Raw genomic sequence first — 235,891 nt, 5'->3', positions numbered from 1 at the left:
AGGCCAAGGCACGCAGATCACTTGAAACCAGGAGTTCGAGACCAACCTGGACAATATGGGGAGACCCCCGTCTCTACAAAAAATAAAAATTAGCCAGGTGTGGTGGTACATGCCTGTAGTCCCAGCTTCTCCAGAGGCTGAGGTGGGAGGATCACTTGACCCGGGAAGTTGAGGCTGCAATGAGCCATGATCATGCACTCTAAGGTGGACAACAGAGACCCTGGGTCAAAAGTAAAAATAAAAAGCCTCTGGTTATTAAAAAGCAGTATCCTGGCTGGGCACAGTGGCTCATGCCTATAATTCCAGCACTTTGGGAGGCCAAGGCAGGTGGATCACTTGAGGTCAGGAGTTTGAGACCAGCCTGGCCAACATGGCAAAACTCCATCTCTACTAAAAATACAAAAATAAGCTGGGCGTGGTGGTGCACACATGTAATCCCAGCTACTCGGGAGGCTGAGGCACAAGAATAGCTTGAATCCGGGAGGCGGAGGTTGCAGTGAGCTGTGATCGCACCACTGCACTCCAGCCTGGGTGACAAAAAACAAAGCACTGTCCTAGATGATGGGCAAAATGCTCTCTTGAAGCTTACTTAAGAATAAACAGGCTTGGAGAGATGAAAAGGCCCTGAATCCAACCGGGGAGTGGAGAGCTAAGATTCAAATTCAGCTCTTGGATGCAAATTCTGTGCATCTGCTGACCTCTCTCTCCCTACCCTCCTCACTCTCTCGCTAACCTCCTCACTCTCTCCCTAATCTGATCTTGCAGGCTAGAACTTTTTCTTCTACCTGATATAAATAATTGGGAGCAGGAGAGCTATTTTATTTCTATCAGGCCTCACACTGACAAGCACAGATGGCTCTGAGGCTGAGACTGCTTTATTCTCCAAAAGTGCAGTGAAGGAGATGGATTACTGGATCTGAAGTCACTAGGGAGGCTTGAATTCTGCTGTTGGTACCGCTAAGCATCCATTATGCGCTAGGCCCTCAAAAGAATTCAAAGGGCCATTACTGTGTTTTTTTCTCTTGGCTTTAGACTTTTCAAAAATTAATTTTGTTTTTTTAGCAACATTTTACGTGCTCATAATTTAAAAAGTGAAAAGCACTAGAAGGCACATTTCAAAATACCATGTCTGCTATCCCACTCACTGCCCCCTACCCTTTATTCTCTCTTCACTGAATCAATTACTTTCCACTCTTTTAGCTGACAGTATACCATTCTTACTAATTTTGTTATTTTCTACTGACTTTCTATTACGGTAGTTGAAGATATAGTGTTCTTGTAATACCATTACTCCTTTCCCCTCGACTCCAGGCTCCTGATATAGTTATTTCACAGTTTTTTGATAATTAATAGTGTTTACATTTTGATTATGTGAATACTGTTTAATGGTTCAGACAGGATCCTGGCAGGATACAAATGGCACCCTTAAACTGGGTACTTTGAAGAGATTTTTTTTTTTTTTTTTTTTTTTTTTTGAGACGGAGTCTCGCGTTCTCACTCAGGCTGGAGTGCAGTGGCGCGATCTCGGCTCACTGCAAGCTCCGCCTCCCGGGTTCACGCCATTCTCCTGTCTCAGCCTCCTGAGTAGCTGGGACTACAGGCGCCCGCAACCACGCCCGGCTAATTTTTTGTATTTTTAGTAGAGACGGGGTTTCACCATGGTCTCGATCTGCTGACCTCGTGATCCGCCCGCCTTAGCCTCCCAAAGTGCTGGGATTACAAGCGTGAGCCACCGCACCTGGCTCAATTTGAAGAGATTAAAGGGACAATTTACAAAGGTGTGGGCGGCATGTCGAGAAACCAAGCAAAGGCCTGATGAGGGAACGGGAAGAAGTTAACAGGAGAGAAGAGAGACCCCTGAGAAGAGGTAAGGGGTAGGGTCTGCCCATGATCCTGCAGAGAGGGTGCAATCTCACTCTTCTTCCTCACTCCCAGTCTTCACCAGTGAAGGTGGAGGACAGGAGACACCATGGCTGTGTGGTCCATTCAGGTCAACCCGCAGAGCCCAGAGCAGTGTGGCAAAGAGAAATGTAGACCTGCAAGGCAAAAAGATGTTCAGAATGACAGCCAGGCAGTCAACTATAAAACCCTCAGCTGGGCTGGGCATGGTGGCTCATGCTTGTAATCCCCAGCAGTCTGAGAGGATCATATGTACCCCAGGAAGGTTGAAGCTACAGTGGGTGGTGATCACACCTCTGCATTCCAGCCTGGGTGACAGAATGAGACCTTGTCTCTAAAAAAAAAAAAAAAAAAAGTCAGTATTTATGGGACTTTTCTCTGAGGCTGTTCAGTCTCTCCAAAGAAGGGACCTCCAGGTTTCTACTGGGAATGTAAGCCTGGATGCCACCTTTCTGGGAATCACCTGGGGAAGGGAGCTCTCTGTATACAGACAATCTCCTATGCCCCAGCACTCTCACCATTGTGCTTGGGCCCTGATTGCACTTCCTCAGAAAATAAACCTGTTCTCACTGAAGGTGGAGGCAGGAGGTAGCCATTTTGTTTCAGGGTGGGAATAGAAGTCTGGGAGCCTAGCATTTCCTTAATAGCCCCTGTTGCAGCCCCACACTTTACCCTTCCCTTCCACGGTACCTGGTACCTCCAATTCCTGAGCCTGAACAGTGCTCTTCAGAGCAAATCAACTTCCATCTCTTCACTCCCTCCCTGTGTGGGCACTTGAATTTCACTATGGTCTCAGTCTCCACTGATTTCTACTTTCCAAAGCGTTGCTGGCAGACTTCTTCTGCTGTAGTCTCTCATCTTCCAGTCCCTTCATTTTTGTGTGGTTATACTTTTGTGTGTTATTTTCCTATCACTTTAGTGGGGCTTGGGGAAGGAGTTAAGATAAATATATCAGGTCAATTCATCATGTTTAACCAGAGGTCCACTAGCATTGAGTTTTGGTAATGTTTTATTTTCATGTTTAGGTGAATGCTCACCATTTCATGACTGAAAGCCCCATAAGATGGTTGCTGTAAACTGATATTATCCATACCCTTATTAGCTAGTCACAATGCCTCGTGATATACCAAGCCAAAGTTTCCAGCGTGAGCGTGTCACTGTCATTCTACTACCAAGTTCTTCATTAGCCCAGTGTTTTTTCTTTTTTTTTTATTTTTATTTTATTTATTTATTTATTTATTTATTTATTTATTTGAGATAGGGTTTTACTCTGTCGCCCAGGCTGGAGTGCAGTGGGGCGAACCTGGCTGACTGGAGATCAAGTGATCCTCCCTACCTCAGCCTCCCGAGTAACTGAAACCACAGGCACATGCCACCATGCCCAGCTAATTTTTTTTTTTTTTTTTTGAGACTTGCACTGTTGCTCTGGCTGGAGTGCAATGGCACGATTTCAGCTCACTACAACCTCCGCCTCCCAGGTTCAAACAATTCTCCTGCCTCAGCCTCCTGAGTAGCTGGGATTACAGGCGCCTGCCACCATGCCCAGCTAATTTTTTGTATTTTTACTAGCAATGAGGTTTCACTATGTTGGCCAGGCTGGTAATTTATTTTTTATTTTTTTATTTTTTGAGATGGAGTCTCGCTCTGTCACCCAGGCTGGAGTGCAGTGGCACAATCTCGGCTCACTGCAAGCTCCACCTCCCGGGTTCACACCATTCTCCTGCCTCAGCCTCCTGAGTAGCTGGGACTACAGGCACCCACCACCATGCCCAGCTAATTTTTTGTATTTTTTTAGTAGAGACAGGGTTTCACTGTGTTAGCCAGGATGGCCTCGATCTCCTGACCTCATGATCCACCTGCCTCGGCCTCCCAAAATGCTGGGGTTACAGGCGTGAGCCACCACGCCCGGCTGGTAATTTTTTAATTTCTGTGGAGATGGGGTCTTACCATGTTGCCGAGGCTTGTCTCGAACTCCTGGGCTCAAACATTTTTCCCGCCTCAGCCTCCCAAAGTGCTGGAATTACAGACATGAGTCACTGCGCCCAGCCTAACCCATTGTTTTCTAAAGTGTGGTTAGCACACCTCCAGGAGGTTGAGAGAGTAAATTTCAGATGAATGAACTTTTTTTAATTGTAAAAGTTATGTATTTTAATGTATATGTGTTTTTAAACATAACTGGCATTAGCCAGACACAGTGGCACACACTTGTAGTGCCAGCTACCTGGGAGGCTGAGGCAGGAGTTCACAGCTATAGTGCATTATGATCACACCTGTGAATAGCCAGTCACTGTGGTCCAGCCTGGGCAACACAGCAAGATCCCCATCTCTTTTTTTTTTTTCTAGTATACTTTAGGTTTGAGGGTACATGTGCACAATGTGCAGGTTTGTTACATATGTATCCATGTGCCATGTTGATTTCCTGCACCCATTAACTCGTCATTTAGCATTAGGTGTATCTCCTAATGCTGTCCCTCCCCCCTCCCCCAACCCCACAACAGTCCCCGGAGTGTGATGTTCCCCTTCCTGTGTCCATGAGTTCTCATTGTTCAATTCCCACCTATGAGTGAGACCATGCGGTGTTTGGCTTTTTGTCCTTGCGATAGTTTACTGAGAATGATGTTTTCCAGTTTCATCCATGTCCCCACAAAGGACATGAACTCATCATTTTTTATGGCTGCATAGTATTCCATGGTGTATATGTGCCACATTTTCTTAATCCAGTCTATCGTTGTTAGACATTTGGGTTGGTTCCAACTCTTTGCTATTGTGAATAGTGCCGCAATAAACATACGTGTGCATGTGTCTTTATAGCAGCATGATTTATAGTCCTTTGGGTATATACCCAGTAATGGGATGGCTGGGTCAAATGGTATTTCTAGTTCGAGATCCCTGAGGAATCGCCACACTGACTTCCACAATGGTTGAACTAGTTTACAGTCCCACCAACAGTGTAAAAGTGTTCCTATTTCTCCACATCCTCTCCAGCACCTGTTGTTTCCTGATTTTTTAATGATTGATGGCCATTCTAACTGGTGTGAGATGGTATCTCACTGTGGTTTTGATTTGCATTTCTCTGATGGCCAGTGATGATGAGCATTTCTTCATGTGTTTTTTGGCTGCATAAATGTCTTCTTTTGAGAAGTGTCTGTTCATGTCCTTTGCCCACTTTTTGATGGGGTTGTTTGTTTTTTTCTTGTAAATTTGTTTGAGTTCATTGTAGATTCTGGATATTAGCCCTTTATCAGATGAGTAGGTTGCAAAAATTTTCTCCCATTCTGTAGGTTGCCTGTTCACCCTGATGGTAGTTTCTTTTGCTGTGCAGAAGCTCTTTAGTTTAGTTAGATCCCATTTGTCAATTTTGGCTTTTGTTGCCATTGCTTTTGGTGTTTTAGACATGAAGTCCTTGCCCACGCCTATGTCCTGAATGGTATTGCCTAGGTTTTCTTGTAGGATTTTAATGGTTTTAAGTCTAACATTTAAGTCTTTAATCCATCTTGAATTAATTTTTGTATAAGGTGTAAGGAAGCGATCCAGTTTCAGCTTTCTACATATGGTTAGCCAGTTTTCCCAGCACCATTTATTAAATAGGGAATCCTTTCCCCATTTCTTGTTTTTGTCAGGTTTGTCAAAGATCAGATAGTTGTAGATATGCGGCATCATTTCTGAGGGCTCTGTTCTGTTCCATTGATCTATGTCTCTGTTGTGGTACCAGTACCATGCTGTTTTGGTTACTGTAGCCTTGTAGTATAGTCATCTCTTAAAAAAAAAAAAAAAAGCCAGGTGCGGTGGCTCATGCCTGTAATCCCAGCACTTTAGGAGGTCGAGGTGAGCAGATCACGAGGTCAGGAGTTTGAGATCAGCCTGGCCAACATAGTGAAACCCCGTCTCTACTAAAAAAAAATACAAAAAATTGGCCAATTGTGTAGTCCCAGCTACTCACGAGGCTGAAACAGGAGAATCACTTGAACCCAGGAGGCAGAGGTTGCAGTGAGCCGAGATTGCGCCACGGCACTGCAGCCCAGGCAACAGAGTGAGAGAGTGAGACTTTGTCGCCAAAAAAAAAAAAAGAAAAGAAAAATAAGAAAGGTAACTGGCATGTCAGGCCCATATTTTGCTAAGGATAAGCCTAAGTAAAATAGTCAATTTAAAGAAAAGTGCTAAATAAATGATAGTATAGGTGCTATTCAGGAACGGCAAGCATTGTGATGGTGACTACAATATGATAAACACTAATCCTGCAGGTAGCTAGTACTACTAATCCAGAAAAGAGATTTTAGAAGCCAATTTCCTTCCAAAATAGCCCCAGGGCTTGTGCTCTTCTGCCTCCCCTAATCCTCAAACTGGAATGGAACCTGTAACGATTGTACAGTGCAGTCTTCACGTCCCCAGAAATCACTGTTTGTTTTTGTGGAATAAAACAGCTTGCTGGTTGCAGGAGGCTGCCTACAAATGGTGTGGACTAGAATAGCAACTTCAGTGGCCTCCCTCTTAGAGCTACATTTACACTCCCCAGGGACCTCCCTTCCTTTGCACCTTGCTCTGAGACACAGGCTGAGAAAATGGGAGGGCTGGTAATTGACAGCTACCTGGAGGGTTCAGTCCTTAGCCCCAGGCAGAACAGTTGTCTCCTCATCTGTCCTAGAACTGCTCTTAGCACAGCTCCAGCCCAGACAAGGCAGCAGCAGGTAAGGAAGCAGGTAGTGTCAAAGATCTCGCTCCTGGATCCTCTGGGCCATCCCCTCTTCTTAGGTTGGGCTCCTGGGAGCTTCCCAGGAAGCATCTTCAGTTCCACATTGCAAATTGCCCAAAAGGGATAGAAAAGAGAACTAATATTTGTTGAGTACCTACTGAGCGCTGGAACTTTACTTTTTTTTTGAGACTGAATCTTGCTCTGTCACCCAGGCTGGAGTGCAGTGGCATGATCTCAGCTCACTGCAACCTCCACCTCCCGGGTTCAAGTGATTCTCCTGCCTCAGCTTCCTGAGTAGCTGGGATTACAGGTGCATGCCACAATACCCAGCTAATTTTCTGTATTTTTAGAAGAGACGGGATTTCACTGTGTTAGCCAGGATGGTCTACAATCTCCTGACCTCGTGATCCGCCCGCCTCAGCCTCCCAAAGTGCTGGGATTACAGGCGTGAGCCACCGCTCCTGGCCTGGAGCTTTACATTTAAAGCTTACGACAACCTATGACAACGGTATTACCGGCTGGGTGCGGTGGCTCACACCTATAATCCCAGCACTTTGGGAGGCTGAGATGGGCAGATCACCTGAGGCCAGGATTTTGAGACCAGCCTGGCCAACATGCCAAAACTCAGGCTCTACTAAAAATACAAAAATTAGCCAGGCGTGGTGGCGGGCACCTGTAATCCAAGCTACTCGGGAGGCTGAGGCAGGAGAACCACTTGAACCTGGGAGGCAGAGTATGCAGTGAGCAAAGATCGTGCCATTGCACTCCAGCCTTGGCAACAAGAGCAAAACTCCATCTCAAAAAAAAAAAAAAGAAAAAGAAAAAGGAACAGTATTACCCCTATTCTACCGAGGCCCCGTGAAATCAAGAAACTTGCCCATGTTCTCATAATGAGTGGCAGAGCCAGTTAAACCCAGGGCAGTGTGAGGCCAAAGCAAAGAGCTGTACCGAGCAGGCTGGTTCCCCGAGAGACATGTGGCTCACTCTGCTGCTGTCTGGTCAATTATATGGCTGCCTCTTTCCGACCTGTGAGGAAAACAAAACTGAAGGAGGCCAGAGCCTCCTGTGCAGGGGCTGGCTTTCTGAATCCACGCAAGGGACAGAGACAAACCAGTGTTTGACAATGACCAGAAACATTCATGTGCTTTACATCCTAGACACACCATAAAAAACTGGGAAACTGGTAGCCAGCCCAATCTTGTATATACCACTGACATTATTCCTAAGTAATAAGATGTTTCTCTTTTAAAAAGCAGTGGAGGGATGGGCATGGCAGCTCACATGCCTGTAATCCCAGCAATTTGGGAGGCCAACGTGGGAGGATTGCTTGAGGCCAGGTGTTCAAGACCAGCCTGGGCAACATAGTGTTACGTGCCCTCCCATCTCTAATTTTAGGGGGAAAACAAAAGCATGGGAACAAGTTTTAGAGCAGCCTTTATCTGAGCAAGGGGTCAAAGATAGACTTGGGCAAGGGCCAAAAAGGATTCTAAGAATCAGTTACAGTCCAAAATGGGCCAGGCACGGTGACTCACGCCTGTAATCCCAGCACTTTGAAAGGCCAAGTCAGGTGGATTACTTGAGGTCAGGAGTTCAAGACCAGCCTGGCCAACATGGTGAAACCCCATCTCTACTAAAAATACAAAAAATTAGCTGGACATGGTGGCGGGCGCCTGTAATCCCAGCTACTTGGGAGGCTGAGGCAGGAGAACTGTTTGAACCCAGGAGGCAGAAGTTGCAGTGAGCCTAGATCACACCATTATACTCCAGACTGGGCAATAAGAGTGAAACTTCGTCTCAAAAAAAAGGAAAGAAAAAGAAAAGAAACTCTGTCTCTACTAAAAATACAAAAATTAGCTGGGTGCAGTGGTGCATGCCTGTAGTCTCAGCTACTCAGGAGGCTGAGGCAGGAGAATTGCTTGAACCCAAAAGATGAAGGTTGCAGTGAGCTGAAATCATGCCACGCCACTGCACTCCATCCTGGGGGACAGAGAGAGACTCTGTCTCAAAAAAAAAAAAAAAAATTACAGTCCAAAATAGATGAAACAAACTGTCAGAACAGGAACCACAAACTCACCTCTTCCCAAGTCGTCTTCCTGCAACAGGAATATGGTTTATTGGGCAATCACCCTGTGCCAAGTACTTTTGTTTGCATTAAACCTTTCACATGGGGGCTATCATTTTTTTTTTATGTCACAGACACTTAAGGCTTCAAAAGGTTAAGTGACTTGTCCAGAAGCATTCAGGCAGTAGGAACAGAGTCAGGATTTGAACCCGGGTCTGTGTGGCTCCCAAACCTGAGGTTCCCACTGCACAATGATTACTGTCTGGGACCCTCTTGCTAGAGGACAATGCAGAGCAGCTGGAGGCCCTGCTGTCTGCGCCTCCATGTCCCTAGGAGAGGTGAAGAGCTTCTCTCCAAGTGGTGCAAGCAGGAGGGAGATGTCTATTTTCTGAAAGGCCTGGGCAGAAAGATAGAAAAATAGGGCTTCCTAGGCCAGGCACAGTGGCTCACGCCTGTAATCCCAGCACTTCGGGAGGCCGAGGTGGGCGGATCACCTGAGGTCAGGAGTTTGAGACCAACCTGGCCAACATGGTGAAACCCCATCTCTACTAAAAATACAAAAATTAGCCGGGCGTAGTGGCAGGTGCCTGTAATCCCAGCTACTCGGGAGGTGGAGGCAGGAGAATCACTTGAACCTTGGAGGTGGAGGTTGCAGTGAGCCGAGATCGTGCCATTGCACTCCAGCCTGGCAGACAAGAGTGAGACTTTGTCTCAAAAAAAAAAGAAAAGAAAAGAAAAGAGGAGAGGAGAGGAGAGGAGAAGAGAAGAAAAGAAAGAAAAGAAAAGAAGAAAAATAGGGCGTCCTCAGAGAGAGTCACTCTCTCTGTGTTTCCCCATCCCCTGCCTCTGGGACTTAACAAAGCAGCACAGAAACAGGCTGGCAGGAGCTGCTGCAGATGGTCACCTGGGCTCCAGCACATTCCTGGTGCTCAGATTTGTGAGGGAGCAGCCTCCGAGCCACAACGCCTCACGTAAATCTCATTGATTTTCTGCTTCGTTAGATCAGTAAGAGCCCTCTTCAGGATGGCCTGGCAATTTTCTTGGGAGCTTACTGAGAGGAGCACCCTGTTGTCTCTGCTCTTAGAGATAGTGGCAGTTCCTGGTCTCCATGCAGGGAGCCTACCCAGCTGCTAAGCTGCTACCTGGATTTCAAGCTGCTACTTGGATTTCATTTTCTTTTCTTTTTTGAGACAGAGTCTCGCTCTGTGGCCCAGACTGGAGTGCAGTGGCACAACCTCAGCTCACTGCAACCTGTGCCTCCCAGGTTCAAGCAATTCTCCTGCCTCAGCCTCCTGAGCAGCTGGGATTACAGGCGCATGCGATCACACCCGGCTAATTTTTGTATTTTTAGTAGAGACAGGGTTTCACCATGTTGGCCAGGATGGTCTTGAACTCCTGACCTCATGTGGTCCACCGCCTCGATCTCCCAAAGTGCTGGGATATACTTTGGCGTAAGCCGGTGCATCCAGCCTCTGGATTTCATTTTCTTTGAGGCCTGGCTCCAGCACATATGCCCAAGTGACTTTAGGCATGTTACTTTACCTCCCTAAGACTCAGTTTCTGTTTCTGTTAAAATGCGTAGTTGTGAGGATTAAATTAGATAATGAATTTATAGGATTTAGTACATATTAAGGCTGGACGCAGTGGCTCACACCTATAATACCAGCACTCTGGGAGGCCAAAGTGGGTGGATCACTTGAGGTCAGGAGTTCAAGACCAGCCTTGGCCAACATGGTGAAACCCCATCTCTACTAAAAATAAAAAATTAGCTGGAGGTGGTGGCATGCACCTGTAATCCCAGCTACTCGGGAGGCCGAAGCAGGAGAATCACTTGAACCCAGGAGGCAGAGGTTGCAGTGAGCCAAGATCACACCACTGAACTCCAGCCTGAGTGACAGAGCAAGACTCTGTCTCATAAAAATAAATAAATAATGGCCAGCCTCAGTGGTTCACGCCTGTAATCCCAGCACTTTGGGAGGCCGAGGCGGGCAAATCACCTGATGTCAGGAGTTTGAGACCAGCCTGGCCAACATGATGAAACCCTGTCTCTACTAAAAATACAAAAATTAGCCAGGTGTGGTGGTGCACACCTGTAGTCCAAACTACTCGGGAGGCTGAGGGATAAAAATTGCTTGAACCCAGGAGGCAGAGGTTGCAGCACACTGAGATCATGCCACTGCACTCCAGCCTGGGCAACAGAGCGAGACTCGACCTAATAAATAAATTAATTAATTAATTAAATATAGGAGTAATTATTATTGCAATTCTCACAAAGGCTGGAACTATGAGGTTTTGTCTCCCAGCACTGTCTAAGAAGAACCTGTCAGCAATCCAAAGTAATTTCAGGCCAGGCTTACTGGCTTATGCCTGTAATCCCAGCGCTTTGGGAGGCCAAGGCAAGAGGATCACTTGAGACCAGGAGTTCAAGACCATACTGGGCAACATAGCCAGACCTCATTTCTACATAAAAATTTAAAAATTAGAAAGGCGTGGTAGCACACGCCTGAAGTCCCAGCTACTCAGAAGGCTGAGCATGGCGTATTGCTTGAGCCCAGGACTTCAGGGCTGCAGTGAGCTATGATCATGCTACTATATTCCAGCCTGGGTAACAGAGCAAGACCTTATCTCAGGGAAAAAAAAAAAAAAAAGAAAAGAAAAAGAAAAGTAATTCCAAAATAGCTCAAATCCTTAGCTTCACATTTGGCCAAGTGATAGTGGAAATTCCAGTGATGTCTACAACAGCACTAAATGAGAATAGCTAGAGGCCTCATTCCTCTACAGTTCACTCTGATCACAGTCCACAGAAGTTAAGGCATCTCTTCAACTCTCCCACCCTTAGTGCCCCCCAAATTCCTTTGAGGTGTTCTCTCTATTAGATTAACAGCCTAAGGACCCAAATTCTTCTCCCTGCTATCATCCTATACAGTCTTCCCCAACATGGTATTCTTTTTTTTGAGACAGGGACTCTGTTGCCCAGGCTGGAGTACAGTAGCGTGATCTCAGCTCACTGCAACCTCCATCTCCCCCAGTTTCAAGCAATTCCCCTGCCTCAGCCTCCCAAGTAGCTGAGATTACAGGTGCCCCCCATCATGCCTGGCTAATGTTTGTATTTTTAGTAGAGACAAGGTTTCACCATGTTAGCCAGGCTGGTCTCGAACTCCTGGCCTCAAGTGATCTGCCCGCCTCGGCCTCCCAAAGTGCTGGGATTACAGGCATGAGCCACCGTGCCCAGCTAACATGATTCTTTTTTTTTTTTTTTTTTTTTTTTGAGACAGAGTTTTCGCTCTTATTGCCCAGGCTGGAGTGCAATGGCGCGATCTCAGCTCACCAAAACCCCCGCCTCCCGGGTTCAAGCAATTCTCCTGCTTTGGCCTCCCGAGTAGCTGGAATTACAGGCATGCACCACCATGAACAGCTAATTTGGTATTTTTAGTAGAGGCGGGGTTTCTCCATGTTGGTCAGGCTGGTCTCGAACTCCTGACCTCAGGTGATCCGCCCACCTTGGCCTCCCAAAGTGCTGGGATTACAGGTGTGAGCCACCACGCCCACTGGTATTCTTGATTCTATGTCACAGAAGTGCAAACACCTAACTGCCCTCCAAGGAGATTTGGAAAAGAAGTTGAACATGAAAAGAAGGATTATGCAAGGCCAGGCACGGTGGCTCACGCCTGTAATCCCAGCACTTTGGGAGGCCGAGGAGGGCGAATCACTTGAGCTCAGGAGTTTGAGAGCAGCCTGGCCAACATGGTGGAACCCCATCTCTACAAAAAAATACAAAAATTAGCAGGGCGTGTCAGCCGGGCGCAGTGGCTCACACCTGTAATCCCAGCACTTTGGGAGGCCGAGGCGGGCAGATCACGAGGTCAGGAGATCAAGACCATCCTGGCTAACACAGTGAAACCCTGTCTCTACTAAAAATACAAAACAATTAGCCGGGCTTGGTGGCAGGCGCCTGTAGTTCCAGCTACTCGGGAGGCTGAGGCAGGAGAATGGCGTGAACCTGGGAGGCGGAGCTTGCAGTGAGCCGAGATCGCACCACTGCACTCCAGCCTGGGTGACAGAGCGAGAATCTGTCTCAAAAAAAAAAAAAAAAAAAAAAAATTAGCAGGGCGTCGTGGCATGTGCCTGTAGTCCCAGCTACTCTGGAGGCTGAGGTGGGAGGATTGCTTGAACCCAGGAGGCAGAAGTTGCAGTGAGCCGAGATCACACCACTGCACTCCAGCCTGGGCAACAGAGTGAGACTCCATCTCAAAAAAAAGAAAAAAAGAACAAATACGCAGGGGTCAGGGAAGGCTGTGAGCTCCGGTCTGCTATAATGAGTTTCAGGCTCACTCCCATCCCCTGCCTCCTACTACTGCGGTTGGAAGCAGAGGAGATGTGCTTACAGGACGGAGATGAGAAGCAGGAGGAACAGCAGCAGCTGCAGTTTGTATTCTGGTTTGCTTTTCTCCTGGAAACAGAATCTCTCAGAAGATACCTCCTCAATTCTCAAAATGGTGCAGTTCAAGTCGGCTCTCCTCTTGTTGGCCCTTGCTGGCCCCCCTCTCACTCTGGAGTCTTTGATTCCACATGGATAAATAGCCCCCCTAGTTGAGAGCTCCTCAACTGCCCCAGGGGACATTTTACGGAGTTAGGGGTGGCAAGGAACTGGAATTATTGCCTAATCAATTGCAATCGCTCTCCTGTATCCCCCAAGAGAGCAAAGTCTAAAGCCAACTCACAAACTCACATTTTCAACTTTCACCCATTGCCCTGAAAAAGTGTTAACAATGGAGCCCCAGAGCCTACCGTGAAGAATTGATTCCACAAAGAAGGGAGGGCCTTCCCAGTCTGCCCCCTTTCAGACCTTCCTCAAAGAACTCCTGAGCTGTGCTGCCTCCCTAAGCTATCCCCATGCAAGGATGATAGTGAGATGTGTAATCGGCCTACTGTGACAGCCAGCCCTCCTTGCAAGGGAGCCCTGCCACGGGTGCAAGCTCTGAATCAAAGCAGGAAGCTGCGGCCCATGGTTACCATGGAGATGCTGGCACAGCCCATACCCATCTGTGGTTGACAGGCAGCCTTCCTGAGGAAAGGGGAGGAATTTGGGTGCTTGAGAACTAGCTTGTGGTGGGGGTCGGGTCGGGGGTTGTCTGTGACATCATGAGTTTGCAGCCAAAAGACAACTGGAGAGGAAGCTGAGGCTGGGAGCTCTCCACTGAGGTAGGCTTCAGCCAACTCTGTAGCTTTAAAAGCTGGGGTGTGGCCTCCTGCAGAGTGAGGCCAAGCTACAGAGCTGTCAACTCCAAGCAAGGGCTGTTGGAAGAAGCTCTGGTACAGTGGAAAAAACCCAGGAGTCAGAGACTAGAGGGAGAACCACACCCACAGTGCCAGGCATGTTGTGAAGGTCATGGTACATGGTGCAGAGAAGAAACCAGAAGTTCTAGGCCCTGAGTCACCACCATTGAAAGACTAGGGCGGACCAAGAGAACTTCCCTTCTCTTCTCTGAGCACAAAGTCTCCACTGTGTGACTAATGTCTGCCCTGTGGGCTAGCCAGGGTTACTGAGAGGCCCTGCAGCATAAGTGAGGCAGGGGCAGGTGTCAGGGGCTGGTGGTCTCCCTCTGATTCAGTGGGTAAAGGAAGACCAAGGCTATGAGGATCTCTCTGAGGCTTCCATCCTTTCTGTGGCTAAAACTGGAGTGTGAGCTCAGTGAAACTGTTCTTTGAGAGAGCCTGACGCTGCAAGTGTGTTTGTACAAAAGGCAGAGCTTGGCCCTGTACACCCAAGGGCCATGCAAGGCTAATGCAGCACCAGGGAGAGGGAGGCTAATTAGATAGAGCCCTGAAGTAGCCCTGTGAGCCAGGGGAGCTGCCTGGACCTTCTTGCAGCCTTGGGCAGGGGAGGGAGCTAGGGAGTATTTATTACTTTTGCCCTTTGATATCCAGGAAGCAAAAGGCTAAAGTACTTAATTACTATCCTCCCAGACTGTGAGACAGGAAGTCAGAGGTACAGAGTGGTGAGTTTGAAATCTACTTGGCCACTTTCCCGCTGTGTGGCCTGGAGCAATACAGTTTTTTGTTTTGGCAATATCACCAGTCAAATATTAAGGTTCCTGCTTTCCTCTTCTGGTCGGGGTGAAAACACCCTGAGAGAATGCTTGTGAAAGCCACCACAGCTACACACAAGGGAAGGACCTGATGTCCTTTATCTGGCCACAGAAGAAGCCTTCTCCACATTGGCACCGGCCCCCCACAGCCTGAGCTCCGTCCTGAGCATCTGAGGAGTTTTCTTTGCTCCTCATAATAGAATCTCAGGCTTCTCAGTGGAGCCAGAACCCCTTCTAGCACCCTACAGAAATGAGTAGGGCTGCCTTTTCAGGGCAGTGTCCTCTGAGCAGGCTCAAAGAACAGGGCAGAGAGCCGCTTTGTCCAGCAGAACCTAATTTTTAAAATTTTTTGTAGGGACAAGGTCTTACTATGTTGCCGAGGCTGGTCTTGAACTCTTGGTCTCAAATAATCCTCCCAGTTAGGCTTGCTAAAGTGTTGGAATTACAGGCGTAAGCCACTGTGTTGCGACAAGATATATGTGTGTATATATATATATATATTTTTTTTTTGAGACAGAGTCTTGCTCTGTCACCCAGGCTATAGTGCAGTGGCACGATCTCAGCTCACTGCAACTCTGCCTCCCAGGTTCAAGCAATTCTCCTGCCTCAGCCTCCCGAGTAGCTGGGACTACAGGCACCCACCACCACGCCTGGCTAATTTTTGTATTTTTTAGTAGAGTCGAAGTTTCGCCATGTTGGCCAGGCTGGTCTTGAATGCCTGGCCTCATTGTCCACCTGCCTCAGCCTCCCAAAGTGCTGGATTACAGGTGTGAGCCACCACGCCCAGCCAAATTTTTTTGTTTTGTTTTGTTTTGTTTGTTTGTTTGTTTTTTATTGGGAAGGAGTCTCGCTCTGTCTTGCCCAGGGTGTAGTACAGTGGCATGATCTCAGCTCACTGCAACCTCCACCCCCCAGGTTCAAGCGATTCTCCTGCCTCAGCCTCCTGAATAGCTGGGATTACAGGAGCCCACCACCACGCCCACCTAATTTTTGTATTTTAGTAGAAACAGGGTTTCTCCATGTTGGCCAGGCTGGTCTTGAATGCCTGACCTCGAGTGATCCACCCGCCTCGGCCTCCCAAAGTGCTGGAATTACAGGCGTGAGCCATTGCGCCTGGCCCAAGATAGTTTCTTTTCTTTTTTTTTTTTTGAGATGGAGTCTCGCTCTGTAGCCCAGGCTGGTTGCAGTGGCGCTATCTCGGCTCACTGCAAGCTCTGCCTCTCGGGTTCACGCCATTCTCCTGCCTCAGCCTTCCGAGTAGCTGGGATTACAGGCACCCGCCACCACCCCTGGCTAATTTTTTAAATTATTATTATTTTTAGTAGAGACGGGCTTTCACCGTGTTAGCCAGGATGGTCTCAATCTCCTGACCTCGTGATCCCCCCTCCTCGGCCTCCCAAAGTGCTGGGATTATAGGCGTGAGCCACCGCGCCTGGCCAAGATAGTTTTTATTAACAAATTTAACAAACACCCACCAGTGTACTGGGCATTTGGGATCCTGTTTTGGAACTAATATGGGGGACAAGAGGATGGCAGGCATAGGTTTCCTGTCGCCGTAGGCATTTCTTTTTTTTTTTTTTTTTTTTTTTTTTTTTTTTTTTTTTGAGACAGAGTCTTTCTCTGTCCCCCAGGCTGGAGTGCGGTGGCGCGATCTCGGCTCACCGCAACCTCCAACTCCTGGGTTCACGCCATTCTCCTGCCTCAGCCTCCCGAGTAGCTGGGACCACAGGCGCCCGCCAGCACGCCCGGCTAATTTTTTTGTATTTTTTAGTAGAGACGGGGTTTCACCGTGTTAGCCAGGATGGTCTCGATCTCCTGACCTCGTGATCCACCCGCCTCGGCCTCCCAAAGTGCTGGGATTACAGGCTTGAGCCACCGCGCCCGGCCTCCGCCGTAGGCATTTCTCCTTTATCTCAGGAGCAGCCCTGATCACCTCCCAAAATGGGGAGCGCTTTGCCTCTGAGTCCTGAGCATTGTAAAAATGAAGGTGTGTGTGGAAGCTGGACTCACCATCTCAGAGCCTCCTTGGACATTACAGCTGAAAGAAAGAGGCCCTTTTTTTTCTTTTTAAGATGGAGTCTCACTCTGTCGCTCAGGCTGGAGTGCAGTGGCGCTGTCTGGGCTCACTGCAACCTCTGCCTCCTGGGTTTGATGCTCGTACCTCAGCCTCCTGAGTAGCTAGGATCACAAGAGCCCACTATCAAGCCCGGCTAATTTTTGTATTTTTAGTAGAGATGACATTCCACCATGTTGGCCAGGCTGGTCTTGAACTCCTGATCTCAAGCGATCCACCTGCCTCGGCCTCCCAAAGTGCTGGGATTACAGGCATGAGCCACCGCACCTGGCCAAGAGAGATCCTTTTATGTTTATGGTCAAGGGTGCTGAGGCTACAGAGGGAATGCAACTGCCACAATGTTACCCAGGTTTCCATGACATAGCTGGGGTAAGAATACATGTTTCCTGACCCCCAGGCCAGTGTCCCCTCTCCATCAGCTGCCCACTCATCTCTGTCCCACCATGCCCATCACTGTCCTTGCCACCCAAGGTGTCAGAGGGAAAGGCTATCACAACTTTCCATGGTCCTCCCCTGCTGTGATTAGACAAGAGACAGTTTCTGCTTGTGGGTGCCACTGGTGACTGTCTGGCTTGAAGGGGCCTTGGGACTCCCTCTGCAGCACTGATTTTGGGGGCCCTCAGTTTGGAAGCCACTTAAATTCTGGTGACAGTCTTTGCTTTGGAACTTCTCAGTGGGATGGGAAGCTTGAGGCCCAAATCCCAGCCAGGGAAAGAGGGAGAGAAAGGGCACAGCTGCTACTTATTTCCTGGGTTAGGAAGTGGCTGGGAAGGAATCTAGAGTTTTTGAGGTGGATTTTATTAGGGAACAGTGTGAGGAATGAATTCTGGAGGGAATGACGGTCCAAGCCAAAAGAGGAAATGCAGGCAGCATCTTGTGCCTGAGGATGAGCCTTGCCTGGAGGAGGAGCGGGTGAGGAGGAGGAGACAGGCATCAGGGGACCAGGGGTTGTCACCCAGGAGAACCTGAACAGTCACGGTGGAGTCTTCTGGCATCCATTCCTGTCATCTGAGAGATGGATGGAGCTTGGGATGAGGAGAGGGACATGAAGGAGTTTCTCAGGAGCAGGTGCCTGCTCTCATGCCAAAGAGAGGAGCCTCTACTTTGGTATGTACATAGTAGGCCCTGGTCTCTCAGGAACAGAGACTGATGAGGTTGTCTGCATCTTGGGCCCTGCAACTCAGGAAAGTCATCAGCTTTGCAACCACAGAAAAGGTAAAAAAAAGTCAGGCTGTCAGTGAGGGTTCAAAGGGAATGTGGGGCTGTCTAGGGTTGTATGAGAAGTGTATGTTCTGAACAGATGTGGTTGGAGCTGTATATGGTCCATACATGTTGTAGATCTGTATGTTGTGTATTACTAAAAAAATCCTGGTGCCTTCCTTTCCTTACTCTGTTGCCCAGGCTGGAGTTTAGTGGTGTAAGCATGACTTACTGCAGCCTCAATCTCCTGGGCTCAAGCAATCCTCCTGCCTCAGGCTCCCAAAGTCCTAGGATTACAAGTGTTGGCCACGGGCTGGGCACAGTGGCTCACGCCTGTAATCCCAGCACTTTGGGAGACACAGCTGGGTGGATCACGAGGTCAGGAGATCGAGACCATCTTGGCCAACGTGGTGAAACCTCGTCTCTACTAAAAATACAAAAAAATTAGCTGTGTGTGATGGTGCGTCCCTGTAGTCCCACCTACTAGGGAGGCTGAGGCAGGAGAATCACTTGAACCCGGGAGGCAGAGCTTGCAGTGAGCCGAGATCGCGCCTCTGCACTCCAGCCTGGCAACAGAGCAAGACTCCATCTCAAAAACAACCAACCAACCAAACAAACAAGAACAAAAAAACAAGTGTTGGCCGGGCGCGGTGGCTACGCCTGTAATCCCAGCACTTTGGGAGGCCGAGGGGGGCGGATCATAAGGTCAGGAGATCGAGACCATCCTGGCTAACACAGTGAAACCCCGTCTCTACTAAAGATACAAAAAATTAGCCGGGCGCTAGGCTGGGCGCGGTGGCTCAAGCCTGTAATCCCAGCACTTTGGGAGGCCGAGGCGGGAGGATCACGAGGTCAGGAGATCCAGACCACGGTGAAACCCCGTCTCTACTAAAAATACAAAAAAAAAAAAATTAGCCGGGCGTGGTGGCAGGCGCCTGTAGTCCCACCTACTCGGGAAGCTGAGACAGGAGAATGGCGTGGACCCCGGAGGCGGAGCTTGCAGCGAGCCGAGATCGCGCCACTGCACTCCCGCCTGGGCAACAGAGCAAGACTCCGTCTAAAAAAAAAAAAAAAAAAAAAAAATTAGCCGGGCACGGTGGCGGGCGCCTGTAGTCCCACCTACTCGGGAGGCTGAGACAGGAGAATGGCGTGAACCCCGGAGGCGGAGCTTGCAGCGAGCCGAGATCACGCCACTGCACTCCGGCCTGGGCGACAGAGAGAGACTCTGTCTCAAAAAAAAAAAACAAGTGTCAGCCACTATACCCTGTCTCCCCCAAATTTCTTAGCCTGGCATTTAAAGCTAAAGATTAACCAGACTCACCATGTATTTTCCTGCCCCTGTGCATTTTACTCGTGCATTGTTCTCTGCTTTCTCTTTTTTTTTTTTTGAGACGGAGTCTTGCTCTGTCGCCCAGGCTGGAGTGCAGTGGCGCAGTCTCGGCTCACTGCAAGCTCCGCCTCCCAGGTTCACGCCATTCTCCTGCCTCAGCCTCTCCGAGTAGTTGGGACTACAGGAGCCTGCCACCATGCCCGGCTAATTTTTCGTATTTTTTTTTTTTAGTAGAGACGGGGTTTCACTGTGGTCTCGATCTCCTGACCTCGTGATCCGCCCGCCTCGGCCTCCCAAAGTGCTGGGATTACAAGCGTGAGCCACCGCGCCTGGCCCGTTCTCTGCTTTCTCAACACCTGATCTTTACCAATTAAAATCCTCTTCTAGCTCCAGCTCAGATGCTACCTCTTCCAGGAAGCCTTTTTTGGTATCCTTACCCAAATGCCCTCTCTCTGAATGGCAGAGCACTTTTCTCTACCTCTTTTGCAGTAGTTACATTCTCTTATGCATTCTCACTGTTAAGGGCGAGGCTGTCAGTTTCCTCCACTAAATACTAAAGTCTTCGAAGGCTTATAAGTTTGTTGTATTTATTTTTGTATCCTCAATACCTAGCACAGTCCCTTTACATAGCAGGCATTTAATTCAAAATGTATTTGTTAAACAAATAAATGTATGTGTTGGGTTATGGAGATAAATGAGAAACTTGTGGGGTTTTTTTGTTTGTTTTCTGAGATGGAGTCTTGCTCTGTCACCCAGGCTGGAGTACAGTGGTGCGATCTCGGCTCACTGCAACTTCTGCCTCCTGAGTTCAAGCAATTCTCCTGCCTCAGCCTCCCGAGTAGCTGGGATTACAGGTGCCTGCCACCACACCCGGCAAATTTTTGTATTTTTAGTAGAGACAAGGTTTCACCATGTTGGCCAGTCTGTCTCGAACTCCTGACCTCATGATCCGCCAGCCTCGGCCTCCCAAAGTGTCGGGATTACAGGGGTGAGCCACCGTGCCCAGCCTTTTTGTTGTTGTTGTTGTTTATTTTTGAGACAGGGTTTCACTCTGTCTCCCAGGCAGGAGTGCAGTGGAGCGATCATAGCTCACTGCAGCCTCAACCTTCTGGACTCAAGCAATTCTGCCACCCTAGTCTCCCGAGTTGCTGGGACTACAGGCACACGCCACCATGCCCAGCTAATTTTTTTTTTTTCTCATAGAGATGAGGTCTTGTTATTTTGCCTAGGCTGCTCTCAAACTCCTGGGCTAAATCGATCCTCCTGCCTCAGCCTCCCAAAGTGCTGGGATTACAAGGATGAGTCACTGTGCCCGGTGCTAGGAAAACTTCTTGCCCTGTGCTAGGAAAACATTTTTTCCTAGTGGAAAGAAAGTTTCCCAGTGGAAAAAAAGTTCATTTGCACTAGGAGCTTACAGTTCAGTGACAGAGACATACACCAATATGAATTAATTTATTTGGGAGGCTGAGGTAGGCAGATGGCTTGGGCCCAGGAGTTCAAGACGAGGCTGCGCAACATGGAGAAACCCTGTCTCTACTAAAAATATAAAAATTAGCCGGGCATTGTGGTGCACACTTATAGTTACAGCTACTCAGGAGGCTGAGGTGGGAGGATCACCTGAGCCTGGGATGCGGAGGTTGCATACAGTGAGCTGAGATTGCACTGGGTCACAGAGGGAGACCCTGTGGGCAGGGATGATGGCAAAGGAGAGGGCACTCAGAAAGAAGGAACTCCCTAGGTGGAAGGCTGGAGGTGAGAGAATACATGGCACATTTGGGGAATGTGGTGAGTAGCCCTGGGACTGGTATATAGGAAGCATGAAGGAAAATAGATAAAACAAGAGAGGGGATGTGGGTGCTGGATCACAGGGGTTTGGCTGTGTCTTTCCAAAGTGTTTGGATTTTATTCTTGAGGCACCGAATGCTCTTGAGGAGGAGTGTAACAAATACAAGATGAAGGAATGACTCAGCACTGTGTTTTGGATGGACAGCATCCTGCAGCCAGGGCCATTTTAGGAAAATCTTACAGTGGGTGCTGAGCAGCATCTATTCTCTGAAGCCAGCTTGTCCCTTGGTCAAACCACCTCTTTATGGGATTTTCCCTTTAAAAAAATTTTATTGATACATAATAGTTGTACATATGCATGAGGTACATGTGATTTTGATACAAGCATAAAATGTATAATGATCAAATCTGGGGAACTGGTATATCCATCACCTCAAATATTTGTGATTTCTTTGTGTTGGGCACATTCTGAATCTTCTAGCTATTCTGAAATATACAATAAGTTATTAACTATAGTCACCCTATCTAACTGTATTTTTGCACCCATTAACCAATCCCTCTTCATCCTTCATCCCCGCTATCCTCCCCAACTTGTGGTAACCACCATTCTATTCACTACCTCCATAAGACCAAATTTTTTAGTTCCCACATGAGTGAGAACGTGCGATGTTTGTCTTTCTGTGCCAGTTTATTTCACTTAACATAATGACCTCCAGTTCCATCCATGTTGCTGCAAATGACAGGATTTCATTCTGAAATAGCTGAATAGTGTTTCATTGCGTATATATAGTATATTTTTTTTTCTTTTTTTTTTGAGACAGGGTCGTGCTCTGGATTGCAGTGGTGACATCACAGTTCACTGCAGCCTGGACCTCCCTGGGTCAGGTGATCCTCCCACCTCAACCTCCTGGGTAGCTGGGACTACAGGCATTTACCATCATCCTCAGCTAATTTTTTTTTTTTTTGTATTTTTTGTAGAGATGGGGGTTCACCATGTTGCCCAGGCTGGTCTTGAACTCCTAGGCTCAATCTGCCTGCCTCAGCCTTCCAAAGTGCTGGGATTACAGGCGTGAGCCACCATGTCCAGCCCGTCTGCTTCCTGGGTTCAAGCAATTCTCCTGCTTCAGCCTCCCAGGTAGCCGGGGATTACAGGCATGCACCACCATGCCCGGCTAATTTTTTTTATTTAGTAGAGATGGGGTTTCATCATGTTGGTCAGGCTGGTCTCGAACTCCTGACCTCAGGTGATCCACCCACCTCGGCCTCCCAAAGTGCTGGGATTAGAGGCATGAGCCACTGCACCTGGCCAACACATTTTCTTTATCATCCATCTATTGATGACACTTAGATTGAGTCCATCCATATTTCAGCTATTGTGAATAGTGCTGCAATAGTCATGGGAGTGCAGATATCTGTTTGATATACTGATTTCATTTCTTTTGGATATATACTCAGATTGCTGGATCATATGGAAGTTCCATTTTTAGTTTTTTGAGGGGCCTCCATACTATTTTCCATAGTCACTGTGCTAGGGATTTTCCCTTTTGAAGAGGCTACATCCAAAGAACACTTGGTCAGATTGAGAACTCTGTTCTGTCCCCTGAAAGTGTTTACTGACCCGTTCCAAGGGTTCCACATTCTTCTCTGGCTTTAGTACAGAAGTTCTACTGTTTGAATTGTATTAGTCAGGGTTCTATATTAGTCAGGGTTCTCCAGAGAAACAGAACCAATGGAAGAATATATATAAAGAGATTTATGAGGAGGAACTTGCTCATGTGTTTATGCAGGTGGAGAAGTCCCATGATCTTGCCATCTGCAAGCTGGAGACTCAGGAAAGCTGGTGGTATAAATTCTAGTTCGAGCCCAAAGGCCTGAGAACCAGGAGAGCCAATGGTCTAAGTCCCAGTCTAAGGGCAGAATACCAAGGTCTCAGCAGAGACACCCATTGGCACCCAAGGCCTCTTCTGAGCCTGGGACTGGTTTGGGCCCCCTAGATAATTTCTTGCCCTTAGTATGCAGTGGGGTGGGACAACATCCTATAATAGAGAGAAAATCATAGGCTTTGGGGTTAGTCAGCACTGGGTTAAAGTCTCAGCCAAAATCACTTACTAGCTGCACTACCTTAGCAAAGTCACTTACCTTTCTGAGCCTTGGTTTCCATATCTGAAAAATGGGGATAATTATGCCTACTCCAAAGGATGAGTATGGGGATTACCTAGCTGGCTGCCGGCACCATAGCAGGTGCTCAGTAAATGGTATTTGTTTTATTCATATTTGTGGAGTCAAATACTGGCTTTGTTCTGCCTAAGAAGCCTGAAGCTGTGCTTGGAGCAAGCTGTTGCTAGGTATCATAAATTAGGGGAATGAAGACTCTACCTAGTTTATCTTCACAGGTCATCTCAGAGTGCCCAAACCCAAGCCTTTCAGGTGAAAATTCCTCGTCTCCCCAGCCAACTTCAGCTCTCTCTCTGCCTTCAGCACACATCTTCCCAGCAGCAGTAGTCACATTTGGTAGGCAAGCAGGGGCCCAGCCCTGACTGAGAACATTGTTGCAAAGACTGAGGAACCGAAAAACACTGTGGCAATCTGCCCTGCCCTGAGGTACTCTGAAGAATCAGTGACCCACCCCTAAACTTTCCAGCAGTGTGTTTGAGGTGAGAGCCCCATTTCAGAACCTAGAGTGATCTTAGAATCTAGAGTGATGGGAAAACTGTTAGAACATGCAAGCATGCCCTGTTATTTTTTTTTTTTGAGACGGGGTCTCACTATGCTGCCCAGGCTAGTCTCGAACTCCTGGCCTCAAGCAGTCCTTCCACCTCAATCACATTGGTGCTGGGATTACAGGCATGAGTCACTGCACCTGGCCCCTTGTGCTATTTTGGAGCTGAGGTTAGAGTTTTCCGTCAAAACCAAGAAACTCAGTTATGGATCTATCTCAGAGCTGCACTGGGCTGGTGCTGCAGGTTCAGGGAGTAAGTAAACCCATCCACCTCTTTGGGCTGAAAGTTCCAGCCCTCTAATTCCCTAATCATTTGGTCTTTCCCATGACTGGCCCCTTCCTGAGGCTAAGACTCCTCATTCATTAACATTAAGTCAGAGAAAGAGGCTCTTTATAAATAACAAAAGACACTCCTATCAGAAAATTCAGGAAATTTTGGCATACTCAAGGGCTTACCAAATATATTTCATAATATACCCCACAGTGGGGAAGTATTGGTACAAATTAAAGAAGAGATGGAGGAGGGCGGGCTAGGCAATGGAATCAGCAAGAATACAGGCCCAGAGGTTATGATAAGAAAACAAAAAATTGAGCCGGGCACGGTGGCTCATGCCTGTAATCCCAGCTCTTTGGGAGGCCGAGGCGGGCAGATCACTTAAGGCCAGGAGTTTGAGAACAGCCTGACCAACATGGTGAAACCCCGTCTCTACCAAAAATTAGCCGGGCGTGGTGGCGCTTGGCTGTAATCTCAGCTTCTCAGGAGGCTGAGGCAGGAGAATCGCTTGAACCCGGGAGGCGGAGGTTGCAGTGAGCAGAGATCAGCCCACTGCACTCCAGCCTGGGCGACAGAGGGACTCCGTTTCAAAAGAAAAAAAAAATTAATAATTAAAATCGCAGGGCAAGTGGGCGCCCTTGTAGTCCCAGTCACTTCGGGGAGCCGAGGTGGGAGGATCGCTTGAGCCAGAAGGTCGAGGCTGCAGGGAGCCATGATCACGCCACTGCCCTCCAGCCTGGTGACAGAGTGAGACCCTGTCTCGAATAATTCCAAAAAACAAACAAACAAACAACCAAAACCAAAAAAACAAACCACCGACAGTTTTTGGGTATGGCTGAGACTCGAGATGAGATGCCAGTGGGGTGGGCAGTAGGAAGTGCAGAATAAAATGTAAATTTGAACTGAGTCACCCTGCAAGGCCTGCGAGGCCAAGGCTTCACTGTGAGTGGGAGCTGGTAGGCTTAGCAGCAGAGGGAAAAGCAGCGTCGAGTTTCGGAGGTCACTCGACTTAGGTAAGAACAGACTGACTGACTGCTAGGCATTTTCTTCCTTTCGTTCAACAAATATTTGTGGAGTGCCTATTACGTGCTAGAAGCTGTTTTGGACACTGAGAAACAGGGATGAAGAAGAAACAGATGCAAGCCTTCCTGAAAGTAACCTCCCCAGGTTTCATGGATGAGGAAGCTGAAGGTCGTCCTGACTCAGGCTCATGGATCCGACCCGGGCTTCCGTGGCTGGAGGGCAGCACCTTACTTAGATGTCCCAGCGCACGTGGAGCAGTCTGCCGGTCGGTTGTCTGGCTGCGCGCGCCACCCGGGCCTCTCCAGTGCCCCGCCTGGCTCGGCATCCACCCCGCAGCCCGACTCACACGTGGGTTCCCGCACGTCCGCCGGCCCCCCCCGCTGACGTCAGCATAGCTGTTCCACTTAAGGCCCCTCCCGCGGCCAGCTCAGAGTGCTGCAGCCGCTGCCGCCGATTCCGGATCTCGTTGCCACGCGCCCCAGACGACCTGCCGACGTGCATTCCCGGTACGGTAGGGCCTTGCGCGCACGGCGCCAGAGGGTTGGGCGGGTAGAGCCAACTGCCTCTGGCTCTGCTGGCCTCCGCTGCTGGCGAAGGGGTTCCTGCTCCTGGGAGGTGTAGGAGCCGCTTCCCAGAAGCACAGCCCCGAGACCTCTGGGCGGCGGCCCACACCACGCATGTGTTCGGAGCTCGCCGCGCTCTGCTTTTGCTCTAAGCGGGAACCATGGCTTCTGGCCGCGCTGGGGAACCGAGGAGGTGGCCGCACCCAACCAGGGGTCGAAAGCCCGGGTGGATGCGGAACAAGGATATGATAGGCCTTAAGGGTGGGGGATACCTCTGGGTTCGAAATCGGCGGGTGGTGCAAAAATCGAGGTCCAGTTCCCGGAGCCCATAGAGCCAAAAAAGCCTCAGCTTGTCCGGGGCGGGTTCTTGGAAGCTAGAAAGCAGCTGAGTACCACGCGGCTTGCATTTTTCTCTTGGGACGCTCGAGAGGTGGGCTCCGTGAGGGCAGCTGCTGCCTGCAGATTATAGGGAGCTCTTTGCGCATTTATTAAGAAGCTACTGGTGTATCTCGGGCTGCGCTAGGCACGGCGCATGCAAAGATGAAGCAGGCAGCATCCCAGCCCTTCCGCACCTCGGACGGTCAGTTGAGTAGGATCCGCCGGTACCAACTCCTCCTTTTAACAAATGGGGAGACCGAAAGCTAGGAGATAGTCAGGGATCTCTAAGTTCCCAGTGAGTAGGCGGCAGAGGTGAGGTGTAGAACTCGTTTTTGCATGTCTTTCGCCTCTAGACGCACCCTTCTCTCATCCCATGCCCTCCCACCTCCGCCCCTACATTAAAGGTAGCATTGGATCCCAGGGCCGTTCAGTGAAGCTAGCAGGTGTCCGCAGGAACTCCCTTCCCCCTGCCAGGCTAGAAACCTTACAAGGCTGTCTAGAAATAGCAGTGATTTGTAAGGAGAGACCCGGCTCCAGCTTGGTGACTCTGGGCTGACTGCCTGCCTAGAGGTCCTCTCGGATTTTTGCCCTTTGGAGTGGTGTCAAAACTAGACGTGATACTTTCGGGATGCAGCCTGTGATATTTCCTCCAGCAAATGCAGTGCAGGGTTGGATTAACAGGGTGGAAAGAATTCGAGGGTTCCACCAAGTAGCTATTAACTTTAGGGCTGCAGGCCTTAGGCCTTCTGCAGCTATTTCTACACTCCCTGTACTGAAACTATTTCTTCATACTGGGCCTGACAGGCCTTTGCAACAAGGATCACGGCAGAAGCCACACCGTGCGCCTCCCTCCCGGTTGGTTAACAGGCCCTGGTTTCTAGTATTGCGATTTAGTCTGGCGCTGGCTGCGCGCCAGGCCTGGGAGGCTGCCAGCTAGGCTTCACGTTGCTCGCGTCTGCTTCGGGGCATTCATTAGGTCTGAAGTCTGAATCCCAGCTCCCTCCCTCTCACTCACTGAGCGGCATAGCTCCAGATTGCCTCTGCTTACGGGCGGGCCTTCTCAGGCTTCTGCCTTCTGGCCCGTTGCCCGCTTCCCAATGGCCGGAGGCCGCTAGACTAATCGGCTTCGCCCCTGCCCTCTGTAATGCGCATGCGCACGCGCACAAGTTCCTGGACCCGCCCATCTTCCGGACTTGGGCGGGGCGTAAAAGCCGGGCGTTCGGAGGACCCAGCAATTAGTCTGATTTCCGCCCACCTTTCGGAGCGGGACGGAGAGCCACAAAGCGCGCATGCGCGCGGATCACCGCAGGCTCCTGTGCCTTGGGCTCGAGCTTTGTGGCAGTTAATGGCTTTTCTGCACGTGTCTCCGGTGTTTACTGGAGAAGCCTGGCTCTGTCCTTGCTGTAGGAGTCGGAGTAGCTCAGAGTGATCTTGTCTGAGGAAAGGCCAGCCCCACTTGGTGTTAATAAACCGCGATGGGTGAGCCTTCAGGAGGCTATACTTACACCCAAACGTCGATATTCCTTTTGCACGCTAAGGTGTGGGCCTTCACTCTTCACAGACCCTGTCATTAGGCCTTTCAACTCTCTTTTGGCAACCATTAGGTTTTCTCCCCTCCCTTTTTAGTCATCTCTTGTGATTTATAGTGGCAAATACCCCCAAAGGAAGTAAAATAGCTTAAAAAAATCTCTTGGTTAATAAATATTAAAGAAGCTGTAGTGACACTAAATGTTTTTCCCCCTATAGATTCCTTTTGGTTCCAAGTCCAATATGGCAACTCTCAAGGATCAGCTGATTCATAATCTTCTAAAGGAAGAACAGACACCCCAGAATAAGATTACAGTTGTTGGGGTTGGTGCTGTTGGCATGGCCTGTGCCATCAGTATCTTAATGAAGGTAAGTGAGAGTCTACCACACTGGAAGCCCATACCTTCACCGCATCCTCTATCCCCACTCCTACCCCTAGAATTGTATTATTACATTTCATATAACAATATTTAGATTTATGCACTCATTCAGATAACTTTCTGTGAAACAAACTTTTGAAATATGATGATACACCAAAAGTGTATCTGAAATTAAAAAGAATCAAAGGTTATCAGGCTGGAGACCCAGTTCCTAAAATTCATTATTCTGTATTAACATGCATGGATTGACTACCAATGAAAAGGAAGGGTCCATGACTTTCAATGAGCCAAAATTCTTTTAAAGTGATTTTTGAATTGAAAATGACACATACATATGGTAAAATTATATGGGAAATCTTAAGTTCTCCCACCCAAACCTCATTGCCCCTGTGCCTTGGATAGCAATTTTGTTATCAATTATGGAGCTAAAATTTAATTAGAAAAAAGAAATTGTGAGTAAAGCACTCCTTATTACACTATTGAAACCTGATTTATATTTAAAAGAAATTGAGGCAGCTTACAACATTAAAATGTCTGAGGCGGGGCACAGTGGCTCACACTTGTAATGCCAGCACTTTAGGAGGCCGAGGTAGGCGGATCACGAGGTCAGGAGATGGAGACCGTCCTGGCTAACACGATGAAACCCCATCTCTACTAAAAATACAAAAAATTAGCCAGGCGTGGTGGCACACGTCTATAGTCCCAGCTATTTGGGAGGCTGAGGCAGGAGAATTGCTTGAACCCAGGAGGTGGAGGTTGCAGTGACCCAAGATAGCACCACTCCACTCCAGCCTGGGCGACAGTGAGACTCCATCTCAAAAAAAATCTGAAGTTCAGATGTGGAGTTTCTAATAAAAATAAAATGATGAATTCTGGGTTCTGAATAGAAATGGATTCAAGTGAGAAGGGACTAAAGACAGAAATGAGCTATGAAAAGGCCTTGTAACCACACAGGTGACTCTATATGTTCTTAGGAAAGGCCACATAATACACCAACTTTTATTCCTTACCCACTAGATGAGAAATTGATGCTGTTTTCCCCACACCTACAAACCGCCTATGGTTTTTCTCTGTGATGGCCTCTGGCTCAGGTGCGTGTAAGAAGAGTAACTGACACTCATTATATTGTGGATGATTTAGGGATAGATCTGCAGCTTGAATAACTTTTTTGGTAACGATAGACCACATCCATTTGTATTAAAGCTGTTATTGGTGCTCCTGGCCTGAAATGCACCTATGAACTTTGAGTTGCAACTATAAGGATATTTTTTGCCAGTATTATACACTGCACAAACCTATTTATCCATAACTGTTAGTATTGGTTCATATATGGAATCAACCAGGGAATGGTTCAGATTCCATCTCTGAAAGATGGGCGGAAATCAGACTTTTTAACTTTTTAACTTTTTTTTTTGAGATGGAATCTCGCTTTGTTACCCTGACTGGAGTGCAGTGGCACGATCTTGGCTCACTTGACCTCCTGGGTTCAAGCGATTCTCCTGTCTTAGCCTCCTGAGTAGCTGGGACTACAGGCACACACCGCCACGCCCGGCTAATTTTTGTATTTTTAGTGGAGACAGGCCTTCACCATATTGGCCAGGCTGGTCTTTTTTTTTTTTGTTTGTTTCTGAGATGGAGTCTCACCCTGTTGCCCAGGCTAGAGTGCAGTGGCGTGAACTCCACTCACTGCTAGCTCCCCCTCCCGGGTTCATGCCATTCTCCTGTCTCAGCCTCTCAAGTAGCTGGGACTATAGGCACCCACCACCATGCCCGGCTAAATGTTTGTATTTTTTAGTAGAGAGGGGGTTTCACCGTGTTAGCCAGGATGGTCTCAATCTGCTGACCTTGTGATCTGCTGCCTCAGCCTCCCAAAGTGCTGGGATTACAGGCGTGAGCCACCGCGCCTGGCCTGGCTAGGCTGTCTTGAACTCCTGACCTCAAGTGATCTGCCCGCCTCGGCCTCCCAAAGTGTTGGGATTACAGATGTGAGTTACTGTGCCCAGCCAGAACATTTCTTACTAATTTCAAGTCTTGATGCTGGTCAATATCACCTAGTTAAATGAATAACAACCTAAAATTGGTGTATAGGATGGAATTTGAGAGAGTAGATAGAGCAGTTTTATATAACTGGAAGTTATTCTAGCAACTGCCAGTCCAGTGTTCTGCTTCTACATCTGCAGTGGTGGAGCTATAGAGCTTGCTTCAGTGGGGAGACAGGGCTGGAGAGAGGGTCAGTGCTATCTACGTATGGAGTAATCTGTAAGTCAGCTTTTGAAATGGGGTGCCCTCTACTTTGAGTATCTCCATACTGTACTAATAAAGTAACAGAACTCTCCTATGCTGGAAATATAGAAATTTTTCATGCTCTTCTAAAAATCTAGAAGTGACAATTTTCCATTTAACTAAAGATTTGATGTCTTTTAGGACTTGGCAGATGAACTTGCTCTTGTTGATGTCATCGAAGACAAATTGAAGGGAGAGATGATGGATCTCCAACATGGCAGCCTTTTCCTTAGAACACCAAAGATTGTCTCTGGCAAAGGTTGATTTCAACGAGTTTATATTATAATCCATGCTTGACTTAAATTCTTTTTCCAGATGGTCTCCTTTTGTTGCTTAGGGTAGAGTGCAGTTGCACAATTATGGCTCACCACAGCCTTGAACCCCGGGCTCAAGCAATCCTCCTTCCACTTCATTACCCCCTCCCCCTCACAAAGAAACTGGGACTATGGGGCATGCTACCATGCCCAGCTAATTTTTTTACTTTTTGTAGAGATGGGGACTCACTGTGTTGCCCAGGCCTGTCTTGAACCACTGGGCTCAAGTGATCCTCCCTCCTTAGCCTTCCAAAGTACTGGGATTGCAGGTGTGAACCACTGTGCCCCGCCTTAGACTTAAATGCTTTACAGGCTTGAAATCCTAGCTCTTTAAAGATTTTGTTTTAAATGCAGGGTGCAAGAGCCTGGGAATAATTTCATTTGGGTGCCTGTGAATATCAAAGTTTCAATTTCTAGTAAATGGTTTAAAATAGAAATCCAATTTGTCCATGCTATGGAAACCATCTGAATTAGAATGTAATGAGTAAAGCTTAAACCTTAGGTCTGTATTTAACCACATTGTGTTACTTACTTGCCCCCACATCCTTTCACACACGAAGTTGAGAATAGGGTAAATAAATGAGCCTGTTCAGCTAATATTCTTGGCTTGACCCTTTCACACTTAACAGCACCAGCCAAGAAACCTGAATGTGAGCCCAAATAGTGTCTATTTTGATACCTGAAAATCACTGGCCACCTCGCTGATGGGCAACTTCCTTCATCACTGGCTTAACTCTCTTCTGCCATAGGGTATCTAGAAGCAAAATATACTTGTTAAGTGTAAAGCTGTCTTCTGCTTAAAAACAAGTACCCCTACCACCACCACCACACACACACACACACACACACACACACACGAGGAACACGAGGAAATTACCTGTCCCTGGGCTGATAGGATACCAGTTAAGTAGAAACAGGAGTATGGAAGAGTGTGAACGTTGAGCTTGGGGATCAAAAAATTTGAGGATATGTAAGAAATTAATAGGAGAATCAAATAATAAACTTGATTCCCTCCAGCTCTCCCTAATTGTAGTTACATAAAGTTACAACTTGACCAAAACTAGAATACAAGGAAGGTGTTGACATGCTCTTCCTCCATTTAAGAAGCCATAATGATAAAACTCTAAGAACAAGAAAGGTCTGTGGGGCATTTATGGAACAAATTTTTGCTGCCTAGGTAAAATTTATTCTAAAGGCCTTAATCTGGTCATTATTCCCCTTTTCTCTAGACTATAATGTAACTGCAAACTCCAAGCTGGTCATTATCACGGCTGGGGCACGTCAGCAAGAGGGAGAAAGCCGTCTTAATTTGGTCCAGCGTAACGTGAACATCTTTAAATTCATCATTCCTAATGTTGTAAAATACAGCCCGAACTGCAAGTTGCTTATTGTTTCAAATCCAGGTGAGGCTTTTAACTGCATAAAAATTGACAAGCTATAGTAAAACTGCTAGTATATGATATATATATATATATAATATATATTTTAAATATTTTCAAATATTATTTTAAAAAATATATATTTTTAAATATTTTCAAATATTATTTAAAAATATATATATATTTTGAGGCAGAGTTTTGCTCTTGTTGCCCAGGTTGGAGTGCAGTGGCGCAATCTGGGCTCACTGCAACCTCTGCCTCACGGGTTCAAGTGATTCTCTTGCCTCAGTCTCCCAAGTAGCTGGGATTACAGGCACGTGCCACCATGCTCGGCTAATTTTTTAAGTTTTAGTAGAGAGGGGTTTCACCATGTTGCCCAGGCTGGTCTCAACTTCCTGAGCTCAGGTGATCCATCTGCCTCAGCCTCCCAGAGTATTAGGATTACAGGCGTGAGCCACCGTGCCCGGGCCCATAATTGTCTCTTAGTCAATAAAGAGTTTATTTTCATAAAACTGTTAACTATACTTTTTTTTGAGACCACGTCTCACTGTCGCCCAAGGTGGAGGGCAATGGGATGATCATGGCAGCTTTGACCTACTAGGCTCAAGTGATCCTCCTTCCTCAGCCTCTTAAGTAGCTAGGACTACAGGCGTGCACCAATATGCCTGGCTAGTTTTTTAAAGTTTTTTGTAGAGATGGGATTTTGCTATGTTGCACAGGCTGGTCTTGAACTGCTGGCCTCAGGCAGTCCTCCCGCCTCAGCCTCCCAAAGTGTTGGGATTACAGGTGTGAGTTGTCATGCCCAGCCAAAACTACTTTTTGAATACTTAATGGACTTGATATACATAGTGTAGAGGCTTAAAAATATTAACAAAATTATTGGTTAGCCATGATCAATATCAAGATCCTTACAAAGCCATATATCTGGAGTAGCCTATCATTATCTAATGATCACCTAGTATCTGCCTAAGTGTTCTCTTCATAGTGGGGATATCTTTTTTGTGTGTAGGGAGGGGATAATGGGTGATTTTTATTTTCTCCTTTCATAGTGGATATCTTGACCTACGTGGCTTGGAAGATAAGTGGTTTTCCCAAAAACCGTGTTATTGGAAGTGGTTGCAATCTGGATTCAGCCCGATTCCGTTACCTGATGGGGGAAAGGCTAGGAGTTCACCCATTAAGCTGTCATGGGTGGGTCCTTGGGGAACATGGAGATTCCAGTGGTAAGCATAAGTTATTTTCTTTTTGTTTTTGAAAAGATTATATAAAAAGTCGATGGGCATTGTATTATTCAATTAGAGCCTAATCAAATATCCATTCAGTAGGATAGAATGCTTTCCCGAAATCTAGCATTTTGTGTAATTATATGTTTTTTTTTTTTTTTTTTTTTTTTGAGACGGAGTCTCGCTCTGTCGCCCAGGCTGGAGTGCAGTGGCGCAATCTCGGCTCACTGCAAGCTCCGCCTTCTGGGTTCAGGCCATTCTCCTGCCTCAGCCTCTCCGAGTAGCTGGGACTACAGGCGCCCGCCACCACGCCCGGCTAATTTTTTGTATTTTTAGTAGAGACGGGGTTTCACCGTGGTCTCGATCTCCTGACCTCGTGATCTGCCCGCCTCGGCCTCCCAAAGTGCTGGGATTACAAGCGTGAGCCACCGCGCCCGGCCTAATTATATGTTAAGAATTGTTAAGATTGTTGCCATTTTATATGGCATTTTATGGCGAGGGGGACGGGGAATGAAATTTCTCTTCTTACCATGGATATCTTAAGACTGTAGTTCTTAGGATGACTTCAGTCATTTAATATCACAGCTGTTTATACCTGACTTGTGCTGCCTGGCCCTGAAAAGGTCAGCAAATCCAAATGCAGTGCACAAAAGTTATATTATTATCACAGTTGAAAAATGTTATGATTAGGTTCTGTATGCTAAGAAAACCCCCTTATGTTCTCATACTGTCTTTATATTTCAAATATACATGGGTTAAACATTTCAGTTGGCCAGAGAAACAGGTTAGAATACAGAGAAAATTCTTAGTTTTATATAATGCAAGTAAATGAAAATCTAATCTAAATGTGAGTAATGACTACATTAGTTGTCTTGACCATCTACCAAAACTGAGTATTCTTCCTCCGAAGATAAGAGAGTTAGGAAAATGAATCACAATTACTAATCTGTTGGTACATGAAAATAAATGTAGTCTGTACTATTTATTTTAGTGCCTGTGTGGAGTGGAATGAATGTTGCTGGTGTCTCTCTGAAGACTCTGCACCCAGATTTAGGGACTGATAAAGATAAGGAACAGTGGAAAGAGGTTCACAAGCAGGTGGTTGAGAGGTAATGAATCTTTTAATTTGGCAACACAGAATATTAACATTTACTATTTTTATTTAAAAGGTTAAAATTGTAATAGCATTTGCATTTGAGATCTTTTTGTTAGAGGGGAAACTTGTGTGGTGGTTTTGTTTTGTTTGAGACAGAATCTTGCCCTTTCGCACAGGCTGCAGTGCAGTGGCTCAATCTTAGCTCACTGCAACCTCTGCCTCCCGGGTTCAGGCGATTCTCCTGCCTCAGCCTCCTGGGTAGCTGGGACTACAGGCATGTGCCACCACGCCCGGCTAATTTTTTTGTATTTTTAGTAGAGATGGGGTTTCACCATGTTAGCCAAAAAAAAAAGAATGTGCCTCACCTTGCAAGGCCCAGGCCCTAGGATCACTTGAGCTCAGGAGTTCAAGACCAGCCTGGGCAACAGGGCAAAACCCTGTCTCTACAATAAATATATAAATTAGCCAGGCATGGTGGTGAGCACCTGTGGTCCTAGCTACTTGAGAGGCTGAGGCAGGAGGATTGCCTGAGCCTGGGAGGTCAAGGCTGCAGTGAAGCGAGATCCTGCCACTGCACTCCAGCCTGCTAGCCTGGGTGACAGAGTAAGAGCCTGTCTCAAAGGAAAAAAAAAATTATTGAAATAGGGAAGCTTTCAACTTGGTGGCATTATTTACCTTTGTGGTCCTGTGTGGACCTCACCTCAGGTCTATAGAATTAAAAAATGAATCATAGCTGGGCGCGGTGGCTTACATTTGTAATCCCAGCACTTTGGGAGGCCGAGGCAGGCGGATCACGAGCTCAGGAGATCGAGACCATCCTGGCTAACACGGTGAAACCCCATCTCTACTAAAAATACAAAAAATTAGCTGGGCGTGGTGGCAGGCACCTGTAGTCCCAGCTACTCGGGAGGCTGAGGCAGGAGAATGGTGTGAACCCAGGAGGTGGAGCTTGCAGTGAGCTGAGATCACGCCACTGCACTCCAGCCTGGGCGATAGAGCGAGACTCCATCTCAAAAAAAAAAAAAAAAGAAATGAATCATAATCTTTAGTTCATAACATATTCTTGTGATTGGTTAAGCAAGGCCCTCTTGTTTGTATTTGTTTAATTAAATAAAACCTGTGAACCCAACACTCAGCTCAAGAAAGAAATACTGACAATATCTGTCAAATAACATTGTTGAATCAGAATTTAGTATTCTGCTGGTGTTTGGAAATAAGTGGATTCTGTGCTCTTCCCCCAGCTATCCCTCTGTCCCCCTCACGCTCCCACTTGAGATAATCCTAAGTTAAGAATGCTATGTTATCTTGGATTTCTTTTTAAAATTCAATATTATATTTTTAAGAATTATCCAATTTTGTTTACAAGTAGCTATAGTTTATTTTTTGATAGCTGTGTAATATTCCATTGTATCAGTATACCATGATTTATCCATTCTTCTGTTGGAGGACATTGGAAAGATTGTCATGTTTTTGCTGTTACTAACAGTACTGTTAATGAATATCCCTGTACACAATATCCTAGCATACATGTGCAAGGGTTATTCTTGGTATAATGCAACATTGTGGCATTATTTACTGTAAAACGTGTGTTAATGAAAACTTTTTCTTTCTTTCTCCCACCCTGTCTTTTCTGCCCTTACCTATGGTTTCCTATCATACAGCGCTTATGAGGTGATCAAACTAAAAGGCTACACATCCTGGGCCATTGGACTCTCTGTAGCAGATTTGGCAGAGAGTATAATGAAGAATCTTAGGCGGGTGCACCCAGTTTCCACCATGATTAAGGTAGGTCTGTGTAGTGATACACTGTATTTGAATGCTTTCTCCTGGCTTTTTAAAAAAGATTCTTCTGAGAAAGATTAATACAAGTCTTCCATTACTGACTTAAGTGAAATAAATTAATGTACCCACAGCTTTCCTTTTTTGAAAGAAATGGTTGAGCTTTAGGATTAATGTCCACTAGGCCTGTTCAACACATAAATACTTGATAATTTGACTACAAAAAAGTCTCGTTCAATTATGCTGAGGTAGGTGGAAGACTATAAAAGAAATAAACTATTTTTCCATTGGGGAAAATAGAAATTATATTCAAGTTAGCGTTATGTTACTATTTTTAATGACTTTCTTTTATACTATTCATTAAATCATAACTGAACACCTGGAAAGGAATTTCTACTTATCAAAGTTTTTTATTTTTTTGAGACAGTCTCCCTCTGTCACCCAGGCTGCAGTGCAGTGGCTGATCTTGGCTCACTGCAACCTCTACCTCCCAAGTTCAAGCAATTCTTCCGCCTCAGCCTCCTGAGTAGCTGGGACTACAGGTGCGTGCCACCACACCTGGCTAATTTTTGTATTTTTAGTACAGACGGAGTTTCACCATATTTGCCAGGCTGGTCTCGAACTCCTGATCTTGTGATCCACCCACCTCGGCCTCCCTGAATGCTGGGATTGCAGGTGTGAGCCACCGCACCCGGCCTCAAGTTATATTTTAAAATCTTCATAATTAGGCCACACACAGTGACTGACAGCTGTAATGCCAGCACTTTGGAAGGCCAAGGGCAGGAGAATCGCTTGAGCCCAGGTGTTTGAGACCACCCTAGGCAGTATAGTGAGATCTTTGTTTAAAAAAAAAAAAAAAAAAAGGCTATGTGTGCCAGCTGATGCCTGTAATCCCAGCACTTTGGGAGGCCAAGGGGTGAATCACCTGAGGTCAGTAGTTCAAGACCAGCCTGACCAACATGGTGAAACCCTGTCTCTACTAAAAATACAAAATTAGCCGGGCGTGGTGGCAGGTGCCTGTAATCCCAGCTACTTGGGAGGCTGAGGCAGAAGAATCACTTGAACCCAGGAGGCAGAGGTTGCAGTGAGCCGAGATCACACCATTGCACTACAGCCTGGGCAACAAGAGTGAAACTCCATCTCAAAAAAAAAAAAAAAAAAAGCAGCTGGGCTCTGTGGCTCATGCCTGTAATCCCAGCACTTTGGGAGGCCAAGAGGTAGATCACCTGAGGTCAAGAATTTGAGACCAACCTGGCCAACATGGTGAAACCCCGTCTGTACTAAAAATACAAAAATTAGCCAAGTGTGGTGGCGCACGCCTGTAGTTCCAGAAGGCTGAAGCAGGAGAATCACTTGAACCCTGGAGGTGGAGGTTGCAGTGAGCTGAGATTGTGCCAATGCACTCCAGCCTGGGCGACAGAGCGAGACTCTGCCTTAAAAAAAAAAAAAAGCTTTATAATTATAGAGACTGTAAGTCTTGGGAAACCCTGGAATGCATAGACAAAATGTAAGATTTTTTTTTCATTTCATCTTCAGGGTCTTTATGGAATAAAGGATGATGTCTTCCTTAGTGTTCCTTGCATTTTGGGACAGAATGGAATCTCAGACCTTGTGAAGGTGACTCTGACTTCTGAGGAAGAGGCCCGTTTGAAGAAGAGTGCAGATACACTTTGGGGGATCCAAAAGGAGCTGCAATTTTAAAGTCTTCTGATGTCATATCATTTCACTGTCTAGGCTACAACAGGATTCTAGTTGGAGGTTGTGCATGTTGTCCTTTTTATCTGATCTGTGATTAAAGCAGTAATATTTTAAGATGGACTGGGAAAAACATCAACTCCTGAAGTTAGAAATAGGAATGGTTTGTAAAATCCACAGCTATATCGTGATGCTGGATGGTGTTAATCGTGTGTAGTCCTAAACTGGTGAGTGTGAAATAGTTCTGCCACCTCTGACACACCACTGCCAATGCTGTACGTGCTGCATTTGCCCCTTGAGCCAGGTGGATGTTTACCGTGTGTTATATAACTTCCTGGCTCCTTCACTGAACATGCCTAATCCAACATTTTTTCCCAATCAGTCACATCCTGGGATCCAGTGTGTAAATCCAATATCATATGTCTTGTGCATAATTCTTCCAAAGGATCTTATTTTGTGAACTATATCAGTAGTGTACATTACCATATAACGTAAAAAGATCTACATATAAACAATGCAACCAACTATCCAAGTGTTATACCAACTAAAACCCCCAATAAACCTTGAACAGTGACTACTTTGGTTAATTCATTATATTAAGATATATATAAAGTCATAAAGCTGCTAGTTATTATATTAATTTGGAAATAGGCTATTCTTGGGCAACCTTGCAATGATTTTTTCTAAAAGGGATATTATTGACTAATAGCAGAGGATGTAATAGTCAACTGAGTTGTATTGGTACCACTTCCATTATAAGTCCCAAAGTATTATATATTTGATAATAATGCTAATCATAATTGGAAAGTAACATTCTATGTGTAAATGTAAAATTTATTTGCCAACTGAATATAGCCAATGATAGTGTGTCACTATAGGGAACACAGATTTTTGAGATCTTTTGCCATCTGGAAGCCGGTAACAATTAAAAACAATTTTAAGGCCAGGTGCCGTGGCTCATGCCTATAATCCTAGCACTTTGGGAAGCCCAGGTGGGCCGATCACTTGAGGCCAGGAATTAGGGACCAGCCTGGCCAACACAGCAAAACCCCATCTGTTAAAAAAAAACAACAAGTAACCTTGGTGGATGTCTACTCAAGTTTTCTGTACATTTTTCTGAAAATACAACTGTGACCCTTATCCAGGCCTGAAAACCATGCTTGTAAAGGTTAACTGAACAACATTATTGTCATTCCCAACTCCAGGATCTTTTTCCAGAGATTCTTTCCTGAGAGCTAGTTAAGGGAAGGAATTATCTTAAAGCCTGGTTGTCCAACCTTTTGCTTTCCCTGAGCCACATTGGAAGAAGAATTGTCTTGGGCCACACATTAAATACACTAACACGTGCCAGGTGTGGTGGCTCACACCTATAATCCCAGCACTTGGGGAGGCTGAGGCGGGTGGATCAGGAGTTCAAGATCAGCATGGCCAACATGGTGAAACCTCATCTGTACTAAAAATCAAAAAATTTGCCAGGCATGGTGGCCTGTGCTTGTAATCCCAGCTACTTGGGAAGCTGAGGCACAAGAGGCTGAGGTGAGAGGATCGCTTGAACCCAGGAGGCAGAGATTGCAGTGAGCCAAGATGGCACCACTGCACTCGAGCCTGGGCAACACAGCGAGACAATGTCTCAATAAAAATTAAAGAAATTAACACTAATGATAGCTGATGAGCTACAAAAAAGTTCATAATCTGGATACCCGCCGCCACCTAAAGAGTCCTCACATTCAAAGAGTTGGACACAGCTATAAAGCGTATCGTTCTGTGGATTTTTAGCGTATTCACATAGTTGGCAACCATCACCAGTATCTAATCTTAGAATGTAGGCTGGGTGCAGTGGCTTGTAATTCCCAGCACTTTAGGAGGCCAAGGTGGGTAGATTGCTTGAGCCCAGGAGTTCGAGACCAGTCTGGGCAACATGGCAAAAGCCTGTCTCTACAAAAAAAATCAGCCAGGCGTGGTGGCGGGTGCCTGTAGTCCTAGCTGCATGGGAGGCTCAGGTGGGAGGATCCCTTGAACCCGGGAGGCAAGATCCCACCACTGCCTGGGTGACAGAGTGAGACCCTGTTTCAAAAAAAAAAAAAGAATATTTTAATTAGCACAAAAAGAGGCCTGTACTTAATCCTGTAGCCTTTTGTAAACTTTGAGTCACCCTCAGTCTTTAAAATTTTTAAATTTACATTAATTTTATATTATTTGATACAGTAAATTAGTCAATACCAACATGACTGAAAAATAATACTTAAGTGAAATACTGATTCTATTAATCTTTCATGAATTTTCAAATACAATCTTGTAAAGCTTCCTTACTTATGGGCAAAATAAATGTTCCAGGTTCAGTTTGTACCTTCCTGCCCCAGGCAAGGAATAGGCCAACTCTGCAAAGAACCTTGATTTTTTTTCATAGTAACCTTGGGAACTAAATTAAGCAGGCCTTATCCCCATCTTACAGAAGTTGCCAGTTAGTGTAGAAGCAAATGTGATGCTCAGAACATGGTTCTACTTCCTTTTTTTTTCCCCACTAAAGTCCATGTTGCCAAAATAAAACTCAGTACTTCAAAGCTATGTTCTTTTGGCTAGGCACGGTGGCTCACGCCTGTAATCCCAGCACTTTGGGAGGCTGAGGTGGGCGGATCACAAGGTCAGGAGATTGAGAACATCCTGGCTAACATGGTGAAACTCCATCTCTACTAAAAATACAAAAAATTAGCCGGGCATGGTGGTGGGCGCCTGTAGTCCCAGCTACTCAGGAGGCTGAGGCAGGAGAATGGCGTGAACCCGGGAGGTGGTGCTTGCAGTGAGCTGAGATCGGACCACTGCACTCCAGCCTGGGCGAGACTGTGAGACTCCGTCTCAAAAAAATAAATAAATAAATTATTCTATTTTATTATTTTATTTTTAGTTTTTGGGGTAGAGATGGGGGTCTCCCTATGTTGCCAGGCTGGTCTTGAACTCCTGGGCTGAAGCCTCGGCCTCCCAAAGTGCTGGGATTGCAGGTGTGAGCCACCATATCTGGCCCCAAAATTCTTTAGTGAGTACCTACTATACTTTGGTAAATGTTGCAATGTACAAGAATAAATAAAGACAAATTTTGGTTCTCCTAAAATTACTGCAATCAAATAAGCAAACTGTTAAGTAAGTTTGGAGTATTTGGGCAGGCATGGATGAAGAGCCAGTTCTAGTCATCTAGCATGTTTGGCCACTACCAAGCTGATACCTTCCTTGGCCGCCAGGGGCCTGAGGCAGGTGTAGAGCTTAAATTTCCAGTTCATCCAGGCCAGCAATCTCCCTCTCAGCCCGGGGATAAACGAGGTTGCTGTGGAGGTATAGGACCAAGTAGTTGCTGCTCCTGTCTGCTATAGGGGGCCTCTAGCTTCAGGCTAGTTGTTGGTTGAGAAAAGTGCCGTAAGAGAGAGATATACAGGAAATGATGGTAGTTGACATTTGTCAAGGAAAGCCAGAGCATGTATGTGCAAAGCTGAAAATGAGGAATTAACCTTGAGAAGGGCCAGGGAAAGAGCTTTCTTGGTTTAAAGAACAGCAAAAAGTCCTGATCCAAAAAAGCTGTCCAAAGCCTAGTTGGAAGGGAGTGTATTGAGTGTCCTGAAATGATATCGGAAGTGGGGGTAGGAGGCCAAATCTTGAAGATCTAGGTTGTGGTAAAAGTGGGTTACTCTACGTGTAATGGAAAGCCACGGAAGAGTTTAAAGCAGGGTTATTGCATAATCTGAACCATATTAAAAACAAATACTGACTGGGCGTGGTGGTTCACGCCTGTAATCCCAGCACTTTGGGAGGCCGAGGTGGGCAGATCACTTGAGGTCAAGAGTTCGAGACCAACCTGGCCAGCATGGTGAAATACAAAAAAATACAAAAAAATTTCCCCTGCGGCTGGGCGCGGTGGCTCACGCCTGTAATCCCAACACTTTGGGAGGGCGGATCACGAGGTCAAGAGTTGGAGACCATCCTGGCCAACATGGTGAAACCCCATCTCTACTAAAAATACAAAAATTAGCCGGGCGTGGTGGCGCACGCCTGTAGTCCCAGCTACTTGGGAGGCTGAGGCAGGAGAATTGCTTGAACCCAGGCGGTGGAGGTTGCGGTGAACTGAGATCGCGCCACTGCACTCCAGCTTGGGCGACAGAGTGAGACTGTGTCTCAAAAACAACAACAATAACAACACTACAGGCTATTATAAGAAAAATAAATTATATTTTGGATTTTGAAAAAGGTTCAAATGCAAATACTCGACAAAAGATGGAGTAGGTTGTGTCCCCTTCTGTGAGATATATATATCTCTCTCACAAAAAAGAAAATATATATATATATATATGTATATATTTTTTTGAGATGGAGTTTCTCTCTCGTTGCCCAGTCTGGAGCGCAGTGGTGCGATCTTGGCTCACTGCAACCTCCGCCTCCTGGGTTCAAGCGATTCTCCTGCCTCAGCCTCCCAAGTAGCTGGGACTACAGGCATGCACCATCATGCCCGACTAATTTTATATTTTTAGTAGAGACGGGGTTTCGCCACGTTCGCCGGGCTGGTCTCAAACTCCTGACCTCAGGTGATCCACCTGCCTCGGCCTCCCAAAGTGCTGGGATTACAGGTGTGAGCCACCGCGTCCGGCCATGAGTTATAAATATTAACAATTTCTTGCTGTAAATTGAAAGCATCCTTCGCATCTTTGCGTTTCATTACTACCCTCTGTTCTCTCAAGAGAAATTCTAACTTTGTTTCAGCACTCAGTCCTGAAGTTTCAGAAGTTAATAATTTTTTAAAATCCTGCAAATAATGCATGGATATCCCCGTCTTGCACACTCTTTGGGCCAGTCTAGAATTCTTCGCATTAACATTTCGGTGATCTGGACCGCCGCCACCCACACAGCGCTCCCGGGCAGAAAAGACGCCCCAGGCCGGCGCCTGGCCCGGCGGGGGGTGGAGCTTGCGTGCTGACGCAGAAGAGCCGAGCGGGGGAGCGTGCGTGTCTGGAGTCGCGCAGAGGGCAACCGTCGCCGGGCTTCGCGCCTCAGCTGTCGTTGGTGTATTTTTCTGGTGTCACTTCTGTGCCTTCCTTGAAAGGTGGTGCTTTGCCCTTTTGGGTCATCTGTACTGATTGCGCCAAGCAAAGCATTTGTGAGCGTGTGGTGCTGAGGTGAAAGTGGTGGCTGGGGGCAGGGAGAAATCCAAAAGCCCGCTGGTGCCCCAGCCCTCCCATTGCCTGGTAGACTGGGCCTTGCTTTACCTTCCCCGCACCCTTTGACCAGGAAATTCTTTCTTTGGCTTCCCCCCATCCCCGGCTCCAACACTCTGCAAACTGAAGAGGTAGTTTCTTAGATGTTCAGTGTGGTTAATCCGATGAAATTGCATTATCCCTATCAGGTTCTCCAAATGTCAACTGTCAAGGAGCAGCTAATTGAGAAGCTAATTGAGGATGACAAAAACTCCCAGTGTAAAATTACTATTGTTGGAACTGGTGCCGTAGGCATGGCTTGTGCTATTAGCATCTTACTGAAGGTGAGTGAGAAGCCCATCCTGTGGCTGAAAATCAAGTAAGCACTTCAGAGTCTTGTATATGTCGATGTATTCAGGGTTGCGGGGTTAATCCCTTGAAAGCGATTATGTATCCTTTGACCTTTCCTCCCTCCCTTCCTTCCTTCCTTCCTTCCTTCCTTCCTTCCTTCCTTCCTTTCTCTCTTTCTCTTTCTTTCTTTTCCTTTTTTTTTTTTTTTTTACTTCTTCTTTCTTTTCCTTTCTTTTTCTGACTTTCCTTTTCTTTTTCTTTTTTTGAGACAAGATTTGTCTGTTACCCAGGTTGGAGTGCAGTGGCGCGATTTTGGCCCACTGCAACCTCCACCTCCCGGGCTCAAGCGATTCTCCTGCCTCAGCCTCTTGAATAGCTGGGGCCACAGGCATGCACCACCAGGCCTGGCTAATTTTTTATATTTTTAGTAGAGATGGGGTTTCTCCATGTTGGCCAGGCTGGTTTCGAACTCCTGACCTCAAGTGATCCGCCTGCCTTGGCCTGCCAAAGTACTGGGATTACAGGCATGAGCCACCACACCTGGCTGCCAATAGGTATTGTTTTTAACCCTTGTGCCCTCCTCCCTCTCTGTTTTTGGAGTCCCCAGTGTTTACTGTTCCCTTTTTTTTTTTTTTTTTTTTTTTGAGAAGGAGTCTTGCTCTGTTGCCAGGCTGTAGTGCAGCGGCACGATCTCGGCTCCCACCAACCTCCACCTCCCAGGTTCAAGCGATTCTCCTGCCTCAGCCTCCTGAGTAGCTGGGACTACAGGCATGTGCCACCATGCCCAGCTAATTTTTATATATTTAGTAGAGACGGGGTTTCATCATGTTGGCCAGGATGGCCTTGATTTCTTGACCTCGTGATCCGCCTGCCTCAGCCTCCCAAAGTGCTGGGATTACAGGCATGAGCCACCACGCCTAGCCGTAAGTAGGGACTTGTACCTCTTTCCCTTACTGTTTGCCTTTGGAATCTGGCCACTGAAATCTGAATGAATACACTCCTTCTATATAGTTCCGTACTCTGTCGCATGTGACAAAAACCCATTTAAATTAGGGTAAGCAGAAAAAGATGATATATTGTTCATGTAACTGGAAATAGGGCAAAACTAGCTTCAGGTACTACTGGCTTCTGAAGTTCAGACATATCAAGACATAATCTTTGCATATCTTGGTTTAGATTTTCTCTGTTGGCTTAATTCGTAGAGTCTTTCTATGTGGTGGTAAAGATGGCTGTACAGTTTGTTCTTAGATTCTTGTTTTTTCTCCAACTCTACAGTCCTTACTAGTGTTCTTAGATTTGCATGTTATTCTTAGAGCTTATGATTCCAAAGAAAAGTGAGATGTAATCTCCCATCTTCCATTTTCAAACTTTATAGACATGCTTATTTCTTATACCTGGGCCATATGTCCACTTATGAACTGATTTCTGTGACCAGAAGGAAAGGATGGAACAATTGGCTAGGTCTGGGTTTTATGCCCATCTACCCTAAGCTTGGAAGACCAATGTTAATTGTACTGCACTGAAACACATGGAATGGGTTCCCATGGAAAAGAGAAATTCTATTACCAGAAAAAGGGACACTAGACAAATGAAAACAATAAGTGTTCATCAGAGGTGGTTACCTTCCTGTTTGGGCCATAATTACGCATACTAAAAGCAGCGTTAGCCAACTCAGAAATTAGGCTTAAGGTTAAATATAATAAAATCCTTGCCAGGTGCGGTGGCTCAGGCCTGTAATCCCAGGACTTTGCGAGGCTGAGGTGGGCAGATCACTTGAGGTTAAGAGTTTGAGACCAGCCTGACCAATATGGTGAAACCCCGTCTCTACTAAAAATACAAAAATTAGCTGGACATAGTGGCAGGCGCCTGTAATCCCAGCTACTCAGGAGGCTGAAGTACGAAAATCGCTTGAACCTGGGAGACGGAGGTTGCAGTGCCCAAGATTGTGCCACTGCACTCCAGCCTGGGCGACAGAGTGAGACTTCATCTCAAACAAAACAAAACAAAACAAAAAACACAAAAAGTCTAAATATAATAAAAGCCTTTGAAATCATTTTATTTTCCTTGGTTTCAAATTGTTATCTGAATGGCAAAAAAAACAAAAACAAAAACAAAAAACACCCAGCTCTAAAAGGTTCTAACAATTATATGAAGTCAAACAATAATTTTTGCTACATCTTAATGTTTACTTACCTTGACTTTCGGTCACCCAGGCTCATTGAAAAACTATTTTTATATCATTTTTCCCTATTAAAATATGAGATTCCTTTAATTATCAAGTAGCCACATGAAAATTCTTCTTCTTCTCCTAAAACTTAAGTAGGAACATTTTATTCAGAACTTTCATATATTTTAGGATTTGGTTGATGAACTTGCCCTCGTTGATGTTGCATCGGACAAACTGAAGGGAGAAATGATGGATCTTCAGCATGGCAGTCTTTTCTTTAGTACTTCAAAGATTACTTCTGGAAAAGGTTAATTTTAGTTTTATAAAATAAATTTTACCAAACTGATGTCAATAAATATAAAATTAAAAATAGCACCATGCCATTGGGCCATATAATTTAATTTAGTTAATTAATTTTTTTTGTTTTTTGAGAGTCTCACTCTGTCACCCAGATTAGAGTGCAGTGGCGTCATCTTGGCTCACTGCAACCTCCATCTCCCAGCTTCAAGTGATTCTCCTGCCTCGGTCTCCTGTGTAGCTGGGATTACAGGCATGCGCCACCACGCCTGGCTAATTTTTGTATTTTTAGTAGAGACGTGGTTTCGCCATGTTGGCCAGGCTGGTCTCAAACTCCTGACCTCAGGTGATTGGGCCATATAGTTTATTTTTATTTATTTATTTATTTTGAGACAGAGTCTCGCTCTGTTGCCTAGGCTGGAGTGCAGTGGCACGATCTCAGCTCACTGCAACCTCTGCCACCCGGGTTCAAGCAATTTTCTTGCCTCAGTCTCCCGAGTAGCTGGGATTACAGGCATGCACCACCACACCTGGCTGATTTTTGTATTTTTAGTAGAGATGGGGTTTCACTATATGTTGGCCAGGCTGGTCTCGAACTCCTGACTTCAGGTGATCCACCTGCCTCGGCCTTCGAAAGTGCTGGAATTACAGGTGTGAGCTGCCATGCCCAGCCGGGCCATATAATTTAAAAAGTTAATTTTTTTAAAAAGAACATTTCGATATAATTGGAGCATATTTGGAAAACAGAAAAAAAGTATAAAGAAAAATTGAATCTCTTCTATTAATGACTTTAGGTTTTCTAAGCTTTTGTTTTCTTTACATAACTGATGTATAAATGCTTTTAAGCTTGTCATTCTGTCTTACATATTTTCCCAAGAATGTACAATCTTGAAGAGTTTTTTAATATTATTAATACATTTATCCATATTCTTTGGTTTTCTTTCTATGTTTATAGTGAACCAGGTTTCAAGGCATAGCATGAGGCCATAGAACATAAGAAATTTAGAACTTGGCCTCATTGGTATTAGCATCATCTGTTGACCAACTAAGAAGCCTCAGATAATTAGGAAACATAATTATTTTATCATACACTAAAGTATATGGTGCACTGTTTGGTAATGTGATTCAACATATATACTTTCTACTAGAAGCCCTCTTATCCAACATGATTGAGGTTGAAGGTAGTTACCTAATTTAAATATGCTTCTTAGAAAGAGCCGTGATAAACATTTTATATTGACCTAAAACATACACATGTAGATACAAGTTCATTTGCTGATTTTCTGATTGTAGGGCAAGGCCTTTGAGTACGGCTCAGCTGATTAGAGTTTTGCAGTGCCTTCCCATCCCTTCCCCCTTCCCTTCCATCTTTCCCTTCCCTTCCTTTTCCCTTTCCCTTTCCTTCCCCCTTTCCCTTCTCCCTTCATTTCATTCCTCCTTTCCTCCTCTCCCCTTTCCCCCTCCGATCCTCTCCCCTCCACTCACCTCCCCTCCCCAGCCCTCCATCCTTTCCTTTCCTCTCCTCTCCATGTTGCCCAGATTGGAGTGGCTATTTATTTATTTATTTATTTTTGAGACAGAGTCTTGATCTGTTGCCCAGGCTGGAGTGTGGTAGTGCAATCTCAGCTCACCACAACCTCCACCTCCAAGGTTCAAACGATTCTCCTGCCTCAGCCTCCCAAGTAGCTGAGACTATAGGTGTGTGCCACCATGCCTGGCTAATTTTTGTGTTTTTAGCAGACACAGGGTTTCACCATGTCAGCCAGGCTGGTCTTGAACTCCTGACCTCAGGTGACCCGCCTGCCTTGGCCTCCCAAAGTGCTGGGATTACAGGCGTGAGCCACTGCACCTGGCCTGGAGTGGCAATTTATAGGCATGGTCTTAGCACACTACAATCTTGAACTCCTGGGCTGAAATGGTCCTCCTGCCTCAGCCTGGCAAGTACCTGGGACAACAGGCGGTGTCTTTCTGAAAGCACATCAATAATGATCATTTAGATTGCTTTAAAGTACTACAAGAAATTTAAAAGTGTTCATGAAGCAGTCTGGTTATAAAACCTTACTTAATTTTATGACTTTATTTTATTTTTGGAGACAATTTCACCAGGCTGGAGTGCAGTGGCATAATCATGGTTCACTGCAGCCTCGAATTCCCAGGCTCAGGTGATCCTCCCACCTCACTCTTCTGTGTAGCTAGGACTATAGGTGCACAGCACCACACCCAGCTAATTTTTAAAAAATTATTATTAGTAGAGATGGGGTGTCACTCTGTTGCTCAGGCTGGTCTCAAACTCCTAGGCTCAAGCAGTTGCAGGTGTGAGCCACCACGCCCAGCCCATTTTTATCCCTTTCTCAAACCTAGAAGGACAATTTTTAAACAATTTGCTTGCCGGGCGCGGTGGCTCACGCCTGTAATCCCAGCACTTAGGGAGGCCGAGGCGGGCGGATCACGAGGTCAGGAGATCGAGACCATCCTGGCTAACACAGTGAAACCCCATCTCTACTAAAAGTACAAAAAACTAGCCGGGCATAGTGGCGGGCGCCTGTAGTCCCAGCTACTCGGGAGGCTGAGGCAGGAGAATGGCGTGAACCCCGGGGGGCGGAGCCTGCAGTGAGCCGAGATTGTGCCACTGCACTCCAGCCTGGGCGACAGAGCGAGACTCCGTCTCAAAAAAAAAAAAAAAAAAAAACAATTTGCTTTTAATATCTTCCCAGGGATTACTTTTCATAGAAACAATTATTTTTAATATTAATTATGGAATACTTGATAGAGAAAAATAGATTAAAAATAATGTAACATTGGAAGGCTAATGTAGGAGGGTCGCTTGAGGCCAGGAGTTTGAAATCAGCCAGAGGCAACATAGTGAGACCCTGTCTCCATTGTGCCTGTAGCCCTAGCTTTGCGAGGCTGATGCAGGAGGATTGGTTGAGTTCAAGGTTGCAGTGAGCTATGATTGTACCACTGCACTCCAGCCTGGGCACAAAGGAAGATCCTATTGCTAAAATATATATAATAATATAACAAACATCAGTGCATCTACCACTCAGCAAAAGAAATAAAACATTACCAAGTCAGTTGATACATTCTGTATATTTATATCTTCCTGTCCCTCAAATCTCAATGTTGAATGTGGTGTTTACCTTTACCAAACATTTCTTTCACACTGGTATTTAGTGACTTATATTATCTTTAAGTATATATAATAATAATAAATACATAAATATATTTGAGTACAAATATGACTAATTCTTGACATGTAGCAACTAATGAGCAGAAGTACATAGACATACTAGATAGTAGTTTACTAGTTGAGAGTGTTTAGTATGCCTGGGGTATCAGTATGTTTTGTATCAGTTAATTTGGTGGATTGGTTAAATGGAGTCAAATTAAAAGAGTATTACTATTTTCTTTTATTTTATTTTTTGAGATGGAGTCTTGCTCTATCACCCAGGCTGGAGTGCAGTGGTGTGATCTCTGCTCACTGCAACCTCCACCTCCCAGGTTCAAGAGATTCTCTTGCCTCAGCCTCCCAAGTAGCTGGGATTACAGGTGCATACCACCATGCCCAGCTAATTGTGTTTTTAGTAGAGATGAGGTTTCACCATGTTGGCGAGGCTGGTCTCAAATGCCTGACTTCAAGCGATCCACCTGCCTCGGCCTCCCAAAGTGCTGGGATTACAGGTGTGAGCCACCACACCTGGCCATATTTTAAAATACTTGAAAACATATTCAACCTTCAATTTCTAATAATATGGCAGGATAAATACCTGGATTAATCTTTTGCTGTAAATGAGAAAACTCCTGCATAAAATATGAAATAAAAAAAATCAATCCTTGAGAAAGAATATGCTCTTAACAAAAAAGTAAGGCATTTTCACAACAGGTACTGAATGAAGTGAGGAAACCAGAGAGTTAAGCAGAGCACTGCAGCTCTGATTGCTCTTTTTACCCCGATAGCATTTGCCAAACATGGTGGACATCAATTTTGGTGTTCACTGACTCATAAAATTTAGGAGACCAGAGACAGAGCTTGGGGATTTGGGGAGATCACCCCACAAAGCTGGTACCCTAGTGGACTAAGCCAGGGGTTACTAAACTTTTTCTGGAAAGAGTCAGATAGTAGATATTTTAGGCTTTTCCAGCTGTGTAGTTCCTATTATACCTACTCAACTTTGCTCTTACAGTGCAAAAGGAAGCCACAGACAATAATACATAAGCAAGTGGGTGTGGCTCCAGTGAGACTCTATTTACCAAACACAGGTGGTAGACCAGATATCGCTTGCCTGCCAACAGTAGTTTACCATTGCCAGAACTATACCATTAATGTAATGATGATCTACAAATAATTATTCTCTGCCTGCCTTTGGGGACTACAAGTAAAACTGAATGTCTTAGACACTTTAGTGGGGGAATATACCTGCTAAGGATTTGGAACCACAAGCTGGCTCTTATTTGAGTTCGAGAAAACCTTAAGCAATCAGATGGTAGCTGGAGGAAACTCACTTTATTTCAGGCCTCAAAGAACTTCCACAAATAAACTTCCAGAGAAAATGAACATCTCACAATAGAAATAATTAAATCAGCAAGAAAAGGCATGAGCAAGAACCAGCATAACAGAAACATGCTACTATAGATTTAAAAATTATCAAACACAAATTATAAAATTAATATGATTATTCTACTTAAAAAATAAAGGACAGACTTGAAAATATCAGCATGAGACAGGAGACTATAAAAACATTTAAAAAGTAACAAAATATAAATGTGAAAAACTCAGTGGAGCCAGGCATAGTGGCTCAGTCCTATAATCCCAGCACTTTGGGAAGCTGAGGCAGGTGGATTGGTTGAGGTCAGGAGTTGGGGATCAGGCCAACATGGTGAAAACCTGTCTCTACTAAAAATACAAAAATTAGCTGGGTGTGGTGTGCATGCCTGTAGTCCCAGCTACTCAGGAGGCTGAGGCAAGAGAATCACTTGAACCAGGAGGCAGAGGTTGCAATGAACTGAGATGGCACCACTCCACACTCCAGCCTGGGCGACAAAGTGAGACTCCATCTTAAAACAACAACAACAACAACCTCTATGGATATAATGATAGATTAGACACATTTGGAGAGAGAAGTGGCAAATCTAAGGCAAATACCCAGAAGACAAGAAGTAGAAAATATAACAGGTTAAGAGTCATGGAGGATAGAATCATCACATTTGAAGAGGTTATGATTGAGCATTTTTGAAGACCACTGAAAAATATCAACCCACAGATTTAAGAAGCAAATAATTTCAAGAAGAATAAATACAATATCCCTACCTGGACATATTCTTATGAAATTAGAGAACACTAAAGGCAAAAAGAAGTTCTTAAAAATTGTCAGAGAGAAGATAAATTACCTACAGAAAAGGGAGAGGGTGACAATAGCAGCAGTGAAACCAGAAGACAATGGAATGATATTTTCAATGTGCTGAGGGAGGAGTAAGTGTCAATCTGGAATCTACCCAGCAAAAACATCTTTCAAGAACAAGGACAAAGCTGGGCCTGGTAGCAGGCTGAGGCAGAAGGATCACTTTGAGACCAGCCTGGGCAGCATAGTGAAATCTTGTCTCTTAAAAAAAAAAAAAAAAGAGTGAATGAAGGTGTTTTCAGAAATAGACTGGGACAATTACTGTCAGACCTTCCCTAAAGGAAACACAAAAGTATGTATCTCAGGCAAAAGAAAAATGATCTCACATACAAGATCTGTGATGCAAGACAAAAAATGAAGGGCAGAGAAAATGGTAAATATGAAGGCAAATCTAAATAAACATCAATTGTATAAAACTGTAATCTTGGGGGATTAAAAAATTTTTGAGGCCGGGCGTGGTGGCTCACGCTTGTAATCCCAGCACTTTGGGAGGCCGAGGCGGGCGGATCACGAGGTCAGGAGATCGAGACCACGGTGAAACCCCGTCTCTACTAAAAAAAATACAAAAAATTAGCCAGGCGTGGTGGCGGGCGCCTGTAGTCCCAGCTACTCGGAGAGGCTGAGGCAAGAGAATGGCGTGAACCCGGGAGGCGGAGCTTGCAGTGAGCCGAGATTGCGCCACTGCACTCTAGCCTGGGCGACAGAGTGAGACTCCGTCTCAAAAAAAAAAAAAAAAAATTTTTGAATATAGCATATAAATACACGGGCGAGGGGTGATAGTGATGAATGAAGTAGTGTTTTAAGTTTCCTGTGTCATTAGGGAAGCAGGAAGTGCGGTGATTAACTTTGAACTTTGATAAGTTGAAAATGCATGTTGTAATTTCTTTTTTTTTCTTTTTCAAATTTTTATATTTTATTTTATTTTGAGACAAAGTCTCACACTATCACCCAGGCTGGAGTGCAGTGGTGTGATCTCAGCTCACTGCACTCTCCACCTTCCAGGTTCAAGTGATTCTCCTGCCTCAGCCTCTTGAGTAGCTGAAATTACAGGCACGCACCACTGAGCCCGGCTAATTTTTTGTATTTTTAGAAGAGATGGGGTTTCACCATGTTGGCCATGCTGGTCTCTAACTCCTGACCTCAGGTGATCTGCCCGCCTCGGCTTCCCAAAGTGCTGGGATTACAGGAGTGAGCCACCATGCCTGGCCTCAAATTTTTAAATAATTCTTAAAGAGGCGAGGTGTAGGTCGGATGTGGTGGCTCACGCCAGTAATCCTAGAACTTTGGGAGGCTAGACAGGCAGATCACTTGAGGTCAGGAGTTTGAGACCAGCATGGCCAACCTGGTGAAACCCCATCTCTACTAAAAATAACAAAAATTAGTTGGGCGTGGTGATGCATACCTATAATCCCAGCTACTCAGGAACCTGAGGCAGGAGAATCGCTTTAACCTGGGAGGCGGAGGTGGCAGTGAGCCGAGATCGTGCCATTACACTCCAGCCTGGGTGACAAGAGCAAAACTCCATCTCAAAACAAACAAAAAACACAAAGAGATGGGATCTCGCTATGTTGCCCAGGCTGGTCTCAAACTCCTGGGCCCAAAGGATCCTCCTGCCTCACTCAGCTGGGATTACAGATGACATGGTCTAACTTCTGTGACAGCTAACAAAAGAACAGAAACCTTTAAATTCTTAAAGGGGTCTGGGCATGGTGGCTCATGCCTGTAATCTCAGCACTTTGGGAGGCCAACGCGGGCGAATCATTTGAGGTCAGGAGTTCAAAACTAGCCTGGCCAACATGGTGAAACCCTGTCTCTACTAAAACTACAAAAATTAGCTGCATGTGGTGGTGCACGCCTGTAGTCCCAGCTACTCAGGAGGCTGAGGCAGGAGAATCACTTCAACCTGGGAGGTGGAGGTTGCAGTGAGCCAAGATTGCTGCCACTATACTCCAGCCTGAGCGATGGAGCAAGACTCTGATCCAAAAAAACAAAAAAATTAGTAAAGAGGAAGAAGTAATATTAGATAAACATACCTAATGAATTAAAAAGAAGATAGAAATATAAGAAGAGGACAGCATATAAAACTAAAAGTTTAGCAAGGATGACAGATAAAGTTAGTAATCAGAAATTGAGGCCGGGCATGATGGCCCACGCCTGTAATCCCAGCACTCTGGGAGGCTGAGGTGGTGGATCACTTAAGGCCAGGAGTTCGAGACCAGCCTGGGCAACATGGTGAGACCCCCCATCTCTACTAAAAATACAAAAATTAGCCGGGCGTAATGGTGCACACCTGTAATCCCAGCTACTTGGTACGCTGAGGTAGGAGAATCACTTGAACCCGGAGGTGGAATTTGCAGTGAGCCGAGATTGTGGCAGTGCACTCCAGCCTGGGCAACAGAGCAAGACTCCATTTCAAAAAAAAAAAATCCATTATATTTCTGCATGCCAAAACCAGGCAAAAGAAATCTAAAGCTATTATTTACAATATCATAAAAATAGGAAGTACCTCGGATAAGAGCTTTTGTGCAGAAAACATACCACCTCATTAGAAGATGTTAAATGTCAGGCTGGGTGTAGAGCCTGTAATCCTAGCACTTTGGGAAGCTGAGGCGGGAGTATCGCTTGAGTGGAGGAGTTTAAGACCAGCCTAGCAAACATGGTGAAACCCTGTCTTTACCAAAAATACAAAAATTAGCTGGGTGTGTTGATGGGTGCCTGAGTCCCAGCTATTCGAGAGGCTGAGGTGGAAGGATGGCTTGAGCCTGGGAGGTAGAAGTCACAGTGAGCTGAGGTTGCGCCATTGCACTCCAGCCTGGGTGACATGTCTCAAAAACACCAAAACTGAAAAAAAAAACAACAAAAACTCAAAGAATATATTATCTAAATAAATGAGGGGAGGCTGGGCACAGTAGCTCATGCCTGTAATCCCAGCACTTTGCGAGGCCAAGTCAAGTGGATCCCTTGAGGTCAGGAGTTCGAAACCAGCTTGGCCAACATGGTGAAACCCTGTCTCTGCTAAAAATAAATTAGCCGGGCGTGGTGGCACACACCTGTAGTCCCAGCTACTCGAGAGTAAAATAAATAAATGAAGTGATAGTCCTTGTTCATAGAAGTCTCAATATTGTAAGCTATCCATTCTTCTCATATTGATTATATGCAATCCTAGTCAAAACCCCGCAGGTTTTGTTATTATTGGACATTCCAAGCTAATTCAAGACTTATTATAAAGCACTAATTATGTGCAGAGACTTAATTAGGAGACAATATAAAAGATTGTTATATAACACTGATAATTTTCTAGATGAATAGGAAATTTATGGACCTTTAGAATTGTTCTTATGGCAGTAGTTATCATTATGGAAAAAATAAATTGATACCACACACACACCCTACCTGATACCACACACAAAAATCAAATCCAGGTTGGTTAAAGACTAAAATGTGAAAAGCAAAACTTCAAAGTTTCTCTTTAGAAGATAATGTAGAATATCCTGTGACCTGAAGGTAGGGACTGATTTAAACACAAAGACACAAAAAGCATAATCAATAAAAAATACAAAGTTAAGAATGTTCACAAAAATAAATATAAAAGAGCGAAGAGACAAGCCATAAACTAAGAGAAGATATTTGCAGTGTTAACATCTAACAAAGGAATAGTGTTCAGAATAAAAATACTTGTATTAATATAATACATAAGAAAAATATGCACAGCTCAACAGAAAAATGAGAAAAGCCTTCAATAATTTACAAAAGAAGACACTCAAGTGGCTTATAAATATAGGGAAAAAACTCAATAACCAAGCACAGGAAAATAAAAACCATATAAATATACCATTACACACCCACTAGATTGGTAGAAGTGTGATACCGTTTGTGAGGATGTGGAACAATAAGTGCTCTCACACACAGCATATAGAAGTGTAGTAAAACCAGTTAAAAAAACAAATTTGGCCGGGCGCGGTGGCCTGTAATCCCAGCACTTTGGGAGGCTGAGGTGGGCGGATCACGAGGTCAGGAGTTTGAGACTAGCCTGACCAACATGGTGAAACCCCGTCTGTACTAAAAATACAAAAATTAGCCGGGCATGGTGGTGCACACCTGTAATCCCAGCTACTCAGGAGTCTGAGGCAGGAGAATCGCTTGAACCCAGGAGGTGGAGGTTGCAGTGAGCCTAGATCACACCACTGCACTCCAGCCTGGGCCATGGAATGAAACTGTCTCAAAAAAAAAAAAAAAAAAAAAACCCACAAGTTTGTCATTACCTGGTGAAGTTGAACATGAACATATCCCACAACCTGGAAATTACACTTCTAAGTATATTCCCAAGAAAACTTTTGCACATGTGCACTAGGATACATGTACAAGAACGTATTGTAGTAGCCCCAAACTGTAAACAAGTCAATGAATCCCAGTACTAAGTTGTAAAATTATGCAGTGTGATACTGCACAGCAGTGAAAGTGAAGGAACTACAGAAACACACATTAACATGGATAAATATCAGATACATAATATTTAGTTAAGGGAATACATGCTTTATGATTCAAAAACAGATAAAATTTACTATGTAATGCTGGGCGTGGTAGCTCACGCCTGTAATCCTAGCACTTTGGGAGGCCGAGGTGGGCGGATCACTTGAGGTCAGGAGTTCCAGACCAGCCTGGCCACCATGGCGAAACCCTGTCTCTACTAAAAATACAAAAATTAGCTGGGTGTGGTGGCACGTGCCTGTAGTCCCAGCTACTCAGGAGGCTGAGGCAGGAGAATCGCTTGAACCTGGGAGGCGGAAGTTGCAGTCAGCTGAGATCGTGCCACTGTACTCCAGCCTGGGTGATAGAGCCATCTCAAAACAAAACAAAACAAAAATTAAAAAAAAATTAATATGTAATTTAAACATGCATAGGTAGTAAAGCTTTTTTAAAAGTAATGTGATTTTTTGCCAGTCACAAGAGTGGTTGATAGATATAATCTATTAGAGGCATGCAGGGGCTTCCAAGGTGTTGACAATGTTCTATAAATTTGGGGATTTTTTTGTTTGTTTTTATAAAGGGTCTTGCTCTGTTGCCCAGGCTGGAGTTCAGGGTTGTGATCATAGCTCACCACAACCTCAAACTCTTGAATTCCTGGGTTCAAGCAGTCCTCCCACCTCAGCCTCCAGAGGACAAATGTGAACTAGGTGTTTATTGTGTGGTTTTGGCAGAGTTGTTTAATATTTTTAATTTTTTTCATTAAAAAATTATTACATTTTAGAGACTAGGTCTTGCCCTGTTACCCAGGCTGGAGTGCAGTGGCACGATCTCAGTTCACTGCAATCTCCACCTCCCAGGTTCAAGTGATTCTCGTGCTTCAGCCTCCCCAGTAGCTGGGATTACAGGTGTGAGCCACCGTGCTTGGTCTTTTGTGTGGTTTTAACAGAGTTGTTTAATGTTTTATAAATTGAATGTATATTTCTTATATGTTATTGTATATGAAATATTTCACAATAGAACATTTTAAAAATACATTTTGTGCCAGGCGTGGTGGCTCATGCCTGTAATCTCAGTACTTTGCGAGGCCGAGGCGGGTGGATCACAAGGTCAGGAGATCAAGACCATCCTGGCTAATGCGATGAAACCCCATCTCTACTAAAAATAAAAAAAATTAGCCGGGCGTGTTGGCAGGCGCCTGTAGTCCCAGCTACTCGGGAGGCTGAGGCAGGAGAATGGCGTGAACCTGGGAGGCGGAGCTTGCAGTGAGCTGAGATCAGACCACTGCACTCCAGCCTGGGCAACAGAGCGAGACTCTGTCTCAGAAAAAAAAAAGAAAAGAAAAAAGAAAACATGTATTGTGAGGTCTAATGGGGAAGAGCAATGATGGAACATCGTTGATTATCCACAATTTTTTTTTTTTACTTTTTAGTTTAGAGATGACAGTTCATGGGCACAATCACAGTACACTGCAGCCTCTAATTCCTGGGTTCAAGTGACCCTCTTGCTTCAGCTTCCTAAGTAGCTGGGACTACTATGCCCAGCTCCACAGATATTTTAAATTATCTCATATGTACAATGAGTCCAGGTGCGTGGAACATAGAAGGTGCTAAGATATTTATGGGCCAGGGGTGGTGGCTCACGCCTGTAATCCCAGCACTTTGGGAGCCCAAGGCAGGTGGATCACCTGATGTCAGGAATTCAAGACCAACCTGGCCAACATGGCAAAACCCCATTTCTACTAAAGATACAAAAATTAGCTGGGCATGGTGGCGGGTCCCTGTAATCCCAGATACTTGGGAGGCTGAAGCAGGAGAATCACTTGAACCAGGGAGGCATAGGTTGCAGTGAGCCAAGATCATGCCACTCCACTCCAGCCTGGGCAACAGAGCAAGACTCCGTCTCAAAAAAAAAAAAAAGATATCTGTGGAAAGAAGGGAGTAATGTGAAATCAGTGAAATCAGAACCTATTATTAATATTATGGTGCTTATGATTAAGTTAGGGGTTTAAATAAGACATAACCATGGGAAGATAACATACGCTCTTATAAGGACTTTTTCATAATTATAGGCAGTAAGTGCTATAAAAAAATTCTGTGAAGAAAGTGGTATTTATGAATGATATGATAAATAATGAATGATATGATGGCTTTATGTCTTATTTTTATGTCAGATTTTCCAGGTGCCCTGATCCTGTTAATGCCATCATTTCCTTACCTGTTATTTTTCTTTCTAAATATAACCACATATCATTTATGAATGATATGATAAATACTTGGGGATATCTAGCAGAGCAATTGGTATTTGAAGAAGTACTTGACTAATAATAATGTTAATTGCTAACATTTATTGAACATTTAATACACACTGTTGAGTACTTAATGTATATTAACTCACTGAGTTATCTTCTTAAGAACATATTTTTTAAAAAGCTATTAGTGGCTGGGCGTGGTAGCTCATGCCTGTAATCCCAGCACTGTGGGAGGCCGAGGCAGGTAGATCATGAGGTCAGGAGTACAAGACCAGCCTGGTCAAGATGGTGAAACCTCGTCTCTACTAAAAATACAAAAATTAGCCGGGCGTGGTGGCGGGTGCCTGTAATCCCAGCTCCTTGGGAGGCTGAGGCAGGGTATTGCTTGAACCTGGGAGGCGGAGGTTGCAGTGAGCTGAGATCGCACCACTGCACTCCAGCTTGTGCGACAGAGCAAGATTGTGCCTCAAAAAAACAAACAACAAAATAACACACAAAAAAATGCTATTAGCTTGATCTTGTAGATGAGGAAGTGAGAGTTAGAGGGGTAGGCAAAGTAATTGTCCACCGTTACACAGCTAGTAAGTGGCAAAGTTGGGAATACTGGCAGTTAGACCTCAGAGCTTTTGCTCCAGACCACTGTAGTTTATGGTTTCTTTGTGGTTATATTTACAAAGAAAAATAAATAACAGGTAAAGAAATGATGGCATTAACAGGTTCAGGGCACCTGGAAAATCTGACATAAAAATAAGACATAAAGCTAGTAAAGATAATTTGGAGCCAGATTTTTTTTTTTTTTTTTGAGATGGAGTCTTGCTCTGTCACTTAGGCCGGAGTGCAGTGGCACAATCTCGGCTCACTGCAACCTCTACTTCCCAGGTTCAAGTGATTTTCCTGCTTTAGCCTCCTGAGTAACTGGGATTACAGCACGTGCCATCATGCCCAGCTAATTTTTGTAGTTTTAGTAGAGACGGGGTTTCACCATGTTGGCTAGGCTGGTCTTGAACTCTTGACCTCAAGTGATCCACCCATCTCGGCCTCCTAAAGTGCTGGGATTACAGGTGTGAGCCACTGTGCTTGGCCAGAAACGTCATCTAATTCCTAAGTTTGCCTTTCTAGTTAAAATCTTTACTGGGGCAGGAAAAACAACAGTGTTCATATTTCATAAGTTATCTTCTCTTTTGGATTAGAAAGATACAAGAATCACCATAAATGAAGATGTAATATTTTAAAAATTAAGTAGATTTCATTTTCTTTTCTTTTCTTTCTTTCTTTTTTTTTTTTTTTTTTGAGACAGAGTCTCACTCTGTCACACAGGCTGGAGTGCAGTGGCACTATCTGGGCTCACTGCAACCTCCGCCTCCTGGGTTCAAGCCATTCTCCTGCCTCAGCCTCCTGAGTAGCTGGGATTACAGATGCATGCCACCATGGCTGGCTAATTTTTGTATTTTTAGTAGAGACATGTTGGTCAGGCTGGTCTTGAACTCCTGACCTCAAGTGATCCGCCAGCCTCAACTTCCAAAGTGTTGGAATTACAGGTGTGAGCCACCACGCCCAGCTATTAGATTTCATTTTCTAAAAGAACATGAAAAGTCGAGATAGATATAGAGGATAAGGATATTTTAACTAATTTGTTACATCCATATGGTAGATAGCCTTCAGCTATATAGTGCTTTTTTTTTTTTTTTTTTTTTTTTTTTTTTTTTTTTTGAGACGGAGTCTCGCTCTATCGCCCAGGCTGGAGTGCAATGGCGCAATCTCGGCTCACTGCAAGCTCCGCCTCCCGGGTTCACGCCATTCTCCTGCCTCAGCCTCTCCGAGTAGCTGGGACTACAGGCGCCCGCCACCACGCCCGGCTAATTTTTTGTATTTTTAGTAGAGACGGGGTTTCACTGTGGTCTCGATCTCCTGACCTCGTGATCCGCCCGCCTCGGCCTCCCAAAGTGCTGGGATTACAAGCGTGAGCCACCGCGCCCAGCTTTATATAGTGCTTTTTAAAAAAGTCCAGTATGAGGCCACATGTGGTGGCTCACGCCTGTAATCCCAACACTTTAGGAGGCCGAGGTAGGTGGATCAGTTGAGGTCAGGACTTCGAAACCAGCCTGGCCAACATGGTGAAACCCCGTCTCTACCAAAAAATAAAATTTTAGCTGTGTGTGATGGTGCGTGCCTATAGTCCCAGCTACTCAGGAGGCTGATGTGGGAGAATCTCTTGAACCTGAGAGGCAGACGTTGCAGTGAGCTGAGATGGCACCACCATACTCCAGCCTGGGCAACAGAGTGAGACCCTATCTCGAAAAAAAAAAAAAGAAGTCCAGTAAGAGTTAGTAAGTGCTACATAGTAGTGACATTGTATTCAACAGGTGAGACAACTGGTCATTTAGTACGTAGTTTATTTTCTTGTGTGGGTCAAGAACTTGTTTGTGATTTCAAACCCAGTCCCTTACAATATTAGAAGTAAATACATTCTCACTCTTAGACTCCTGAAACAGACACATAAATTCTCAGAGTTCTAAGTCTTTATTCATTTTGGTCTTTCTTTTTTTTTTTTTTTTTTTTTTGAGATGGAGTCTCGCCAGGCTGGAGTGCAGTGGCACGATCTTTGTTCACTTCAACCTCCGCCTCCCAGGTTCAAGCGGTTCCCCTGCCTCAGCCTCCCAAGTAGCTGGGACTACAGGCATGCGCCACCACTCCCAGCTAATTGTTGTATTTTTAGTAGAGACAGGATTTTACCATGTTGGCCAAGATGGTCTTGATCTCTTGACCTCGTGATCTGCCCGCCTTGGCCTCCCAAAGTTCTGGGATTACAGGCGTGAGCCACTGTGCCCGGCCTCATTTTGGTGTTTCTAAGAAGGCAGAGAGCTGACTTTCATTGCCTTGGGCCTTCATAACACATGGGAATTTGGGCAAAAGGGGATGTTAGTTTCTATTATTATAAAAATTTTTGAGGTAGCTATGTGAAATTTGGCAAGTCATAGTGACAAGGCTTCCTTCAGATTATACAGGTTAGAAAAGTCTGTTCATCTCCAAAATGCCAGACATAAAAGTACATGGATACTTTAATATAATACTAAGAACATACAATAGAGTTTTAAGGAGTTAAGGCACAGTGGTTATGGTAATCTTGATCCAAATATAGTATTTTGCTTCCTTTTTAGATTACAGTGTATCTGCAAACTCCAGAATAGTTATTGTCACAGCAGGTGCAAGGCAGCAGGAGGGAGAAACTCGCCTTGCTCTGGTCCAACGTAATGTGGCTATAATGAAATCAATCATTCCTACCATAGTCCATTATAGTCCTGATTGTAAAATTCTTGTTGTTTCAAATCCAGGTGAGTTTTCTGTCTTCCATTCTATTGCATAAGGATGATCTTTCCATACCATTCCTTTAAAAGAATCAACTTCATTGAGGTAACATTTATGTACAATAAATTGCATTCATTTAAAGTATATAATGCAATGAGTTTTGATAAATGTAATCACTCATGAAACTACCACCATGATCAAGATACAAAACATTTCAGTTACCTCTGAAAGTTTTCTTGTGCCTCCTTGCACTTCTTCTCTCATTCCACCTCTGGCCCCGTTTTCTGGAATTTTATATGAATGGAATCATGCTGAATGTAATTTTTTCTGCCTGACTTCTTTCACCCAGCATAATTATTTTGGGATTCATCCATATTATTGAGTGTAACATATTGTTCCTTTTTTAGTGCCAAAGTATTCTTTTGTTTATACATTTTTGTTTGTTTGTTTGAGATGGGGTCTCACTCTGAGATGGGGTGTCACTCAACCTCTGTCTCACTCGAGGTTGGATTGCAGTGGCGTAATCTTGGCGCACTGTAACCTCTGCCTCACAGGCTCAATCGATCCTCCCACCTCAGGCTCCCCAGTAGCTGGGACCACAGGCATGTCCCACCACACCCAGCTAATTTTTGTATTTTTGGAAGAAGTGGGGTTTCACTATTTTGTCCAGTCTGGTCTGGAACTCCTAAGCTCAGGCAGTCTACTCGCCTTGGCCTCCCAAAGTGCTGGGATTACAGATGTGAGCTATTGCACCCAGCCATTGTTTATACATTTAAAATGCTATTTTGTTTATTCATCTGTTGAAACATATTGAGGTTATTTCCAGTTTTGGGCTATTATGAATGAAACTAATATCATAATTTGTGTGTAAGTATTTGTGTGGTCGTATGTCTTTAATTCTCTTGGAAAAATACCTGGGAGTAACATAGGTGGGTTATATGGTAGGTATATGTTTAACTCTATCAGAAATTACCAAACAGGTTGGGCATTGTGGCTCATGCCTGTAATCCTCACACTTTGGGAGGCTGAGGCAGAAGGATCGCTTGAGCCTAGGAGTTTGAGACCAGTGTGGGCAACATAGGGAGACCTTGTCTGTACATAAAATAAAGTAAAAAAGCTGGGTATGAAGATTGCATAAGCCTGGGAGGTCTGGGCTGCAGTGAGCTGTGGTTGTGCCACTGCACTCCAGCCTGAGTGGCAGAGTGAAAACTTGTCTCAAAAAAAAAAAAAAAAACAAAAAAACCAAAAAGCAGTTTTAAATTTTAGCCAATCCAGGCCAGGCATGGTGGCTCACACCTGTAATGCCCGCAACACTTTGGGAGCCTAAGGCAGGTGGATCACCTGAGGTCAAGAGTTCAAGACTAGCCTGGCCAACGTAGTGAAACCCCATCTCTACTAAAAATAAAAATTAGCTGGGTGTGTGGTGGTGCATGCCTGTAATCCCAGCTACTCAAAAGGCTGAGGCAGGAGAATCACTTGAACCTGGGAAGTGGAGGTTGTGGTGAGTTGAGATCGCACCATTGCATTCCAGCCCGGGCAACAAGAGTGAAACTCTGTCTCAAAAAATAAAAATAAAAATAAATAAATAAAATAAAATAAATTTTAGCCAATCCAATATCATTGTGTGTGTTTGTATGTGTGTTTTTGTTTTTTGTTTTTGAGATGGAGTCTTGCTCTGTGTCCCAGGCTGGAATGCAGTGGCATGACCTTGGCTCACCGCAACCTCCTTGTCACGGGTTCAAGTGATTCTCCTGTTCAGCCTCCCATGTTGCTGGGACTGCAGGTGCACACCACCACTCCTGGCTAATTTTTGTATTTGTATTTTTAGTAAAGACGAGGTTACACCATGTTGGCCAGGCTGGTCTCAAACTCCTGACCTCAGGTGATCCGCCTGCCTCGGCCTCCCAAAGTGCTGGGATTACAGGCGTGAGCCACAGCACCCAGCCGGGGTTTTCAAGGTAAATGATCAAACAGGGACAGTTTGACTTCCACTTTACCGATTTGGATGCCCTTTATTTCTTTCTCTTGTCTGATTGCTCTGGCTAGGACTTCCAGTAGTATGTTGAAGAGGAGTGGTGACAGTGGGCATCCTTGTCTTGTTGCTGTTCTCAGAGGGAATGTTTTCAACTTTTCCCCCATTCAGTATTATATTGGCTGTGGTTTTGCCATAGATGGCTTTTTTTTTTTTTTTTTTTTTTTTTTTGAGACAGAGTCTGGTGCAATCTTGACTCACTGCAACCTCTGCCTCCCGGGTTCAAGGAATTCTCCTGTCTCAGCCTCCCAAGTAGCTGGGACCACAGGTGTATATCACCACACCTAGCTATTTTTTGTATTTTTAGTAGAGACAGGGTTTCACCATATTGGTCTGGCTGGTCTTGAACTCCTGACCTCAGGTGATTCACATGCCTCAGCCTCCCAAAGTGCTGGAATTACAGGTGTGAGCCACTGTGCCCATCCCATAGATGGCTTTTATTCCATTAAGGATGTCCCTTGTATGCTGATTTTGCTGCGGGTTTTAATCATGAAGGGATGCTAGATTTTGTTGAATGGTTTTTCTGCATCTATTGAGATGATCATGTGATTTTTGTTTTTAATTCTGTTTATGTGGTATAGCATGTTTATTGACTTGTGTATGTTGAACCATCCCTGCATCCCTGGCAGGAAACCCACTTGATCATGGTGGATTATCTTTTTGATATGTTTTTGGATTCGGTTAGCTAGTATTTTGTTAAGGATTTTAGCATCTACGTTCATGAAGGATATTGGTCTGTAGTTTTCTTTTTTGGTTGTGTCCCTCCCTGGTTTTGGTATTAGGGTGATACTGGCTTCATAGAATGAATTAGGGAAGGTTCCTTCTTTCTCTGTTTTGTGGAATAGTGTCAAAAGGATTGGTACCCATTCTTCTTTGAGTGTCTGGTAGAATTCTGCTGTGAATCTATCTGATCCTGGACTTCTTTTTGTTGGTAATTTTTAATTACCATTTCAATCTCGCTGCTTGTTATTGGTCTATTCAGGGTATCTAATTATTCCTGATTTAAGCTAGGAAGGTTGTATATTTCCAGGAATTTATCCATCTCTTCTAGGTTTTCTAGTTTATGTGCACAAAGGTGTTCATAGTAGCCTTGAATGATCAGTGGTGTCAGTTGTAATATCTCCTGTTTCATTTCTTAATGAGGTTATTTGGATTTGCTCTTTTTTTTTTTTTGTAACAGAGTTTTGCTCTTTCACCCAGGCTGGAGTGTAAGGGCGTAATTTCGGCTCACTGCAACCTCCACCTCCCGGGTTCAAGTGATTCTCCCACCTCAGCCTCCCGAGTAGCTGGGGTTACAGGTGCCCGCCACCACGCCCAGCTAATTTTTAAATTTTTAGTACAGACAGGGTTTCATCACGTTGGCCAGGCTCGTCTGGAACTCCTGAACCTCAGGTGATCCACCGCCTCACCTCCCAAAGTGCTGGGATTACATATGTGAGCCACTGCACCCAGCCTGCTCTCTTTTCTTGGTTAATCTTGCTAGTAGTCTATCAATTTGATTTATCTTTTCAAAGAACCAGCTTTTTGTTTCATTTATCTTTTGTACTTTTTTGTTTCAATTTCATTTAGTTCTGCTCTGATCTTGGTTATTTCCTTTCTTCTGCTGGGTTTGGGTTTGGTTTGTTCTTGTTTCTCTAGTTCCTTGAGGTGTGACCTTAGATTGTCTTTTGTGATCTTTCAGACTTTTTGATGTAGGCATTTAGGGCTATGAACTTTCCTCTTGGCATCACCTTAGCTGTATCCTAGCGGTTTTGATAGGTTTTGTCATTACCGTCATTCAGTTAGAAGAATTTTTAATTTCTATCTTGATTTCATTTTTGACCCAGTGCTCATTCAGGAGCAGGTTATTTAATTTCCATGTATTTGCATGGTTTTGAAAGTTCCTTTTGGAGTTGATTTCCAGTTTTATTCCACTGTGGTCTGAGAGTGCTTGATATAATTTCAATTTTCTTAAATTTATTGAGGCTCGTTTTATGGCCTATCATATGGTCTGTCTTGGAGAAAGTTCCATGTGCTGTTGAATAGAATGTGTATTCTGTGGTTGTTGGATGAAATGTTCTGTATAGATCTGTTAAATCCATTTGTTCCAAGGTATAGTTTAAATCCACTGTTTCTTTGTTGACTTTCTGTCTTGATGACCTGTCTGTTGCTGTCAGAGGAGTATTGAAGTCCCCCACTATTATTGTGTTGCTGTCTGTCTTATTTCTTAGGTTTATTAGTAAATCTTTTATAAATTTGGGAGCTCCAGTGTTAGGTGCATATATGTTTAGGACTGTGATATTTTCCTGTTGGACAAGGCCTTTTACCATTATATAATGTCCCTCTTTGTCTCTTTTAACCGCTGTTGCTTTAAAGTTTGTTTTATCTGATACAAGAATATCTACCCCAGCTCACTTTTGGTGTCCATTTGCATGAAATGCCTTTTTCCACCCCTTTAAGTTTATGTGAGTCGGCCGGGCGCGGTGGCTCACGCTTGTAATCCCAGCACTTTGGGAGGCCGAGGCGGGTGGATCACGAGGTCAGGAGATCGAGACCACGGTGAAACCCCGTCTCTACTAAAAAATACAAAAAATTAGCCGGGCGCGGTGGCGGGCGCCTGTAGTCCCAGCTACTCGGAGGCTGAGGCAGGAGAATGGCGTGAACCCGGGAGGCGGAGCTTGCAGTGAGCCAAGATTGCGCCACTGCACTCCAGCCCGGGCGACAGAGCGAGACTCTGTCTCAAAAAAAAAAAAAAGTTTATGTGAGTCCTTGTATGTTAGGTGAGTCTCCTGAAGACAGCAGACGGTTGGTTAGTTCTTTTCCATTCTGCAGTTCTGTATCTTCTAAGTGGAGCATTTAGGCCATTTACATTCAGTGTTAGTATTGAAATGCAAGGTACCATTGTATTCATCATGCTTTTTGTTGCCTGTGTACTTTGGGTTTTTGTTTGTATGTTTGTTTTTGCTTTTTAACTTGTGTTTTTGTTTTATAGGTCCTGTGTGATTTATGCTTTAAGGAAGTTCAGGGCCAGGCACAGTGGCTCGTGCCTGTAATCCCAGCATTTTGGGAGGCCAAGGTGGGCGGATCACCTGTGGTCAGGAGTTCAAGACCAGCCTGCCCAACATAGTGAAACCCTGTCTCTATTAAAAACACAAAAATTAGCTGGGCATGGTTGTGGGCACCTGTAGTCCCAGCTACTCGGTAGGCTGAGGCAGGAGAATTGCTTGAACCTGGGAGGCAGAGGTTGCAGTGAGCTGAGGTCATGCCACTGCACTCCAGCCTGGGCGACAGAGCAAGACTCCATCTCAAAAAAAGGAAAAAAAAAAAAAAAAAAAAGAGGCTCTGTTTTGATGTGTTTCCAGGATTTGTTTCAAGATTTAGAGCTCCATTTAGCAGTTCTTATAGTGGTGGCTTGGTAGTGGCAAATTCTCTCAGCATTTGTTTGTCTGAAAATGACTGTATCTTTCCTTCATATATGATTCTTAGTTTCACTGGATACAACATTCTTGGCTGATAATTGTTTTGTTTGAGGAGGCTGAAGATAGGGCCCAAATACCTTCTAGGTTGTAGGGTTTCTGCTGAGAAATCTGCTGTTAATTTGATAGATTTTTCTTTATAGGTTACCTGGTGCTTCTGTCTCACAGCTCTTAAGATTCTTTCCTTTGTCTTAACTTTGGGTAACCTGATGACAGTGTGCTAGGCAAAGATCTTTTTGCGATGAATTTCCCAGGTGTCCTTTGTGCTTCTTGTATTTGCATGTCTAGGTCTCTAGCAAGGCCGGGAGGTTTTCCTTGATTATCTCCCCAAATACCAGATATGTTTTCTAAGCTTTTAGAATTGTCTTCTTCCTCAGGAACACCGATTATTCTTAGGTTTGGTTGTTTATCGTAATCCCAGACGTCCTGGAGGTTTTGTTCATATCTTCTTATTCTTTTTCTTTGTCTTTGTTGAATTGGGTTAATTTGAAGACCTTGTCTTTGAGCTCTGAATTTCTTTCTTCTGCATGTTCAATTCTATTGCTGAGACTTTCCAGAGCATTTCACATATCTAAAAGTGTGTCCAAAGTTTCCTGAATGTTTTATTGTTTTTTCTTTAAGCTGTTTATTTACATGAATATTTCTCCCTTCACTTCTTGTATCTTTTTTTTTTATTTCCTTGTATTGGGCTTTGCCTTTCTCTGGTCCCTCCCTGATTAGCTTAATAGCTAACCTCCTGAATTCTTTTTCAGGTAAACCAGGGATTTCTTCTTGGTTTGGATCCATTGCTTGTGAACTTGTGTGATTTTTGGGGGGTGTTGACGAGCCTTATTTTGTTATATTACCAAGGTTGGTTTTCTGGTTCCTTCTTAGCCTCCCAAGTAGCTGGGAATGCGGGTGTGTGCCACCATGTCTGGCTAATTTTTGTATTTGTTGGTAGAGACAGTTTCACCATGTTGGCCAGGCTGGTTTCAAAGTCCTGGCCTCAAGTGATCCACCTACCTAAGCCTCCCAAAGTGCTGGGGGATTACAGGCATGAGTCACCGCACCTAGCCAGTGATTTGCTTCACTTTGTAGTAAATCTGTATTTGACTCTAAAACAATTCATCTATGTATTCAGGAAAAAAAAATTTTTTTTAAGTTACGATGAATCTTTTTCTAACATGAAATTTTTCTTCTTAGTGGATATTTTGACATATATAGTCTGGAAGATAAGTGGCTTACCTGTAACTCGTGTAATTGGAAGTGGTTGTAATCTAGACTCTGCCCGTTTCCGTTACCTAATTGGAGAAAAGTTGGGTGTCCACCCCACAAGCTGCCATGGTTGGATTATTGGAGAACATGGTGATTCTAGTGGTAAGTATAAATCTATTATTATTATGTGACTACCCTTCTTATCTCTACTAATGCTTATTTCCTTTAAAGTTTTTTTCCTGATATTAATATAGTTGTATAAGTTTAATTTTGTTGGTATTTCCCTGGTGTAACTTTTACTATTCCTTTAGTTTCAATCTTTTGCAGCATTGATTTAGCCATCTTTCATAAAATAGTCCACAAAGCATATAGCTGTTTTAATAGTCAATATGAGTGTTTCTCTTATCTGTAATACTTTTTTATTTATTGTGATTTTTTTAAACAGCTTTATTAAGACATAATTCATGATATGGTTTGGATCTGTGTCCCTGCCCAAATCTCATGTTGAATTGTAATCCCCAGTGTGGGAGCTGGGGCCTGGTGGGAGGTGGTTGGATCATGGAGGCAGGTTGTCATGGTTAACACCATCCGCCGTAGTACTGTTTTCACAATAGTGAGTTCTTGTGAGATATGGTTGTTTAAAAGTGTGTGGCACCACCCCCCTTTCTCCCTCCTTCTCCTGCTGTAGCCATATAAGACACTCCTGCTTCCCCTTCGCCTTCTTCCGTGATTGAAAGTTTCCTGAGGCCTCCCAGGAAGCCAAGCAGATGCCAGCATTGTGCTTCCTGTACAGCTTGCAGAATTGTGAGCCAGTTGAACCTCTTTTCTTTGTAAGTTGCCTAGTCTCAGGTATTTCTTTATAGCAATGTGAGAATGGACTAATACAATTCACATACCATAAAATTCAACCAGCAAATTACAGAATTCATGAGTTTCTGGTATATTCACAGGGTTGTACTAACATCACCACGGTCTAAATACAGAATCTTTTCATCAGCCCAAAATGAAATCCACATTTTTTCCCCTACCCTAGCCCCAGGCAACCACTAATCTACTTTCTCATTCTGTAGATTTATTTATTCCAGATTTTTCATATAAATGAAATAATATGTGATTTTAACTATTCAGGCCACACCAACCTCTCTCTTTACTGAATTTAAACGTTTAGTCTCTGCTACATGGTTAGAACTTTATACTTTTTAGTGTTCTTTAATTGTGTCATGTATGTAAATCTTCTTTCCATAATGGCAATAAACCAATTGAGAATAAAGACCATTTGTTCAAACATTCATTTATTTATTCAAAACATTTAGAGTGCCCTTTTCTTTATAATCCAAGAGCCATAATATAACAAATACTTTATTTGATTTGGACAAATATTTCTTCAACCAGAGCCTTACTTTGACCCTGTTGGCTTGTGTTATTTTTCCTGAAGTTCATTAAAACTAATTTTCTCTGGTGTATTTTAATTTCTCACATTTAATATTCTATAACTTTATTTTTAGAAAACAGTATATTCTGATTAGTATTAATTTGAACATATTTAGTATTCTATTTAGCATGATTTTTCGGTTTCCTTTCTCTTTTTCTGCTTTCCATTGGATCTACTTTCTTTAATTTCCTCTAATACTTTGAATTATACACTTACCTTATAAATGGTTATAAATTTTTAACATTCATACTTGACCTCAGATGATAAATTTATTTACTCTCCTTTGGGATAATACAAAGATTTTTTTTTTTTTTTTGAGACAGAGTTTCGCTCTTGTTGCCCAGGCTGGAGTGCAATGGTGTGATCTCGGCTCACCACAACCTCTGCCTCCTGAGTTCAAGCGATTCTCCTGCCTCAGCCTCCTCAGTAGCTGGGATTACAGGCATGTGCCACCACACCCGACTAATTTTGTATTTTTAGTAGAGACAGGGTTTTGCCATGTTGGTCAGGCTGGTCTCAAACTCCTGACCTCAGGTGATCCACCCGCCACAGCCTCCCAAAGTGCTGGGATTATAGGCATGAGCCACTGTGCCCGGCTGGGATAATACAAAGATCTTAGAATGCTTTTAGTTTGATCATCGTCTTTTTTATGATGTTGACACCATCTTCTTTCTGTCACACGTGTAATTATTAATTTCTTTTCTGTATCCATACTGTTCTTATATCCACCAAACTGGTTATAATTATTATTATTTGAATAGTTAATACTTGTCTAGATTCATTTACAGGTTTGCCAGTTGTATTGCTTATCTTTATTTTCTCCATCTAATTTTTTCGCCTGAATTCTATTTATTTCTTCCTGAACTCTATCCTGTTGGTGTTGTTTATATGACTGTTTTAGTCTCATCTTATTCTGGAATGACAGGTTAATTGGATGTGAGATTCTAGATTGACAGTTATTCCTCCTTGGCTCTTTTTTTACTGTTGAGAAGTATGGTATTAATTTGATATTCTTTTCCCTCTAATTGCTTATATTTTATCTTTCTTATCAGTCTTTTTCTTTGTTTATGCTGCATTTTGCATATTGCTTAAAAAAATGTATGTTGCTTAAAAATGCCTTCTATACCACACAATTATAAATCTACTACATATTTTCTAACAACCTTATAATTTTATTTCTTACATTTCCCTCTTTTATACATTTGAAACCTATTTTTATGTATGGTGTAAGGTGGTATTTTGGGCCATTTTTGTGTTGCTGTAAAGAAATACCTGGCCAGGACCGGGCACGGTGGCTCACGCCTGTAATCCCAGCACTTTGGGAGGCAGAGGTGGGCGGATCAGGAGGTCAGGAGATTCAGACCATCCTGGCTAACACGGTGAAACCCTGTCTCTACTGAAAATACAAAAAATTAGCCAGGCGTGGTGGTGGGCACCTGTAGTCCCAGCGACTCGGGAGGCTGAGGCAGGAGAATGGCATGAACCCGGGAGGTAGAGCTTGCAGTGAGCCGAGATCGCGCCACTGCACTCTAGCCTGGGCGACAGAACGAGACTCCGTCTCAAAAAAAAAAAAAAAAAGAAATACCTGGCCAGGAGTAGTGGCTCATGCCTGTAATCCCAGCACTTTTGGAGGCCAATGCGTGTGGATCACTTAAGGCCAGGAGTTTAAGACCAGCCTGGCCAACATAGCGAAACCCCATCTCTACTAAAAATACAAAAAAAATCTGGGTGTGGTGGCACACACCTGTAATCCCAGCTGCTCGGGAGGCTGAAACAGAAGAATCCCTTGAACCTGGGAGGTGGAGGTTACAGTGAGCTGAGATCAAGCCACTATGCTGCAGCCTGAGTGAAAAAGAAAAAAAAAAAAGAAATACCTGAGGCTGAGTAATTTATAAAGAAAAGAGGTTTAATTTAGCTTGTGCTTCTGCAGGTTATACAGGCATAGCTCCAAGATATGCTCTTGATGAGGGCCTCAGGAAGCTTGCAATCATGGCAGAAGGCAAAGGAGGAGTAGATGTATCACATGGTGAGGGTGGAAACAAAAGAGAGAGAGGAGGTGCCATACACTTTTAAACAACCAGATCTCACATGAACTCAGAGTGAAAACTCACTCATCAACAGGGGATGATGCTAAGCTATTCATGAGGGATCTGCACCCATGATCAGACACTTCCCACCCCCAACACTAGGGGTTACATTTCAACATGAGATTTGGAGGGGACAAACATCTGAACCATATCAGGTGCAACCTAACTTAAAAAAACAACACTGAACTCAAACTCCTGATGCAATATTGGGAAGAAGAGTTTATTTTGAGATCTGTATTTTTTAGTGCCCTTATGGAGTGGGGTGAATGTTGCTGGCGTTGCTCTGAAGACTCTGGACCCTAAATTAGGAATGGATTCAGATAAGGAACACTGGAAAAATATCCATAAACAAGTTATTCAAAGGTAATAGTACCTATTAAGTTTCTTAATGCCTTAATAATCAGTCTTAAGAATAAATATCACAGACAAAAATCAAGTAGTTGATCCTTGCTTTTTGTGAGATAAATAACTCTAGGCTCCTGAAAATCACTAAATTCAGACTTATACATAGCTTTCTTTTTGGGGGCATTTTTCAAAAAGAAAAGGTACTTATTATTTCACAACTCATATATTTGAGAGTAATAAAAGCATAGTGATTATGAGCATGGACTTTGGAGCCAGGTTGTCCAGGTTTGAAACCTGCTTCATCATTTATTAGTGATACGATATTGGGAAATTACTTAAAATATCAAAAGTTGTTTACTCATCTTCAAAATGAGGATAATTATAGAACCTACTTTACAGGGCTATTATAGAGAGTAAATAATTTAATACTACATGTAAAATGCTAGAACCATGCCAAGAACTTATTAAATGTTCATCATTTGAGTAGATGAAACATTAAGCTAATGCAGATGATCAGAAATCAATATGGTTTTCTTATAAATGAAGCATCTGACTCCATATATATTAGCCTTAACAGCACACAGGATTATTCTTCATGCGTTAGTCAAAAGTCAAGTTACATATTAGTAGAAGTTATAGAACTTAAAAATTGGCTGGGCGGGGTGGCTCACGCCTGTAATTCCAGCACTTTGGGAGGCCAAGGCGGGTGGATCACCTGAGGTCAGGAGTTCGAGACCAGCTGAACAACATGGTAAAACCCCATCTCTTCTAAAAATACAAAAATTAGCTGGGTGTGGTGATGGGCGCCTGTAATCCCAGGTACTTGGGAGGCTGAGGCAGGAGAATCACTGGAACCCAGGAGTCAGAGGTTGCAGTGAGCCAAGACAGCGCCATTGCACTCCAGCCTGGGCGACAAGAGTGAAACTCCATCTCAAAAAAAAAAAAAAAAAAGAAAAAAGAACTTAAAAATCACTTTTGGATATTCACAGCTTGGAATATTGAACTTAACAAAAACCTCAAGTCTACTGTATGTATACTTACAACAACCCTACAAAAATGTGTAAGAGGCCGGGCATGGTGGCTCATGCCTATAATCTCAACACTTTGGGAGGCCAAGATGGGCAGATCACCTGAGGTCAGGAGTTTGAGGCCAGCCCGGCCAACATGGTGAAAACCGTGTCTACTAGAAAAAAAAAAAAAAAAAAAATTAGCCAGGTGTGGTGGTGCGTGCCTGTAATCCCAGCTACTTGGGAGGCTGAGGCACGAGAATTGGTTGAACCCAGGAGGTGGAGGCTGCAGTGAGCCAAGATCGTGCCAGTGCACTCCAGCTGGGGCAACAGAGCAAGACTCCGTCTCAGAAAAAAGACAAATAAATAATAGGCTGGGCACAGTGGCTCATGCCTGTAATCCCAGCATTTTGGGAGGCCGAGGTGGGCCGATCATGAGGTCAGGAGATCAAGACCATCTTGGCCAATATGGTGAAACTCCGTCTCTAGTAAAATAGCAAAAAAAAAAAAAAAAAAAAATTAGCCGGGTGTCATGGTGCGCCCCTGTAATCCCAGCTACTCAGGAGGCTGAGGCAGGAGAATCGCTTGAACCCAGGAAGGTGGAGGTTGCAGTGAGCCGAGATCGCACCACTGCACTCCAGCCTGGCAACAGAGCAAGACTGTGTCTCAAATATAACAAACAAACAAATAAATAAATAAAATAATAAAACAAAAATGTGTAAGAATTAGGGCAGAGACTAAAACGTCACATAATATAACAAGTGATCATGGGTGAGTTTTTATTCTCTTAAATGCCTTTTAGTTTTAAAAGTTTATATTATTTTATTTTTGGTTATAAAGAGTAACATGGCAACGTGTATGAGTACAGAGCAACAGTTTGGGAAGATGAAAACATTTGAGAGGATAGTGGTAATGACTGCACAGCAGTGTTAATGTACTTAATGCCACTGAACTATAATTGTTAAGATGATAAATTTTACCATAGTTAAAAAAGCAGGGCTGGGCACGGTGGCTCATGCCTGTAATCCCAGCACTTTGGGAGGCCGAGGTGGGTGGATCACGAGGTCAGGAGATCAAGACCATCCTGGCTAACACAGTGAAACCCCGTCTCTACTAAAAACACACAAAAAATTAGCTGGGCGTGGTGGCGGGCACCTGTAGTCCCAGCTACTCGGGAGGCTGAGGCAGGAGAATGGCATGAACCCGGGAAGCGGAGCTCGCAGTGAGCCGAGATAGCGCCATTGCACTCCAGCCTGGGCGACAGAGCGAGACTCCACCTCAAAAAAAAAAAAAAAAAAAGCAGTTGGCCGGACACGGTGGCTCATGCTTGTAATCCCAGCACTTTGGGAGGCTGAGGCGGGCGGATTATGAGGTCAGGAGATCGAGACCATCCTGGGTAACATGGTGAAACCCTGTCTCTACTAAAACTACAAAAAATTAGCCGGGCGTGGTGGTGGGCGCCTGTAGTCCCAGCTACTCAGGAGGCTGAGGCAGGAGAATGGCATGAACCCGGGAGGCAGAGTTTGCAGTGAGCCGAGATCGTGCCACTGCACTCCAGCCTGGGCGACAGAGCGGGACTCTGTCTCCAAAAAAAAAAAAAAAAAGCAGTGAAGGCTGGGTGCAGTGGCTCACATCTGTAATCCCAACACTTTGGGAGGCTGAGGTAGGAGGACTGTTTGAGGCCAGGCATTTCAGATCAGCTGGGGCAACAGAGTGAGATCATGTGTCCACAAAAAATTTTTAAAAATTAGCGAGGCATGGTGGTATGTCTGTAGTCCCACCTACTGGTGGTATGTCTGTAGTCCCACCTACTGGGGTGGTTAAGGCAGGAAGATCACTTGAGCCCAGGAGTTTTAGGCTCAACTCAAACTCGCAGAGGTACGATCACACCACTGCACACTAGCCTGGACAGCAAAGAAAGATCCTGTCCCTTAAAAAAAAAAAATTACATTAAAAAATTAACTAGTTGTACTGTTGCATACCTGTAGTCTTAGCTACCTGGGAGATTGAGATGGGAGGATTACTTGAGCCCAGGAATGCAAGGTTGCAATGAACAATGATAGTCCACTGCATTCCAACCTGGGCAACAGAGTGAGACCTTGTCTCTTAAAAACAAACAAACAAACAAAACAACAACAACAACAATATTAAAAGTATATAGCCACGAATTGTTGTCTGAAATTCAGACTGTCTGACTCACAGGACGTAATAGGTTTTCACCTAGTATTAAGTTTATCTAGCATGGTGAAAGCATACCAGGAAGAAAACACAGTATAGCATATCAGTGTCTTCTTTAGAAGGTATTTCTTTTTTTTTTTTTTTTTGAGATGGAGTCTCGCTCTGTTGCCAGGCTGGAGTGCAGTGGTGGGCTCTGCACTCCACCTCCCGGGTTCAAGCAATTCTCCTGCCTCAGCCTCCTGAGTAGCTGGGACTACAAGCACGCGCCACCATGCTCAGCTAATTTTTGTATTTTTAGTGGAAACGGGGTTTCACCATGTTGGCCAGGAGTCTTAATTTCTTGACCTCATGATCCGCCTGCCTTGGCCTCCGAAAGTGCTGGGATTACAGGCATGAGCCACCACGCCCGGCCCTTTAGAAGGTATTTTAATGCGGCTAGACGTGGTGGCTCATGCCTGTAATCCCAGCACTTTGGGAGGCTGAGGCGGGTAGATCACTTCTTAAGGTCAGGAGTTCGAGACCAGCTTGGCCCAACATGGTGAAACCCTGTCTCTATTAAAATACAAAAATTAGCTGGGCTTGGTGGCGGGCTCCTGTAATCCCAGCTATTCGGGAGGCTGAGGCATCACTTGAACCCGGGAGGTGGAGATTGCTGTGAGTTGAGATCACGCCACTGCACTCCAGCATGGGTGACAGAGGGAGACTCTGTCTAAAAACAAAACAAAACAAAACAAAACAACAGTATTGCAATGCTTAGGTGTAGCTTCTAGGCCTTATCACTGCATGGGGCACACTCAGTTACAAAGAAGGAAGCTGACATGGGGGCAGACTTCCCCAACACAGGAAAGCGGCTGCCTTTGGTTCTCAACAGTTTTTTTTTTTTTTTTTAACTGCAAAAGAAGGAAATTCTCAACAGTTCTTAATGCACTTCTTGTCACATAGCCCTCAGGATCTGCATACTTGATCCCAGTCCTGCTAGTCCTGATACAATGCACAAATCAATGGTTTCATAAAATCCAGTGCTGATAACCTAGTTCTATTATAGTTAATAGTCCACATTTATCTTAACTAATTTTTATATCTAGAAAACTATGTTGCCTGAACTCAAACTCAAGGTTATCTTCCCACTTACTTCTGGCTTTTTCGAAAGGGCTCATATCCACTGTTAACCCTTTACCCTTGGTACCTTTCCATGACCTCAGATTATTATCTTTGTATCATATATTCTTCAGAGTTCATTTGACAAACATTTCTTCAATATTTTATAAATAGAAAAAGACAAGTTAGTACATCTACAACCACTAGAATCTATAAGACACAGTAGGTAAACAGAATCCTTCACAATGTTTTGGTAATTCTTAACCAACTAGACTGTCTTTTTTCCCCCTCCGTCATTTACTATCATTTGCGTCTTATTAAAGGTGTTGATACACACATTCAATCACATGTTTTATCTCTTTCTCTCTCTCTTTTTTTTTTTTTTTTTTTTTTGAGACAGAGTCTTGCTCTGTTGCCCAGGCTGGAGTGCAGTGGGGCAATTTTGGCTCACTGCAACCTCAGCCTCCTGGGTTCAAGTGATTCTCATGCCTCAGCCTCTTGAGTAGCTGGGACTACAGGAGCATACCACCACACCTGGCTAGTTTTCATATTTTTAGTAGAGATGGGGTTTCACCATGTTGGCCAAATTGGTCTCCAACTCCTGACCTCAGGTGATCTGCCCGCCTCAGCCTCCCAGAGCCACCACGCTGTTTTTATATTTCTAAAGCAAATATATTTCTTTTTTTGGCCAAACTATTTCCATAAGTATCACATCAATTGAAAGTTTTGGGTCAATTTACCAAAATATCTTTTACTTTGGCAATCATTATTGGTATGTTTAATTTTCTTAAATTCTCTTAAGGGAACCTACAAATGCTTTGTTTCACCAAAAAGCTTTGAATGAGAGGTTAAATTAATCCCTAGAAAACACAATATGTATTAATATTACAGTATCTTTTCCTATACTTCTCAACAAAAAATGTCCCTTATGCCCATATATTTTCAGCTATAGGGGCCAGGAGACCAGTCTCCAATAAATGCAGGGATCTAATTGGTCTGGAGGCACATCCATACCCCCCGCCCACTAAGGAACTTGTTTTAACCAATAGTGGTTTCCAAGTGTTATGGAGCAGCCCATCTACCTCCCATAGGGCTGTCACAGTGTTGGTCTTTTATCTACCCAGTCACTAATAATTGTACCACAGAGAATGGTAGTTCTTTTTTTTCTTTTTTCTTTTTTTGAGACAGAGTCTGGCTCTGTCATCCAGGCTGGAGTGTGGTGGCATGATCTTGGCTTACTGCAACCTCTGACTCCCAGGCTCAAGCCATCCTTACACGTCAGCCTCCTGAGTAGCTAGGAATACAGCTGCATGCCACCATGCCTCGCCACTTTTTGTATTTTTGGTAGGAATGGGGTTTCACCATGTTCCCCAGGCTGGTCTTAAACTCCTGAGCTAAAGCAATCTGCCCACCTCGGCCTCCCAAAGTGTTGGGATTACAGGTGTGAGCCACTGTGCTCGGGCAGTTCCTTTTTAATTTGAGACACTTGCTTTAAGGGAACAAGGATTAAGATCACATTTCCCATTGAAGTCCTGTGTGATTTGAATACCAAATATTCCAATGTGTTTCAGATCAGTACTTATCACTATTGGTCCTCTCAACTCTACAGTATCTAAAATTAAATTATTTGCCTCTTGATCATTTAGCAGAGGATCTATAATTATAAACAATCCTCAGGGTGCGCTAATATTTATCTAAAAACTACTTAGCTCTTTTTACACAACAGCTTCTGATTTGCTGTTGTCTAACCACCAATTGCAGAGGAATGACATCATGATTTAATAGGATGTCCTTACTTGTTCCCAAGAGGGCATTTGGTTTACAATGTGTATCAGTTTTTGTCTTAAAGTACCAGCCTTGAAACTATTTCTTCTATTTGCTCCCTTTACCGTTTCTTTTACACCAGCAATTTTATTTTCATCAGGATGGTTAATAACAACTAAAGGATTATGTTTTTAGCCATTCTCAACTTTCTTCTGTTTCTCAATCCATTTTGTTAATACCTGAGAGGATAAATCTGTCATCCAGATTCAGCTGGTGAGATTTGTCCCCAGTTATCTACTGTAGAGCTTTCTTTTCTTCAACTCATAGACAGTATGCTGTCAATCAGGTGCCAGGCAGACCCTCTTTCCCTTTCCTTTTACTTACCCCCAGAGTCTTGGCCATATAGAATTGAGGGTCTAAAAGTACTTTTGTCATCAAAAGTATTGCATGGCCTCTGATAGTGGCCCTGATTTTGGACTGATAGTCAAATCATAGGACACTACTGTAGGAACAGTCCAGGCCCAACCTCCCTGTGTTCAGGTGGTATATATATATATGTGCCTTATCTTTGGCAACCAAGTGTGTTATGTGCATTCTTGGGGCTTTAAAACGGGGTAGTTATAAGACCTCCTGATATGAATGATATGCTGTACAGTCTGTGCTTCTTGTTCTATATCCTTTCTAAAAGTTAAATAAACTTAGTGCTAAATTAAACCTTCTTTGTCCAGTGAAGTTGACTGTCAATCCAAACCTGAGACCACTATTTGTAGCAATGCAAATATATAATAAATATTAATTGTAGGAAATAAGGAAATTCAGCCAGGCATAAAGAAGACTCACCCGTAAGCCTGTCTTGTGAAAATAATCACTATTAATAACTTGGTGGGTTGATGCAGCTCTAAAGTTTGTATAAAAATTTATATTTTTTACAAGCCAGAGATAAGAAAATGCATAATGTTTAGTATTGTGCTATTTTCCTTTGAAAATGTATCATGAATATTTTCCATATTCATTTATTATTGATTTAGTGATATATTCTTAGGAAAGATATATACACACAGCTTACAACTATATAAATTTACATTGGCAAGCTAGTAACAATTTTTTTTTTTTGAGATGGAGTCTCCCAGGCTGGAGTGCAATGGTGTAGTCTAGGCTCACTGCAACCTCTGCCCGCCAGGTTCAAGTGATTCTCCTGCCTCAGCCTCCCGAGTAGCTGGGACTACAGGCACATGCCACCACACCTGGCTAATTTTTGTATTTTTAGTAGAGATGGGGTTTCGCTGTGTTGGCCAGTGTTGGCCAGGCTGGTCTCAAACTTGTGATCTCGTGATCCACCCATCTCGGCCTCCCAAAGTGCTGGGATTACAGATGTGAGCCACTGCCCCCGGCCACTAGTAACAATTTTAAATGGTCTAAGAGATTTATATGGTAACTTTCAAGGTGATTAGTTTCTATGTTGCATATTTAAGCAACAATACAAAAAATATTAAAAGCTAGTTTCATCTTGAGTGGCACATTTGTCCTAGTATTCTGCCTTTATGATTAAAAAAGTGGTAAATTAATTTTTACTTAAAGTAAGTAGGCTGGGCACGGTGGCTCACACCTATAATACCAGCACTCCAGGAAACCGAGGCGAGCAGATTGCTTGAGCTCAGAAGTTTGAAACCAGCCTGGGCATCATGGCAAAACCCTGTATCTACAAAGAACACAAAAATTAACCAGGCATAGTGGCTCATGCCTGTACTCCCAAGTAGCTACTTGGGAAGCTGAGGAGGGAGGATTGCATGAGCCCAGGAGGCAGAGGTTGGAGTGAGCCACGATCACACACAACTGCCCTCCAGCCTGGGCAAGGAAGAAAGACCCTGTCTCAAAAAAAAATAATAATAATCAATAAAAAAGTAATAAAGTATGTAGTGAAGTTTTATTAGACCGGTATAGAAAGTTTTGTTGCCTGTTTATAAATTCTATAAGAAATCTATGAGAAAATTATAATACAATTGCATTGACATGTAGATTACTTCAAAATGGATGCTTGAAGAATATTATGTTTTCTCTGGGTTGACTTATTATGATTTTGATTTTCTTACTTTCTACAACTGTAGTGCCTATGAAATTATCAAGCTGAAGGGGTATACCTCTTGGGCTATTGGACTGTCTGTGATGGATCTGGTAGGATCCATTTTGAAAAATCTTAGGAGAGTGCACCCAGTTTCCACCATGGTTAAGGTAGGCTTAAATTAAATCTTCATTTATCATTCTTAACTTTAATATTTATTGAGTCACTACTATATGTCAGGCAGTGTACAAGATGTTGAGGATATAATAGTGAATAAAAAATACAAAGACCTTGACCTCAGGTCAGGTCAAAAAAATACAGATATCTTGACCTAAGGAAGGGAATCCTGAAAGAGAACCAGGTTTGAAGATCATGTTTACAGTTTTGGACACAGTTTTGAGCCCTGGCCTATAAACAGTGTGAAGCCAACTCAAACTAGCTTATGCAAAAAGAAAATATATTGGCTTATGTAACTGAAATGCCAAGGAAGCCTGATTCTGGTACTCAGACGATATTATGAGAGCTGTCTTTTCTCTCCATTCTCTTGGCTCATCTTTTTCCTTCATTGGCTTCCAACTCATGCAGACTTTTTCCATGGGGCAACAAAGATGGCTCCCAGTAGCTGCAGGCTTAGATCCTATAATACCTCTGGCTGAGAACCACTGGTGTAGACTGAGGAAATTAAGACAAGTGTAATAGCTATTTTTAGGAATTTGGTTGTGAAAGTAAGGAAAATCAGGGCAAGAAGTTTGTTTGTTACACAGATAAGATGCTTATAGTAAAGATCAACTACCGAGGGAGAGGATGAAGACAGAAGTGGTAAGCAGAGGGGGATGGAGTCCAGAGCATAGTTGTAGGCATTACCCCTAAAAGGAGGAGGGGCAGGAGTTAACAGAGAATGTGTACTGATGCATGTAGATTTGTATATTTGACATTGGAAGCATCTGATGACTTGTCTATTTTTTTTTTTTTTTTTTGAGAAGGAGTCTCACGCTGCCACCCAGGCTGTGGAGTGCAGTTGTGCGATCTCGGCTCACTACAAGCTCCACCTCCCAGGTTCACGCCATTCTCCTGCCTCAGCCTCCCAAGTAGCTGGGACTATAGGTACCCACCACCACACCCGGCTAATTTTTTTTGTATTTTTAGTAGAGATGGGGTTTCACTGTGTTAGCCAGGATGGTCTCGATCTCCTGACCTCGTGATCCGCCTGCCTCAGCCTCCCAAATTGCTGGCATTACAGACGTGAGCCACCACAGCCTGCCGATTTCTCTATTTTTAGTGAAAGGAGGTAGTAAAAGGAGTAGGATAATGGGAGTGGGAGCAGAAGGTTTCATAAGCGAAAAAAGTCTAGAAACTGGAAAGGGAATTTTGGTTGGATTATTCTTATGCATATTGAAGTTAACAAGGATAATGGCAGAAATTGAGATAGACAGAGAAGACTGTGAGCCATGTGTCAGTCTGTGAATGAGATTGAATAACCAGGAGGTTAGTCATTACAAAGGGAAGAAGAGCTGAATTAGATGATCTTTAAAAAATAGGGAGAATATGTTTTGTTTTTATAAGAGCAGGGGATTAATGATTTGGAAGAACAGGGCAGATGCAGTGGCTCACGCCTGTAATCCCAGCATTTTGGGAGGCTGAGGCAGGTGGGTCATTTGATGTCAGGAGTTTGAGACCAGCTGGTCAACATGGTGAAACCCCGCCTCTACTAAAAATACAAAAATTAGCTGAGTATGGTGGTGCACGCCTGTAGTCCCAGCTACTTGGGTGGCTGAGACAAGAGAATCGCTTGAACCCAGGAGGCACAAGCTGCAGTGAGCCAAGATCATGTCACTGCACTCCAGCCTGGGCAACAGAATGGGACTCTGGTCTCAAAAACAAAAAAAAAAAACCAAAGATTTGGAAGAGGCAATGAAGAGTGCACAATGGATACCACACACCCCTTCTTTTCTGAGGCTGCAGAACCTATGGGAGAATAAGCAACTACCCCTCGAGGACTCTGGAGAAAGAGTCAAGGAAGTGTCAAATGAGTAATCAGTGAAGAAACTGAGTAATATTAATATTTAATAGCCTTTACCGAACAAGTCAATGGACATTATATTTTAATTTAATTTTAATATTTTGGGGAGGGATGAAGTCTCACTCTTGCCCAGGCTGGAGTGCAGTGGCGCAATCTCAGCTCACTGCAACCTCTGCCTCCTGGGTTCAAGTGATTCTCGTGCCTCAGCCTCCTAAGTAGCTGGGATTACAGGCATGCACCACCACACCTGGCTATTTTTTGTATTTTTAGTAGAGAAGGGGTTTTGTGCTGCTGCCAGGCTGGTCTTGAACTCGTGACCTGAAGCGATCCACCCACCTTGGCTTCCCAAAGCGCTGGAATTACAGGCATGAGCCATTGCGCCCTGCTGAGTTATATTTTATAGGGAACATTTAAACATTTGACATTACAAGCAGAGTCATTTGTATATTCTTATTTTTTCTTTCTTTCCCAGTTACTTCACTTTTACTACTTCACATTTTCACCAAATCAAGGTGTGCAGAGTTTATTTCACATTAATGTATTAATTGGATTTTTTTTTTTTGTCAAATAAATAGGGAATTCTCTTTAAACAATCTCTGTATTTCACAGCCGGTCCAAGAGCAAATGAGAACAAAATCTAATATATCCAGGGGAAATTATCACTAACCAGGCATAAAGCTTAAAGGGAAAAGGGTAGGCTGAGGAGGCTAGCAGCAGGTCACAGTTAGCACACAGGGCCAGGCTTGGTCCCAGGATTCAGGCAGGAGCCCTTGTTCCCAGCCCACCCAGCAGTCCTCAGATGGCATGATGGGTGGAAATGAATTCTCGAATTCCAGTCTGAGGTGCCTCTTCTAGAGAGAAGAGAGATGACAGGAGGTAAAGGGAAACAAATTCTGGAAATAACCAGTAGGGAAGCAGAGGGACTTCTTCCTCTGCCACCATCAGAGGCCTTGCCTCTGGTTACACCCATGGAAGCTCATGTTAAAGCTTCAAATGTCACAGAGTTGGCAACAGAATGATCAAGGATCGGAGAGGGAGCTGGAGACCAACCTGGGCAACATAACAAGACTCCATCTCTATAAAAAATGAAAAGAAAAATAGCCAGGCATGGTGGTGTGTACTACTTGGGAGGCTGAAGTGGGAGGATTGCTTAAGCCCAGGAGGTCCAGGCAACATTGAGCTATGACTGCACCACTGCACTCCAGCCTGGGTGACACAGCGAGACACTGTCTCCTAGAAAAAAAAAAAAAAAAAGAGGATAGGGAAGCGAATTTCAGTATGACTGTGGCTGGAGCCTGGCTGAATAGAATGTGGATTGACAGTCTGAAAAAGACAGTGGCTTTCCACAGCTAGGCAGATGCCAAAGTGGAAGGAATGTAAGTAGTTCCTGGCAGGGTACCCTCAGGGATGACACTTGGCTGATCTGATGGTGCTTATGAGGTTGAGTGTAAAGTGGCTACCAAAATGAGGGAGCTAGACTATGGTAGAGGAGGTAACCAGAGAATCCCCCTGTGGGGAGAAGTTACTAGAGCAAAACAGGAACAAGGGGCACACCTTGTGCGCCTGAGGAGAGTCCCAGAGATGGTGAGAGGGAAGCATGGCTGAATAGCGCCCGTGGGCTCTGTGGCATGGAAAGCTGTGAGGCACTGCTCCAGAGTCAAGGAGCCTCCCCTCTTCCTTCAACGCCATTCCTGGTAACTGTTTATAATCAGTCCTGGAGAAGAACAAGGCCTTCCCTTCTCCCACAACCCCAGACTCAGCCCCAAGGAGAGGGGTAAAGAGTGATGAGTGGTAGGAGGCAGGGAAGTGTGAGGGGTCTACTGGGTGTCTTTTTTTTTTTTTTTTTTTTGACTGTGTGTCTTTTAACATTTTTTTAATTTTAATTTTTTGGGGGTATATTGAGTTTTCCTATCTTCCAAGACCAGGGAGGGTAGTATGGAGGTGGTGGAGGCTGGTACATATGCATGTAGATGTTGTGTGAGTTGCCTAGGTTGTAATAGGCTCTGGCAGCTGCTTCTTGGCCTTGGCTGCAGGAATGGAGGGAATTTTGGGGCTTCTGATGGGAGGTTCCAGGGGCCCAGGATAGGGCAGTGCCATGGGGCTGCACCTGTTTTATGGCCCTATCCATGATGGGAGGTCCTAGATAGAACTCAGGTGGAGGTGGTGTATAGGAGTACAGAAGGGCAGGAGTGCATTCCATTGCAACTGGTGATGGGAGGCACAGGCCCCACCGGGCATGTAAGAGTATCTGTAGGCTCCACTGGGGGCTTACCTCTGGAGGCTTAAAATGCCACCCGTAGCACCCATTGTCCAAACTCAATGATGCTCCCTGCTGTAAAGGTATGAAGCAGAGCCTTCCCAGTCACCTCCTGCTTCACTGTTGCCTTGATGTAGTTTGGACTACACACAAGTTACTCGATCCTCGTAGTCCTCCATTTGATAAAATGGCATCATGAAAGACTGCATGACATCCTTTCCTGTGGACCAAAAGATGACCTGGTGAGGGATAAGGTAAATTGTACCTTTCTTGGTCCTTCTAAAGGCCTCTGGCATCTTCTTCATGTCATTGAATGTAAGTTCCACATGCTTATAAGGATGCTCTTGCTTGTGCTGATCATCACTCTGCCACCCTCTGAGCGATTCTTGTTGAATGCTTTAGTCTCTCCTGTCTACTCTTATTTTGATGCCCTTTTGCATAGCTGCTTTTCCATATCAGGTTATTTGAACAATATCTTATCTTGCCTTTCAGGGATTATATGGAATAAAAGAAGAACTCTTTCTCAGTATCCCTTGTGTCTTGGGGCGGAATGGTGTCTCAGATGTTGTGAAAATTAACTTGAATTCTGAGGAGGAGGCCCTTTTCAAGAAGAGTGCAGAAACACTTTGGAATACTCAAAAGGATCTAATATTTTAAATTAAAGCCTTCTAATGTTCCACTGTTTGGAGAACAGAAGATAGCAGGCTGTGTATTTTAAATTTTGAAAGTATTTTCATTTGATCTTTAAAAAATAAAAACAAATTGGAGACCTGTGACATAATTCTAGTCTGTCAAGATTAGAACGAGCAAATGGTAAAGAGATTTTCCTCTTTAAGGATACTTTATAGCTCTATTCTAATGATACCCAGTCTGTACAGGTGTAAGTTATACTTCTGAGGTATGTCACATATGTTAGAGTGCCTTCAGATGTAGTAGAATATGTATAATCACTATAATATAGAGCTTTGATTCTTTTCACAAACCAAGTCCTTTTTCTAGTATCACAATTTTATCTTGTGCTTTTGTCCATTAGAGTACCAGCATATTCACTTCATTACATTAGCGTCATATGTTTATGTATAATCATTATAAATGTGGCCGGGCACTGCAGCCTGGGCGACAGAGTGAGGTTCTGTCTCAAAAAAAAATCATTATAAATGCTTATTTTTAAGACCATATATATCAAAAAGAAATAAAAAAAACTGAGTGCAGTGGCTCATGGCTGTAGTCCCAGGGCTTTGGGAGGGTGAGGCAGGAGGATCACATGAGTCCAGGAGTTTGAGACCAGCCTTGGCAACATAGCAACACCCCATCTCTACAAAAATAAAGAAATTAGATGTGGTGGCCTGCATCTGTAGTCCAGCTACTTGGGAGACTGAGACCAGTAGATAACTTGAGCCCAGGAGTTCAAGGCTATGATTGTGCCACTGCACTCCAGCCTGGGCCACAGAGGAAGACTCAGACTCAAAAGAAGAAGAAGAACACAGAAGAAAAGCAGAAACAAGAAGAAGATACAGATGTAACTTTATGATGTAAAAAATTTAAATAAGATTGTATTCAACTCTGTAAGTATTATACCAGTCATATAAACTCAAATAGTTGATTTGGTGTCTCAATTGAAATATCACCTGGGGAGCTTATACCATCCTCAGTTATTTGTGCAGCAGACTATTACTATGCTTGCTATGGTCTAGTTATGAAATCAGTATGACATTATCTCTGCCCTCAAGTATCCACAGTGAGTATTTAGGGTACCTCAACGAATTGATTTTTGACTAATTTTTTTTTTCCTTTTTGAGACGGAGTCTCACTCTGTCACCTAGGCTAGAGTGCAGTGACATGATCTCTGCCCACTACAACCTCCACCTCCTGGGTTCAAGTGATTCTTCTGCCTCAGCCTCCCAAGTAGCTGGGATTACAGGCACCCGCCACCACGCCTGGCTAATTTTTGTATTTTTAGTAGAGACGGGGTTTCACCATGTTGGCCAGGCTGGTCTTGAACTCCTGACCTCAAGTGAGCTGCCCACCTCAGCCTCCTAAAGTACTGGGATTACAGGTGTGAGCAACTGCGCCTGGCTGATTGTTGACTAATGTTTGATAATAGTCATTAATAGCTCCCTGTTGGTGTCTAAAGGTGAAAATGCTTCTACTGATTTATATAGTATATACATACATATGAAGTATTTCCTTGATTCCACAAGAAATTTAAGGCAGCTATAGGAACTATACAATAAAACAAAAACTAAGAAATCAGTATCAAGGTAATTTACAATTTTTTTTCTTTTTTTAGACAAGGTCTTGTTCTGTCACCCAGGCTGGAGCTGGAGTGCAGCAGGTAATTGTGGCTCGCTGCAGCCTCGAACTCCTGGGCTCATCAGATCCTCCCACCCCAGCCTCCTGAGTAGCTGAGACTACAGGCACATGCCACCACACCCTGCAGATTTTTGTATTTTTTGGAGACAGGGTTTCACCATGTTGCCCAGGCTGGTCTTCAACTCCTGGGCTCAAGCAGTCCTCCTGCCTCGGCCCCCCAAAGTGCTGGGATTATAGGCATGAGCCACCACTCCTGGTCAATTTACAAATTAAGACTAGAACTGGACCAATGGGAAAGATCAGAAGGTAGATATGCAGCCCCTGAGGACTGGCATGACTAGCGAAGGCTGACTCATTTGGTCAGAGAGTCATGGCTTACCCTCATAATCTGTTATTCTTGCTCTCTTGATAGCTTTCATTCTGGTCATCTACTCCTGATCATGATTAGTGTCCCATTATTTTATTATTTCCCCTTTTTCTTCAGCATCTTCCCTTGAATGTATACAGTTATTATCAGTTGAGTTAGGATGAGGGCAAGGGGAGTCTTCTGTGGGTTTTGGCTTTTTTAAAAGCTTGTTTGTACATCAAAACTTCATTTTAGGAAATTCTTGTAGAGATTAAAAGGCTGAAAAATTGATACAGTTTCTACAGGGAACATTCTAGTAAGTAAAACTGCTCTACATGTCCCCAAGTGGCTGAAAATTGGTTCTGGGTAGGGGGGAGGGAGGAAAAGGTAAAAAAAAAAAAATCTTAGATATTACAAGCGTTTGGTTCTCCAAAGCTCAACCTTGCCTGACAAATATACATATATATATGTGTATATATATATATATATATTTTTTTTTTTTTTTAAGAGATGGAGTCTTGCTCTGTCACCCAGGCTGCAGTGCGGTGGCGCAAGCTCCGCTCACTGCAACCTCCACCTCCCAGGTTCAAGCAATTCTCCTGCCTCAGCCTCTCGAGTAGCTGGGACTACAGGTGCCTGCTACCACGCCCGGCTAATTTTTGTTTGTTTGTTTGTTTGTTTTTGAGACGGAGTCTCGTTCTGTCGCCCAGGCTGGAGTGCAGTGGCAAGGAAGCCAGTCGGAGTTCCAAAGCTGAAGAACTAGGAGTCCAATGTTTGAGGGCAGGAAGCATCCAGCACAGGAGAAAGATGAAGCCTGGAAGACTTAGCTAGTCTAGTCCCTCCACGTTCCCTGCCTGCTGTTATCCTAGACGTGCTGGCAGCTGACTAGATGGTGCTCACCCGGATAGAGGGTGGGTTTGCCTCTTCCAGCCCACTGACTCAAATGATAATTTCCTGTGGCAACACCCTCACAGACACACCCAGGTTCAACACTTTGCATCCTTCAATCCAATCAAGTTGACACTCAATATTAACCATCAAAATTACGTATTATGATTCACAAATGAGAAAACAATTAGTTAAAATGTGGTGGGAGAAGTAGAAACCTTGGTTTATTCCAGACTGATTTTCAATTCTACATTTTTATTTTTATTTTTTATTTTTGAGACGGAGTCTCACTCTGTCAACCAGGCTGGAGTGCAGTGGCATGATCTCGGCTCACCAAAACCTCCACCTCCCTGGTTCAAACGATTCTCCTGCCCCAGCCTCCCGAGTAGCTGGGATTACAGGTGCGTGCCACCACACCCGGCTAATTTTTAATAGAGATGGGGTTTCGCCATGTTTGCCAGGCTGGTCTCGAACTCCTGACCTCAGGTAATCTACCCGCCTTGGCCTCCCAAAGTGTGGATTCTACATTTATCTACTTAATAATGAATTGAGCTTTCCCTTCATCTTGTAAAAATGGTTATAAATTGGCACTGCACTCATCAAATTCTTCAGGTTTCATATCTTATTTCAAAATTCCTTTTGCATACAGTTTTGTTGTTGTTGTTCTGAGACAGGGTCTCTGTCACCCAGGCTGGAGTGCAGTGGCACAATCTCGGCTTACTGCAACCTCTGCCTCCCAGGTTCACAAACAATTCTTGTGCTTCAGCCTCCCAAGTAGCTGGGATTACAGGCGTGCACCACCACGTCCAGCTAATTTTTGTATTTTTAGTAGAAACGTGGTTTCACCATGCTAGCCAGGCTGGTGTTGAACCCCTGACCTCAGGTGATCCGCCCGCCTTGGCCTCCCAGAGTGCTGGGATTACAGGCATGAGCCACCACGCTCGGCCCAGAGTTTTAAAATTTTACTTTTTCTACTTTAGCTCACATTTGAGGTGGTAAAAGTTAATCTTGAGGTCCCTTTCTCCTACAGGGCTGGGGAAAAATTTCCAAGTGAGAGTCAAAAAGTCCTTTTCAGATACTTCCAGACAAGTTTTGGTTAGAAATAAAATTACTTGGGCTCTCTGGTGGATGGGTTCCAGGCAAACAACTTCGCCCGACAGCAGAGGCCCTGCACTGCGTTGTGCCTGCCGCACCTCGTGCGCCTTCTGCAGCCGGCCAACCACCAACACCGCAGCGCGCCCACCCGCACGCGGGGGCGGGGCGGGCAGGCAGAGGCGCAGGCGCAGTGCCTCACAGCCCGCTTCCGGCCTCACACCTGCCAAGCATCACACCTGCCAAGCATCACACCTGCGATGCCTGCACGAGCTGGGTGCGGTCCGCGCATCTGCAGTAAGGGGATGACCCGGCGTCTGTTAGTCGGCGGTTCATCTCCTTCGTGACTCGACGAGCTTAACGCCACTTTCCTCCATTCTCTTTCTTCACCTCTTGAGTGAGTGGCCATGAGCTGGGCTGCAAGAGTCCTGGGGAGCAGCCAGAGAGCGGGCGCCGCGGGAGCGAATTGTTTTTGCCCAAGGATGGTTCTGTGTCTCCGCCTGGCGGCGTGTGACCTGCTCGGGCGCGGGTGGCCCTTCACCCCTGTGAGTGTGGCCAGAAGTACCTCTCACCTGGACCTGCGGACCCCGGGCGCAGTCCTGGAGCTGAGAACTGGAGGTTGGGGGAAAAGTAGGGTGAAGGGGAGAGAAAAGGGGGTCAGCTGCGGGACGGAGTGCCGTCCCAGCTGTAGTTTCATGTTTGCTGGAGCAACCCCTGTTCCTTTTCTCTCTCTCTTAGTTCCTCTTAACTGTACTCACGCTTCCTTCTCCTTCCCCTGGTCCGCTTCATGGATGCTGAGCTGCCTGGCCAGAACTTACCCAGCTTCTTTGCTGGTCAGATTTGTCAGTCTTTTGTGTGTCTGCAGCACCTCCTTCCACACATGGGCCCAGGAGTTCTCTATACGCGCTTTCACCTCAGGTCTTGGAATTCCAAGCCATTTCTAATTCCAGGTCTTGGAAATGGCTGTGCAATTTGTCTTCACTGTTAGGTTTCCAAGATGGCAACTGTCAAGGGTGAACTTATTAAGAATTTCGCGGAAGAGGAGGCCATTCATCACAATAAGATCTCCATTGTAGGAACTGGATCGGTTGGTGTGGCTTGTGCTATCAGCATCTTATTAAAAGTAAGTTGTGTGCTCTGCATCACACGGTTCACCTCCGCTGGAGGCGAGGCCACAGCGTATGGTTGTGCAGGTTGTGTCCAGTTCAAGGTGGTGAGTGGGGATCCAGTACGAGGGGCATCAGAGGAAAAGGTGCCCTTTTTTTAGTTGTTCCACCCAGAGGGCGCTCCTTTTTAAAAATTGTGTGATGATATCATGTGGGTTAGAAGCATCTCTGTGAAAGTATGTTGACATTTCACTTTCACATAATGACAATATGAGGTACCCCTTTTCTTGATTTGGAAACTCAGCTCAAAAAACAAACTGGAGAAACAGGCGGCAGAAAAGAGTATACAAGCGTGTCAGCGATGGTAGGCAGCCTACGAGTACCAAATACAATAATCTTTTTTCATTTAAATATCTCTCTCCCATTTTCTAGTCTATATATCTTTATTTCCCTTCGTTCCTTATTCATGTTAGGTTAGTTTTAGTGTTTAGCTGTTCTTAGTATTGATACAGCTGATAAAGTTTTATGGCTATAGACAGAGACCAAAAAAGTTTCTGACCCCTTTCTAAGAATATTACCCTGATATGAACTTTATTACCATAAAGTTTTAATAAATCATAAGATACTTTGAGCTATACTTTTATTAATGAAATATCTGTAAAATGTTTTAAGCCATCTTTTATATAACCTTTAATCCTGGCATGATTCATTGGATTTAAAGGATTGCCTCTGGTTTTCATATCTAGATGACATAGTGACCTTATGGCACTAAGGATAGCAGCCGCAGCCAACTGCTGCTCCTGCCAGCCATACAAATTCCCCATGATTCATTTTGTCCTACCTATTGTAATGCCTTTATCAGCAGTGTCCTCATTGCTAATGAAGAATACACACACGTGAAAACCAACACATCTGTGACTCATTGATTGTTTGATGGGGCCTCCACGTATTGCCCAGGCTGCTCTCAAACTCCTGGCCTCAAGCAGGAGGTCTCGGCTTCCTAAAGTGCTGAGATAACAGATGTGAGCCACCTGCCTTAGCCCAACACATTTTTTTTTAACATCAGTAATAATGATAACAATATGTTTATATGCATTATCCAATATTACAACCCTGAAAAGTAAATATTAGACCTACTTTTTAGAGGAGAAAAAAGGAATAGACTATCTCTAATTGCATGAATAGATAAGTATACAGGTTATATATATAGAAAAGCTTGAAATAAAAGATTTATTTATCACCTCTGCTTTGAAGGGCCATTCGGGGAGGGACTGAGCCATATCCCTGGAACTCCTACCTCTGGCAGCTGCTACTTGGCTTTGGTTGCAGGAGTGGAGGGAATTTTGGGGCTTCTGATGGGAGGTTCCAAGGCCCAGGATAGGGCAGTGCCATGGGGCTGCACCTGTTTCATGGCCCTATCCATGATGGGAGGTCCTAGACAGATCTCAGGTGGAGGTGGTGGATAGGAGTACAGAAGGGCAGGAGTGCATTCCATTGCAACTGGTGATGGGAGGCACAGGCCTCACTGGGCATGTAAGAGTATCTGTAGGCTCCACTGGGGGCTTACCTCTGGAGGCTTAAAATGCCACCCGTAGCACCCATTGTCCAAACTCAGTGATGCTCCTTGCTGTAAAGGTATGAAGCAGAGCCTTCCCAGTCACCTCCTGCTTCTAGAACTTGAATTCTAGTATGTTGCTAACTATGGCATTTGTATATCTTAGGAAATAGGGTACACAATCCCCCTGTAAAGCCTCAGGTTAAGGCTCACTTTAATCTTTCCCTGTCCTGGCCCTAGACACTGCAACTTCTGTCATTCAAGGAGGTGGTGATAGCCTAAAAACTCTTTGCTGATGAGGAATTCTCAATATGAATTGTTCAGGAATTTATTGTCAGGAATTTATGGTACGGACTTAGTAGAGAAAGAGTAATGTCTTTAAAAATTACTGAGTTTTACCATAATACATAAACTTTAATTAGTGTAATGCGAGATCCACTTTGTTTCTTTTAGTGTTGTATCCCGAATCTAGAACAGTGCCTCCTGCAATTGACATAGTAGTTGGATGAAAGAATTGCTAAAAGATGCCCATTAAAATGGAAAATGCACTGGATTGTGAATACAAAGATGGGATATTCTGTTTACTTTCATTTTTATAAATAAGGAAAGAGAGTCCAGAGAGATTGTTAGGATATATTTTTATAGACTTTATTTTTTGGAATAGTTTTAGATTTACAGAAAAATTGAAAGGATAACAGTTTATACCCCACATTATACCTTAGTATGGTGTGATGGTTAATATTGAGTGTCAACTTGATTGGATTGAAGGATGCAGGGTATTGTTCCTGGGTGTGTCTGTGAGGGTGTTGCTAAAGGAGATTAATATTTGAGTCCGAAGACTGAGAGAGGCAAACCCACCCTCAGTCTAGGTGAGCACCATCTAATCAGCTGCCAGCACATCTAGGATAAAAGCAGGCAGAGGAATGTGGAAGGACTAGACTGGCTAAGTCTTCCAGTCTTCATCTTTCTTTCGTGCTGGTTGCTTCCTGCCCTCAAACATCAGACTCCAAGTTCTTCAGCTTTTGAACTCTGAGACCTACACCAGTGGTTTGCCGGGGGCTCTCGGGCCTTTGGCTACAGATTGAAGGCTGCACTGTTGGTTTCCCTACTTTTGAGGTTTTGGGACTCGGACTGGCTTCCTTGCTCCTCGGCTTGCAAATGGCCTGTTGTGGGACTTCACATTGTTATCATGTGGGTCAATACTCCTTAGTAAACTCCCTTTCATATCGACATCTATCCTGCTAGTCCTGTCCCTCTAGAGAACTCTAATACATATTGTATACCTTAGTGTGGTACATTTGTCACAATGAAAGAATGGATATTGACATATCACCTTTAACTAAAGTCCACACTTTACTCAGATTTCTTTAGTTTTTACTTATGTCCTTTTCCTGTTCCATGATCCCATCCAGGATGATACCACATGACATTTAGTCACTGTATCTGCTTGGGCTCCTCTAGGCTATAACAGTTTCTTTAGATTTTTCTTGTTTTTGATGACTGAGCATTTCGAGGAGTACTAGTCAGGTATTTTGTAGAACACTTTTCTGTTGGAATTTGGTGGGTTTTTTTTAACGGCGAGACCGAGGTTTTGGGTTTTGGGGAGGAAGACATAGGAATAAAGTGCCACTTTTCATCACATCATATCCAGCCTACATACTGTCATGATTTATCAGTGTTGATGTTGACCTCAGTTACCTGGCTGAGACTGTGTTTATCAGGTTTCTCTTCCGTAAAGTTACTATTTTCCCCCTTTCCATACTGGTCTCTTTGGAAGAAAGTCCCTATATGCAGCCCACGCTTATGGGGTGGAGAATTATTTATTTTTATTTTTATTTTATTTTTTGAGACGGAGTCTCGCTCTGTCGCCCAGGCTGGAGTGCAGTGGCACAATCTCGGCTCACTGCAAGCTCCGCCTCCCGGGTTCACGCCATTCTCCTGCCTCAGCCTCTCTGAGTAGCTGGGACTACAGGCGCCCGCCACCACGCCCAGCTAATTTTTTTGTATTTTTAATAGAGATGGGGTTTCACCGTGGTCTCGATCTGCTGACCTCGTGATCCGCCCGCCTCGGCCTCCCAAAGTGCTGGGATTACAAGCGTGAGCCACCGCGCCCGGCCAAGAGTTATTTTAATTCTTCTGCATGGGAGATTTATTCTTCCTCCCCTATTTATTAATTAATTCAATCATTTGTTAATATCAGTATGCACTCATGGATCTTATTTTATACTTTGGGTTATAATCTAATACTTCCTTTTGAATTTGTTCCAGCTAGGGCCATTGGTCATTCTTTAAGCTGCCTGCTGTGTCCCTTTGACATACTACATCAATATAGGGTTTTGTTAGGTTTTGAACCCTTCCTTATTCTTTGTCATTTTAAGAGGTTTCAGGTTCTTCATCTTATATATTTTCTGCACCACTCCTAGAATCAGCCTTTTTTCTCCAAGGAACGTTGGTTCCTTTTATTGGATAATGGTATTAGAAACCAAGATCTGGGGCTATTTATGTTTCTTGCTCCTGGGGTTATGATACATTTTCAAAACTGCCTTTCAAAGATAACTTTATCAATACTGTGTAATACTGTTCCATATGACTCCAATCTCTGAATAATTGGGTGTCCAAAAAGCTTTGGCATTTCATTAAGCAACAACCTGTTCCTTGTAATGCAGCTTAGACTTCTAGGTTGATCAGTTGTACAGTCTAGTTTAAAATGTAAAGGGCTTGGCTTTGAATTTCCAGTAATTCAAATAGAGTAAAAAGATCCAGGCTGGATCCAGGCAGTGGCTCATGCCTGTAATCCTGCACTTTGGGAGGCCAAGGCAGGAGTGTCACTTGAGCCTAGGAGTTTGAGACCAGCCTAGGCAACAAAGCAAGACCCTGTCTCTAAAATATAAATAAATGAATAAAAATTAAAAATTAACTAGGTGGCCGGGCACGGTGGCTCACGCCTGTAATCCCAGCACTTTGGGAGGCCAAGGTGGGTGGATCACCTGAGGTCGGGAGTTTGAGACCAGCCTGGCTAACATGGTGAAACCCCATCTCTACTAAAAATATAAAAAATTAGCTGGGCACAGTGGCATGCATCTGTAATCCCAGCTACTTGGGAGGCTAAGGCAAGAGAATCGCTTGAACCTGGGAGGCAGAAGTTGCAGTCAGCCAAGATCGCACCATTGCACTCCAGCCTGGGCAACAAAAGCAAAACTCCGTCTCAAAAAAAAAAAAAAAAAAAAATGCCAGGTGCGGTGGTACATGCTAGTAGTACTAGCTACTTGGGAGGCTGAGGCAGGAAGCTTGCTTGAGACCAAGAGATTAATGCTGCAGTGAGCCATGAATGTGCCACCGTACTCCAGCTTGGGTGACAAAGTGAGACCCTGTCTCAAAAAAAGAAAAAAGGTAAAAAGCTCTAACAATGTGAATTGGATATGTGCTTAAATTATGGATGCTTGGTTATTTCTTTTCTTTTTTTTCTGAGAGGGAGTCTCACTCTGTTGCACAGGCTGGAGTGCAATGGCCAATCTGATCTCGGCTCATGGCAACCTCTGCCTCCCGGGTTCAAGTGATTCTCCTGCCTCAGCCTCCCAAGTAGCTGGGATTACAGGCATGTGCCCCCATGCCCAGCTAAGTTTTGTATTTTTAGTAGAGACAGGATTTCACGATGTTGGCCAGGCTGGTCTGGAACTCCTGACCCCAGGTGATCCGCCCACCTTGGTCTCCCAAAGTGCTGGGATTACATGCGTGAGCCACTGGGCCCGGCCTTGGTCATTTACTTCTTTTTTTTTTTTTTTTTTTGAGACGGTATCTCGCTCTGTCGCCCAGGCTGGAGTGCAGTGGCGCCATCATGGCTCACTTCAACCTCTGCCTCCTGGGTTCAAGCGATTCTTCTGCCTCAGCTTCCTGAGTAGCTGGGACTACAGGTGCATGCCACCACGCCTGGCTAATTTTTGTATTTTTAGTAGAGACAGGGTTTCACCATATTGGCCAGGTTGGTCTCGAACTCCTGAGCTCGTGATCCACCCACCTTGGCCTCCCAAAGTGCTGGGATTATAGGCGTGAGCCACCATGTCCCGCCTTGATCGTTTACTTCTAAGCACTAACACAAAGGTGTTATTTTTCCTCCAAGGAAAAATTTATTATGTAATAAAGATAAAAAATATGTAGTTAAAAGGTAATACATTTACAAAGTTTGAAAGTAAGGCCGGGTGCAGTGGCTCAAGCCTGTAATCCCAGCACTTTGGGAAGCTGTGGCAGGCAAATCATGGGGTTAGGAGTTTGAGACCAGCCTGGCCAACATGGTGAAACCCATCTCTACTAAAAACACACAAAAAATTAGCCGGGCATGGTGGCAGACACCTATAATTCCAGCTACTCGGGAGGCTGAGGCAGGAGAATCGCTTGAACCCGGGAAGGTGGAGGTTGCAGTGAGCCGAGATAGTGCCACTGCACTGCAGCCTGGGCAACGAGCGAGACTGTCTCAAAAAAAACCCAAATAAACAAAACAAAAAAACACTAGGCTGGGCATGGGCTCATGCTTGTAACTTTGGTAGGCTGAGGCAGGCGGATCACTTGAGTCCTGGACTTTGAGATCAGCCCGGGCAACATGGTGAAACCCCATCTCTACAAAAAATACAAAAATTAGCCAGATGTGGTGGCAGGCGCCTGTTGTCCCAGCTACCCAGAAGGCTGAGGTGGGAGGATCATCTGAGCCTGAGACAGTTGAGGCTGCAATGAGTCATGATCATGCTACTGTACTCCTGCCTGAGGGACAGAGCAAGCCCCTGTCTCAGAAACAAAAAGTAGAAGTAAAATTCAGATACATACAAGGCCAGGCGCGGATTAATGCTCATGCCTGTAATCCCAGCACTTTGAGAGACCAGGGCGGGTGGATCACTTGAAGTCAGGAGTTTGAGACCAGCCTGGCCAACATGGTGAAACCCTGTCTCTACTAAAAATACAAAAAAATTGGCCGGGTGCGGTGTCTCATGCCTGTAATCCCAGCACTTTGGGAGGCAGAGGCGGGCAGATCACTAGGTCAGGAGATCAAGATCATCCTGGCTAACACAGTGAAACCCCGTCTCTACTAAAAATACAAAAAGTTAGCTGGGTGTGGTGGCGGGCACTTGTAGTCCCAGCTACTTGGGAGGCTGAGGCAGGAAAATGGCGTGAACCTGGGAGGCAGAGTTTGCAGTGAGCCAAGATCACGCCACTACACTCCAGCCTGGGCAACAGAGCAAGACTCTCTCTCTCAAAAAAAAAAAAAAAACCCAAACCCAAAAATTAGCTGGGCATGGTGGTGCATGCCTGTAATCCCAGCTACTCAGGAGGCTGAGGCAGGAGAATCACTAGAACCCAGGAAGCGGAGGTTGTAGTGAGCTGAGATTGCACCACTGCACTCCAGCCTGGGTAACAGAGCAAGAGACTCCACCTCAAAAAAATAAAAAAAATACATGGAGAAGTCATACTAGTTTCCATCCAACCTTTCCTTAGCATCCACTTTAGGCAACTATTTGAATCAGTTTCTTGAATTTCTAGTGCTTTTTTTTTTTTTCAAATAGAACTATATTTTCTCTCTTACGTATAAAGTAGCGTCATAGAAATTATAGTATGAATTGGTTTCTGTAGGTAATAACTGTCTGATTATAGAACTAAAATATTTTTGAGTTGGAAGGAGCCTTATATTTTAATCCATTTGCTATGGTTTGAATGGTTGTCCCCTCTGGAACTCGTTTAAATTTAATCCTCAATGTGGCAGTATTGAGAGGTGGGCCTTTAAGAGTTGACTGGGTCATGAGGGCTCTGCCATGGATTAATCTATGGATGAATGGGTTATCAGGGGAGTGGGAATGGTAGCTTTATAAGAAGAGGAAGAGAGACCTGAATTTAGCAATTGCAGCCTCCTTGCCATGTGATGCCCTGTGCTGCCTTGGGACTCTGCAGAGTCTTCTCCAGCAAGAAAGCCCTCACCATATGGTGGCCCCTTGACCTTGGACTTCTCAGCCTCCATAACTGTAAGAAATAAATTCCTTTTCTTTATAAAGTACTCAGTTTCATGTATTCTGTTATAAGGAACAGAAAATGGACTAAGATACTATTTATTCAAAAAACTTTTATTGAGCTCCTCTGTGCCAGGTGGATGATAAGTAAGCACCAGATGGCTGGGGATGAATGACTTCCTAGTCTCAAGAAGCTCATGGTCTGGTGAGAAATTCCTTCAGCAGAAGCACTACTTTATCACTGTGCAGCCTCAGCTGAAATTGAAAATGGGGGTGTTCACTACTTTCAGAGATTGTTCTATTTACTACGCAGTTTCTGTTTTTGTTTTCCTCGTGATGAGCTGAAATGCTCCTCTTTGTAACTTGTATTTTTTCTGGTTTAGACTTTTATATCATGATGAAATGGTGAGATCATTTATTATGTTTCCTTTGATTTTGATAATTCACAAGCTAGACATAGATCACCAATATAAGAATTTTCTTTCATTCTCCAGTTAATCAAGAGATACACTCACACCCATTTGACTAATAATGTTTTTTAGGGTTTGAGTGATGAACTTGTCCTTGTGGATGTTGATGAAGGCAAACTGAAGGGTGAAACAATGGATCTTCAACATGGCAGCCCTTTTATGAAAATGCCAAATATTGTCTCCAGCAAAGGTTAATGTCATAGTTAAATAGTATAAATATTCTAATATACATGAACAAATATCTAAGAAAATCATCTTTATTTCTTTTAACCTCCCCAGTTTTTATAGATAAGGCTGGTTGCTCCCTACTCTGTACTCTCATAACGTGTTCAGATTCCTTAGGTTGTACTTTGCAAGGTTTCCCACAATACCAGACTGAGTTCCTTGTGAGCAGCAGTAACAGCAGTTATCATGACAGCTACAATGAACTGACTGCCTGTGTGTGTGACATTGACCCAAGCACTTTATATAATTTAATCCTGAGCACAACTCTGTTTTAGAGATGATGTACCTCTGAACTAAGGTTAATTAAAAGTGATAGGACCAGGCATGGTGGCTCACACCTGTAATCCCAGAACTTTGGGAGGCCAAGGCAGGTGGATCACCTGAGGTTGGGAGTTTGAGACCAGCCTGAGTAACATAGAGAAACCCGTCTCTATTAAAAATATAAAAATTAGCCGGGCGTGGTGGTGCATGCCTGTAACCCCAGCTACTCAGGAGGCTGAGGCAGGAGAATTGCTTGAACCCGGGAGGCGGAGGTTGTGGTGAGCCAAGATCGCGCCATTGCACTCCAGGCTGGGCAACAAGAGTGAAACTCTGTCTTAAAAAAAAAAAAAAAAAAGTGATGGAGTAGGGATTTGAACTCAGTTCTGTTTGATTCCAAAGCCTAAGCTCTTCACTACTGTACTTTATTCACTTGGCACCTGGGAGATAATTATTTGAACAAATGAATGAACCAACGATTCCCTATTCAAAGGTCTGTTCACACCACATCTATCTCTAAATGTTCTTGCCAGAGTAATCCATTATTTTGACCTCTTCATCTAAATAATACAGAAGGTATTTTAGGAAGTGAGTTTTTTTTTTTGAGACAGTGTCTTGCTATGTTGGCCCAGGCTGGACTTGGACTTCTGGGCTCAAGGGATCCTCTTGGTCTCAGCCTCCAAGTAACTGGGACTACAGGAGTGCACTACTGTACCCAACTTAGGAGGTTTTTGTTTTTGGAAACGGAGTCTCGCTCTGTCACCCAGGTTGGAGTGTCGTGGTGTGATCTTGGCTCACTGCGACCTCTGCCTCCATGTTCAAGTGATTCTCCTGCCTCAGTCTCCCTTGTAGCTGGGACTACAGGCACCCGCCACTGCGCCTGGCTAATTTTTGTATTTTTAGTAGGGATGGGGTTTTGCTATGTTGATCAGTCTGGCCTTGAACTCCTAACCTCAAGTGATTGACCCACCTCGGCCTCCCAAAGTGCTGGGATTACAGGGGTGAGCCACTGCGCATGACTTACATTTTTTATTATTATTATTAAAAAAAATTGTACAAGGGAAGCTTAGTGCTAATTTCCTGAAATTAAAAAACAGTCTGGGCATACAAGAAGATCGAAGGGAACCCACTCTTTGGTAAACACAGTGTGGTGATTGAAGTGAACAGGAAGTATACTTCAATGCCAGATGTTTTCTTTCATAATCGATTGTTTCTTCTAATCTTTCCTCAGATTACCTGGTCACTGCAAACTCCAATCTAGTGATTATCACAGCAGGTGCACGCCAGAAAAAAGGAGAAACACGCCTCGATTTAGTCCAGCGAAATGTGTCCATCTTTAAACTAATGATTCCCAATATTACCCAATACAGTCCTCACTGCAAACTGCTTATTGTTACTAATCCAGGTCAGCTTTGTTGTTTTAAATTTTCAACTTTTAGATTCGGGGGTACACTGTGTAGGTTCATTACATGGGTATACTGTGTGATGCTGACATTTGGGGTAGGATTGATCCTGCCACCCAGGTAGTGAGCGAAGTACCTAATAGTTTTTCAGCCCTTACTGCTCTCACTCCCTCCCTCTCTAGTAGTCTCCAGTGTCATTTGTTCCCATCTTTATGTCCGTGTGCACCCATATGTTTAGCTCCCACTTATAGTGAGAACATGTAGTATTTGGTTTTCTGTTCCTGCATTAATTAGCTTAGAATAATGGCCTCCAGCTGCATCCATGTTGCTGCAAAGGACATGATTTTGTTGTTTTATGGCTGCATAGGTCAGCTTTATTTTCACTGTTCAGTGAAGGAGTTTTTGGGGGTGGGTTTAGTAACTTTGAGGAGAAAAAGAATTTAATGAGTATTAAATCGTAAACCACCAATATAATTCCAGAATCTCTTTGTTAGTGTAATATGTACTTTGCACAGTTGTAATCAGTGTATATACTATAATGACTTTAAAAAAATACTAGTGTGAGGCCAGATGCAGTGGCTAACGCCTGTAATCCCAGCACTTTGGGAGCCCAAGGTGGGTGAAGCGCTTGAATCCAGGAGTTTGAGAACAGCCTGGGCAACATGACAGAACTCCATCTCTACAAAAAAAATACAAAAATTATCAGGGCATGGTGGAGCATGCCTGTAGTCCCAGCTACTCGGGAGGCTGAGGCGGGAGGATTGCTTCAGCCAGGGAGGTCAAGGCTGCAGTGAGCCATGATTGCACCACTGCACTCCAGCCTGGATGACAGAGTGAGACCCTGTCTCAAAAAAAAAAAAAAAAAAGTAGTGTGTATGGGAAGATAATATGCTTAATCATATGAGTTCAAGGTTTATATTCTAAAGCCTGAGGTTTGTCTTCCAAATTACTGTTTGAGAAGTGAAAGTAGGGCTATAGTTTACTGCCTGACTCCCCAAAATTGTACTAGACTCCTCACTGGTGCATTTACAAGGTGGCCAAACTGAAAATAGACTTTGGAGATAAAATGTGCAGGACTGCTGATAGATTATGTGTAGTCAGAGAAAGGGAGGAATAAAAAATAACTTCGAGATTTTTTCCTTTGAGTAACTGAAGGGATGGTAGTTTCATTTAACTGGGTTGGTAACTTTACCAATCGGGTGGGAGTCAGTGAGGGAAGGAGGCAGGGATGTTACATATAGAGGAGAAAAATCAAGATACCTGAAATGATACTCAAGAGGAAATGTCAAACAGCTACAGATTATGAGTCTGGAGCTTAGTAGTTTAGAAATATTCAAATTACTGTATTCTAAAATTATTTGGAATAGTTTTTCTCTGTGCAGACCAACACTGAGTGAGTGCATGATTATTCATTTTAATTTCAATGCTGAAGAACTATTTAACTTTTGTTTCACAGTTTTATAAAATATTCACATGGCTCCAACATCAATTCTAGAGAACAGGAATTTATTCAAAGTGGTCCAGCTTCTGTCCCTGTGCCCTTTGCCCTATAGCCTCCATCCCTTTATAGGTAACCATTTACATTTTTTGTGGTTTACAGCTTTTTGTTACTAGATACGTTTTTCTCCATCTTCTTTCATTTTTAATATATCATGAAGCTCACTCCATAGTAGTATTTATAAATATGTTGATTACTGTAGCTTTGTGGTAAGTTTTGAAATCAGGATGTGTTAAGTCTTCTGACTATTCTTTAAGATTATTTTGGGCCAGGCATGGTGGCTCACACCTGTAATCCCAGCACTTTGGGAGCTGAGCCAGGTGGATCACCTGAGGTCGGGAGTTCAAGACCAGTGTGGCCAACATGGCGAAATCCCGTCTTTACTAAAAATACAAAAATTAGCTGGGCATGGTGGTGCACACCTGTAATCCTAGCTACTTGGGAGGCTGAGGCAAGAGAATCGCTTGAACCCAGGAGGCAGAGGCTGCAGTGAGCTGAGATCACACCACTGCACTCCAGCCTGGGCAACAGGGCAAGACTGTGTCAAAAAAAAAAAAAAAAAAAAATATATATATATATTATTTTTTGCTTGTCTGGATCCTTAGCATTTCCATATGAATTTATGAATCAGCTTGTCAATTTCTGAAGTGAAACCAGCAAGGATTTTGATAGGGATTACTGCTGATTCATTTTGGTTCTTCTGTATTTAATAAGTTGTTTTTCTCTTGCTGTTTCCAGTATTTTCTCTTTGGCTTTTAACAGTTTGACTATGATGTGTCAAAGTGTGAATGTCTTTCAGTTTATACCACTTGGAATTCATTGAGCAGCTTGGATGTATAGGTTTTTTTCTTTTTTTAAGATGGAGTCTTGCTCTGTGGCCCAGAATGGAGTGCAGTGGCATGATCTTGGCTCAATGCAACCTCCGTCTCCTGGGTTCAAGTGATTCTCGTGCCTCAGCCTCCTGAGTAGCTCGGATTCTGGGCACCCACCACCACTCCTGGCTAACTTTTTGTATTTTTAGTAGAGATGGGGTTTCTCCATGTTGGCCAGGCTGGTCTCGAACTCCTGACCCGAACTGATCTGCCCACCTCAGCCTCCCAAAGTGCTGGGATTACAGGCATGAGCCACTGTACCCAGCTTGGATGTATAATGTTTTTCTGTTTGGGAAGTTTCAGCTGTTACTTCTTTGAATAATTTTCTGCTCCTCTCCCCTCCTTCTGGTCCTACCATACATGCACATATATGTTGGTGTGTTTAACGGTGTCCCACAAGTTTAAGGCTCTGTTTTTTCTTTTTTAAAATAGTTCACAGATTATCAAAAGTTCCTTTTGTATGGCATTGAGATTTATTTATATATTTAACTACATGCATATCTTTAGCTTTCACAGAAATTTTGCTTCATACAGGCTATTGGTATAAGCATTTCCTCTTTTCAAGAGTTTGATTCTTTAAAAAAAATACCAAATCCAAAATTCAGAAATGGTAGTCCGGCGCTACAAGGAAGCACACTGAAAATAGCAAGCTGATGATACATTATCACACTGTATAATAGTATTTTATATTTTCTTACACATTTTCCAGTAAGTTTTTTCACATCCTGAAATCTCACGGTGTCATTTTTGAAAGGAGAGCTGTGGAGAGATTCTGATATGACTCAGAGTTGTGAAGGCACCTGGTGGAGCTCCTTCATTAATTTCTCTAACCATTCAGGGCACTGAAGTCTGTGGGGACAGTAAGTTCACATTTACTGTTTGTGTTAAATGAATCCCCAACGTACTTTGTTTTAATTTGCACTAAAACGCCTCCACCCTCAAAGTACCGCGTCATTAAGGTTATATGATAACAAATTAGGAAACACAAATTAAGCATCACTTGCTTGGCAACATTAACTGCCCCACCACACTCCCACTGCAGATTTTAGAAGTGTACATTAGCAAAAGATGCTTCCCTATGCATTATGGCAGAAGTCTATTAAAGAATATTTAATTTATTGACTAATATTTCTAATAAGCCATTCAGAGGATACTTTTTCTATGTTTTATATACTGGCTGTCTGCCATTAAAAGCAGTAAAAATAAGGAAAAATAATCATAAAAAATGTCAATCTCAAATGATTTAACAGCTTAGTTCTGTATTTGCTTGACAGTGTATGCAGTTATAGTACACACTATCAAATATATCTTCCATATCTATTTAGATTCTGATACTAGAACCATGTGAAGAAAGTCTTCTCCATTATTTTAGTGAGTCTGTTAAAATGGTTCACTAAGAACTATCTTCAAAATTTCAGGTGCTTCAAAAGTTAAGAGAAACAATTAACTTCATTACTCTTATAAAAAAAAAAAAAACCTGACAACTTTAAATTAGTATTAAACTACCAAAAACTGATACCACTCAGGAAAGATTCCACCCCCCCACCCCCCCCCACCCCCCGGCCGAATGATAATATTTATTTATTTTTTTGAGACAGAGTCTCTCTCTGTCGCCCAGGCTGGAGTGCAGTGGTGCAATCTCGGCTCACTGCATTCTCTGCCTCCCAGCTTCAAGCAATTCTCATGCCTCAGCTTCCCAAGTAGCTGGGATTACAGGCAAGTGCCACCATGCCCAGCTAATTTTTGTATTTTTAGTACAGATGGGGTTTTACCATGTTAGGCTGGTCTTGAACTCCGGCATCAAGTGAGCCGCCTGCCTTGGCCTCCCAAAGTGCTGGGATTACAGGCGTGAGCCACCGTGTGGCACTGAATGATAATATTTAGCTAAAATTTTAGTGAAAGGCAATTCTGAGAGCAATCTGGATAGAGAGGGGTTTCTCAGGTGTAGGTACTAATTCCCATGCAAGACTGCCTTCAGATGCAGCTCCCATGTCTCCATAGTCCTCAAGGCCTGGTTTTAGTGGTTCTGTAGTAGAGGAAAGGCTTCACATGTGTAGTATGTATAGGTAGCATCACTACAAAATGGAGTGCAAGTTCAAATCAGAGTTTTAAGGTCAGGAAAAGTAAGTATCATTGAAATGAATCACCAGAGACACTTTTAGAAGTTCTTAAGTTCCTTTAGAAATCTCCCTTTCAAGGATGTGCCAATTTTTATTGTGGCAAATCATGGATAAAAACTAAATGTATTAATAGTTACGATGGTTGTGGTGCTATTTTTTAAACATTACTAACTTTATAGCAATACTCACGTTTACCTATTTACCTAGCACACTTTTTTTTTTTTTTTTTTTGAGATGGAGTCTTGGTCTGTTGCCCAGGCTGGAGTGCAGTGGCGTGATCTCGGCTCACTGCCACCTCTACCTCCTGGGTTCAAGCAATTCTCCTGCCTCAGCCTCCCAAGTAGCTGGAATTACAGGCGTGCACTACCACGCCCGGCTAATTTTTGTATTTTTAGTAGAGACAGGGTTTCACCACGATGGCCAGTCTAGTCTCAAACTCCTAACCCCAAGAGATCTGCTCGCCTCAGCCTCCCAAAGTGCTGGGATTATAGGCGTGAGCCACAGCACCTGGCCACATTTCAACAGTGTTTTGTTTTCAGTAACTGACCTACTGCAGTCTATTTTCAGACTTTTATGTTTTAGTTTATATATGATATTTTATGCTGATATGAATGTGAAATTTTAAAAATTAAAACAAGCAATTAGTAAGGGTTCCTTATTTATGTTAAATATTAATTTATCTTACCTAAGTGCATGATAATTTTGTCCATGTAGTGGTAGAAATGTAAAATTGTAAATTTTAGAAGTTTTTTTTTTTTTTTTTTGAGAGAGGGTTTTGCTCTGTCGCTCAGGCTAGAGTGCAGTGGCGCAAACTTGGCTCACTGCAACCTACGCCTCCTGGGTTCAAGTGATTCTCGTGCCTCAGCTTCCGAAGTAGTCCCAAGTAGCTGGGATTGCAGGCGCACACCATCATGCCCAGCTAATTCTTGTATTTTCAGTAGAGCCAGAGTTTCGCCATGTTGCCCAGGCTGGTCTTGAACTCCTGGCCTCAAGTGATCTACCCACCTTGACCTCCCGAAGTGCTGGGATTACAGACGTGAACCGCCACGCCTGCATACAGATCTTAGTTATAAAAACACACTGTTGACATTATTTTAAAATAGCATTTTAGTTTATTACTGTGGAAATGTGGAGCACAAGACATGACAAATACTAGGTATTAATTTCAAAACTGTTCAGAATGAGGCTGGGCGTGGTGGTTCACACCTGTAATCCCAGCACTTTGGGAGGCTGAGGCGGGAGGATTGCTTGAGCTCAGGAGTTCAAGACCAGCCTGAGCAAAATGGTGAAACCCTGTCTCTATAAAAAAAAAAATTTTTTTTCAAAAAGAACAAAAATCTACCCAGAATGGCTTATGAAGGTTTGTAATTGTTGATTTAAGAGTATTTAGGATTTTTTTTACAAATTAAAAAGTTCTAGTAACTACATGAACTAAATGACCAAATAGAAGTGGAAAATGGAAAATTTAGAGGGCAGTACGGTAAGGGAGGGGATGTAAAATAATACAGGAAGAGAATCTAAACAATTGAAGATCAAAGATTTAGGAAAAGTTTAACCTTTTCTTTAAATCTATAGTCATTTACCTAGAAAATGCGGTTGGGTACCCGGGGACACAGCTGAGTTACTTGCTCAGTTTTCAGTTTACCAATTAAAACAGGTCACATTCTCTGTTCCAGACCCAGGGCCTGGCAGAGGTCCCCCAATCCCCTTGCATTTCAGTGGCAGTTGACGAACCTCTTAAGGCCCAGCATGACTAACTGAGGTTTTTCACTTGATAGCTTTATGTATGAGGAAACTTGAAGACATTTCTACACATACTTCTCTCCATCTCAGGTATTAGAATGAATGCTTACCATTTAAAATAGTGGTATGATCAGACTGTTTCAGTATCACTTTTTACCATCAATGGGTATTAAACAGGGAACAGAAGCTCTAACTTTTACATTAATGGGAATACTACATGTTTAGAAAACACTGTTTCAGAGGACAAAAGACGTCATCTTCATATCTTTTTAAAGTGTCTAATTTCTACTATTTAAGTGAGTACTTAAATCTGCCATAAAAAATACGGATTTACAAAAAAGACAAATTAGAAATTATGTCCTTCACAGAGATCCACTATAGGATTGTCTTCATATATTTAGGATAGAATTTGATGCATTTATTAAAGTATGAGTTATTACATAAAGCTAAGTTAAAAGTTCAACCAAATGGAAAAGGTACCAACAAATGCCTAAAATACTATTCTAATCATCTAAAACAAGAACAAATAGATTTCTCAAATAAGAGTTGAATCAATATTTATTTTAGACACTTCATTTAGTTGAAAGCTGCTACTTTATTACTTAAAGACTGAGCCTATAAGAAAATAAAAGAGGTTTAATTCAAATAATATGAAAGTGAATTCTTTACCTTACCTGTTTTTCCCCAAATAATTTTGACTTCATTAATGGAAATTTTTGTGAATGGCTCTAAAAAACACCTATTTTGAAACTGCAGAAATAGGACAATCACTTTGTAGAATGATTTGTGAAATATTGTCCTACTACACTTAAAAAATAAACAACACATTTCCTCACGAGTATTTTCTTATTTTTGATATTGCAAATTCTATACATAGAACACCTCTTCATTGCCCTGCTGAAGCCCTCAGAATGTAGAGATGGTTCAAAAGTAATTTATACTGTTTTTACCCAGGCTTTGTAAACATGTATCAAAGAGATAGCAAGGTATTCAGTTTTAGTAGACAAAATAATTGCTCCTATAGTAGTTCCTCAAAGTCCCAGGCAAGTAGGCATTAGCAGAAGTTTTCTATTAGATAATTCTACCATCTCCAAATAAGGACTTTGGTCTGTTTATAAAAACTAATTGACAGATGAAAGAAGGTAGGTAGGTAGGTAGGTAGACAGACAGACAGACAGACAGACAGACACAGGCTTTTGCCTTGTTACCTATGCTGAAGTGCAGTGGCACAACCATAGCTCATTGTAACCTTGAACCCCTGGGCTCAAGTGATCCTGTCTCAGCCTCCCAAGTATCTGGGACTAAAGGTGCATGCCACCACACTTGACTACTTTTTAAATTTTTTGTAGAGATGAGGTCTTGTTATGTTGCCCAGGCTGGTCTCAAACTCCAAGTCTCAAGTGATCCTCCCACCTCAGCCTCCCTGTAAGATTGGGATTACAGGTATGAGCCACTGTGTCTGGCCTTGGTTTATTCTTGGTAGTTTTTTTCTCCCTTGTCCTATTGCATAACCTAGAAGACTCTCCAGTATAATGTTAAATAGAAACAGTGATAGTGGGTATCCTTGTCTTGTTTCTGACTTTAATGAAAAGGCTTCTAAGTTTTCTTCATAATGTATGTTTGCTTTGGATTTTGATAGATACCTTTTTGAGATAAAAAGCAGTTTCCTTCTGTTCCTAGATTTAGTTTTATTTTTTTAATCCCTGAATGAGTTTTCCTAGTTAAAATGATCATATATATCTTTAAATCTCATCTGGTATAATATGTTGACAGATTTTTTGATATTGAACCACCTTTGCATTTCTGGGGTGAAGCTTCTTCTTCAAGTATTTTTTCATTTTTTTTTTTTGAGACGGAGTCTTGCTCTGTCACCCAGGCTGGAGCGCAATGGTGCAATCTCGGCTCACTGCAAACTTCGCCTCCCGGGTTCAAGCAATTCTTTGCCTCAGCCTCCTGAGTAGCTGGGATTACAGGTGTCCACCACCACGCCTGGCTAATTTTTGTATTTTTAGTAGAGACGGGGTTTCACCGTGTTGGCCAGGCTGGTCTTAAACTCCTGACCTCATGATCCACCCGCCTCGGCCTCCCAAAGTGCTGGGATTACAGGCATGAGCCACCACGCCCGGCAATGACGTATGTTTCTTTGCTTTTTTTTTGAGACAGAGTCTCGCTGTTGCCAGGCTGGAGTGCAGTGGCGCGATCTCGGCTCGCTGCAACCTCTGCCTCCTGGGCTCAAGCAATTCTTCTGCCTCAGTCTCCCAAATAGCTGGGACCACAGGCATGCACCACCATGCCTGGCTAATTTTTGTATTTTTAATAGAGACGGGGTTTCAGCATGTTGGCCAGGATGGTCTCAATCTCTTGACCTCAGGCGATCCACCGGCTTCGGCCTCCCAAAGTAATGGGATTACAGGCGTGAGCCACCGCACCTGGCCTCTGATGCTATTTTAAAAAAATATGTTTTTTAGGCTGGGCATGGTCACTCATCTGTAACCCCAGCACTTTGAGAGGCTGGGGCAGGAGGATGCTTGAGGCCAGGAGTTAGACCAGACTGGACAGCATAGCAAGACCCTGTCTCTATTAAAAAAATAATTTTTTCCTACTATTCGATGCTCTTTGCTTCCTTTTATTTTACTGTTAAAATAAACGCTTGTCATTGATTTTTTAAAAATCTTTGTTTTAAAAATGCATTAAAGAATATAAATTAGGCCGGGTGTGGTGGCTCACGCCTGTAGTCCCAACACTTTGGGAGGCCAAGATAGGTGGATCACCTGAGGTCAGGAGTTTGAGAGTAGCCTGCTTCACATAGTGAAACCCCACCTCTACTAAAGATTACAGGTGTGAGCCACTGCGCCCATCCCTCTGTTCCCCTCTTAACTATGCTTTTTGTTGAAAATGGGTTATTCTCTAAGCAAAATTATTTGAAAGACTTGATAAGAGTATTTGTTTATTCATATTTCTCAGAATTTTCTGTGGAGTGAACATTGTGTTTCTGCATACCAAGCTATGCAAAGTATCACCAACCAGGCGTGGTGGCGGGTGCCTGTAATCCCAGCTACTTGGGAGGCTGAGGGAGAAGAATCACTTGAACCCGGGAGGCGGAGGTTGCAGTGAGCAGAGATCGTGCCACTCCACTCCAGCCTGGGCAACAAGAGTGAAACTTCATCTCAAAAAATATATATATATAAATTTACCACCATATACAATTTTATTTATTAACTTTGTTTCATGGTACTTTGTATTTTAGTTTTAAATATATTGTAATTCCTAGTCTTACTTCCTCTTTAACTCAGTGAGTCAATTAAGAGTGTATTTTTGGGGCCAGGGGCAGTGGCTAATGCCTGTAATCCCAGCACTTGGGAGGCCAAGGCGGGTGGATCATGAGGTCGAGGGATCGAGACCATCCTGGCCAAAACGATGAAACCCCGTCTCTACTAAAAATATAAAAATTAGCCAGGCGTGGCAGTGGGCACCTGTACAAGTCCCAGCTACTCGGGAGGCTGAGGCAGGAAAATCACTTGAACCTGGGAGGCGGAGGCTGCAGTGAGCCAAGATCGCGCCACTGCACTCCAGCCTGGTGACAGAGCGAGACCCTGTCTCAAAAAAAAAAAAAAAAAAGAAGTGTATTTTTGGCTTTGAAATATTTAAAAAAATTTTATTGTGGTTGATTCTGATTTAACTGAATTGGGTTGTCTAATCAGTTCTTTAAAGTCTGTTAACACTTTGTGATCCAGATAATAGTGTTTGTAAAAAAAATTCCTGGTGTATTCTGGGAACAAATGGACTTTAATGGGCATGATGATCTTTATCTATTTGATTATACTTATTAATTTTAGTTTTGCAAAATTAACTGTGATAAATCAGTTTCTCATAAAAGTATGTTAAAATTGCTATGCTTATGAATCAAATCTACTTTACCGTTCCTAATTTTCTTCATATATTTTGAGGCTATATTATTTAGTATATATGAATTTACGGTTATATATTGTTGCATTGTTTTATACATTATGAGAATATAGTTCTTATACATTAATGAGAATAGTTAATACATATATTATACATAATTATATATAATGTATATTATACATCAGTGGGGATAGAGATAATAAATATATGATACATCATAGAGATAATACGTAAATGTATATATATTACATATTATATACATTATACATATATAAATGTATTATCTCTACCCCCATTAATGCTTGTTGAAAATTCTATTGTTTGCTATTAATATAGCTACACTGACCTTCTTTTCGGTATTACCATTTTAAAAATTAACTTCAAGGAAAAAATTCTGATAACGCTAATGTTTAAAATAACTGACCCTCAAATATCGGACTGTGTCAAAAATTTATCCCTTCCCTACTGGGACAAAAGCCTGATTATATTTCCCTGATAAATCTTTTTAAATTTTTTAAGAGACAGAGTTGTTCTTGTTCTTGGTCTTGTTCTTGCCCAGGCTGGTGTGCAGTGGTGTGATAGTAGCTCACTGCAGCTTGATCTCCTGAGCTGACGTGATCCACCTGGCTCAGCCTCCCCCCAAGTTGTTGGAACAATAAGCACGTGGCACCATGCCTGGCTAATTTATTTTCCTTTTGGAGATGCAGTTTTGCTATATTGCCCAGGATGGTCTCGAATGATTGCTTGCCTTAAGGGATCCCTCCACCTCTGCCTCCCAAGTAGCTGGGCTTTCTACTTGTTTCTTTCTGTTCCCTTCCCCTCCCCACCCCCCTTTTTTTTTGAGATGGAGTCTCGCTGTGTCGCCAGGCTGGAGTGCAGTTGATGTGATCTCGGCTTACTGCAACCTCTGCCTCCCGTGTTCAAGCGATTCTCCTGCCTCAGCCTCCTGAGTAGCTGGGACTGTAGGCGCGTGCCACCATGCCCAACTAATTTTTCTGTTTTTAGTAGAGATGGCGTTTCACCATGTTGGCCAGGATGGTCTCAATCTCTTGACCTCGTGATCCGCCCACCTCAGCCTCCCAAAGTGCTGGGATTACAGGTGTGAGCCACCGCGCCCATCCCTCTGTTCCTCTCTTAACTATGCTTTTTGTTGAAAATGGGTTATTCTCTAGCAAAATTATTTGAAAGACTTGATAAGAGAGTATTTGTTTATTCATATCTCTCAGAATTTTCTGTGGAGTGAACATTCTGTGTTTCTGCATACCAAGCTATGCAAAGTTATCAACAAAAAGGTATTTCATTACTTCTATTTGGTACATATTCTTAGAGTTGGGGTATAGCTGGGGTTGGATAGAGAACCATGTTTCTTGCCCCCTCCACAAAACATCAGATCTACTAGTTTTAAGTTAGGTAAATCTAAAAAACGTATCCTTGTAGACGAGGACATTTCTTGATATGAACTTTTTCTTCTTAGTGGATATCTTAACTTATGTAGCCTGGAAGTTGAGTGCATTTCCCAAAAACCGCGTTATTGGAAGTGGTTGTAATCTGGACTCTGCTCGTTTTCGTTACTTTATTGGGCAAAGGCTTGGCATCCACTCTGAAAGCTGTCATGGGCTGATCCTTGGAGAGCATGGCGACTCAAGTGGTAAGCCTGAGGCACGACTGAGCCTCTGAAATATCTATTTCCTATCAATCATACAGACATTTAATGTAAAGTAGCTCCTGGGAGGGGAGAAAATACTTTATTCCACTTTAGGCCCTTTTAGTAGTGTTTAATTTTTACCACATTTATTTTTAAAATAACCAACAAAAAATACAGATTTGAAAAATGTGAGATTGATACTATAATCCTACATACGGATGGCTAGGATTATAATGCTTTTCTTAAATAGAGAACTAAGTAACATGATATAGTTTGTATTTAATTTGGGACACTCTAGTTCAGAAAGGTCAGCAGTGTACTTCATGTAGTAGGCATTCTTCAGATTAAGGGATGGGTATAACTGAAGAATATAAGAAGGAAGAGAAAGAGTGTTGTGGTAATAGTAGTCTTTTTCTCCGCGCCCCCCCCCCCCCCCCCTTAGTGTCTTCTGGCTAAAAACCTCTGAAATCTATTTAATGTAAACCTTGGCTATGGAAAAAGACTTAAAGGGAGAAAAACTAAAACTTCCTAGTGGAAAGTTTAAAACTGCAATTTTCTTATTTGGAGAATCTTGCCAAGATAATAGAATTGTGGATCCCCATCTGTGGAGATCTAGATTTAGAATATCTTGAGTGGGGCTCAGATATCGGAACATTCCTAGTTGGAAATCACTCAGGGCAATTATAACAGTTTTGCTGAGGTCAAAAACCAAAACCCTGCTAATACCATGTAAGAAGTGGGATTTTGGGTATCTCTTTCTTAGTTCCTGTGTGGAGTGGTGTGAACATTGCTGGTGTCCCTCTGAAGGATCTGAACCCAGATATAGGAACTGATAAAGATCCTGAGCAGTGGGAAAATGTCCACAAAAAAGTGATTTCCAGGTAATTGCTAGTTTCACATTTTCAGTACCTTAGAAGTTGTGAGCCTGAACTCTGTTAAAAGGTTGAGATTAGTCCCTTAAATATATTTTGCTGTATTTCCCATATTTTTATTTGCACTTCTGCTTTTTTGTGTGATCATATTCACCAGATTATAAATTCTTCAACAGTCAGGGACTGATTCTGTGTTGCTTATTCCTGAGCCTAACCCAGTATTGGGCACATGGTAGGGGCTCACTTGTTGACTCACAATGTATTTTTTCAAACACTTGCTATATAGTGTTTATTGTAGTGGTGGAATTGATTCCATATTAATTTCTGCATCTCTGTACTTGTAACTCTAATGTTTAACCACTGTGGCAGGGCATGGTGGCTCATGCCTATAATCCCAGCACTTTGGGAAGCTGAGGTAGGAGGATCACTTGAGCCCAGGAGTATGAGACCAGCCTGAGCAACATAGGGAGACCCTAACTCTACAAAAAATAAAAAATTAGCTGAGCGTATGGTGGCTTGCTTGAGCCCAGGAGATCGAGGTGAGCTCTGATGATGCCAATGCACTCTGGCTGAGACCCTCCCTCAAAAATGCATACACATGGTCAGGCGTGGTGGCTCATGCCTCATGCCTCTAATCCCAGCACTTTGGGAGACCAGGGTAGGCGGATCACTTGAGATCAGGAGTATGAGACCAGCCTGGCCAACGTGGTGAAAACCCGTCCCTACTAAAAATACAAAAATTAGCCATGCATGGTGGCGCACGCTTGTAATCCCAGCTACTCAGGAGGCTGAGGAGGGAAGATTGCTTAAACCCAGGAGGTGGAGTTACCAGGTATATAGTTTGGACCTGCCACTCTGCTCCTTACGGTTCAGTGAGGCCTAGAAAGGAAACAAATTTAGTAGGGTTGGTAGGAGAGTATCTTCTTGGACCTTTCACAGATAAGTTACTCAAATGCTTCGATTTCAAATATTTCAAAATCTAGATTTCTATTTGGTAGTGAGCCGAGATCACACCACTGCCCTCCAGCCTGGGCGACAGAGCAAGACTTAAAAAAAAAAAAAAAAAAGAAAAAAATGCATACATACTACAAGTAATTTCTAGAAGTTGTTGATGGAGTCATTGCAGTTTTGTGGCATTGTTAGATACGTTGCTACAAAGTGGAAGTTCAATGACAAGTGCATCTTCTCAACTAACATGTTTATGGTTTCTTCTATCTACAGTGGCTATGAGATGGTCAAAATGAAAGGTTATACTTCTTGGGGCATTAGCCTATCTGTAGCTGATTTAACAGAAAGTATTTTGAAGAATCTTAGAAGAGTGCATCCAGTTTCTACCCTAAGTAAGGTAGGACATTCATGTTTGAAAAATCATTAACTTCAACAGAATAGGGGTAAAGAACATTTTTGAGGCACTCTGGTTTTGGGTTTGATCTTGTGGGAAGCACCTCTCTTCCTGGAGTCTGTTCTTTGCTGCTGAAGAGCAGGGAGCTTGGGGAAAGAGCCTATCTGTGTAGACCTTTGTCCTGGTCTAGTGTGACATTTCTTTTTATTAGATAAAAGTGTTTTGGCATATTTATTATTTAACTAAGTGAACTGACTCTACCAGTATCTAGAAACATTGGGAACCACTATGGGAAGACCTTGGTACCTTTGGAGTTGTTCTCTTACAGTTTCGATTATGTCCAATGACGAGATCTAGGAAAGAAGCACTAGACACAAAAGAATTAGCAGTTAGTCTCCTGGGGAAAGGGGAGTTGGGGCATGGGTGAGATCCCTCTGCTAGTCTAAATGGAAGAGGTTATAAAACAAGACAGATCTAAATCATTGGAAACAAAGTCATAGGAATTTTGAAGTGGTCTCCTGATAGGAAGTGGTATGGAGTAAGGAGATAAGGAAAGAAGGGTGGGCACCAGCAAACATGGCAGGAGGCTGGGGCCTATGTGGAGAGATGGTGGGTTGAAACTGAACAATAAATATATCTAATCATGTTTCAAATTGTTTTCTGTCGGCCAGGCGTGGTGGCTCACGCCTGTAATCCCAGCACTTTGGGAGGCTGAGGCGGGTGGATCAGGAGGTCAGGAGATTGAGACCATCCTGGCTAACAAGGTGAAACTTTGTCTCTACTAAAAAATACAAAAAGCTGGGCGTGGTGGTGGCTGCCTGTAGTCCCAGCTACTCGGGAGGCTGAGGTGGGAGAATGGCGTGAACCCGGGAGGCAGAGCTTGTAGTGAGCCAAGATAGCACCACTGCACTCCAGCCTGGGCGACAGAGCAAGAGTCCGTCTCAAAAAAAAAAAAAAAAAAAAAAAAAAAAAATGTTCTCTGTCTTGGTACTCTGCTGTAGTTTGTACTACCAATCTGTTATTCATTCACCTCACAACTCTTGTTTCTCATATTGCAGAACTTTGTTAAAAGTTAAAAAAGGACTAATTTTTAAGTCTTTACTTTCAGGGCCTCTATGGAATAAATGAAGAAATATTCCTTAGTGTCCCATGTATCCTGGGAGAGAATGGTATCACAGACCTCATAAAAGTAAAACTGACTCTTGAAGAGGAGGCCTGCTTGCAAAAGAGTGCAGAAACACTTTGGGAAATACAGAAGGAGCTCAAGCTTTAAAGTTGCTTAAAGCTACCATTCTGTAGATTGAAGATGAAATAGTAGTTATAGAATTGTATATGTCAAACTTTTGAATAAATTTGAATTTCTAAAAGTTGGAAAAATAGAGGAAAGAGTGCCCTATTTAGTGTAGCCTTCTAGCTCTTTTTTTTTTTGGGGGGGGGTGGGGGGAGGGTCTCATTCTGTCACTCAGGCTGGAGTGCAGTGGCACGATCATGGCTCACTGCAACCTTGACCTCCCGAGCTCAGGTGAGCCTCCCACTTCAGCCTCCAGAGTAGGTGGGACCACATGCGTGTGCCTCCATGCCTGCCTAATTTTTGTATTTTTTTGTAGAGATGGGGTTTTGCCATGTCATCCAAGCTGGTTTTGAACTCCCAAAGTGCTGAGATTACAGGGGTGAGCCACTGTGCCTGGCCTTAGCTTTGATTTAGTATCCAGATGATAGATGACACTTTTTTTTTTTTTTTAAAAAAACAAAAGTGATGGCATCAAAGATGTTTTTGGTACCTCTCAGTACTTGCCTTGTATGTATACGTAATTGCCATCTGGTCCACAAGAATGTGTTTACTGTGTTATACAAATCCTGATTCTTTTCATCAGGTGCATAGTAATTCTCTATGGCTTAATACCTATGTTCATTTACATGCTATCTCTACAATGTAAAAATAAAAGTATATATATACACACACACACACAAAGTAAATGTTCCTAACACTAGATAAAACCTTGATTTGACCTTGCTGTTTTTTATTCTGAGTGCATTTTAATTTTTACAGAAGGGTGACAACAGATTAAATTGGTCATTCTTCCCTTGGGAGTAGAGTGGGCTGCCTAATTATCTTAATAACATTCCAAATCGGAATATACTTTTCTTTGTAGCCTCATGAGCTTTCTAGCACTCTCACTTTGATCAAGAACATTCTATTCTGGATGAGCTCTGCAGGACATATAGCAGCTATATAGTTCATTGGGTGGTCACAAACTTGGCTACAGAATCACTCACCATGAAGACGAAACTTTAAATGACAATAAAAGCAGGGAGGCAATGGTACACTGTATCTTTCCCTTTAATCCTAAAGTTATCAGGTATATAGTTTGGACCTGCCACTCTGCTCCTTTCTGATGAAAACACTTATGGTTCAGTGAGGCCTAGAAAGGAAACAAATTTAGTAGGGCTGGTAGGAGAGTATCTCCTTGGACCTTTCACAGATAAGTTACTCAAATGCTTCGATTTCAAATATTTCAAAATCTAGATTTCTATTTGGTATATCTCCATATTAATTTCACTTTATATGCTGTAGAATAATACTAAATTTCAACTTAAGATGGATTTTATGCCTTTTTTGCTAAATGAGAAGTTGGGCTCATTAAGGTTTCATGGATCTTTCCTAAAGTCCAATAAAGGAGAGAAAAATTATGCAACAAATTTTATTTAGCAGTCCCAACATTCAGCACAAAAAGTTTACAGAGGATAGAAAGTGCATTAATAAAAGCCAGTCTTTACCAGAAGAAAACAGAAAATATATTGATTCAAAATATTTTACACTTGAATGATAAACTGCAATAACTTATTCTGGGCACCTACTGATAAGAGAAAGGAAGAGAAGAAAAGAATACTTTAAGAAGAGCTCAACCTCCAGCTGGTATCAGAGAAGTCAGTAGAGGTCACTGAGACCGGCAGTCTTTCTTGCTTTTTGCATTAGTGCCCTCAGCTGGAACTGTTTACGGGATAGAAGACGTACATGCTGGGAGGGGAAAAAAGTTTGAATAGTTTAGAATGGCTTTGATTTAGGCCCAGGCATAAAATAGACAATTTGTAACTAGATGGGATCTAAGAACCCTAACTCATGACCTGTCAACCTTTGGAATGAATACCTCATTATATGTGGCTTTTAAACTGCATATTATAAAGGCTTACTCAACAGGGAAAGCATTACATTGCATGATCTGTCTCAGGAGTTTGACCTACACTTTCTTTTCCTAAGTCATGCCACTCAAGCAAGAGATTGTACAGAAAAAGAGTCCTCTCTTGGGTCTCTGGTTTATATCCAGCCATTCATGTGGTTGTACCACTTCTGAGGCACGTGGTTTGGCCATTCCCACAGTGAGAGGAGATAGGCAAGATCAGCACATGACCTGACCAGGCTCCAGCTGCAGCTGGATCAGATATCCCAAAGGTGGCTGCTATTATCCCTAAAACCATGTTCTCCATGACCCAAGAGACAGCAGTAGCCAAACTTCGCTTACCAGATTTTCCTCTGTACAACAGCATTAAGCTTGAGACAACTTTCATTCAAGAGGGCTTGAAAGGGCAGCCTGATACCTTGATGTGGGAAAACTGGTCTAAAGTTATATAACTCTAAGAAAATTAACATAAAAAATGGAGGTGGCACAATCAGTAATCTCAATTTAGGTGGTATGACCTCAACCAATGGAAATCTGATCGTACCTCCTGATCCACCCAGGCACAGAAGAATTACACTCATCTTAACGCTGCCTGTGGGCAGAGAACTGCAGCCACCAGCCCACTTTTCTTCCCCTGCTCAGACCAATCCTCAGTACTCTGTAGGTAAAAAGATGGCGCAAAATCCTACATCTCATTTACTGTTTTTTGGGAAGATAAAGAATCTTAATCCATACTACAGAGAAACTCTCTTGGTTTGTGGTTTGCAAGGTCAGTGCCTCTAACCAAGTTAAAAAAATCTTGGAACATAAAATGAAGAAATACCTTCAGGAAGACATCCAGGTCTATCACTCCCCTTCTCAAGGCTTCTCCCAAGTAAAAGATGGTGTCTTCAATAGCGTTTTCTTCTGCATACAGATTCAGGATCTGTTTGTATAAGGGAGCTGTAGGAATGATAACTTCATCAATATCATTGTTTTCAGACTGATTTTCCATTTTTTCCAGAGCAGAACTGAGTTCTTCATCCTTCTTTTTCAAAAGTTCTATGTTTTTATCAACCTCGGCCTGAAAACAGAACAGTCCAAGCATTAATAACTGTACATAATTATCCACTTGTCAGACATCTACAACACTTCACAGGAAAAGACAGGCTAACAACCATGTTTAAACAACTCATGGATGAGAATAATGTTTCAAATAACACCCTGGTCAAAGGTAGAGGAAAAGATGTGATCTACTATGCTGAGTGAAATAGAGTAATGGAGATATCCTGAGGTGACAGCACTTTCAGTGACAGTAACAAGCTTGTCACCTGTCAGCGACAAATGATACTGCAAACTAAGCCATCAGACAAGATACTTTCCAGCAGAAGGTTCCTTTACATAGAAAATCGTAAGAGGTTTTTCTTCCCAACAAGTGGGCATCTGCCATAGGAGAGTAACTTTCCTCAGTCTATGAAGAGGATTCAATGCATAGAGGCCCAAATATCTGCATTCTAATCACAAAGTATCACACGCAGGTGGTGGTTGTAGGCTCTGAGTTGTATTGGTGTCACTTTCCTGAATTCTAAAAATTGGCTACTTCGAGGCGTATTTTACAATCTAGAACCACTTTGTAAGGCTAATGGGTACATACAAATCACTTTCCACAAAGCCCTCAACCTTCTAAGAATTCTTTACTCTTCCATCAAAAATGCACATTTACTGGAATAAATTCTCCCTCATGGGGATGAAAATGGAGCGTGAAATTGGCACTTCAATTGTGCTGATGCCTCCACTTTATCATCATTAAGCAAAGCCATAAGGCTGACTTACACATGTACTATCCAAGGCATAGCTGTTATGAGAAAGCTTAAAGAGCTGAAGGTTGCATATGCTATGTTTATATGTAGCTCTTTAGCCAACCAAGTATCTCTGGATTATCGAGAAAGTTCCCTGAACATACTTTTAAAAATGGCTCACACAACCTTTGGAAACAATAAAATAGTACTGTCCTTTTAAGTCTGCTCCTAAGATGTGCAGATCTTTATCATGGCTTAGAACTCTCTAAACTTATTTCCTAGTAACTGGCAACATTAGGCACTCGAACAGTCCTCCTTTAGGTTAAAACATCATTTCCTAGGGCAAAGGTGTGATATGCTTTGGCTGTGTCCCCACCCAAATCTCAACTTGAATTGTATCTCACAGAAAGGGGTGTGTGTGTGTGTGTGTGTGTAGCGGGGGGGTGGGGTGGGGGATGGTGGCACGCGGGGGTGGTAATTGAATCATGGGAGCTGGTCTTTCTATTCTTGTGATAGTGAATAAGTCTCACAAGATCTGATGGGTTTATCAGGGGTTCCAGCTTTTGCTTCCTCCTCATTTCCTCTTGCCACCACCATGTAAGAAGTGCCTTTTGGCTGGGCACAGTGGCTCACACCTGTAATCTCAACACTTTGGGAGGCCAAGGTGGGTGGATCACCTGAGATCAGGAGTTCAGGACGAGCCTGGCCAACATGGTGATACCCCGTCTCTACTAAAAAATACAAAAATTAGCCAGGCATGGTGGGGGGGCACCTGTAATCCCAGCTACTCAGGATGCTGAGGCAGGAGAATCACTTGAACCCGGGGGGTGGAGGTTGCAGTGAGCCAAGATTGCACCACTTCACTCCAGCCTGAGCGAAAGACTCTCTCAAAAAAAAAAAAAAGGAGTGCCTTTTGCCTCCCACCATGATTCTGAGGTCCCCCAGCCATGTGGAACTATAAGTCCAATTAAACCTCTTTTTCTCTCAAGTCTCGGATATGTCTTTATCAGCAGTGTGAAAACGGACTAATACAAGGTGCAAACAAAATGGTCTAAATATTATACCCCTCCCAATCTAAGACCAAATGCCAAACATAGGTTCCACTGTAAACAAAGGTATAAAAAATTACATTCAAATGTCTAAAGATGCCGATAATTTTTTTTTTTTTTTTTTTGAGACGGAGTCTTGCTCTGTCACCCAGGCTGGAGTGCAGTGGTGCAATCTCAGCTCACTGCAAGCTCCGCCTCCCGGGTTCACGCCATTCTCCTGCCTCAGCCTCTCCGAGTAGCTGGGACTACAGGCGCCCGCCACCATGCCCGGCTAATTTTTTTGTATTTTTAGTAGAGACGGGGTTTCACCGTGGTCTCGATCTCCTGACCTCGTGATCCGCCCGCCTTGGCCTCCCAAAGTGCTGGGATTACAAGCGTGAGCCACCGCGCCCGGCCAATGCCGATTATTTTCTGAACTCCTACTATGCCCACAACATCCAGGGGACATATAGAACACTGTGCTATGGCTACAATTCAATCCAAAAATTTTAAGTCTTTAATAAGTCACTTACTACTTCTTGATCTAAACGGGTAACCATCTCTTCCAGTTTCTGGTGACCCTTTTTCAGGTCTTCTTCTGTTCGTTTCAAGGCATTGAGCTCTGCCTGGGCACGATCCATTTCCTCCTTCATCCGCCATCTCAGTTTGTCACTGACCGCAGAGATGAGAGAGGCTCGGATGGTGTCCTCGCTGATTGTGCCATCCCTACTGGGACCTGCAGGAAACAGAGGCAAAAAACACTTGCTTATTTCCCAAGTTCCTTCTATTTGTCTCACAGGAACCTTCAGAAAAGGGGGCAATATGAACCGACACTTTCGAAATGTGAGGAAAGAAAAAAATTATGTTACCAGTTTCATCAGAAACAATGTAAAAATCTGAGTTGATTCAGAAATATTTGCCCTGCAAGAGATTACTATTAATCCATGTTAAACCCAGTTTCCCTATTCATAGCCCAAACAATTAGCTACCATTAGCTATTTTCTCAATGAGACAGAGGCTATGTCCCTACCAATTACAATTATTCCTAAATCACCAACAAATGGCACAATAATTTCCACCAAGGAAAAACATTTGGTGCAGGCCAAGTCCAACATCAGGCTTCGCTGATAAGCTGAAGGAGACAAGTGCCCACTGTAGAGGCCAGTGAGAGGACTGAGAATGGGCAGTTTCCCTAAACGAATGTACAGGTTAATAAGGCTGCCCTCTGTAAGACTTTTACTACTTCACCCTTTACCAACAAGACAGAACGGATGAACAAAAAAGAATGACATCCAAAAAATTCAACAGCTGATAAACTGTTTATTCCCAGATTCTTTACTATTCTTTTCCAAATGTCCCTTCCTAATCAGTGTACTATATCATTTCCATGCATATTTCAGATCAAATAAACATCCCCTGGATATTTTCTTCAAAAAGGTCCCCTTTCTAATATAAGGTTGGGTATCCTTTATGACTATCAGTGTTCTTCAGTTATTGTCCTAATCAGCAAAAGTGTAAATGGCATTTTGACTTTTAATTATGTTTGATTATAAAATACTACGTGAGGACGTAAGTATATTTAACCTTAATTGCCTTTTTTTTTTTTTTTTTTTGAGATGGAGTCTCACTCTGTCACCCAGGCTGGAGTGCAGTCGCATGATCTCGGCTCACTGCAACCTCTGCCTCCTGAGTTCAAGCTATTCTCCTGCCTTAGCCTCCCCAGTGGCTGGGAAGCAAACTTCCTGAAGGCCTTGTGAATTACCTGGGTCTTCTAATTACCTGTTAGATGATCCTGCTTTTTACCAAGACCATCAACAAACTCTGTCAACAAACTCTAAGCCATTCTAAACTAACAAAAAAGTTCAATGCTCTCGAATATCAGATCCCATCTTCTCTCTATCATTAAATTACGGTGAAAGCTAATCTTTGCCAATGATCTTTCCTCCATTAACCATAATTCCCAAAACATCAGCACAACAACTAGAATCTGCTCTCTCTTAACAGTTATCACTATATTTATTAGTTTAAAAACCTATTTTCTGAAGGAAAGGTCTCTATAATCCTTATTATGCAGCCTAAATACTAAATGTTAAGGGTGGCAAAACTGTTGCTGAATGATCTCCTGAAATCAACAGAATTGGTTATCTTCTAGGAGTCCTAGAGAAAAGGCCTCAGATAGTTAGAAGTCCTTAGGATGTGCTTTTTTGGAAACTTCCCTTCTCTTGCCTTCTGCTGGAATGTAGAAGAAGGTAATTATTAAAATTGTTTACAAATATATGAGCGCTCCAAAATAAATGGCATGGTGGTATTAAACCAAATGAAAGAACTCATCAATATCTCTACTACCTGAAAATCAGAAAAGTGAACTGCTAAAGCTCTACTGCTTTGAAGCCATGTGGTTGGAAACAGTGCTGAAAAGTCATTAATAGAGTAAAATATTTAAAATTATGGATTTCATTAATAGCGACAGGAGGCAGCCAAATGCCGAGGCAGATGGGGTGGGTCCCCGGTGAAATGCCATCTTCAAGCCAAAAACAGCCTGAAGGCTGAAAAGATTGGACTGCTGGTCCCGGATGAAACCCCTGACCTAGAGTGAGAACTTCTATTCCTGTTTGCCCACGCTTTCCCATTGATTCTTCCTCAATAATGCCTTTTAACCAATCAAATGTTGCCTTTTCCGATACTACCTATGGCCTGCCCTTCCTATTCTGAGCCTGTAAGAAGCCCCAGGACTGTTGGTGGGACTGTAAACTAGTTCAACCATTGTGGAAGTCAGTGTGGCGATTCCTCAGGGATCTAGAACTAGAAATACCATTTGACCCAGCCATCCCATTACTGGGTATATACCCAAAGGACTATAAATCATGCTGCTATAAAGACACATGCACACGTATGTTTGTTGCAGCACTATTCACAATAGCAAAGACTTGGAACCAACCCAAATGTCCAACGATAGACTGGATTAAGAAAATGTGGCACATATACACCATAGAATACTATGCAGCCATAAAAAATGATGAGTTCATGTCCTTTGTAGGGACATGGATGAAACTGGAAAACATCATTCTCAGTAAACTATCGCAAGGACAAAAAACCAAACACCGCATGTTCTCACTCATAGGTGGGAATTGAACTATGAGAACTCATGGACACAAGAAGGGGAACATCACACTCTGGGGACTGTTGTGGGGTGTGGGGAGGGGGGAGGGACAGCATTAGGAGATATACCTAATGCTAAATGACAAGTTAATGGGTGCAGCACAACAACATGGCACATGGATACATATGTAACAAACCTGCACATTGTGCACATGTACCCTAAAATCTAAAGTATAATAATAAAAAAAAAATGAGACAAACAGATACTACATGCATCCTGATGTGATGCCCTGAGGACACAAATACAAAAGGAAAAAGAAATACGATGATGGGGAAATACATAGATTATGAGACCTTATCATATTAAAATACTATTATTAAAATATTATTACTATTTGATATTAATAAATTTATACTAAAAATATGATGAAAACCATACTGAAAAACAGATAAAGCCAAACTATCATTAATTATCTTAAAAATGAGGATAATAGTTCCTCTTAGATGGGAGGGAGTTGTATTTGAGAGGTAAAAAAAAAAAATGCCTAGACAGGCAAGGCAATCCACCCTCTTCCATGAGGCAGAGTTAAAAAGATTTTCACCTTACAATAATTAAGTTTTCAACTTGATAATTAAATGCTATATTTGATCCTGGGTAGGAACCCAGATTTTATTTTAAATGGTTAGGACATTAATGGAACAACTGGAAAAATCTGAATATGCATTATTATAGTTTAATATTAATATTTCTTGAGTGTGATCAATGTTGTTTTACAGAAGAGCATGTCCCTGTTTCTTTATCTGAGATGATCATCCTGAGATTATCAATTGACATGATTTTTCTCTTTATTCTGATAATGTAGTGAATTACACAGATCAATTTTCAAATATTAAACCATCCTGTTGATCAAAAAAAAAAAAAAAGAAGCCCCAGGACTCAGCCACTTAGAGGGGACTTTCCCAGCTTTGGGTAGGGGAACCACCCCTGCATCCCCTCTCCACTGAAAGCTCTTTCATCAGTCAATAAAACTCCTTGTCTTGCTCACTCTTTGATTGTCAGTGCATCCCCATTCTTTATGGGCACAGGACAAGAACTCAGGAACCAGTGGGTAAGCCAGACTCGGCCCAACTGGGCCAAATGGGAGGGCTGTCTCCGGCAGCACGTAGCATGGTTGAGGGAGGCCCAGGCAGGGTGTCGCTGGTCAGAGGTCCCTGGCTTGCAGAGTGACTGAGAAGAAAATCCTGCATCATCAACACTATCACTGCTTCACTTTATTCAAACAATTCTGCCCAACCAGCCACCATAATTCAGGGCTAAGCCCCTTCGGCAGTTAAATTCTTTAAAAATTTCTTATGCAGCCAAAAGACACATGAAAAAATGCTCATCGTCACTGGCCATCAGAAAAATGCAAATCAAAACTACAATGAGATACCATCTCACACCAGTTAGAATGGTGATCATTAAAAAGTCAGGAAACAACAGGTGCTGGAGAGGATGTGGAGAAATAGGAACACTTTTACACTGTTGGTGGGACTGTAGACTAGTTCAACCATTGTGGAAGTCAGTGTGGCGATTCCTCAGGGATCTAGAACTAGAAATGCCATTTGACCCAGCAATCCCATTACTGGGTATATACCCAAAGGACTATAAATCATGCTGCTATAAAGACACATGCACACGTATGTTTATTGCGGCACTATTCACAATAGCAAAGACTTGGAACCAAGCCAAATATCCAACAATGATAGACTGGATTAAGAAAATGTGGCACATATACACCATGGAATACTATGCAGCCATAAAAAATGGTGAGTTCATGTCCTTTGTAGGGACATGGATGAAGCTGGAAACCATCATTCTCAGCAAACTATCACAAGAACAAAAAACCAAACACTGCATGTTCTCACTCATAGGTGGGAACTGAACAATGAGAACGCATGGACACAGGAAGGGGAACATCACACACCTGGGCCTCTTGCCGGGTGTGGGGGGAGGGGGAGGGATAGCATTAGGAGATACACCTAATGTTAAATGACGAGTTAATGGGTGCAGCACAACAACATGGCACGTGTATACATATGTAACTAACCTGCACGTTGTGCACATGTACCCTAAAACTTAAAGTATAATAAAAAAAAAAAAAAAAAATTTCTGTTCCCAAGGGAACATCCAAATTCTTTAACAAAGAATACTACCATAATTACCATAATTCAATCTCTTGGACTTGCTTTGGTTTCCATTTTTGGCAGGGAGGGGAAAACTGATTTATAATTTTGGTCTCTCACAACAAATTCAAACGATTAGAAAAGTAAAATGCAATATAAACTTTACTAAAACACCTTAACACAAGGAAGAAAAAACATTAGATCTTTTCTGTAACCATTAAAATTTTTTTTCTAGTAGAGAGGTAGTCTCACTATGTTGCTCAGGCTGGTCTCAAATTCCAGGCTCAAGCTATCCTCCTTCCTCAGCCTTCTGTAGTGCTGGGATTACAGGCATGAGCCACTGTGCCTGGCATCCCACCTATTTGCTATTGCAAAAAACAAAAAAAGAAACAAAAAAACCTCAAAGTATAGGAATCTGCTATAATTCCTGGTTTGTAACAGGAGTGGTGGCCCAGCTCATGCTTCAGTGAGCATGCATCCTCCTTTTCCATTGTTCCATGTTGCCCATCTCATCTTCAAATTGCAGTATTAGGCAGGAAGCTTTTGGCAGATTTTTTTTTTTCATATTTGGGTATTTTTTGTTTTTAACTGACATAATTTTTATTTCACTTTTGAACTGTTATACTTTTCCTGATTATTCTGCATAAGGTGAAACTAGAACTGTTTAAAAGGCATACACAAATCTAGTTCATCAATAACTGGGGATTTTTCTTTTTTGCTATACTATTTTCACAACCACAGGTGTGCTTGCTAGGCAATATAACCATCACAGAAGAAAACGTTAGGCAGAATACTGGTTAAGGAAAAACAAAGCAAGAAAAGAGCTACCAGATACACCAACAGGCTTAGCTCCACATTCACCACTGCATTTTCTTTTTTTTTTTTTTTTTTTTGAGACGGAGTCTCGCTCTGTCGCCCAGACTGGAGTGCAGTGGCGCAATCTCGGCTCACTGCAAGCTCCGCCTCCCGGGTTCATGCCATTCTCCTGCCTCAGCCTCTCCGAGTAGCTGGGACTACAGGCGCCCGCCACCACGCCCGGCTAATTTTTTTGTATTTTTAGTAGAGACGGGGTTTCACCGTGGTCTCGATCTCCTGACCTCGTGATCTGCCCGCCTCGGCCTCCCAAAGTGCTGGGATTACAAACGCGAGCCACCGCGCCCGGCCTGCTAGATGGAATGTTAAAGGTAGAGGGGTGATATTGTGAGACTGATAGGCCTATTATCAATTCTCTCCACTGCAGTGTCCACACAACTTCCCTGAATATAAGGTCTCGTTAAAACACATCTGAGAGTTGAGCTGGATAAGTGCACTTGGGAGACCTGGTGAGGGGCACTAAAAAGCATGATCAGGGCCAGCCTCAATACAGGGAGAAGTCAGGGATATTTAAAAATACTTTTTTGATTCAGATCCTGGTATGACTGAAGAGCAACACCGTGTTGAGAACTGGAGGAAGACAGAGCTCTGGTGCTAGAAGCTCTTCTCAAGTCTTTAAAGCCAGGCTTGCTCACCAAGGTGCTCACTAATGTCTCTCACCCTTGCCCATATACAGCATTAAAAAGTGAACAAAAGACAGAATTCAAAAAGCAAAAAAAGGAAGCAGGACAGAAATTTAGAGAGGGAAGAGAAAACCGAAGTCAACAGTCAAAAAGGATGGTGGGGGGCCGGGTGCGGTGGCTCACACCTGCAATTCCAGCAATTTGGGAGGCCGAGGCGGGTGGATCATGAGGTCAAGAGATCGAGACCAACATGGGGAAACCCCATCTCTACTAAAAATACAAAAACTAGCTGGGCGTGGTGGTGCATGCCTGTAGTCCCAACTACTTGGGAGGCTGTGACAGGAGAATCACTGGAAGCCAGGAGGCGGAGGTTGCAGTGAGCCGAGATCATGCCACTGCACTCCAGCCTGACAACACAGCAAGACTCCATCTCAAAAAAAAAAAAAAAAAAAAAAAAAAAAAAAAAAAAAAAAAAGGATGGTGGGAAAGACTGTTTTGATTTCAAAATTTAAAAGCCCCAAGCCAGGAAATTCAGTACTCCTCAAGTGAAAGGCAATCTCTACAGATCACTTTTTTTTTTTTTTTTTTTGGAGATGAGGTCTCCCTATGTTGTCCAGGCTGGAGTGCAGTTATTCACAGGTGCAACCACAGGGCACTGCAGCCTTAAACTCCTACGCTCAGGCGATCCTCCTGCCTCGGCCTCCCAAGTAGTTGGGACTATATGTACGCACCACCATGCCTGACTCAGAAGATTATTCTTAAAGGTATTATCCAGGAAACAGATAAGGTCATTCAAAAAACACACGGCTTTTCTTTAGCTCAGTGTTAACAATGAAAATAGATTCCATTATTGAAGCACAAGTTGCAAATTGGTAACAAAGTGAACACATTGCAGTAGAAAAGGGGATTTAGTCAGGTGTGTTATATGAGCACTTGGACTTTTCAAGGTGTCATAAGCCAGTTATCTGCCACAAAGAATTTAAATTTCGAGTTTCCTCAGAGGAAGACACTGTGGACATTTGTGGTCATGAACTTTTGAGTGGCAACAGCCCAAACAGTTCAAGTGTCTTTAAGTGCCAAACAACAGGCAGCATTACTATGAATTACCATTAAACTCAAATGCCAAATGATGTGTGTCTCACTCCAGGTTCCAGAATCACAATATAATCTCTATAACCTCCTGTATAACTTTATAATGGAATTGTATTTCAATGATTCTGATATTAAACTTTCCAAAAAGTTACACATAATTCAGGTCTATTTTTTCTACAAGTAAGAGCTTTGCTAAATTACAAAACCCCATAATCACAGTGTTGAATTAAAAAAAAATTAAACACACAGTAATCCTGTCAATGTTAATCAAAATCAAAACTTCAGAATGCCGTGGCATTTATGTGACCAATCTGAGTTTTAGAATACAAACACCAGGTGTTTATCCCATGAACCATTTTTGCTAGGCTGAGGCTGTGAAAAATCCAAAGTCAACATATAATTATTTTTTATCACACAAGGGATATATGTGGAGGGTACAGAGTGACGCTGAACAGATTACAAAGCATAAGAAACATTACTTCTCTCCCTCCCCAGCATCTCCTTCATCTTCCTGGTTTTCCGATGTCCACAGAGTGAGACTGTCCCTAAGTAACTGCATGATCAGAGTGCTGTCTTTATAAGACTTTTCATTCAGTGTATCCAATTCAGCAATTATTTCATCAAATACTGTTTTTGCCAGGCTGCAGGCCTTTTCAGGAGAGTTTAGAATCTCACAGTAAAAGACTGAGAAATTAAGTGCCAGACCACGTCAAATTGGATGTGTAGGCTGCATTTCTTCTTTCCTACTAATTTCAAATGCTTCCTGGTAAGCCTGCTGGGAGTTCCACACAGTGGTTTGTTTGTTGTCTCCAGATGCCACTTCAGAAAGATACCTAAAATAATCTCCTTTCATTTTCAAATAGAACACCTTACTCTCTGGTTGTATAGAATTGAGAATAAGATACTTGTCCAACAGCTCCAGAACGTCATTGCAGATGTCCTGCAGTTCTGCCTCTGTCTTCTCATGCTACTCTCTCCCCATCTGCTGCTGTTTCTCATTCCTCTTTTTCTGCTCAATGCTGGAGATGACATGCCAGGAAAGTGGCGGGCACCTACCACATTCTTGTAGGCAACAGAGAGCAGATTTCTCTCTTCATTGGAGAATTCATGCCTCTTTTCCGTGACTGCCTTCATGACTACAGCCATATCATCATAGCGCTCAGCCTGCTCAGTGAATTGGCTTTCTGTACCAGCTCACTTTTATCCAGTCATTCCCATGGGAGGGCTGCAGGGGATGAGAATGCTTCCGAGCGAAGCTCCAAGCGAGGTGACCACTTCCTTCCCAAGCCCACTCCTCTGGCAGCGGTGGCGGTGCCTGCCGTGGCTGCAGCGACGGTGGCAGCAGCTCCTGTATTCAGATATTTTTAAAGTTCAAGCAAAATAAGGCAAAATGCCTTACAGCTTGGTTCTGTGTAGTAAAGAATTAACTTTACCCAGAGAGGCCATGCCTTTGCCCTTGGCTCCTGGAGGTGATGTCTAAGCCCTCAGAACTTCCTGACTAATTAGAGTGTTCTTCATCTACACCAGTCTAACAATGTGATTTATGGGGGGTCTTTGGGCCATGCAGTGATAGGTAACAGCTCAACCTCTGGAGGAGCTGGAGACTAAAGGTCAGCCTCAAAGGCAGTCAATGGTGTCTATATGACCAAGCCCTGATAAACTCTAGATCCAAGGCTCAGGTGAGCTACCTTGGTCGGTAATACTCCATGCATAATAATACATACTGTTACTGGGAAAAGTCAGCACTGCCTATGACTCCACTGGGAGAAGACAACTAGAAGCTTTGCACTTGAAACTTTCTGGGTTGCCCACGTGTCTTTCCTTAGCCTATTTTAATCTGTATCTTTTGCCGTAATAAGTCATAACTGAGTATAATAGCTTTCAGTGAGCTTTTAAAGTCCTTCTAGATAATTACAGAACCTTAGGGTGGCCTTGGGAAACCATGAACTTGCAATGAGTGTCAGAAGTGCAGGTGGTTTTGTGAACTTCCAAACTTTACAGGTCCTTAACTAAAGAGTATTTTCTTACCTAATCAAGAACTTGCTCTTCATGGCAATTTGTAGAATAAGTCGGTCTACTTCAAATGAGGCTATATAAAAAGGCAACACATCTTTCCACATTCACTGAACACACAGATTAAAATATGTCAGAGAGTGAGCTCTCTTCCACAGACTTAATATGAATTAAAGTCTTAGCTGTTCAGTCATCTGGACAGAATTTAGACCAAATAAAAATCTCTAATTTCTTATACTGTACTTAAAAAGTCCTTTAAAGAAAGTGAAAAAGAGCCAATTTCTACAAGAGTTTGGTTTAGAATTTCATATCCAAAGGATGATTCATGAAATGATGACTATTGAAGATTTCATTAAGTCCCCAGTTTATAGTAAGGATGCATTAGCAAAAGGAATTTTAAAACCTTTCTACAAGAAACTGTCTTATAATCTATATGAAATATTATGATGGTTCTTGTGAGATAGGAAGGAAAATCCTTCTCCCATAGATTAGGTACCTAAATGAAATGACTATAATTAAGCATTCAATCACATGCAACAGTGGTGGTATTCCATTCATTGGCACAGAAGTTACCAGAACTAATGAAAACTTAAGAGTCTTTTTATAGTTAGTGAATTTTTCACACATAAACACATCAATATACTTTGTTAAAGCTATTATATCTGGTCTAATGGGTCAGTTTATACTGATGCTAAATTTTTAAATCCCTATTTTTAAAAACACACATTTAAATCCTGGAATTTACATTCTTTTTCTCTTTATAGAATATGTTTGGGCAAACGCTACCATAATACCACCAAATAAGTCCTTGCCAAGACTTTCCAGCCAAAGCCATTAACACTCAAAATAGGAACCAGGCCGAGGCAGCAGTCACTTGGCCTATAAAGGTCACAGTTCACCTGAGGAAGTTACAAACACCAAGATTAGACCTAGTCTTATCTCTATCACACATAGACTTCACTGTGAAGTATATCTAAACTTTTAAAAATCGAACTACTTTGTAAAAAAAAAGGAATTATAACTAAGATCTGAAATAAGAAAGTAAAAAAAGAAAAACCCAGAGTTCTTCAAAGAAGTAAAAGAAAAACTCATCAAAGTTCAAAATTCGATGAACTATGCCACTTTAAGATAATGTTTATGCAAACAAATAAGAAAAAAGATTTGGCGGAAGATTCTCATCTACTTTGTGAACACTTACCAAACCAAACTTTTTTCTCAAACATCTTAGGAGAAATTTGAATATTCTCTATACCTGCTATAATAAGAATAAGAGTTTTTGGCAAACTGCCATACCGCAAGTCCCCAACACACTGACCTTTTTACTCAAGCAGAGTCAGATTTCAGAAGTGCCCTTCTACAATTCCAGATTAGCAGTTGAAGAGCTAACAGACTTTGAGTAACAATCTTAAGCAAAACTTCCTTTAAATGTCAGGTAGGATCTGATCTCCAAACTTAATCCTTAGGAAAATAAGACATAATTTTTCTAGTATTAGGAAACCGACACTCTACACTCAGTGGACCCAAAAATTCATTGAATAATTTAGCCAAGTATATTCACAGTGCACTAGTATACACTACCTGATTTAAAGCCACTATTTAAACACTTGAGACGCCTGGTTTTATTTATCTCCTAAGAGTATTTACAAACGATCACTACTTCCTAGAACTCAAATGAAGCGATTTTATATTAAAGAAAGAACCCATAAGCCCAAAGTAAACTATAAAATAACTCAACAATAATTTTTCTGACCTCACCCTTAATCAGCAAAAATAAACTACCTGCCCAGTATTTTTACTCCTGGATGTTACTTGCTCAGGCCCACATAATGGTCCTAGGTCTGGCATCTGTGCTACACAGCAAACTATGGAGCCCAGGTAATCCCAAACAGTAGCTTACTGACCATCTATTTAGAAACTAGACCGAGAACATATGAGGATTATTTTTCTTTCATAATAAAAAACAAAAAACAGGTCTATCTCTGAAGAAGGAAGAACATTTCAGACAACTGTATGAGCAAAGGAGTTCTGATCTGTGCTATTAAGTGCAAACCCTGCAAATCCATTACATGGCTTATAAAAGGCCTTTTTATTTATAGTGTATGAATATGTAAGCTTCTAATACTACTTACAGGCTCTGTGCAGGCTATGGAGCTTTTCTTCCAAAGAAATTAGGGGGCCTCAATTTATCTTTTAAACACTCAGAAAAATGCGCTTAATTGAGCTCTAGAAAGTTTCTATAAACATGTAATCAATAGGAAAAAATTTAAAGAAAGCTGTCAGCAGGTTTACACTTCTTGAAAATAAACACACACCACAAAAAAAGGTTTAAATTCGTTTACATAAAAATTTAAGTTTTCAAAAGTGAAGGTAAGTAGGTATAAGTCTTGTTAAAATGAGACACCAAAATAATAACTACTCCAAAAAAGAAACAGTGTGACAAAATCATTCAGCTATCATAGTAAGTCATAAAAGATGAAAGATGCTACCTGGTAGGCATAAGCACAAAGGCCAATAAATCTGAAGGAGAGTTAAAATTCTATTTTTTTTTTTTTTTTTTTTTTGAGACCGAGTCTTGCTCTTTCGCCCAGGCTGGAGTGCAGTGGCGCAATCTCGGCTCACTGCAAGCTCCGCCTCCCAGGTTCACGCCATTCTCCTGCCTCAGCCTCTCTGAGTAGCTGGGACTACAGGCGCCCGCCACCACGCCCAGCTAATTTTTTGTATTTTTTAGTAGAGACGGGGTTTCACCGTGGTCTCGATCTCCTGAACTTGTGATTCGCCTGCCTCGGCCTCCCAAAGTGCTGGGACTACAAGCGTGAGCCACCGTGCCCGGCCGTTAAAATTCTATTCTTAAAAAAATGAATCAGAATCAAAGTAATTCCATTAAAATTAATGTTTTGTGAAAAAGACTAATTTAAGAATCTATTATGTTAGAGGTATTCTATAGGAATAACAACAGGAAGCCAAATGAATCAGCTTCTCCTACCTTTCATTTACTAATAAAATAAAAATCACTTGTTAACTTACACAATAGCTTTTTAAAAAGCTTCCAAATCTATCATTATTGCTTTGAATTTCTGTTATCATTATTTCTGTTATCATTATTGCTTTGGCAGAAAAGGATTTAACATTTAGCAGACTAAGCTCTCAGCATTTAAATTTCACTCACGACTCATTGACTGTCCAGGAATGGACGAAAATGCTACTTACCCTGAAGATGAGGCAGTTATTCCCAAAGGAAGTCTGTGAAAGGTGTGGGGAAGAGGCACCCAAACCTGCACACAAGTAAGTGTGCACTAGTAAACCCACATGGGCCGGGTGCCTTGGGTGCCATATCCTGAAAGTACAGTTTCTGTAGGCCAAACACTTAATCTAGGATGGCCAGAGGGAAGAACAGCGTTGGATAAGACAGTCAAGAAAAACTTGTCATGTTTACTAGCTTCTGTCCTCAAAGAAATATTAACAGGTAAGCTCTCTTATTTTTCTTTATCTTTTCCTTTCTTTATCTAAATATTCAGTATGGACTAAAGAGTGGAAACTACAGAAACAAATCATTCAGCTGTGGCATTTTCAGGGTTTTCCACTCCCACATTTTTAAACACTTTAACAAAGGTAAAACTGGTCCCTGAATCTCTGTTAATAGCACCCTTCCAAACTTACTGTTTCTGATCCTTGTTTATTTGATTTTTAGGAACAAAATCTTAAAATGACATTTTTAAAACTCAGAGGTTGAAATATACAGTATTTACGAAGTTTTACCAAGAAAAATTCTGTGGCAGGTATTGGCTTTAACCGGGAATAAACACCTACTCTTCAATTTTACTATTATTAAACTGCAACTAGTAAAAGGTCAAACTGTGTATATGTTAAAGGCCTAAAGCCTAGGATTCAGAGCTATAAATCAACTACAATCATCTATATAGCTTTCTAAAATAAGTCAACCTTCAAAAGAGAACTTTCACACTCTGCTGAGACTGGAGTAAGGAATCGCCAAAGCCTTTTAAACTTCCTCTTTTTTTGCCAGGGGCAGGGGTGGTGGTTGTGGTAGAGAAACTTCGTGGTGGCTCACCTGGTGCCCATCCATACCCACTATTTTTCAGGGATCTTGTATGTGAAACTGATTAAGATAGGTATAGTCAGTTTATGTTTTGCTCCTACAGTAACAGGAAAAAGAATCTTTGTGTTAAGTTTCAATGCATACTACCAGTTAGGTTTTTTTTTTTTTTTTTTTGCTACATGAATCGGTTTGTTCCTTCATTATTCACCGACTACCACCTCCTCATTTCCCTAGTTAGTTTTCAAAACACTATGTAAAATGAGGTTGAAGATATCTACAGCACTCTGATAAAAGGACTCTACAGAGATCAAGGCTGAGGCAGGAGAATGGCGTGAACCTGGAGGGCGGAGCTTGCAGTCAGCTGAGATTGCATCACTGCACTCCAGCCTGGGCGACAGAGTGAGACTCTGTCTCAAAAAAAAAAAAAAAGTACTCTACAGAGATCAAATAAAGCTGGAGATTCTGGCACAAGCAAAGTATAGCTGAGAGTACATCCTCCAAGGCAGGGGCCAATTAGTCCACTGAGATTCCTCACACATAAATCCATAACATGTGGAAGTATCACTGAGTGGAACACCATTCTTTTCTGGGTACCATATTATATACTAATATTTTTGAACATTTGGTAAATTTTAAATCTTTCTTAATTCAGATTACACCATAAAATTAAAATCCAGGCCGGGTGAGGTGGCTCATGCCTGTAATCCCAGCACTTTGGGAGGCTGAGGCAGGTGGATCACCTGAGGTCAGGAGTTTGACCAGCCTGGCTAACATACAAAATACAAAAATTAGTGGGTGCGGTGGTACATGCCTGTAGTCCCAGCTACTCAGGATGCTGAAGCAGGAGAATCACTTGAACCCAGGAGGCAGAGATTGCAGTGAGCCGAGATCACGCCACTGCACTCCAGCCTGGGTGGCAGAGTGAAACTCTGTCTCAAAAATAAAATAAAAATAAAATAAAATAAAATAAAATAAAATGAAATAAAATAAAATAAATCTACAGAGTGAAACTGCTAAGTTTCAAAAAGAACAAGGGAGCCTAGTGCAGTGGCTCACATCTGTAATTCGGGAGGCCAGCACTGGTGGATCACTTGAATCCAGGAGTTCAAGGCCAGCCTGGGCAATACAAAAAGTAGCCGGGCATGGTGGTGTGTGTCTACAGTCCTAGCTACTCAGGAGGCTGCGGTGGGAGGATCACTTGAGCCCAGGAGATGGAGGTTGCAGTGGGCAGAGAGCACTACTGCACTCCAGCCTGAGCAACAGAGCAAGATCCTGTATCAAAAAACAAGGATAGCGCCAGGTGTGGTGGCTCAGGCCTGTAATACTAGCATTTTGGGGGGTTGAGGCAAGCGGTGAGGTCAGGAGTTGCAGTTGGAGATCAGCCTGGCCAACATGGTAAAACCCTGTCTCTACTAAAAATATAAAAATTAGCTGGGTGTGGTGGTACCCTCCTCTAATCCCAGCTACTTGGGAGGCTGAGGCAGTAGAACTGCTTGAACCTGAGAGGTGGAGGTTGCAGTGAGCCAAGATCGTGCCACTGCACTCCAGCCTTGGCGACAGAGCGAGTCTGTCTCAAAAACAACAACAACAAAAAAACAAGGATAAATAACCAAATTCATTCTTTCTCATGGCCTCAGTAACAGAGTAACAGCCCAAATTGCGACCACTGATATACTGTGAAAATGTGACTGTAGACTCTAATATCTAAATGATACTTTTATGTTTCTGCTTTCCTTTAAGTCTAAGGTTCAACAGATTACTAAATGTTCAACAACTACTGAAATATGATGGAAAAAATCAAATCAAGTAGGCAAAGATCAAAGGGTAGAAAAACAATATATATTAAAGGATATACTAGATTATCATAAAATAATTTGCCTCTAGCCTATATGCCTAAGACAGTACTCTTGAAAATGTACAGCAAAATATTAGTTGATTTGATTACCCATTCAAAAATCATAAACATGAGATCTGATTCCACATATACCATTTTCCACACATTTCTATTCTTTGGATGTATGGAAATCATCTAAGCTATAAAAAAATGCTTCATACCTAATGTACTGAAACAAGTTAACATAAAAAAGATCTTTGTAAACTAAGGTTCTCTACAAATCAAAAGGATTATACTATTATCTCAATGAGAAACAGGGTGACAAATAGCACTATTCCTATTTTATTGATAATGCTTGAACCAAAATAAGAGAGCTTCACCAGATTTAGTGTGCTTTGCTTATGGATTAAAGACCTTTTATCATTTAGGTTTCTAACTCCAGTCATTTTATTATATTGTAGTTACATTAATGACAAATACATTTTAGTAAATCAAAACCACACCACTGGAACCTGAATAGTATGTATTAATGAGAAAAACGGTGGAAATAACCCTTTATGGGGTGGGGGGACGACATTTACATCAGACCTCAGATGGTTACAAGTTATCAGAAAATATAACAGAAAAATAAACTTCACAAGATTCTATATTCATTCAGGAACTCAGCAAATCTCTTTAACAGCGAACTTCTATATACCAAGCACTCTTCTGGATGTTGAGTGTGTGGGTGGGGGGTTGGAGGGGGGATTGGTGGTGGTGGCAGCAAATTGGTAAGGATAGGCCTGGCTGATCCATGCACAGAAATAGGCCATGGACAAATCCTCAGACAGGAGACCAGTAGGAGATGAGGTCAGAGAAGTAATGGGGAAGAAGGCAGAATCATGTAGGGCCTTCTGGGCCCAAGAACTTTGGACTGAACTCTGAGTGAAATAGGAAATCACTTGAAGGTTTTGAGCAGAGGAGTGATACAATTTATCTATATTTTATTAGGATCACTGTAGCTGCTGTGTCAAAAAAGAGAGATGTAGGAGGACAAGGAGAGAAGCAGAGAAATCTTGTGGAAGGCTTTTGAAGTAAATTAGATGAGACATAATGGTGACTTGGATCAGCATTGGATATGATCAGATTCTAGATATATTCTGAAGACAAGAGGATTTCCTGAGGAGGAGTCAAGGATGACTCCAAAGAGTATAGAGTAGGTAACAGTGGAGATGGGGCAGGTGTTAGGAAGACTGAGAATTCGGTTTTGGTTGAGTTTGAGATGCCTATTAAACATCCAAGTAGAGATACTGAAAAGGCAGCTGGATATAACAATCTCGAGTTCAGGAGAGAGGTATAGGTCAGAGACATAAATTTGAGAACTGGGGGCACAGAGATGGTATTTAAAGCTATGAGACTGGTGGAAATTATCAGGAGAGTAAGGATAGAGAGTGCCAAGGAGACTAAGCCGGGGTCACACCAATGTTAAGAAAAATGGAAGAACTTGCAGAGGAGACTAAGTATGAGTACCCATGAGACAGGAAGAAAATCAAGTGAGCATGGTGTTTTGGAAAACAAGAGGAAAGTGTATCAAGGAGGAAGTAACCAACTGTGTCAAATGCTGCTGATAGGACAAGTAAGATGAGAATAGTAACTATCCATTGGATGTAACCTCAAAAAGGTTATTGGTAATCATGACCAGTTTTAGCAAAATGGTATGAGAAAAAGCCCAAAAGGAGGAGGTTTAAGAGAGAAAGGGAGAAGAGGTACTGAAGATAACAAAGACAGTTGTTTCAAGGAGTTATTCAGAGAAGAATAAAGACATCCAATAGTGGTGGCAGGAAAAGTGGAATAGAGGATTCTTTTTTAAATATTTTTTTTTTCCCTGAGATGGAGTCCCACTCCATTGCTCAGGCTGGAGTGTAGTTGCCCGATCTCAGCTCACTGCAACCTCTGCCTCCAGGGTTCAAGCAATTCTCCTGCCTCAGCTTCTTGAGTAGCTAGGATTACAGGCGTGCGCCACCACGCCTGGCTAATTTTTTTGTATTTTTAGTAGAAACAGGGTTTCACCATGTTGGCCAGGCTGGTCTCGAACTCCTGACCTTGTGATCTGCCCACCTCGGCCTCCCAAAGTGCTGGCATGAGCCACTGTGCCCGGCCTAAAAAAATTTTTTAGATACATAATATTTGTACATATTTATGTGGGTACCATGTGATATTTTGTTACCTGCATGGAATGTAATGTTCAAGTGAGGGTATTTAGGGTATCCATCACCTTGAGTATTTATCATTTCTATGTGGTGGGAACATGTTAAGTCTTCTAGCTATTCTGAAATAGACAATACATTGTTAACTATAGTCACCCTACTCTGCTATCAAACATTAGAACTTATTCCTTCTAACTGCATGTTTGTACTCATTAACCAACCTTTCTTCATAAGCCCTATCCCACCCACACACCGTTCTTAAGTCTCTGGAGTACAGGTATTCCTTTAATATACTGATTTCCTTTCCGTTGGATAAATACCCAGCAGTGGGACTGCTGAACTGTCTGGTAGTTCTAATTTTAGTTTTTTTAGAAATCGCCATACTGTTTTCCATAGTGGCTTTAATTTACATTCCCACCAACATTGTATAAGTTACCTTTTCTCCTCATCCTCACTAGCATTTGTTATTTTTTATTTTTTTGTCTTTTTAATAATGGCCATTCAAACTGGGATGAGATTATATTTCTTTGTGGTTTTTATCTGCATTTTCCTGATGATGAGTGATACTGAGCATTTTTTCATATACCTGTTGGCCATTTGTATGTCTTCCTTTAAGAAATGTCTATTCATGTTCTTTGCCCACTTTTTAATGGTTTGTTTGTTTTACTGTTGACTGGTTTGAATACCTTGTATATTTATTAGTTCCTTGTCAGATGGGTACTTGGCAAATATTTTCTCCCACTCAACAGGTCGTCTCTTTACTTTGTTGACTATCTCCTTTGTTGTGCAGAAGCTTTTTTTTTTTGAGACAAGGTCTCACTCTGTTGCCCAGGGTGGAGTGCAGTGGCACAATCTCGGCTCACTGCAACCTCCACCTCCCAGGTTCAAGTGATTCTCTTGCCTCAGCCTCCCGAGTAGCTAGGATTACAGGGGTGTACCACCACGCCCAGATTTTTTGCATTTTTAGTTTTTAGGAGAGATGAGGTTTTACCATGTTGGCCAGGCTGGTCTTGAACTCCTCACCTCAAATGATTCGCCCGCCTTGGCTTCCCAAAGTGCTGGGATTACAGACGTGAGCCACTGCACCTGGCTCAGAAGCTTTTTAATTTAATATCATCTCAGTAGTCTATTTTTGTTGACTTTGCTTTTGAGATATTAACTATAAAACGGTTGCCTAGACCAATGTCCTGAAGGGTTTCCCCTATGTATTCTTCTAGTAGTTTTATAGTTTTGGGTTTTACATTAAGTCTTTAACCCATCTCAAGTTCATTTCTGTATGTGGTGCAAGATAGGGGTCCAGTTTCATTCTTCTGCATATGGATACCCAGTTTTCCCACCACCATTTATGGACAATGTCTTTTTCCCAACGTATGTTCTTGGCACCTTTGTTGAAAATCAGTTGGCTGTAAATATGTGGATTTATTTCTAGGTTCTTTATTCTGTTCCATTGGTCTGTTTCTGTTTTTATACCAATACCATGCTGTTTTGGTTACTATAACCTTGTAATATATTTTGAAGTCAGGTAGTATGATGCTTCCAGCTTTGTTCTTTTAGTTCAAGATCACTTTGGCTATTTGGCTTCTTTTTTGGTTCCACATACATTTTATGATAGCTTTTTCTATTTCTATGAAAAATGACATTGGTATTTCGACACAGATTTCACTGAATCTGCAGACTGCTTTGGGTAATATAGTCATTTTTACAATATTAATTCTTCATGGGCATGAAATGTCTTTCCATTTGTTTGTCTCAAGAGGAGGACTCTTTAAGGTTTTTTTAGGGCATGGTTCTCTGTGCTGATGAGTCATCCAGTAGAGAACAAAACTTGAGAGGAAGGAACTGCTGAAGTGATGCCCCTGAGTACATTAGAGGGGATAAGGTCTAGTGGAGAAATCAGTTTTAGATAGAAGCAAAGATAACCAACTTATGGTAACAGGGAGAAGGCAGATATGGTGGTGCAGGTAGTGGGAGATAGGCATAGGTGAAGGTTGGAGTCTAAAGAAATTCTCTCACTGCCTTAGTTTTTTTAGTTGAAGAAAATTATATTTCAGGTAACGCTAATAAGCAAACACAAAAAGCAAAAACTACTGGTCTTCAATAATTTGTCTTATTTGACCTGCTTATATTAACCCATTTTACTTTCTTCTCTTAATGATGGTGATCTGTTTTCACATATAACCAAGCTAGGAAAATGTATGTATCTGCTAATAGTTCAACACATGTTTGGCTCACAAATAAAACTATGTGATCAAAAGAAAGATTGATGAGTTAATCAAATTTATTTTCATGCCCTGGTAGAAGGTTCATTTATTTTATTTTATTATTTTTTTTGAGACGGAATCTCGCTCTGTCGCCCAGGCTGGAGTGCAGTGGTGCAATCTCGGCTCACTGCAAGCTCCGCCTCCCGGGTTCACGGCATTCTCCTGCCTCAGCCTCTCTGAGCAGCTGGGACTACAGGCGCCCGCCACCACGCCCGGCTAATTTTTTTGTATTTTTAGTAGAGACGGGGTTTCACCGTGGTCTCGATCTCCTGACCTCGTGATCCGCCCGCCTCGGCCTCCCAAAGTGCTGGGATTACAAGTGTGAGCCACCGTGCCCGGCAGAAGGTTCATTTATATGATAAGTAATTTACTTCAAGTTTAAGATTATAGTACATTATTATAGGTTTTCTTCTAAGAAGAAAGAGTAGTCCAAAATTTCACAAGTGAAATGTGCTTTTCACAACAGGGAGTTAGACTTTGCTTATATGGAGAAACGCAAGTTTTCAAGGGTACTTACCAACAGTGGTCACAGGAGGCTGGGAAGGGTACTGAGAACTTGTTGTGGCAGGATATGGACCACCAGGTGGATAAGGACAACCTGGGTAACCACTAAAGACAAGAACAAAAAACATTTAAGATGACCCAACGTTATAGTATTTTGAAGAACCCCATTCAGGAAGTTAAGCTTGACATATGGTTGTTTTACCAGTTGATGAATTTATAGTTTTAGAGCTGCAAGTGTTTACTTTCCATAGTAAAGCTCTATGGAAATTGTATTAATGACACTAGATTTACTCTTAAATGGTTAAATGCTCTTGCTTGGTCCCAGTTATATGAGAGTCACCCTCATAGCAGCGGAAATGTAACTAGAGTATTTCTAAGGACAATCCAACAGCATCAGAAGCAACAAGTAATTTGTGAGAGAACTTTTCTGATTTCTCAGTCTGTGGGAAAATGATACTATTTAATTTTTACCTGTGGCTTATTGGTAACCTTTGGGGATATTTAACCCGAAAACACTTGTCTTTAAATAGTTTTTTTCCTCTTTTGATAACATTCGTACCAAACTCATCTTTAGTTAAAAAAAAAAAACCTTTTTCCTCACTTTCTGGACAGTTTCTGTCATTCATGTATTCATATCAAAGTCAGAGGAACTTTCCTTAGAGGTATTCTACTCCAATCACCTTTCCAACAATCTCTTATCTATACATATCATTTATAACATCCCTGACAAATGGTCATCTTTCTCTAACATTAAACATCATTTCAATACAATTTATAAATAGGAGTCCTAAATTTGCATTTTGGAAGATCACTCAACTATCTGGAGACTCCTAAAACTCAAATATTTGAGAACTTCTAACATTTTTCCCCTAGGCTTCTCTTCTTCAGGTTATTCTTTTTTTTTTTTTTTTTTTTTTTGAGACAGAGTCTCACCCTGTTGCTCAGGCTGGAGTGCAGTGGTGTGCTCACTGCAAGCTCCACCTCCTGGTTTCACGCCATTCTCCTGCCACAGCCTCCTAAGTAGCTGGGACTACAGGTGCCTGCCACCACACCCGGCTAATTTTTTGTATTTTTAGTAGAGATGGGGTTTCACCATGTTAGCCAGGATGGTCTCAATCTCCTGACCTCATGATTCGCCCGCCTCAGCCTCCCAAAGTGCTGGGATTACAGCTGTGAGCCACCGCACCCAACCCTAACTATTCTTAATTCCTTTAACCATTTGTCTCAGGACATGATTTTCAGATCTAATTGCTTTCCTCTGAATGCTTACTAGTCAGTGTTTCCCTTACAATGAAGAAGAAAATTAGAATAGGATGATTACTGGCCACCTGGTTAGTTAGACAATAAATCTCAATTAATCCTACTTTAGCTATAATTGTCAATTCTATGACATTTGCCTTTTACAAGCGCATTAAAATTACTGATTAAAAAGAGCTAGCCCAGGCTGGGTGCAGTGGCTCACACCTGTAATCCTAGCACTTTGGGAGGCTGAGGCAGGCAGATCACTTGAGTCCAGGAGTCCAAGGCAAGCCTAGACAACATGGCGAAACCATCTCTACAAAAATAGAAAAATTAGCCAGGTGTGGGGGCACACACCTGTAGTCCCAGCTACTTGGGAGGCTGAAGTTGAAAGATCACCTGAGCCCAGGAGGTCAAGGCTACAGTAGCTGAGATTATGCCATAGCTGAGATTATGCCACTGTACTCCAGCCTGGGCAATAGAGTGAAGCCCCCATCTCAAAAAAAAAAAAAAAAAAAAAGCTAGCCTGGGACACTGGAGCAAGAGCACCTTCTGAGTTTATGGTCAATAATCCTTTTTCAATGCAGTGGTTCAAAGATTCTCCTATTTGTATTATCAGCTTCCACTTTATAACTTGTCCTCAACTAAGTTTTATATATGACTTGCTGAAGATTCAATGTAATCATGATACTTCTCTTATATATCTGTATAAAGCAAAATCAGACAAAAAAAAGAGAAAGCATTTTTGTTCCTAGTGGACACATGGTGGAGGCTACTGAACACAGTACTTTTGTTTCTAGTCTCTTTGGTAATCCATGCTATAATGTTGTAAAGAAATGTCAATCTTACTGAAATTTCTAAATCCATCTTTTTGAATACTGGGATAAACTGCTCTTTTTTTCTGGAGTTTCTCCCATTTTGCATACCTTTGCAAAGATAATGTGATCACATTGCTGAATTTTTTTGTAACTTGGTATAAAACTCTTCTAAGCCTACAGATATTAACTTCAGAGAAATCTCCATCTGTAGCTTTATGGTTCAGAAGTCCATTTCCATAGTGTACCTTCAACAATTATTCCCTCTATGTCCAAAGCTCCTTTTTACTAGCAATTGTTCAGTAGAAAGGCTTGTAATTTCAAGGCTTCAGGTAGGATTCCATTTCTAGAACTTAATCAGAAAATTTAGGGCCTCAAGAAATCTAAAATGTATAACCTGCTTATATATTACTACCAAAGGAATCTTTCTCTATTGTCCCTGACAAATGTTCTTCTAATCTCTGCTTACCTATCCAAAGTGACAGAATGCTTATGACCTTCTAAAAAGTTGTGAAATTAAGACAACCCAGAAATGAAATGTTTGCTAAATTAACTTTCAAGATCCTAGATATTATATATGTACATATATATATTTACCTATGACATGTGTTCAGAAATCCGGCTGCATTTATCCATGAGGATTATGACTGGGTTATATGAAACTAAGAAGACTTAGTAGAGTTAAATTTTCCTTGCTAATTGTTAGAGCAGCTGGAAGTTTCATCTTGGCATCAGTATATGCCAATTTTTTTTTTTTTTTTTTGAGACAGGTTCTCACTCTGTTGCCCAGGCTGAAGTACAGTGGTATAATCATGGCTCATTGCATCCTCGATCTGGAGGCTCAAGTGATCCTTCCACCTCACCCTCCCAAGTAGCTGGGACTACAGGTTCACACCACCGTGCCTGGCTAATTTTAATTTTTTTGTAGAGATGAGGTCTATTATGTTGCCTAGGCTGGTCTCCAACTTCTGGGCTCAAGCAATCTTCCTACCTTGGCCTCCCAAAGTGCTGGGTGGGATTTTAAGTTAGCCCAAAGACCACCTTTGGAGAGTACTCCTAAATTACCACTGAAACAAGTACATATTTAAAACATGGGTTAGTAATTATTTCTCACTGACTTTCTAGTGTGTGTTAACAGACCAATTTCATTGTTAATTTAATTTAGTTACCTATGTTATTACTAAATGGATAATAAAGGTTGATAGTACAGGCAGTCTATGAACTGAATAAGTAAAGTAAATATCATGCGACAAGTCTGACCCCATTATCTGAACCATTAATTGATTCCTGCAATGTACAGAAAAGATAGGTTGTGGGGTTTTGTTTGTTTGAGGCAGTCTTGCTCTGTCGCCCAGGGTGGAGTGTAATGGCGTGATCTCGGCTCACTGCAACCTCCGCCTCCTGGATTCAAGCAATTCTCCTACCTCAGCCTCCCAAAGAGCTGGGATTACAGGCATGTGCCACCATGCCTGGATGATTTTGTATTTTTAGTAGAGATGGGGTTTCACTGTGTTGGCCAGGCTGGTCTCGAACTCCTGACCTCAGGACCTCAGGTGATCCACCTGCATCGGCCTCCCAAAGTGCTGGGATTACAGGTGTGAGCTACCACACCCGGCCTTATTGCTAGAATTTTAAGGTGTGTGTGTATAGTTTGAAAGGAGTTTCTTTCAATCTACAGAAAGGCAGCTCCTGGGCTGCATTTTTATTTTAAAGAGGAAAGAAATGGGTTGAGTAATGACAGTGATCTCAATTGGTTTTTGACCTTGAAGTCCTTGTTATTTCCCTTTTAAGAAATTTGTATATCTAGTATAGATAGCTGAAATATTAAATGGAATGCTAGTTATAATGAATTCAGCCAAGGGGAAAAATATTTTATAATACTCTCTTCTTTAAAAAAAAAAAAAAAAAAATACATAGGCTGGGCATGGTGGCTCACACCTGTAATCCCAGCACTTTGGGAGTCTGAGGCAGGCGGATCACGAGGTCAGGAGTTTGAGACCAGCCTGGCCAACATGGTGAAATCCTGTCTCTACTAAAAATACAAAAATTAGCCGGGAGTGGTGGCACAGCCTGTAGTCCCAACTGCTACGTAGGCTGAGGCAGGAGAATCACTTGAACTGGGGAGGTAGAGGTTGCAGTGAGCCAAGACTGCACCACTGTACTCCAGCCTGGGCGACAGAGCAAGACTCTGTCTCAAATAAATAAATAAATAAATAAATAAATTCATTCCAGGAATAAACCAAATTTTATCTTCCATTAAATTGCAATTAAATTTATTTTAATGCCCTAATTAGCAAATTATTTTGATTCTAGATCTAATAGAAGAATTTGTAATACGATTATTCAAAAGAACGTTTTTCATTACCTGGGATTTGGAGGGTATCCGGATGGGTATGGAGAGATTCCACCTGGCATGCCTGGCATGTAGGAAGCTAAAAACAATTTTTTTCACATTGTAAAAATAATATACAAGGCCTGAATATGTAGGCTACTGAACAAGATATACATCACACTGTCAATACACAGCAAAATTTCACACAGTTAAAAAATCCAAATCTCAGCACCAAAACAAAACAAATACCTCTCCCTTTCATAATACTGAAATCATTAAACATGAATTACAATACTTATGACAATCCCAACCAAAAGAACTGGCAAACAGGTCAACCTGGTCAGCTTTTAAAGTTCTCAAGAAGTCTATAACCTGAGATAAGAGCAAGTTCAATTTCAAATTTAGAGGAAGGTAATTCTGGCCTTCTTTGGTCCAAGGTTAACTTCTTAGAGAGTAACTTCTTTATTATATCTAATAAATCTTTTGATATTTCTTTTATAACTATGTTGACCAATTAGCACAGCTAATTTTGTTGGTTTGTTTGAAGACTTTAAGAGGCTTCAAACTACTATGAGAAGTCCTATACAAAACTTACATTATCCAGACTGTCAAAAACTAGTCTAGGTGACAGAGTGAGACCCTATCTCAAAACAAAGAAACAAACAAAACAAAAGCTTAGAAATACTAGGGATAAAAGGTTAAAACCCAGCAAGCTTAAAGAATACTTTATACATTCTTTAAAGAGAACATGAATGCCAAAGAACTAAGATCAGTGGTGCCAAGAGGCTAATCAACATAGAGGAAGAAAAACAGAAGTTAATCTTGACCTTAACGGACAAAAAAAATAGTAAAGAATCAGCTCTAGAGTGTTTAACGTGACTTACAGTGACTGAGTACAAAACTGAATTGCAACAGTGACAGTAGTATGGTCTCTTTCTTGAATACTGCACTTCCAATGTCAATGTAAAACTCAAAGAAATTTAGGAAAAAAAAATGTTGCAGGCCGGCCACAGTGGCTCACGCCTGTAATCCCAGCACTTTGGAAGGCCAAGGCGGATCACTTGAGGTCAGGAGTTCGAGACCAGCCTGGCCAACATGGTGAAACCCCAACTCTACTAAAAATACAAAAATTAGCCGGGCATGGCGGTGGGGGCCTGTAATCCCAGCGACTTGGGAGGCTGAGGCTCAAGAATCACTTGATCCTGGGAGGGGAGGCTGCAGTCAGCCCAGATCACACCACTGCACTCCGGCCTGGGCAACAGAGTGAGACTCCGTCTCAAAAAAAAAAAAATGTTGCTTAGGAGACTACCTGAATTTCTGAAAAGGTTACCTTTGTCATAGTGGTCACTCGCTATATTATCTGAGCAAATAAACAAAGGTAATGAGACTGGGAAATATTTGATATCTTTTTTTTTTTTTTTGATACAGAGTCTTGCTCTGCCACCCAGGCTGGAGTGCAGTAATGCGATCTCAGCTCACTGAAACATCTGCCTCAGCCTCCCGAGTAGCTGGGACTACAGGCATGCACAACCACACCTGGCTAATTTTTGTATTTTTAGTAGAGATGGAGTTTCATCATGTTGGCCAAGCTGGTCTTGAACTCCTGACATCAGGTGATCCATCCCCACCTCAGCCTCCCAAAGTGCTGGGGTTACAGTCACGAGCTACCACACCCAGCCAAATATTTTGTATTTCAAACTTAAGCAAGATACTGTACTCTTGGGCACTAGAGTCAACAGAATTTAATAAGATAAAAACAAATTTCTGATCCAAAAGAATTACCAGTATCTTTACTAAAATAAATAGTAATCCTAAAATCAAGCTTATTCTGGGAAGGTAGGGAAGGAAAGAGAAATGGGTTCAAAAATTCTTTCTGTTAAATTCCCATTCAGCTTATAAACCAAGATGTTCCTCAGGAAAGAATGGATTAAAAAGGAAAAAGTACAATTTTCAGCAGAAGAAAAATGAAAGCACATATAATTTGTCTTGTAAGATAAACAAGTTTGGTTAATTATAATCTTAAAGAAAATTTACCAAAAAAAAAAGTCACAGCTCAAAACACAATGAAATCAATGCAGATTTAGTAAATTCAAAATAAGTACAACCAACTCACAATTATTCAGAGTGATTTTTAAGTATCAGTAAGAATTATTCAAGAAAATAGAGATAACAGAGATAATATATTCCAATTAGAGGAGAAGCAACACTGTCTCCACGCTCCCACCACTCCACACAAGGTAAAATCATGAATTGGCTGTACGAAAGAGAAGAAAGCTAAGAGCTAGATGTCCAATTGTGTATACCCAGAATAGCTGAACGTGAATGCTTCAGTTGACCTTAATCCTTATCTACAACACTGATTTTGTAGTTGCAAAGAGAAAGGAGAGGTCAGACTACCTTTCAAGTTATATGTGCTTCCAAGCTGATCAAATAAGGCTATTCTGCAGCATGCATAATTTTAAAAATTCTAGCTCTATTCTACACTTTCTCCTCCATTTTGGAATCCAGCACAGCCATTCTTAGATTTCTACCTACAAACGGAAGCCCAAATGCCAGTCTTTGGTGGGAATCTGTACATGCAGATGTGGGGCCTCAGAATACTTCCAAAAAATCCACTAGCTTGATAAACTAAAAAGCAAAGAAGTCATTAATTTTTCTTTCTTTTTTTACAAAGGTTTCTGTTCTCTTTTGTTTATGAGTTTTAAAGTAAAATCTCAATTCTACTTACTATTTGGTGGCCCTGTTGCCTGGTATGGCGGATAGGATGCCGAAATAGGACGAGAGAAGACTGGAGGTTCATCTCCAAATACCACAATCATGACCTGAATAAGCCCCAACAAGTCTGACTGTGGCTAAAAAATGAAAAAAAATTCAAGTCAGCTACAGAGTTGCTTTTCAGTAAAAAGAAAAAGGTTAGCCATTTCTCATCGGTTTTCAACTCAGCTTGATAATTTTCTTTGTAGGACCCCAATCATGAAAATTTCATTTAATTAATTTATTTTAATAGAGTTAGGTGGTTTTAAACATGATGTGCAGCAAGGTTCTTGCTTCAAGCATATAAAAATAGCACTAGTTAAAGCAGCATATTGCAAAATTCATATAGTTTTGTTCTTCATTTGACTCCACAGAACAAAAATTTTATTGCCACTGTACAATTTAAGTACACTGGTACAAATTGAGGGATGAATATGAGCAACAGTCACAATATTATTTAAGGCCATTAAAAGACATCAATGATATCTTGGAAATATGTGTTCTTAAAATTAATTTTTATTAAAGATATTATGAACTCTGAAATTACAAGTAGATTCTAGCCAAATGAGGTGGTTCACACCTGTAATCCCAGCACTTTGGGAGGCCAAGGTGGGTGGACTGCTTGAAGCCAGGAGTTTGAGACCAGCTGGGCCAACATGGCAAAATTCCATCTCTACTAAAAACACAAAAATTAGCCAGGTGTGGTGATGTGCGTCTATGGTCCCAGTTACTCAGAAGGCTGAGGCAAGAGAATTGCTTAAACCCCAGAGGCAGAGGTTGCAGTGAGCTGAGATTGCACCACTGCACTCCATCCTAGGCGATGGAGCAAGACTCTGTCTCAAAACAAAACAAAATAAAATTATACGTAGATTCTAGCTTAGAAATTGCTAGATTGTAGTACAAAAGGGGTGAATTGTTAAAGGATCTTTCCTTCCAACAACGACAAAGCGATTCCTATTTTTTCATAAGAGTTACTAAGATTTTCTCTCAAATACCTATTGAGCACTGGCCAGGGGTGGTGGCTTACACCTGTAATCCCAGCACTTTGGGAGGCCGAGGCAGGAGGATCAAATAAGGCTATTTTGCAGCATGCATAATTTAAAAAATTCTAGGTCTATTCCAGCACTTTCCCCTCCATTTTGTAATCCAGCTTGAGCTCAGGAGTTTGAGACCAGCCTGGTCTCTACAAAAAAATAAAAAACTGTACATAGTGGCATGAGCCTGTGGTCACAACTACTCAGGAGGCTGCAGTGGGAGGATCACCTGAGCCAGGAAGGTTGAGGCTGCAGTATGATTGCGCCACTGCACTCCAGCCTGGGTTAGAGACCCCGTTTCAAAAAAACAAAAACAAAACCCAACAATAACAACAACAACAAAAAATAACAAAAGAAATATCTACCAACCATTAATTAAGCTGTGCTAGACAAAGTTGTTCAAAATGGCATATTTGATTATTCTTCTTTTACTCCTTAATCTATTTTGTGTGTATCTCGTCTCACGTACTTCATTCATAAGTTCACTGAGTTCTGAAGAATTACTCAATCACCTTGATAGGCTAACCATCTTCATAGAAACTATTTTTTACACCCCCCCTCCCCCCAGACAAGGTCTTGCCATGTTGCCCAGCTTAGACTTGAACTCAACAATCTTCCTGCCTCAGTTTCCCAAGTAGTCGGGATTACAGGATTAGGATTGGCACTTCTTTTAATACTCCTGACAGAAGAGTTCAGTGGCAGTTTTCACCTTTTCCAAAGAACCAAACTCACCTCATTTGTTCAATTTTGACCTAACTCATGGAAGATGACAATGAATAACATTTCTCAAAGCTTTCTGTGAAAACTTGCTGATCTCTACTGTTCCAATATTTTTCTTGTGTTTGCCTGTAAATTTATACACTGAGACTCGGGGTGTTATAAGCACAGTATCTGTGCAGCATTCACAGATACTGTGGCTGGTGTGTGTGGGGATGGCCACTGAGACCACACGCTTTCTCAATTTTTCGGCCCAACAAAATTCCTTAACTAAATCACAGCCTCATGTAAGCCTCATGCATGTAGGTGAAATATAATTCACATCCCATAAACTTTCTCCTTTTAAAGTACACATTTCAGTGGCTTTTATTATTTCACAAAGCTATGCAACCATTACCACCATCTAATTCCAGAATATTTTCATCATCCCAAAAAGAAACCCTGTACTCATTAGTAGTCACTTCCCATTTCCCTTTTCCCACAGCCCTTTAGCAACGACTAATCTACTTTCTGTCTCTATGGATTTGCTTTCCTGAATGCTTCATATAAATGAAATCATACAATACATGGCCTTTTGTGCTTGGCCTTTCACTTGGCATAATGTTTTCAGAATTCATTAATGTTGTAGTATGAATCAATTCTTCATTCATACATCTTACAGTTTTGTCAAGGTAAGTTTTAATTATCATACCATTCCTTTTACACTAAATTCTTTGAAGAAAAAAATTAATATCTATGTTAATATCTACTTCCAGGCCTAATATAAAGCAACAGGTTAAGAATTTAAACTGAGGCTAGGCACAATGGCTCACACCTGTAATCCCAGCACTTTGGGAGGCTGAGGCGGATGGATCACCTGAAGTCAAGAAGAGCTCGAGACCAGACTGGCCAACGTGGCAAAACCCCATCTCTACTAAAAATACAAAAATTAGCCAGGTGTGGTGGTGGGCGCCTGTAATCCCAGCTACTCAGGAGGCTGAGGCAGTCTCTATTCTACTGAGTCCAATCTGCTATTAAACCCATCTACTGAGTTCTTAATCTCTATTATTCTATTTTTCAGTTCTAAGATTTCCACTTAGTTTCTTTTTAATAAAATTTACCATCTTGTCCTCTATTTTCTTGAACACACTGATCACATTTTTAAGTCTGTGTCTGATAACTAAGTTACCTGTGTGTTTGTGGGGGTGGAGTGGAGGGATGTCCTGTTTCTATTGTCTTTTTTTCCTCTTGGTTCTCTTTCTTGGTGTACTTGATAAATATAAATTGTATCCTAGACATTGTGAAAAATTATAGAGGGTCTATATATTATCTTCTTCCAGCAAGAGTTCACCCTATCCCGTGGCAGGCAGGCAGTCAGGATCAGGGACTGAGCTGACTCAAGGACAGATTTTTTTTTTTTTTTTTTGAGACAGAGTCTCACTCACTCTGCCACTCAGGCTGGAGTGCAGTGGTGCGATCTCGGCTCACTGCAACCTCCGCCTCCCAGGTTCAAGCGATTCTCCTGCCTCAGCCTCCGGAGTAGCTGGGATTACAGGCATGTGCCATCATGCCTGGCTAATTTTCATATTTTTAGTACAGATGGGATTTCACCACATTGGCCAGGCTTGTCTCAAACTTCTGGCCTCAAGTGATCCTCCCGCCTCAGCCTCCCAAAGTGCTGAGACTACAGGTGTGAGCCACCCCACCCAGCCTCAAGGACAGATTTTTATAGGCCCATTCTACCTCTAAGTTCTTCCTCCTAAGATGTGTTCCTCCAGTGGTGCCAACTAACAGCCTAGGATGTTTACTTGTTCCTCTTCTTGATAAGGTACTGAACTCCAATTGCCTCCTCGACTTAAGACTGCTGAAAACTTGGCTGATTTTCAGAGGCGTTCTGCTTAGTTTTTTTTTTAGCACCCTATCTTTGAAGCTCAGGAATTCAACATATCTCTTAAGGTGGGAAATTCAGAGTATCTCATCGTTTCTTTTTTTTTTTTTGGAGACAGATCTTGCTCTGTTGTCCAGGCTGGAGGACAGTGATGCAATCATGGCTCACTGCAGCCTCGAATTCCCAGGCTCAAGTGATCCTTTCACCTCAGCCTCCTGAGTAGCTGGGGTCACAGGCACACACCACCATGCCAAGGTTTTTTTAAAAATATTTCTTTATAGAGATGGGGTTCTCACTATGTTGCCCAGGCTGGTCTCAAACTCCTGAGCTCAAGCAATCCTCCTGCCTCAGCTTTCCAAAGTCCTGGGATCACAGCCATGAGCCACCATCCCCAGAGCTACTCACTTCTTTATGGCTTCCTTTTCTACCAAATCTTGGATCTAAAAGTCCTAGTTACTTTGGTAGACAGAAAAGCAACTTTTGTCTTTTCAGCCCTCTGAGACTGCTAGAGACTCTGCAGGTTTCTCTGCCTCTTAGCTAAGGCCCTCTGCCCAGATTCTCAGCCCTTCATCCTTCATCAAGAATCAGTAAGTAGGCCGGGCATGGTGGCTTAAGCCTGTAATCCCAGCACTTTAGGAGGCCGAGATGGGTGGATCACTTGAGGTCAGGAGTTCAAGAACAGCCTCACCAACATGGTGAAACCCCATCTCTACTAAAATACAAAACTTAGCTAGGCGTGGTGGCAGGCGCCTGTAATCCCAGCTATTCGGTAGGCTGTCTACCAAGCTGAACTGCTTGAACCTGGGAGGTGGAGGTTGCAGTGAGCTGAGATTGTGCCACTGCCCTCCAGCCTGGGCGACAGAGTAAAACTCTGTCTCCAAAAAAAAAAAAAAAAAAAGGAATCAGTAGGTATCCTGGGGGAAAAGTTATTGGCAGAACTGCCTCATCTCTTTGCTATTTCCTTCTCTACAGATTCTTGGCCATCCACGTCTTGATTGCCTAAACAGCTTTCCAAAGCCTTCCAACAGGTGTTGTTTGTATTTTCTCTTGCTTTTCTAGTTATTTTTTATAAGAACATTAATCTGTCACAGTTACACTATGAGACACATAAACAGACAGAAGTTCCCTACTATTATTCTTGACAGAAATGCTTTGAGTAATGAGATTTGAATTCCATAACTACCCCACCAGGATACGATTTTTTAAAATGCACTTCCTACTATGTGAATCCTGCCTATTTTAAAAGGTTCAACTAAAGCCAATAAAATATTGAATATAAGTATTCTGAAAATTACAAAGCTCTACAGAAACCCATTTCTTTTAGTGAGCCTTTTCTAATTTACCCTCAACTCAGTGATTAGTCCATTATCTGAACTTATCTATCCTACTTCGAATCCTCCTTGAGTGCTAAAAGAAAGCAGATGCTAGTGAGCAAAATATATAAAACATAACTAATTCACAGAACACTATTAATACTTACGTGTTTCCATTCATGTAGATAAGGAAGATATATCTTCCCATTTGCATCAACATGCTTTCCTGTTTTAATAGTCATTGAACTAGTAGGCTTAACAAAACAGATAGGGGGATTATATGGGTATGTGTCCAGCAGCCATAGGCATATTGGAATATTATATGTATTACCTGAAAAAGAAATAGAAACTTCAGTTACTCTATTTTTATTATTTTAAAATTGAAGAATGGTTAAAGGAACAGAGGTTTAGTTTAGATACAATTTATACATATATCCGCACCCCCCCATTCCTATTTTCCCCAGCAGAATTTATTTCCTGAGGGCAATAGCAAAGTCAGTAATCTTAGTCTTCCTTAAATAGCAAAGTCAGTAATCTCAGTAATCTCAGTCTTCCTTAAACTTATACTTGCTTTATACAATGCTGATGCTCAATTAACTGTTTTTTCCCTCTGTTTGTTATGAATGGTTGACTTATTAATAGTGGCTCAAATGTCACTTCCTCTGTGATCTTCCCATGTGGCCTTGTTCTCCTCTGTAATCTCATAGCACTTTTTCAATTTATAATTCTATAGCAGTTACAGAATAGTGTAAATATCTATCTGTTCCCTTTGTTTCCCCTATTAGTGGAGTTCTTCCAGAAGAGGTACATCTTTTATTCATCTTTTTAGCCACAGCTCCTATCCTTATTGCCTTATGAATAGCAGGTACTATGTGAAATCAATGGGTAAAGGACATAGGTCTTAGCTAGTTACAATGAATAATTAACAGAGCTGTCCAAAAACAAAATGGTCTTTCATGAAGCTAAATGCTTCCTCACCACTAAATATTTCAGCAGAGGGTGAAAGACAGGCTAACAGAGATCAATTATCTATCATTAGCATTATCACCAGCAGCACAACCATAAATAACAGCTACTTTTAACTGTCTGCTTATTATAGTCCAGGCTCTGTGCCACGTCCTTTACATTCATTATCTAATAAATGCTCACTTCCCCCAAGTTAGGTACTATTATCCAAATGTCAAAGATATCCATCTATAACATGTAACAAAACTGCTAAGATTATAGAGCAAGAACTCAAACATAACTCTGTCCTGACTTTGAAGCCTATATCTTAGCTTCCCATTGTCAGGAAAGTTTGAATGGTGTGGGAGGCTGAACTAGGAGGCAAGTAAGATCCCTTTCTAGTTCTTAAATTATTTGATTATGTGAAACAATAAACTCCTCTGGTGAACTTAGGCACTTATTTGTTCATATATCTTGGTAAGGAAGTTTTAAGAAAGCTGAAAATGTTAGGTGTTACTGCCAAATGAACTTCAATTTGAATAGAAGTTAAAATCTGTACCGGCATCAAAGCCCTGAGAAAGTAGGTTTAATTTACTTATAACTCTTTGGCAACATATTTATTATGTATTCAAAATGCATCTACGCTGGAAACCTAATAACCTAAGACATTTACCTCTATAAGGCACAGGGATTGTTCCAGTGAGGTTCATTAGTTCCCTGGAACTGCCATCGTTAAAAACTGAAACGAAAGAACAATGATTTAATCATGAGCATTTTTTAAGATACTCCCATAAGTTATTCTTTCAGAAAGACTGGTTAAAATTCATTTTTATCCTTGAAAGGAGCTGACCTGTCAATGTATCATCCATCCTGTCCAATAACTAACAATTCTTTGTTGATTCACTCAATGTCATTGATCAGTTTTTTGTTTTTTTTTTTTTTTTCAGACAGAGTCTCACCCCGTCGCCCAGAATGGAGTGCAATGGTGCGATTTCGGCTCACTGCAACCTCCGCCTCCTGGGTTCAAGAGATTCTCCTGACTCAGCATCCTGAGTAGTTGGGATTACAGGCACGTGCACCCACACCTGACTAATTTTTTGTATCTTTAGTAGACATGGGGCTTCACCATGTTGGCCAGGCTGGTCTCGAACTCCTAACCTCGTTATCCACCTGCCTCAGCCTCCCAAAGTGCTGGGATTACAGGTGTGAGTCACTTTTAAAACTGTTTAAAAATCACTAACGGCCAGGCGTGGTGGTTCGCACCTGTAATCCCAGCACTTTGGGAGGCCGAGGTGGGCGAATCACCTGAGGTCGGGAGTTTGAGACCAGCCTGACCAACATGCAGAAACCCCATCTCTACTAAAAATACAAAATTAGCCGGGTGTGGTGGCACATGCCTGTAATCCCAGCTACTCGGAAGGCTGAGGCAGGAGAATTGCTTGAACCCGGGAGACAGAGGTGGCAGTGAGCCCAGACTGTGCCATTGCACTCCAGTCTGGGCAACAAGAGCAAAACTCCACTGCAAAAAAAACAAACACAAAAAACACTATCAAACAATACCATACTAAATGTTAACCTACTGTCTTTCTATTTTAGAGATCTGCAGACATTTATCCCTAATCACTCATCGTTATTTATTATTGTTTTTTGGAGACAGGGTCTTCCTATGTTGTGCAGGCTATCCTCAAACTCTAGGCTCAAGCAATCCTCCCACCTCAGCCTTCTGTGTAGCTGGGGCTACAGGCATGCAGTACCACGCCCAGCTTTTTTTATTTTTTTTTATTTTTTTATTTTTTTTGAGAAATGGAGTCTAAGTTGTCCAGGTTGGACTTGAACTCCTGGACTCAAACGATCTCCTGGCCTCAGCCTCCTTAGCCAGTATTAAAATGAAAAAAAGAAAAGTTCATAGCCAAATATAAACAATTTCTTTTAATCTGTATTTCTCATACCATACACATTTTTCTATCTATAATTTATGTCTATAATTAATGTGGCACATAGTTTGTATTGGACAGCTATTATTTCTAACAATAATTTGGAATTAACACTATACACATAGGGGAAAGGTTGTAATGTGCAGTACAAAAACATAGAACTATAGCCATCTACTGTGTAATGTTTGGGTCAACAATGGACTGCATATAAGAACATTGGTCCCATAAGATTATAATACTGTATTTTTACTGTAACTTTTCTATGGTTAGATACATAAATACCATTGTGTTACAACTGCCTATGGTATGTAGTACAGTAACAGCTGGTATAGGTTGCAGCCTAGGAGCAACAGGCTATGCCATATAACCTAGGTGTGTAGTAGGATATACCATCTAGGTTTGTCTAAGTACACTCAATGATGAAATCGCCTAATAATGCATTTCTCAGACCGTATCTCTATCACTACAAAATGCATGACCGTACATTGTTGACCTTTGTTCTTTTACTTACTGTTGACGAATGTAAGCTACACTGCAATGTATTCTGATTTTGTGCATTTTAAAAAGGAAAACCACCTTATATAAATTTGGGGCTTTGTTTACTCTAAAAGTATTTGTTAACAATGATTTACACTTAGTCCAGCCATCTGAAACTATACAAGATTTTATAATGGAGTCTTTTTCAGTTTTGATAAATGTATTTATTCTTTTATATGCAGTAAAAACTATAAAATTCTAGCTCCAACCATTTTTCTCCCCACTGAAGCCATTTAAAAACCAACTTTAATTTTGGTAATGTGAGGCCTTTTGTAGTTCAAAATACCATTGTACATATAGTATGCGGACAGAAATAAGGTAGGCTGAGATGAGAAGGAATCGTGCCCTAGGTTTGGAAGAGGACTTTGGGTTCATGTCTTTATTGTTCAGGAAATGCAGAACTGATTGCCCCTCTGTTGCTTCCCACCTCTCTTCACCAGTTTCCTAATGTTTTCAAAGCCTTGGAAGCAAGTGAAATTTAGAAAGTCTCAGCTACAAAATTCAGTTCCTTGCCTTCAGAGCTAAGGGTCTCACAATGGACAAGAAGCAGCATGGGTTTTCCGTCGGCCCTGGCATATTAAGTATTTTCAAGGAGACAGGGTTGAAGAAATTATGTTAGGATTTGGTAGGGACAGAAAAGACTATTTTAAAAAAAGGAAAACTCCAAGCGTTGTCTTGCCTTACAACTTTATTTTGTCTCAACAGAAAGTAGAGACAAACTGTCATGCTTACCTACTCTACAGAATTAAAAACCACATTAAATAACATTTTCCTCATCTATAAAATGAAAGGGACAGTCCAGAGTATAGTTTTGCAAAATGTGTTCCTGAAAATATAAAGAGACACTATGGGGGCAGGGAGGTTCAGCAGTTAAATAACTTTAGGATGTATTATACAATATATTCTTGCTCATCTCGGTGATACACAATACATTAGCATATTAAAGGCTCTGATAAATCTTCATGCAATGAAACTCAATTTTGTTTAATCCATAAGTTGCTCAAGCTTAACTACAGAATTCTGCCTCTACCCCTGTTCCCAGCATAACTAAGGGTCTATAGACAACACTTTGGGAAATGGACTAAACTATCTTTAACATCCCCTCCTAGGTTTAAATTTGCATAGTTCTATGTTAGAGGTTTTTTTATTTTTTTTGAGACAGGGTCTTGCTCTGTTGCCCAGGCTGGAGTGCAGTGGCCAGATCTCGGCTCACTGCAACCTCTGCCTCCTGGACTCAAGCAATCCTTCCACCTGCCTCCTGGGTAGCTGGGACTACAGGAGCACCAGGCCAACTTTAAGTATTTTTTTGTTGAGACGAGGTTTCACCATATTGCCCAGGCTGGTCTCAACCTCCTGGGCTCAGTGGTCCACCCACCTCAGCCTCCCAAAGTGCTGGGATTACAGAAATGAGCCACCACATCCAGGTACAGTATTTTTTTTTAACATAAAAAACTAAAACTAAAGAAATATGAAATGTTTTTATTAGATCTTCTAATTTGCTACCCTCCAACAGTTTTATTAGGTGGTAGTGCAATCCTACAATTGAAAAATCCACAAACCTCAAAAGAAAATGGAAAAAATTACAATCATTAACAAAGAGAGTAAACTCAAAGTATAGAAATTGCTCTTTTTATTGCATAAACTCACCATATGAATCCAAAACAGGTTTGAGATCTTTGTATAGAGTAATAACATTGACAGTTTCACGTACAGTTAGGTCTCTGTATTTGTACTGAAAAGCAAAATCACATAAGAATTTAGTTTAAAACCAATGCATATATTTTACAGCTGGATAAATTTTCTTAAAATCTCTTCCACTAATTTTTAACATTAATGAACGCCTGAAAGAACCTAAAAAACCCACAAGACTATTATCACACTAAAATAATCACTATTTTCTTAACATCAGTAAATATCTATAGTCTTAAGTCATGTTTTTTATGTTTTCAGTTTCAATCAGGATCCAAATAAAGTCCACACATTGCATTGGTTAAAATGTCTCAAGTCCCTTTTAATTTATATTATTTAACTCACCATTTATAGCTTTTTAAAGATATAATTCACATACCATATAATTCACACATTTAAAGAGTATAGTTCAATGGTTTTTAGTACATTGAGTTGTGTAACCACCACCATAATCAACTTCAGAACATTTTCACCATCCCTAAAAAGAAATCCATACCCTTTAGCAATCACCCCCCATTCTACTTGCCCCCAGCCTTCATCCTAGACAACCACAAATTTACTTTGTGTCTACAGATTTGCTTATTCATACAATGTGATCTTTCATAACTAAATTATTTCACTTAGCATGTTTTCAAGATTATCCACGTTGCAGCATTTATCTGTATTTCACTCCTTTTATTTATTTTGGAGACAGGGTCTCCCTCTGTCGCCCAGGATGAAGTAGAGTGACACAATCACAGCTCACTGCAACCTCGAACTCCTGGGCTCAAATGATTCTCCTGCCTCAGCCTCCCAAGTACACAGAACTACAGGCATGTGCCATTATGCCCAGCTAATTTATTTTTATTTTTGTAAAGACAAGGTCTTGTTATGTTGCCCGGGCTGGTCTCCCACTCCTGGCTTCAAGCAATCCTCCTGCCTCAGGCTCCCAAAGTGTTGGGATTTACAGGCATGTATGGCCCACTTCTTACTGAACATTTTATTCACCTACTGTTCAGCTGAAAAATACTTAACTGATGGGCACATCTCTATTTTTGCTCCTTAGAATTTATTTCTTAAATGAATTTGTTCACTTGTCCTACAGAGGCTCTCACGGTTTGGAATGTGTTAATTGTATCCCTTTAGTATAGTTTCATAGATATATGTTTCTGTGAGTTAGTTGGATCTAGAGGTTATCTTCATGATTACAAAATTTCCGGCCAGGCGTGGTGGCTCACACTTGTAATCCTAGCATTTTGGGAGGCTGAGGCAGGTGGATCACGAGGTCAGGAGTTTGAGACCAGCCTGGCCAACACAGTGAAACCCCATCTCTACTAAAAATACAAAAATTATCTGGGCGTGGTAGTGCACGCCTATAATCCCAGCTACTTAGGAGGCTGAGGCAGGAGAATCGCTTGAACCCGGGAGGCAGAGGTTGCAGTGAGCTGAGATCGTGCCATTGCACTCCAGCCTGGGTGACAGAGCAAGACTCCGTTTGGGGAAAAAAAAAAAAAAAAAAAATCCTTTTATATTTTTTTCCTCTTCTCTGGTAAGATCACTTCATAGAGGATAATGTTTTTCATCATGGAGCACAATATATCTGAGTATCTCTGTGATATTAGCAACCACTGATGCTCAATGTGTAGAGACCTGGTCTCTTCAAATCCACTCCAATTAGGCTTTTACACTCAGCATTTCACTGAAATTGTTCATTAAGGTCACCAATAACTGCCACATGATATGTAATGACCAATTCTACCTTTGTCTTACTTCATCTGTCAGCAGTATTTGACCAAGTTGATTCAGCAATATTTGACCAAATTGATTCTTTTTTTTTTTTTTTTGGAGATAGGGTCTCACTCTGTCGCTCAGGCCAGTGCAGTGGTATGATCATGGCTCACTTCAGCCTCAACCTCCTGGGCTCAAGTGATACTCCCACCACAGCCTCCCAAGTAGGTGGGACTACAGGCATGCACCATCACACCTGGATAATTTTTAAATTTTTCACAGAGATGGGATCTCACTATGTTGCCCAAGCTGGTCTCAAACTCCTGGGTTCAGGTGATCCTCTCAACTCAGCCTTCCAAAGTGTTGGTATTACAGGTATGAACCACTGCACCTGGCCCTTTCCTTTTTTTTTTTTTTTTGAGACAGCGTCTGGCTCTGTCACCCAGGCTGGAGTGCAGTGGTGTGATCTCAGTTCACTGCAACCTCCACCTCCCGGGCTCAAGCAATCCTCCCACCTCAGCCTCCGAAGTAGCTAGGACTACAGCTATGTGCCACAATGTTTGGCTAATTTTTGTACATTTTTGATACAGCTGGATTTTACCATGTTGCCCAGGCTAGTCTTGAACTTCTAGACTCAAGCAATCTGTCCACCTCAGCCTCCCAAAGTGTTGGGATTACAGGCATGAGCCATCATGCCCAGCTCCCTTTCTCTTAAAACATGTTCTTCATTTGATTTCCAGGACATCAACTGTTCTCCTGCACTCTGTACCTGTGCCTTCTCAGTCTCTTTGCTAGTTCGTTCTCTTATCCTAACCAATTTTATTGAGCACAGGCTAAGTCCTTGTTCTTCTTCTCTATCTAAACTCATTCCTTTGATCTCCCTCATGGTTGAAAATTAATTTATATGTTGAAACCCTCAAATTAAAATTTTCCAATCTTAACCTCTTCTCTGAACTCCAGAAAACGTATATACAATTACCAATTTGACATTTCCCCTTGGATATCTAATGAATGTCAAATTGAACATGACCAAAACTGAACTCCTTATCTTCCCCTCAAATTTACTTCTCCAGTGTCTTCCATATGTGTATGCATATATATCCTTCCAGGTGCTCAGGCCAAAAACCTTGACGTTATCCTTGATGCCCTCTCTTTTCTTCACATCCACAGCAAATCTGTCAAAATATCCTGTTAGCTTTGCCTTCAAAATACATCCGGAATCTCCACAGCTACAGTCCTGGTCTAAGCCACCAGCACCTCTCACCTAGATTACTGCAACAGCCTCTTTATGGTGTCTCTGCCTCCATCATTAACCCCCTACAGTCTAGTCTCAACATAGCATCTAGAGTAATATTGCTAACAGCTGAAACACAGCAACGGCTTTTCATCATACTCCAAGTAAATGCCAAGGTCCTTATAATGGCCTGCAAGGCCCTCCAAACCTCCCATACCATTGATGCTGTCTAGACCCATACCACCACTTTCCTCCCTTGCTCACTCCAGTCTAGCCACTATACCCTCCTTTGTTGTTCCTCTATCATGCATGACAAACTTCTGTCTATGAGCCTTTGCATTTGTTTTTCCTTCTTTCTGAAATGTTCTTCTCCCAGATTGTTCCAGTTTTTTTTTTCTTGACAGGATCTTGCTCTGTCACCCAAACTGGAGTACAGTGGTGTGATCACAGCTCACTGCAACCTCAAACTCCTGGGCTCAAGTGATCCTCCCATCTCAGCCTCCCAACTAGCTGGGATTAGAGGTATGCACCACGCCTGGCTAACTTTTTTTATATTTTTAGTAGAGAAGAGACAAGGTCATGCTATGTCGCCCAGGCTGGTCTGGAACTCCTGGCCTCAATGTGATCCTCTAGCTTTGGCCTACCAAAATGTTTGGATTTCAGGTGTGAGCCCCATGTCAAGCACACAGTTTCTTTACCTCTCTCAGGTGAGCTCAAATAGATTTTTTCAGAAAGACCTCTCTTTACTATCAGATATAAAATGGTGACTCATCCCATTTCCACACCCTAGCACTCCCCATTTCTCTTTCCTGCTTTATTTTCTCTAAAGCACTTATCACTTTCCAACATACTTCTTGATGTATTTATTGAGTTATTTATTGCCTTCTATAAGAATTTAAATTCCAGAAGCATAGTTTGTTTGATTGTTCACTGTTGCATCCCTAGAACCTAAAACAGTGCAGGACATATCAATCTTTATTATTTTTATTTATTTGTTTTTGAGATGGATTCTCGCTCTGTCACCCAGGCTGGAGTGCACTGGCATGATCTCAGCTCACTGCAACCTCTGCCTCCCAGGTTCAGGCAATTCTCCTTCCTCAGCTTCCTGAGTAGCTGGGATTAAGGGCGTGCGCCACCATGTCTGGCTAATTTGTATTTTTAGTAGAGACGGGGTTTCACCATGTTGGCCAGTCTGGTCTCGAACTCCTGACCTCAAGTGATCCGCCCACCTCAGCCTCCCAAAGTGCTAAGATTACAGGCATGAGCCACTGCACCTGGCCAATTTTGTTATTGTTTAAAATGTTTTTTTATTTTTTACTTTTTGAGACAGATTCTCTCTCTGTCATAGCTCACTGTAACCTTGAACTCCTGGGCTTAAGTGATCCTCCTGCTTCTGCTTCTCAAGTAGCTAGGACTACAGGTGCATGCCAAGTCTGGCTGATTTTTAAATTTTTTGTAGAGACAGAGTCTAGCTATGTTGCCCAGGCTGATCTTGAACTCCTGGCCTCAAGTGATCCTCCTATCTCTATCTCCCAAAGTATTGGGATTACAGGCATCAGCCACCACACCAGGCCCATAGTTTTCTTCTACTCATTTAGCAGTGACTGTGCCTCTAGAAATGCTGTAGATAAACTATGTAAAAATATAAGTGGCTATATGTATGAAACATCTAAAGTGGAAAGTTGTTTCTGTAAAGCAAGAAGGACTAATCTGGTATAAATATATCTGTTAATTGCAAAAATAACAGAGAAAGGTGTTGAAAGTTATGTTGAAGTTGGGAGCCAAGATAATGCTCAAGGGAAAAAAAGATCTTTTATAATACACATATAAAACATAAGGCAGGTGGCCAGAGTACCATGATGGGTGTGGACAGCCTACAATCAGATAAAGAGAAAACAATGATGACCTTCACCCTAGCTATGTGTCCAGGGTCCTGGCTAACAATTCTTACATCAGACCACACCAGCTGAAAGGAAAACATTTGAAGCCCTTCTTTAGGAGGAAGGAGACCCACAATTGCTTCTATTACTTTACTTACTATTCTTACCTGTCTAAAATTCATAGGTTGGACAGTACTGATGCTGATGCTCAGAATCGTCATACTCACATACAGGAGTCTCAATTTTCCAGATATTGAGCCAAGGACCAAAAGGCAGGTAGGATGCCCTCTCCCACCTCTTCCCTACCTCTGTTTTTGTTTCTAAAGTAATCACAGGTTGGGTGGAGGGGGAGGCAGGTAGAGGTATAAAATATCTTCTGAACATGCCTTGTCTTTGTCTTTGATGGCAGGTTTCTCTAGGGAAGCTTAGGAAACTTAATTAGGATATAAAAAATAAGCTAATATTTGAATATTCTTGCTCTTTATATGAATATACATACATTAACGAATAAATCTTTTTTTTTTTTTTTTTTTGAGACAGAGTCTTGCTCAGCCACCCAGGCTGGAGTGCAGTGGCCGGATCTCGACTCACTGCAACCACCGTCTCCCAGGTTCAAGTGATTCTCCCATCTCAGCCTCCCAAGTAGCTGGGATTACAGGCACCCGCCATCATGCCCGGCTAATTTTTGTATTTTAGAAGAGACGGGGTATCACCATGTTGATCAGGATGGTCTTGAACTCCTGACCTCAGGTGATCCGCCCGCCTTGGCCTCTCAAAGTGCTAGGATTACAGGCATAAGCCACTGCGCCCAGCCCAAGGACTAAATCTTAATGACTACGCTATCAATTTAAAGATCAAAAATGTCATGGAGGCCACACGTGGTGGCTCACACCTGTATTCCCAGCACTTTGGGAAGTCAAAGTGGGTGGATCACTGAGGTCTGGAGTTCAAGACCAGCCTGGCCAACATGGTGAAACCACGTCTCTACTAAAAATACAACAATCAGCTGTGTGAAGTGGTGGGCGCCTGTAATCCCAGCTACTTGGGAGGCTAAGGCAGGAGAATCGCTTTTACCTGGGAGGCGGAGATTGCAGTGAGCCAGCATCGCACCACTGCACTCCAGCCTGGGAGACAGAGCAAGACTCTCAAAAAAAAAAAAAAAAAAAAAAAAAAAAGTCATGGAACAGATACTCTTCAGTTACATACTATGTAAAACAATATACCATTTTTTCAAAAACTGATATATAAAAGTTACAATATGGATCTTTACCTGGGTCACAATCTTCTATGGCTTCCCATATGTCCTCTATAACTAAGGATAACTAGTTTATCAAAACAAAACCAAGAAGCCTAAAATATATGATTACACAACCAAGATATGCTTTATTTTGAAAACTGTCATTTTCTCCTTAGAGGTTATTTGGTCTTCAATCAAGGACTATGGGGGCGATTTAACTGGAAAAAGTCTGTTTTTAAAAAAGTTTTACACATAATAGTGTGTGTCATTAAAAATTGAAACCGCTTAAACCGCTGATTGCTACCATTCTTGCTTTGACAAAACTATCCGAAGCTAACACGTTGAACTGGTCAAGACTCAACTCTCAATCATTTTACATAGTTTTGGAAAATTACAACAAAACATAACAAAAGCCATTCCACTCGTGCCACGTTTGAAGTAATTATATAAATAAATCATGGCTTTAAAATACAAAATGCTTAACTGCTTTTTTAAAAATTGAAAAAAAAAAACACTAGTCTTGAGCCGTGAAGATCATAAATTAAGCTCAAAGCAAATAAATACGCGTTGTAAGAAGCATACACTTAACAGTAGTTACTCTTAGCAAATCCCTGAAATGGTAATGGTATGTATTTCACCTGGGGCAGTAAGGGACCGGTATTTTCGCTTCTTTTCTGGAGAATACAAAACTGAAAAGGCCACAATCTCTGCGGGTCGGCAAAAGAAAGGCTAAGACTAGAGGATCCCTAGATTGGGACAGGAGTAGAGGACTGCCTCAGATCTACAACAAAGTATGATCCCTTGTTTGCATTTATAAAAACAAACGAAAAACTACACTGCCCCACAGACAGCTCCAAACTCTGTGGAAGAGAGGAGGGCGGGTGGGCGGCAGGTGTCAGGTAGCCTCCGCTTCACGCCTTTGTTGACTGTCGCCGCCCCCCACCCTCCCAGCTCCCGTACGGGGATTCCCGCACCAGGCGACAGGCGCCTCGGGGCGGGGGTCTGAGAAGGTGGCTAAGGACTGCACCGGGGCTTCCGGCCCGTCTGGGAAGCTTGCTTGGCTGGGCTGGGACGGACTCGGCAGGGCGCGGAAGGGAGAGGTGGGCGCGCGCTGGGAGGCGAGCGCGTCGCAGCCTCACCTTGGACACCATTTTCTTGAGCTGGCTCTCCGACACCGCCATGACGGCCGCCTCGCGACTCCCTTCCCCGCAGGCAGAAGGTCAGCCGCTGCTGGGCTGCCCCAGACCGTCCCACACAATCGCACACCCCCGACCCGGCCTCAAACAACAGGAAGTCGGCACCAAGACACCACGTCCGCTTCCATACGTCACTTCCGGACCGCCGTCCTGCGGGCTTGGATGGACACCGTGTGGGATTGAGAGAAGCCTGGCGGGGTGGGTTCCAACCAACCCGCCCCTCGTGTGCCGGATTCAGCAGGACGAATCGGGTCCCAAAGATGTGGGCAAGACTGTTCCGAGGATCGAAACTCTGGTTCAGGTTAAGATTAGCAGGTATTTCACAGAGTCGACTTAAGGAAGCTAGTGCCGGAGAGGGAAGAAGTACGAAGGGCTTGCCAGTGAGCCTTAATGACTGATTCATCAAGTGGGAGGGCACTGCACTGGCGGTCAGAGAACTGTTCTGTCACTGACTTGTCCTTGTGATAATGGTAGGCTAGTGCATTTCTAGCTCAGGCATAAGTTTCTCCCGACTCTAAAGTGATACACTTGCATTAGATGATGCCCAGTGTTCCTCTAATTAATGATTTTTTTTTAAGCTTTAAAGACCTTCATACTATACGTTGGCAAGGGTAAAGTGTAGAGCCTTTGTTTCACAAGAAGCCAAATAGTAATTTCTTCTCCAGGAAACCATTCCCTAAGTCAGAATTTCTCCTCTGTACCCAGACATAAATGGTAATATAGGCCGTATTTTACCTGGTGCTGTATTTGTGTACCTGTCCGCTGTCAAAATCCAAGCCCTTGAAGGCAGGCTTCCTTCAGATCTTCATTGCCTTGCACAACGCAAGGGTAGGTACTTCCATCTTAATTGAATTTTTACTTCCCATAAAAATTCTTCACGGTGACTTCATCATTACACATCACCGTCAGTTTTGTAAGCACAGTGTCATTCAAGGTATTGTAAAATTTTGAGTTTGATGTGTGATAGTTTCAATTATTTTAGTACAGCCCTAATGAGAACAAGGCCGTAGTATTGATTCCCTTCAAAGTTGGCGTCTAAGTGAAGGTCACATTCACAAGGAGGGCCTAACTGAAACCATGTAGAAGCATCATTATAAACTGTTGCTAGCACGCACAAATAAAGGCTATTAATAGGTATTGTTTTTCTTTTTCCTTTTTTTTTTGAGACACTCTCACTCCATCGCCCAGACTGGAATGCAGTAGCACCATCTCGGCTCACTGCAACCTCCGCTTCTGTTTTTCAACTCCTTAGTTAAGCATACAGCTCCAGTCAAACCAAACTAGAGGTCAGTCTGTCCTTCCATTTTACTTGCTGTTTTATGTCTTTTGAAAGCAAGAAGGTTTTCAAACTGTTCTTAAAGCCATGGCTTAACCAGGAGTCCCTTTAATTAGAGCAATTGTACCTTTGTGAGTTGGAGGAATGCCAGGTAATATATATTATTTATATATTTTATAAATAAATACAAAATTTATAAATATTAAATTTTACATATATATATATATATTTTTTTTTTTTGAGACGGAGTTTTGCTCTTGCTGCCCAGGCTGGAGTGCAATATTGTGATCTTGGCTCACTGCAACCTCTGCCTCCCGGGTTCAAGCGATTCTCCTGCCTCAGCCTCCCGAGTAGCTGGGATTACAGGTGCCCACCACCACACCCAGCTAATTTTTTGTATTTTTAGTAGAGACAGGATTTCACTATGTTGGCCAGGCTGGTCTCAAACTCTTGACCGCAGGTGATCCACCCGCCTCAGCCTGCCAAAATGTTGGGATTACAGGCGTGAGCCACTGCGCCCAGCCCATTTATATATTTTTTGAGACACAGCCTTGTTCTGTTGCCCAGGTCATGGTGCAGTGGTGTGAACATGGCCCACTGCAGCCTCGACCTCCCTGGCTCAAGTGATCCTCCTGCCTCAGCCTCCCGTGTATATTGGGACCACATGCGTGTGCCACCATGCCCAACTAACTTTTAGTTTTTTTGTAAAGATGAGGTCTCACTTTGTTGCCCAGGCTGGCCTCAGAACTCCTGGGCTCAGGTGATCCTCCCATCTTAGCCTCCCAAAGTGCTGGGATTACAGGTGTGAGTCACTGTGCCCAGCAATATATTGTTTAAAAAGCTTTCTTGCTGCATGTTTACTATCAGTCTTTTGCAATCTTTCAGGGTCAACACTATACCATAATATAAAGTGTTAACTTCTTATCTATTTCATTGGAACCATGGAGGATTGATTGTGTGTGGGGAAAATGTCTTTGTGGTTTTAGAAATATGCACAATCAGTTAATTTTTTGATGTGAAGGTAATAGTAGTTGAAATGCTTTTGAAAGTTGCTTGCCATTTCAACACTAAAGATGAGTTTTTTCCACTTATTAGGCATTTTGATTTCTATCCTCACATATATTAGTGGAGAATTTTAAATCCTCCGATTATCACAGATGAAAACACAAATAAACTGATGGTGCACCTGCAGTCCCAGCTACTCCATTGGCTGAGGCAGGAGGATTACTTGAGCCCAAGAGTTTGAGTCCAGCCTGGGCAATATAGTGAGAACCTGGCTCAAAAACAAAAAGATTTAAAAAGTTTTCTTGCTAAAAATAATTTTTAAAAGTTTGAAAACAATTGATAAAATCTAGTCTCTTCATTTTACACAAAATAACTAAATATCCTGGGTGCTGTGTGAATTATATGAAAAAAACTCCTTAATCTGAATGTTTCACTTAATAAATGAAGCATCTCCTGGTGATTTTAAAATCAGTTTATTTTACTCATTATTCTTAGTATTTAAGGAAAACAATGTAAAATGGGAAAAATGTATCTTCTGCTACATCAAAAAAGCATTTTAATCCAAACCCCACTAAAAATTGTGACAAGCTCTGCATGATTTCGTAAAAATGAAAACATGAAAGTTAACAAGCATTGAGAATGTCAAATTATCAAAATCATAGGGAGGTGGTGGTGGTGATATTGCTTCTTGACTTACACTGGGATTTACAACATGATTACTAATACACTTAACACTCAAGGAAATATCTGATCCAGAGAATTACTTCTACATTGTGGCCTTCCAGAGGGCAAAGACTATTATTCATCTTCGAATAGTCAAATTCTAACACAGTATTTGGAGTAACAGTAGGTGTTAAATAAACATTTGTTGTATTGACATGTTCCTTTTATAATTAATGTAATGATTTCTTGGTAATTTATTATACAATATTTTCTGGTTAGATTATTGTTCAAAAGCATATTACATATTATCTAACTTTAATTAGATATCAAATATTAGAAAAGGCTAGTTTTAAAAACACAAGAAATAGTTCTTTCAGTTTTACTTTCCTATTTCATAAAAAAGGATATTGAATACATAAGAATACATTGTTAGAGTAACATGAACTAATTCACGTGCATATTGAAATTACATAGAACTAAATGCTTTTCTCTTCAAATGTCCAAGGTTTTTATTCAGTTAACTCTGGTTGGAATCTTTCCAAGCATATTAAATACTTTTCTGCTTTCCTAACATGGGTTACTGAATATAATTTCACCTTTTCTTTATGACTAAAGTTCATCATTATAAGCATTCCTTATTACACTAAAACAGCATTAGTTTGCCTATTTCCTCTTTACCTAGGATGTGTCTGCCCTTATAAACCCTCCTAACTCCATCTGGATTAACCTATTATATGCTTGCTTTATTTTTATTTTTATTTTTTTAGAGACAGGGTCTCACTCTGTTGCCTAGGCTGGAGTGCAGTAGCATGATCATAGCTCACTGTAATCTTGAACTTCTGGACTCAAGCGATCCTCCTGCCTCAGCCTCCTGAGTAGCTGGAACTACAGGTGCACATCACCACACCTGGCTAATTTCTAAACTTTTTTTTTTTTTTTTTTGAGACAGAGTCTCGCTCTGTCGCCCAGGCTGGAGTGCGATCTGTGCTCACTGCAAGCTCCACCTCCCGGGTTCACGCCATTCTCTTGCCTCAGCCTTCTGAGTAACTGGGACTACAGGCACCTGCCACCACGCCTGGCTAATTTTTTGTATTTTTAGTAGAGACGGGGTTTCACCGTGTTAGCCAGAATGATCTCGATCTCCTGACCTTGTGATCTGCCCGCCTCGGCCTCCCAAAGTGCTGGGATTACAGGCGTGAGTCACTGCGCCTAGCCCATGTTTGTTTTTTATAAAAGCATGCCCTTACATGAGAATGAAAGTAATCCTTTCATGGTGTATAGGACCCCAACTTTAGGGTCTTTTGATAACTATTTTGGCTGTTAAGCCTTTTCCCCCTTTTAGTGCCTAGAAAAAGTAGAGGTTGTATGGATAAGTGCCCCTTAATAGCCAAGACTTCTTGAGGACTAAACCTCAATTTCCTTTTATAAAATGATGACGGCAATAGTCCCTACCTCAGTGGTCTGTTGTGAGGATTCAGTAAAATAATAAAGTGCTTATCATGCTGCCTGGTATATATGAAGTGTTGATGTTAACTGTTACTATTAGTTGTATGTCACAATAGTAATAATAAGCTATCTTTCACATAAGAAAATTTTTCTCTTGATCCATCACCAAAGTGTGTGTACTCTGAACTGTATCATCAGGAGAGGTTAAAGGATTTGCTCAGAACAAATAAAAAACCTCCCTATTATGACCAATGTTTTTAATGAAAATCTCATATTTTGGCTTTAAAGTAAGCTGCCTGGCTTTCATTCATAATCTGTTTCCACTAAAAATATACATTTGTCTATGGTTCCACTAATATCACAATTAGTTTATGAGATGTTGGAGATCTTACAATACTCCAGGAAGAAGTTATGGAAAATTTCATAAAGGAAGTCCCACTGGAAATTAAAGTAAACTTTTAATGCATATATTTTAAAAATTCACTTTCCATTTTACTATTTTAAAGTGCATGTAAAATTCTTTTCCATTTTTTGGTAGCTAATTAATTTGAAGAAGAGAAATACAATGCTTTACTATTACTACCAACAGGATTTTACACAAGAAACATTAGTAACTTAAGCTGTGGATCCTGTGAATGTACAACTGACACAGACTTTGTAAATCCATACTGAGCCTTGAACTTATATTGATTATAAAAGTCAAAGAGTAATTTTCTTTTAAAGATATATTACTTATAAAATATTCCCAAAGTATGAATTGTGCTTTTAGTTTAGGATATATGATTTAAATTGATGCACACTGCAGATGAATGTTTACCCCTGCTGTAGATTTAAAGAACAGCACAGATATCTCAAGAACCCCAAATAAAATTAATTTTTCCCTTCCTTGTATAACTCCTTAAGGATTTACATCACAAAGCTCATCAAGAAACCCTCTACTTTAACCAAGCAGTTTGTAAGGGTAAGTAGCAGGATACAGAAATCCTCAAACCTATATATATTGGTAAAATTAAATGACTTTTCCCTTTAGGTAGAAGTCCAGCCTCTCAAATTGCATTGGAGAATCAAAGTTTTAACTGTTGTTGGAGACCGTGGATTGAGGATGCACTGCTTTGGAGTTTCTCAGTAACTGTATCTTCTTTCAGTGTGGTTTTCATAACTTCGGATACTCCATTTGTTCCAAGGATGCAAGGCAAACTTAAAAACACTTCACTATTTATATCATAATATCCCTGAAATGAGAAAAATAGGGATTTAATAGAACTAAATCACTGCAAAGAAGTTAATACAAAAATGCATACTTTCTTGCTTTCTTAACTAGGACAAAGTGATACAAGTTGGACTTAAAAAATTTTTTTGTGGCCGGGCGCGGTGGCTCACGCTTGTAATCCCAGCACTTTGGGAGGCCGAGGCGGGCGGATCACGAGGTCAGGAGATCGAGACCACGATGAAACCCCGTCTCTACTAAAAATACAAAAAAATTAGCCGGGCGTGGTGGCGGGCGCCTGTAGTCCCAGCTACTTGGAGAGGCTGAGGCAGGAGAATGGCGTGAACCCGGGAGGCGGAGCTTGCAGTGAGCCGAGATGCGCCACTGCACTCCAGCCTGGGCGACAGAGCGAGACTCCGTCTCAAAAAAAAAAAAAAAAAATTTTTTTGTTCATTTACTTATTTTTATTTTATTTTTAGAAGTCCAGAACTCACAATCATTCATTGATTTTATAAACTTGTTATCATTTCAGAAAATTTTTGAGAGATGGAAGCAACTTGGTCCCACTTTGTAGAGAAGTAAGCTAGCCCCCCTGCAATATGGGTAGCAGGTTGGGGGCTAAGAAAAAAGTTAAGAATGTATTTCCTGGGGAGGGGCATGGGATGGTCTCTGGGCATAGTCATGACAATAGCTTCTTTAAAAAATAAAACAACTGGTACCATAATAGTGTGTATTTGTGGGGTACATGTGATATTTCAATATATGCATATAACGTGTAATGATCAAATCAGGGTAATTGGGCTATCCATCACCTCATTTATCATTTATTTGTGTTGAAAACATTCCAAATGGTCTCTTCTGGCTATTTTGTTTTTCTTTCTTTCTTTTTTTTTGAGATGAGCTCTCTCTATATTGCCCAAGCTGGTCTTGAACTCCTAAGCTCAAGTGATCCTCCCCCCTCAGCCTCCCAAAGTGCTGGGATTACAGGCATGAGCCACCACACCCGGCCTCTTCTAGCTGTTTTGAAATGTACAATAAATTATTAATAATCACACTCACCCTACTGTGCTGTTGAACACTAGAATTTATTCCTATTTTTGTACCCACTAACCAACTGCTTTTCATTCTATCCCCCAACCGCAGCCTGTGGTAACCAACATTCTACTCTCTACCTCCATGAGATAAACTTTAAAAAAAAAAAAAAAAAAAAAAAAGCTCCCATGTGAGTGAGAATATGTGATATTTGTCTTTCTGGCACATAAATCTGGGGTGACTTGGCTGGCTGAGATGATAAATGACAGTCAGAAGAAATTTATGGATATATAAACACTATTTGGGGGTTACATGAATAAGAATATGTGATATTTGTCTTTCTGGCACACAGATCTGGGGTGACTTGGCTGGCTGAGATGATAAATGACAGAAGAAATTTATGGATATATAAACACTATTTGGGGGTTACCAAAAATCACATGAGGGTGAGAAGGCAACCTGATAGAAGTCCACACTTTTTTTGTTTGTTTGTTTTCGAGACTGAGTCTCGCCATGTCACCCAGGCTGGAGTTGCAGAGGTGCTCACTGCAACCTCCACCTCCCGAGTAGCTGGGATTAAGGCATACACCATTATGCCCGGCTACTTTTTGTATTTTTAGTAGAGAGGGGTTTCACCATGTTAGCCAGGCTGGTTTCAAACTCCTAACCTCAAGTGATCCGCCCGCCTTGGCCCCCGAGTGCTGGGATTACAGGCGTGAGCCACTGCCCCCAGTCAAGATTTTATCTTTGGAGACAGGGATTCGCTGTGTTGTCCATGCTGGAGTCCAGTGACATGATCATGGCTCACCGCAGCCTTAACCTCCCAGGCTCAAGAGATTCTCCCACCTCAGCCTACTGAGTGGTTGTCACATGCCTGGCAAAGTTTTGTTTTTGTTTTTGTAAAGATGGGGTCTCACTATGTTGCCCAAGCTGGCAGACTTCTCATAGCTAAGCAGGATAGGGCTTAAACTAAACTGCCTTCTCCTACCTGTTACTCTAAAAGCTGGTGATACTGAAGACACCTGGGGTTAGAGTATGAATAATGATTTTATTAGTTTTGTATTAATAATATCTAAGTTTAAAATATAATAAGAGAATAAGAATAGCAATTACCTTTGCTAAAGTTGATACAGAATGCACTCTCTTCTTATTGTTTACAATACTGTCAACCATGTCAGCTACTGATAGTCCAACAGACCAGGATCTTTGACCTTTTATTCTTAGCAGTTCCATGGCTCTAGGTTACAAAAATACATGACCTCAGAAGATCCATTAAATATGCACATTTAGTTTTACATTCTGGTTAAGGTATTAATTAGACGTTTCTATGATAGAAACAAGAGTTATACAGCAATTGTTAGGGAAGCCTGTAGATAATCGAATCTAATGTTTATTTAAACTTTTCTTAAGATGTCAGATAGGCAGTTCAAAGAAAATACAAATGGCCTAATAACAAAAAATGTTCACTGCCATTGATATTTAAGCAAATATGAATTAAAACAATAAATACCAATTTGCCTATCGATAATTGGCAAAAATTAAAAAGACTGATAACTAATTTGGAGAAACTATAAACAGGCATTCCCATAACTGCTATTGAGAATGTAAAGTGATCTAACCTTTTAAGAAGAAGATTTGGTAACGTCTGATCTAGAAATTCCTCTTCTAGGCATTTATCTTATAGCAGAATGCTTAAGTGTGCAAAGATGTACATAATAAGTATGTCTGCAATATTTGGAAACAACTCATCAAAAGAGGACTGGTTAAATAAATCACTACCAAGCGTAGTACCATGTAGCTTTTGAGAAGTATAAGGTAGATTTACATGTACAATGTGCAAAAATGTCTGAGATTTCATCATTAAGGAAAGAAATCAAGTTGCAAGATAGTATGGATAGCATAAATCTATATTATTATACATTTGTAGAAGCACTGAAAAACAATTTTTTCTTTTTAGAGATAGGGTCTCTATGTTGTCCAAGCTGGTCTCAAACTCCTGGGCTCAACTGATCCTCCCATTTCAGCCTCCTGAGTAGAAAAAAAATTTTTTGGACATGTGGACACTAAATTGTTAAAAATGGTTGTCTCTGAAAAATGGAATTACCTTAGCTTTTTAATTTATTTTAATACTTTATAGGTATCTGCAGTATTTGAAGTTTTATAATAAGCATACATTCTTTTATAAATGATAAAAATATATAAACACTTAAATTTCTTCCTTTTAAAAAGTATAAATGCAGGATTGTATAATCAGATTAGAATGAATTATACCATACACTAATCTTCTCAAGAAAGAGAACACCTTTTCCAGTTGTTATATTCTAAAAGTTATAAGCTGATGGCTTTGAAAGCTAAAAATGACCACCTCTTAGACTTCAGGAAAATGTTATATGACAGTGAAACAACAAATGCCATGAGTATAAATTCTGTGTAGAGTCCTGCCTATGGGGTACAGACCGCTGGAAGGCCTCTGGATAAAAGCAAAAGATACAAGATCTGTGTGTTACACTTTTTTTTTGCCTGAACATATAAATATGGCTTATCCATTCACATTGACTGATTTACAGTTCTATTTGTGTGTGATTGATACTCATTTTTAAGTGGTGTGGACAAATTATCTTCTACATTAAGAAAATTGTTGGCCTGGGCTGGGCGCGGTGGCTCACGCTTGTAATCCCAGCACTTTGGGAGGCCGAGGCGGGCGGATCACGAGGTCAGGAGATCGAGACCACAGTAAAACCCCGTCTCTACTAAAAATACAAAAAAATTAGCCGGGCGTGGTGGCGGGCACCTGTAGTCCCAGCTACTCGGAGAGGCTGAGGCAGGAGAATGGCGTGAATCCAGGAGGCGGAGCTTGCAGTGAGCCGAGATTGCGCCACTGCACTCCAGCCTGGGCGACAGAGCGAGACTCCGTCTCAAAAAAAAAAGAAAAAAAGAAAATTGTTGGCCTGGCACAGTGGCTCACACCTGTAATCCCAGCACTTTGTGAGGCCAAGGCGGGTGGATCATGTGGTCAGGAGATCAAGACCATCCTGACCAACATGGTGAAACCCCATCTCTACTAAAATACAAAAAATTAGCTGGGCATGGTGGCGCATGCCTGTAATTCCAGCTACTTGGGACACTGAGGCAGGGGAATCGCTTGAACCCGGGAGGCGGAGGCTGCAGTAAGCCGTTATCGTGCCACTGCACTCCAGCCTGGTGACAGAGTGGGGCTCAGATGTTTAGGTATAGAAGCAGTAAATCATTGTCTACAAATAACAGGTTTTACCATTTAAATGTTAACTGCGTTATCTGAAAAAGCTTGCAAAGCACTCTTAGATCTACCTTCAGATAAGAAATCAAAGAATATAAAACACTGCTCCTTTATACTTCTGGGTTTGTCCATACTAGTTTTGTTTCCAGAAGCCTGGTAAGTACATACTGTATAAATAGCTGTTAGCTATGAAGTACATGATTTTTCGTTGGATAAATGCAAATTTCCAGTCAGTGTTACCTGTTGGACAGCTGCACTTGAGAGGTATGACTCACTACTTCTTCTTGGCCACTCCATGTGAGCACTAAAAATTAGATGAAGAATTAATTATGTTTTGCCAATGACTCTCTTTGGATTAAGATGTGATAACCGATCTTTTGGAGTCAAGGGTACCTGTGCTAATATTTATATAGAAGTTTTCTCATTTCTAGCAAGTTAGATTTTTCCACTGGATAACAATGAATGTGCTATACCACTAGCCCGAGGTGAGGAAAACTCTGAACTACAAAAAACATGATCCCCAAAGTCTACTTGCAGTCTTCTTACCTGTTTTCTCTCATCAGTAACAGTTCCGCAAGGGCCATTTTACTATCTAAGTAGAAACCTACAAGCACTTGACATTTGTTCTGCTGAGAAATGCACTGAGACTAATTTCACCAGGTAAGGAATAATCTGGTCACCTATTTTGGGCTAGAATTTCCACAGCTGTTACAGAGGCAGAAAATCCTGTTCCTTTTTTTTTTTTTTTTTCAGATGGAGTCTTGCTCTGTCGCCCAGGCTGTAGTGCAGTGGCATGATCTTGGCTCACTGCAACCTCTGCCTCCCGGGTTCAAGCAATTCTCATGCCTCAGCCTCCTGAGTAGCTGGGACTACAGGCGCATGCCACCATGCCCTGCTAATATTTGTGTGTGCGTGTTTAGTAGAGACAGGGTTTCACCATGTTGGCCAGGCTGGTCTCGAACTCCTGACCTTGTAATCCACCTGCCTCGGACTCCCAAAGTGTAGGATTACAGGCTTGAGCCACCGCACCCAGCCCCAGGGTCCTGTTTTCTAAAAGAATCTTCTGGGTTACCCATTTCCTTTCACTATGTCATTTATAAAAACAATTCAAAACTTCAAAGCCGTATACACAGACTGAAAATTTACATATATATATATATATATATTTTTTTTTTTCTTTTTGAGACGGACTCTCGCTCTGTTACCTAGCCTGGTGTGCAGTAGTGTGATCTTGGCTCACTGCAACCTCCACCTCCAGGTTCAAGCAATTCTCCTGTCTCAGCCTCCTGAGTAGCTGTGACTACAGGCACCCGCCACCACACCTGGCTAATTTTTGTATTTTTAGTAAAGATGGGATTTCGCCATGTTAGCTAGGCAGGTCTCGAACTCCTGACCTCAGGTGATTCACCCACCTTGGCCTCCCAAAGTGCGAGGATTACAGGCGTGAGCCACCGCGCCCGGCCAGACTAGAAATTTATATCACACTTTAATATTATTGTTATTATTATTTGATACACAGTCTTACTTTGTCACCTAGGGTGGAGTGCAGTGGCACACTCTCAGCTCACTACAACCTCTGCCTCCTGGGTTCAAGCAATTCTTCTACCTCAGCCTCCCAACTAGCTGGGATTACAGGTGCCTGCCACCACACCTGGCTAATTTTTGTATTTTTAGTAGAGACAGGATTTCACCATGTTGGCCAGGCTGGTCTTGAACTCCTTACCTCAGGTGATCTGCCTGCCTTGGCCTCCCAAAGTTCTGGGATTACAGGCGTAAGCCACCGAGCCCAACTGTACTTTAATATTAAATTGAAGTTGCCAGTAACATTTTGAAACCTTTCCAATGTTCAGCTGTTTCTCATCTGTGTGAAGACATTGTTTGGTACAAATCTGTACATATTTCAGTAGACAAAAATACTTGTGGCTATAGAATAATATGTTTAAGATACAAGAATTCTAAACTACATTCAAAATTAGACCACTTAGTCATGTGTCAGCAACAAAGGACCCCATTATGTATCCAGATGCCTCCCTTCCTCAAACTGATTATAAGCTCCCGGAGTGCAGGGACCCTGTATTCTTCTTTTGTGTTCCCTTGCACATATTCTTTTTTTTTTGGAGACGGAGTCTCACTGTTACCCAGGATGGATTGCAGTGGCACCATCTCGGCTCACTGCAACCTCCGTCTCCCAGGTTCAAGCAATTCTATTGCCTCAGCCTTCCAAGTAGCTGGGATTACAGGTGTGCACCTCAGACTCCCAAGTAGCTGGGATCACAGGTGTGCACCCCCACGCCCGGCTAATTTTGTATTTTTAGTAGAGACGGGTTTTCACCATGTTGGGCAGGCTGGTCTCAAACTCCTGACCTCAAGTGATCTACCCGCCTTGGCCTCCCAAAGTGCTGGGATTACAGCTGTGAGCCACCATGGCTGGCACCTCTTGCGCATATTCTTTACCATGGTGTTGGGTACACAGAAGAAAATACAAAACCTCTTGCATGGTTCATAATTATATTTGATAATAAAGGGGAAAACATACTTGCCACAGTTAAGTTGAAAAACAGAAAAAGAGTCAGGCGTGGTGGCTCACGCCTGTAATCCCAGCACTTTGGGAGGCTGAGGTGGGTGGATCATAAGGTCAGGAGTTCGAGACCAGCCTGGCCAACATGGTGAAACCCCATCTCTACTAAAAATACAAAAATTAGCCAGGCGTGGTGGTGCATGCCGGTAATCCCAGCTACCTGGGAGGCTGAGGCAGGAAAATTGCTTGAACCCAGGAGGCGGAGGTTGCAATGAGCTGAGATCGTGCCACTGCGCTCCAGCCTGGCAAAAGAGCGAGACTGTCTCAAAAAAAAAAAAAAAAGAAAGAAAGAAAAACAGAAAAAGTTTTAAATGTTGTTTTTTTTTTGTTTGTTTGTTTGTTTTGTTTTTTTTTTTGAGACAGTCTCGCTCTGTAGCCCAGGCTGGAGTGTAGTTGTGCAATCTCGGCTCACTGCACCACCTCCTGGGTTCAATCAATTCTCCTGCCTCAGCCTCCCAAGTAGCTGGGACTACAGGCGCCAGCCACCACGCCCGGCTAATTTGTATTTTTAGTAGAGACAGGGTTTCACCATGTTGGCCAGGCTGGTCTCGATCTCCTGACCTTGTGATCCACCCACCTCGGCCTCCCAAAGTGCTCGGATTATAGGCATGAGCCACCGCACCCAGCCGAAAGTTTTTATATAAGAAAAAAAACACAAAAGCATGAACTGTTATATGAAAAATACAAATACATGTGGACAAATTAAGGGATTTTTAAAATGTTTTACATAGGTAGAAGGGTGATAGGTAGATTACTTTCTTTAAAAATTTGTTACATTAGGCCGGATGTTTTGAAAATTGTGTTTTGGCATGAATGTTTTACTTAGAAGGGTAATAGGTGGATTACTTTCTTTAAAAATTTGTTACATTATTTGTTTTTTTTTTTCTTTTTTTTTTTTTTGAGGCAGAGTCTCGCTGTGTCACCCAGGTTGGAGTGCAGTGGCGCGATCTCGGCTCACTGCAAGCTCCGCCTCCCGGGTTCACGCCATTCTCCTGCCTCAGCCTCTCCGAGTAGCTGGGACTACAGGCGCCCGCCACCACGCCTGGCTAATTTTTTGTATTTTTAGTAGAGACGAGGTTTCACCGTGGTCTCGATCTCCTGACCTCGTGATCCGCCCGCCTCGGCCTCCCAAAGTGCTGGGATTACAAGCGTGAGCCACCGCGCCCGGCCTTTTGTTACATTATTTGTATGAACTTACTTAACTTGGCAAATTAAGGAGGGCTTCCTGGGAGAGGTGGCACTCAAGCCCAATCCTAAAGGGTAAGCAGGAGTTAGCCAAGTGAACGAGTTCAGGGAAAGGAAGCAGCAGTTGCTAAGGTAAGGAGGCATGAGAGTGCATAAACTGTTCAGTAAACTGCAAGTCAACCATCTGACTAGCATAGAATGCCTGGGAGAATGGGAGACGATGAAGCAGGAAATAGATCTAAAGGTCTTGTATGTCATGTGATTCCTCCCTAGGCTGTAGCTGTCACTTGTCTCTGAAATACTTGAAGAGGATATTTTATTTACACAACTGTTACTCTTATATCTGTTTCCAAATCCTAATGTTGCTTTACTTCAAAGAGTACTTTTACATGTCTTTTTGCCAATTTTCTATTCATCACCATCTTGCCAATCACTGTAATAATAGCTACCATTTGCTGAGTGTTTGCTGTGTGCCAGATACTGTACTAAATGCTCTAGATACATTATCTTAAGTGACAGCAAGGAAGAGCACAGCTTCAGAGTCAGATCAGGGTTCAAATCTCAGTTCTGCCCTTCACAGATACGTAACCTTGGGCAAATTACTTATCTCATTGAGCCTTAAGTTTCCTCATGTATAAATCTGGAAAACCACCACCTCCTTCACAGAGTGTTTATAAAATTTAAATGAGATATGCAAAATATTTAATACACATAGTAGGCACAATAAAAATAATTATAATTGCAGTTACTGTGATGGTATCACTTATGCAAAAGTCTAAACAGTTGGTGTCTATACATGAAACCAGCAGAGGGAGCTTCTAATCCATTTCTGACACCAGGACCAAGGTAAATATACCTATCCATGGATATAACTAGCTCTTCAAGAAGAGTAGAAGACTGAATAAAAAGTGATCAGATGGTACTTCTAGAAGGCAGACAGGGAGATAGACTGGGGAGAACTACATAGTTAACTTCAGTATTGGTAATGTTCTTGATTGAGTATGGATTCATACGTGCTCAGTTATATTTTAACATTGGCATGTGTGTCAAATATTACATAATACTATATTTATGCGATCTCAATTTGCATGCACCTACATCTCTCTATTTCTAGTTCCAATTTGAGACCTCAAGACAGAATTACCACATCTCTTCCCTGTGGTTTTATCCTACTTCCCTTGGACCTCTCTCAGAGTACAGCCTTCCAGTCATTTCCAGTATTAGACTCAAAGTTTCCTAAAGACAGGGTCAGGTTCTTACACATCTATATAGTTCTAACAGCAGTCAACACAGTGTTTATTGAGCAAAGCAGGTGGTCAATAAATGTTTCTGAAAATAAATTCCTACATTTGGGATAAAAGGTCATTTAATCAAATACAAACTGCTTTTTGGTAGGTTTTAAATTGTTCCTCTTTGAAGAGCTCACAATTAACTTCTATCAGATTGTTTTTTTCCTTCACCCAGATATACTAAGTTAGGGTAAGTGGTATATTTATCACGTCACATCAGCCTGTATTTTCTCTTTATGAGACTTAAGAAATTAATACAACCATATTTCAAACATTCTTACTCATTCAATATTTATTGTATATCAACTATTCCTCGAAACTTGTAAATTAGAGAGGCTGGTTAACTAAATTATGGTATATCCAGTAGTTTAAAAGAATGAATGAGCTCTACGTTACTGTGCAATCATTCCACAATCATTGGTAAGTAAAAGGGTGAGGTGGAGAATGATGTTTGATGTCTATTTCACATGTGTGCTTGTCTATACACAGAATATTTCTGGAAGATTATAAAAGAGACTGATAACTGTGATTGTGCCTAGGAAGAAGGATTGAGTGTCTGGTATCTAAGGGAGACTTTTCACTGCATATCTTTTTGTACTTAATTTTCCAGTGTGAATGTACTACATTTTCAACTAAAATAACTTAATAATTTGCACTTTAAATAAGGAGAAGGTCACACACAAAAATCAGATAAGAATAAGCAGCAGGACAACAAAAGTAACATGATGAGACAAGATGTGGTTTATTACCTTATAGATTGAAATAGCTTTAGCTTAAAGGAGTGAAGAAATCACTGTGAAGTGATATGATCAGGAAAAAACCTTTATCATGTAAGGGATGCTTGACTTAGACCTTGAAAGATGTCAATAAGATGGCCGAGAAGGCGAAGGGATTACAAGGGAGGTAAACAAAGTGGGTAAATGTCCCTGTGGCAAAGCTGTGGGGTGGGCCTGGGAGACAGAAGACCTGGGTGCTAGTCCTTTGACCCTAAAAGCTGTAGGCTTCCAGGCAGATCACTTTTACAATGCCTGCATTCACTGGCTCCCTAAAACAAAATATAATAGATGGTCCCTTCCAGCTTTCTAGTAACATGGCTATCTCCCTAACTATAATTGGGAAGAAAGATTAGGGTTATATTTTGGAGGTCCCTGAGTGCCAAGCAATGCAATTTAATGGTTTGGTCAGAGGAAGCCTCTGAAAGTTTTTGAAAATAATAACATGTTTTAGGAAGATTGAATTAATATGTGAGAGCACACAATAAACACTCTATAAGTTTTGACTAATATTATTATTAATTTCACATCATTTACAGGGTAGACTAGAGCGGAAGAGGCAAACTAACCATGAGATGTGCAATAACCAGGCAAGCAAGAGATAACATGGACCAGAGGGTTTGGTCTATGTTGGGTTTTGAGTTCGAATGAGCCATGTATTTCAAATGTATTCAAGTAATGAATGAATGGAGACATTCATTACTTGAATACATTTGCTCCAAGTTATTGTTTGCTACCCTTTTCCAGGGTCCTGTTGATTAGTGTGTAGTGTCAGGGAGCATTTGGAGCCTCAAAAGTATTTTTGCTCAGTCACGCTGTCAGGTTTTTTAAGGGTTTATTCTATAGCCTGACTCATTGTAGCACTGAGCCTTCTAGTAGCCAGTGCAGATTTTTACAGATTTAAAATAGTGTTATATTTTATTAAAATGCTTTTCTTAAAAATTGTATAAATACTACATATTTTTACTACATAGAAAACTACAAATTTTTAAAAGTTACCTCTAACCTAGATATCATCAATGTTAATATTTTATTTTAATGGCATCAAAGTATAGATGACACTTTAAATTCCAAGGAAATAGTTTTGGGAGGGTGATTTACTTTGTGGAAATATGGTTTGACATCTATTTAACTTTTTAATGTGCATGGTCTTTCTCTAACTCTTCAATTAAATTATTACCTCCTCACAGGCAGAGAGGTTATTTTCTTTTCTTTTTTTTTTTTTGGTTTTTTTTTTTTTTTTTTGAGACGAAGTCTCACTCTGTCGCCCAGGCTGGAGTGCAGTGGTGTGATCTCGGCTCACCGCAGCCTCCGCCTCCTGGGTTCAAGCAGTTCTCTTGCCTCAGCCTCCTGAGTAGCTGGGACTACAGGCACGCGCTGCCATGCCTAGCTAATTTTTGTATTTTTAGTAGAGACGGGGTTTCACCATGTTGGCTAGGATGGTCTCGATCTCCTGAGCTTGAGATCCATCCGCCTCGGCCTCCCAAAGCGCTGGGACTACAGGCGTGAGCCACCACACCCAGCCCAGAGAGGTTATTTTCTATATCATGCTCTACCTTGCAGCACTTACATGCTGAGTGAAGTTAATAGTAAGTACTTCAAATGATGAAGTAATGACTAATTTCCTCCAGATCACTTTCCAACTCCTCGATCGGGTATTCACAGATCTTCAAAATGTAATTTCAATTAGATTTATCTCATTGAAACCTTCTGCAACAACTAGTCCACATTTTTTATCCCATGAACATGCCATACTTAACTTTGTGCTTTTGCCTAATTCTGATTTCCCATTCCTGGAGTGTTTTTCCTACTCTTCACTATCTATTAAAATCCTATTCATTCGTCCAAACTCCAGTTCAAACTCCAGATGACCTTTATAGAATTTTCTCTAGTCATTTCAGCCCATGTTAAATGCTCACTCATAAGTATCTAAGCACTGTAAGTGTATAGTACTCACTTTGGCACTTACTCTAATAGTATACTATATCTTTATTTTACTCATATACTTAAATGAACAAAATCAGGGTGAACAGCACTTAAATCACTGACCAACCTGGCTTTATAGCAAGAGAGAAACAATAAAGGAGTAAGGGAAGAGATTCTCAAGTCAAATAGGGAAAGCATTCTTTTGAAATAGGAAAAGCAGCTTTCCAGTACAGGAAACTGAATGCCTTTTGTGGGAAAGAGCAAGTGGTTGGAGAAAAAGGCCATAGGGATAAACAATGAGTGAAAACTCTGTTTAAAAAGAAGCAGACAGAAGGCATGTATCTAGGGAGAAGGTCTGAACTTGGGAAAGGTAAGCAAGGTTGAAGGGTGGGAAGAGTAAAGGAAAGAGTTCTATATATGCTTTAAGGTTTATTTAAATGTTTCTTTCTGGAAAATTAAACTTTTAAATTAATCCTGAACTCTGAAATTCAATTAAAAAATATAAACTCCTACTAAGCGGTCTTGTCTAACCTTAAAGTTACAGAAAAATAATTACAATGAGAATGACACATATGAGGAATTTATTCACAATATAAGGCCTGTTATACAGAAGGCACACTCAAATGTGGAACAAAGCCAATTAAGCCAATTCTGGAGTCCTCAGATATATGTGAATGCCATGACCACTGGCAATTTTGGTTGTTAACTAATAATAACGTACTTCCTTTTTTAGCGATGGGGTCTCACCCTGTCACCCAGGCTTGAATGCAGTGGTGCAATCATGGCTCACTGCAGCCTTGACCTCCTGGGCTCAAGTGATCCTCCCACTCAGTCTCCCGAGTAACTGGGACTACAGGCATGCACTACCACGCCTGGCTAATTTTTTATAACTTTTTGTAGAGATGGGGTCTTGCTATGTTGCCCAGGCTGGTCTTGAAGTCCTGGCTTCAAGCAATCCTGCCTTGGCCTCCCAAAGTGTTGGAATTACAGGCGTGAGCCATCACACCCAGCGTAAAAATGTACTTCTTACCTTTGTCTTCTCCTTGCTCGCCAATAACCCATACTTCTTTGCCTGAAGTCTGTGCCTTCAAAACATTTGTAATAATATACTGTAATCTCTGTGAATCCAGATTACATCCAATTCCAATCACTCGATTTGCAGGAAATGTACTCAGTTTCCATGTTACATAGGTCATGATTTCCACTAAATATTGCATACGAGGTAAAAAAATTGCATACAAGGTAAAGGTTAAAAAATATATACTTCTAGCCTAGCTCACAAATATTTATTATTTTAATAAGTATATTAGGTCCTCAATGCACTGAGGCATTATACGTATGTGTGTGTATATATATATATATACACACACATACATACATTATATGTGTGTATATATATATATACACACATACATACATTGTATATATATAAAATACACATATACATTATATGTATGTGTGTATATATATATCTACACATTATATATAATGTATGTATGTGTGTGTGTGTATATATATATTTTTTTTTTGAGATGGAGTGTCGCTCTATCGCCCAGGCTGGAGTGCAGTAGCACGATCTCGGCTCACTGCAACCTCTGCCTCCCGGGTTTCAGTGATTCTCCTGCCTCAGCCTCCCGCGTAGCTGGGACTATAGGCACCTGCCACCATGCCCAGTTAATTTTTGTATTTTTGGTAGAGACGGGGTTTCACCATGTTGGCCAGGAGTGTCTCGATCTCTTGACCTCGTGATCCACTTGCCTCGGCCTCCCAAAGTGCTGGGATTACAGGCGTGAGCCACCGTGCCTGGCCCATAACATATTTTTAATGTACATTAGAAACACTAACGGCGTTTCAACAAGATTACATTTTACTGTGTTTTTTGTTTGTTTGGTTTGTTTTTTGAGATGGAGTCTTGCTCTGTCCCCCAGGCTGGAGTGCAGTGGCATGATCTGGGCTCACTGCAACCTCTGCCTCCCAGGTTCAAGGGATTCTCCTACCTCAGTCTCCCTAGTAGCTGGGATTACAGGTGTGCACCACCACACTCGGCTACTTTTTGTATTTTTAATAGAGACAGGGTTTCACCATGTTGGCCAGGCTGGTCTCAAACTCCTAACCTCAGGTGATTCACCTGCCTCGGCCTCCCAAAGTGCTGTGATTACAGGCGTGAGCCACCGTGCCCGGCCAAATTTTATTGTTAAATATAAATTGTCAGGGGTAGAAAATAGATAATTCCTAGAACAGTTAAGTGAGGATAAAAACTGGTACAAAAAACTAAAAAATAATTTCTTCTTATTGATCGAGTTTTCTTTTACATCTTAAACTGAATTTCTATCTTTAAATTAAAATACTGATTCATATGCCACCATGATTCAGTGTAGCATTATGAATGAAAACACAACTACTTTTTTCTTACATTCCAAAAGGATGTCGAGAATTAAAGAGATCAATGTCCCTCAACAAATTACTACAAAAAAAAACAAGTGAAATGCATACAATACCCCTACACTGGGAACATTAAAAAAAAATCTGTTCACCAATTTGAGTCCAGTACAAACTAACTCTTTGAAAATATTTCTATTTTTGAGTATGACAGTTCCAAAACAACCTGTAAAATACAAAATGTTAAAAATGCACACTGGCATGCTAACATTTTTGATACTTCAGAATTAACAAAATATCATGCATATAAGTCATTGCATTTTTCTCTTGGGAGTTTAAACATCTCACTGAGGAAGGTATGGCTTAGAACCTAGAACATAATATCATATTTCATTAAAAAATTGTACACTGGAACCTTCTAGATAATGTTAGTCATAACAAGTAACTGGTTGCCAGAATATTATACTGTTTATTATACAGGCAATTTTGCTGAATATTCTAGCCATCTCTTTATAATTTAAAGGGTTTTTTTGTTTTGTTTTTGATTTTGTTTTTTTTTTTTTTTTTTGAGACAGAGTCTCACTCTGTCGGCCAGACTGGGGTTCAGTGACGCCATCTTGGCCTCACTGCAACCACCACCTCCGGGGTTCAAGCAATTCTCCTGCCTCAGCCTTCCAAGTAGCCGGGATTACAGGTGCCTGCCATCATGCCTGGCTAACTTTTGTATTTTTGGTAGAGACGGGGTTTCACCATGTTGGTCATGATGGTCTGGAACTCCTGACCTCAGGTGATCCGCCCGCCTCAGACTCCCAGTGTTGGGATTACCAGTGTGAGCCACTGTGCCCGGCCCTAAAGTTTTATGGTTTTTATCAGTAATGGCAATTCTACTGATGTACTGGACCATCAACTTAATTTAAAATAAAGCATTTTACCTGGTTGAGATGCAACGAGCAGGACACTGTGTTGACTATAATGTCCCAGAGCTGGGACAAGGGCTCTGAACATATCCACATTGCTCTGTACCACATCAAGGTACGACTGAGAACTACCCAAAGAGTTGACTGTGAAGATCACCACCTTGGAATGAGCAGAGGCAGACAAATCTAGTAAATGAAAAGAAACAGTCTGAGCTGAAGATACAGGCTTTAATCAAGTTCTAGTTCACGATTAAAAGGTTGTTCTTTTCAACAAATAAGACAGCTTTTAGGCACGCCTCCCCATAAATCAACCCCAGATCCACAAAAGCATACAAAATGCGGAGGTTTGCCTCCAAAATGAGGATTAAGAATAAGTGTTGGCTGGGTGTGGTGGCTCATGCCTGTAATCCCAGCACTTTGGGATGCTGAGGTTGGTGGATCACTTGAGGCCAGGAGTTCAAGACCAGCCTGCCCAACATGGTGAAACCCTGTCTCTACTAAAAATATAAAAATTAGCCAGGCATGGTGGTGTGTGACTGTAGTCTCAGCTACTCAGGAGGCTGAGGCAGAGATTCAGTTGAACCCAGGAGGCAGAGGTTCAGTAAGCTGAGATCTCGCCATTGCACTCCAGAGTCTCGTGACAGAGTGAGACTCTGTCTCAATAAAAAAAGAGTAAGAGTGTATCCTCAGGGGAGAAGATAGCAATAGTAATAATCAAAATACATTATGGGATCTAAAACCTACAAATAAGAACTGAGTTTTTTATATGTTACAATTTTTAAAGGAAAATAAATATTATGCTATAGACAAAATGAACCTACCATCAATTACACCACTGATTCCTAAACTGTGAGCTTAGGCACCCTAAAGTTCCTTGAAAGAAACTCAGAGGCCATCAGGGAGGAGTGGAAAAAGTAGGAAGAAGGCTGGTAAGCATAGCTCCAGGCCACTTACTTTGGCCTATCCAAGCAGAGTAGTAGTGCTTTTTAAAAATCTGTTTTACTTATTAAGGATTCTACTCTAAAGAGTGGTTCAAAAATCTCTAAATTAAATATCTTGGCTTTTTTTTTAAATAAAGAGATAAGGTCTCACTATATTGCCCAGGCTGGACTCAAACTCCTGGGCTCAAGTACTCCTCCTGCTTCCGCCTCCTGAGAAGCTGAGACTTTACCACGCCTGCCTCTTGGATCATTTTAAACTGACTTTTCTTATACAGAAGCCCAGCTGTCCTTGTGTAACTACTTCTTTCCATGGGAACTACAGGTAATCAACTGTTACGACTTAGGAAAAGCTAGTCTATGGAGTTCACTCTGACTCCAGAGCACCTCTGACCCTGCAGCACATGTTATGCTGTTACAACTATATTACTCTCCATTGCACAGTGTGTTTTACACTAAGTACATGCCCAAACCGTGGCCAGATGTTACCAACATCAGAAATAAGAGAACCATAATAAAGTAATTAGAATGGCATCAGTCCAGTCAACATTTACAAATGAATATTAGCCTCCCAGGCTAATAAACCAGGGAGACAGTAGACTCCTTGGTTTATATTCTTAATTAAGCCTCTAAGGCCATCTTTCTTTTTTTTTTGAAATGGAGTTTCGCTCTTGTTGCCCCAGGCTGAAGTCCAATGGTGCGATCTCGGCTCACCACAACCTCTGCCTCCTGGGTTCAAGTGATTCTCCTGCCTCAGCCTCCCAAGTAGCTGGGATTACAGGCATATGCCACCACACCCAGCTAATTTTGTATTTTTAGTAGAGACAGGGTTTCTCCATGTTGGTGAGGTTGGTCTCGAACTCCCAACCTCAGGTGATCCACCCACCTCGGCCTCCCAAAGTGCTGGGATTATAGGCGTGAGCCACCACACCTGGCTAAGGCCATCTTTCTAAACAAGTTTCAGAAGGAAACACTTGTGCAATATGTCCACTGGGAGATGCATTATCTAATTTTACTTCCTATTCTGATACAGTTGTAGTGATGGTAGATCTAAACACTTAAGTCCTAGATTTTAATTATGGTTCTTCATGAGTCCTCTTAAGTAATTCCTATGTTGTAGGGTTCACAGTGGATACCTGGTGATGAGTCAAAACCTCAAGAATTAGAAGACATTAGAACTGGAAGGGATATACTTAACAATTCCATATGTGTCAAACACTGTTCTAACAGTTCTCCATATATTTATTTGCTTAATCTAATCAACAATACACAATGGAGTATTTTACAGATGAGAAATCTGAGGCACAGAGAAGTTAAATAACCTGCTCAAAGTCATAGAGCTCAAGTGTAGAGCCAGAGGTTAAGCCCATGCAGTCTGACTTCAAAGTGCTGTTAAACACTATGCTACATTTAGAAACTTAGTCCTACACCCTCATAAGGATGAGGAAACTGTCATGTGGAGAGGTTAGGTGTTCTGTCCATATTATGAAATATCAGTGGACAGTTCAATTTGTAACTCTACAATCTGGCCCCAGGCTATTGTGAGTATTTCTTTTCTTTGCTCCTTTAGCTTCCTCATCTTCAAGGTTGACTTAGGAGTAAACAGTAGTGGCTGCCTAATATGATTTCTTTTTTTTTTTTTTGAGACAAGGTCTCACTCTGTTGCCCAGACTGGAGTGCAGTGGTATGCAATCTCAGCTCACTGCAACCTCCGCCTCCCGGTTGCAAGTGATTCTCCTGCCTCAGCCTCCCTAGTAGGTGGGATTACAGGCGCCCGCCACTGAGCCTGGCTAATTTTTGTATTTTTAGTAAAGACGAAGTTTCACCATGTTGGTCAGGCTGGTCTCAAACTCCTGACCTCAGGTGATCTGCCTGCCTCGGCCTCCCAAAGTGCTGGAATTACAGGCGTGAGCCACTGTGCCGAGCCCCTAATATGATTTCAAAAGTACAAGAAAGGTTTCCTACTTCCAAAGATTTTCCCATCAAGCTCTCAGGCCTTTCAATCAATTCCTCTGAGTTTATTTTTTATTTATTTATTTAATTTTTTTTTTGAGATGGAGTTTTGTTCTTGTCGCCCAGGCTGTAGTGCAATGGTGCCATCTTGGCCCACTGCAATCTCTGCCTCCCAGGTTCAAGTGATTCTCCTGCCTCGGCCTCCCGAGTAGCTGAGATTACAGGTGCCCACCACCATGCCCAGCTAATTTTTGGATTTTTAGTAGAGATGGGGTTTCACCACGTTGGCCAGGCTGGTCTTGAACTCCTGACCTCAGGTGATCCACCTGCCTCAGCCTCCCAAAGTGCTGGGATTACAGGCATGAGCCACTGTGCCTGGCCTCCTTTGAGTTTAAGAGCCAGTATTTCTTACATTTTAAAGTTTTCTTTTAGACATGGGATCTTGCTATGTTGCCCAGGCTGGATTCAAATCCCTGGGCTCAAACAATCCTCCAGCCTCAGCCTGCCAAGTAGGAGGTACTATAGGTGTATGCCACAGCACCCAGCTCAGTATTTCTTTAAATTCTCCTACATAAACTTGTGATGCAGGCTGAATTGGTCTATATTCATTCCCTAGAATATTTACCTAATTTTCCTGATACTGGCTTTTGCTCAAATTCTCACTGCACTTACCACATGTTTGACAAACATCTGCTTAACTGTCTACATCAAACATATTACAAGCTCTGGGGGAACAGGGATTATTTGTTTCTTACTCATCTTTCCACCTCCAAGATCTAGTCGCATAGCAATTGGAACATTTCCCCCAGCTTTCTGCCAGTCCAAATCTCTCCAATCCCAGAAGAACCAGCAACTATCTCAATCCTAATCAGCTGAAAGCAATCTCTGTCTCCACCCAACTTCGAGTCTTCACTGTCTGGACCACTCTCTTGGCATTAATCACATAGTGCCTCCTCACTCTCTTGTCATGAATGACTGTTTACATATTGCATGTGTCTTTTTATCTAAACTTTAAGCTGCTTCTGACCAAATAGAGTCTTCCATTTCTATCAATCTCTTGCAGCAGTTCTTAAATGCTAGGCTAGGTGCCTAAGCCTAACCTGGGAAGCTTAATAAAAATGCAGATTAGCCCATGTTCTGAAGATTTTACTTAAATATATAAGGGGAAATAGCTTCCAGAATGCAAATCCCCAGATGATTCTGATGCACAGCCAGGTTTGGTTAGCATTGCTCCACAGGCAACTAAGTTCCTTGTACCTGGCACTCAAAATCTTTGACTCTTCAAGTCTTCCCTTACAAGTTGATGATTTAATAAGGGAAGAAGATTATACAGTTATAAACAGAATTAGAAAGAACTTTAAGCATGATTATTAAAGCTATAAATTACAAGGTTAAGGATCAGGATAGGCCGGGTGCAGTGGCTCACGCATGTAATCCCAGCACTTTGGGAGCTTGAGGTGGGCGGATCACAAGGTCAGGAGTTCAAGATCAGCCTGGCTAAGATGGTGAAACCCTGTCTCTACTAAAAATAAAAGAAATTAGCCGGGCATGGTGACACGTGCCTGTAATCCCAGCTACTCAGGAAGCTGAAGCAAGAGAATTGATTGAACCTGGGAGGCGGAGGTTGTAGTGAGCTGAGATCGTACCACTGCACCCCAGCCTGGGCGACCAAGTGAGACTCCATCACAAAAAAAAAAAAAAAAAGAGGATCAGGATAAAAGTTCATTCGATAATAATGAATTCAACAAACCCCTACTAAGGTCCTGTTATGTCACAGGTAATGTGTTAGGCCCTAAGAACACAAAAGTGAACATGATATTGTCCCTACTCTATATATCACACAATGGAGTACAAGGGTTAGTAAGGAGAGCTTCAGAATGAGACTGCCTGGTTCAAATATGAGTTGTCCCACTTAGACATTAGCATAATGGTAAGTTTCCTCCTATGCCAAGAACTCAGTCAGCATCTGTGTTACCAGGACATAAGCCTCTCACCTCTTTCCCATTTCTATAGGTAGCTCAGAAAAAACCATATCCTTCCTGCTAAGCCAAGGTCTACAACCTAAACCAAAGGCTGGTCACAGTTATACTAAGGGATGATCAAATCAAGTATGTCAAAAGACCCAGTAAATATTTCATGCTTTAATATACTACTGTTCTCGGATTATGAGGCCAATGTTATGATGAATGAAATATGAACTCATTTTAAAACACTGCTGATTATTTAAAATACTGAAAGACCAGGTAACTCTGTATCAAATAATGATGCGTAAATACTGTGGAGACCTACTGAAATATTCTAGCTACTCTATCAGTCTGAATATACTGAAGACACTACACATATTTTCATTTATCTGGTATATCATTAAGCCATTCTTATAGTACTAAAAATTATTGAATATACTCTTTTCAAATTATTTTTTAATATGACCTAAAATTTTAGAAATGTGTGTTCTCTCGTACTAATGATAATGACCCTTAATCTAGAAAACTGTGCTAAGATGATAGCTATTAAAAATCTTCCTGAAGGCTGGGTGCGGTGGCTCATGCCTATAATCCCAGCACTTTGGGAGGCCAAGGCGGGTGGATCACTTGAGGTCAGGAGTTCAAGACCAGCCTGGCCAACATGGTGAAACCCCATCTCTACTAAAAATACAAAAATTAGGCTGGGTGTGGTGGCTCACACCTGTCATCCCAGCACTTTGGGAGGCCAAGGCAGGTGGATCACTTGAGGCCAGAAGTTTTGACACCAGCCTGGACAACATGGTGAAACCCCGTCTCTACCAAAAATTCAAAAATTAGCCAGGTGTGGTGGTGTGCACCTGTAATCCCAGCTACTCAGGAGGCCGAGGCAGGAGAATCACTTGAACCCAGGAGGTGGAGGTGGCAGTGAGCCGAGATGGCACCACTGCACTCCAGCCTGAGCAACAGAGCAAGACTGTCTCAAAAAATAAAAATAAAAATAAAAAAATCAGGCCGGGCAGGGTGGCTCACGCCTGTAATCACAGCACTTTGGGAGGCTGAGGAGGGCAGATCACCTGAGGTCGGGAGTTCAAGACCAGCCTGACCAACATGGTGAAACCCTGTCTCTACTAAAAATACAAAATTAGCCAGGTGTGGTGGCACACACCTGTAACCCCAGCTATTTGGAAGGCTGGGGCAAGAGAATCGCTTGAACCCAGGAGGTGAAGTTTGCAGAGAGCCAAGATTACACCACTGCACTCCAGCCTGAACGAGTAAGACTTGGTCTCAAAAAGAAAAAAAAAAAAAATTAGGCTGGGCGCAGTAGCTCACACCTGTAATCCCAGCACTTTGGGAGGCCAAGGCAGGTGGATCACAAGGTCAGCAGATCGAGACCATCCTGGCTAACATGGTGAAACCCCGTCTCTACTAAAAATACAAAAAGTTAGCCAGGCATGGTGGCATGCGCCTATAGTCCCAGCTACTCGGGAGGCTGAGGCAGGAGAATCACTTGAACCCAGGAGACAGAGGTTGCAGTGAGCCGAGATAGCGCCATTGCACTCCAGCCTGGGTGACAAAGTGAGGTTCCGTCTCAAAAAAAAAAAAAAAAAAAATTAGCTGGGCATGGTGGCGTGCTCCCGTAATCCCAGTTACTTGGGAAGCTGAGGCAGGAGAATAGCCTGAACCCAGGAAGCGGAGGTTGCAGTGGGCCCAGATTGTGCCACTGCACTCCAGCCTGTGCATCAGAGCAAGACTGTGTCTCAAAAAAAAAAAGAAAAGAAAAAAGAAAATACAGTCATTCATATGATGGAATATTATGTAGAACCTTTTCAAAGAAATAGAGTTACTTAGAGCTATATGTACTGTTAATAAACATCTTCAAAAGTGTAGAATTAATTCCTTAATAAGTTAAAGATCAAATTACCATATAATCCAGCAATTTCACTTTTGGATATATATCCAAAAGAACCAAAAAGAGGTATTAAAAAAATTGGTACATGAATGTTCATAGTAGCACTAGTTACAATAGTGAAAAAGTGCAACCCGATGTCCATTAACTGACAAATGGATAAATAAAATGTGCTATATCCATACCAAGAAACATTAGCCACAAAAATGAATGATGCACTGACATGTGCCACAATATGGATGTACCTTGAAAACATTATGCAAAGTGACACAAGTCACATACTGTATGATTCCATTTATATAAAATAGCTAGTAGGGGAAAATCCACAGAACAGACAGATTAGTAGTTGCCAGAACCTGGGAGAAGGGAAAATAGAGAGTAATTGCTCAATGTGTACAGAGCTTCTTTTAGGGTGGTGAAAATGCTGGAAATTAGTGGTGATAGTTGCACAACATTGTGAATGAGTACCTAAAGTCACCAATGGTAAATTTTATGTTATGTGTATTTGAGCACAATAAAAAGATAAAAGGATTTAAATATATATACTATTATATGCAAAAAACAAGTGCAAAATCAATTCCCTCGGTCTGACTCCTGAAGCAACTACTCTTAATAGTTTCTTTTTTTTTTTTTTTTTTTTTTTTTTGAGATGGAGTTTCACTCTTGTTGCCCCCAGGATGGAGTGCAATGGCACGATCTCGGCTCACTGCAACCTCTTCCTCCAAGGTTCAAGCAGTTCTCCCACCTCAGCCTCCTGAGTAGCCGGGATTATAGGCATGCACCACCACATCTGGCTAATTTTTGTATTTTTAGTAGAGATGGGGTTTCTCCATGTTGGTCAGGCTGGTCTTGAACTCCCGACCTCAGGTGATCCTCCCGCCTCGGCCTCCCAAAGTGCTGGGATTACAGGCGTGAGCCACTGTGCCTGGCCGTTTTTTTCTTTTCTTTTCTTTTTTTTTGAGACAGAGTTTTTACTCTTGTTGCCTAGGCTGGAGTACAATGGCACAATCTCAGCTCACCGCAACCTCTGCCTACCAGGTTCAAGTGATCTTCCTGCCTCAGCCTCCTGAGTAGCTGGGATTACAAGTACACGCCAACATGCCTGGCTAATTTTTTGTAGTTTTAGTAGAGATGGGTTTCCACCATGTTGGCCAGGCTGGTCCTGAACTCCTGACCTCAGGTGCTCCACCCGCCTCGGCCTCTCAAAGTGCTGGGATTACAGGCAAGGGACACCGCGCCCAACGTCTTAACAGTTTCTTGGTATTTCTCCAGATTGTTGGTATATACACAAGCATAACTGTGTATGTATGGATGTATCTGTATGTAAATTTTCATGCTCATATGTATATATGTATATCCCTCCCCAAAATGTTATAGTAGCTATTAAAAAAGACATCAAATGATCAGTCAGCTGCAATCTATGTGTGTTACAATGGGGCATTACTAAAATTTCCAAATGAGCTTTAATTCCCCAAATTATTAATGTACTTCTCCATATCACAGAATATATTCACGAGAAGTCAGTTAACATTACATTTAAAATTACTTCATCTAAGGATGGGTGCAGTGGCTCATGCCTGTAATCCCAGCATTTTGGGAGGCCAAGGAGAGAGGACGGCTTGAACCCAGGAGTTCAAGACCAACCTTGGCAACATAGTGGGACCCTGTCTCTACAAAAAATGAAAAAATTAGGGCCAGGTGCAGTGGCTCACACCTGTAATCCCAGCACTTTGGGAGGCTGAGGAGGGTGGATCACGAGGTCAGGAGATCAAGACCATCCTGGCTAACACAGTGAAACCCCATCTCTACTAAAAATACAAAAAATTAGCTGGGCGTGGTGGCAGGCACCTGTAGTCCCAGCTACTCGGGAGGCTGAGGCGGGAGAATGGTGTGAACCTGGGAGGTGGAGCTTGCAGTGAGCCAAGATCGTGCCACTGCACTCCAGCCTGGGTGAAAGTGCGAGACTCTGTTTAAAAAAAAAAAAAAAAAAAAAATTAGTCAGATATGGTGGCGCATGCCTGTGGTCCCAGCTACTTGGGAGGCTGAGATAGGAGAATCACTTGAGCCTGGTAGATCAAGGCTTCGGTGAGCCATAATTCTGCCACTGCCCTCCATCCTGGGCAACAGAGTGAGACACTGTCTAAAAAAAATAAACAAACGAATAAATAAAATTACTTCATCTAACAGTAATTAAATTAAATGCTATCAGAAATATACAACCAAGCTGGGTATGGTGACATGCACCTGTAGTCCCAGATACTTATGAGGCTGAGGCAGGAGGACTGCTTGAGGCTAGGAGTTTAAGACCACCCAGGGCAACATAGCAAGACCCTGTCTCTGCAAAAATGAAAATAAATTAGCCAGGCATGGTGGCACATGCCTATAGTCCACGCTACTTAGGAGGCTGAGGTGGGAGGATTGCTTGAACCCAGGAGTTTGAGGTTACAATGAGCTATGATGGCACCACTGCACTCCAGCTTGGACCCCAGAGCAAGACCTTGTCTCTAAAAAAAAAAAATGTACAACCACAATTAATAAGGGGAACATGAATGAAAGTTACCTCAAGATGATACACACTCATTCAACATTCAACAGACAATTACTGACTCCCTACTTGGTGGCAAGCACCATGCACTACACATCTATTCCAGGGATTCTAGTCTTTCAATTATCTGAAGCAATAGCTATTGATGGTTAATGAGACACACAGAAAGAAACAATTTCTTCAGTCCTGCATGGCCTCACAACCTCTAGAGTCCATATACTGAAGAGTCTCCTAAAGTGATTTAGAAGAGTTAAGAGGTCCTTTAAGAACTTCAGTACCTGAAAATCACAGGCACAAGAGAATATCCAGTTCCCCAAGGAACTTCTACATGAGACCTACGAAAAAGATCCTTAAAGCAACTATGGTACTCTTTCCAGAGAAGGAAAATGAACTCATTGTATCCTACAGGTAGCCGAAGGCTTACTAAAACTTTTACACCTAACTTTTACGATAGGTATAATTTCAACTTTTCTGACTGCCATTCCTTAGTTTATTGAGGCTTGTAATACTGTATGTCTTTATATATTATTTGGAAAATACTGTCAAGGAATAAAGGGGACCTAAGGAAAGGCAAAGGAAAGCCAAACAACTATAGCATGTTATAATCTGACCTTACCCATAACTTGGTAAAAGGCTTTAGGAAATATTTATTCTAGTTCAGTGGCCTTTTTTCTTTTTTTTGGATCATGCATCTTTGGTAAAATACTTTCAGCTCCACATCCCCAAATATGGTATTTACCTACATAAATATGTCTATACTAATATGTTACGTACATTATAAAATACATGTAAGTTTTTAAATTAAAAAATGAGATAGGGCAGGGTGCGGTGGCTCATGACTGTAATCCTAGTACTTTGGGAGGCTGAGGCGGGCAGATCACTTGAGTCCAGGAATTCAAGACCAGCCTGGGCAATAAGGCAAATCCTGTCTCTACTAAAAATACAAAAATTAGCCAGACGTGGTGGCGCATGTCTATAGTCCGAGCTACTTGGGAGGCAGAAGTGAAAGGATAGCTTGAGCTGGGGAAGTGGATGTTCCAGTGAGCTGAATCATGCCACTCACTCACGCCTGGGTGACAGAGTGAAACCCTGACTCAAAAAAAAAAAAAAAAAAGATAGAAAATTTAACATTTCAAATGTTTTTTTTGTTTTTATTTTTTGTTTTTTTTTGAGATGGAGTCTTGCTCTGTCACCCAGGCTAGAGTGCAGTGGCACATCTAGGCTCACTGCAAGCTCCGCCTCCCAAGTTCACACCATTCTCCTGCCTCAGCCTCCCGAGTAGCTGGGACTACAGGCGCCCACCACCACGCCCGGCTAATTTTTTTGTATTTTTAGTAGAGATGGGGTTTCACCATGTTTGCCAGGATGGTCTCGATCTCCCAACCTTGTGATCCGCCCGCCTCGGCTTCCCAAAGTGCTGGGATTACAGGCGTGAGCCACCGCACCTGGCCCACTCAAATGTTATTGACATAGAAAATCTTTTTATTATTAAAATTTATTTTAACAATATATTTTTAGTGCAATAAATGTAAACTGAATTTTTTTCTTTTTTTTTTTTTTTTTTCAGAGACAGGGTCTCGATATGTTGCTCAGGCTGGAGTGTGGTGGCTATTCACAGTCACAATCCTAGTGCATTGCAGCCTTGAACACCTGGGCTCAAGTAATCCTTCTGCCTCAGCCTCCCATGTACTTGGGACTACAGTCATGAGCCACCACACCCAGCTAAATTTTTTTTTCTTATTCTTGGTTTAGCACTTTGCTATAAACCAAGAGGTAGGTATTATTTCTACTTTATAGATGAAAAAACTGAAGTTTGAAAGATTATATATTCTGACAAATGTCAGCACTATCATGGCAGAGCAGGGATGGAAACTTCTATCTGTGGAACTCTAAAGCCAATGCTCTTAACCAATATATTCTAAGAAAAGAGGCAATCAGAGATAAATTTATTTTGAGGTATAAGTCAAAAACAAAGAATAACTCCTTCTGACCAATCTGAATAAATCTGAATTATTTGCTCATTTGATTCCTATTAATATAATCAGTTAAAATCCCTGAATGACTCCTTGGGTAAGTCATTTAACTTATTTCAATCTTAGTTTCCCAATATGTAAAATGAGAGACTTGGACAAGGTGATCTTTAAGGTGCTTTTCAGCATTAACATTCTAGGAGTCAAAAATGAAGAGCTAATAAGGCAAACATCTTTAAGCAAAATAAACAGACCTTTGCTGATCTCCACATTGGGAAGGTTGAAGATTTCAAGGTCCATCGTGGCTCCTTTAGTCCCTTCTGAGAGGTCTAAGAGGACAAGCCTGTCTGCAATGCCCTGTACGGTAAGAGAAAGAACATTACACTGAACATGGCCAGTGACTCAATTTAAATTCATTCAACAATGAGGACTAAAGGACAATAAACAGGGCTCATACACTGTCTTTTAGTGTTAAGAAGAATAAGTAACACAATAGCAATAAAAGTGACATGCAAGCAAGAAATTACTAATTTTGGCCGGGCTTGGTGGCCTGTAATCCCAGCACTTTGGGAGGCCAAGGCAGGCGGATCACCTGAGGTCAGGAGTTCGAAACCAGCCTGGCCAACATGGAGAAACCCCGTCTCTACTAAAAATACAAAAACCAGCTGAGCATGGTGGCACATGCTTATAATCCTAGCTACTCAGGAGGCTGAGGCAGGAGAATTGCTTGAACCCAGGAGGCAGAGATTGCAGTGAGCCAAGATCGTGTCACTGCACTCCAGCCTGGGCGATACAGCGAGACTCTATCTCAAAAAAAAAAAAAAGAAATTATGAACTTCAATAAGTAATCCTTTAGGCTTGACCACTAAAAGCTTTAACAGGGCTTAACTCACAAGTCACAGATTGCAGGTTTCTTTTGAGAACGGAGTTTCACTCTTGTTGCCCTGGCTGGAGTGCAATGGTACAATCTCGGCTCACTGCAACCTCTGCCTCCTGGGTTCAAGTGATTTTCCTGCCTCAGCCTCCCAAATAGCTGGGATTACAGGCATGCACCACCATGCCCGCCTAATTTTGTATTTTAGTAGAGATGGGGTGTCACCATGTTGGCCAGGCTCATCACGAACTCCTGACTTCAGGTGATGTGCTCGCCTTGGTCTCCCAAAGTTCTGGAATTACAGGTGTGAGCCACCGCACCCAGCTCTGCAGGTTTCTTTTTCTTTTCTTTTTTTTTTTTTTTTTTTTTCTGAGAAGGAGTCTTGCTCTGTCGCCCAGGCTGGGGTGCAGTAGCATGAGCTCAGCTCACTGCAACCTCCACCTCCCAGGTTCAAGCAATTCTCCTGTCTCAGCCTCCCAAGTAGCTGGGATTACAGGCACGCACCACCACATCTGGCTAATTTTTTATATTTTTGGTAGAGATGGGGTTTCACCATGTTGGCTAGGCTGGTCTCGAACTCCTCACCTCAAGTGATCTGCCTGCCTCGTCCTCTCAAAGTGCTGGGATTACAGGCATGAGCCACCGTGCCTGGCCCCTGCAGGTTTCTTTTAATGGGATGAGTTAATAAAGATGACTTGGTGCACTCAATACTTCTGCTATTGCTCTTGATTTATGTTTTCACTTTGATGTTATCATTTTCATTCTGAAAGTGCTTTTGGGTCTATTTTGGTGTCTTATTTCTAGCAGAAAAGTTAAAAAAATAATGCCAGCTTTTTCTTTAAAAAGGTATAATAGCAATAAAATCTAAAATCAAATCCTATTATCATGCAGTACTCTCCCCAGAGATCTCATGGAAAATACTCCACATGCCTGTAAATAGGGTGGCACAGTGGGCTGACTATAAATAACAGCATGGAAACTCCTAAAAATCAGTTTACCTTTATGGAAGGTCTTTCTCCAAAGTAGTAGGAGACTTGAGGATATCTCCTATTTTAGGATTCACAGGCAAAAGTACCCAAAGATCTACCAGACTATCAGGCAGAAAGTGTGATGGTAAAGAAAACAACCCTGGCTGGGCACGGTGGTTCACACCTGTAATCCCAGCAGTTTGGAAGGACAGGATCGGCATAGGCTGGAGTCCAGGAGTTTCAGACCAGCCTGGGCAACATGGCAAAACCCTGTCTCTACACACACACACATACACACACACACACACACACAGACACACACACACACACACACACAAAGAAAATAACCCTGCTACACTATGTATTAGCTATGTAACACCGGGACAGTCATTGAATTCGGCCTTACTTTAAGAGGTTGTAAGGATTAATTATGTGACACAGGGCTTGCATATAGTAATCCCCTCTAAAACATAGTTATTAATTTTATTGCTAACCATACCCATAAGGAAAATGCAAAGAAAACTATGAGTTACCAGTTTCATTTATAAGGCACAAAAAAATCCAGAAGTTTAGCAGTAGGTGTAGGAAAATAAGTATTCTTACATATTATGGGTATGGGAATAAACTGGTATAATTAATAAAAGATAATTTGACAATTTTCTATCAAAAATTTAAAACATTAACTCCTTGAATTCATCAATTCATTTATAGAAATCATCCTGCAAATTTATCAGTACATGTGTAAAAGAATACAATATTAAGGATATTCATAAGACTAGGAACAACAAAATATTCATCAGTAACAACAATGAGACAATATAGTGGTTTATAGCAAAGATTGAAAAAGTTTTAAAATGTCACCATGTAATCAAATCAGTGAAGCATATATTATCACCAGGGATTTTATTAAAATGCAGATTTTAGCCGGGCATGGTGGCTCAGCCCTGTAATCTGAGCACTTTGGGAAGCCAAGGCAGGCTGGTTGCCTAAGTTCAGGAGTTTGAGAGCCCCATAGCCAACATGGTGAAACCCTGTCTCTACCAAAAATACAAAAATTAGCCGGGCCTGGTGGCGCATGCTTGTAGTCCCAGCTACTCGGGAGGCTGAGGCAGGAGAATCTCTTGAAGCCGGGAGGTGGAGGTTCCAGTGAATGGAGATCGTGCCATTGCACTCCAGCCTGGGACAGAGTGGGACTCCATCTCAAAAAAAAAAAAAAAAAAAAAAAAAAATGCAGATTTTGTTTCAGTAGGTCTGGGAAGGGTCCTGGATTATGCATTGCTAGCAAGAACTCAGGTGGTACCAATGCTGCTAGTTTGAAAGCCACACTTTGTGTAGTAAGGATCTAGAATACAGGCTCTGATAAACAGATTACCTGGTCTTTAAGTTTTCGCTTCATCATTTATTAACAGTGTAATTTGGGGCAACTTGGGTAACCTCCCTATGCCTTTGTTTCTTCATTTGTAAAATGGCAGTAATAACAGTACCTAAACAAAGGGTTGTTGTAAAAATGAGTCAAGTGGGCCAGGCACGGTGGCTCATGCCTATAATCCCAGCACTTTGGGAGGCCAAGGCTGGTGGATCACCTGAGGTCAGGAGTCAGTTCCAGACCAGCCTACAAACACAGTGAAATCCCATCTCAACTAAAAGTACAAAAATTAACCGGGCATGGTGGCACGTACCTGTAATCCCAGCTACTTGGGAGGCTGTGGTGGGAGAATCGCTTGAACCCGGGAGGCAGAGGTTGTAGTGAGTCAAGATCGCACCACTGGCCGGGCACAGTGGCTCACGCCTGTAATCCCAGCACTTTGGGAAGCCGAGGCGGGCAGATTGCCTGAGGTCAGGAGCTCAAGACCAGCCTGGCCAACATGGTGAAACCCCGTCTCTACCAAAAATACAAAAATTAGCCAGGTGTGGTGACGGGCGCCTGTAATCCCAGGCTAAGGAAGGAGAATCACTTGAACCCAGGAGGCAGGAGGTTGCAGTGAGCTGAGATCGCACCACTGCAATCCAGCCTGGGGAACAGGGCGAGACTTTGTCTCAAAAAAAAAAAAAAAAAAAAAAAAAAAGTTTGCGCCACTGCACTCCAGCCTGGGTGACTGAGTGAGACTCCATTTCAAGAAAAAAAAACAAGAGTCAAGTGTTTAGACAAGTGCCTGGTACCTAATAAACATTCTGTAAAGGTTAGTTACTGCTGCTACCACCACTACTTTTGTTGCCACTATTATGAGTGCTATCACTGTTGCAGTCACAATAGTGGCTTATGAATATTGTACTTTGTATCAAAATATTAATGTCTAAAAAGAAAAACAGAATTTTTTTTTGAGACAGGGTCTCACTGTGTCACCCAGGCTAGAGTGCAACTGCACAATCGCAGCTCACTGCAGCCTCAACCTCCCAGGCTCAAGCAATCCTCAGCCACCCAAGTTGCTGGGACTACCAGTGTGCACCACCACACCTGGCTAATTTTTAATTTTTGTAGGGTGGATGCAGTGGCTGACACCTGTAATCCCAGCACTTCGGGAGGCTGAGGCAGGCGGATTACCTGAGGTCAAGAGCTCGAGACTAGCCTGGCCAACATAGAGAAACTCCCTCTTTACTAAAAATACAAAAATTAGCTGGGTGTAGAGGCACGCGCCTGTAATCCCAGCTACTCGGGAGGCTAAGGTAGGAGAATCACTTGAACCCGGGAGGTGGAGGTTGCAGTGAGCTGAGATCATGCTACTGCACTCCAGCCTGGGAGACAGAGCGAGACTCCCTCTCCAAAAAAAAAAAAAAAAAACAAAACAAAATTTTTTGTAGAAATGGGGATCTCGTCGTGTTGCCCAGGCTGGTCTCAAACTCCTGGGCTCAACTGATTCTCCTGCCTTGGCCTCCCAAAGTGCTGGGAGTACAGGTGTAAGCCACCGGGCCCAGCTGAAAAACGGCAAATTTTCTACCCAGACAATTCACAGACAAATAAAGACAGTGAGATTCTTCTAACAGTTTAAAAACATGGCCAGGAGCAGTGACTCATGCCTGTAATCCCAGCACTTTGGGAGGCCAAGGCAGGACGATAGTCTGAACCAGGAGTTCAACACCAATCTAGGCAACACAGGGAGACCTATCTCTACAAACAAATTAAAAATTACTTAGGTGTAGTGGCACAGCCCTCTGGTCCCAGCTACTCAGGAGGCTGAGGTGGGAAGATCTCTTAAGCCCAGGAGATAGAGACTGCAGTGAGCCATGATCATACCAGTGCATGCCAACCTGGGCTACAGAGAGAAACCTGGTCTCAAAAACAAAAATGAAAAACCATGACTTTCAGACTTTCAGATGCCTTCTTGTGCTTACCAAAAAAAAAAAAAAAAGACAAATAATTACAAATAAATAAAACTTAGTACTGTTAGGGATGTCAAAAATCAGGTTGATGTGCATGTTATTAGCAGCATAAATTAGTTCTGCCTTTCCGAAGAGCAATCTGGCACTATGTCATAAGTGCTATAAAAACCATTCATGCCCTCTGACTCACTAGTACTATTTTTTTAAATTATGTACAACCAGGCCAGGTGCAGTGGGGCATGCTTGTACTCCCAGCACTTTGGGAGGCTGAGGCAGGAAGATTGCTTGAGCCCAGGAATTCAAGACCAGCCTGGGCAACATGGTGAAACCCTGTCTCTACAAAAAAATACAAGAATTAGTGGGGATGGTGGCTGGCGCCTGTAGGCCCAGCTACTTGGGAGGCTGAGGTGGCAGGATGGCTTGAGCTGGGGAGGTGGAGGGTGCAGTAAGCTGAGATTGCAGCACTGCATTCCAGCCTGTGCAACAGAACATGACCCTGTCTAAATAAAATAAAATAATGTATGACCAAATAAAAATTCAGATGAAAAAATAAGCAACTTGAAATGTTTATAGAAGCATTTATTTAGTGACAAAAGACTGAATACAACTCAAATTCTAATTAAGAGGTGCCAGGTACAGTGGCTCACACTTGTAATCCCAGCACTTTGGGAGGCCAGGGCAGGTGGATCACTTGAGGTCAGGAGTTCAAGACCAGCCTGGCCAACATGGCAAAACCCTGTCTCTGCTAAAAATACAAAAATTAGCCGGGCGTCGTGGCACATGCCTGTAGTCCCAGCTACTCATGAGGCTGAGGCAGGAGAATTGCTTGAACCCAGGAGGCAGAGGCTGTAGTAAGCCAAGATTGTACCACTACACTCCAGCCTGGGTGACAGAGCGAGACTCCACCTAAAAAAAAAAAAAAAAAAAAAAGAGGTACTAGTGTATTCAAATGGAGGGTGAAAGAAATAAAACTATAGCATGCCAAAAGTTGGCATATTTAACTCTGAGCAGCCAGCTTTTAAGATATTCTAGCTCCATGGATATAATTTAATTATTTGCTGAAGTAGAACCCACCTCCAAGACATATGTGAGTCTTAAATGGAAAGGGAAGAATTTAGATGGCAAAACAATCAAATATATATAGAAAAGAAAAACTAATGCCAGCCACCAAATAAATACATAGAGGGACAGCTATTCTATTCAGGGCTACATCTCTCAAATGACAACAGACATGCTGTTATCATGATACTAGGCTCTGGAGGAAGGCAGGCAGGTCTTTTGAACCTCTCTAGAAGGGCATTTAAGCCTTTCTGCAAACAATTTATGCAGACACTAGTAAAAAGGACTGATGAAAAAAACAAACCCTAAGCTAGTATAAAATATCAACTCAGAAATTATGATCCTAAAAGAAAGTAATTATGTAAGAAAAGGCCATCTTTTTTTTTTTTAAAAAAAGCTAATTTTAGAAAGAGCTAAAATTATTATATTAAATAAGAGTTTAATTAAAGTGGCATGATTCAGAAAATACAAAATAATTTGTGACTAAGTCATATGAATGTCAAGTTGAGCTTTCCCTTGGATGAGGATAAGCCCATTGTTCAAATCACTTTTTCTAAGCCTAACTACTAATTAAGAGGCAACATCACTGATGAAAGCTTTCAACTATTTTTTTTGTCAACTTACTAAATATATTTTAAGCCAAAATAAGGTTTTCCCACATGACAAAATGAAGGCATTTTTTGGTGTGTAAAACATAACCTGCCTAGAAGTGTGGCACTATGATAGATGTATTTATAACCACTATGTTTACATACCTTTGCTGAAATTGCTAATGTGCAGGCAATACCCAGCTCTCCACCTCCAACCACAGTAATTTTATTGACTGTTTTATTCTCATGATTTGCCCAGCTCTTTGAATTTATATTTGAAACACCTAGAAAGAAAAGTGGATTATCCTGAGAATTCAAAAATATCAAGAATTTTTTTAGGATCTTTTAAAAAAATATATAGCAGGCTTCGTAGCTTAGAGAGAAATATGGTGCTAGTCCATAATGGGCAAAAAATACTACTGAACAAATGAATGCAAGGAAGACAGATGTTTCCTATTAAATATTCGACTAAATAGAAATTATCCTTCTAAAGAGAATGTACCTTTCTGAACATTTTTAAAATATCGTATAAGACTCTAAAAAAGTAGGATTTCCGTAATTCTGAAAAATATTCCAACTCATTGCTCTGGTCTACAATAAAAAAATATGTCTAACACCTTACCAAAATGTTTCAAACATAGGTATTTGCCTTTATCCTTAATGAGAATCATGGAGAATCATAGATATTCTGGTCCAATATACTGAATAAGCCAACAAGCTACACATACATATCATGGGATCATTAATATACATCAAGTGGTTTTGAACAATACAAGAATTGTTTTATCTGTTTAAGACTAATTCTTTACACTTTAAGAAACCTGGCCAGGCCCGGTGGCTCATGCCTGTAATCCCTGAACTTTGGGAAGCCAAGGCGGGAGGATCACCTGAGGTCAGGAGTTCAAAACCAGCCTGGCCAACATGGCAAAACCTCATCCTTATCAAAAATACAAAAATTGGCCAGGCATGCCTGTAGTCCCAGCAACATAGGAGGCTGAAGCAGGGGAATCGCTTGAACCCAGGAGGCAGAGGTTGCAGTGAGCCCAGATGGTACCACTGCACTCCAGCCTGGGCGACACAGCGAGACTCCATCTCAAAAAAATAAAAAATAATAATATTTATTGGAATTACATGGTAATACCCTGTGATAAAGGCAAAGGAATTTTTTTTTTTCCTTTTTTTTTTTTTTTTTTGAGACGGAGTCTTGCTCTGTTGCCCAGGCTGGAGTGCAGTTGTTCAATCTCAGCTCACTGCAACCTTTGCCTCCCGGGTTCAAGCAATTCTCCCACCTCAGCCACCCAAGTAGCTAGGATTACAGGCACCCGCCACTATGCCCAGCTACTTTTTTTATTTTTAGTAGAGATAGGGTTTCACCATGTTGGCCAAGCTGGTCTCCAACTCCTGACCTCAGGTGATCTGCCTGCCTCGGCCTCCCAAAGTCCTGGGATTACAGGAGTGAGCCACCACGCCTGGCCTGAGGCACAGGAATTTCTTATTTCAAAAACAGATGTATATATGCACACAAATTTATTTATAAAAATCAAGTGGCAGAAAGTAAAGGAGTTTAGTGAGAAACTGGTAACTCATAACTCTCAAGACAATCTGCCTGACAAATATACAAACCTTCAGTGATTTTTGCAATATAGGCTAGCAAGTCTACCTGCCGTGCCTCATCAGATGATGATAAAGAATACAGGGGAAGTTCCTCTTGAAACTTGGCAATCATTTCTTTAATTAATCCAACAATGACAGATTTAGGCTGTAGAATACACAAAAAACAGAAAAGTTACACAAAAATTTTGCTGAAGAATACTACCTTTGTTGAGGCAGGAGTATCACTTGAGCCTGGGGAGTTTGAGATGCAGTGAGTTATGGTTGCACCACTACACTCTAGCTTGAGCAACAGAGTGAGACTTCATCTCCAAACAAAACAAACAAAAAAACTTTTTTAACCTATACATTCTTTTAGAGTTAATCAAAAAGAAGTATTCAATCATGTTCTCATTTTTCAAAAACCATCATACAAATTATATACTTTTAACTGTTGTAATGCTTTTCATGAAAAATTATTGAATACTTTTAACTGAAAAATAAAGGAAGAAGAAATGCTAATTCAACATTTCCCAAAAGTAGAAAAATAGCATGAATATGCTTAATAGCCGAATACCTAGGTTTAGGAACTCTCCTTTTTTTAACTTTTCATTTTGAAATAATTTCAGACTTACGGAAAAGTTGCAAAAATAGTACATATACTCTTCACCTAGATTACTCAAATGTTAACATTTGATCACATTTGCTTGTTTATTCTCTCTCTTTTCTGAACAAACTGAACAAGTAAACTGCAAACATGATGTCCTTTTACCCCTAAGGACTTTAATGTATATTTCCTAAAAGAAAAAGACATTCTCCTTTTAACTGTTATCAAATCAGAAAATTAACACTGATAAAATACTATCTAATCTGGTACTATATTGTTTTAATGTAATTGGTTAAGCAACCTTGATGAAATTCACTAACCTTTCTGAGCTTCAGTGTCATCAGTAACACAATGTGAATAATAAATCCCAAATGGTTGTTACGAGCAATAAATGAGTCAATGAATGCAAACTATATGCCGTGAGTGTAAAACAGATGTTTATTATTATTCTTATGGATATTTAGTAGTGTGCTCATTTAAAAAGTGCTTAATTTCTCAGAGTCTGAGTTTCACTATTTATAAAGTAAGAAGAGGCTATTAGGGCCAAGAATTCAAATACCTCTGGGGACCAAGCAGATAACATTAAATGTGTGAAGCTGGCAAGTACAAGAAAATCTGAAGAGACGGTTACTGTGGCAAATTGGAAACAGCATGCCAACAGGCATTCAAATTTACATTAAGAACAAAACAAAATAAGGTAAAACAAAACGAACTGTGCTGTTCAAACAAATTCCATAGGCCTAACGTGGCCCTCTGAATCTCTTAGAGAAATTGCAATCCCCGGCCTAGATGACCTCTAGATTCCTTCTAGCTCCAAAGTTCTATATAATTATGCTACATAATTATAATTCCAACTGCATGTGGAACTTAATGGTGCTGCAGTACTTTTAAATAGGGCAATTTAAATAATGTAATGTCTTTTTAAGACTAGTTTTAAGGGGGGGCACTGTGGCTCACACTTGTAATCCCATCACTTTAGGAGGCTGAGGTGGGAGGATGCCTTGATCCCAGGAGTTCAATACCAGCCTGGACAACATAGGGAGATCCTGTCTGTACAAAAAATTTAAAAATTAGTAGGGCATGGTAGACCATGCTTGTAGTCTCAGCTACTCAGAAGGCTGAGGTGGGAAACTCACTTGAGCCCAGGAATTTGAGGGTGCAGTGAGCTATGATTGTGCTACTGCACTCCAGCATGGGTGAAGACAGCATTATCCTGTCTCAAAAAAAGAGACTAGTTTTAACTTATGATAAAGAGGCTCAGAACAGTAAAATAAAATCAGAACTGTCTAAACTAAAATTAAGCACAACTTTCACTAGATTATAAGACTATCCCCGAGGATATATTAAACAAACAAAATTATGAAAAAAGATGCCAATGAAAACCAGAGAGAAGAAACAGGATACATGAATTCCTGCAACATGGTACAAATGTCAAAATACTACTCGAGGATAGTTTTGTTTTGTTTTGTTTAAAGAAGGGTGTAACAATGGATGGAGGAGAGAAACACAATTCAAAAAGGAAGAAACGTATGATTGATAAGTAAATGAAAATGATTTCAATTTCTCAAATAACCAAACAACTGAAAATTAAGAGTAAGATCCATTTTTGTCCTTCCAACTGACAAATTTTTATTATGCCCCATTCATCACATTTAACTGGCAATCTTATTTAAATCATCAGGTAATGCAAATAACATAAATGTTCACAAAGTAAAATGTCAACTCCTACTACTGATAGATAATCTGAAGTATGTCCTTTGTTTTTCTATTTCTTTTTTCTTCTTTTTAAATGTTTTCCATATAAAAATATAGAAAACCATATAACAAAGTAAAATGCATCTACAATTATACACCTTTTTATAAGCTGTCTATAAAATAAGAAGTGATAATCCTAAGGCATTCTTTACTCCAACCTCACTGGACTCCAACATACCCCTGTCCTCCAGCCCTACTAGCTTTCTGGGTACATATAAACATATTATAAATTATCCTGTTATACAAATTTTTAATTATTTACAAAAATGAGAGAATACTATACATCTGTCTAAACCAATGTATAGAAGATAAGCAAAGGTTTGTTTTAAGAATAATACCTTCTATTAGAGAAAAGGTACTGTAAAATAGGTACCCTCCTACACTGATTTCTACTGATTATAGAAATGTATCATTTTGTGTACCCTTTTGGAGGCCAATTTAGTAATATATAAGAAAATCTTGAAAATATTGAAAACCTTTGGTCCAATAATTCTACTCCAAGAGATTTATCATTAGGAAATTATCAAAGATATATTAGATATATACAAACATTTACATTTAAAGATGTTCATCATTAAATGTCTTACGACAGGGCAATTTGTAAATACAATACGCAATATCTTTATGCTGGATCATCAGGCAACCATTAAAAACCATGTATTTTGAAAATGGTTTAACATGGAGAAATGCTCAATATAAGGGTCAATGAAAAATGCAGAATACAAAATTATATAACATGAGGACATAAAACAAATACTACAGTTATATAGATCAATGTGGATGACTTTTTAAAACTTAATATTGGTTAAAACAAAGCATGTCACAAAAGATTACATACAGTATGATTCAACTTATATGAAAGTCAAAAACAGGCAAAACTACAAATAAATATAAAAATCTGTAACAGGAAGGGACTTGGAAATAATGCCCCAATCACTTGCTAGTAGCTCCTCCTGTACTTTCTTAAGTGGGAAATGACTATAAAAAGACAGGGAGCAAACAGTTGGCTCCAAAACCTGAAGGGAGCAACTTTGCACAGGCAGTTGTCATCAGGGTTCTGGGACTTGGGTAACCCTAGAGAGCTCAATTTCAAATTACTTCCAAAGACCACATGAAGAATATTGAAAGAAAATGCAGTATCATACTTATTTGTACCAGCAAAATCAATGAGAAGTATTTAAAAAAAAAAAGCTTTCTGTAGAAAATCCAAATTGATCTTACATGGCTCCAGTTTTGGAGATAGGGCAAATATATTCTGCCTTGAGCATCCACATGTTTTCCGACTAAGATTCCCATATTTGCAGTTGGCTTCAAGAAGCAAATAGGGGGAGCGAAAGGGTGAGAATCCAAAATCCAGAAACGAATTGGTATGTTATATGTATTACCTATTTGAGACAAAAGAAACATAGCTTCAAACAATAATAAAGCACACACATTATAATATAGCTAGGCGGCATTTTAAGAAATGAGTAGGCTGGGGTGATGGCTGAAGCCTGTAATCCCAGCACTTTGGGAGGCTGAGGTGAGCAGATTGCATGAGCCCAGGAGTTTCAGACCAGCCTAGACAACATGGAGGAACCCCATCTCTACAAAAAAATTTTAAAATTAGCTGGGTGCGGTGGCACACACTTATAGTCCCAGTTATCGGGGAGGCTGAGATGGGCGGATGACTTGAGCCTGGTAGGTCAAGTTTGAAGTAAGCCATGATTGTGTCACTGAACTCCAGCTTGGGTTACGGAGTGAGACCCTGTCTCAAAAAAAAAAGAAAAAAGAAAAGAAAAGAAATGAAGGCCAGGTGCGGTGGCTCACGCTTGTAATCCCAGCACTTTGGGAGGCCGAGGCAGGCGGATCACGAGGTCAGCAGATCGAGACCACGGTGAAACCCCGTCTCTACTAAAAATACAAAAAATTAGCCGGGCGTGGTGGCGGGCGCCTGTAGTCCCAGCTACTGGGAGAGGCTGAGGCAGGAGAACGGCGTGAACCCGGGAGGCGGAGCTTGCAGTGAGCCGAGATTGCGCCACTGCACTCCAGCCTGGGCGACAGAGCGAGATTCCGTCTCAAAAAAAAAAAAAAAAGAAATGAGTAGTCTAGTCAGGTTTACATATAAAGGATTAATGTTAATCAAGGCCTATTCCCCCAATTTCATCCACATTCACATTGGAAATATTTTCCTATTAGATCACTGGTATAACACTTCAGTAAGTTTAATTAAAACAATGGCTAAATCATCCACCCTGCCTCTTAAAAAAAATCAAATTTTCAAAAATGTTTACTAATATAGCCAGAGTGGCAGCCCAAATCCTGATGGAGTCACTTCCTACATTAATCACTACACATTAAAGAAAAGGAAAGAAATATCTATTGAAGGCCGGGCGTGGTGGCTCACACCTGTAATCCCAGCACTTTTGAGGTGGGTTGACCACTTGAGGTCAGGAGTTCGAGACCAGCCTGACCAACATGGTGAAACCCCATCTCCACTAAAAATTCAAAAAGTTAACCGGGCATGGTGGCAAGCACCTGTAATCCCACACACTTGGGAGGCTGAGGCACGAGAATGGCTTGAACCCAAGAGGCAGATGTTGCAGTGAGCCGAGATTGCGCCACTGCACTAAAGCCAGGGTGACAGCGCAAGACTCTGTCTCAAAAAACAAAACAAAACAAAAAATGTCTATTGAAGGTATTCCCCTGGTTGATCAAGGATCTGCCTCCACCAATGCCCCTCCCCAGCAGTATTCATGCATTTTAACAGCCCATGACTGGCAAAGCACCTGGCGACTCAGATTCCTGTGTCTAAATGGTAACATTTCACCACTAGTTCACTAGTCTCTTCTTCCTTCCCTCTTTCCCATCAGCAAATACCTTGACTCCTACCCTGCACATCTAGCTTTTAGTAATTCAGCACTGAAGAGTCCGAACTCCTGATAAAAAGTCCTCAGATTTAAAGGAATTATATCAGAAGAACGTAACTTAAGTTGGATGTAAACAAAGTTTAGATAGGTGTGATATTAAGATGATATATTGGTAGGCCAAAATGGGAGGACAGCTTGAGTCCAGGACTTCAAGACCAGCCTGGGCAACAACGCAAGACCCTGGTGTGGTAGCACATATCTGTAGTCCTAGCTACTCAGGAGGCTGAGGCAGGAAGAATGCTTGAGCCCAGAAATTTGAGGTTACAGTTAGCTATGATCACACCACTGTACTCTAGCCTAGGCAACAGAGCAACACTCTCTCTCTTAGAAGAAAAAAAAGAGGCCAGGCGTGGTGGCTCACATCTGTAATCACAGCACTTTGGGAAGCCGAGGCGGGCAGATCACGAGATCAGGAGATCGAGACCATCCTGGCTAACACAGTGAAACCCCATCTCTACTAAAAATACAAAAAATTAGCCAGGTGTGGTGGCGGGCGCCTGTAATCCCAGCTCCTCAGAAGGCTGAGGCAGGAGAATGGCGTGAACCTGGGAAGCGACGTTTGCAGTGAGCCAAGATCGCGCCACTGCACTCCAGCCTGGGCGACAGTGAGAGACTCCGTCTCAAAAAAAAGTAAAAGAAAAAAAAGATTACATACATCTCTAAAAAATGAGTGTTTGAAGAAAAAGTATCATTATGACTTAACACAATGTTGGCTGTATAAGAAATAATACCAAAAATTTCTAGAGGTAAACATAAAGTAATATTAACAGAAGTTCCGTGTAGATGGGAGGATAGATACAGGCTTCACTTCATCCCTTCCCAAATGTTTAAATGTTTTTTTAGCATAAGCATGTATAATCATTACACTAATAAAACTAGTTAACTAAAAGAGAGTAATAAAGGCAGACAAGGCCGAGCGCGGTGGCTCATGCCTGTAATCCCAGCACTTTGGGAGGCAGAGGCGGGCAGATCACCAGAGGGCAGGAGTTCAAGACCAGCCTGACCAACATGCAGAAACCCCATCTCTATTAAAAATACAAAATTAGCCGGGCATGGTGGTGTACACCTGTAATCCCAGCTACTCAGGAGACTGAGGCAAGAGAATCGCTTGAACCCAGGAGGTGGAGGTTGCAGTGAGCCAAGATCATACCATTGCACTCCAGCCTGGGCAACAAGAGCAAAACTCCATCACCAAAAAATAAATAAATAAATAAAATAAAGGCAGACAAATAATAATGGCCACATTTACTGAGCATATACTGGCACACACTATATGCCAGGCACTATGCCAAGAGCTTTACTTACTGTAATTCATTTAAGCCGTACAACTCTGAGGCGGGCTCTACTATTGGCCCATTTTACAGATGAGAAAGATAATGTACATTCTGACCTTCTGACCAGCAGGAAATAATTAGTATGCATTCACATTGAGTTGATATAATTCCAAAGCAAAGGAAAAGTGTAATGCAGAAAAAAAAGGTGGGGGGAGCACCTGAGGAAGACCCCAGCATAAGAATCAATGACATAACTCAATGACTGCAGGACAGGCATAGTGCCAATCAGCGGGATTTTACCAATGGTATTAAGATAACCTTTCTGCCCTCATGTTACCTCCCTACTCTGTATTAGAAATGGAAATGCTACTAAGCAGTAATTCATTTAAATTCACAAGCTCCTCTGTTAATATGCAACTACCCTTGAAAACACTGGGGTGGGTTAAGAATTGGCCTTTATCTCTCAGAATGAATCACCTTAATCAGTTTCCTTCCCTCTTCCTCTCCCTTCCTCCTTTCCCTAATACCCTTCCCTTACCTTTCTTTTCAACATCTAACCAAGATAAATTCAGAATAGAACTTAAGGGGAACAGGTCTGAGTAAAATCTTCTACGCAGCCAGGAACAGTCTGAAAGCTTGGCAGGGAAAAGCAAGGAAAGAAAAGAAAAATCAACTCTATGCCTGTTCTGCCTACCTCACTGCAATCTCTGCATGGATCCCCTGGCTAGCTGCATTCGTCTCCATCCATTCTCCTAGGCATAAAAACAAAATGAATTCCTACACATTTCCTGAGTGCCTGCTATTGCAAAAGGAGGTATCATGGTGGGACATACACAGAAGCAGAACAAAACATGAGTGCATCTCTAGCAACAAGTCATGACTGGGGGTGGGGAGTGGGGAATTAAGGGGGTTTGTGATAATCCAGGAGCTACCACAAAGAAGCACCTACTTTAAAAGAAGTCCCCCCAAATGCAGCTTCCTAGTGTCTTTTGGGCAATGTATTCTCATTGTACAATGCTGAACTCTTTTTAAGAGATCAGAGTACGCTGTTCTCTCCCTATTTGGTTTCCAGATCTTTCTCAACCCCCCTTTCAGTGTATCTTCTGTTTCAAATGCCCCAGTAAGCCACTTATTCCTAAGCCCTTCAGTCAATAATCAAACTAACTCAACTATTCAACAAATACCAAAAATGTCCTTTAAGCACATAACTGTGTATTAGTGATTATGGATGTTATTCTTCCTGGGATTATTTGCATTTCAAAAGAACAGTGAACTTTTTTTTTATTGAGACTGAGTCTCACTCTGTCACCCAGGCTGGAGTGCAGTGGCACAATCTCGCTCACTGCAACCTCCATCTCCCAAGTTCAAGAGATTCCCCTGCCTCAGCCTTCTGAGTAGCTGGGATTACAGGCGCGTGCCATCAGGCCTAATTTTTGTATTTTTAGTAGAGATGGGATTTCATCACGTTGGCCGGGCTGGTCTTGAACTCCTGACCTCAAGTGATCTGCCCATCTAGGCCTCCCAAAGTGCTGGGATTACAGGCATGAGCCACCACACCTGGCAAGAACAGTGAATTTCTAATGGTGAAATTTCAGGCACCACTTCAAATAAATATTTGGAAACAAAGATTCACTGGTGTTCTTAAAATCATACTATATATAAGTAACCTCTTGTGATTCTTATCTGAAAGGTTAGTCCTTGATGAACACAGGAGAAGTAGGTCTGGAAAAATGGGAAGAGTTAAGTATAAGAAAAGTCAGTGATTTGTTTTCCTTTATTTTTGGGCAAACACTTAGCTATTCTAAACTGATAGGTCACTCTAAAATGTGTTCCTTTCTTTGGGCTTTAATGGCCTCTGTGTTGTAAAATTTTCTTGTTGGAGTCTGAGTTTCAGGCTAACACCAGCTGTGTGATCTTAGGTAAATCAGACCAGGCTAAGATTCGGTTTCACCTATGGAATGGAGATAATGCTATATCACATAGAGAGGAAAGGGGGGGAACAAAATATAGATGTAATGAAGAAAAAAGTAACTCTCCCCAAGGGCAGGCCTATGTCTGTTTTGCTTTCCTTTGTACCCTGGAGCCTTCCAGAGTAGCAGTAGTAGGGAGTTTGTGATAATTCAGGAGCTACCACAAAGAAGCACCTACTTTGAAAGAAGTCCCCCCAAATGCAGCTTCCTAGTGTCTTTTGGGCAATGTATTCTCATTATACAATGCTGAACTCTTTTTAAGAGATCGAAGTTACGCTATTCTTTTGATTTATCTAGTTGACAGTAAGTATTTGTTGAATTGAACTGAACTTGTTGAGATTAATATAGGCTTTCCTTGACTGGAACAGACCCAGTAAGGTTCTGTATAGGTCATATATCTGTAACAATACTTTAAGAATGTTATGGCATAAACAAATTTAAGTTATTAAATGAACTGCTCTTTTAGAAAACTCACACATTTTTTCAACTTCCACACTTACCCTGATACATCACAGGAATTGTGCCAGTAAAATTCAGCAGGTCTTTCTGAGAACTATCCTTAAAAACTAGAAGAAAAAAAAAAAGTCCCAAAATGTGCAATCAGAAACAGAAAGAACTGTAGTAAAGTATGTAAGTGTGCACGTGTGTGTGCTCATGAATACACACACAAATACACACACAATCTCTAAACATAATCTAGGAATCAGTAAATCTGTCAACAAGAGGAAATGACTAGATGTTGTTTACTTAGAAAGCAGTAAGGGTAGCTGAAAGAATACAGGACTTTGCTACTGAAACTCCAAGTTCTAGGGCCACCTTCCCCACTTAGAGGAATATGACTTTTGGTGACTTTAATCATCTTTGATCTTCAGTTTTATCATCTATAAAATAAAGATAATAAGACTGCCTTACAAAGTTGTCATAAGGATCAAATGAGAGAATTTGAAAACTTTTAAGAAGTACTATAATATGTGGGGTCATTATTAAGTAATTGTCACATGTCAGTTGCAAAGCAGTTCCACTCCTCTCACCTCGGTGTCAACATCTACCTCCACTACGCCCCCTGTCAGCAGGAAGAAGCCAGAGTGATCGACGGCCTTTTCCCATTTTCATTAGCCAACACCTTAAGATTAAAGTGTTTTAAAAGTCCAAAGGGAGGGGTTGAAATTGCCTTTGCAAAATTATGACTGAGACAGCGAAAAAGATCTAACCTAACCAACTCTGTCTTCCTTCTAACCTTTAAGCTGTCCTTGTTCCTTCCTGGGCATAGGCTGAACTCACTTTGGGAAGAACTTAATTTATAATTTATAGTTTAAAACAAAGACAATTATAGCCCTTTCCCAAAACAAACTTCCTTCTTGCCTGGGGACTAGACTGCCTTTGTAAGACTAAAAAATTAGGCACAAAATTAAAAATTATGGTTTATGGCCAGGCGCGGTGGCTCACACCTGTAATCCCAGCACTTTGGGAGGCTGAGGCAGGTGGATTACTTGAGGTCAGAAGTTCAAGACCAGCTTGGGCAACATGATGAAACCCCATCTCTATCAGCCGGGTGTGGTGGTTCCCAGCTACTCAGGAGGCTGAGACAGGAGAATAACTTGAAGCCAGGAGGCAGAGGTTGCAGTGAGCCAAGATCACACCACTGTACTCCAGCCTGGGCAACAGAGCGAGACTCCATCTCAAAAAAATAAATAAGTAAATAAAGTAAAATAAAATAAAAATTCTGGTTTAGTAATCATGCACCTGGAGGCTTACAAGATTCTGGTCCTCCCTAAACTGCTCCTAAGATCAGTGCTTGAGATATTTTGCAGGCCCTACACTTGATGGATCAGCTGGCACCACCCAGATTGATAAACTGGCTGATCTGATCTTGTGGCCCCAATCCGGGAAGTGACCTAGAGCAAGAGGACAACTTCAACTTCCCATGATTTCATCTTCTACCTAACCAATCAGCACTCCTGGCTCACTGGCTTCCCCCTACCCACCAAGCTGTCATTAAAAACTGTTCTCACAATGCTCGGGGCGACTGATTTGAGTAACAGTAAAATTCCAGGTCTGGCACAGTGGCTCATGCCTGTAATCCCAGCACTTTGGGAGGCCAAGGTGGATGGATCACTTGAGGTCAGGAGTTCGAGACCAGCCTGGCCAACATGGTGAAACCTCATCTCTACTAAAAATACAAAAATTAGCAGGGCATGGTGGCATGCACCTGTAGTTCCAGCTACTGGAGAGACTGACGCACGAGAATTGCATGAACCCGGGAGGGGGAGGTTGCAGTGAGCTGAGATCGTGCCACTGCACTTCAGCCTGGGCAAAAGACAGTGACTACGCCTCAACAAACCAACCAACCAACCAACCTCCGGTCTCCTGCTAAAACAAACCAAAAAACAAAAAACAAACAAACAAAAAAACATTATCACATGTAACAAAATCAGTTATAGTCACTTTTAGAATCAGAAGAAAAAGTGCCAGCATTGCTTTCTAAAGCAACCTGTTAGATCAGTAATTACCTTCTTTGGTTTCTCCAATTCCATTATTCTCAACCTTTTTTCAACATTCATATCTCTGAAATTTCAACGTTCCCATCAATAACTGGGACACACTGATAGAGAATCAATGCCCTAATGTCAGGATTGAGTATAGGAAACACTATCTCTGGCTTCAAACAATCAAACTACCTTGGAGGAGGGCCTTTGGGCCCTCGTGAATGAGATTAGTATCTTCATAAAAGAGCCCATGGCCGGGCACAGTGGCTCACGCCTGTAATCCCAGCACTTTGGGAGGCTGAGGTGGATGTATCAATTGAGGTCAGGAATTCGAGACCAGACTGGCCAACATGGTGAAACCCCATATCTACTAAAAATACAAGAAAATTAGCCGGGCATGGTGGTGGGTGCCTGTAATCCCAGCTACTTGGAAGGCTGAGGCAGGAGAATTGCTTGAACATAGGAGGCAGAGGTTGCAGTGAGCCGAGATCGTGCCACTGCACTCCAGCCTGGGCGACAGAGCAAGACTCCGTCTCAAAAAAAAAAAAAGAAAGATAAAGATAATAAAGTAAAATATTTCTTAGAAAACCAAATTCTTACTATTCAGTGAACAGGATAACTAAAACTGTTAATAATTTAGAATCAACCATATATATATGATAGGCCGAATAAAGGTCCTCTAAAGATGTCCATATCCAACCCTTGGAACCTGTGAATATGTCACCTTACTTGGCAAAGGGATTTTTTAGATGTGATTAGTGACTCTGATCACTTGGCTAGCCTTAAAAGAATTAAGGAGTCTGAGATGAAGAAATTATCCTGTATTACTGGGGTGGGTCTAATCTAATCACATTGGTCCTTAAAAGCAGAGAATCTTTCCCAGCTGTGGTCAGAGGGTGATTTGACTATAGAAGAATGGTTAGAGACATGCAATACTGCTGGCTTTGAAGATGGAGAAAGGAGACCAAGAGCCCAGGAATGTGGGTGACCTCTAGAAACTGAAAAAGGCAAGGAAACATTATCTCCCAGAGCCTCCAGAAACAAAGGCAGTTGACACCTGGATTTTAGCCAAGTCAAACCTGTAGTTCACTTTCTAAGCTATAGAAATTTGTGCTGGACTTCTTGCCTACAGAATTATAACACAGTAAATGTGTTTTTTAAAGCCACTAAGTTTGTGGTAGTTTGTTACAGCAGCAATAGAAAACTAATACAAGATATAATGTATTAATTTAAGCTTTCTCAGAAATTGCAGGTCATAAAGTATAGCTGAAAATCAGAGGATAAAAGAGAAAAAGAGAAATTACAATTTTGCAGCTCTTTAGGACCAAAAATTAGTAGTTCAAATAATGCAGCATTTAAACTAGAGGATATGATTCTTACCATAGGTGTCCATGGAATATTTGAAATGTGGGAAAAATACATTTACATTCTTTAGTTCTTCCACAGTTAGGTCCCTGAACTTGTACTGAAAAGAGAAAAATAAGCATGGAGTAAGAATAAAGCTATAAGCAAAAGAACAATTGCAGTTAACTTTATTTTTTTGAGATGGAGTCTCACTCTGTTGCCCAGGCTGGAATGCAGTGGTGGGATCTCAGCTCACTGCAACCTCTGTCTCCTGAGTTTAAGTGATTCTCTTGCCTCAGCCTCCTGAGTTGCTGGGATTACAGGCGCATGCCACCATGCCTGGCTAATTTTTTGTATTTTTAGTAGAGGCAGGGTTTCGCCATGTTGGTCAGGCTGGTCTCAAACTCCTGACCTCGTGATCTGCCTGCCTCGGCCTCCCAAAGTGCTGTGGTTACAGGCGTGAGCCACCACGCCCGGCCTGCAGTTAATATTTAATTGACAATTTACCGTGTGGTAGGCCCTGAGCTCTGCAAACAAGAATGGCATTTGATTTAATCTTTTTAACAACAACCCTACCAGGTAGGTAGGGCTTTACAACTGCTCTATAGGAGCAGGAGAAGAAAATGAAAGCTAGAGAATCAAAGTAACTTGCCGAGTCATATAGCAAGTTAAATAGTGAAGCCCAAGCTCAAATCCAGGACCAGAGTCTTTAATCTCTAAATCAAACTGCCTCCAAATACCTCCAGACAGCTTAAAAGATGAGGCAGAATGAATCACCCCTCTCACCACTATGCAGGATCCAACCGTCTTTTTGGCATGGCTCATTCACTTGAGACACCTCGACTTTCCCCTCCCACTTTCCTGGCACTGCATCCTGGGTTTCAAATGGAAAACAAAAGCATGCGAGGTTTTGTAGTCAGGTGTGTGAACTGCCTCTTCATTTATCCAGATGTCTTCTCAGAGATACTGACTTGGCTGTCTTGTGGGCAAAATCATTTAAATTCTTTAAGCTTATTTTCTCATCCACAAAAATAAATAATACTTACCTCTTACACTAGTGGTTAGGTTTAAATGAAAGAAAATAAGTATATTAAGAGCTTACCATTCTGAAAATGGATTTGAGACAACAATTTCTTTTACAATGGCATCAAAAAGAATAAAATATTTAGGAATAAATTTAACAAGGTACAAAACTTAGACTCTGAAAACTATAGAACATTGTTGAAAAAAATAAAATAGACCAAAGTGAATGGAAAGCATCCCTTGTTCATGGACTTGAAGATAGTATTGTTAAGATGGCAATTTTCCTCAACAGATTCAACACAATCCCTATCAAAATCCCAGCTGGCTTTTTTTTTTTTTTTTTTTTTTTTTGCAAAGATTTACAGACTCTAAAACTCATTTGGAAATTCAAGGGACCCAGAATAGCCAAAACAATCAGGAAAAAGAACAAAACAGCTGTCGGATTCATACTATAATCAAAAGACAGGCTATCATCAAAAGGAGAAAATAACAAGTGTTTGAGAGGATGTAAAGAAATCAGAACTCTCACACATAACACCACTGCCAGTGGCAAAATGATGCAGCTACTTTGGGAAACAGCCTGGTAGTTCTTCAAAAGACTAAACACAGAGTCAGGGTTACCACATGACTAAGCAATTCCACTTCTAGGTATACACCCAAGAAAAATGAAAACAGGTATCTACACAAAAACTTGTATACAATTGTTCATAGCAGCATTATTAATAATAGCCAAAAAGTGAAAACAATTCAAATGTCCATTAACTAATGAATGAATAAAATGTGGCATATCCATAAAATGAAATTTCAACCGCAAAAAGGAATAAAGTGCTAATATATGCTACAACATGGATAAACCTTAAAAACACTATGCTAAGTGAAAGAAACTAGACACAGGCAGTGGCTGCCTCTGGTCTTGGCCAGAGACTGTGCTTCCCAGAAAAAAAAAAAAAAAGAAAAAGTAAAAATAAAAGAAATGAGACACAAAGGCTACATATTTTATGATTCCATGTATATGCAATATCTCGAACTGGCAAATACATAGATACACAAAGTATACTAGTGGATACCTAGGATTGTGGGAGTTTGGGAGAAAATGGAAGAGGATTGCTAGTGGATCCTGTTTCCTCTCTCAGAGCCTTAAGTTGTTCACCTGCAAAAAAGATAAAGCTTGCTGGGCGCGGTGGCTCACGCCTGTAATCCCAGCACTTTGGGAGGCTAAGGTGGGTGGATCACCTGAGGTCAGGAGTTCCAGACTAGCCTGACCAACATGGTGAAACCCCATCTCTACTAAAAATACAAAATTAGCCAGGCATGGTGGCAGGCACCTATAATCCCAGCTACTTGTGAGGCTGAGGCAGGAGAATCGCTTAAACCCGGGAGGCGGAGGTTGCAGTGAGCCAAGATCGTGCCATTGCACTCCAGCCTGGCAACAAGAGCGAGACTCAGTCTCAAAAAAAAAAAAAAAAAAAAGATATAGCTCTACTGCCTACAAACTTCAACAGCTGTGTATGAAGGTCTTACAATTAACATATGTAAAAGTGAGATAATAAAATATGTATACAATAGTAAGTACAGGCAGGAAACTACAAATTGACACAAAGAACATCTAAGTTACAGAAAGGCCTCTGGAGAAGCTGAATCTACATTTCAGCCTAGAGTCTAGAACAGTATAGAAAATTAGTGGTTAAGCCAGGCATGGTGGCTCACGCCTGTAATCCCAGCACATTGGGAGGCCAAGGCAGGCAAATCACTTGAGGTCAGGAGTTCGAGAACAGACAGGCCAACATGGTGAAATCCCGTCTCGACTAAAAATACAAAAATTAGCCAGGCATGCTGGCATGCACCTGTAATCCCAGCTACTCAGGAGGCTGACGCAGGAGAATCACTTGAACCCGGGAGGCAGAGGTTGCAATGAGCTGGGATCACCTCACTGCACTCTAGTGACAGAGCGAGACTCTGTCTCAAAAAAAAAAAAAAAAAGAAAATTAGGGGGAAAAGGGAAGGTCATTCTAAGATGGGGAAGAATTTGCTAGAAGAGAAGTCTGATTATAAACAACTTGAGAGCAGGAATCGTCTTTCATTCATTGTTCTAGCTCTTCATAGTACTTAGTACAGGGTGTGCCTTTGATAGAATTATGTTTTTTGTATAGGAGTTAGCAAATAGGCAGATTTATATGAGTAGAGTAGACATAGAAAGTAATTATGATCCACAGCACTGAGCATCAAAACTAAGAAATGATCAGTATTAACTAAAACAGACTTGTTTAGTGTGTTGGGCAAAGTGAGTCCTAGATTCAGTGCCCATGATTCAGTGTAAACAAAACTGAATGAAGTCACCTCAACTCCAAACACTACACAAATGTACAAAAGGCTGCATTGTTGTCACCTGGAATATACATATTATCAACAAATATAATTTATGTTTCATTTTCCACTATTTTTTACATCCTTAAAATCACTGGAGAACATGATTATTAATAGCTATATAAGGCTACACTAGAATTGATTTAATTGCAAAACTGCTACACAATTTTCTCAAAGGCAGCAAAAGCACTCTTCTCGGGACTTAAAAACCCAAATGTTACTATTAGTTAAATATTTCATTTGCTGTTTTGTTTTGACACCCACCACCCACCCCCGGGTCCTGGCCAAAAAGAACCTATTTTATCTGTCTCAAGGAAAATAATAACTTTTTTTTTTTTTTTTTTTGAGACAGGGTCTCACTATGTCACCCAGGCTGGAGTGCAGTGGCACAATCAGGTGCGTGCCACCATGCCTGGATAATTCTTTGGTATTTTTCGTAGAAATGGGTTTCACCACGTTGCCGAGGCTGGTCTTGAACTCCTAGGCTCGAGGGATCCACCTGCTTCACCCTCCCAAAGTGCTGGGATTACAGGTGTGAGCCACCACACCCAGCCTTATTTTTACTACATATTAAACAGTGTATCTTCTTACTGTAATATTAAGACAGATTCCATACTGGTCCTCACCACTAAAAATTCTGAATAACATTCTCTAAAGAAATGTGTCTCAAGCAGTGCCATGTGTTTAAAGGATACAAGTACTTCACTAAAGAAGAAAGTGGCCCAAGACATTCTAAAAGTAATACAATTACATGGTTATAAAAATTAGCAAGACTGAAAAATTGAGTTTAATAAAATTTTAAATTTGCCTGCTGCACTACAGTGTATTTATTCAGAAGACTGATATTTCTTTTTTCTTTTTTTTGAGAGGCAGTCTCACCCTGTCACCCAGGCTAGAGTGCAATGGTGTGATCTCAGCTCACTATAAACTCCACTTCCCGGGTTCAAGCAATTCTCCTGCCTCAGCCTCCCGAGTAGCTGGGATTATAGATGCGCACCACCACACCTGGCTAATTTTTTGTAACTTTAGTAGAAACGGGGTTTCACCAAGTTGGCCAGGCTGGTCTTGAACTCCTGAGCTTAAGTTATCCACCTGCCTCAGCCTCCCAAAGTGCTTGGATTACAGACGTGAGCCATCGTGCCCAGCTTTTTTTTTTTTTTTTTTTCTTTTGACGGAGTTTCACTCTTGTTGCCCAGGCTGGAGTGCAGTGGCGCTATCTTGGCTCACTGCAACCTCTGCCTCCCAGGTTCAAGCAATTCTCCTGCCTGAGCCTCCCAAATAGCTGGGATTACAGGCACCCACCACCACGTCTGGCTTTTTTGTATTTTTAGTGAAGATGGGGTTTCATCGTGTTGGCCAGGCTGGTCTCGAACTCTTGACCTCAGATGATCCACCTGCCTCGGCCTCCCAAAGTGCTGGGATTACAGGCGTGAGCCACCACGCTGGGCCTAGAAGACTGATATTTCAAGAGTATTCTTATATGACTTTGCTCAAATGTAGGACACACTGAGGAATAATAATACTTTGTAGTATCACTTATTAAAAGAAATTTTTAGCAGGAAGGAATCTTATAGATCAAATCCAGTATTACTTTTTTTTTTTTTTTTTGAGACAGAGTTTCACTCTTGTTGCACAGGCTAGAGTGCAATGGTGCAATCTCAGCTCACCGCAACCTCCACCTCCCAGGTTCAAGCGATTCTCCTGCTTCAGCCCCCCGAGTAGCTGGGATTACAGGCGCGTGCCACCACGCGTGGCTTATTTTTTTGTATTTTTAGTAGAGATGGGGTTTCACCATGTTGGACAGGCTGATCTTGAACTCCTGGCCTCAGGTGATCTACCCGCCTCGGTCTCCCAAAGTGCTGGGATTACATGCGTGAGCTACCGCGCCTGGCCTTACATTTATTTCTATTTTTTAGAGACAGGGTCTCGTTCTGTCTCCCAGGCTGGCAAGCAGTGGCACAATCATAGCTCTCTGCATACTCAAACTCCAGGGCTCAAGCTATTCTCCTGCCTCAGCCTCTCAAGTAGCAGGGACTACAGGCATGAGTAACTGTGCCCAGACTAAAATTATTTCTAGATATTAAACAATATTATTTGCATACTGCAATGAATGGTCAGGAAACCTCAAATATTTGTTGGACTGACTTGTTTCTGATTGGTTTCCTTAATTTATACAGCCAACAAATACTTATTAATAATAAGCTACCCCCAGCCTGGCCAATATGATGAAACCTCGTCTCTACTAAAAATACAAAAAAAATTAGCCGGGTGTGGTGGCGGGCGCCTGTAGTCCCAGCTACTCAGGATGCTAAGGCAGGAGAATCGCTTGAACCCAGGAGGCGGAGATTGCAGTGAGCAGAGATCGCGCCACTGCACTTCAGCCTGGGTGACAGAGCGAGACTCCATCTCAAAACAAACAATAATAATAATAATAAGCTATCTATGTGCCAGACTCTATGCTATGCACTGATGGAAAAAAAAAATCCTCTACTATTCTACTCTCACCCTTGAAAAAACCATTCTCTCTCTTCTTTTCCTTCATTCCAGTTCCACCAAAAATATGCTCTATGTTTGAATCTTAACTTGAACAATTCTTCCCATTGGACAATCCATCATCCTCTGCACATTAAAACTTGAATGGTTCTTTTAATTTCATGTGCTCTGAAGAGGAGACAGAAAGGGTAGTAATCCTAAGCATCATACTTCTCTTCCTACAAGATCTGCACCTGTCGCAGTAGATAAATTCATTGAAGTCACTTACATAAACAATTTCAATCTTAGGGCTTCAAAACCTCCCACGGGTATGTAAACTGCCCCAACAAGGAAAGAATCAAGTATAATAAAAATGGCATAAACTATGGTTTCTGCATTAGGAAGTCTTAAGAAGCATTAAGAATTATTTAAGGCCAGGTGCGGTGTTTCATACCTGTAATTCCACCACTTTGGGAGGCTCGGGTGGGTGGATCACTTCAGGTCAAGAGTTCGAGACCAGACTGGCCAACATGGTGAAAACCCATCTCTACTAAAATACAAAAATTAGCCAGGCATGGTGGCGCGCACCTGTAGTCCCAGCTACTTGGGAGGCTGAGACACAAGAATCGGCTTGAATCCGGGAGGTGGAGGTTGCAGTGAGCTGAGATCGCACCACTGCACTCCAGCCTGGGCGACAGAGCAAGACTCCGTCTCAAAAAAAAAAAAAAAAAAAAAAACAAACAAACAAAAAACAAACAAAACAGACTGTCAAAAAACAAAAAACAAACAAACAAACAAAAAACAAACAAAACCACCTTAACTAGGAAGCTGGTGAAAACTAGTCTTCTTAACTAGAAAATTGGCGGGGATTCCCTCAGATTTTACACCAGAAACTCAGGCTAGTCAGGTCTCGGAAATATAGGTCAGATTTCTAGGTCGGCCCGCCTACTCCCCAACCTTCCAACATTAAGATCTCTCCAGGGCCTTCAAGCTCTGTCTTCGTCCCTAAATCTACTCAGGTCTTTCATTCACTGCACGGTTATTTAGTACCTATGTTGTTGTCAAACATAGTGGCTAGAGGAAGGGAATACAAAAGCACAATCTCTGCAGTCAAAGGGGCTCACAGCAAGAGTATGGTTTGTAAATACATAATTACTCCACAATGTGATAATCGATACCTTTGAAAACAGAAGGGTTGATCAATCTTCCAGGGAGTGACTGAGTTGGGTCTTACAAAGGACGAGCTTTGCAATTCAAGAAAAAAGAAAAAAAAGGCAGACCATTTCAGCAGAGAGAGAGAAAGGCGTGGTTAGGCGTGTGCTGGGAGCTGTTTGAGGTCAGTGAAGCTGGGGGTATGGGGAGGGCTCGCACCAGGTGGAGGTTGGGAAACCTCAGAGTTGTGGGAGAAATCAGAATCCAGGTCCCCTCAGCCTCCCTGGGGCCGCTCCCCATAGCCGGTTTCAGACCAGCCGCCCCGGCTCCAAGCCCCACTACAAGCCGGGAAACGCAAAACGGAGGCAACCTGGCCAAAGGCAGAGGCAACCCCCCGCCCCAAGACCCTGAGGACCCAGACCTGGCCCAGCGGACTGCCCGCACCTTGCCAAGCAGCCGTCTCAGGCCCTCGCAGTCGAACTCCATCTCCAGGCCGGTCCCGAGCCAGGTCCCAGGACCCCAGCCCCCGGACCTTCTTCCGGACTTGCTGCAGGACGGAAGCCGCTGAGGACCAAACTTCCCGGCGGTCCAAGGCCCCGCCCCTTCCCAGACTGGAAATTCCACCCGCTTTCAACGCCCCGGGCTCAGCCGCGGCTGCGCCCGGAATCCGGGGCCTCTCCTTCGTGACCCCGGAGTGGGCAAGTGACGAGGGCAGGGCCAGAAACGCACTGGCGTCAAGGAAACCACGACCCATCTTCCTGGAAGGAAACTTGGGGACACTTAACGAAGAGAAGACTAGGAAGGACCAGAGTAGAAGCACTAAAGGAGGTAGAAGCAACACGCGGTGTTCTTGAAGAGTTTCCAGACAGATATATTAAATTCCACAGTGTATCAGAAAAAAGCAAGACCGAAAATTGCAGTTGAATTTAGGAAGGAGGCGATAATGGAACTTCAGAAGCAAAATTTCAGGGAATAGAAAGGAAAAACAAAGTCAGGAGGAGCCTTGCCAGAGAAGCGGAGATAGGACAGCCCAGCATGAGGGTGGCTTAGCATGGGGCGAGGGGTTGCTTATTTTTTTTAGGGGTGCCATAACAATGTTGGTGGTCAAAGAGAGGAGAAATCCAGGTGAACAAATAGTTGGAAAACAAGAGAGGAGGGAGATGGGTGGATAAGGTCATCTGGAGAAGGTGGGCGAAGAAGAGATGCAGGATACAGTAATTTTCTGGCGTTGTTTGGTCTCCTTGACCCGTGGCTGACTTACCTGCCCTGTATCCCTGGCTTGAGCCACTGAAGCGAAAAGTCCCAGGAGCTGGATATTGTAATTGTCAAGAGGTTGGGCGTATAGGAGGGAGATTGTATTTATAGGAAGATCTGAAGGGAGTGCTGCCCTGACTCAGGAGAAGAAGCTGAAAAGCTGGAAGGAACATTCGTTCAGAAAGTTTTTGTTGAGCATCTACTACTTGCCAGCTATTTTTCCAGGTCTCAGGATACAGCCGTGAACAAAATACACTCAGATAGCTGATGTCTTAAGGGTGTCATTCCTTTATTAGCAAAGAGAGAGCAAAACAATAAATGTAATAAGTAAATTATTCAGCATGTCAGAAGGTTGATTACGTGTTGTGGAGAATAAATTCTTAAAAGGGTAAGGAGATTGGGGGTAGGTCTCACTGAGGGGTGAGGGAGTAAGTGTTATGAATCTGAGTGCAGACAAAGCAGAAGCCTAAGGCATGTGCCCAGGGAGGCTCAACACAGCAAGGAGGCCAGTGTGGCTGGAGTAGAATGAAGTAAGATGGGGGTAGAGACAAGGAGGCTAAGTCAGGGAAATAAGAGGGAGGAGCAAGTGGTTTAGAGAAGTGAGTCTTCTAGTGTGAGCCCCAGATCTGCAGCCTCAGGTGCTGGGAGTTGTCAGAAATGCAGATACTAAGACCTCACCCCTGCTTTATTCAATCACAGGCTCTGGGGTTGGGGATCAGCAATCCTCTTTTAACAATTCTTCCAGATGATTCTGATGGGTGATGAAGTGCAAGAACCACTGTGGGGCTTTGTAGACAATTGTAAGGACTCTGGCCTGTCCGTGCCCTCCAGCAAGAGACCATCAGGAACACACCTGTGCTTAAACAAGTTGAGTTCATTATTAATAGTTCTTGCAGTGAGGAAGCAGGTGCTGTGGAGAACCATTGGGACAGCTTGGTGAGGGTGAGAGAACCTATTATAGAATTTGGGCGATTTGTGGGAGGGCTCAAGAAAGCCAGGCTTCACTCTGGATTGGGTGCTGTCAGAAAGCAGGGACATTTCTGTGACTAGGTATCTGAATAAGTATTGTCTATAAGATGGACAGACTAGAGTGAGGATAAAGCTATACTTAGTAAAGAAGCAGCAGTCACTCATAGCAGAGAAGGACGTTTAGTATTTCATGGCTTGCACAGTGACCTTGCTGTCTTGTCTCTGCTTAGACAAAATTTTGAAATGGCCTTGTTGTGTCTCCCTTTTTTATAGTCTGACTGGCCTTGTCTCATGTTGGTGTTCTGTGAGATTATGTCTCACAGAAGAATAACTGGGCCAAGCTGTGAGCATCAGGCCAGCTTCTAACAACCCTGAAGTCTAGCTGTGTCAGATCAGCTCTCAGATGTCAGCGCCTGCCGCTTCCTTTCTCAGGCTTTTAATCTGGGAGAAAGAGAAAGCCACTGGGAGGTTTCGAACAGAACAGTGACATGATCTGACTGAGCTTTAAAAAAATATTAATAACTGTGCGGTGTTGTGAAGAGGCAGTAGTGTCGGGCAAGAGTAGGCCAGAAGACAAAGTAGGAGGAAGGTTACAGAGAAAAGTTGATAGAAGGGCTGTTAAGTGCATCTCAGCCAGATCTAACCAACCTTAAAAAACAGTAGAACTGCCAGGGGCTCCAAGTTCTAATAGGTCCTGCCAGAAATCTATGGTATAAGGAAAAGATACCAGTTAGCAGCAAGGCCAGGGCAAGATTCTTGCATCTTTTATGAAAGAGCCTTTTATGGAAGAGGCCTTCCAATCAAACCTTCAGTTCTCTTCTGGTCACTATGCACACCTTATGCCAGAGAGAGTGTGAGTGAGTGTGTGTGTGTGTGTGTGTGTGTGTGTAGCATTTCCTTTGTGGAAGGTATATTGCTAAGAGTTTTATGTGCTTTATCTCCATTCATCTTCATAAGACCCTATGACCTGGATAGAATTATTACCTCAATTTTACTGAGAAGAAAACTGAGGTTTATTGTTATATTACCTATTTTCCTTGTTTCTGAGATTCTGTTGAATAAGAGATATATTAATGATAGCTTTTGGGGGAAGAAGAAGACTACAAAATTAAACATACATACTGATTTTAACACACCTATATGAAAAGAATGTAAATGTGAAATAGATGATATGTGTATAATTGTCTCCATTTTACAGATAGGGAAACCAAAGACTAAGGTTAAATTACTGCAGAAGATGATGTCAAAGACTATCTTCCTAATCTACGTGTTGTACTGCCTCTCACTGTGTGTGAAATTGTGATGACACTTTGTGATTAATAATAGTCTAGGAAATCAGCCAGGTGTGGTGGCTCATGCCTGTAATCCCAGCACTTTGGGATGCCCAGGCAGGCGTATCATCTGAGGTCAGGAGTTCGAGACCAGCCTGGTTAACATGGGGAAACCTCATCTCTGCTAAAAATACAAAAATTATCCAGGTGTGGTGGCAGGTGCCTTTAATCTCAGCTATTTGGGAGGCTAAGGGAGACAGAATTGCTTGAAGTTGGGAGGCGGAGGTTGCAGTGAGCCGAAATCTTGCCACTGTATTCCAGCCTGGGCAACAGAGTGAGACTCCATTAAAAAAAAAAAAAGCCTACAAAGTCTGAATTATGTGCTTATATTGCTATGCAGTTACAAGGGAAAGGCTGTGTAGTACTGACATTGGCTTTTTTTTTTTAAGCCTCTCCGTTGACTTCCATCCTGACCACCAGGCTACCCTTATCTCCTGAAACTGGTGCTGTTAGATCCTGTAATCCAGTTAGGCTGAAACATTCACTCTTCCCCAAGTACATTGTGTTCTTCCTTGCCTCATGCCTTAGTACCTGCCAGGAGTGTTTTATTATACTTTTGTACCTGTCTACCTCCATCTCCACTCCTCTTTCTGTCCTCAAATACTGTAAGGCCCTGGCAAATAGGGGTTGAATCTCATTCATCTCTATATTTCCAGTGCCTAGCATAATTATTTATGCATATATTCCTTCTTATATGTAGAAAGCCAGATATAAAGAACCTGCAGTGGAAAGTTTGCAGAATGAATGAAAGTATAAGGTGATTAATGCCTTAGGGAGAAGAAGGTATAGTGTACTAGTTCTCAGCCTTATGTGGGCTTCAGACTTTTTTTTAAAAAGTCTGTTGAGACCGGGCTCAATGGCTCACTCCTGTAATCCCAATACTTTGGGGCTAAGACAGGAAGATCATTTCAGCCCAGGAGTTTGAGACCAGTCTGGTTTTGTAGACCCAACTCTACAAAAAATTTAAAAATTAGCTGGGCATGGTGGTGCACACCTGTAATCCCAGCTACTTGGGAAACTAGAGCAGGAGAATCTCCTGCGCCCAGGAGGCTGAGGCTGCACTGAGCTGTGTTTGTGCCACTGCATTCCAGCCTGGGTGACAGAGCAAGGTCGTGTCTCAAAAAAAAATCTGTTGAAGATAGACCTGTCCCTGTATACATAGTCACGTATACAGTTTGTTTTGTGTCCAATTTCTGGAATGTTTATAGATTACTGAAGTCTGCTAGATCCCAAGTGTCGTTGGTGGGAGCATAATTTGCTACAACCTTTGGGCAGAGTAGTCTTGGACCTTTGACCCCATAATGCCACGTTGGGAATCTGTCTTACAGAAATAAAAGTACTTAGGATATATGTACAAAGATGTTAATAATGTTAAAAGGGGGAAAAATGTCCCAAACTAAGAAATGCAAATGTATATGCTGCATCTTTGTAAGTTTTAGAAAAAACACAAAAATGGCTTGTTTAAAATTAGAACTTGTTTTTTTTTGGTGCTCTACTTCTGATCTCTCTTTATACCCTTTGTTGCTTTCATGATTATCGGCCCTATCAGACATATTAGGGGACAAAACCTTGTTATTCCAGATATCACACATATATATATTCTTATCATATACTTCTTTTTTTTTTTTTTTTTTTTTTGAGATGGAGTCTTGCTCTGTCGCCCAGGCTAGAGTGCAGTGGCACAATCTTGGCTCACTGTAACGGCTGCTTCCTGGGTTCAAGTGATTCTCCTGTTTTAGCCTCCCAAGAAGCTGAGATTACAGGTGTGCACCACCACACCTGGCTAATTTTTGAATTTTTAGTAGAAACAGGATTTCACCATGTTGGTCAGGCTGGTCTCGAACTCCTGACCTCAGGTGATCCACCCACCTCTGCCTCCCAAAGTGCTGGGATTACAGGAGTGAGCCACAGCCCCTGGCCTATCATATACTTCTTAAATGTATGGAACTTAACTGTTGTGTTCATTGACAGCAATTTTGTATCTCAGGTCGTCCTTCCTGAAATATCCTTTGTAACAACCTATGTTTTTATGACCTTATGAATTAAAACTGCAATTTTTCTTAAGCTAATTCTTTTTGTAAGGATTTTATTTTATTTTATTTTATTTTATTTTAATTTTTTGAGACAGAGTCTCCTCTGTCGCCCAGGCTGGAGTGCGGTGCTGCAGTCTCTGCTCATTTCAACCTCTGCCTCACAGGTTCAAGTGATTCTCATGCCTTCACCTCCAGAGTAGCTGGGACTACAGGCATGTGCCACCACGCCCGGCTAATTTTTTGTATATTTAGTAGAGACGGGATTTCACCATGTTTGCCAGGCTGATCTCGATCTCCTGGCCTCAGGTGATCCACCTGCCTCTTCCTCCCAGAGTGCTGAGATTACAGGCCTAAGCCTGGGCCTGTAAGGATTTTATACAGCCTCTGCATTTTCATACTGTGTCTAAACTTGCATACTCTTTTTTTTTTTTTTTTTTTTTTTTTTTGAGACAGAGTTTCCTCTGTCACCCAGGCTGGAGTGCAGTGGCACAATCTCAGCTCACTGCAACCTCTGCCTCCCGGGTTCAAGTGATTTTCCTGCCTCAGCCTCCCGAGTAGCTGGAATTACAGGCATGCGCTACCACGCCTGGCTAATTTTTGTATTTTTAGTAGAGGTGAGATTTTGCCATGTTGGCCAGGCTGGTCTAGAACTTCTCACCTCAGGTGATCCACCCACCTTGGTCTCCCAAAGTGCTGAGATTACAGGCATGAGCCACTGCACTCAGCCTGAACTTGCATACTTTCTTGTCATCTTTTTGCTTCCCTGGTTAACAAGAAAAAAATTGGCCATGATTAGAAATTTGTTGAAGAAAAAAAATTTTTTTCACCACCAATACATTTATTTGATAGGGTCAAATCTTACCATAACTTTTTTTTTTTTTTTTTTGAGAGGGAGTCCCGCTGTGTTGCCCAGGCTGGAGTGCAGTGGCTCAATCTCAGCTCACTGCAACCTCTAACTCATGGGTTCAAGAGATTCTCCTGCCTCAGCCTCCCGAGTAGCTGGGATTACAGGCACTCACCACCACGCCCAGCTAATCTTTTTTGTTTTTTTAGTAGACATGGGGTTTCACTCTATGTTGACCAGTCTGGTCTCAAACTCCTGACCTCAAGTGATCCACCCACTTCGGCTTCCCAAAGTGCTGGGATTACAGGCGTGAGCCACCATGCCTGGCCTTAAGAACTTTTAAACTAGGTAGGACTAGAGACACTGATCTGCCTAACCTCTGGGTATTTATCCTGCACACAAGGCATCACCAGTAAATACATGAGCATTAGATGAGGGGGACGCGTTCTGACTAATCACGTGATTGCCTATTCAGAGGAAGATACTGCCCTTGTATCAAAAGTGGTGTTGAGAAAAATAAAGGCAGAGCCTAGCATTTGCCTCCTAGCACAGGCTGAAACATGCTAGTGGCCTTGTGCAGAAGAATGATGCTTTCAGCTGCAAGATAGGAGCTGGACCAACTGGGGGGGTTGGACAGGAGTGGGATCTGACCTGATTAGCCTTTCCCCATCCAATCTGGGCATCCAAAAGCCATTCTCTGGCCCTCTGAACAAGGCAGACTCAGCAAATCTGGGAGGTATGGGGATTCTGCCAGTTCCCCACCTAGCCCCACCTCTCCCAGGTTTGTTTGGCAGGTGATCTAATCCCCAGGGTGCAGCCCCACCCCCACCTGACCCCACATCTGGACAAACACATGGCAAATATGGAAACTGAAGCCCAGCTGGGCTGGAGCACATCCAGTTGTTGCTGCGTTGGAGTCATCTTGCAGATGTCCTGAGATAATCAGGCCTCACCCACAGTGGCCAGGTTGAGACAGCATGTTTTTTTTTTAAAGATGATTCAGGTTGCTCCAGGCCAAAGCATGATCCTGATGACACTTGTGGAAAAGCAAGCAGGCTGGAGCCTCAGAAGAGCTGGCCCTGCACACTCAGGTACTTAACAGCAGTAAATCCAGGATTTGAACACCAGGGAGTAAGGGGAGAGCCCAGCCTGCGGCCTGCAGTTGTTCACAGCCATGAGGCTGCCAACTGGCAGGAAAGGGTAGGTCAGCATGCTCACTGCGATCTCCATCACAAACTTGGTGTAGCTCCGGATGGCCAGGGCCTGGCCTAACTGGGAACCCCGATTCTGGTCATTTCTCAGCCCCCGCTAGGTGTCACTCAGGCTGTCATCCACCAGGTAGGCATTGATAAAGTGGGCCAGCAGGTTATAGCCTCACAGGAAAACTACTTCACCCGGGACATGAGGGATCAAGCCAACAAAGAATCCCAGCGGCCCATCCTCTTTGAAAATCTTCCCAGTGGAGCTCAGCCCACCACTGTACTTGACCTCCCATCCCACAAATTAGACCATGCAGCACATCAAGATGGCATGCAGGAGGTGGGCCAACATACAGGACACACACTGCATCATCATCCCCTAGGAGGTCTCCTTCACTGCTTGCTTCAGAGAAGTCTTCATATCCATCCTTATTGGAAACCTGCTTGATTTCATCTGGAGGGAAAACCTTCTTCATGCTGCCCCCGGTTACAAAGGAGAGGGGTCACATCAGTTGGGGGCTCAGACCTCGGAACAGCCCTGTCTTGCCATCCATCACACCCATGCCCGGTGCCGCAAAAAGGTTCAGTGGTCAGGGAGTTGTCTTCAGGACCCAGGACCCAGGACCCAGGACCCACCATCCACCATCCAGTCTTCTGGCCAAGGGTAGCATGGATGTGCGTGGGCAGTCTCGACCTTCACTGAAAGTTCCTGCTCCAGCTCCCACTCCTGCCATCTCCGTGGCACTACCGCAAGCCCAGGGCCAGAAATTTTAACAATCACAGCATTGTTTATGGTGGTAAAAATTGGGAAAAAAATCTGAATGCACATTATGCCAGTTATTTATTGCCTTTCAGTTCTAAATCCATCATTTATTGCTTGCTCTACCATAATGAAGCTGGGCCCTGTAAGCATTTCTTCCTCGTTAGTGGACAGGCTAACATTTTGTCAGTAGAGGGCCTTAGGAGGATACTACAAGAGGAAGGGCTTTCTCTTCCTAGTTCCAGTGTGTGTCTATTCCTGATTCTGTGTGGCTGCCAGTGGCATGTATGGGGACTTCTAGTGGCACTCACCCTGTCAAGTATCAGTGGCTCCACTGCGGACTTCTTCCACACCTGTGTCACTGAGACAATTTGCCAGTGAGTTCCACCAGCACCCATTGCCAGCTTTAGCCTGCAGCAGCTCATTAGACCTCTACCGTCCAGTTGGTCATGTCCACAACTCCTCCAACATGTTTTGGATCTCAGCCCTGGAGGGGAGGGGACGATTCCAAATTTATTTCTTCCTTGGGTACTTTGCCTCAGCCCTAGAGGTAGTGGCTGCTCCCTATATATGCTATTCCTGTAATATATAACACTTTCCACCCCTTCTATAGTTGGTCACTTGCTCCTAGTTGATAATTCTCTTTATTAAAATTTTCAAATTACTGTGTGGTTTTCTGTCTCCTGACTGGACTTGACCTACTGTATCATTGGGAGCAAGATTAAATAAACTAGAATATTATGCAAGAATTAAAAAAGAATAACCTAAGCTAGGCACAGTGGCTCACGCCTGTAATCTCAGCCCTTTGGGAGGCCGAGGCAAGAGGCTTACTTGAGCCCAGGAGTTTGAGACCTGCCTGGTCAACATAGCAAGACCCTGCCTTTACAAAAAAAAAAAAAAAAAAATTAGCCAGGCATGGTGGTGCGCACCTGTAGTCCCAGCTACTTGGGAGGCTGAGGTGGGAGGATCGCTCGAGCCCAGGAGTTCAAGGCTGCAGTGATCTGTGACTGTGCCACTGCACTCCAGCCTTGACAACAAAGCAAGACTGTCTCCAAAAAGAACATACACTTCTGCTTCTGTCTATGAAGGATCAACTGTTACAGAAATTAACTTCTCTTCATAAATAGAAAATTGCACAAAACATGAAATAATTGTTTTCAGACCTTGTACAAGAGACAGCACAAGACTGTGTACTTTGAGAGAAAGGAAACCAGTGAAGGTGAGTCCTACAATTGCTCCAGCCAGGAGGCAGTTTTCAGACTGTAGCACAGAAAGGGGTTACCCAACTGAGCATTTCACTGAGTTGAAGAGAAAGATAGCAAAGTACAGCAGAGGCCAGAATTTGCAGGATGGAGTACTAAGAAGAGGGAGCTCCATGGAGAAAGCTCCGTAGATTTCCACAGGGGCCCTTATGAGTCTTTGGCTGAGTTCTGTCTGCACATATATGGGATAAAACTCGATGAGGCCTGGAAAAGACCCACCCCAAAGCAGTAGGCCAAACACTTCTTGGAGTTCCTGAAGGGCAGGGAATTGTGGAACATTCCACAGATTTGAAAGACCTATGCCGGGCACAGTGGCTCATGCCTGTAATCCCAGCACTTTGGGAGACCGAGGTGGGCAGATCACCTGAGGTCAGGAGTTTGAGATCAGACTAATCAACATGGAGAAACTCTGTCTCTACTAAAAATACAAAATCAGCCGGGCGTGGTGGCACGTGCCTGTAATCCCAGCTACTCAGGAGGCTGAGGCAGGAGAATCACTTGAACCTGGACGGCGGAGGTTGCGGTGAGCCGAGATCACGCCATTGCACTCCAGCTTGGGCAACAAGAGCACAGCGCTGTCTCAAAAAAAAAAAAAAAATCTAATACAATCAGCCTCAGAGAAGGTGCTGAGAGAAATTGGTCATTAACTCAGCAGTGGGGATATTAACCCTGGAGTAAAGGCTGCTCCTGGCCTATCATAAAGCTTAAAACAAGCCTCAGAAGAATCAAACTGATCGCAAGTAACTTAAGTGCACCTTAGAATAAAATTTAACACTGTAGAATACAACAAAATCCAGCACTCGGCACTAAAATTTACCATGTTCAACATCTAATCAAAAGTTGTAAGACGTTTAAAGAAGCAGGAAATATCACAACAGGCCAGGCGTGGTGGCTCATGCCTGTAATCCCAGGACTTTGGGAGGCTGAGGCGGGTGGATCACCTGAGGTCAGGAGTGGAGTTCGAGACCAGCCTGGCCAATATGGTGAAACCCCATCTCTACTAAAAATACAAAAATTAGCCAGGCATGGTGGGGGGTGCCTGTAATCCCAGCTACTTGGGGGGCTGAGGAAGGAGAATCACTTGAGCCCAGGAGGCAGAGGTTGCAGTGAGCTGAGATCGCACCACTGCACTCCTGCCTGGGCGACGGAGCAAGACTCCGTCTCAAAAAAAAAAAAAAATTCTAGAGACGAAAAATACATTAAATGTCCGTGATGTTGTAGCAGAAAAGCAAAAAAGATCTTTGGTGACCTCTGAGAGGGTATCTAATAGTGGGGTGGGGCTGGAAGTCAGAATGTAATGCATGGAAGAGAGGCATAGATTGGAAAAAGCTTTGAGTGTGGACCACTTGTTTAGGAAGCTTGGACATAAAAGGAAATTAAGAAATAAGACAGGGAAGGAGCCACAGTATCATCTGGAGG

General features: G+C 42.3%; 5 protein-coding genes and 2 pseudogenes across 25 annotated transcripts; 3 read left to right on the top strand and 4 right to left on the bottom strand.

Moving 5' to 3' along the window:
- Window positions 1–25,535: 25,535 nt before the first annotated feature.
- Window positions 25,536–38,336, top strand: LDHA (lactate dehydrogenase A). Of its 4 annotated transcripts, none has more exons than XM_055282215.2 (8): window positions 25,536–25,651; window positions 27,833–27,982; window positions 30,418–30,535; window positions 31,820–31,993; window positions 33,019–33,192; window positions 34,184–34,301; window positions 35,950–36,073; window positions 37,604–38,336. In XM_055282215.2, exons 2-8 carry the CDS (start codon window positions 27,857–27,859, stop codon window positions 37,766–37,768), a joined length of 999 nt encoding a protein of 332 aa, XP_055138190.1. In that variant the 5' UTR covers window positions 25,536–25,651; window positions 27,833–27,856; the 3' UTR covers window positions 37,769–38,336. The 4 variants fall into 4 exon arrangements, with proteins under 4 accessions (XP_055138190.1, XP_055138191.1, XP_055138193.1 ...); XM_055282214.2 differs by lacking the exon at window positions 25,536–25,651 and adding an exon at window positions 27,325–27,624; XM_055282216.2 differs by lacking the exon at window positions 31,820–31,993.
- Window positions 38,337–42,712: 4,376 nt separating this feature from the next.
- Window positions 42,713–84,877, top strand: LDHC (lactate dehydrogenase C). 3 transcript variants are annotated; one of them, XM_055282219.2, is made up of 8 exons: window positions 42,713–42,842; window positions 43,143–43,277; window positions 45,641–45,758; window positions 61,021–61,194; window positions 67,838–68,011; window positions 71,614–71,731; window positions 79,866–79,989; window positions 84,589–84,877. In XM_055282219.2, the coding sequence occupies exons 2-8, from the start codon at window positions 43,152–43,154 to the stop codon at window positions 84,751–84,753; spliced, it is 999 nt and encodes a 332-aa protein (XP_055138194.1). In that variant the 5' UTR covers window positions 42,713–42,842; window positions 43,143–43,151; the 3' UTR covers window positions 84,754–84,877. The 3 variants fall into 3 exon arrangements, with proteins under 3 accessions (XP_055138194.1, XP_063497127.1, XP_055138195.1); XM_055282220.2 differs by having other exon boundaries at window positions 42,750–42,896; XM_063641057.1 differs by lacking the exon at window positions 61,021–61,194.
- A 4,069-nt stretch (window positions 84,878–88,946) lies between these two features.
- On the top strand, window positions 88,947–115,472 carry LDHAL6A (lactate dehydrogenase A like 6A). 3 transcript variants are annotated; one of them, XM_063641056.1, is made up of 8 exons: window positions 88,947–89,132; window positions 89,724–89,858; window positions 97,926–98,043; window positions 99,568–99,741; window positions 111,353–111,526; window positions 112,287–112,404; window positions 113,617–113,740; window positions 114,846–115,472. In XM_063641056.1, exons 2-8 carry the CDS (start codon window positions 89,733–89,735, stop codon window positions 115,008–115,010), a joined length of 999 nt encoding a protein of 332 aa, XP_063497126.1. In that variant the 5' UTR covers window positions 88,947–89,132; window positions 89,724–89,732; the 3' UTR covers window positions 115,011–115,472. The 3 variants fall into 3 exon arrangements, with proteins under 3 accessions (XP_063497126.1, XP_055138186.1, XP_055138188.1); XM_055282211.2 differs by having other exon boundaries at window positions 88,947–89,280; XM_055282213.2 differs by having other exon boundaries at window positions 88,947–89,353.
- Window positions 115,473–116,425: 953 nt separating this feature from the next.
- TSG101 (tumor susceptibility 101) lies at window positions 116,426–165,017 on the bottom strand. Of its 3 annotated transcripts, none has more exons than XM_055282210.2 (10): window positions 164,801–165,017; window positions 157,562–157,646; window positions 154,117–154,182; window positions 152,666–152,829; window positions 147,542–147,665; window positions 144,847–144,913; window positions 140,441–140,532; window positions 120,256–120,458; window positions 117,740–117,979; window positions 116,426–116,756 (listed from the first exon to the last, which is right to left on the bottom strand). In XM_055282210.2, the coding sequence occupies exons 1-10, from the start codon at window positions 164,840–164,842 to the stop codon at window positions 116,667–116,669; spliced, it is 1,173 nt and encodes a 390-aa protein (XP_055138185.1). In that variant the 5' UTR covers window positions 164,843–165,017; the 3' UTR covers window positions 116,426–116,666. The 3 variants fall into 3 exon arrangements, with proteins under 3 accessions (XP_055138185.1, XP_063497125.1, XP_063497124.1); XM_063641055.1 differs by having other exon boundaries at window positions 116,426–117,574; window positions 164,801–164,947; XM_063641054.1 differs by having other exon boundaries at window positions 116,426–117,979; window positions 164,801–164,947.
- Window positions 127,976–130,511, bottom strand: LOC129484352 (14-3-3 protein beta/alpha-like; annotated as a pseudogene).
- Window positions 165,018–167,595: 2,578 nt separating the features above from the next.
- On the bottom strand, window positions 167,596–225,550 carry UEVLD (UEV and lactate/malate dehyrogenase domains). Of its 12 annotated transcripts, XM_055282198.2 has the most exons (14): window positions 225,265–225,339; window positions 224,847–224,912; window positions 217,846–217,930; window positions 214,480–214,545; window positions 212,704–212,761; window positions 209,048–209,211; window positions 205,498–205,633; window positions 204,040–204,158; window positions 197,320–197,422; window positions 185,805–185,975; window positions 183,524–183,697; window positions 174,983–175,046; window positions 172,600–172,723; window positions 167,596–170,479 (listed from the first exon to the last, which is right to left on the bottom strand). In XM_055282198.2, the coding sequence occupies exons 6-14, from the start codon at window positions 209,120–209,122 to the stop codon at window positions 170,312–170,314; spliced, it is 1,134 nt and encodes a 377-aa protein (XP_055138173.1). In that variant the 5' UTR covers window positions 209,123–209,211; window positions 212,704–212,761; window positions 214,480–214,545; window positions 217,846–217,930; window positions 224,847–224,912; window positions 225,265–225,339; the 3' UTR covers window positions 167,596–170,311. The 12 variants fall into 12 exon arrangements, with proteins under 12 accessions (XP_055138173.1, XP_055138172.1, XP_055138170.1 ...); XM_055282197.2 differs by lacking the exon at window positions 212,704–212,761; XM_055282195.2 differs by lacking the exons at window positions 212,704–212,761; window positions 224,847–224,912 and having other exon boundaries at window positions 225,265–225,550.
- Window positions 225,551–232,168: 6,618 nt separating this feature from the next.
- On the bottom strand, window positions 232,169–234,315 carry LOC129484093 (mitochondrial carrier homolog 1-like; annotated as a pseudogene).
- Window positions 234,316–235,891: the final 1,576 nt, after the last annotated feature.

The sequence above is a fragment of the Symphalangus syndactylus genome, chromosome 6 (genome assembly GCF_028878055.3).
Source record: "Symphalangus syndactylus isolate Jambi chromosome 6, NHGRI_mSymSyn1-v2.1_pri, whole genome shotgun sequence".
NCBI lineage: Eukaryota > Metazoa > Chordata > Mammalia > Primates > Hylobatidae > Symphalangus > Symphalangus syndactylus.
The sequence above is the reverse complement of the archived record's forward strand: the minus strand, read 5'-3'. Positions and strand labels throughout refer to the sequence as shown.

What these genes read in the sequence shown, in the direction of transcription:
- LDHA (XM_055282214.2), top strand. Translation starts at nt 27,562, where the DNA reads ATGGGTGAGCCTTCAGGAGGCTATACTTACACCCAAACGTCGATATTC. An exon ending in CCATCAGTATCTTAATGAAG is followed by an intron (nt 27,983 to 30,417) that starts GTAAGTGAGAGT and finishes GATGTCTTTTAG; the next exon opens with GACTTGGCAGATGAACTTGC. An exon ending in GCTTATTGTTTCAAATCCAG is followed by an intron (nt 31,994 to 33,018) that starts GTGAGGCTTTTA and finishes CTCCTTTCATAG; the next exon opens with TGGATATCTTGACCTACGTG.
- LDHC (XM_055282219.2), top strand. Translation starts at nt 43,152, where the DNA reads ATGTCAACTGTCAAGGAGCAGCTAATTGAGAAGCTAATTGAGGATGAC. An exon ending in AAAGATTACTTCTGGAAAAG is followed by an intron (nt 45,759 to 61,020) that starts GTTAATTTTAGT and finishes CTTCCTTTTTAG; the next exon opens with ATTACAGTGTATCTGCAAAC. An exon ending in TCTTGTTGTTTCAAATCCAG is followed by an intron (nt 61,195 to 67,837) that starts GTGAGTTTTCTG and finishes TTTTCTTCTTAG; the next exon opens with TGGATATTTTGACATATATA.
- LDHAL6A (XM_055282211.2), top strand. Translation starts at nt 89,143, where the DNA reads ATGAGCTGGGCTGCAAGAGTCCTGGGGAGCAGCCAGAGAGCGGGCGCC. An exon ending in AAATATTGTCTCCAGCAAAG is followed by an intron (nt 98,044 to 99,567) that starts GTTAATGTCATA and finishes ATCTTTCCTCAG; the next exon opens with ATTACCTGGTCACTGCAAAC. An exon ending in GCTTATTGTTACTAATCCAG is followed by an intron (nt 99,742 to 111,352) that starts GTCAGCTTTGTT and finishes TTTTCTTCTTAG; the next exon opens with TGGATATCTTAACTTATGTA.
- TSG101 (XM_063641054.1), bottom strand. Translation starts at nt 164,842, where the DNA reads ATGGCGGTGTCGGAGAGCCAGCTCAAGAAAATGGTGTCCAAG. An exon ending in AATCCCTGTGCCTTATAGAG is followed by an intron (nt 152,830 to 154,116) that starts GTAAATGTCTTA and finishes TTTCTTTTTCAG; the next exon opens with GTAATACATATAATATTCCA. An exon ending in GGCAACAGGGCCACCAAATA is followed by an intron (nt 144,914 to 147,541) that starts GTAAGTAGAATT and finishes AATTGTTTTTAG; the next exon opens with CTTCCTACATGCCAGGCATG.
- UEVLD (XM_055282195.2), bottom strand. Translation starts at nt 225,306, where the DNA reads ATGGAGTTCGACTGCGAGGGCCTGAGACGGCTGCTTGGCAAG. An exon ending in ATCTCCAAAACTGGAGCCAT is followed by an intron (nt 205,634 to 209,047) that starts GTAAGATCAATT and finishes TGTATTCTACAG; the next exon opens with CCTAAATCTGTCATTGTTGG. An exon ending in GCTCGTTGCATCTCAACCAG is followed by an intron (nt 183,698 to 185,804) that starts GTAAAATGCTTT and finishes TGCAATATTTAG; the next exon opens with TGGAAATCATGACCTATGTA.